The sequence below is a fragment of the Diplotaxodon limnothrissa genome, linkage group LG16 (assembly GCF_057381915.1).
Source record: "Diplotaxodon limnothrissa isolate DT_005_m linkage group LG16, D_limnothrissa_male_GT1.1, whole genome shotgun sequence".
NCBI classification, from domain to species: domain Eukaryota; kingdom Metazoa; phylum Chordata; class Actinopteri; order Cichliformes; family Cichlidae; genus Diplotaxodon; species Diplotaxodon limnothrissa.
This window is the reverse complement of record NC_140611.1, coordinates 34,137,920-34,421,306: the sequence shown is the minus strand read 5'-3', so window position 1 is coordinate 34,421,306 and position 283,387 is coordinate 34,137,920. Positions and strand designations below refer to the sequence as shown.

Below are 283,387 nucleotides of genomic sequence, written 5' to 3'. Positions count from 1 at the left end.
TAAAACCAAAAGACACCGCACACACATGCTAGCAACTTTGAACTAACCTGGTAACACACACTCTGCTTTAGGAAACTAATGAGGACTGTGATTTGCGACATGAGCATCGTGCTGCAGTCAAGAAGCCGGGATACTAATGACTGAGCCGATAAAGTCATCGGGAAATTTTTTAATGATGATATAAATCAAACAAACAGCTCACAGTTCAAGATATGCAACAAGATATACAACTTGATGTCTTTTCAGTCACGCCCCTGGCTATCAGAAACAATGGAGGTTAAGTTGTTCTTATATTTTTCAGCTAAAGTTGAGAGTTCAATCATCCCAAAGCTCATGCAATAGGACAGGTTGTGCACAATGATCCTTTCATAGCATATATTGTTTAGATTGTCAATTTAGTATGTTTCACGACCAGACTACGGTCAGGGGAATGCCGAATTCTACCAAAAGACTGAAACTAAGAGTGGATGTCAACCTTAATTTCTAATGTGGGTGTGAAATTTCTGCCCATAATACCCTGCTTTATCATCCATGATATCTAAATGGGACCATAAATAACAACTGAATATCATGCTTTGTTAAAAAGACATGAAAATCAAGGCTGAGACCATAAACTCAGGTCTACTCGAACTAAAATTTCATTTGTGCTTTTCTTCTATCAGACTTTGGCTATCAAACTGGGGCTCCATGTCTATATTTTATATACAGTCTATGACAGAGATAAAAGTGCTGAATTTCCAAAGTAGCTGTTAAGGAGAATCATAAATAGTTTAATCAGTGGAATAATTTAGCTTTTCCAAGCTTTCCACACCGGTTTAAACAGTTTATTTACAATGCTAATACTTGTTGATTCACTCCAGCTTAAAATAAAAACTTGATGAGTGATGAGTGGAAATAAACAGCACGGCCTCTGCTATTGATTATAAATGCAACATTTTGGTCAGAAATGGCTTTTAAGGCATTATGTAGGCTTCTTCTCATCTTTTTTTCTCCTGTTTGCTTTGGCAATAGAAAATTGCCTCATGACAGAAGTCTGTTGATTATTACATTAAAAGGGGGGAAAAGAATAAAAATGCTATATATTGACTTATTTATAGTATATTTAACCTAAAAAAAAAAACAGTTGAACATCAGACTGAACATTACTTTTTGGTCATAATCAAAATTGGCTGTTCAGTCTTTGCGCAGCCAGGGAACCGTCAGCCAGAATTAATGGATTTTGGACTATACACCTCTGCTTGTGTTGGCAATCTACAGCTTTTCAAGGAGAAGTAGTGGGTGCTGCTGTGATGTGACAAACAGTGAGACAGCGTCGGGTTGCAATGCAGTTGTCTGAGCAGCACAGGCTTAAGAAAACAGACGTGCACCTCCTGCTGTGGTCACATGTTTGGGCGCCACAACGCCGGTTACCAGTTGTGATGATCACATTGTTCACACTCTCTTGCCCTCTCTTGGCTGCAGAGAAGCTGGTCTCACAGACCTCGTCGATGATAACCTGCTGCTTTGTTATGATAGCTGTACAACCTTGGCAGTCTTCAATCAGCCATAAATGGATTATTCATAAGGGGTAAAGCCATGACACATCAAAGCTGTGGACAAATTAAATATCAGGAAATGTCTTCTTTTGATCTTCAGATCAGTGTCCGGAGCTTGGCAGGCTTAGTCACTGCCAGTAACACCTAAGAACAGACACAGGCTGAGCAATGAGGCCTCTTACTTCATCAGGTTATTGATTAATTTTGCTATTTGGAGTGCCTCATGTACCGTTCTAATAATATGAAAGTTAAGCTCTAACATTCATCATCTTTTAAGGGTGCTGTTATTTGAAAACACACATACAGTCATCAGTTTTCTGTGTGATTTTATCCATCTCTCACAAAATTGGGTGGAAATTTTGGCCCACTCTCTTTCACAGCGTTGTTTCAGTTCATTATGATTTGTGGGCACTCGTTTGCGCAAACCTCTCTGAAGCTCCAACCACAGCATTTCAGTCAGGTTGAGGTCTGAACTTTAACTGGGCCTTCGCAATACTTTGATTCTTTTTGTCCTTTCGAGCATTGTCCTGTTGTATGACCCAGGCTGATTCAAGCTTAAGCAGTTGGACAGATGAGCTCTCTAGAAAACTTTGCTGTTCAGAGAAGCTCATGGTCAAATCAGGGACTGCAAGGTGCCCAGGTCCTGTGGCTGCAAAACAAGCCAAAGTCATGACCTCTCCACCACCACGCTATTAGCTGGTATCTGTTTGGGTTTTTTGTGGCATTTGTGGCACTGTGAATTGTGGCCAAACACCTTCAAATGTGTCCGAAGGACATTGCAGAAGTCTTGTGATTTGTTCATATTCACCAAATTATTATTATTGATTACCTTAGCCTCTTTTTTCTGACTTTCAGCTATTTGAATTTGCTGGGTTGTCTATGCCCTATTGGGCAGCACGGTGGCACGGTGGTTAGCACTGTTGCTGCACAGCAAGAAGGTCCTGAGTTCAATTCCACCATCAGGCCGGGGTCTTTCTGTGTGGAGTTTGCATGTTCTCCCCGTGTTTGTGTGGGTTCCCTCCGGGTACTCCGGCTTCCTCCCACCGTCCAAAGACATGCAGCTTGTGGGGATAGGTTAATTGGATAATCCAAATTGCCACTAGGTGTGAATGTGCGCGTGAATGTGAGTGCGAATGGTTGTCTGTCCCTGTGTGTTGGCCCTGCGATAGACTGGCGACCTGTCCAGGGTGTACCCTGCCTCTCGCCCTATGACAGCTGGGATAGGCTCCAGCGCCCCCCGTGACCCTGAAAAGGATAAGTGGAAGCGGATGGATGGGTTGTCTATTCCTGGAAAAACTGTTGCATTGTGTTAACACACACCTGAATGCTCCAGACCAACAAACTGACAAAACCTCTGTTTTTGCAGAGGTGCTCACACTTGCTGGTGATCAATTAATTGAGTGTCTTTGCTTAGTAGCACCTGGCTGCCGCTTCTTAATTACTATTGCAGCAGTAAGGGTGTACTTATTTTTCACAGGCCTGGTCAGAGTCACGTGAAAAGGACTGTATCCAAATCTCAACAAAAGCTCATCAATCTCCCTCTTTTTTAATCTGTTTCTTGTCAAGTATTCCTCTATTTTATCGCATGCTGTCATCCAACACTGGCAAAATGATCAAAGCAGATAAAATATGGATGATCAAAGGCAAAGAAAGCAATACTTTATTGTCCAAATGAAATTATAGGCTTCTGATATGAGACACACTTAGTGAAAGAGATACAGACTTTGATGGTTCAGTGCAAGTATAGTAATGTATATAAGCCCCTTTCTTCCTGAGTGTATAGTTTCTTTTTTATTTTCTCTGAGTTTGGTTTCTAATGCTATAAAAAGACCAGAAAAGAAGTTCATCAGCTGCTCTTGGACTTTCTAGACTTGACACATCTCGAAATAAGAGAAGACAGGGCATCTTTGCAGGAAGGAAAACTGGCACTAAAGCCATTTCAGCCAGCTGTGAAGTGATTAAACCAAAGGGGACTTTTTATAAGATGTGATTCAACCGGAAATTGCTTCTTTTTTTTCCCAGAGGCAAAAGTTCTTCTGTCTGTATTAAAAGGTCACATTTTTTCTGTGAAGTAATGTTTAGAAAAATACTCAAACCACACAATTGGGGTCACTGACAGAGTTTTACAAGTAGAAGGATCATGATTACAGGTAGGTGCAGTAAGACTAACTTTTCTGTTACGTTAAAGGTAACGAGAGGCCCTGATTTGATTGCCTGTCATTCAAATCCACCACATTGCCTCTAAATAATGCATTGCTCTCATCTTGGCTCGCTCAACCATAGTAATGAGTGTGTGATGCTCCAATGCTTGTTGCGAAGACAAATGATGGAATTACAAATAATACAATGAAAAATTATTTGGAACTTTGAATTTATAATGAGGCTAGACCAAAAGTCAGATGCATCATGACAATTTACAGATTAATATGAGCACCAATGCACCAGGTTATCCACGTAGATTGGTGGTGGTGTGTAAAACTGAGGGAATCACTAAGGTGAGCGATCCTGTTGTTAAGTGATGACGTATGAAACCTGCTTCAGGGTCCAAACTACTCTGTGTTTATTAAGGCTGTTGTGTTTTTAACATTTTTTAATGCTTTGTATCTTGTTCTATTTCAGTGTTTCCCAACCACTGTGAGAAATGATCAGGTGTGCCGTGGAAGATTATCTGGTTCCACCTGATTAATACTCTAAGCGACCAGTGTGAGTAACGGGCGGAACAATTGCATTTTCTTCCACTAGAGGGCAGCTTAACTACCTGCTCTGATTAAATGGGTCACCAACTGACAGTAAAACAGAAGACAACGAAGAAGAAATTACATAACAGTCATGCTGTGAGATGAAGCAGCATATGTGAAAAGAAAAAGTAGTCAATCTGACCTGGGTGCTGGAGAAAATTCCGACCCAGATGAAGGCCCTTGCATGAGTAGTGGTCAGAAGAAAGCAAAAAGGGTATACTGGGGAAAAACTGAGCCAATTCCACTATACCTGGTGGGTGGGGAAAAATTATCACTATACTTTTTGTGACATTTCTGTTTGGTGGTGTGCCGTGTGATTTTTTTAAATGTCAAATATGTGCCCTGGCTCCAAAAGGTTGGGAAACACACTGTTCTGTTTAATCTGAACAAGCCCCTAAAAAAAGTCAGTGACGTTCAGTTTTTAAAACCTTACGATGTAACTTCAGCCCAGCCCATGCAGCAGTATATTAGTGACTAACCTCATATTGTGGATGGATTATCTCAGTTGTTCTCCTGACTGAAGATCGGTCCATTTATAGCATCCTGCCATGCGATTGCATTTATCGAGTGGAAAAAAGTTAGCGTTCATCCTCCAGCTTCACTGTGTTTATATTATGCTAACCATAGCCATGTAGCTAGTCACCATGTAGCACATCATTATACCAGGTAGCCCAAATTCAGTAATCCCACAAACATCACTACTCTATAGTTTTCAGCCTTCATTTATGATAGCAGAGCAGTACGTTTTAATTTTTCAGAAATCTCTCAATCAGAACATGGTGCATCATCTTTATATGGAAACTAGCAAGCTAACTCAATGCTAAGGTCAAACTCTGTTAAACTTCATAAATTCTGTTTTCATGGATGCCTGGATGTTAAACTTAATTGTTACACCTGGTAGAGCAGCTACACTGATCATTTTATTAAAGATGAAATAATTTAGACAGTTTGTAACTCTCAGTGGTGCCACAGTGTTTGTTTGACTTTGGGACCTGAAGCAGAGTTTGGACCCGGAAACGTCTAATGATGTCAGACTTAAAGACTGGATACTCCTTTGAGGAACAAAGAAATCTGAATAATTTATGTAAATAATTTTTTTTCAATTGAAATCCAACCTGTTTTAAGCACTAGATGCAAAGTGAAGGGATCACCAAAGTTGTCATCTGCAGCAACTTTTGTGGCCTGTGCCAGTGATATTCCTAAAACAGAACCTTCATCAACTGATTGCCACTCTATTTTTAGGTCATGCTGTGAAGTCCTGTTCTGTTGATGTACGCCTGTCAATCTGTGAATTTCCCTGCAGACAAGTTTTACAGCCACACCAACATAGTTGTTGGAGAACAACCATGACACTAACCAGGTTTGGTTTCTGTGGCTTTGTTCTCTTCCTTGAAAAGAAGTTCATGCATTACAGGTGGTTAGGATGAGACTTCCAGGGAGCGATATAAAATTACCTGACACATCATAGGCACTGCCTACAGGGGGAGATCTGCCAACTTTAAATCAATTATGGTTTTTGAGTTTTATGGGTGCAGTCATCAAACTTCATGTTGCACCTTTAGCCTACTTAAGAAAGGGCTTGAGTAAAGTGCATATATTTTTATTGAGTCCTTTAGGATTGCATTAGTACCCAGGCTTTGCTACAAGGATGCTTGAGAATTATATCTGATAACACCCAGACACCCAGTGTTATTTGTGCATGTGAGTACCGTTTTGCTCTCTAAGTGTAACACATGGCAGTGTTTGAGCTCATTTTCTTATCAGTCTCTAGAAGACTCTTTCAACTATATTAACATACAACCTAAAACAGTAAGCATAGGCAAGCATGAGGCATCTTAACGGTGTTCTTCTTTGATGGTGTCATACCTATCTTGTTTTTTCAATCAGAGATGGAGCCAAATATAATAAATATTATTTAGAAGAAATAAAGTGTTCATGAGTATTTTTTCTACCCCTTTTTTCCAGTGTCTTCTTCCTCTTATCTCCAACAATCTGCTGGCTCAACAGAAATCTAATCCATGTTTATTTTACCCTGAGTATTAGGGCGAGATTGTTTGTACCCGTGTGTGCTGGATGCTCTCTGGGTTCATAAGAGGCAGTCAGCAGAAGCAGACGCCAAGTTCAAAATCTTGCCAAGTTGAAAGTCATAAATTACAGTCCGTGCGATGCCGAAGCTGCTCTGTGCCGATTTCCATTCTGATACATTGCGGTTTTATTGCTTATCTCTTCCCTGCTTGGGCAAACTTTTTCCCAATAATATTTACATCAGTCCATAGTGGGCCATGTGCTTCTTTTTCCCTTTTGTAAATGTTATGTTTGGGTTAGAGGGGACACTGATGATGAACCAGAGGAGGAACTCATCATCTCCCAGGATTTGGACGCACTTCCCCTCACGTGCAGACTGGTATCGCTTCACAGTTATTAACACTGATACAAGAACACAATGTTCTCAGATCTGTGTTGCATGAAGAGGGAAATGTAAGGCACATACCAAGCATTGCTGGAAATACTGAGTAATACTGCATTTCGTTGCCCTGTACCTGTGCATGTGCAATGACAATAAAGTTGAATTCTATTCTATTCTATTCTAATGTTGTTTGTACTGTACGTCCATGGGTGTTCACCACCCTGATGGACAAATACCAAAGCCTGCTTTAAAGACATACAGTGCAAAACTTCATTTAAGAACAGGGTTTTTTTCCAGGCCATTTTCTTTTCATCTGGGGAAAGTTTGTTTGGGCACCAGTGTCTTATTTAGGTACTGTTTTGATAAGATGTGGCTTTAGTAATGTGCGAACTTCCAACTTATCCTCTTTCAAATGATTACATGTTTCCAGCAAAGAATAAAGTGTTGGTGCATCTTACCTCTTTTCCTTTTTCTTAGTAATACCTTGGCTGTTAGGTTTACTAACTACTAGCTTTTGACTCCTTGCCTTTTCACACACCTAAGAAGTAGAAGCACTTTGATCTGGGCTTAATTACCAACCTTAAACATGTCACTTAAAAGAGAGAGCAGCATGACAGGGAGTGCATGAGAAGGAAAATCTGCACGAACAGTGCGCACTTGGTGGAGGCCACAACGAGCCCAACAAGATCAATGGAGCTGCCTGTTGGGTGGAGGTAACATGATCTAGAGGTTCGTTTAAAAAAGATCGGCCCGAGCCTTTAAGATAGACTGTGTGCTAACCTCGGAAGAAATGGTGGGGATTTGGCCAGTCAAAACATCACTCCGTGATTATAGAGAAAGAGAAAAGAGAGAGGAGAAAATGAGGGAGGATATATAATGTGCAGTATAGCACAACGCTGCCCTAGACAGAAATCCTTGCTTAAAAACTCAAGTGATGTGCTTTGTGACTTGAAACTCGTCCAAGGTCTCTGCTTTCTTTTATAATTAAAGCTATGGTGGTCAGTCATGCCCAAGAGTATAGGAAAAACCGGTTTGTGGGAGTAGGAGACATTTTTAAGCATAAGAATAAAGAACGAGGATACGTTTTGCTAAAAGGTCTTTGTTAAGGTAGTAAAGCTTCTTCCCTGACAAACACATGTCAGAACTTAATATAGATACACATTTTTTGCAGGGCTTTTCCCTTAAAGCCATTTGTAGAATAGTGTATAATGACAAAAGCAGCCTTTTCCCAGTGAAACTTGGAAAAGACTTACTGGTTCGAATCCAGGCTGACAACAAACTTTAAAAAATGTAGCATCCATCACATTTCAAGTTTCCAAGTAGCTGTGAGACAATGCTTCACATGAGACTACATGGGTGATAAAATATGTTGGGATGTATTAAGGACTGCCAAGTCTCATGTCAAACCCCTGCATGTTTTTAACTGTAATATTCTGCTTGGTCCACTCCAGAGCTTGTCCCATCAATAGAAAAGGCCATTTTTCAAAAAAGTTGGACTGTTTTGGAGCTTGTGATTGGGTAGCTCTCCCAGAATGGGATCCAAAATGTCAGGAAGCCAAAATCCTGAAGCCAAAATGGAACTGAAGTGAGATTTTATTGTTATGTTTTTAACAGGTGTGTGATATTTTCTCATTTAGCCTGATTCAAATTTCCAATCGTCTGCGTCCTTTGTGTTCTCCCTGGTCTTCTATTTTTCCCCCGCCTTTATTAGTGTCATTACGTTTGTGAGTTGTGCTCATGGTATGCACACTTGTGGCTCATCAAGTCATCCCTGTGGGTTTGTCAACCCCCTGCTATCACATCTCTCTGCGTGCTACTACAGAAGTTAATTTGTGCTTTGCTTATTTAAACGTAAATTTAAAAAATTTACATTTGTTTTTAGACTGGCCGTCTCAATGCCAGTTAAGTCAGGCAGCATTCCATTCACCAGATACTGGCTGACTGCAGTCACTCTAAGACCACAGACTAGTGAAGGTGTTTTGAATAATTGCCATCTAATTTGTAAAACAACACTCAACACGTTGCGGTCGATCTGAGTCAGTCTGCGCCTTATTTGCAGTGCGTCTCTTTGCAGGGGGCTCAGCTGATTGCCACTGCTTGTATTCTGATTATATTCCTATTTATAAAAGCATGGTCACCAAATGCCTCTGCCATTTTGCAGTTAAATCGCTGTCCTGCAGCAACGATGTCACTGTTTGTGAAGGAACTTCACTGTTTCAGGACAAGCAAAAATAATTGCTGTATTATCACAAATAACAAACTGCCAACTTGACTCTCAGCTGCAGACTGATGGTAGACTGATACCATCTTATTGCCAATTTATTTCTGTCTTTAAGAACCCTAAATTTCTTTGAAGACAGAAACTGTGAGAAGTGGCAGACCTGGTCCCCATCTTCAAACCAACCATTTCAAAGGCAATTCAGTTCAGCAGTTTTATTCTTTATAGCACCAATTCATTAAAGTTGCTTTTTATTGTAAGGTAAAGACCCTACAGTATTAGCAATAAACCCCAACAATCCAATGACCCATGACATGAGCAAGCACATGGTGACAGTGGAAAGGAAAAACTGCTTTTTAACAGGAAGACAATTGCAGATGAACCAGGCTCAGGTAGGGACAGCCCGGTAGGAGGGAGGAAGGAGGAAAGAAAAGACCACAGAGAGACAAAAAAAGACAAACTATAACAATGAGATCACAAGTTCAGTGCACACAGTCTCTCTAATTATGATCCACTGCTTTCTGTAGTGTGACAATAACATTAGGCAGGTGATTTTATTGATGGCGTTAGCCTAGTAATAAACTGGGTGTGATATCACATCTCTGAACTGGTTGTGCTTTAAACCTTCATGCAGGTTTAAAGCACGCTGACCCTGTTCAGTTTTTAGTCTGCACACAGTCTCTTATTTTGAAAAAATTCCTGAATCTCTCTGCTATATTTGTGTATGACTTCCTGCTTTCTCCTGATGTCCTCAAAAACAGATTTGATGTGTATTTTAGTGACCTGTAACAATGAGTGCTTTTGGGAAATGGAGTGTCGGGTGGACTCAAAAGCATTAGCTTGAGTTGATGAATCAGTACCAGAATGCAACACAGCTGCATATGTTTTTCAGGTTGCTTTCGTACAGACTGAGCAACCTCTGTGCAAACCAGGCTCTAGGTTTATCTCTGTCCAGCTGTTAAGACATGTAATGGGCTAGTTACAGCAAGTCAGTCTCTAAAAACCACAAAATTTCATTTCTCCTATTCAGGGACCACACAAATAGTCGATGATATGATAATTATTAAATGTGAGGTGTTCCTCTGCTGGCTGCTTCCCACCACTGCCAGTCTCTTGGCTGGGCTGGGCTTGTTGCCAGCTTCCACCCAACTCTCGCTTCACACAGACAAGGAGAAGAATCCACTTATAAGCTGATAGCTGGTAAAAAGAACATTTTAAGTGATTTATGCCTTTAATAAATTTGTACCTGATCTTTTGAAAGCAGTGGGTCAAGTATAACTTTTATACAATTATCTAATGTTCTCGGACCAGTGCAACATTGTGCTTTATATCATATTTATAGTATATGATAAATGGGGCATATTATGAGACAGTGTTATGAAGTATTGTGTGCTGCTCCAGGGACTGCCCTCTGATAAAATGGAATTGCTCCATGGAGCTTTTATATTGAACTGTCTCATGATGAGTCTCTGTCTAGATGCTCTCTTAAAAGCTCCTTCCAGACACTTTATTAATGATACTATAAAAATGACAGATGGCCTCCTTATAAAAATGTCACATTCCTACTCAGTCAGCCCCACTCCTGTTAGGAGTTCATGTTTAGCTACTTATACTCTCTGAATTTCCTGTAATATCTGGGACATCAACCAGCTTTCACATTTGAGTGATTCAGGAGATGATTGTGCAGTTAAGCTGGCTTTGGATCAGCACCTTGTCAAAGGTTTATCTGGTTTTAAGATCTGAATGATTTTAAATAGCAGGTGGATTAAGTCAGCTGTTGAGCTGGACCTTTGGATTAGGTTTGTTTTTTTATTCCTTGATGGATGGTTTCAGTCACAATGTGCAATTTTAGTGGATAAATAAAAAGCTAAAGTGAATAGGGTAATGAAAGAGGCATGGAGCAAGAGAGGACTACGTGTTGGTTTGGTATTTAGTTGCTGTGCCCTTGACCATGGCATGAGCTTTCCATGCAGCCAGAAATTACAGGAGGACATATTGGTCAAGATCCCCAAGTACTGAGTTTCAGTGATGATGCATCGTTGTATAGTGTTAAGCAATGAAATAGTCAGATTTGCAAAAGTGATTCCCCCTCATGCACTTTCACAGTGGTTCGGTCCACTGCCTGCATTCGTTAAATGGGGTTGTCTCCGTGCATGCAAGCTATGGTTCTTCAAAATTCCCTTGTTATTCAATTTTTGCCTGTGTATAAGCTGCCAGTCATATCAAAAACAGGTGATCCAATGTTTACCACATGCTGTTTATGTGGTTAGTCTGCTGGTGGCAGCTTTTGGCCTTGGGTTCATCCACATGTTCATCCACCAGCCTGGCCTCTGACTCCCGTTTCATGCACATCCTAATCACCTCCTCGAGGAACCACTGCTATGGGAGGAACCCCCATAGAGAGATTGTGTTGCAGAATGAATTACCATCTCAGACATGTGATCTTCATTAACTGATGCTGACACGTCTCGGTCCATTTGGCTGTTTACATTGTCATTTGTTTTTTAAGTGCCTACAACAAGGCTTCTGCAGCAGTAAATCTTGCTACACTGGGCCTGTTAGCAATGGTTCACAGCCAAACTTTACAGTGTAGTCTTTAGAAGTGGAAAATTAAAATAACTTACAATTAAAATACAAAGCCTGTAATGTGGGTAGCCACTAAAACAATAAGATCGCATATACAAAAGCATGAAATTAGTTTTCTCCAAAGCATGTCTGGGCTTTCCCTTAAGGGCTCGGTCATTTGTGAGGGACTCTGAGTAGAGCTGCTACTCTTCTAGTGAGTGAAGGAGTGAGTTGAGGTGTTTTGTCATCTGACATCCTGGACACCTCCTAGATGAGTCCTTTCAGGCACATCAAACTGGGAGAAGGCCAAGTAGCTGCGGTGATGGAGGTCTTTGCTTTAACTGTTGTCTCGATAACCACATGGATGGATGTACAATTTTTAAAAAAAAATCTATGAAAAGCTGTAAGAGAAGTAATTTGACAAATTCAGTGAAGAAAACATGATGATGATTTAAAAAATTACATAAATTGAAAAATCAATCACTTGAAGCTTGTTAACAGAATTCATGATGTATTTGAACAACCAAAAGTGGGTAAAAAGCAGGTCAATTAAAACAGAAAATACAGATAAAACTGAAAACAATGAAAAAATGCAAAAATACCAAAATTGAAAGATAAATAGCAAATTCAGAGAATGATACATTATATCCAAATGTTTTTGGATTACAAAGTATTTTCTTTGAATAACTAAGCACAAACTGTTAAGAAGAAAACCTCTTTGAGGCTTTCCAGAAGCTTTTTTATCGACCTTGAGAGTACATCGACTACACTGGGAGGACTCAAAGAATAATTTCTGGTCTCGGGAAAATATGAATTCATTTTTCTTTCTCACGTCTGCCAGAAACTTTAATAAACACATTACAGATTGTTATTTTTTCTTATCTAAAGCTCAAAAAGATCAGTCAGTGAAAGTTTTTTTTCCCTGAGACTGCCTAAAATAACACTCACACTCTCAAATATTCTCTTCAAATGCTGAGTCAATTCATTATTTTGTGTCCACATGCAAAGACAGTATATGCACACACAGGCACACAGCTGTTAGTTCTACTAATGTCATTAATATCCCCACGCAGTGAAACTTCAGCATTATTAGTCTCTGTCACACTGAGCTTTGTTGCCTTGTCACACTCAGCAGATTGAATACAACTCGTGACATTTTCCCCCGCTGCATAGTTCATGTAATGAGAAGGCGAGACTCTGATCTGGGTGTCGTCTCTGTAAACAAACTGTGCATGGGAGTAGCTTGTTATAGCCAACATCACTCCCCAGTGCTGCTGATGTAAGCAGAGTTATTTTCCAAATTTTCCAGACTCCCTGCTCGCATCTGTTTAGCCTTCAACGTGACCACATAACAGAGAGTCAATATTATTCAATATGTCTTATAATGACCATAATTTCAGCGTAATGATAACATGCAGGCAGCAACGATTTTGATTCTTGCCTGTAATTTTTTTCCCTGTCCTTGAAGCTTCGGATCATGTGGGAATCAATAACCGTGTCGCACCATATTCACTGTAGGCCAAAGCATATTTTTCAAGACAAGAGCCGTCATTTGTTATTCATACTTTGCTCTAACGAAATATTTGCTCACACCCATGGATGGAGGGGTGCAGTGATGGATTTATTATCTCAGCAGGGACACCTTGACAGATTTCACCAGTCAACACATTGAAATGAGTAGGCAACATCTGGCTTATCACACCTGCGATTTCTGAGGTTTGATTCGGGAGCATAGGTCCATCTCTTCTGGTTTTACATTTTTGGAACCAGTAGGCAAATGCAGGTCCAAAGGTTTAAGATATGAAGTTGTTAATTTTATGGAGAATGTGAGGGAGCACCAAATGTATGGGGGGGAGAAATTTAGGGAGTTGATGAAGACATTAGTGGAGTCTTATCAGTGATGAAAAGAGAAAGAACAGAGCAAAAAGGGAATTCAGGTTGATACGGCCTGTGTGAAGCAACACAGTAAGAACAGATGAGGCAAAGTATCTAAGATGTGTTTTTGTAGCCCGTGTTTAGACGATTCATAGACATTGAACACTGAAGTGCCCTAAACCTGCATTCTTTTTAATGGACACTAGAGGGCGATACTAGTGGTTGCAAAAAGATCTCCATAGGTGATCTATGGAAAATGGCCTTCCGTTAACATGTTTCTGACAAGTTTACAGGTTCAATCACTGGGTTACATTGGGGGGGGGGGGGGGGGAGCACACTACATCCAAATGTTGGTCATTCTAAGTGAGGATGGAGCTAAGGGATTGTGAATGATAAGCCATTGAGAAGCCTTGGATTGTCAGAGCACCTTTTATTTCTAAGCTCTTTAGAATTGTCCTTCACATCTTTCCTTGACCTCATCCGATCTCCCATCGGGAGTGTTTCAAACTCGTGTCAAGCCACATCCACCCACTTAGATGTCCTCATGCTCTCGTTCTGGTTTCAGTCACATGACTTTCACAGCCGGTGCACCTGTTCCCAATCCACCAGAATCATCGATGTTTCCATTGTTCTCACTCATGCACCTTTCCCCAAACTTGGCTTAGAAGTTCTGCTCTGCTTTGTTGTCTGATTTATGATTGTTTCCATTTTCTGTCTCCTGCATGCCTGCCTGTCTGCCAACCTGTCTTTGAGCATCTACTCCACCTTTTAAATAAACCACCTAAACTGTCTCTTCCTGTCTGGTTGTATCTGCACCTTCTTCCTGCTCTCATTGTGGAAAATGTGACAGGCTAGCTGTTTTTTCTCTTCCAGTATTTGCGCTAGGCTAACAGTCTCTCATGTTACAGCGGTTTCAGGCTTCTCATTTAACTCTTGGCAAAGCAAGAAAGCAAATAAGGATATTTACAGAAATGTTGACATATTCCTTTTGAAAATCTCATCACTCATACGCCCCACTGTTATAATCCATTTTATATGTTCTGCAGTGCTACTATCTCCCTTTTTTTTGTTTTGTCCTGTGAAAACTCATTTTTCATCCTCTGTTTGTTTTCTTCATTTTTCCTAAAGTTCCCACTTCACTTTTCCTTTTTGTTCAGCTTCAGTTCATTAAACATTCTTGGCGCTGCAGGAACGTACTTTTCCATTACTGCGCCATTAATCATTTCAGTCGTTCCTTCTCCCCAGCTTATGCGGACACCCCCGTCCCTCCACTCCCAATTCAATTAGTCTTGTTTGACAGTTGTTATCTTGGAAAATGGCAGTAACGGCAAGTGCCACACATACAGAAAAGTACATGAAAGGAAGAGGAAAATTGAATGACTACCATCTGAATGCACATGCTAAATTACAGTAACCTATGACCCGTCACAGGATGGGCTTGAGTCAGTGAAAGCTTCGGGCCCTTGTAAAAACAGGACAGAGCGGATGAGGGAGCAGCTCAGCGGTTGGTCATATTTTGCAAGCCGCTGGATTCACTGCTGTAGTGGACACCAAGAACAGATGAAACGCTTGTGAGTCATCTTGGCCCTTGAATTCTTAATGGAGCAAGAAACACTGACCATGTTAAACTGTTTTCAAAGCGTGTGTGTGCATATATTTGAGTGCATTTATGTTTGTCTGCGATTTTTCATCCAAATGTTGTAATGATTTATTTTGTCTGAAACTCCACAGAGTTAACCCACTTGTGTTCCAAACTATAGTCTGAAAACCATCTCCGAGGTGCAACATGGAGCGTTCCGGAAAAGCTGAAGTGATAAAACGCAAAAAAGCCCATTACCTGAACTGACCTAACGTACACGAGAGTCCAACCGAAGTAGGACACAGGAATGACTGCCAGCCATTTGCAGAAATGCTGTAACTGAGGTCTGAGGTCCAATGCACTATTAAGACTGGAGGAGCACCATATGCTATGTCGTGCGTCACTGTTGGCTAGCATGTCACATTTATAATGCAAACACTTCCTTGGGCACACATGCAAAATGCATGGTGATAGGAACACCAAACAAAGACTATAAGACACATTGTTTTGTTGAGCCACTGTTAAGGTCTCTGAAGGGCAAGCAGCTTTAATTGTAGAACAGTTACATAATAATTGGACCTTCTCGGGTGTCTGATCTTTACGTAAGAGCTTGATTAGCGCTGGTTCATATAGCTACGATATATCAGGTTAAGACACGGAGATCCAGCATTGGTTAGCATTGTGACAAGAAGCTTCTACCCTCTAATCTGCTGTTCTGATAGGGTCTTTCCATGTGGCTTCCTCTCAGACTCCAGTGACATGCATATTAGACTATCTGATGTCTCTAAACTGGCTGCAAATGTGTGAATGTGTGAGTGAATGGTTGCCTGCCTCTTTAGGCTCTTGAAGGAGTAGCGGCCTGTTGAGTATGCGTCCTGTTTCCCGGGGGGATAGGGAGCTATAAAACAGCCAAGGAAAGCAAGAATTATTGGACTGTGTTGCCTCTGTAGCAGCCAGAGCTGTACCCAAAAATACACACACCTGGCATACTGTCAATACGAACATGTTTTATTTAAAAAATGGCACTGTGAAAGCTTGCGATGAGTAACAGTTCCACTACATAGTGACAAGAACAAATGCTAATGCAGAAGTTAGCTTCTGCATCTACTGCACCTGGCCAATAAGTGAGGAAGTCTATAAGAAAATGACTTCGCTACAACCCCTTCAACTCACTCATGGCCTTGACAAACAATGTACTGATGAGTTTACGGTCCTAATCATTAGTTTCAGGCCTTATCTAATACAATATAATAAAGCGAGGTGTGTTTTAGTGATTGAAAACTAGCTACCATAGCAACAAGCATTGTCCACAGGCATAGAGATTGGACAACCTTAGTTTTCTGATGTGTATTCTTTGACCAGTTGGTTATTGGAAGTTGCTGGCTGGTGAATGGTGAAACTGGTCACAAGGAGACCTCCTTGTGATCACTTTGGTCAATTGCTGCAGTCGCTTATGTTTTACATGGAGGATGCTGACTGCAAACACTCGCAAATTACTCGCCAAGTATTACTGAAACGTGTAACATGAACTGGAAACAGAATATGTTCACAAAGTAAAAATGACACCTTTTAAATCTGAATCATCTGTATTTGGACAGGTGTGTGCATACAAACAGGAATCAGGAATGTTTGTGTTCATTTTGCTCTTCTGAAAACTAAAAAACATTTCTTTTTTATGTGTGCTGAGTTGCTGTGCTAAGGCACAGAACATACTTGAAAGGTCTCTGTTTCCAGTTTGTCTCACTTTTTCCCACACAAACTTATTGGTCTCTCAGACTTTAGCAATTTATTTTATACAACTGACAGAAGCCTCAACCAACCGCTCACCAACCACAGAATACAACATTTTTCTCCAGTGACCAGTGGTTGCCAGATGGTTGCCGACTGGTCTCTATGTGTCACTGGTAAATCCAGCCCTTGCTCATTGCTTCTGTTGAACGTCAACACCTAGGTTTTGATGTTCAAGAGGCTCAGCTTCACAAACAAATTGGTTATTTTACGGTGGCCACGTCTTTTTGTTTCATACAGTCTATGACGTGTACACAGACAAGAAGCTTAAGTTCAGTTTTTTGAGATGGAAGATTTGATTTTTGTGGTCCTTGTAAATATGGAGTGCAGATCCAAAGCTATGCAACTCACCACTTATGTTATTTGTCAGACATTATTATCTTTATTCACAAGCACTTTAAGTACACCCACGTCCATATAAAGGAACATGAGCAAACCTCCCCTGAACAGTATCCATATAGTTCATGTAAAGCATAAGGGCTGACTTGTTATGTGCTGGGTAAAACCTGAGCCAGATGGGTGCGGTGTTTCCATAATACTGCCGCATTTTCAATGAGACTCAAGGCGACTGCGTAGCAGGGCCACCCATGCTGTGCCGTGCTGAGGCTGGTACAGAACAGTAAACATGGCAGGGGCCTTTTGGACCGGCTTCTCAAGCCCCTGGCCAAGTTGTCTGTAGTGGATGCCAACCAGAACTGACTGAAAAAAGAGGCAGAGCTGTTCTATAAGTTAGCGCTGCCAGTGTATGTCAAGAGTTTCCCCAAGGGGATGAAATATTCACAGCGCTGCCAGTGGAGATGAAAGTAACTGCAGACACGTCATTAATTTGTCATGTTGTCCAGAGGAAGCCTTCCTTTTATTCTAAATCATGGGTTTGCCTTAAGAGATCCTTAAATGAGTTTGTGATGGATTTTCCCAATAAAGAAAATTACTAAGGGCAGTGCAGCTCCAACTCTCTCATGAATAATAATGATGATGAAATACACTGGTGATTCTCAGTTCATACAGAGCTAAATGAATCATAAGTCTGACTCTAAAACTCTTTTAGCTCAACTCAAACAGACCTCAGAGGAAACTTTCCACATCAGCATGAAAGAAACATATGCAAGTGTAGTCAGAGTATGAATGTACCTGGAGCAATTTTGTACATTAACTATGAAGACCTCTCAGTAATTAAGATTAGATCCAGGGCTCCCATTGGACATCTTTCCGTTTTGTCACTGCCACCCAGTCAGCGTGGGAAACCATACAAGCTCCAAACTCGTGTAATTTCCTGCCTTTTGTAAACACTCCTTGGGGAGCTAGATATTATGCTGCATAGTCATAAATATATTGGTCACTGCTCTGGCCAGAACATTTGTGTAACACATGATAATGGTGCTCCGTTAAAGAAAAGAAAAACACTGAAATCACAATCTTTTCCCATATCCCATTCATTCTTACAAGTGTGTGAATGTTCAATTTAGGTTTGCACCAGTTAGTTCCTCAGGTCCAAATGTAAAATTGTGATGAGGAAAAAGCTGATACCCAGAAGGGAAATTCAAACAGAGAGCTAAATAGTAAATAGATCAAATAGATAGAATAAGACACCAAAGTAATAGATTTCAGGTATTAAGTGAATACTTCCTTGTTCTGCTAAAGCCAAAAAAAAGTTGGAATCCACCGCATGATGAAAAGAATTGCAACTGTATGCAATGAACTTGCGGTCCTCTTGAATTGAAACTTGCTTCAAAGACAAGGACCAGTTCTGCAACCACTTGCAGACAGTTGCTGTATTCTAAGGGAGTTTGGTGCTTCAATATGCAATAAAATGGCAATAAAGTGAACTCAGTCTGTGATTAATCAGTCGGTTGCTATCTGCATGCACAGAAATTCATATTTGCTACTTACATTAGACTCCAGACATAAACTCATGAATTTAAAACAGAAATTCCTTCACAAGTGGTGACATAGTTGCCGTCTATGCTGTCATAGTTGCAGCTATTCATGCAAAATGACACAGGTGCTCGGCAGCCTTGTTTTATATAGTTATGTAACCATAATATAACCAGCTGGGAACCACTCGCAAAAAGACATGTTGCAGACAAGTTGTGTTCATCATTGCAGACTGACTCAGATTGATTGGGTCATGTTGGGAGTCTGTCTTCATTTATGAATTGGATGGTGATTAGTTGCAAACCTTCACCAATCTGTCTAAGCGGGACTACAGACAGTCCAAGTCTGAAAGTATCCTTTGTGACTACCTTGTGATTGAAAGTGTGACCAGTTGGTCAACACATTCACTTGCAAACAACGGGCAACCTCTGTGTCATTTTTGTATTATATTTACATTTACAGTTTGGTTAAATATCTGATTTAACCACATATACGACAGTCAGGTATTTAACACGATAAAGGTTATCTTGTGTTTCTGTTTCGATATTATGTTGCAGTTGCAATGTTACATTTCAACCATAGTGTAACTGTATTTATTTACTTAAAAAACATGTTTCTAAATACTTTGCACCTTCCAATTAACAACTGGTCAAATAGCGCCCCCTTACGGTGCTGTGTAAGTGCGTATCACTAACTCAGTGGGAGAGAGAAGAGAGGACAGGCCAGCTGTCCTAAACAGTAAAATATTCAACTCTTAACAGGAAGAAAGAAGAGCTAGCATTGTTTAATAAACTAACAAGCGCGTGTTTTCAGATAGTGAAATTAATTAAGAATTAAAACAGACGTCGTATAACGGGAAGTTAAACAAATGAAGGTAAGTTTAGCACCGTTAAGCTTTTCTTCGATGGCTTAGAAAGCTAATTGTTTTGGTGCTAACAGCTGCACATTTATCGCCACAGAAACTCCAGTGGAAATGTCTGGGTATGGATAATAAACATTCAGCTCACGGGGGAAAGAAAGGAAGACAGCCTGCAAACAGAGTGAGTCCCATACAGCTTGTTTGTCGGGTTTGTTTTTCTGGCCTTGCTTCGTTAGATTGGTATTATGCATATGAACGCGTTCTGAATGAGGAGTGCTTTTGTCTGAAGTGTGAGCTTGTTGTAAAGCCGTGTGCCTACACAGAAGCACCCCGGAGAGAGCTCTCTAAGAGCTGGTGCCGTTTTCCCATCTTGTAAAGGTCACCTGTTGGATAGAACACGTGTCAGAGGTTATCTGCCATATTTGCTCACAGCTGATGTTTACTGCATATGTGAAACGTGGCTGTGTAGAAAAATCATCACCTGATTTTGTTATATGTGGATGGAGAGAGAGATTCTGTAGCAGACTATATCTATTTCCACAGATTAGGCTGGCACAGAAAAAGTTGTCCATAATCCCACAGTGATCATGCAGAGTGATTCATAGAGTAAGTTAATAATAGCCACTATTTTTACTCATGAATTGCAATCTTTATGGCGACATGGTTATTCATTAAATGGAGAAACATTGTGCATTTCTTAGATGAAACTCTCTCTTTTCACCTTAGATTTTCTTGAACTTCTGATACAAGTTAAACAAAAACCAAACAGCTGGAGTGCGGTGTGGGACACAGGGTCCTCTGGTGGGGCATTAGGCTCGAAACATTGGGTGTTTTCGACCATAAAGCCTTCAACTGGAGGGCAACTGGAGCTGCATGCTCCCTGCTGCAAACTTATTGGCGGGTCGGGTGATGAACCCTCTGAGATCTACTGACTAATCTGATAAGTATGTCCACTTGCAACCAGCCAAGATTAGATCCTAACATCTTAAAACCATAAGCGAAAGAAAATGGTCCAGCGTAGTCGGTTCACTGTGGTCAAACTGAAAAGTGCATTCCACAAACTCAATAAGCGCTGCTCTGTGACAGCCCGTGGTGACTTGGTTTCTTTATTAACTGCGTTCTGGAAAGATGTCATGTTGGTCTTAAAGCAGCTTTTGCGCAATACTTGCATGTCACAAAGCCACAACAGCTGCCTACAACTTAATATTGCTTTTGACGCTGTTCTTTTCCTGCCCGTTTTAATTATAAATCCAAGTGATGCATAAAAATCCAGTCCAGAAGCCAAAGCTGAATTTTCATTATTGACTGAATTTTTTTTTGGGGGGGGGGGTTTCACAGCCATCAGTTTCTCTTCACAACTCATTTCCTTACCATAGCTTTTTTGTGGTCTGATTTACTTGACAGAAACTCTCGAGTGAAATTACAATGCGAGCATGATTTATTCATAGAGATTAAGTTAGATGAGGTTCCCAGAATTGAGACATTTTAATACAGAGGTATTTGCTTGAAAGTCACAAAGGCTACAGTAGAACTTTTGTTCACAATGTGTTGTTCAGTTGATGTGGGGTATTTCAGATGGCTTTGCCCACCGGAAGTTTAGATGGAATAAAAACAAAACAAATCCCTCCAGTGAATTCTGAGTCTACCGTATTTTGAAAATCCCACAAAGGATGCACACAGGAGATATCTTGGTCAGATGCAGCTAACTTCAGATCTCTGAGCACCCTACCTGTAATGCTGAGCTCAGCATCACTTAATTTAGCGTCTTTTAGTCACTACCTTTATCTCTTTTGATTAAAATGGTCACAACTGTGCATATAAATATTAGGGCTGCCACGATTAGTCGACTAGTCACGATTACGTCGACTATCAAAATCGTCGATGACTAATTTAATAGTTGACGCGTCGTTTGAAGCTTTGTAAGATCCCAAAAGACGCAGGAATAAGTAGTAGGATTTAAGAGTGTAATAACGGACTGAAACAGAAGATGGCAGCACTGCATGCACAAGGATGCCAGCTGCCGTTAAACTCCGAAGAAGAAGCAGCAGTGGCGGCTGGCCCATAGGGGGCGCTCGGGCTCCGCCCCCCCAAATGTGGAGGAGTAAAAATATATATTTTTAAAAAATTCATCAATGATAGTTTTACTATGTGTGTGCCCATATACAGCCAGGCGTATTTTAACATTTTCACCAGCTGACTCATTAAAGTTCAACCAACAAACGGTGTTTTTCTTCTTCTGGGGCGCTCGTCAAAGCGCCCTTGATATGCAGCGAAATAGCCTATCATTAAATGGTTGCCAGGGGAAAATAATAAATATTTGACCTATCAGCGTCGCTGAATTAAATGGTTTGGGGGCGCTTAAAATTGCGCCCCTGCAGAAAACGCGCGAAGATTTGCTGTTCTAGAATTTTACCTCAGTCAGTAGCCTAAGTGAGCTATAAGGTCAGAGAGAGACGATGGCAGCGGTATTGTTAACGGTTGAGGCACAGCCTCCCCCAAATTCGGTTAGATCGCTTCTAACCTACCCTTTTGCCAGAAGGACAATGGCAGAAAAACTGCAAGTTAAAGAGTTGGGACCTGACAAGCCCGAAATTCAACTAACCCAGGCAACGAAGGAGAAGTCAAAAGCATACAACAGGACTTTTTGTCGGAGTTGGTTCCAGCGCAAGTCGTGGCTGACAGGCCACTCAGAAAGACAGACGAGCAAAGTTCTTGTACAAATAAGAACCCTTAACCATATTTACTCTCTTTCTCCATCCCTCTCTCTTTCTCTCTTTAGCCCACCCCCCCCAATCAGTTTACAGTTGTTGTTTTCAATAGTTATTTTTCATTCATTCAAAAAAAAAAAAAATAAATCTGTTCATGTTCATTTTTACAAATCTATACAAATGGCCAGAATATGGTTGTTCATTTTTACAAATCTATACAAATGGCCAGAATATGGTTGTTCATTTTAAATTTAAATTAAAATTGTGTTGTTTGATGTACTCATTAAATGGGTCATTTTAGTCGATATCATAAAAATTGCCCCCCCTGAGATTTTTTTCAGGAGCCGCCACTGAGAAGCAGTGTCCGGTATCATAGCTGTATCCAAATTCAGGAACCGCATCCTCCTGTGCCCGCATTTGTAGGCCGATTATGTTACAACCAGACGACGAAGACTGTCCAAATTCGAAGATCCCGACAAATGCGCGTTTCATTTCCCCAGATTTGAAGGATGGGTCGGGTGTATACTTCGTGGCCCAACCTATCCCAGAATTCATAGCGCGGCCCTGCTTAGTTTCCAACAATGGCGGCAGCTGGTTAGTTTTAATATTACTCTTTTTATTCTTTCTGGGTCACAAAATAAACATTTAACATATTTTCAGGCGAGAATGTAGCTGTGTAAACCTCAAATATCTGCTCAGTTTATCAAAACATCACATATTTTCAAAAGTGCTCCGACATTTTCCGAGACGTCTGTTACCCACCAGCTCGATAGCTAGCCGGGGTTCAAGGCTCACTAGAGCCGTGAGAACACCGGACTCCCGGCAAATCGTTTTCAAACCCACCGCCGTCTTTCGCTACTCAGGTTAAACATGATATATAAGTCACTTAGATAACTTAAAAATGTTATTGTTTGGCTTTTTTCAGTATTTTATTTGTTCCTGAGTAAATCTGTTTGGCTGAGATTAAAATTATAGTTTCTACACAGCTGAATAAACGTCAAGCAGACAGCTGATTATCAGAAGTGTGAGATGCTCGAGAACATACTCCAGTGTCCTGTTATATTTTAGATAGCAAGGAGCAGACGGCTGAGTTTATTAAACTTCACCTAAACAATCTCCAGATTTCATTAAAATTTAATAAAATATCATATTATCTTTATTTTTAGTTAGCACATACCTTAAACACTTAAAGCTGTAAGCTAATGATAGTTATATAAGAGCAGATGCTGCTGGTGCATCTGCTCTTATCCAATGGATGCATGATCTGATTAGTCGACTAATCGCAAAAATAATTGGTGACTAGTCGACTATCAAAATAATCATTTGTGGCAGCCCTTATAAACATACAGCTTGTGTCTAAGTGAGTCTGCTTGGTCACCTGACGGATAAACGCCTTCTGAAATTCTTTCTAGAGATAGTCGAAAGTTTGGTCATATGAATGCCTTTCTGCCTTTAGATCAGGAAACTTAAATTTGACAAAGAAAAGAAGCTGTTTGTTACACGAGCTGGTCGAGAGGAATGCTCCGGTGAAACGCTGTTGGCCTGCGAGTCTACATTGTTGCATTTCCTTTTTATTTGTGACCTTTCTAAAACGATTGCTCACAGATCCTACAGTCCAAGACTGTTCAAAGACCCCCTCTCAGTATTAGACATGATTTAGGGTCAAAATTTATGGTTTGTATTTAAAAATGTTAAAGTTTTGTAAGTTTTAGAGTCCTTCTTGTCAAATAACTTTCCAATTTTCTGATCTTGGAGGGTTTTTAATATCTGGCATCAGCTGAACTAGGAATTTAGCTTATTTTATTTTGCAGGGACTATTAGAGTGAATGCTTTTTATTGTGCGTTTACTGTAAATTACAGCAGCACATCATCTCACCCTCTGCTCCTGCTTCCTTGGAAGTTAGCATTTAAAAATGATTACCGATTTCTTGCAGAACTGGTGCAGTTCTCTAAAGAGCTGTTGTCTGTCATGGTCTTTATATCCAAGCTTTACCAACATGTTGCTTCAAATGTTTTCTCAGAGTGCTTATTTAATAAGTTAAGTTTACAGAACTGCCAAGACTTTACCTAATGTGAACAGGGTTTTTTGTCAGATTATATTTTTAATCAGGCATGAAGAGATTAGAGGTTTGTTCTGAAGTCTAATTTACATTAGTTTTGTGCATTAAAACGCAGAGAGTTGTGGGCTGTGAGTCATGTGTTGCTCTGGGGACATTGCTATTAGTCCACTGTGCACTCACTCACTCCCTTTTGGTGATGGCAAAAATGGCTCTGGGTAGGTACCAATAATCTAACCAGTATAGGGAAGAAACTGAATGCAACACCTTCATAGCTAAAGCAGATTCCTTGAGTCTTTCATTTGGATTTTTCCACGGGATAACACCACCATATGATGAATCTCTGTTACTCTTGTCAGCTGTATACATAGCCAGTCTTGGAAATTTGTGTGTTGCACCTGTAATAGCAGCAGCATGGTTGACTTCTCTTGTGAGAAGAGGTGCACATCACTCAGATGTGCCTTCCCATGGAAGCTTCACTACTGTTGTGTGGTTGTTGTTGTTTTTTTTAAGCTAAGTGCATATGTACTAGTTTTTTTCTTTTCTTTTTTTTTTCTTTTTTTTTACGTTTCGAGTTGTTTAAACTTGAATGCAAAGGCCATACTGCGAATGTGTTAGATGTTTTAAATGTTTGAAGTACCAGACATCTAAGTATAAACATCAGCCTCAGTCTCAGGCATCAGGGTGGAGCAGATCGTCTGGGCTTAAATCATGCGAGTATAGTGCTGTCAGAAGGGTACAGACAGCATTCATCACATTCCTCAACAGATGCCACAGACGTAAGACCAGCACGCCTTAAATGCATTGGACCTGAACCTGGGGCAGGCAAAACCGAGGAAATCAGAGCTGACTGGGGCACTGACGGAGAATGCTTTGAGGTAAAAAAAAGAAAATTACTGTTAAGCAGACTTCTTACCATTTCCTCGTCTGCTGAGCTGCACCACCCAAAATGTATAAACAGACCTGATGAATATGTGTGTTGATGGATGCAATAGCACGCATTTCAACAGCAAATTAAACTGCACATGGCAGTATGGAATGTACTAGCATTAAAGTTTCCTATTATGTCTGTTTCCAGGTTTCCCTTACAGTGTTAGATACACTGCATGAAAGGGAGATGGACCTCACAACATCTTTGTTTATCTCAATGCATCAAATTAAAGTAACAAAAAAAAAAAAGATTTCCCACCTGGCCTGAAAAAAAAAAATCCAAGGTTTAGATGCACTTTTTAATAGGAATGATGTAAAATGTAAAGTATTTAATTTTTTTGTGTGTGTAATTGATGAAAGCAGGGTTATTGCTAGTTGTCTTCCTTGACCAGTTTTTATAGGGTCCATTTTAATATCCCATTGTGGAGAAGTGGTTGTGCTAGACCTTTGAAATGTTTTAGGGTAAATGTATGGACTCTCAGGGGTGTAGCTCAAGTTAACACAGAATGATGGATTGAAAGATGTAGAGTCTCTGGCAGCAGATTTGGAGGCCTGTAAAAACCACAGCTTTGTAGGTATGGGACTGATTTTTTTTTTTTTTTAGCATATTCTCATATACATAGCACATTATTTATAACAGTCCAAATCAGGTGACTGGTTTGACAGATATTACAGTTTGAATGTGGTAGGAAAAACACACATTTTCATCTAACTTTAGAATAATATTCCCAAATTACAAAGCCAAGTTCCAAATCAGAATTTCTTTTTATTTGTAGAAAGGGTGAAGTTAATACTACGGCCAATATGCTGCTGCTGCTGATGATGGTGATGAACTCTCTCCAAGACGGAACATTTCCATGTAACACTTTTTAAAGCAACTTATAAGATATTTCCGGAAACACTTTTGAGATGGTGAGAGTTAGAGCAGTTGAGTTCCACATGCAATCAGAAAAGTAAAGATTCTTGGAATTCAAAAAAAAACCAAACACCCCAAACAAAACACGCCAGTGGCGCAATTGCTGGACAACACACTCATAACTGGCTCTGTTTTAGTTTTTCGCTAACTGCTTTAACACAGCCAAGGTCTTTGGACTGCTGAGCACAACATACCAGCACTATTACTTTTTCCTGACTCAGAACATGTAGTGAGCTTTAGCTTGTGGCAAAGATAATCAGCATACATTGTTTGTGCATTGTTCTGCTTTTGAAATGGTTCTAATTTCTTTTAGCTTTTAAGAATTGTTTCAAAGGTTGGCTGTGATGAACAGCCAGGCAGTTGAGATTCTTTCGGGACAGTCATCATATTTGTGTGAGCAGAATGGGTTTGAAGCTCTCCACATTTCTGCTATTCTTAATTGACCGGATCTAATGACATTATTTATGTTTTTTTTTCTGTGAATAAGGACTATTTTCTTGTAATTGGATCACATTTGAAATATGTAATTGGTTGATGTCAGTGCTAGGCATTCATTCTTTGCATAGTTCACAACTGCTATTTGTGGTATTTTAAGCTTTAAAGAGCTCGTTGACATTTTGAACGATTGAGATGTACTGCCAAAAAAATAAAATAAATAAAAAATCCCAAATTCCACAGCTTTCCCAACCTCAGTCCTTCATGTTAAGATTTGTCACATTTGTCAGTTTGGGATTTTCCCAGGAATTTTCAAGAGATGTCTAAACTTCAGAGGAAAAACAAAAAAATGTAAGAACAGCACTGTGAAAACACAACGTGGATTATCTGCCATCGTGAGCAGGGATAAGGCGCACGGTTCTTAAAAGAAAACAATCCAAAGAATTTGCATGTGCAGAAACTTCCAGCTCCAAGATGTGTTCCTGAGCGACTGAACAGGAAATCTTGACTTGGAGCGAACATAAGCATCTTTTTTCACATTTCATTTTTAACATTTTAACATTTTGTCTCCTTTTTCCTGTTCCTGTCTGCCACTGGGGCAAAACACCAGCAGGAGAGGGATTGTGTTTGATTGTGGTGGACCAAAACCCAGACTACTGACCAATACGCACTTTGAATCGGGCTTCGAAGGATCAGATTCAAAGTGATGGAGTGGAGAATGGAAGCAGGCAGATCTCTGTGGGTTGGAAGACTTTGTGAGTTGGGAAAGATTTTTGCCAGAGGACAGCCAAGTGGATGGCATCTGTGGTCAGCAAGGCATTGCCTTTATTTCCTTGGATCAAAGTTAGCCAGGACTCGGTCTGTTTAAAGTAGGCTTTCTAAAACTCTAACTTGGCAGCTTTTAACTTGGAATAATAAAAATACATCTGATTTGTAATGCACCTTTCATACAAAAATGCAGCTTTGTTGCCATGTTCCCAGTGAGCAGCCATTTCTTAACCACAGTTTTTGTTATGTGTACCCTTGTGGGTCACATGCAATTTTGAATAGCTAAAGACAAGATGGAACTTAAAAATATACAAACGGCCTCCTGCCGACTAAAGAATTCAGGTCAGCTGTTTACATGGGATGTGATTTTATTCTAGTCTTGTGTTTAAATGTCACAACACATTCAATCAGAACAGTGTTAAATGCTTTGCATGACTCATGGTTCAAAATAATCCTTGTTTTTCAGTCCTTCAGTTCATTCTGTCTGAACAAAGCTGTTTTAGCTCCTATCCTTTATGGCCCCTCTCCCTTTAAACCACCTTTGTGCTGATTAATTGCAAGAGGCAACCAAGGTGGGGAGTCGGGGGCAATTTAGACTCTCTAATTAACCTAACAAGCAAAGAGAAGAAGCCAAAGTGCCTGAAAAGAGCCCCCCCATGCATTGGGAGAACATTGAAACTCCATAAAGAAGGCATCCTCAACTAAAAAACGTCTTGCTATGAGGGAACAGCACCAACTACCACATTATAACACATTATTAAAACTTTGCCCAGGGTTCATGTTAGCACCCTCAAAAGGAAAAGCACAACATATAAGATTTTACGTTGAAAACAAACTCTTCACAGAGTAGTTGAGCTTGGAAGCCAGCAGTCTTGGAAAGCAAAGAAGCATACGTCCCCACGCATTTTAGGCCAAGATGGGATGCATGAATGCAGAGCAAGGGGCAATGCAGCCAGCAGTGAATCACATTAAAGCTCTTGTGTGGTAGAATTCTTCTTTTAATCTGTTTTTGACAACATTTACTCCGTTGCATTGAAATTCCAGCTGTTTATTCAGATTTAGGTGTTTATATGGAGCATTTTTTTAATCTTGTGTTTGGTTTTTAATGCGATTAGAATCATTATACCACGCGCCATGTAAATGTAGCTATTCTTCTACCAGCCGCAGGCCTTTTATTTACCCTGTAGTCAAATATTTTCATTCTAATTTTCATGAGTTGATTTGTAGCTTAGATAGCCTGACTACACTAGACCGCATACATGTTCTTCCCAGCTGCCTTTGCTAACCACGTCTCAGTTGTGTATTCTATTTATGCCACTCATGACACCAGAGAACCAACCAGCTTTGCCCGGGCTTTATGACAACACCTGGCTTGTATTTAACAGGCCTATAAATAGACTTTCCTCCAAATACAAACCACCTGGATGGGGTCAAACCACTGTCACACGCATCCATTTCAGTTTTGCCAGAAAGAGTTATCTGAGATGTAACGATGGTGGTGAACAGTGATTTACATAGATGATATCCATCAGAGCCTGTGGTCAGCCCTGTGGTCTGTGAAGACTAAGCACACACATGGAGGCTTTTTGGTGTCTACTCCATCATTGCTAACCAATGTAAGTTAAAGGGAAAAAACGTGATTTACTCTGAGTGAATTTTAATCGTCTTGTAATGGTTTTACTGCTTAGTCCCGCATAACTGATGGGTTTGGGATGGGCCTTACACATGAAATGTCTGTGTTTGGTTTTCAGTAATTGCTTTTGCATGACTTGGTCACAGGTGTCAGGCAGAGACTTTTGGTAAATGTTTGGCATGGTAGAGTAAGAAAAGTTTCAGGGCCTACCTGGAATAGTCCGGGCTTTAAATAGCGACAAGGCGTTACCCGTTTCCTCTGCCGGTTCACTCACAAACACACATGAACTGATGAAAGTTGACTGGAAATTATGAAGACTTGGAGAAAATAAGAGCAATTTTGCAGTAATTGCCGTCAAGCTGTTAGGTCTTCCAGTGCAAAGGCTGCATTGCGTGTTGGGAGTGTGAGTGTGGTGGGAGGTAGATATTTTTAGAATCAAACTCCTCTGTTCCAATGGCATGGCACTCAAGCACAACATACCTTCTGTGCTGTGCTTTCCTCCTTAAGACGAGCACTTTCCCTTCTATGTTTTGTGTGCTGGGCTGGCGGCCAAGACGGTGGCTTCACAAAGGGTCACAGAGCAGGGGCTTTTAATATGACCGGCTTTTGCTGACTCAAAAAAAGCAGTCCGTGGAAGGATTTATGTAACTACATAACAGCAACAGACTGAACTTAGATGTTCCCTTTAAGGAAGGCTTATCTAAAAAGAAAAGATTGCGAGGTTTGGAAAAATGTGATTGTGTAGTAAGACAGTTGTCTATCTTCATACGATCCTGTTGTCGTCACTGTTTACTTGGAGGCAATCTGAAAGCATCCTGTGGCTCATTCGCTGCTCATTTTGTTTTTTGTTTTTTAAATAAATGCCAGTAGATAAGAGTTTTACCAGCCAGGGAGGAAATTATTGTAATTACTTTATATACTACAGGATATTGCATAATTTAGTAGTAGCTTTCCAAATAAAATACATGTAGTCACGTACACCCTGAATAGAACAAGCAGTGGTGACTGCTGTCACCCGGCCACTCAGTTGACAACAGTCTAAGAAATATGGAGATCTGATCCAGTGATTTCAAGCCCTTGATTCAAAGACTAGGATTAGAGACATTTGCACACCAGCTAAATTTAACTATTGCATAGAGCTGGGCGATATAAGATTTTTTCATATCACGATATGTTTTTTTTTTTTTCATTTCAGGCGATAACGATATCTATCACGATATAAGCCAAATAACTATATTTGTAAGATTTTAAATGTGCCGTTGCTCACAAGTAAAATGTGAAATAATCAGCAGCTTGTTTTTATTTAAATATTTATTTCCCATAATAAGTTCAACAGGGTAGATGTACTTAAGGAACATGAGACTTTTTCAGCTAAATAAAGGCAAATATGGCAAACTACATAAAAGGCAGCCGCTGAAGCGTTTAAGTTTCAAAATAGAACAAACAAAACAGGCTACTAAATTGTCAGTTCCACTTAGAAACAAAATATTAATTCTAAAAATAAATCTGTTTGTTTTGTAACTTGTCATCAGACAAAATTGACTAACTTTTGTCAATATCAAATAAAGTGAGAACTAAAAGGAAATTCTCAATGTCTCCTTGTTGTATAGCTTAGCTTTTCAAACAGTTACTTTAGTCTGACAAAAGCCGAATGACGAATTAGCGCTTCCAGTCAGAGATTGAGCATGCACCGCTTTATTGTATTTCCAGACTTGCTTTCGGCACATTTACAGTACGCGCTACTCTGTTTTTGTCAGACTTGAAATAGCCGAAATACCTTCACACTACGGAACTTCTATGGCTCTTCCGTTCGACAATCTCTCCGACGTTGGAACCATCATCTGTTTTCTCTTTGGTAACCTTCGGTCACGCTCGGTTGATCTTTCTCTAGTCGGCGCACTCATTTCCTCCATTACCGGGCGGCACAGCGGCTGGCTGCTTCCCAAACAAATACACATGTGCGGCACGTAACAAGTCACGTCACGTGACGCTGCGGCTGTGATTGGTTCGGCTCTGCGCTACTTAATTTGGATTGGCTGTTGTTCTTTTTTTTCTTTTTTTTTTTTTTAAGAGGACAAGAGAGACGAGGCCTATCGCAATAGTTTAACTTTTCTATCAAGGAAAAGTTATTTCGCAATACATATCGTTATCGTTCTATCGCCCAGCTCTACTATTACAGTAGCAGAAATATAGAGTATTGATAAACAGGTTCTTTTTCTAACTTCGCTCGGTGTTTTACTATGGGAATCCCCTCGGCGCAGGTTCAAAGGACATCATAGCATTTTGATCTTGATTTTATTAATAGAATTTTTATATATACATATACACGCCCGATTGCCACTGTAGCTTCTTTTCAGGCCCACAGTTTGTGAAACTGCCTTGCAGTTTCTCAGGTCATTGCACAGTCTGACCTCAGGTGAAATTACTGGGCCATCAGCTCCTGGGAAAAATGTTACATTATGTTAACACATGCCTGAATGCACTAGATCAGCAACTTAAAGTTCTGCTTTTATAGAGATGTGCATGCTTGCTGATGATGAATTAACCACATGCATTTTATTAGCAGCACTTGGCTGCGACTTACTCTCTTAATTACTATGGAAACAGTAACCTGTACTTAGTTTTTCACAGGCCATCAGTCCTCTATTTTTTTCCTAAATTCTTTTATAGGGAAAAGATCTAAATACAACTGATGCAGAGAGCAATATAAAGTTGACTTGCTGAATCATGAGAACAATAATTCCCTGTTTCCTTCAAACCCCCCCCCCCCCCCCCCCCCCCCAAAAAAAAAAAAAATCCACAAAAGCATCACATTCCCTAACTATGCCCAAGAGCAGCAGAACTGTCTGTGATAAATGTGCCGTGGTCATAACAGCTGGGGGATGACAGAAGCTGTCAGACTACAGATTAACTCAAAACCCCACTGAAAGCAGTCATGTCACTTCTTACCTGACGTGCACAGAAGAGCTGATATGCACACACGCACGCACACACACGACTGCACACAGAAGTACAAACTAAACTGCCAGCAACTTTGTTTTGTTGCACACATGGCTGAGATGATCTCTTATCATGATTTGCTTTTGCACCCATGCACACACAAAAACAGGCATGAAAGATCAAACACATGAGATATAGATCAGAGCACGGATGTGCACAAAGCATATACCGTACACCTCCACCCACTCAAATCACACAGGTAAGTTTTATTGTGTCTTGATGATAAGCCATTAGTACTGCAAATGTTCTTTCTGATTTATTTCTCTCAAGCTTCCCACACTGTTTTTTTTTTTGTTTGTTTTTTTTGTTTTTTTTTTATCTCAGCAAGTGGAAAGAGGTGGAATTGCTTCTTGCCTATACTGTGAAAAAAACAGTGCTGGGGTCTGAAGTGATGGAACTTATGTGGAAGACTTTATTAAAGCTCAGATATAATAAGTTGGAGCAAATGATATTGGTTTTATATTAAAACGTTAGTTGAGCACCTTAGAACACACAGTAACTTGTGTTCCAGATTTCATTACTGCAGAATCTGCTTGTGTTCTATCAAGTGGATAAATATGCTTTATTTTGTTCTTCCAGATGCTTAATGGTATGCAAGATAATACTGTCAGAAGCAGGCAGTCATTCACTGAGAGGCTGTTTGTCAAATTCCATTAAGCAACAAAAATGCAGGAACAACATGTAAACTACCAGATATTAGACTGATATCGGACTGCGTGGGTGAGATTAAACATGTCATGCTTTTTTTTTTGCTGCAAACCCTACGACTAGTACAAACTTCAAAAGATTTGGAAAAAAAAAACACTCCATAAAAATGAAAAAACTCTGCAAGACAACGTTAGCATGTCATAAGTCTACATCTACATGGTGGGCCATTTATATGGATACACCGTAATAACACGGGAATGGTTGGTGATATTAAAGTCCTGTTTGTGGCACATTAGTATATGTGAGGGGGCAAACTCCTCAAGATGGGTGGTGACCATGGTGGCCATTTAGAAGTCGGCCATCTTGGATACAACTTGTTTTTTCAATAGGAAGAGGGCCATGTGACACATCAAACTTATTGGTAATGTCACAAGAAAAACAATGGTGTGCTTGGTTTCAACGTAAATGTATTCTTTCATGAGTTATTTACAAGTTTCTCTTTGTTCACAGCCATTCAAAGAGGTTAACACGTGAGGAGCGGATCGAAATTGCGTTGATATCTGGTGAACGTAGTAACAGGGTCATTGCAGCAGATTTCAATGCGAGACGCCCTACGAGACCACCCATCTCCCATGCTACAGTCAGCAAACTGCTTGCTAAGTTTCGTGAAACTGGTTCAGTGTTGGATTTGCCAAAATGTGGATGCAAGAAAACTGTCACTAGTGAAGAAACATCAGTGGCTGTCCTAGCTTCATTCAGCAAGAGCCCACAGCGTAGCACTCGCCGCATGTCTCTGGAGAGTGGCATTAGTCGAACATCCCTTCGGCAGATATTAGCTACTCACAAATGGCACCCTTACAAACTCCAGCTACTGCAGCATCTCAACGAGGATGACCCAGATCGGCGCACAGAATTTGCAGAATGGGCAAAACAAAAATTGGAACAGGACCCTCAGTTCACGCAGAAGATTTTGTTCAGTGATGAGGCAAACTTTTATGTGAATGGTGAAGTTAACAAACAAAACCACCGCTATTGGTCTGACACTAACCCACATTGGATGGATCCCTCCAAGACTGTTGGAACAACAAAAGTGATGGTTTGGTGTGGTATATGGGGTACAACGATAGTGGGTCCATTCTTCATCAATGGAAACCTCAAGGCCACTGGATATTTGAAATTGCTACATGATGTGTTTCCCTCTTTATGCACTGAAGCTGGCACGTTCCCTGAGATTTTTCAGCAAGATGGTCCACCACCACATTATGGGTGCCAGGTCTGAGCATTCCTAGATGAACAGTTTCCTGGAAAGTGGATTGGTCGTCGTGGGCCAGTTGAATGGCCCCAAAGGTCTCCCGATCTGACCCCCTTAGACTTTTATCTTTGGGGTCATCTGAAGGCAATTGTCTATGGTGTGAAGATACGAGATGTGCAGCACCTGAAACTACGATACTGGATGCCTGTGCTGGCATTTCTCCTGCGGTGTTGTTATCAGTGTGTGAAGAGTGGGAGAAGAGGGTTGCATTGACAATCCAACACAATGGGCAGCACATTGAACACATTTTATAAGTGGTCAGAAACTTGTAAATAACTCATGAAAGAATACATTTACGTTGAAACCAAGCACACCATTGTTTTTCTTGTGACATTACCAATAAGTTTGATGTGTCACATGGCCCTCTTCCTATTGAAAAAACAAAAGTTGTATCCAAGATGGCCGACTTCTAAATGGTCACCATGGTCACCACCCATCTTGAGGAGTTTGCCCCCTCACATATACTAATGTGTCACAAACAGGACTTTAATATCACCAACCATTCCCATGTTATTACGGTGTATCCATATAACTGACCCACCCTGTACAATCATTCAAGTGTGAATGCATAGGGCAAAAAGGTGATGGGTTCTCTGGAGGGGCTGGTCAAAAAAGGGAAAATCATGATCATGAAAAGCAACATGATTATTAATTGATTTTGAAATAATTGTGGATTCAAGTGCAGGAAAACCAAATCTTTTCATTGATGTGGCTTTCTTTGCGCTTTAACTATAATTCCCTTGAAAAATAAATATGAACTTACTAATTTAGCCACAGTCATACTGGGAGTCAAATGAAAGGGCCATGCTGAAAAGAAAAACAAGAAAATTTATGCAAAACTGAAAAGATGAAATATTTGATATTATCACTTCATATAAAGAGACTCCTTCAGCTCCAAATCACACACTTCAAGAGACCAGTTGGCAATCATATGGGAGTCACTGGTCGCAATGGAAAATTGTCTATTCCCTGACTGGTTGGTGACTGGTTACTAGAGGTTGCTGGCTGTAGCTAGGTGAAATCTCTTTGTGATTTCTTTAGTCACTAGCAGATTGTTAACCTGTGCTTTTCTGCAAACACTAATCAACTACTCATAGAGCAACTGTAAAACCTAGAAAATCTGCAGTGCAAACTGAAACATTTTCACATTCACATAATAAACAGTCCACATTTCTCTTTTGTGTCACACTTTTCAGTGAAGCTACTTATCAGGGAATACATTTCTTTTCTCCACGGGTAGTTGACGTGGGGGTTGTTGACAAGTGTCTTGGTAGTGTGATTAGGGCCTAAACTTGTGGGTAGGGCTCTGAATTTTTAACCTAACAGCACCCTCTTCGCTCCTGTAAAGACTGCTGTGTTGGGTTTCTTGTTTGCTTTAGCTCATTGTCATAGTTCTGTTATTATTTGACTGTTGGAGAGATTCAAAGTCAGAGCAAATTTTACACAAGCCTTCACACACAGAGTGATGCCTTCACAGCAAATTCAAAAGTGTTAAATTTTTTGGTGTTAATAGTCTCCTTGCAAAAGTAGAGTTAATTTTACTCTAAGCAGAGTCACATTCTTTTAATGTAACTCTGAGGTGTAAAATGATAGTAGTTAAAATCGAGTGTTAAAAATGAGTGTTTCTCTGTCAAATCTGGAGGTGTTACAATGGAAACATTAACTCTTGACCTCTTAACTCTGAACTCCTAGAGGGGCTATGACACCAACAGAGTAAATTCGCAGACTCCGCCCCCAGCACGGCTCCAATCGAAGCTGAAGTGAAGCCGTTTCAGAACATTTTGCTCTACATATTTGAGTTGTTTGCCATGCTTGGTAAGTCATTTTTTCAAAGATTGTTTCAATTGTTATTAGCCTTTACTTCTGTGGCTCTTTGGAGTTGAGACAAAGCTGTGTGAAAGGCATTAGCCACGTTGCTCGCTGATAGCATAATATTCTGTTTTAGCTAGCTGAAAGGTATTGTTTGCGGGCAAATACCACAGCCTTGAAAAAAGCTTGCATGTGAATTTTCAGTCAAACGTTTGGTCAAATACACCTAAAACAATGTCTAGAATGTGAAATGTTGGTATAATGGTGCTACTTGAAGCCTGAAAACGATCGCCCATAAAAAAAACCAAAAAACGAGCAAACAGCAGTAGCAGGCGTCCTGACTCGATTCTACGGTAGCATAGATCCCTCCAGAGTTTTGTGCACACGGTTTAGGTAAAAATGAAAAAGGTTGAGGTTTTACATTTAGTTCAGTATTACCTGTTGCCTGTGTCCTTGTCTTTTGGGAAAATACTTTACACAAGTAATGGCTCAAAGAGGATTCCTTTTTTTTTTTTTTACTGTGCTGCAATTGTTTACTGGATTATTTGTGCCGTTAATTAGTGTCAACTAATTTTTATTCAATCTCCACACAGGATATGCTTGTGAAGATGGAATATGGGGGAGAGCAGAAGTGCGTTGAAGTTCCACAAAGGGATGAATGAAGGACATGCATATTGTATTGAAGAAATAAGTGATGAGAATGCTGTTATTTGCATTTACCATGTCAGACCTTTTGATAAACAAAATTCTAATAAAAGTGAGAACATGCATACTGTTACATCTTTCAGAAAATGTTTTGAAATTGTGGTGCACAGTTCAGAATAAATGTTTTTCAAAAACCATTGCATCTTTTTAGTAAATGTTTATTTCCAAAAGAAATTTCTAGAAGTTCAGAACAGTAAAATTCCCGCTTTTTAGAATGAATTAGAAGATAACTCTTACGTAGTTAAACTAAAATACTCTTTGAGAGTTAATATATAAACTCTTAACACCAAGTGTTAAATTATCAACTCCAGACAGATTTGGTGTTTAACACTAAATCAGAGTTAACGTACCAACTCTCCAAAAAGAGTTAAATTAACACTCTCTGGTGTGGACCCATATAGACACTTTAATAGTGTTGAAATCAAATCCGACAGTGTTAATTTGGACATGCTGGATTTGCTGTGTTCCTATAATGTTATTGTGAGCACAATTTTCTGAGGATTATCCCTTTGGACCACGCAGTGATTAATAGGCCTCCTGTACCTTGCAGCACCATTCTTACCCAAATTAATACATTTCTTGGAAAAGTTTGGGGCCGGTTTCAACTGTCTGTCATGCAGTTCCATCGAAACTCTCAAATCTCTGTGTGTGCTCCTTGCAACTTGTATTTGGGCTTGCGTGTGCGTGTTGGCATTGTATATGGCATTGTCCTATTTGCACTCCAAATAAGTAGTTCAAATGAGTATCTACTGAAGCACGCACACCAAACGTCATTAATCATTATCCCATCATCCCTCCCATCAGTTTTTAAAGATATTAACTGTAGCGCCTCTGATTGTAGTTGACAGTTTCTTTTTGCATTATTAGTTATGCCAATGTAGTTGTAAAAGCATCATACCATTCATAAAAGTACCCCCATTCGAGTCTCGATGTGCTGGCTGGTTATCAATTAGCAGAAAGAATCAACATGCCACATGAAAAAGATGAGGGGGATTGTTTTTGGCTTTGAGGCTTTTTTTTTTTAACCCGCAGGTCATAAAATGATCAAGCAGTCCTTGGAATGCATAGTGGAACTCTTAAAACGTCCTTCAGTGCCAGAAGGCAAACCTAAAAGGAGCAGAAATATTGCCAGCTGTTGCAATCAGAATGGGAGGAGGTACATTTTTAACCTTTACAATATCACATCGTTTATTTTTGGGATTAATATAAACCGAAGGCTTACAGCAGATGTTTTCATAAGCTTGAATTTTTGTATTTATATACTTGCAGTAAATCATGCCACCTTACAGAGCTGTAATCAGTTTTACACATATCATATTTCTTTCCAGTTTGTCCATCGTCAATAAAGTATGCTGAAACAAAGTATAGGTTTTGTAATGAGAAAACAAATTGGCAACAGTTTTAGTAGTTCATTAAATGGTTAAAATAAAGTTTTTATTTGTCATCATGGTAAAGGATGGTAGGGTTAGACATGACCAAAGGTTCAAATATTTAGGTTGGTGTATGTGCAGGTAATCCGTGTGAGGAATTCGGACTTCTGTCTAGTCTAACCATATGTGTTGAGTATTGTTTGAATACATTTGTACTTAAACCTTGTGATTATGCAGTGCATCCAGTCAGAAGAGAGTTGGCTTAATGGGAAGACCTTAAAGAGGGATGAGCTAAAACTGCTTGTTTTAGACAGAGGATGAAGTGAGGGGCTAAACAAAGACCAGTACAAGCTACTAATGGACCCCAACGATGAGGAGCTGGATGCTAACATGTCCTTTTTAAGCTGGCCAGGGAATGGAAAATATGTTACCTTGGGCTTGATAAAGTTTGATGTATCTGTAGTGTGTTTTCTGTGAACAGTGTATATGTAAATATAAATGATAATATAACAGTAAAACAGAAAATATTCTAAGTGCTTGGTTTGGTTGCAAGCTTTATGCCCCCAGGCACTTGTGTAAACTGCACTTAAGCCAAGCTGAACTGTTTTTTTTTTTTTTTTGTTTTGTTTTTTTTGTGTGCAAACTGCTGTTGAATTCAGCTTGTCAAACACGGCTTGTCTTAATTACCGTCTCATAGAGCGTCCCTGTCATTCCAAAGAAGGTTGAGACGTCTAACAAGCTGACACGGTCGTTTGTACTTTGAACTGAGCTCGAGAGTCTAGAGACATTCAACAAAAATGGCCACAACAGATGGGCCTCTCCTCTCTCTGGGAGCTGACACATGGAAAAATGAAGGTACACTGGAATGAATGTGTAGGTTTCTGCATATAGTGGAGATGTAAAATGCGAGGAAAGGAATGAATGCTAGCGTCTGCCCATGGACCGTGGCTCCTGGTACTCGATGCTTAAGTGCGATAGCGTGCATAAAGAATTTATGCATAACTGAGTTAGAGACAGGGCGGGTCGGGTACAACATGAATAAATTGACAGACAAACAGACATATGACCTGCGAGTAGCTGTGGAGTCGTTTGTACAGCCTCGCCTTTTATTGGTTTCACTTTAAGCCGGTCTCCGAATCTACACACTGGTTTCATTTAGCCCAACTCATGCTAGGTGTGGCACAGTGGCAGGCGAAAGGAAACCAAAACCAAATGGGTCCCGGGCTTGGCCCCTTAGCTGAAGCCGCCGTTGGTCCCTCCAGAAGCTGGCTGCTGTCTCGTGGCTGCCCAGGAAGAAACGAGTGTAAATCAGGCTACATAGGCGTGGTCCACCGCAAAGCACACCACTGCACAGCCAGCCACATTGTAGATTGGCACAGGGACAGCCGGCAGACACAAGCCCCGTATCCTAACATGCAGTGAGGGGTTCACGGGAGGTTGGAGAGGCCAGCTGTGTGTGTTACGGTTTCTGAGGGCATTCACTCTTAACGAAGAAAGACACCTCTGGCAAAACGGATCAAGTAAGTGGAGGACGGTAAGGGAAGAGGGCAGCAGGAACACAAGGGCACAGCGAGTGCACTGTGCCAGCACCGCTGCAGCACTAAGAAAACAAGCGCCATGACCAAACTTCATGAGGCGAGCAGTGAACATGCAGTCGAGGAGGAGGAGGAGACGACCGAGTGCCCTGCCAGCCCTCAGATTTAAACCAGAGCTTGAGTTTGTTGATTTTCTCGTAAGAAGGCAACAGTCATGCCAGCTCCGTTTTAATTCACATGGCTACTTTGCATGAGAGATGGTGAAAGCATACCTTTTAGGACTTTGTAAATGAGCCATTTGTTTTAATTTCAGTTGGTGTGCGTGAGTGGCCGCGAGTGGTTTTGCTCTTAAATGTGTCAACGTGCTTGTCTGCAGAAACACTGTAAAATCTTATTTGTGTGACTAATGCAGCACATATTACATTATATTTGGATAAACAACACATGCTCATAACCTAATTTATCCATTCATTCATCTCTCAGAGAAGTAGCACGTGAGGTTGTGAATCTCATTGATGTGTGTGCTAGTTTTGCCTGAGCATAACCAGTAGCTTCTAGGGTTGGGTGATCTGCAGAACAGTCTGATGATCCTGTTCCCTTTGTGACATTGACAATAACCAATATCATCACTGCAGGGTGGTCACTACTACTACGTGCCTGTTTACACTCTTCTCAAAGCCCTACAAACACATAGACACAGCAGAGTCCTTCGCCAACAAACATACAACAATGAAACAGTGGTGCGAGCACGAATGTGGACACTCAGACATGTCAGGGACATGAAGAGTTGCCAATGTGAAAATACAGTGGGGAAGATTAAATTTGATAAGATGACCTGATGGAAGACTTTCTATTCCAGTATGCTTACCAAAGCAGACAGTTGAGTTTAAATGGAAAGCAGCTAAAGCTAAATATTAACAAAAATGTCCATGGCCACAAATCCCTGGTGTGTGTGTGTGTGTGTGTGTGTGTGTGTGTGTGCGCGCATACAGTATATAGGCCACAACAAGACCCAGATGCAGGAGTGGAAGAACGTCGAAGGATCATTTGCTCTGATGCAAGAATCCAAACACAACAGAATGACAGCAGCGGGCTAAGCTTCAGGCACTGTGAAAACTGGACAAAACAAAGGTTGAACTGTATCACAATAAATAAAAAGACAAATCAACGATAAATGAAAAATGTTCAGATTAGATGCACTACAACACAGACATGACTCAGCCATGAAGGTAAGTGCTCAGAGGGTCCACTCATCATTAACCATAGCCCCGAGCTTTGTAGAAAGGGGGGATACATTTAACTTATAAAACAAGCCATTTTATTGTATTTAATCTAATTGTTACATTGTTTTCTTAGTTACTAGTAATGTTCAAGAAGAATTAAAGCTGCTGCAGGACAGAAATGTAACTCTCAAATGACAGAAGCTTGGTACCTTGCTTTATGTAGGCAAACAGTTAAGCTGAGGCCCTTGCAAAGAGACACATAAAAAGACAGACTGAACCAGATAGATTGTAATCTGTCAGAAGGACTTTGCTGTCCTATTTTTACTCTAGTGTGACTGAGCCATAAATGATCAAAAGTTGTAATGGTAATAAATCAGAATGATCATTGGCTGATACCTGCTGATATGTTAGCAATAATTTAATGTGGTAGATTTAACTGCTATGGTCGAGTTCGATATCCCTATCAGTAAATTGGTATTCACTGTTTCCATTGGTCTGTTTCTGATGCTGTGGTGCAACATAAAGATGGGAGAATATATTGATATTGGTATTGGTTGTCATTCGGACAGTCCTTATGTGTTCTGAGCAGTGAGATGCTACTTTTTAAATACTGTTATGTAAGGTTTTTGTAATCATGTCTTATGTTTCTGGTGTGGTATTGTGTTGGTGTATTTATATGTACACATGTTGTAGCTTTGTCTAGTCACCAGGAAGTCTGAACATGACAATAGCTAAAATGAATCCAGCAACATTTACTGTGAAATAAAGTGGCATAAAAGTAAAACATAAGCACCTCAAAATTGTAGTTTCAGTTAAAGCACTTGGGAGTTATGCCTCTGCCAAGCCATCTGCCTCCTTATGCTGACTTTGTTCTTCTTTTTAACTGTAGGAATGTGGAGTTTAGTTGAATGGGAATAAGTTTTAAAAGACGGGGTCGCCTGGTATTAATAAACCCAACAGCTGAGATCTGCTCACATTGTGAGTCAGATCACCTCCGGGTCTGGCCGGTGCAGTCGCATTCCTATGACAGTGTGTACATGTAGTGTGTCTGCATTTACAACTTGCATTAATGTGTTTTGCCTTATCCAAGCTGGACTCTAGACTGCACATTAAAGTGATTTTTATTAATCAGAAATGTGTGGGTTTGGATTTAGATGTGGAGCATTTGCTAGAACCTTTGAGATCATGTTTTAATTACTCTCACTGGATACATCCTCCTACAAAATGCCAGAGCATGCAAGATTTCGTTTTTTTTAAAGCTTTCTTTAAACTCTTTATGTGCTTTGATTTGTCCTATTCTACGTGTGGGTTGTGAGTTTTGTGTGTTTTTGCATGAAACGTGCTCCCTATGTATCTGTGGCCATGCAGAACATCTGTGTGGGAACTGAAAAACTTGAAGTAATAAAAGCTTTTATAAGGTTACCAAAGAGCATGTCTCAGCATCCTACACAGACCGCTTTTACAATCTAATCAATTTCTCATTATGATGGTGGTTTTGATTTCTATGCCAAAAGGTTAACACCCGACTCCACACGTTCCCCCAAGAACTAAATGAATTTCTCTTGTTCTGCCAATACCACCAAAGGGGGCTTAAGCAGGCTTATTTCAATTATCTTCCATTAATGTTAACTTTTTGCCCCGAGGTTATTAAAAACTTAGGACTGTCTACTTTGATTTTAGCACATAGTTTAGTCTCTGTGGCAGTTTTTTGTTTTGTTTTTTTTTGAATGGAAAACAAGATCTTGGCTTTAGTGAAGGTTTTATTCTTGTGTACAAGACAAAATAATTGCAGATCTGCACTGACACACATTGAGTCATTCTGAATACAAGCTGAGAAATTATCCAATTGATCCTGACCTTTTGAGATGGGCTCTCTAAGACCAGCTCTTCCTCAGTTCCAGACATGGTCTGCTGGCAGTCCTCAAGCTCTGAACCGTGTGACTCCTACAGAGGACTGTCCTGCCAGGCTAAATTTCTTTCACCTGCTCTAAAGTTAGACTGCCCTTTCTTTGGCACTTCCTTGGCTCTACCTTAACACTTGGTTTCTGGAAGGCAGCTGAGCATACCGAGCATGTTCCCATGTGACTTTCTCTTACAGTTTTAACAGAAAGGTACTTGACTTTAAGCTACAGCGTGCTTATCTATCCACACATCTCAGGTGAAAATAACTAGACAGACTCAACAGCTGAAAGATTTTTGGTGTCTGCTACATTTCCATAGAGCCATCTTTTGTAGAGAAGCACGACTACAGAAGTTGTAAAGCTCCAAACTACACTATAATCTGTTTAAAGAGGGCAGCCTAGCAGATAAGACTTGTGTAAATATTGTTGGAGTAGATTTAGATTGTCGTGTCGAATGAAGGTACCAGCATACTAGCAAGCTTCAGTGTTCGTGTAAGACATGAACGAAAGCCCTATGCAGAGCCTTTATGATTGAAAGACTGTTTTGTGTCACTGACATGATTGTTCAAAGTCTGTCTGCTTGCCAAAACATGCATGGCGTTTTCAGAAATGAACGCATGAAATGTGTCCTCCTCTAAAGATTTTCATACAAATACTTGCGTGTCTATTTGGAAGTTTATTCATTAGGAAATGTATTGGGTTTTAAATTTGAGGATTTGGATGTTAGTCCCAACAGTGATCATAGTTTGGACATTATGAGAGAAAGAAATGACACTCAGAGACTCACCATCAACAGCTTAAACGGGAACGTATTAGCTCATTACATTTTTCACTGAAGTCTGTTCCCATTAGAGGTTTTGAGCAGATTTGGCCTTGGGGTCAGAGACGAATCTGAAGATTCTGGGTTGAGTTTTTAGTGAAGCTGTAACGTGAAACTTTGCACATTCATATTAAAAGCTTTTATTTGCTTTTCAAAGCATTCTTTGTCATTTGTTTTGTCATAAATCCACACCCGCTCCCAAACATAATGGCTTGAGCATCAAATTATCTCAAGTGTCAGTGTTAATTTTCTGTTGACAGAATGATGACATAATCAAATAAATATGGGAGGGATTTCTAATGAGTGAAACAATCATTTTAACTTTCCAGTAATATCATCAAATAATTCTGGTGTTATGTTTCTGGGAGGTCTTTTCCCACTCCCAGTGAACTCCTGATACCCTAATGACATAAATCCGAAACGTATTATCTGTAAGAGAGCCATAAGACAGTCGTAATTCTTTTCTCAGTTTTGTCCACACTGAGCGGCAACAAAAGGCAAAACATGTTCCCTCATCAGATCAAATGCTTCTGTTTCCAGCTGTGCAAAAGAGCAACACACAAAATTGTTGAATGTGTGTGTTAGGGCTATGTTGGTGTTCAGCCCATGTGGCCAGTTTTCAGTAGAAGCCTCACTTTTTCCAAAATAAAGACACGTCAGAACAATTAAATTGGCGATATCAGATTATGTTTTCTAGATACCTGCGTCTGAGGAAATGACTGATTTAATCTGAAGAATTTTTTTTTCACTGAGTGCTAATAACTGTTAGATCACTTACTAATCTCTGTGAGATGATGTCTGAATGGCTCTGTTGTTTTATTTCAAATCTAAATACCCTTTAGTTTCCTTTATTTCAGTATTATTATTTTTTTGTTCTGAACTGGAAAATACGCTGTAATTTACTAAAAATCTCCCTTTCAGTCTCACATCTTATCCAATTTACTTTGTATAAAATCATTTTAGATTTCACGTGTTGATAGGTCTTTGTGTACTGTAGCTTAGTTTCAAGAGTTGATCAGAGTCAGAATAATATATATTTTAGGTTCAATGGTATTTCCCTTTAGAGCAGGCAGTATTTCTTTGCGTTCTCTTACGCTTGTTTGCACTGGCGTCATTCTTGTATTTGTCTGACCACTGCATGACCACACATTATAAAATGTCCTCCGAGCCGACCTGCCTCATGCACAAATGTAATTATCGTTATTTGCATATCAGTTTTATCTCATGACATCACTCAGCTTTCAAAATTGGATTTTCAAATACAAGGAAGGAACAGTGCTCATTAATGACAACAGTGAGCTGTGGTGTAATGGCTCAATTACTAATATGAAAATGTATTTCCAGGGTTGTCAAAATAAAACTCTGAAACAGGAAGAAAAAAAGAATTCCCCTTCCAATTTAGCTCATGATGTGATTTCAAGAGATAATTTTACAGCAGATGTCTCCCTTTTGAAAAATAAAATGACTAAATGATTGCTTGATAATCACATAAGTGGTCTTATATTTGTGTGAGTCATGTTACAGTATTGATTGGGAATCCGATTCTCTGATGCCTCTAAACTTCTCATTCAGGCTGTGTGTTACCTCAGATCACCTCACTAAGAGAGGAAAAAAACCCTCATCAGCGCTATCTGGTGAATTTAAAAAACATGTAATTTATTCCTTCCATATTTAGTGGTGACTGTTAATTTGCATACTGGTGATTTGGGCTGTGACACATGAAACAAATGGAAACAGAGAATGTAACAAGACATTTGCAGGAGGATGATGAATACAAAAACAAAAAGATCGTGGATTCATAAGAACTGTTTTTCAAAAACATACAGATGTTAATAATCGCTCTGTGTGCTCGCTACAATCATTAATTAATCAATTTCTGTTTATGCCACACAAGATATTGCAATGCTATGCTGTATCCACACCCCCCCCCCCCCCAACTCTATTAAAACATATACTGAATATGAAATATAAATATCATCCATTGATACTAAAGTGGCTACAACTTCCTGTATCGCTACTCAATTTTTTGTATCAGGCAGTAAACATGTTTATTTCTGTTGTGGATTTTGAGGTTTTTAAACATGGTAGCATATGGGGACTGATTCACTTTTGGATCCAGCCTCTAGTTGCCACTAGAGGCTGTGTTGCTGTGCTGATCAGCTAGCAGGTGTGCGCGCTTCCATTTTCAATGAGTCCCTGGCAAAGTCTGTGATCCCCACATGCTTCAAGAGATCCACCATCGTCCCTGTGCCCAAGAACAACAAGCTCTCATGCCTGAATGACTACCAACCGGTTGCGTGACTTTGGTGGTGATGGTGTTTGAGAGGTTGCTGAAGAACAACATCTCCTCCATCCCAAGCACCACAGATCTGCTCCAATTCGCCTACCGACCCAGCCTTTTATTTTTGGACACATTTCACTGCGTGTTGTACTTGTATGCATGTGACAAATAAAGAATCATGAATCTAGATAAACTGCAGTTTGTAGCACATTTTTCAGCCCAAGAAGCTTTTAATGAAATTAAAAATGTCATTCATTTAAATGGAGGCTTCAAAATGACCAAAAGCATCTCTAAATGTGCTTCTGGAATGGCTTATACCTGCGTTGTCACATGCAGTGTGAAACAAGTTTAAGTGTTCTGCATTCTCTTGGAACTGTAGAGGTATGCTTGTTCCTCACTTTAAAGAATGAACTTGGGTGTAATATGTGAGCAGGCCTCTAATCCAGACTTCCGTCAAACTCTAACACAGCCAGTTTGCCAGCTTTTTATGGAAGGTCAATCAACAGTCCTCTGCAGCCAACCGCATGACAGAATTGAGGGGCAACCAAAAGCATCGCTGCTCTACGCATGAAACGATGAAAGGGCCTGCTCGATGTAAGCCAGTGGAAAAAGTACTCAAGTGTATTTTTTCCATCCTCAGTCTTGGATGTTTTGAAAAACCAGAAAAATACAAACCCACTAGTAGATATGAATCTTCTCTACAGAGTAGCATTTTTTTCACTTCTGTTCAGTTAATTTCACTTTACTGTCTGATGGCTGTGCTTCAAAGGGTACCTTCTTAACTGTCTGCCGTACTGTTCCGGGTCAAAGCATCATCATCACAGACCTCTGGCTCTGTGTAGGAATTAATGCGTTACAACTTCTGTAGTTGATTTAGTCTTTTCCTCTGCAGCCCTTTCATATGCTCAGTGGGTCCTTGGACCTCACCCAGCACAGGAAGCTGAACTTCTTGTGTGCACCTTTCATGTTATTCCAGACAACAGGGAAAGAAGGACACACAAACACACACACAAATACACACAAGGCTAGGCAAATAGGGAAAGAAAGAAAAAAGAGTTGCAGCTAGCCATAGAGCAAAACCGATTCCAAGGATAGATTTCATTATCTGTGTTTGGCAGCTTGAATTTCTGACCTCTGCAGCTGTGAACACTGTGGCTTTCTGACTGTTTTGGTGCCGCGTCGGTGAGGAGTACAACTTTTAGTTGCCCTCAATGCTGTATATTTTGACCGCGTCTAGAATCTAATTATATATGCCATGTGTTCATACAGTAGCTTAGAATAATTTTGATTTTGTTTTGCAGAAAGACAAAAGCGTAACAGTCAAATCCAAAATTCTCGCAGGAAGTAAAATAAAGAAGTTATTTTTACCGTCTACACCATGACACGAAAACAAGATGCTCTGAATATGTCTTTCCTTCTGTTTTGTCTCCTTGCTCCTCTTTGTTCCCTGTTGTGCTTGCCACACCATGCTTTTTTGCTAGTGCTTTGCTCCTAATGACAGTCCCAGATGTGGCTTAATAAATGCACTGTTGAACCCCAGATTAACTCTGGGAAGTTCACTGAAGACGCATGTTTCACGACACCGACAGATGAACCCGTTCATTCTAAGTTGGAAATTGTTTTTGCTCTTGAAGAACAGAGCATGCAGGAGGTTTGGGGAAGGTGGGGGAACCTTCCTCCCTGCACGCCCACAGAGTATGTTTCACATTAGAGACACATCATATTTCATGTCATTTTATCAAGAAGATGGTCAGGAGTATAGGCTGTATGGAGCTAGTGAAACCGCAAGCTAAAAATACATTTATGTGCCACGATTGAGGCTGCAGCAGTACGCCCATTGCATGCATTGAAATGATTTTGTGTGGATCAACATCAGCGGCTTCAGCAGGCTTAAAAACACACTCTGTGCGTTTATATGGCCATATGTTATAAAAGCCGGATGTATCCATATTGGACGTGAGTGACAGACAGAGAATAAGCAAGCGATGAGACGGAGACTGGAAAAAATGCAAAGAAAAAGACTCTGAAGACCTGTTTGTCAGTAACTACTTTAAAATAACTTTTCACCTTCTGTGCTGGCAGACTGAAAATGAGCCTGGTCCTGAGCCAGGTCTTGAGTCTAACGTGTTACATAAAGATACTTCTAACAAACCACTAGCAACATATTTGAACACACTGGATACAGTTTATGGTATTAAGCCTTTTGACGAGCATGGTTAATGTTGAGCGTGAAACTGAGATATCCGAGCATTAGTGACTCAACCTAACCAAAGATTCTGTGACCGCAAAACTACACACATACTGAAAACAAATCAAAACTCCCACAGAGGACACAAACAGTTGACTCTCTTCTGATTTATGCCATAACCACTTCTCTTGCCTCCCTATATGGACTTTTAATGCTCTTTTAAATAGGAAGCTGTAATATTTTCGGGATTCAATATTGCCATGGCTGATGAATCAATCTACCATCACCTGGGGACAGCTTTAAAACGTCCTCTACTACCTGTCGTCAAGTTCAGATCCAAAGAGTTTTTATGCGTGCATAGTGCAGGTTTCTGCATATGATGGCCCTCCAGCTCCAGAGCAGAAGGTGGACCAGCCAATGGCAGCTGCAGTCCAAGAACGCTGGAGTACAAAAATGCCAACCTCTCCAACATGAGAAGGGAAGGGACAGGGCTAGGTGGTTAGCATCAACTGAACTTTTATAAGAAGAAATTATAGTTGGCCACCAGCAAACTGATCATGGATGTTTTCCTTCTCTTAGACAGATATATTTAAAAAATCCTTTTAGTCTGTGAGAAACCCTGTGTTACCCACAACCAGGCAAGCATTTGGCATTTCTGTATTTGCATGTGAGGGGAAAAAGACAAACTTTTGCCATTCTTGCAGCATTAGAGCTGGCGCACAGTAATTGGTCAAAAACTTGACAAAAAGATGCCAATAATTTTAGACACGGACAAGCTTTAAATCTGCAATCTTGCTCAATTAAACAATTACTTACAAAAATTGGAACTGATTATGGAACTTTTTGTGATGACTATGTAACAGAAATAATGGGGGCGTGAGTGACTTTATCCAAATTGCTTTAAGTGGTCATTGAGCAAATAATTGGGGACAACTACGAGGTCTTAAATCTCTTTATGCTTCTGGCCATTTGATAGGTCCAGCATGGACTCGTGTTCCTCCAGCTTGTGAGGAAAAAATGTCTCCTCAGACTGATGTTCTACTGCACCGACTGCTCATTTGCTTTGGAAAACCATTTGACAGCTGTCTACGCTGGTATTTGGTGGAGCTGATGAGACTGGCGAGAATGAACAATATAGTCTATGTGCAGGCCATGTAGCCAAAACAATGAGCTAAAAGCAGTGTACAGATCCAGGGTTACATGTACAGGAAGTCAGATGGAGAAAATGCACGTTAATTGCTTCATCAGTTTAATTTGAAACAGGGTTGCATTTTGTATAACTGTTGTCAGGTGCAATGGGAGTTTAAGTCAATGATGGGCTTTAAAACTCCTCCATCACCTCTCCCTCTTCTCCCTCTTGGCTGTGAAGCACCAAAGCACATCCATCTTCCTGTCCCCCTCCTAGCTGCCATCTCTTTAACACCACCTGTGACTCTCTCACCAGCAGCTCTGCCCCAGTTTTAACCACTCTCTCCCTGGCCTCTCACTTAATGGGCTGTTAGTTTGGGTCAAACCTTCTGATGGAGGATGGAGACCCATGAGTTTCAGTGCTGAACACTAAGGTAATGTAACAACCATAGAAAGGATTGGATTCATCTTCCACAGTTGAGTTAAAGTGTTGCTTGCACATCTTTTGAATATAAAACGTCTGCCACCTCTATTAACATTGTGTGGTCAGCTTTACTTCATGGAACTTGCAGTGGATTTTTATCGACTGCCAACTTTTTATGTGGAAAAACAATCTAACCATCATTGGAAAACTCTCCAATAAATTTAAATGATGCCGCCAGGATACTGTCTTAAAATCACTGGTTGATATTAAGCAGATATAAAACTGTAGTTAATTCACAGACAAACCTGTATGTGACTCAGTAAAAAGGCAGTGGAATATGTTATGTTACTGTCATTGGTTTTGTTGTATATCCAAGAGTTGGGATGAATGTGTTTATTTGGAAATTAAGGGAGATGACGGAAAGGTTTTTCCATTACATTTTTTCATCTGCGTATATCTCATTTTTCTGAATCGCTGTGAAAACAAATGGGTTTATAATCTACAAGTTCATTTGACAGCTGTGTACAAAGTGTGTCATTTTTGAGGGCGCGCAGAGTGACATGGTGAATATTTGAAGTTAACAGTAACCACATCAATTTAAGACACACACAGACTCAACATCCCCCCCTCATGAGACATGTAATCACATCACTAATACACTTAAATTCCTGCTAAACCTTTGCTGCTCTTAGCTAGCTATTAGCCAGTGTCATTGCTATTATTGGTGATGACACTGAAGACATATAACATCCTAAATCCTCTATGTGGCCAAAAGAGCATTCACTCAGAGTAACCAACTGTAGCCTAACAGTGAGTCCTCACAACACACTTCACATCTTAATATATATTGGAGGGGATGCACCATCACCATCGCCCGCTATTTCTTTTTTTTTTTTTTTTTTTTTTTTTTAAATGACATCAGAAACAGCAGTATGCGACATTACGTGATGGCAGAGCTTCAGTTCATCCTTTGTCATTTTTTTTTTTTTTTTTTTTTTTAAATAAATAGGACAGGGGGAATGAATGAGAGAAAGAGGGGGAGAGAAAGAAAGAAAACCAAAGGGGAGAAGAGACGGTGAGAAGGGGGGGGGAAGAGAGAGGAAAAAAAAAAAAAAAAAAGAACTCCTGGGTCACCTGTATGGAGAAAAAAAAACAAACAAACAAAAAAAACAAACAGAGGAGACAGCAAACAACAAAGAGCAACATAATAATAGAGAAAACAAAGCACCATCACAATAAACTAGCTAGTCATAGATATCAATATTTACTAAATAATAAACGATATTGTGCAGCACGCAAGATAGACAGCGCACAGTGTGCTTTGAGGCAGCAGCCAAGAAAGCTTTAGTCCGCGTCTGTGAATACCCATGTGTGCATACCTGTGTGGATCAGCATGCTTGCATTCCAAAGGTTTCTCCATGTAATGATCTGCTAGGGAGTGTGGGGGGGCCACAGCCCCGTCCTCCAGGGTGTGAAGCGGGTATGGAGGAGATCAAAACTCCAGACATCCAGAGGCCCCCAGAACACAAGAGACCATGGAAGACCAACAGAGGGGCAGCCGCGCCACTGTTCCAGTAAGAGCTGAGGAGAGTCCCAGATGAGGGCTCGCCCAGCAGCCGCGGAGCAGAAGTCAGGGGGAGTTGCAGTGACGCGCCCGTGAGCTCCGCCGGCCCCCAGCTGTGCCTGAGTGACCGAGCCCCAGGCCGAGAGGCCGGGGGCACCCCACCTCCAAAGGGGCCCGAGCGAGCCCCAGGCCCCGACAAGCGGCCGCCAAGGAGTGAGCCGGTGTGTACCCGGACGCCCACCCCCGCTATTTCAAATATGTACATAATGGGATCCCCGGTATTTTTTATGAGATTTTTAAAAAATGGTTTGGTAAAAAGTGTCAGTAACTTCATGCAGTGGAAACATGGTTTGTTTTTGTTGGTAAAAACTTCTTTTTGAAAATGCAAATTAATTAATTTTAACACTAACTATTTTATCCATTAAGGTAATTTTAATAAGTTGCCAAAAACTGCTGTTTCTAACGGCTTCTTGAGCCTTCCTCTCCCCATGTAAAAATGTCCAATTTGGCAGAACCAGTGAGAGCTTCAACATCCTGGTACAATGATTACCTCTGGGCCAAAGAATGGGAATCTGTCCACTGTGTGTGCGGTGTTGGTGCCTTTTGGAGAATCTTTGGGGAAAGACATAATTTGGGCCACTGTGAGGTTTGTGCTTCTTTATTTTCCTTTGTAAAGTGAAATCCTAGCATCTTTGAGTGGCTTGGTCTGTTACATAACACTGATTGGCAGCTATCTGTAGCCAGACTAACTACTACCTTATAACTCAGCACTTCACCTTCCCATCCAAACATGGTCATCTCCATCTCAAAAACTCATTGTTACCACTTTGGTGGCCAAACTGGAAACGATGAGTCTTCAGAATGTGCAGTCCAAAATCAATAAATGACATCACATATGCAATCTTTCATGATCAAGAATGATGCTCACATGTGTATTCGACTATCCAAAATGGCCCCGACTTAGATTTGATTTCCTCAAACTTGAATCCAAGGCTACTGCCTTGTATCACATAAACTGGACCTGTCAGTGTAAATATGCTTTATTTACTAGATTTAGAATAAAAGGAGTGATGGGTACCCTCTGGAGATGAAAAATTAAGCCAAGGCAGAAGTGACAAAAAACTGCAGTTCCTCCAAGTGTCATTTGAGGCTGGCTCAGTCCCCATAGACTCCCCTGTTAAAAATATACAGCATTAGCCCCTTTATAACAACTCGCAATTGTGATAAATGGAGGATGAATTATTTTATAACTCATCCACTTGGATAATGAGTTTGGGGTGTGGCCACGATGATTGGCAGGTGTCCTCATAAGCATCTTCTTGACCTCATCACTACTTCATGTTGTGTTATTGGACCTCTTTACTGTGTACGCTGCTGGTGCTTTTAGGGCCATTTTTAATGAGTTATCTGACCAATAATATGGCTTCCTCTGAGGTACAAACCATCCCAATGTCTGTGCTCAGGGTTTGATGAGTGGAAAATAAAGTGTCACTAATTAGCTAATGATGTGTCTGTCTTATGAATATAGCTTGCTAACCAAGTTAACTTCTGGCTTAAAAAACAAAAAACTAAAAATCCGCAATAGCCTTCAAAGCGCTTAAAAATGCAGAGTCTAGTGACTGCATCAATGTTTCATACAATACACATTTTTCAGTATCACCCAGAACAAACATCCTACCTTACTTTGCATTGGTCAGTGTCCTTTTACATGCTTTGTGGGATAATAAGAGCAAATACCAACTATTGTGCAAATCCTCTTGTGCATTCACTGACACACTGGGTTATTTATTGAGTTCCCTGAGCCATTTGTGAGAAGTTTTATGTGGCATGTCCACATGTTGTGTACAGATAGGAGTGGGTGCACCGCTCTTGTGCGTAGTGTACTTTATCTTTGATGATGTTTAAGTGTTAAATTTAAGTAACTTGTCATAGTAACAGCCACCTTAATGCTGGGACCCATTGCAATGAAGTGATTAATTGTAATTCAGAGACAAACAATGAGTGTCAGCCAGGAGAAAGTATCATTCTTCCTTTGCACAGCAACATCACTCCTCCTCTACAGAATGATTTACGTGTTTATAAATGTGTCCATGTTGGTAGCCATGTGTTTGGTTGCAATAGTTTGTGCTTTACATAAATAAGAAAGGCTTTGCATGAAAAGTTGGTTTTGTCTCGTGGAGACTTAAAAGGTGAGGTTGAAGCGTAGCATGGCCTCGTACAGTAACTGGTCTCGACTTACAAGCGTGAACAGAGATTAATGTGACCGTGTCCCTGCATGTGCATCGCAGGGTCAGATGTGCATGCCTGAGTCTGTTCAAACATAAACTCTAACACCCTCTTAAGTAGATGTCAGTGTTTATGTGGGCGTGTGTTTGTGCAGAGCTCATACACCACACTGACTAAAGAAAGAGGAGGAGGAGGAGGGGGGAATGTTCCCATGGAAGTGCTGCGAGCTCCATGATGCCCTCAATTTGTTTGGTTGCTCCTGTCAAGCTAATGAGGTGAGTGAGTGAGGGCGGCCCGGTGGAGGCAGAGGTCAGCCAAAAGCCAGCGCTGCCTGCCAGGCTGCTTTGCTGTGAGACTGTAGCCCAGGGCCCGACTGAGACTCTGGTCACGGCACAGCTCCCTGGCGAGGCTTGGCACACAGCGTGCCCATCTGCCACACATCAAAACACTGCATGGCAAAGGCAGGTTTACACTGTTGCATGAGTGGGCCACTTGTCCATGTAGAAAGTATGCATATTGGCACATCCCGTGAAACACACACACATTTTTGGAGAGAATCTTTTCTAGCCCCCGCAAGACCGCCATCAGAGTGGACTGCCCCCACCAGCTGCCAGTATAGCACTCAGAGTGGATGCTTCAGTGCATGCATCAATATGAGCAATTCTTTTAATTATGGGTGTTGTGCGGCCGATGCCGCTGTGTTTCCTGGACACAGTTCCAGTTATTGGGTCATTCGCACAGACTGAAATCCAATCTGTTTACAATTTTAAATGCCTGCAGAAGTTAAAATCTATTTTTCCTATCTTGTTGGTCTTTATGTGGTATGAGCATGTGTCTTAGTAGGCATACTTAGTTTTACAAATTGGAGCTGTCCGCTAATGGAGCCACATGTTGTGCTCAGATGCCGTGGAGTATAAATGTCAGATTAAACGCCGTACAGGGGATAGCATATCTTGTCCATTACACGAAACTTTATCCTATGTATAAAGCAGTTTATTTCAGCTAGAAAATGTACTTTTTAAATGTTTATGTAATAATGTGTAATTGCCTACTTGGTGATTAAGTGCATTAAAGTGTATTTAATAAGGACATCCTGCTGGACAGGTAGCAGTTGTTTATATTAATTTCCAGGAGGCTCATCATCCTGCAGTGTTTTGGAGCACACAGTGCCTGATATTCCACATGCTCGTACTCTCAGTGCCTCTGCAGCCTTCAGAATTGCAGCTCTAAGCTGAAATCAAGTCGCCACACCTGCCGGACAGTGCAGCTGCGGCTGTGACACAAGTCCACAGAAACGGAGAGCAAGTCAAAGGTCATCACCTCCCTTCCTCCTCATCTCCGCAGCAGCACTTGCCAACCCAGTGACCCATAGGCCCTTCGGGGTAGTGTAGCAGCACCAGTGTTGCGTGTGTGTGTGTGTATATATATATATATATATATATATATATATATCAATCAACACACTCGCTCACAGCTGAGGGTGATTCGACACAAGGGTCAAGGTCAGGCAACAGATGGGACTCTGTCGCAACCTCGTATGGATAACAGCAGCTTGATTAGGCCGTTTACTCGCTCCACCCTGTGAAACTCAGACTGGGCTTAAACCACTCACAGCCACCTGTTGAGTAGAATTATGGCCTGTATTTCTATCCCAGTGATTTCTCATGCAGGTAAAGGGTTACCTGCATGAATGAACGGCTTAAACACACTTTTTGCATTAAGCGTTAAGGCTGAACAAGATAACATGCAGACATTACTACCCCAGGAAACAAGTGATTGAAATGGGGAAAGTGATCGGTTATGATGAAGGTGATAATGGGATTATTATGGACATCCCGTCTGTGACCTTACAGGCCCCAGACACACAGGGCTTGGGTCTGGCCACCACTGATTGTGAGGGAAATTTGATATACCCAGGCCAGTTTCGAGTGGTTGGTGGGAGTTGCTGGCAGTAACTCTAATATTAATTGCTAAATCCACACTGATGCAGGCCTAGTGACTGGGCTGTTGCCCCTCTGGTAACCACTTGTTGCTAGAAAAAACAGAGTGTCCAGAAACCAGTTGGGGAGTACAGGGTGGACCATTTATATGGATACACCGTAATAAAATGGGAATGGTTGGTGATATTAAAGTCCTGTTTGTGGCACATTAGTATATAAGAGGGGGCAAACTCCTCAAGATGGGTGGTGACCATGGTGGCCATTTAGAAGTCGGCCATCTTGGATACAACTTTTGTTTTTTTCAATAGGAAGAGGGCCATGTGACACATCAAACTTATTGGTAATGTTACAAGAAAAACAATGGTGTGCTTGGTTTCAATGTAACTTTATTCTGTGCACGGGGGGGCTTTTCAGAAGAGAGACATCAGTCTATCCTCGGCTAGAGCGACAGCTTTAAACTTGATGTGTTATTTAATATTTGGATGAAAGGGTGCAGTATGTAGCTGTTTAGAAAAATGAGAGGGGAGGCAAAGACATGGAGCTTGTTAACATAATGAAACCCTAACAGGGTCAGTTGTTGTTTCACTGCGGTGGGATCCAGAAACCGAGCCAGCGAGTGGTCTCGGGTCACATCAGGGTCTCGTCTCTCACAGCATAAGTGCAAACGTGACAATGATGCCAGCTTCCACTGTGAGCGGCAGTCTTCTGCCTCAAATTACTTATTATGGGAATTGTTGCAATCAGCTATTGGACTGCCCATTACAGTATGTGATGTTATGTAAAACACTGAATATTTTCCAGGACATTTGTTGACAGTATCATTGTTTTTTCATTTTTAAGCAACATCTCTTTTGGAGACCGACGTTGCTGTTACTGCACACGTCTGGGTGCACGGGGCTTTACGCCGCCTTTTGAGTGTTGATGTTAATTCAACAGTTTATTATTTTGTTGGCCTCTGTTTAGTTTAAAGCTCTGAGACTGACTGTGTTTTTCCTGACCTTTAACTCCAGTGTGAGCCAAACCAATATAACCAAATTGTACTCGCGTCTCACGTCACAGGCGCCCGTGCGCACGCAGTGCTGTTACAAGAAATATCTGGACTATACTCTCAGCTGGTGACGGACATAGACAGACACATGCGCTGGCATGCAACAAAACTGGGAAGTGGACAGCGAAAGTGGGAAGAAGGAAGAACTAAATACCAGTAACTGTTTACAGTTGCCCACCCCTTCCCCACACAGACGCACACATCCCGACGGTCCCACCAGGCAAATGCATCTGCCAGCGAAGATCCGGCCTGAGAGAGAGAACACTTTCCCAGAGATATCAGTGACGTACATATGTGAGCAAACGCACTTATAGTTTCACTCACTCACACACTCTCTCTCTCTCACACACACACACACACACACACACACACACACACACACACACACTCACACACTCTGATGTCATGTCAGTCACCGTCAGGTTTCATTGTTTTTGCTGGATTGCCTGTTTATATTATCAGCCGATCCCCAGGGAGCCGACAGTGAATCATAGATTCTGGCCGTACCCTTCCTTTACAATGTGAAGGTCAAAACATAAACAACTACATAACATGATTATTTGTATCTGTGTCTCAAGTATGCATCATTGAGATCTGTGAACATTTGTTGTATTCAGTCTGTTTTGTGTCTGTCAGTTGGAAACCTCAGTCGAGGAGGCCTAGAGAAGAGTCAGCAACCCCTGTCAACCACCAGGTGCTAGAGCAAATGTATATTCTTAAACCCATTGACGAGGAGTTACATTGTGACAGACCTGTTGCAATGAGTTTACTTGACTGGTTGCCACGGTGGCTGGTAGTTTGCACGGAAGACGCTCGCCAGTGATTCATTGAGCTCCAGTGAAACTGAAAAAGTACCAGAAATAAAGACTGCCTTCAGAGTTGCTCCTTTGAATACATGTTGGATGCTGCAAAAAGGCATAACTTTTATTCCATTTTTATTTTGGGTTCCAGCAGCTTTCCCATTTTCATGACTGCGTGGTGAGTAGTTGGTGTTTGAACTAAACATATTTCATGAAAACTACAGGAAAACAGTAAGGGTTTCAGTGCAGTACCCTCTTTGTGATCAATTTCCCCCAGAAATGGCCAACAACTATTCGCCAACTGGTCAGAGAATACAGAAATTATCGCTAGGGCTTGCTATATAGGCCTGTGAGACCTAGCTGAGTAGCAATAGGTTATTTTGAATTGACTTCTAGGGATCGAGTCCAATTTTGTGGGGCTTTCAGTACAGCCAGCGGGTGTTAGGTTTCCATCAGTTTGTTTTTTTTTCTTCTTTTTTTAAACTTAACACATAGGGTAATTATTCACACATGCATTTAGGAAGCCAAAAACTAGCAAGGTTCTTGTGAGAAAAACTGTCCCTTGCCTACAAATACAGACTCTGTTAAGAGATTAGAAAATAACAGACCCCAGGGCCCTGTACTAAGGAGCAAGTTCAGCATACCCAGGATATCTTTTCCTTATTCGGCTCCGCTCAACATCGTCAATCACAGTTGACATAAGTTAATAGTTTTCAGTATCGCAGCTCTATCATTAAGACACAGGAAGAGCAAACATATGATTACGGTTTCCTATTTCGCTAAATTAATCTGATGTTTAAATGTGCCCAAGACAGTTTTAGTCTCGTTCATTCAGTCGGAGCCCTGAGAGCGTGTAAAGAATATAAGCAGAATATAAAAAGAAAATTCAGTGTACTTAACCTCCTTGGTTGATTTATGTAAGGTCAGCAAGTACAACTCTTAGGCGCTTTAATTTAGGATTGTATATCACTTTTTGATGGCTTATAAAGAAACAAAATTGTTTTAAAATTGCTTGGACTCAACAGGAAAGTTGTCATGGTGATGAACCCCGAAGTTTCCCCACTAAGACACAAATTCTTTATAGTGCAGGCTTCTCACACAGCTTTATTTTATGTCATATCATGGCACATAGTCTGGGTCTGGTGTGTTTTAATGATGGACAGACAGGAGGGTGACTGCCCCTGTTGGTATAAGGGTTCACACTCAGTTTGTAGACCGGGCGGTGATCGGAATCTAGACGCCTTGTAGGGAAGACGAGAGGCCGGGTGTTTGCTTTCCAGCTCAGAAAATGATATTGCCGGCTCGTGTTCCTTCACTTTTTCACCCCCTTTTTCCCTCTCGCTCTCCTCACCTCTAAGTCTAACAAAACAATTTGCACTTTCGGTCGCTAAATCTGCATATGGACCCAAGGCTGTTTTGGCCTCAATACAAATGTCAAATTTTATGAAAACTACTAATCACATAATAATATTATCCAATTTGTGAGTGTACAATGTGTAATTAGGAAAAATGTTTTCCTAATCTGTGAGGTGATTACTGTGACAGTGCAGGCTACTTCATTTGTGGAAATCCTGTAATAAAGCAGGATAAACTTTAAACAAGGAAAAATACATTTGGGGAGAAGAAGAAATTCGAGCTTTATTTTAATTTTCAGCTTAAGAAATTATCACTACAGACAAACATGTAAAACACATTTCCACCTGGAAATCGTGCAGTGTATATATTTTAGGCCACTGTCTGGCTTCTCTTCCTCCTGAATTTTTAACGCAATTACCTAAGTTCAGTTTTTCCCTTTGAGTTCTCACCAATGGCATCAAATTGAGAGAAGTTTATGGAGTAATCACGCTAATGAAAACAATAATTGGAGACTGCGGTACAAACAAAGTAACTGATAATGTGCAATTAGCTTGTGGTCTCGTTGCCTTTGAAACGGTTGCTTCAAAGACAGGGACCAGAGGTCTGTACAAAGCAGGATTTTCTGTGCTACAAAGGTGGTTCACTTCCCATCAGAATAATCCCACGACAACTTTTGCTGTATGTTTAGGCTCCACAAATAGTGACAGAGTTGGTAAACTCAAAAATGTGTATGACAACCTTGCCTTTACATAGGATTAGAACTAGAATACAATCAGTTGGCAGCCAGCTGATTCAAGTCCCCTGTTGCAGGAGAGTCATTGCTCAGTGGTGCAGACTGACTCAGATTGAGTGCAACATGTTGGGAATCTGTCTGCATTTATAAATTAGGTTACAGTTATTTGCAAACCTTTGCCAGTCGGTCTGATTCAGACCAGTTTTTCGGAGACGGGCTGAATCATACTAGGAAACCTGTGCAATTTCCTTGTAATCCAAATTGGTCACCCAGCTGGTCACTGCAACTTCTTGCAATCTGTTAGTACTTGCAAAAAGATTCAGTGTAATTACTGATCAACTTCCATTTTTTTATAGTTTGCAATGAGGCTGCTGTTCTGCTTTTACTCAAGTATGAATAATCGTGATTTTATGGATTGGTTCTTATTTAGCACTTTTCTACTGTACTGTAGCTCTATATATAACTTGTCTCATTCACCCATTATATTTATTCACACACATTCACACTGCTGGTTCATCAGAACTGCATCCTTGCCCAAGGATACTTTGGCTGCTCCAGTCTGCATGCCAGTGATTGAACTAGTAGATGGCCTGTCCTACTTCCTGAGCTACATCCACCTTTAAAAAAAAAAAAAAAAAAGGTTTATTGTTTGCTAGTGTTGGCTAAATATTTAACTTTCTTATCTTATAAACTCAAAACTTTATGAAACTTTCCACACAATGTAAGTGAGCCACAGTTACATACTCGTGTGCTTCGTGATTAAGCATGAACATCAATCTTAAATAGACCAAGAAGGGTCAGGGGTCTTTTAGGGTTAAAGAGCACAGATTAATCAGAGCACCATGCTGTCCAGGTTCAAGTCCTTCCTTGTGCTCTCGTGTTTATTGTGGACACCCCCCCCCCCCCCCCCCCCCCCCCCTTCTCGACTTAGCCCTGTACCTTTCCAAAGCAGATGCAAGGGGGTGCTGAGTAAGCCGAACGCGTAAATTCTTGTGCCTCAGTCTGGGATGACCACTGAATCTCTCCATCCTGACTTCTTGACCTGTAATCAAAGCCCTGGGTTTGGGAAAGTATGGGGTTGAGGAGGGGGATTGGAGGCCACATGCTACTCATCCACCTGCACACTGACAGGCACACAGGCCATCTGACAAACACCCCTGCACCCTGGCTTAACCTTTGCCCACCTCCACCATACCCCACTGCTCCCCTGGTGACCTCTGGAGCCATCTGTTAGAAGGATCTGAGATGTGTTGAGTGGATGGAGGGCGTGGGGTAAGCAAAGGGGCACCAGTAGGAATTGGGCCTCCTTCATTGGTGATTGAGAACTACGAGGTTCAAGGGAATTTGTACACAAAGCATTTTGGGGTTCAAAGTGACACCTTGTAATAACAGTAGTCTGTATTTATTTTGGCACACACAAAGGCCGTAACATATCTCAAAGCATTGCAATGGTGCCTTTTGTTAAGGATGAGACTTTTTCAGCAGCTTGGTATACAGTGCTGGGTCATGTTACAGTGTCCTGCACAGCCTTTCTACACGGCCGCCATCAGCGCTGCTCAAAAACACTCGAAGGAGGGCTTCCCACTAGGGCTGCTCAATTAATCGAATTTTAATCTCGATTACGATCTGGGCTTTCAACGATCATTAAAAATGACTGAGCCGATTACTAGCCCCTCCCTCGTGCTTTACTCTCGCGCTGCTCTGTGTGGCAAATCGAGCGCACCTCTCTGCATTTCGAAACACGTGTCACAACAATTAAGAGCAGCGGTCCCCAACCTTTTTTGCTCCACGGACCGGTTTATTTCATGGACCGGCCTTTAAGGTGTCGCGGATAAATACAACAAAATAAAACTAGTACTGGTACTGAAAAAAAGAAAATTTATTCATAACACACGTGAAAAGACCAAGGAAAACCAAGTAAACGATAAAAATGATAACAAAATAACGCTGAAAACCGATAAAAACCGTGAAAACTATACATTTCACACCTGAGCCTCAACTCTCGCGGCCCGGTACCAAACGACTCACGGACCGGTACCGGCCCGGGGATTGGGGACCGCTGATTAAGAGGACCCAAGGGAAGCTCGGAAAGCTAAGCAGAAGTTATTTGGAGAGGAGAGTGACTGCCGTTGGTTGAAAAGAGGTAAAAAAAAAAACTTCAGTGGTGTGGAAACATTATGGGTTCGCGGAGTCAGACGTGGATCAAGTAGACATAGTGTGTAAACTTTGCTACAGTGTCGTAGCTGCACCACAGAGCAACACTGCAAAGTTCACTAAACATAGATGTTTACATTTTTCATTTATTTTTTTATATTGCAAACATTTGCACTGTTATCAGTATTTGCACACTATTTTATATTATTTTTGACAATCTTTAAAGTCATTATTCAATACATTGTTATTGTTAAATAAATATCGTCAAATAATCGAGATCTCAATTTTAGTGAAAATAATCGTGATTATCATTTTTGCCATAATCGAGCAGCCCTACTTCCCACTATAGCTCTTCCTACAAACAAGCAGTTGGCCAGTAATAATGAAATGGTCTTTTTCAAGACGTCACGTTTTCTTATATTCTATATTGTAGAGGTTTTGCTGTGTGTTCTTTCCTATGGCTGGAATGCATACTGACTAGGATAAATAAGCTTCTAAAGTAGTGCCCTTAAAAACGTATGTTTGTCCAAATGTGGCTGTGTTGAGTCTGGTTTTTCAGTCCAGCTATTTGTTTGTTAACAATTGAGATTTGAGATGGTTGTTGTGATCTGGAGCTTTCTGCCAGAAAAACAGAAACCAGAAGAATCTGTTTAAACCAAAATTGTGAGCAAGGCAATCAACTTTTTTTTTTCCTACTAAAAAGCTGGAAACTTTTTAGTCTACCTGCTGAGAGTGAAAGAAACAGCATGTAAAATGAATCAGCCATGGAACAGGTGGGTCTGCTCTGTTATGCAGCTAACTCTCCCACTGCTGGAGACATCAACCACCTGATGCCTTTTTCTGGCTGCCCACTTTCTGTCCTCTTTTTTTTTTTTTTTTTTTTTTTGTAAACTGTAGTAGTGCAAGTACTTCTAAGGTTTGCCCTTTACCACATTTCCCCAGGGCTGTTTTTACTGGCACATGCTTCACTTGTACCAGAGGCCAGGTGGAAGGAGGCATTTTTCTGGCCTGTGCTGTGCTGTGTTTAAGCTGTAATACAGTATTCAAAGTCATCAATGACTGTTTACGTAGCCTGTAATCATATACAGCCTTTATAGTTTGCAATGGTACAGTGGAAAGGAATGCATCAAATACAATGTTTTCCACACACAGGTTTTACTTGTTTGGCCTCCCAGGTACATTAATGATAGTCAAGTATACTTGGCTGCTGTTTTTACCATTTATTTATTTTTATGTGAAAGAACAGTATCACTCTCAATCATTTTACTATCGCTGGGCAGCTCTTGTTGGGCGTTTGGATTGGTCCTCAATTCCACGTGTCGAAATATCTTTGGGAAACATACAGAATCCCAAACTGCTCACGATGTAGCTGTGTGAGAGTGTTAGAAAGCACTCGGACATGTTGGTAACATCTTGACGCCAAATACCACAGCACAGCTCAAGTCCAGCTTCCTGTAGTAGCATCGAGCTACCTGGGGAACACCTGGCATCCTGGTGCCAGGCACCAAGCACTTTCTTCCATTGCTTAGTGGTCCAGTTTTGATGCTCACGTGTCCATTGTTGGAGCTTTCGGTGGTAGACGGGGTCAGCGTGGACCCCCTGACTGGGATGCACTGAGACACCTTTCTATTAGAACCAGCTTTAAATATTTCTGCAATTTGAACTACAGTAGCTCATCTATGACCGGAGCACATGGGCCAGCCTTTGATCCACTTTGCTTATTTTCCACTTGTGAGTAAAGGAGGGGAAAAAAGCGCAAGATGCTAAAATTTATACCTTTGTCTTTACTGGTGTTTGGTATGTGTGATACATCTCTACTGCCAGACTGTGGCAGCCAGAAACAGTTTGCTGACCACCAATAAAATAAACAACAGAAAAGAGCACAATGCTAACTTCTAGTCTCCACACTGTAAAGTAGCACCTAATCTAAGTCCAGCACACACATTTTATCAAACAGATGAAACATGCAAAGCCAAGACGCAGCCACAGCCATCAAATAGAAACAAAAATAAAGTCTAGTATAAAACAAATCTGCCAGGTAGAGCTGACACAGGTGAATGAGGGTTATCTTGCACTGGGAATGATTCCCAGTGAAAACTTGCAAACCTGCTCTTCCTGAAATTTTAAATAAGATTAATCACCCATTTATTTGTGACATGTTTATATATGCTAAACGGTCATAAACAGACAATCTGGGGTTCCAAATTTGGTATAGATATTTATTGTGAGAGCATATACTGAATGCATAGACTCTAACTGTAAGGGTTGGTGCTTGTCGCTGAAAACTGTCAGTTGCAGGTCGATAAGAAGGGATTGGCTGGCTGAAAACCACAGAGCTTTATAATGGAAAAAAAGGCTTCATCGAGCTGCAGTGGTCAGCAATAATCTAAGCAGGTTGGTCACTACATGAAAACCCAGTCACATTTAAAATAAGGTTTTAAATAGGCCTCAAAAATCCACCATAGTAACTTCTTCAGGAACTGCCTGTCGTCAGAGCCATCACATGCTTATTAGACTGCATTATTACTCTGACTGATGTGTGTGAGCAGTTTAACCTTTGTTATTTATGGAGAGAAGACAGAGACATCAAGTGCCAGGTTCAGAAAAGAAATCCAAGGCAGTCATGTATCGGTGCCTTTGCAATAACATCCTGAAGGTTGTATTTTTAGCTGAAGTCTTTGAGTCAGGGACGTGAGGCGGGCAGCCCAGGAGGGCCCTTACCATCCAGATGGTGACGGCACTCGATGGTTTTGCCTTTGAGGCGCCAAGATGGAAACATTTGGAATAGGAGTGAGTCACACACACCGGTCACAGGATGGACAGTCAGTCACGAGTCCAGAAATCACTCACACATATACACAACTTTTGTGTACACACACAGGATGCATACTGTATTTCTATTACATGTTTGTCCTTTCTGTACACCAGTGAACTCCAGCGGCCGCAAACATCCTGTAAAACATGTCTAGCATCTCAGTCCCAATTGTCAAGATGAAAGGACAAATTAGATGTCCTCCTGTTTGTGACTGAATCCTCGCCAGATCTGGAGATGTGGCGTAATTTACACGATTAGAGCAAATACATTATCGTGCATGTATGTCTTTTCGTTCTGCTTTTAAGGTTTGCACGCCATCTGGCAGAGTGTAAACTTCTCTGCACATCCAGTTGGAGCCAGGAGGCCTGACACTCATTTCTCACTCCAAATGGTGACATGTTTCCATGTGTGACGACGGGCAGCAGGCTTTAGCAAGAAACAAGACACCTGTTGCTCTGGTCAGATTACCGCACTTTGCCAAGCAGACGTAATATTGATTTTCACATTTTCCCTCCCATTAAGTAGCATGGTTGCACTTTCCAAAAGATGAAAAATGGTTGGAATAGGTACTCTGATGGTTAAATCAACATTTATTCTAAAGTTGTTTTGGTAAATGGATTCAAACTGAGGATTCACCCACTCCCACAGGACTATTCTGGGCTTTTAGGTGATTTCTAACTCTCGTATAGACACTTAGAATTTAGGGTTCAGTGTATTACTTGGGGGCACTTTGACACACAGACAGGTAGAACGACCCAACGACCTCCCGATGAGGTTGTTAGTCTGATCTGCAGCCATCTTTGATTCAGTTGAGCTGTAACTCGGGCTGTTTTTTATGTTGCAGAAATGTAAATTTGTAACTTAAAAAGTAACTTCTCTTAAATAAATAACTGTAAATTTAAAAAGAAAATCTCCAGTGGTTAGCTGTTAGTAGGTGTAGGTATGGTGACGTTTAGCAAACCAGTGCAAAACTGCTGCTCTGTGAAGCAGATTTGGGCGTCAGGTTTTCAGAATGACTGCTGGAGCGAAGCCCTGCATTCACTGGTCAGTTGCTGAAAGTAGTTATTAAAATTGGCTCCCATTCAGATTTCAGTTGTGATTAAAGCTCTCAGTCCTGAGCTGCTGTAAGTGGGCAGCCATGTTACGTATAATACTAGAGAAAGTAGTGTCTGCCCCAACTCTTACGTCACAACAAAAGTGGTCATTTGTTATGCCCTGTGGTTTGTGTGTAGTTATGTTTGGGTGACTTAAACTACTTGTGGTTATGGGAAGCTCATGCATATAGTTTGGGTAAGTGATGTCATTGTTTGCATGGCATAATGATACCTATCGGACAAGAATGGAGTCAGGTAAGGTTAGACTTCTGGCTACAAACCAACCAAACCAACCCAGTCCGTGGATAAACAGGCAAATAGGAGGCACCGGAGGGGCCTCGCAATCAGGTAATCAAAATCAGTATTTGGTTTGGCGAGCCCGAGCTAATTGGCCCATAATTGTACAGCAGTTGTCTCTCCACAAAGCCAAGATTATATGTCTGAGTATGACAAAGGTGTCCGAATCAGAGCCACAGAGGAGAGAAACTAGCAGGCGAGAAGGCTAAACAGAAGCAAACGCAGATTAGAAGTATTATCCACCGTCAAATCAACAGCTGATGCTCTCGTCGTGTCATCTGGACGCCATGCGGCGAAGCGACTTACCACTTCCAGAGTCGCAGCTCTGGCATGAAGGAGATGAAACGATTGGAATTCTGCTCATGAATCCTCTATGCACGACTCGCAGAGTGGTGATAAATCTTTCCCGTAAAGTGAAGGTTGAACTCGGTGGTAAGAATGCATTTAGAGAGAATGCTGAGGAGGGATGTTGCTTTAACTCTGAAAGACAAACTTGAGCTTTAATGTGAGATGATGATAGAAGGAGTTTTATGCACAATCACTGGCCCGCTTACAAAGAAAAAAAAATGCACCATTCCTTCTCTGAATATGACCCACACAACAACAAATGTTCTAATTTTTTAAAGCCATAACAATTTAATGCTGGTATGAGAAATAGATCTACATGTACGGGTGGAATCCATAGAAACACAATGTGAAGCTTACGTTCACTGAGGTGAGATGGAAATATTGTGCACAATACAAATGTGAGTAGCTCTGGACAAACATCTGTCTGGAAAGGAAACACTGCCATCAAGTGGGCGGACACATTATTACAGACCACTGCTGCAACTGCAAGTCATACCACATTAAACTGAGAAGTCAGTGTTGCTTATTGGATCAAAAAAATCTGTACTATTGATGGATTTGTCTTTAAGCCATTTTGTCTGTACATTTGATCCCTCTGTGAGACAAACGTTTAAAAATCATTGATTTAATAAGGACATCCGTTACAGCATCATGTAATACTGTGTATGTTGAAACAGATTTAATGGTGTCACTTTAAAAATGTCTTCTCTTGCATGAATGACAAAAACAACAGTGTTCACACTGTTTGTGTGAGTTCAGACATGTCAGTCAAATCTTATTAGAATCTGTAAATTCTTCCCTTCTGCTTCCTTGCTGTCACATGTCATATATGACTTTTAGCCAGCGCTTACACGTCAAAAGCAGAACCTGGTGCGCACATTTTCTGCCTTTCGCCGTTTTCCCAGACGGCCAAGATTTGATAGAACATGTTTTAGGATCCAGAAATATTGCTCATTATTCTCCTCGTGAAGAGATGGAGTATGTGTGTTCTGTTTGTTTGTCTGTTTGTTAGCAGTCTAGTGTCCATAGTTCTCAAGCTTTCATGTGTAAGTTTTGTGTGATTGTATGAATAATACCTCAAGCTAATTTAATTTTGGTGACAATCGTACGGGCTCAAATTCTGGTCATAAATATTTTGTACTTGTAAATCAGACTGCGTAGCTGTGAACTGAGTTTTGTAACATTGTAAATCAAAGTATATGAAAACTTTGTTTGTGCATCTATAGGTAGGGGTGTGTGTGTGTGTGTGTGCGTGTGTGTGTGTGTGTGTGTGTGTGTGTGTGCGCGCATTTCCCCACTATAAGAATTTGGTATGTCACTTTTTCTTGAGCCTTTGACTTCGCAACTAAAACACGCAAATGTACTCCTCTATATGTATATATGGAGTGATGTGCCACTCTTCACTGACCCCCATATTTGACCCATTCCAGTTTGGGTCAAATATGGGGGTGCCAAATCAAATGGGTCAGTTTGCACCCCCCATCAGCCCTCCCATGTGTAACTAGCTGCTGGACTTTGGTGAGGACTGCTGAGAAGATCATTGGGACTTCTCAATGTCCCATGCACAGATGCCATCTCATCAAAGACTCCGCCCAACTCCACCCGACGCTGTTCTTCCTGCTCGCCTCTGGAGGTTTTGCAGCATCAGCATAATCTATTCTATTCTATAAGGACTCCTTGTCATCTCATTCTGAAGTTTGATTTACTTTCCAGCTTTTTCATTTAGTATTTATTAGAGACCTTTGTGAAGCCTCTTTCTAAACCATGTTTTATTTGCTTTTTGAGTTTGGTGTTCTCAGGCCTGGAGAAACTGTAGACAAATGACATTAATTGCAAAGTTTTTATACTGTGACGTTCCTTTACCCCGCTCATATTAACTGTGTGCATTTTTTCATAATTTTATTAGGCTAGTAAGGCGACAGAAAATTGCTGTCTGTAAAACTTTATTATAACAATTGGAGAATTTAATAGACTAAAGCAATGATGTCATGAGATTGCCCTACAAATAATCCCAGTAGGTGCAGCTAGACTTGGCTGTGGATTTTAATGGAAAAGCCATTTGTCGCCGTTATGTTGTAAATCATGCGTGTGAGCAATAAGACCAAGAACTGTGTCATCCTAAGATGACACACTTGTAATAAATAAGCCATGGTTATTTCGGAAATCTGGAAGTTACATTTGATCAAGTGTTTGGTTCGCAGTGTGTCAATCTGAAGTGGAAATGATCGCACGTGATTTTATTTTGCGATTATCTTCACCTACAAAGTGCCCAAAACGGTCCCCCACCTGTGTCCTCTTTACACTGGGTTTAGGATCCAATTCAAAATTTTAGGGATCATCTTCAGAGCTCTTTATGGCCACGTGTAATAGTGTGCTTTAAATTGAAACACCAGCCCTGACCTGATAACCAACCCAGCCACGTGAGCTGCAGCCACTTCAGTAGTCGGGTAAAATAGTTTGAACTTTCACTTTCTTTGTAAAAAATATAAAGTCTTTGTCTTTGAAGACAAGTCCATGGAGTTTGAGGCAAAAAGAGTTTTGAATAACTACGATTTTTAATGCTTTAACCACTTTTTTTACACACTTAATCAGCATTCAAGTTGATTAAAGATGCTATTTTCCCACCAGTCTACATCCAATAACGCTTTTAATTTTGGCAAATTTCTTAAAAGTGTTGAATTTAAGTCTGTCATTTACAAAAGTATTCTCATCTCGCTCAGCGTTCTTTAACAGTCCCTTTTGCGGTAATTACAGTTTTGAGTATTCGTGGATAAACGTTGGGTTTCCTGGATTTGAGCGGGTTGATCCAATTCTTCCTGTCAAAGCTTCATCACACGGCATGAGAAGCATCTGTGAACATCAGCTCTCTCAAAGCAGGGTTCTGACGGGTTTAAGTCTGGGCATGGCTGGGAAATTTTGACAGTTTGAGCTGGAATCGCTCTGCGATATTGTGTGAGCAAAAATATTGAGCCACACCCCTTAATCTTTGAATTCGGGTGTTTACAGTCGCATTACCGCAAGTTTATAAAAAATCAAGCCCCTATGGATGCAGTCTGCCTTTGCAAATCTTTGTGAGAGAACAGGTTGACTGAAATTGAATGTCATACTGTAATTATCTCTGTTACAGTTGATGGTGGAATGTCTTGGAAGAAAGACATTTCTGACTTGTTGCAAAGTGGAAGCATTTAGGTACCACAGCAATCCAGCCACCACAGCAGGCCATGCAAAGTTACAGAACAGGGTCGCCAGGTGCTGTTTGTAGTACCAGACCTGCTCTGGCATTAACATCAGACTTTCCACCAGGAGCTTCAGGGTTTCCATATCTGAGCAATTGATGCAATGTAACGGTAATGTGTAGCTGACCCAGTGCTTTTGTACATGTAATGTACATCTCCAAAAGTTGATTCTGTTCATCTGCATGTAGCGTTTTGTGGGAGAAGAGGAAAAGAGGGCTTTGCTATCCTACCCTGGAACACCACCAAGCCATTGGTTCAGATATGTGGATGACACCTGGGTGAAAATCAAATCTCAGGACGTACTACATTTCACGGATCACATTAACTCGGTGGACCAGCACATCAAATTCACCAGGGAGGATATGAAAAGTGGCAGGTTAGCCTTCTTAGACTGTGACATTTCCATCAGTAATGGGGGATATCTAAAAGCTGACGTGTACCGTAAACCTACACATACGGATCAGTATTTAAGGTTTGACTCTCATCATCCACTGGTCATCAGGACGCTACAACGCAGAGCGAACACCATCCCCACTGACACAGCAGCCAGGGAGGCAGAAGAACAGCACATCAAGAAGGCCCTGAGTAAATGTGGTTATCCCAGCTGGACTTTTGTCAAAGCTGGAAAGGCACCTAAAGAAAGATCTAGCCGATCCAGGAGAGAAGGACAACCGCTGCCCAAGCGAAAACCTGTAGTGATCCCGTACGTGTCAGGAGTATCGGAGCAGTTGAGACGCATTTTTTCTAAACACCGGGTCTCTGTGGCTTTTAAATCCCAAAACACGCTGCGCCAAAAATTGGTCCACCCCAAGGATCGGGTCCCCCCGACACAAACAGAGTAACATAGTGTACGCTGTTAAGTGCCAGGAGGATTGCCAGGATTTATACATCGGGGAAACCAAACAACCTGTGGCGAAGCGGATGGCACAACACAGAAGAGCTACCTCGTCAGGCCAGGACTCTGCAGTCTATTTACACCTACAGGCCAGTGGACACTCTTTCAATGATGAGGATGTAACATCCTGGACATGGAGGAACGCTGGTTTGAGCGCGGAGTCAAGGAGGCCATTTACGTGAAAAGGGAAAGACCATCTCTGAATCGAGGAGGGGGCCTAAGGGTACATCTTTCACCATCTTACAATGCTGTGATTGCAGCCATTCCCCAACTCTCTGTGAATGGTACTCATGGCCATTGATCAGTGGTCTTTGGTCAGTGGTTGTTGATCAATGGTCATGAGAATTTGCATAATTATGATTAAGGAACTGACCTCCCAGCCCATTGCTCCTTCAGTGGGCTGGTTTCAGTCATTATGCAAATGTACTGTTTATAAGTTTTGGGGAAACCTGCAGTCAGCTGAGACTGAAGAAGTCACTTGGATGAGTGACGAAACGTTTCTCCCACAAAACGCTACGTCCAGATGAACAGAATCAACTTTTGGAGATTTACTTTCCTGGATGATTGAGAATGCATCAAGATGTAATGCACATCTTTGTCTTAGCTGTTGATCTTAGCTGTATTTGCCTGCTTTCAGTCTTCCTTCTGTTTTGAAGAGTATCTCTGCCTTTGCCACTGTGAAGCAGCCATAAGCTGTAATTTATTCAAAAGATGAGCGCGGCCACCATAATACCACACATTGATTTTAGACATTTTGAAGTCTAAGACTAGTCCAAAAGTCTAAAGGCAAAATTAAACAATGGACATGATCTTATATGAAGCAATTTGATTGTTTCAAATTTCACTGAGTGTCAAATTAGTTTTATTCAGTATGGCTAATGTTAGCAGTGCTAGCACCAGTAGTCTTAGTTTCTGCAGGCTATTGTCCACATACCTGTGTAAAATGTGGTTGTACATTGCTTTGGTTGTGTGGATATATGTCATAGCACCCTGACACAGTCTATATAGGATTGTTCATTTTCCTGTAACTGGTTACTGTCCACCTCACAGGGAGACGGACACACTTTCGTCTGTTTGCAGCCCCGATTAGAGTCTTGGAAGCAACAGATAAGGCCAGTTGTGCTCCCGTAAGATAATACATCTGTTATTAATCTATCTTCTCATCACAGAACCAATGTCATTTATTTGAGCATTTTAACATGACAGACTATAGAGATTGACACGAGGCAGACTGAAGTGGAAATGAGCAGAACTGCAGTTTTGGCATTTCTGAGTTGGCTTAACTTTCCACACTTTGCAACTTTGAAGTATCCTCACTGTAGCATCAGTTGGTGAGAAGCAGTGTCTGGTTTTCACCACAGTATAATTTGGTCTAAAGTGCTGTTTGTTTGGGGGTTGTTTTTTTTTGTGGTTTTTTTGGCACGCTCACATTGTCCTTTAAAGGATAGTTTGTAACAACAGGTCTGTTATGAGCAGTGCTTTCAGTTTTAGGCAATGTGAACTGTGAGACCTTATGTACATGGGTGTGTCCTCTCCATTGATATCAACTGGCTAAATGGCTGTTATCAGCTCTTATCAATCCCAGACCTGCTAACAGGCGGATTTCAAATTATTCAGTGGCGGTTGTCGCCCTTGTTAAATATTAAAGCAGCGTTTCAGTCTTAAAACAATGGACTTGTGTGGCGTGAGTTTGAGGCCAGGCTTCTGGACTTTGTTTTTTTTTTTTTTCTTCTTTAAATCACTCTTCACTTAAATTTTTCACAAGTTACTCGGTTACGTTATTCAATTACATCACATATTCAGTTACAATACATCTTTTTACAGCGCACAACAGATGCTTCAAAGCTCAATTTGCTGCAGTACCTTGCAGCAACTTGTACTACTGGAGCATCTATATTCATTGCTGCACATAAGTGCTAGAGTCCTTCTGTGTAATCTGCATTGCCCTGTGGTCTTTTCACATTCTTCTTCACGTTGTTTCCTTTTTCCCTCAAGGTCAAGAAAGTGTTCTGAAAAGATGAGGGACGCATCTATGGGTGTGATTTGTGTACTCCAAAAAATAAAAACCCTCCTATGCATCATGAAAGCAAACAATAAAGTGTAAATGTGCACAGATCAGAACCACATCTTTGCACGTCGAGCCGAACATGTCTCACTTTAAAGTTATCCAACCAGGAGGATAAATAAACCTGTTTTATTGCAAGGGTCTGACTTTACAGACATTCTTTACATCCTCTCAAATTTCATATGAACAATCCTTCAATAACAACAAGACTCCTCCCTTTATCCCCCCCTAAGCCCCATCATCCCACTCTGTCACACCAGCGCTCTGCATGTTCTCCTTCACTACATCCATGAATCTTCTTTGTGGTCTCCATATTCCACAGCTTTGTTCAGTACCCCAGGCAACTGAACCTCCTCCACCTTCACTCCCTCTGCTCTTTGCACCTTCATGTTTCCACCCGTCTCCCTCTCACTCACACACATGTATTCTTTCTTACTTCTACTGATTGTCATTCCTCTTTTCTCCAGAGATGTGACCCCTGCCGCACACCTCACCAACGCTGGCTGTGGGGTGGCTGTGGCTCAGGTGGTAGAGCAGATGAACTAGTGACTGGAAGGTTGGTGGGTCGATCCTTGGCTTCCCCAGTCTGCATGCCAAGTATCCTTGGGCAAGATACTAACCCCAAGTTGCTTGGGGTTAGTACACATTCACACTCCGACTCCATTGGAGTGTGAATGTGTATGAATGCTTAGATTGTACTTAAGTATAGAAGGAAGTGCTTGTATGAGTGGGTGTGAATGGGTGAATGAGGCATGTTATATAGAGCGCTTTGAGTACTCCGGGAGAGTAGAAAAGCTATATAAGAATCAGTCCATTTACCATGTCCTGCATATATTTCTCTGCCACCCCGACTTCCTCATGCAGCACCACAGTTCCTGTCTTGGCACACTATCAGACGCTTTCAGTGAAACTCATTCTGACCTCCTCTGTACTCCATCAACGCTCTCAAAGCAAACGTCACATCTGTAAAGCTATTTCTTAATTTAAAGTTTCACTGCTGCTCACTGATCATCACAACTCATTCTAACATCTTTATTGTATAGTTATCAGCTTCTATCCGTGTCGTTACCACAGCTCTGCAGATCACCTTTATTCTAGAAAATCAGAACCTGTACACTTCTCCATTTCTCAAGCATCGTGTCACTCTACACAAGACTGTGTTAAACAGTCTGATTTAAAAAGCCTTCTCTCGTAGACATCTCTATATCTCCATGGGAATCTCATCTGAGCCTTTCTGCTCTTCATAGCTGTCCTGTCTTTACTCATCCTCTACACTTCCCGATTCACTAACCTTACTCCTCATCCACCCATCAATTTGGTAATCAGTTTAAAAATGTTAAATGCAATGTTGTAATATTTTATGCTAAATTAACCTTAAATCTTCAGTTTCTGCACAACAAAGCCAACCTGCCTGTTTAGTGAAAGAACAAACTTAGGCGGTTTTGATTTGTACTGCTTTTTAATGTGTTTTTTTTTCCATCAGAAATAGTAAAAGCCATACAATGTAGCAAACCAAAACAACATGACAAAGCTCTATACAGGAATAGTAGCTCATTCACACACATTCTTGGGTCCAGACTGATCTGTCTAGAGTGGGCAGACGCCACTGGAGTGTCCATCTTGGCAAACAAATGACTGACATTCAGTTTCATGGTTAGGAAGTCTTTTATCTTTTTTTTCCCCTCAAGAAGGAGTTTGTTGGCAAAAAAAAGCTTATTTGTCTTATAAGCTGAGCCAAGAGGCAGTCGTCACGTGAAACTCGCACTGATATCTTCCTATGGGCTTCTCTGCGGAAAGGCTGGTTTAAATGAGTCATGAAGATGCTGTGCACAGATTAGTCAACAGGCCGACGGTTACAATTTGAGTCGAGCATGCAAGCTCCTGCTAATAAATAATGGAACATTCTAGTCAGGTATAAACTCCTGGAAGGGCTCCGTTGCTTTTTTCCTTTTTGGAGACGTAGGTTTGAGTCCAAATAGGCCCCCAAACTAACCCTTACTTATGTTGCATCATGCTGCCATAGGTGGGAGTTTTCATTGCCACTCATTCCTTTAATTAAAATTGAAAAAGCAAAATAATTTTGTTTGTCAAGAAAACTACAAAATCATTTAAGTTTTGTCAGTGATCAAATTGTGTTAACTCAATATTTCACAGCTAAAACACTGTATTAAATTAAAAGTGGCTCCTTTGTAGTGATCCTTTTGCACCACACGGGGGAAGCAGCTACTTACTAAACTGACTTGGTTTTGCTGTTAAAAGCCTCAGACCTACTGTGAGGCAGTGTGAAAGTAAGGACCCCCGATAGTCTGCCTGAATACACGCAGGGACATGACACAGGTCTGTCAACAGCTCCCCTCCACTCGGTTGACAACAAAAACACGGATAATACTTTAACATTTCAAGTGCTCTAAACTTGGACAACGTATTTTCTCGGCAGGTTTTAAGTTAATAAAACAGCGGCGTTGGCATCACTTTAGGATAACTCCAATTTGGATTTTAGTAACAACCATTTTTCATACAAAATATTTCCCCCAAGAAAACAACAAGAATGTTAACAAAAGAAAATAATGCTGTGAAAAAAACATTCAAAAACAACAGTGATACCCCTTTTAAAATGCACACACTTTACACCTTTATATACGTCAATGCACTTGACTTTAGCCAAAATAAAAGCAATCTTTTCTTCTTGCTTTCAGTAATCTTGATGTATACTTTATAATACATGTATACAAGATAATATAGAGCAACAAAGCAACAAAAATAAATATCTTAAGTCACTGTTTGGAAGTTTATATATATATATATATATATATATTTATATCTATATATGTATATTTATATGTATAGCTTACTTTTGGGTAGGGTGAGAGCTTCTTTCATCGATGGAAACTTTGAGCAGAGAAAAGTGCAGAGCAGATTTGGAGGACCAAATCTTTTTTCTTTAAAATAAAGATCGTCCTCACAAAAACTGCCCTCGGCCCTTCAATCATGAGTGAACGGTGTGGCTGCGGAGGCTGAACAGAGGATGGTGGCAGACGGGAAGCAAACCCCCCTCCTCCACGCTTCTCTGATACAATCAATGCCTTGTGGATGCAGTGATTCAGTGGCCTGTTCTATAATATTTTTTCTGTGGTCTCACTGAATGCAAGGTTCAGCTGATCTCTTCAGGCTCAAGCTGCACATCAGTCGCATCTTTAGCTACACTACGAACAGGGAAGGACCTGTGGTATTTTGGCTATTTGCATATATTAAGACGGCGTGGATATGTTTTAGGTTCTTCTTTTTTTCTTTAAAAGCTCTGCATTTAGTTAAGAAAGTCAGGCACCAAATGTTATCTAGAACAGTCCTACTCAAAAAAAGCAATCTAGAGTATTTACACAACCCTTACCAGCTGCAAAAAATCTTTTTTTTTTCTTTTTTTGCAAGATGGCAACGGTGCAGAATTGACCTACAGTATCAGTACATACAGAAAGAAACAGTATTTTTTGTTTAAGCAGCCATATTTGTTTTACAAAAGAATACTTCCGACCCTCATAGTCAGTGGCACGCTATACCCGCCCTGACTGCTTTTTTAAAATCTTTGGTTGACCAGTCAAAAAAGCCTGATAGATTCACAATCCACCTTTTACATCACACTACTTGACTTCTTCTTCTTTTTTTTAAAAAAAAACAAAAAAAGAAACAGTTGCTAAAAAAATAACATTTGCACACAATGTCATTCCCTCTTCCTGTTCATGAGTTAACCCTGCCCGGGAGGTTAAAGTCGCCTCCCTTGCCCATTGTCACACACAGCCACGCCTCATCCTGCACTTCCTCTGGTCCATTCTGGAGTCCATCCAAGATTATAAGCAAACGCATGCAAGCCGCGCACACACGAACACACTCTCAACACACACGCGCACTCATTCTTTCACAACTACACACGCGTTGGCTTAAATGTGAAAGAGCAGGAAAAATGAAGCGATACGTAAAACTGAAAGCCGAGAGCGTCTGTGAGGTTTAAAAGAAAAGGAAGGAAAATAACCAAAGTTATTTTGAAAAAAAGCGTGAGGGGTTTTTGCTGACAGCGCTCATCGTTTCTGCGAGGTGATCATCTTCGAGACGAAGTTGACGATGGCGCTGGCAGGTTGGTCAGGGTCCAGCTCGGCGAAGAGGTGGCTGACGTTGTCTGTTGTGCTTCCCTGCTTACGCGCCACAAACCCGAACAGCCTGAAACATCAATATTGGAGATTTCGTCATTAGGGCTGCCATTTTCATTCATCAACGACTTAAAGCAGATTTACAGACACTTGAAGGTATTTTTGTAAATGTGTGTTTGGTTTTGTTTATTTAGTTTAATCTCTTCCGAACTGAAGCCATCGACAGGAAGTAGTTTTTGAAAATACATTACCTGAACTATTGCCAGGATGTACTTCATTATAATACCAATAGTACCCTTAGTACAAAGTACTAAGTGAAACTGAAAATGTTTGTTCCTGCTTCCCATGGAGGTGAGGTTTTTACCAGTTACCAGAGCGTTATTACAAAAATTACCTTTTAAGTAGTTCACATTAGAGCCCCACTGACATAACAGCGGATAGTATCTTTGATGATATATCGTTACGTGGTTGTAACAGCCAACTAATCAAAGTTTAAAAAGGAAGGAAGAGATGGAAGTAACACCGACCATTGTGTTGATGTTACACAATCCACCAGAGGGCACTGTGTAACTTCTCTGTTTGCAATGTGTTTGAAAGACTACAAACACAAGCAGAGTGTGAACGAATAATCAGCAGGTTGGAAGAGTAAAACAAACTGTTTCTTTTCAAACTTCAACGCCATATCATCTTAGTAAGGACTCAAATTACTACACGAAGCAACTGTTATGGGTGTGTCTGACAGAAACTAAATATCAGCATCGGTCAGTCTCTTAAAAAGAGTACTTTCAAGTATCAAATGTTGACTGAAAGGAAAGTTTACTTACTTGGCTGTTCCTCCCTCAGGCTTGTTCCATCTGAAATGATTTAAGTATTTTGTTTAAGGTCTTAACTAAACAAAACCAATGTGCTACTTGGACTAGCTGAAATCACGGGCTTTAAACACACTTGAGGAACTGAAAACAAGTCGCTAATATTGTTCTAAGTATTTTAATGGCTCTCTGTACTCACTTTCTGTCCTGAGGGTCTATATCACAGAACGTGACAGTGTTGGTTGGGTAATGGCGTCGGAAGAAAAGCCTAAAAAAGATGTAAATGACACAAAACTTAAAAATTGAAATGTCCATTCTGTGGACTTGCATGTCATATACTTTTATACAGCTTTTAAACAGAGCAACCATTGATGATTTAGGCTGATTTGGTCAATATGAACTTTAACCTCCTAGGACCTGCGTCCACATATGTGGACATCACATTTTGGGTTATTTAGACTAAAATACTCAATTTTGCTCTACAAGGGCCTGATATCCACTTACGAGGACATTATACTGCTACTGTTCTATCAAAATTTTAAACGAATATCCTCATATGTGGCTCTTATTTTTCTTAAAAACAAAATAAGGTTAAAAAAAAATCTGGTAATTCTTTGTTTTTACATTCATCAGGCCCCAATCAGCCCAAATATCAAAGAGAAATAAAAAATGCATGTCGTGGAAGAGTTCGGGTCTTAGGAGGTTAAACTCAGACTGTGCTAGTTATGCAAGGGCTCTACTTTTTCTCGTGTATCACTACACATCAGACCGGTTCTAAATTGTTCATTCCATCAGTACCAGTAAGCTATCTCTCTTTGTCAATGCTAGCATGCTTTTCCTGACAGCCGTGCATTTAAAAACATTAATGTAAAACTTGTGGAAGCTGAGCTTCTATGATAATGCTCAAAGTTCATGTTTTCAAGCATTCGAGTAGTGAACTTGAATGCTTAAAATCACTCTTCCTGTTAAAAATGAGTTTTTCTTCTCTGCCGTCACCAAGTGCTTGATCACAAAGTTGGAGTTTAGGGTTGCTTTGAGAAAACTGCTGCTGTGAACTACCACTACATAAATAAAAACTGAAACATATGATGCACATGTCCACCCTTTTTCTTCTGCTTATCTAAAGTGCTTTTGGTATGGCCACAGGCTAAAGGAGAGTAAGACTTCCTTTCTCCCCAAGATCTTTTTCCATCTCCTCCCAGGGAATGTTGAGATATATAATCGTTCCAACAAATTCTACTGTGGGCTCCTGTCCCAGCTGGGTGTGCCCTAAAAACCTCAAAAGGGAGGTATCCAGGATACATCTTGTTAAGACGCTCAGATCACCTCAGCTAGCCCCTTTTGACACACTTTTGACACTGTGCTCCTCACAGTATCTCTAAGGGTGAGCACAGCCACTCAACAAAGGAAACTCATTTTGGTCGCTTGTATCAGCAGTGTCATTCTTTCTGTCACTACCCAGAGCTCGTGACCATCATTGATGACTGGGACATAGAGCCACTGGGTAGTCAAAACCTTGGTCTTCTGGCTTAGCTCTCTTTCTACAACAGGCCAGTACGTCTGCTTCACTGTTCTCTAACACCCTTCCAAAGCTCAGCACCCAAATGTAATGATGATATGCAGATGTAATAATAGGGAAAGCTGTGAAATAGTTAATAATATAGTGTATAAAAATTCTAATACTTTAATTTTCTCTATTGTTTTGTGATTGTGTTCAGTTGCTCATATTCATTAATTCCAGCCCTTTAAAGACATATTTATATCTTAAAATACGCTGAGATGTCAAAGGCTCGTCAAAAATATGTCTGCGACAACATATGACATGCAACGTCTACACTTGTGAGACATCAAACACCTCATGTTTAAGATGGGACAGGTGTGGTTTAGACTTACTTCCTCTGGTTGTCAGTGAGTGTGATGCCTTGTGAGGACACCTTGAAGTGCACAATGGTGGCAGTAGGTGGAGAAGCAGCAGCCAGTGTCTCAGATATGGCCTTAGCGACAGCCTGAGGCCCTGTCAGTGATTCCATCTCCACTGAGTTGATGTAGAGAACATTGCATGCTGTAAAGAGAGCAGACATCCCAGCTGGATAAATGGTGTCAAACCCAATCGTGAACAATCTGTTCATGCAATAATGTTGACATTGTCCTCATTAGAGTGCATGCTTTCTGCAACAAGGCTGGGGTTTTAGAAACCAAACAGATCATTCCACATAAAACATTCTGTCTGTTATGGAGTGCAAGCTGGACGCTAGTGTTAAAAGACATGTTCTGGGGAAATCTGTCACACGGGACTGTTATTTATTCGTCTTCATTTGTGGAGCATACACGGACAGACAACACACAGACACGATGCACATTCCAGTTGTAGGTTTCCAAATGAAAGTGCACTGGGTTTACCATGGGAGTCAGCAGGGGCCCTCAGCACTGGGACAACAAGAACGTCACGTTGTCAGAATGAGTGACAAAACACACTAATGACGCTGACAATTATGTCCAAGAACCTCAAAACTTGGCTGACTGTCTTGGAATGTTAAACTTAAATAACCTAATGACTTTTAATACTGAGGAGGAGGTTTTACCTGCTCCTTGTTTCAGCCTTTCAGCCATCGGGTTTGCTGTTGTGACCTCTGGTACTTCCTCAGTGAGCTCTGATTTACAGGAGAGAAAGTTTAAAGTTTACCGTTTTGGGATGAGGACTCCATCAAGGGTCAGATTTTCAGTTTTTAAAAAAAAAAATTTTTTTTTAACTGTAAAGATTTGCTTAAGAGTAAGACAGAAACACTTTTAAATGGAATACATGTTACACAGAACACTTATTGCACATACCTGTGGTGGGGATGACTAGTTTGCATGGGAGGGCCAGTGGTGTTATAGCATGTTGGTAGACCAATGCAGACAGGCAACCTGTCAAAGAGAAACAAGTTTTTATAAATGTTCAGCTTTACTTAAAGGGAGTTTTGAGTTGCCATGAGAAAGTTTGTGGATTTTTTTTTTTCTCATATAACTGGATCAATTCTGCCGCTTGGTAGTTTTCTTCTTAGAGTGCCAAATCACAACAACAGTCAGCCCAGGGTGCTTTATATTGCAAGGTAAAGAACTACAACAATGGAACAAAAACCCCAACAATCAAATGACCCCCTTAGAGGAAACACTTGTTGACAGTGGGAAGAGAAAAACTCCTTTTTAACAGGAAGAAACCTCAGAACCGGGTTGAAAAGTGATGGGGGGAAGACAGGTGGAAGAGAGGCAGAGATCAATAAGAACTAATGATTAAATGCAGAGAGGTGTATAAACACATAGTGAGTAAAGAAGAAACACTGCAGTGCATCATGGGAAGCCCCCCAGCAGCCTAAGCCTATTGCAGCGTGACTAAGGGAGGGTTCAACGTCATCTGATCCAGCCCTAACTCTATGCTTTATCAAAAGGAACATTTTAAGCCTAATCTTAAAAGTAGAGAGAGAATCTGTCTCCTGAATCCAAACTGGGAGCTGGTTCCACAGAAGCTTCCAGTTTGAGAGTGTTGCTTTCTTCAGTTATAACAACCATCTTGACACGTGGTATAGATGACCTGTAGCTGGTTAATTGTTTAACAAGATTGCTGACATTAGGTTTTTATTATGGTGACCCATATTAAAATTATAAATAAAGAGGTAAATGTATGTGCAGGTAATCCCCCCTGAGCATTTTGACCAGTCTGAAGCATGAGCTTTTGACTCTTATAGTGACTTTTTCTTGTAGGTTTTCTACAATAGATAAGCCCTATTTAGCTGCTTTTCAAACCTTCTGTTTCCATTGGGCAGGCAATCTGATGAAAGCTAACTTAAAGGGAGGTGAAGGGAGTTAAAAGGCTTCTTTTAGGGAGTGTATGAACTGAGGGGCTGCATCATGGCCAAGGATTACTGAAAACTACTCTATTAGTGTCGAAGAATACACATTTAGATTTTAAATTAATCATAATGGATCCCTCGTTAACTAAATCTGTAGTACGCCTGACTTCTTACACAATGACAGCTGAATCTTTTAATTGGAGTTATTAATGTTACTTTTAAATGGTGGAGGATTATGGATAAACTTCACGAGCTCTGAAAGAGGGATTCAAAGGACTCAGGTTTAATTGTTCATTGTTGGCTGTAATGTCACACTGAAGTAAATTGATTGATTGATTGATTGGTAATTTATTTCAACATGTGAACAATATACAAGTACATTTAGAAAAGAAATGAGAGAAAAAAAATATACTATACAAAAAAACATTCTGATTAATTTACATGTTGAAAGGGAGTGGGAAATTAAAAAAAAAAGATGACAGGAAAAAACAGTTTTGTGCTTTTGTGTTAGTTGAAATTAAAGAAATACAAGCAAAAACTCCACTAAAGAATAAGAGCGATAAAGTGAGTTACAAGCTGAAGACAAGAGTGGAAGAGAAGAAACGAGGAGCGCGAAGGCAAAAGTTCACAGAAGTTGGTCTGCCCCTTTAGTGCATGCAGACGCGCACGCACACACAGCCGTGTAGTGTAATTAGTAGGGAGAACACGAGAGATCACGTCACTCAATACTATAATTACAGCAGGATTAGACGTTTTCAAACTTGGAAAGGGGCTCAAATTTTCAACTGACACACAAAAGAGAGAAAGCGCTCGTGCTTGACATTTCCTACAGACTCGTTATGTCACTGCTAAGCTGTTAGTGTATGTTTTAGAAATGAAAGACAGCAGCAAGAGTGCTTCCACTAACCAAAGTAAGGCTCGTTGGGGCAACCTTTCAGCTTCACTCCTTTAGGGCTGCTCTCGATCAGGAAATGCCTCACCAGTTCATTAGTGATGTCACCTGCAACAAAAGAGCCAAGCAGTGCGTGAGTCCAGGCGGGTAATGCACCAGCTGAATCACATTCAGACATCGCCTCATATCTTTGGTATTAAGGTACTAACATTCATGCTGCCTCCAACAAAACAAGAAGGGCTGCACTAAACACAGAAGTAGTGTGTGTACTGAATATTTGGCACATTTGTAACTGCTTTGATGTACTGCCCACCGTCCTCCCCCTACCTTTCTTGTTCGGATGCACAGTGGGTGGAGGAGACGCCACCTTCATGGCTAGGCCATAAGCTCCTTTGAAGGAGTGACTGTCCCGGATAACAAAGGCTCCGGGCTCCCTGTCCTTCAGCAGGCTGATGGCTGGAATACAGAGAACATTGAGTTACTTTAGAACATCAGGAATCTGGGAGGTGATACAATAACCTACATGCTACTGCTGAGTCGGTTTATGGACCGACTTAGATGGATTGATGTTCCAACACTCACCTCAAGATAAATTAAGATCTTTTAACAAATCTTTAAACAAATTTCCCATGTGTGGGACTAATAAAGGTTCTTAACATCTACTGACTGTTAATCTGACATCATCAACAAGCCACATTTCATTTGTGCCTTTCTCAACAACCAAAACTCGAATGTAAAAACTCCTCGGCCGTCCGTTTCTGATAGCATGCTGTTGCTAGCAGCTCACAGAACGACTCGCCTGTGCCTCATTATGGCCTCACAGATGAAATAACAGTCGCTCTTTACTTTTGCTGGGTTCAGATGACACAACAAAGATGTAAAGCAGCACCAATCCAAAGATTTAGGCTATAATGGATAAGAGAGAAAAAGCTAGTAGTCTTGGGTACAGTGTAATGCATGAAGTGATACATCGGCCAAAGGACAAGCAGTCCAGATCTGTCCTCTTAGTATGATCTAGTGTTTGTTTAAATTCTTGTCTTTAGTTGTAATTCTCTGGCACCTCCTTCCTGATTATATCAAATAGGGGCAAAAGGCAGCAAAGCCAGATCTGCTCTGTGTTTATGTAGAAATGTATGTATCCTGGCCAAAGTCGGCAAGAATCTTTGAGCCTACAGTCACCTCATACCACACGGTGACCATCTTAAAGTCCTAAATGTCATACAGAACTAAGTGAACCTGGCATTAGTCTTGTTATTTATCTATTACATGCACTTTCCTCTGTGTTATGTCAATAAGTTGTAACAAAGCTCAGTATTAGATTACATTGTCGATGTGCAGGCCCCTGGCAGGTTGTTGTTAAAACATGGAGAAACTGCATACTACAGTATACAAACCACATGTTACACAATTATGGTTAGAAGCTTTATTTGTTACAATAAGTACTTAACAAAAAGAAATGCATTTGAGGGAAAGAAAAACTGGACAATTTGTCCACAATGAAAAACCTCTTTATTATTCCACCAGCTAAATTTAGGTGATGGAATTTGGAGGTCGGAAAAGTCATTAAAGAATGAAGGTAAGCCAAGGAAGAAGGTGGCATGAAGTCAAAAGTGAAGCATGAGTAAGAGTAGGATGAAATGAGTCCTGACCCTTTGTTTAAAAAAAAAAACAAAAAAAAAAAACTGCCGTTGGTCTGCATTTTATTAGAACTACAACTTCTAACATGACACTTTGCTTCAGACACTCCATTGTTCACAGAGAGGAGCTTTAGAGCTTTAACTTCACTGTTTAGTTCAATGCCCAGGCCTGTCCACATGTGACAGTTTAAGCAAGGAAGATGGATGAGATGAGCAACACATGCAGATGTTCCCTAATTCTCTGCATATGGTGTGGCTTTCTTTCTGGGAGTGCACTGCACTAAGTATAAACTCTCCGTGTGTCTGATGTCATCGCAGTTGAGCATATGCTTATGTTTAACATGATATAATCCATTACAGGCCAGTCACTAGCTGCTGACCTCACAGCTAAAACACACGAGGACAGAAATGTTTTGTGTATGCTGCTGCATGCATCGTCAGTATTGTGCACATGTGTACGTGCATTTATCAAAAGAGATGACGTTGCCGGGTCCAGTGACTTACATCACTGACATTCAGAACAATGACTTGAGTTTCAACAAAGAGTCCTTTTAGTGCAACTCAAAGGATTCAGAGTAATACTCAATTAAACCATGCAGCCCAAGTCATTTCTATAATATGCTCTGTATGTTCACCACAATAACGTTTGCAAAAGTACTGCTCACAACACAGCTGATATGTTACGCTGCTAATGATGACAGCTGCTTCTGTTCCTTAATGTTTGTCTAAATGTTTAAAAGTATGACATAAATCCACCCACTTGGATGGATCTATATTTGATTAATATAATAAATGAGGTCTTTTGACTTCCTACCTTGCTCTCTGGAAATGTCAGGTTTGTACCAGAACTTGGACGTGTCTTGAACAAACTTGACGTTCAGCCTGCTGTCGGGGCTTCCATCTGCAACAAAAATCCAAAGATGTAACAGGAAATCACAAAAATATATCCTCTTTGCCTTGACTGTGAATTGGATCGGCCAAGATATAAAACGGATGTCACCCCAAACACTCGAAACTCATTTAAAAAAACAAAACATTAATGCTGATTTGTGGACTGCTGTTTTTGAAACCCTGACTTCACCATAGTGGTGCCAAACTGTACTAATTGTTTAATTCTAGAGTTAGCTGGCTAGCTTGCCAGCAAGATCAAGCAAGCAAATCCATAGTTTACTGACATATTACCTCGGATGCTAATTTTGCACAGTTGACAGTTGATCAGTTTAAATCCGGTTTGTAATTTTCATTTTTCTGGTCAGAGTCTGGAAACTTTTCCATCGCACTTCTATATACAGTTTATGGAATGAACCCCTTAAGAATCCATAAATTGTATGTACTTACCAGTCATAGTGAACCTTGAAAAGTCAGAAAGTGTGTGGAAGTAGCTGGGATTGCCTCCTCCACTCATTGTGGGCATCATCTTCCCGTTCATCGTGCCATAGGACAGCGCTCCGTTTGGTCTATCGCCGCTTGACATGCGCCTCTTCTCTGGAAGCTGGGGCTGAAATCCAGGGGCTGGACTGCCCTGCCTGAACCCTAAACCCATCCCCATCATCCCTCCATCTTGGTAGCCTGCAGGTGAGATGGGGAATGAGGGAGTTGGTGGTCCCTGGTAGCCCGAAGAACTGCTCTGTCGTGACAGGTTCCCATGTCGTTCATCTGGTGTCGTGTAACCACTGTGCATGGGGTGACGGTCTAAACTGGGGCTTCTCTGGGACATCTGAGAAATGGAGGGGTGACGGCCCAACACCGGACTTCCTTGAGCCTGTGTGATCGATGGCTGTCGGCTGAGCACAGGGCTGCTCTGAATAGGCTGACCGAGGGACGGCTGTCTGCTGAGGACTGGGCTCTGTTGGGGCCCTGGCCCCATAGCAGCCTGCCTGTTGAGGACTGGACTGCTCTGCGCTCCCTGAGATGGACAATGACCGAGGACGGGACTGCCACTGAGACCCGACACGCCCACTTCAAAGCCATTAGCTGGTGATGTCTGCTGGCTCATGGCGGGAACTTCCTGATTAATACTGGGGCGCTGCTGGAGGACGGGGTTGTTAGTAGAGCCAATGATGTTGGTCTGGATCTGTTTACTGGGGCTTCCATGGCCGAGTGTGGTCTGAACTGGTTCTGAACTGGGCGGGTTGGGATCTGAGGATGCATAGCTTCCTAACAAGGTGCTGGGACCCAGGTAAGGTGGTGTGGGTGTTGCAGTGCCAAGGTAGGAGGAGGTTGGAGAGCTAGAATCCAGGTAGGATGAAGTGGGGGTATTCAAGGCTTGATATGATGGAGTAGGAGTGGGGTAGGCACTCTCTGTAGGCTGGGAGCGGAACCCGGAATCAGTAGTGGGTTGGGACGGAGTGCTAACACTGCTCTCTGCTACAGGGTGATCGCTGAAAGAGAAGCGAGAGAAGTAAATAAGCGTGCGTAATAATGCAGTATAGCTTCTCACGGAGGAGTACAAGTACTCAAGGAGAAGGCTAAACATGACTATAAGACAGGCCCATCTTACCCCGGTGAGCTCTGTATGGGACTGCTGCTGGACAAAGGTGGGTTCAGTGTGTGAGTGGTGGTGGGACTTTGACTTCTCTGCTTGGTTGTAGCATCTCCCAGCGGAGTAAGGCTTCTATGTGATGTGCATGGCTCTCCTCCTGCCACTGCTGACTTGGCGACAGACTCCACATAGCTTCTTGGTGCTGTATATGAAAGACACGCCTAAATAAATAAAAGCTCTATACTGGGTTTCTGATTTTCCAGGGTGGGGTGCCTCATTATTGTCCATAAGGGTGATAAAATGCAAATAATAGCCTAAAGTGGTACTTAAGACCACTCCGAAAAGCAGCATACACTATTACTTAACTCTGATGGCAACTAAAAATGGGAATGGCTTTGCCGAATGTGACACGTGGACGGAAAAAGACTAAATATGTTGAGAAAAATGGGGTGGAGAGGGTTAAAGTGAATGATGATATGTGGCATTATACTGGAGCTCTTACCTTCCTCACCCTCACTGCTTTCATCATCTGTGAAGCATCATTGGGATAAACCAAAGAACAAAATGTTGTAAAAAAACCAAAAAAAACCCCAAGACGTATCAAGGGGGTTGGAAACTTTAGTGTTTGGTGTCTTTAGGGAAAGAAATATTAGCAGCAGTTAAATGTTGTCTTGTCATTTTTAACCAAACTCCTTTTATTTCTGTTTCTCAGCTCATCTGAACTAAAATGTATGCTTATAAAATGATCTTCAGTTGTATTTATATACGTCATTAGAAGGGAGTGGCAACTTGACTCTCATTTATCGATAACCAAAGGTGTTTGCATCACCAGAATCTGAAACTGTTGCAACCAACCTGAGCCTGTTTGATTGAGGAGGATTTCTGCTGGGTTGTGGGGCTTCAAACCCAGGGCTGACAGTGGAGTCTTGGCAAGACCAGGAGGGGAGCGACCTGAAGAGATACCAGACATTTATCACCGCGCACCATGGTACATTACAGACCTCTTGACAGCTGCTACCTGCTCACACAGTTTAACACTAACTCATCACTGGTTTTAGAAAATTATGAGGCAATCTAATTAACTTAATGTTTAAACCTATTAATGTTAAATTAACAGGTGAAAAGCTGTCAAGACACAGTATTGCATTTCCATCAATTAGCACACACGAGTGCAGTGTTTAGAAGGTGCCCATGCCTCATGCTCTGATGGAGGGGCAAAACATGCATGTGACCAGTAACGGGGTAAAACACGAGCTTAGACAGTCTCTGCTGTACTGACACTGGAGGGAAAGATAAGAAGAGGAATATGTTACTTCTTAGGCTTTAGCCATTAGACCTGTGTTACTCTAACAACAAATATGTAATACTCCTGTTGAGTCTTTCCAAAACATTACCTATCTTACATCTGTTTTTTTTTTTTTTGCAATGCCCACTTCTCTTTTTTCCCCTCCAGCCCAAATTAAAATAAAATCAAGATAACAGAATTATCAGATCAAGACACTCTAGCTGGGTAAGACTGACAGGGGAAGGGAGGCAATGCAGTGAAATAAGGCAGCAACATGACCCCAAACACAATTGACAACAATATACACTGAGAGCAGCAGCTCTAGAGAGTGTAAAAGTTCATGATAATGGCTGTGCTGTGTGTGTGTGTTTGAGTCTGCATGTCCTAATCTGTAGAGTTTTAACTGTAAGTGCTGCTCTCGTGTGGTTCTCATGCCAAAGCGGTGCAGGATTGTAGTACATGGCGGGTAATGGGGGCGAGGGGGTCGTTATGGCTGACGTTGTGGGACAGTGGAACTCCAGTAGAGCCGTGCATCCTCCACTTACCAAAGAATCCTAATCAATTCTTTGTACTTGAGACCCTGATGTGTCACCTTTAATTAGTGGTTTTGGTGTGTGTGTGTCTTTAGAGCGAGGGAGGGACAGGTGATTTGAAGACACACTACTCAGAAGACAGCTTGGTGGGAAATAAATCCGATGTCACGTGCGCTCATCATTTAGCCAACCGTGCGCTTTCAACAGGTTTTGCAAAGGACTTGCAAAACTGTTCTTAGTTAACTGGTAACCAGTTAACACCAGTTTGTGCACAGCTGGAGGAAAAAAAGTTTTCTGGCCCATCTTCATGTTTTTAAACCCAGTCCAACTATTTTTTTTCTCCCTGTTTCGCAAACATTTAAGTTTGCTTTGTGAAAAAAATGTGCAGCTCCGTATGACTGAGACGTGTTCCTGAGCAGTGTTCCTAGTTTAAGTGGGAGGAAATATCTTCGGCCACAAAATAAGTGTTAAAAATACAGTGTCTGCGTTTTATAACTAACTTTTATGGGAGTGCCCAAAGAGGAGATACGCAAGAGAACTGGATGAGGTAATTGGCAGAGCTGGCTAAGACACTGTTATGTAATGCATGACCTTTTTTGTTGGGTGTGTGAGAGACTAAGAGGGGGTAGATGTATGTATGTGGATATGCTTTCAAACTTATATGCTGGTTTGTCTACATAGTTCTTGTCAAAAACTCTGTTGTCCAAGTTACAAACTCATTTGTCAACACTAATAAAGCTTATCCTGTTTTATTATCTTTTTTACTGTAACTGGAGAGCATACTTTGCTAAACAAACCTCGTGTCCTACTGAATTTGATTTGAAACAGTTGGTGGGGAAGATAAACAATCCAGTGTTAACTGAGGTCATAGATCGAGTGTTAAGTTGGGTTATCCTCTCACAGAATTCTATATGTTCATTTTGCGACCAGGAGAGTCGCCATCTGCTGGCCATCAGAAAGAATGCAGGTTCAGTGCTGGATTAAAAAAGGCTAAAAATAATAATTTGTTAAATTCCAGGATATAAATCTTGAAAAAGTAATTACACCTGAGCTCCACAGTGCCCTCTGTCAGCCGGAGGGGGGACTTACATAGGTTGAAGTAAGGGGTTTGCGGTGAGACGGGGAAGGCAGGGGTTTGGGGAAACACCTCACCACCAACTGTGGGTGTAGGACTGATGTGACCTCCTTCCAGCTCCTCAAAGGCCTCTCGATAGCTGTGCATATTTTTCTGGAGTAGGAAAAGAGATGAGATGAGAAGAAAAAAAGAAACTGCCATCGCTGGTGCAGAGAAAATGTGAAAAGCAGTTCTAAAATGTGCGTTTTCTACCTCCTTTGGCCGTCCACCGGGGTTCATCGCTATGGCGTTGACAAACTCTGGTGAAACACACCGAATAGGAGAGCGAAGTGGGACATCAGGAGACGTACTGTCATCTGGTCCGTTCTGGTTCTGGCCTTCGCTGGTGATGCGACGGCGGGGAGCAGCTGTGGGCTCATCCAAGGATGACACACGGGCCTGGACGCCTAAGAAAAGCAAGTGAGTGTTACAACTTGGCAAAAGCTTGCTGCTTCTCTTTTATCCGCCTTCACTCCATCACTTCCATCAACGCCACCGAATGTTAATGGTTGTCAGCTATCGCTAGTGCTCAATGCACAGGCCACTGTGTGTGTTTTGCAGACAATCAAACCAGGCAAAGCATCGGCAGGAGCCCGTGGTCCTTTCAAATTTAACATGCACATACAAAAAAAAAAGTTACGAACGGATTAGCTGCTCATCAGAAGAAGAAGCCTGAAGGTCAACAGCGTTATTCAGAAGAAACCCACACCATGTTGGAAATGTGGCACACAGAATGATACTCCCGTCTTCTATGCAACAATTCTTTAATACTAGGACAAAATGTTCTGTTACAAACTCTTTGATGTGCTGGTGCAAACTGAATGTTTTGGCTGAACTTCAGAGCAGCCAATAAGCAGATTTTTCCTAATCTCATTTGAACTGAGAGGCAGAGAGAAAAGCTAGCAGCATAAAACAAACAGGATTGGAGTAAAGAGGCTTTTTGTATGCTAATATTCAGCAGCATTGACTCAAAGGATTGAGGGAGCAATACCTGAAATGCTGGCCAAAGCAGAAAAAGCCAGTGCCAAAGATTAGCACTGGCTGCCCAGTGCTTTGAAACTAGATGGAGGTCAATGGGAGGAAGTGAAAAGAAGGAAAAAAACATTAAGAAACAAAGAGGGGAGTGGGCGGATTATAAATGCTGTGATGGTGCTTGTTCTCAAGTGGCTGTTTACAATTTTTAACAAGTATCTTGTTTCAAATTTTGTCACCAACTCTTCTCCTGCTTCTACCTTTATGTTTATTTATGCCTCTAATTCAGACCTAAATGAAAAGATGCCTTGTACAGGTGGAATATCCTTACAGGGAGATAAAGTTTAGTCCCTTTTTTTTTGCTACGTTTTTAAAGTCAGCACTAACCAGCGAGCCCCAACTATTCGCAGCCTATGTACATATTCTATCAGCCACTGGAGCCATCCTTTTCTGGACCATTTTACACTGCAGCTGCTGGCAGATCATCTTCTGCTCTGGAGATCGGGTGTGAGCTAACCAGAACCCAGAACCTGCAGCAGGTGTACAACAGGTTCACAGAGACTGCAACGCAAAACAAAACCTACCAGCTGTCATTCAAGACGGTGGAGTTGGACTCTGTCCACTCAAAAAGCTGCAACAGAAAATAATGACTGTATATATACAGCATATAGAATTCCTTAATTGTTATAAGAAAGCGTGCACCACCCTGCTGCAGATTCTGTGGGAAACGCTGGTGTGACCGAGCGCTTCTCTCATCCTAACACTGGCAGATGATTTTGTGGACATCTTGAAAGCCTGACTGTTGTGGAAACCTAAAAATATTGATATTCCCTTCACTCGGCTCCACTTTGAAGTGAGACAAAAAAAAGACTTGGCCAAATATCTTAGGAGAAAAGTTGGAGATAGCAGCTATAAAAATGTAGCAGTCAGACAGTCGGGATTAAAGTTATCAGGCACTGCTTTTACCAAAACCTGAGATGTTAAAAATAATTTCCTGTGAGTTATCACCAAAACTGAATAGAACTTTCCAAATGCATGCGTTTCATTTTCCTGTTATTAATTTATGTATCTAAGTCATTCATCAATTTTAAAAGGCAGAAATCGGTGCCGGCGTAGGTGGAATGCCTCAGATATTTCAGCACTGGCCAAAATCTTCATCCAGACAGCTTTAAAAGTATGCAGTCTACACCCCCAGAACAGAAACACACCATCACACCGAGCCTGGAAACTGACAACCAGATGTACCCATGATACACTGCTCTACAGCGGAGCACTGTCAAACACCATGCCGTTGCCTTAGCGACCGCTAATAGTTTCCAGCTGGGGCTGCTGGTAATCCCTTGAACTGATTTTTTTTTCTCTCATCTCCTATTTCTGAGCTTTTGAAAGTCCAACTATATCATGGCATTGATTCGAAACACAAACTTGATCGGTGATCCTGTGGCGTGCTTTTTCTTTTCTTTTAAAGTGAAAAACGCCGTTTCCATATGTGCACCTCTGCAACTAAGAAAGGGCATTTAAGGCCAGACTGAGCAGACTGTATTACTGGGAAAGTGTTCAGATCAATAAGAGAACTGAGCCGTCTTAATGATCTGCACTTTTGCGTGACATTTGCGTGAATAGTTCTGGGAGTTTGTTGTATATAAATGTCATGGCTGTAAATATGATCTCAGAGATTATTCCAGTTCTATCCTAGATCATTTTAACATTTAACTGTGATGTAGTGTTGCATCACTGCAAAGGATATTACTGTCTGTGGTGGAGAGGCCAGACTGACCCCTTACACAGAACAATCCTGTCTGCATTGTGGTCACTAGTTCTCAGGGGACATATAGCACTTTAGTGATGTTTCCAACTAGGACTGTGGTCCCTCTTTTACATTCGGTGTCTTTTGTCTGGCTTTGTAAATCTTGAAAGTAGCACAAGAGAAAAAACTCAGCCTTGAATGAGCCCAGTGTATCCTGGCCTCGGTATTGTTTCCCAAGTTTGGCAAAACGGATCTTGTGACATGCACTCTCCTGGCAAGGGACAGAGCCTCCTTTGTGCTTCCTCTGTGTCGTTCTTGTGAAACTTTAACATTATCCAATTGAGGGTTTTTTCCCCTTCTTTTTGCACCACTGTTGGGGCGATTCCCTAACCTTGAAGAAGAAAGCAGCTCAGAACAAACATAGATGAAGTGTGAGGGTGTACGAAGAAAGGAATCAGTGGTTAGTTTGATGATGATGCACCTCAAACGTATAAAAGGGAGGAAGTGGAATAAAAAGACAAAATGAGCAGATGGGGGCAGTCTAGTATTAAACAAGAAAAATGGTTAAAAATGCAAACCAAAGCCCACATCAGTCAAAGGCAAAGCAGATACAGAATCGGTTTGAAGCAACACTTGCAAAAGAAGAAGAAGAAGAGGGGATCTCCTTTCTTTCTTTTTCCTTTTTTTGAAGTGTTCCTTCAGACAGGATGGGAGAACCAACCCGAGAGGGAGTGAGAACGGTGGTGCTCAGACTGAGAAGAGGTCATGCTGGGGATGACACTTTGGACACGAGCCGAGTACTCTGGGGTAAACAGATGAATGATGAAAGAAAGAAGAATGATGAGGAAACTGAAAAAAGGAGATGGGGGATGAGGGGTCTGATAAGAACAGCAGAACGAGGAGATAACAGACATTTTCTGTTCGTATAAAAGATGCTTTTTCCTGAAAACAAGAGTGAATCACACACACACACTAAAAAAACCCAGAGGTAACACAATGTTGCCTTCACAGTCCCCAAACAAATTACATAAGTATATTTCTGTTTTAAAGAAAGTAAAAGGTATTTTTAATTCCTGATGTTACAAGAACAAAAACTACCATTTTGTGCTCCTTAATGTAAAAAGTGTTCTACATTCAAATGGCAGCAGAATGAAGTATTGTTGATTCTGGAAAGCCTCATGTTCGCTATCTGAGGTCATGGCTATCGCACTTCGTCATGTTGACTTTGTTCAATTTCTTGCCATTCTGCAGGATGTCTCCCAAGCTTATCTAGGGATAGTCAACCTGCTGGACTGGAGAGAACCCTTCCTGTTTGAGCCTGAGTGACGGGGACTGATGATGTGACATGCAGGAAATGAGATAAGGGCTGAACAGTGTTTTCCAAGAGAGATGTGTATACAGTGCACAGATGATGGCATCAACTCTACTCATCACTACATTATTCTACATTTGCTGCCAATTATGAACTAAATGTACAGTGACGGTCATGTGAATGAGTTTCCATCAGACTCCTTGATGTCCTGTAAAAAACTAACTACAGCCCGCGATTAAGTAATATCTAGACCCACCTTTAGCAGCAATAGGTTTAAGTAATTATTCACTGTGTGAGTTCATTAGTCTCACACTTCATTGTGGAGGAATTTTGGCCTGCTTTAGTTCATTGACGTTTACAGGAATTCATTCTTGCACAGCCCTCTTAAGGTCTCACTACAGGAGTTCAATCATGATTCCAAAGGTTCTGTGGGTGCAAAACAAGCCAAAGTCATCCGCCCTCTCCCACTGTGCTTCATAAATGGTATGAAGCTTTTGTTGGTTTTTGCTCGACATGCTGCCGTGCATCATGGCCAAACATCCGTCCAAAGGACATTGTGCTAGAAGTCTTGTTGTTTGTTTAGATGCAACTTTTGTAAAATCACAACATGCAGTGATGTTCTACCCCCTAATTTCCTATAGAAGCAGTAAGGGGGCATTTATTTAGGACTGCAAAGTGTCCTGTAAAAACTTTTCACATGACTGTAACGGGGGGCTGTAGTAAGACAGTTTGGCCTAGTCAGTTCTGTGCCAGTCCTCATGGTAGAAATTTGGACAATTTTGTAGAAAGAGACAATGTCAGCTGCTGAACTCTTTAGTAAAACAGTCTCTACATTTTAGAAACGGTATCTGTCAGCTGTATATAAAACACTAGTTAAAGAGCTTAATGACACATAGTAGAAAATAAAGTAACGCTTTTTAGACAGAAAGCTCATCTTATTTTTTACTTTCAAAGACATCAACAGTTTGCTAAATTGGAAGTATTGGAGTATAAACTTCCACAGACTGTGCCACTTCAAGCAATTTAGTTTTTGTTGAATGTCATATCAAATTGACTACTTCGTAGTTATCGTGGCTGAACAAAAATAGAAAGTAAGTATTATTGACACACATAGTTGAATGTACTGTAGGTCAAGTTCAGTGCCCATACATCAATCTGTAGTAAAAATGGATTTTAACGGGGTTTTTTTTTAACATGCCAGAAAGAATACAGAAAGCTGTCAGATCATATACAGCAAATACCTTTGAAGATACAACCTGCAGCATTATCATAAGTTTTAAAATCTATACATATATAAGGGTCAGCATAAAATAAACTGTGTGATCTTACCAGCCACTCTTTGGGCCACCAGACCTTCAATGTTAAAGACCTCATCAGGCTCACTGTCTCTTGGCTGGGGTGATGCTGAAGATGCACTAGGGCTTTTCTGGGGTTCAGAGGCCTCTGCAGACTGGGGCAGCGTTGTTGGTGGGTAAGTGCTGACTGTCTTGATCTGGCAACTTACAGTGGGGGAGGCTTGTGAGGAAGTACTTGTTGAAGCTGTTCCAGAGGTGTAACTCGGAGATCGTTGGACAGGTGCAGGTTCTGATGTACTAGGCTTCACAGGCGGTGATGAGTGGCTGGACATGGGGCCTGAAAAATGGGTGTGAATGGTGGAATCAGGCAGGTAGGAGGGCCTGGTTTGGTTCTGAGAAAAGGATGGCTGTGTGGTCACTACAGCAGAGTTTTCGCGCAATGGAGCACTTTGGGACTTTGTCACCAGCGAATGGCCTGGCTCCAGGTCCAACATAAGGAGATTAAGAGTTTCAATTGATTGCTCAATCTCTTGTTGCGAAGCGCTGTGGCGATGAGGGAACTGTGGCAGGCTGTGGTGGCTAGGCATGGTTGCAACAGTGGGAGGCGGACTAAAAGTGAGGCCTTCAGTTACTGGCTCTTCTGGCACTCCGAACCGCTGCCAAACATTGAGACCACGCTGGACGGCATCCCTGCTACTAGTGGTGCGAGTGGGAGCTTGTGGCATTGACTTTAACTCTGCACCAAAAGACTGAGAGCGGTACAGACTGCCATTCTGAGTAGGCATGTAACTACCAGAGAATGGGGTAGAATCACTGTGGGGCAACGTGACAGACTTGCCAGATATGCCAAGCTGTGGTTGGACGGTTTCCAGAGGCTTTTCTGGGACGTTGCGCTCCAGATATGGCACGTGGTCCTGACCATTGATAATGGACTCAGACTGATAGTAGAGATCAGCTGGTGTAGCCCGCCCATCTGTGGAAGAGAACGTTCCAAGGCTGTCAACACTGTTGCCCTCTTGACTGGTAGGAAGCTCATCATCTAGAATGTCGGTCTCACGGTCAATGTTACCATGCCCATTAACATGGACCTGTGCGGGCACCAGGTGAAGCATCCCTCCAACAGCGGATGCCGGAGCTGATAGGAAGGCCTGTCTGTGCATGGGCCCCTCCAAGCCACTCAGTAGCTGCTCTAGCTCCTTTTTCTCTTGCGGACTGATAGACTGTTGGGCAGGTGGAGCGTGTTGATGGACCGAGGGTAACTCCTCACCCACAGGAATGTGTGTCTGGTTCACTGTGGAAGCCGGAGGGGCTGCTGTTGCTTCATCAGTTCGGTCGGTTTTGATAGAGGCAGTAGAGTTTCCTGAGTCGCTGCTCACAGACAAGGCATGGTCAACCGCAGGTAAAGCATGTTCAATAGCAGAGGGTGGAAGGCCGTTCGATGTGACTGCTCCGTCAACAGATTCTTTTTTGCGTACTTTGGCATAGAGGCTGCCATCCAGGGGTCCTTGGGTATGAATGACTTCTAAAAACAAAAGTATGAAAAAGCATCATTAGGATCACATTAAGCCAAATACAACTATTAAAGATGCCTACATTTTCCACAAACCTTAAATTTTTTGTTACCCAAGTATTTTTAGAGCCACAGCAATTTGCACATTTATTTCTGTAATTGTTAATCTTCAAAATATAAACACATGGGATTCATCAAGACATTAAGAAGAAGAAAAAAGTGTGAGGAACTATCAGAGATGCTGGATATCAAGAGGTTCTGTGGGTATAGCCAAAGCAGCTGCAGTAAAATTAAACACTGGCTCGTGTCCACCTATTCTACCAGCTTCAGGAAATGAGCCGGGTCTGTGGCATGCGCTGTGGAAAAAACGATGAAATCACGAGGGTCTGCCTTGCACTTTCTCAAGCCAATTGCATTAAATGTGTCACCTGAGAAATGCTGGTATATCAGCAGATGAACTGGTGGTTAACTTGTTTTTTTATGATCCCCAAAACCGCAAACATGATGGTCTCATATAAAATAAATAGATCTCTATACACGGCAGATGTAACCTGCTGAGTTGTTTCTGCATAAGCCAAGATTGAAGTGCCGCTGCAAACAAGCACAAACACGTGCACACACACACACACACACTGACACATTATATTGTAGATCCAAACTCAGCCACAAGTCTAATGAAGAGGAAGTAGGGTGCCCTAAACAGAAAATTTTAGTCATCACTGGAAAAATCTGCCTCACTGAGTAAGGAAGTCCTGCAGGCTTTTTCTGGCCTATGCAACTGAAAGCAAAACAACAAAAAAAAGGCTGAAAACACGTGTGTATTTATACACATGAGCTTACATGCTCGCTTTTTCCCCTCTCTCATCCAGCCAACTCAGTAGCCCAATGCCAACTGAATTAGCAACATTTTCATGTGATCCGTAACAGGAATCCAATCTTCAAGAATGTAATGCCAACAAAAATCATGACCGACATCCTGTAACACCATTTACCGACAGCTAAACACGCTTCAGGAGAGTAAAGAGGAAAAACGGTACCTTCTCAAACAATTCCTCTTCCACTGTCTATGAAAGTTCCTCACTCATAACGCATGAATAGGCACGCCCTGATAACAAAATCAGATTTTACAGCTGGAAAAGAAGCTGCACAAAGACGCTGTCTGTATCTCGGTACCTTATAGAGATCTCCATCTCAGCTTTAGTGAATACGGGGCTCTGTAATGGAGCTCAGTGGGTGTACACAAGCCAAGTACTGCAAGGTCTCCTTGACTGGCCAGAGGCAACTTGCCAAGGGAATGGCACACTGTCAGGGTGCTGGTGGAAACAAATCTGGTGGCTCCTGGTCACAAAAACATCGGTTTTCTACTACTGAGCCGCTAACGAGTTCGGTAGATTTTTGGGGCACATGCAGAGAGAAAGACGTTATGGTAACCACTGTTATAGTGTTTCCGATATGGCCCGCTGCAGATTTACAGCATTTGGAGGCTTATATTTGATGTATACAGTAGCAGCAGTTAAGTCAACTCACTGTATCAATACTCAAGGCTGTTGCCATAGTTACTACACACAGTACATACCAATTAGAATAAGTGATTAGACTCCTGGTAGTTGTTATTCTGTATTATACCCCTAAGTCTCTACTGAAAAGTTCACTTGTAAAACAGGACACTCCAAATCAAGTCATCATGACACATTTATGCAGCCCATGAAACTACTTGGGTATCAAGTGGGTATCAACCTATTTCCACTGACATGAGCGCACACACACATACACACGTGTGTGTGTGTATGTGTGTGTGTGTGTATATATATATATATATATATATATATATATATATACACACACACTTTTAATGCAACAGTCATGCCGATAAACATAGACATAAGTCATGAAAGAAGAGCCCTCCTCACTTTCTCCATTTCAGTGCCTTTATAATCACCTGCCCAGTAGCCAAATGTGACGCCAGCACAGCTAATTTGACATCCTCCCTGCCTCAGCTACACCACTTTAACAAGCTAACTCAAAGTTAAGTCACAGCCTTGTCAAAGGAAACGGCGGAAAGACCTTAGCAGGAGGTGGTTCCCCTACCTGTGTGAGCAGAGGATGAGAGTACAGTCCCAAACTAAGCTGGGAAAAGCCCTGCAGAGTTGCCCCCGGGGTGGGACATGAAGGATTACAGCAGGAGTTGGGGGAGTTGGTTTTGGCTACTGTTCCTGCTCCTCCTCTCTCTCCTGAATACCTCGCTGTCTGCATGGAGAGCGACTGCTGCTGTTGCTGGCTGCTCGGTGGCGCGCACTAGTCTAAAGGTTGCCTCTGCTATGTGTGCGCATGTGGGAGGTCTATCACAACAGGCTGGCTGACGGTTTATGTGAGAGGTGGAGGGTAAGGGGCCACTGAATTCCACTGTATAGCGTTTGATCAAATGACATCAGTCCCTTTAGGTTCTCTATGAAATGTATGGCTTGTTATGAGTTATGGACATTTATATTCTAATACATAATATATTCCATGCCAGTTAATGTTATAAATAGAAGAGACAAGCTGAATAACATATTCAAACATCCAGTAATATACGTAGAAATAAGCCATATTCATGCACACACAGATGCCCATCCCTCAGTCCATCAGTGTTGAAAACACTCGTGTAATGGAAAGAGCTACATCGTCCAACAGTCATTTAACAAGCACTCTCAAAGCTAGGAAGCAGGGAGCAAACTCCACCCTGGTGCAGGCAGATGGAGAAAACAGAAAAGCGTAGTGGGTAAAAACAAAAAAACCCAGAAGAGCAAATGCTGATCTGATTTATGTCCAGCTAAAACAACAGATAAAGAGTGACGCAGATGAGTCACAGTAGCTGTTTGTTATATCTTCTAACCCCAACATGGGAAAAGTGTGTGGTGCATATCACCTAGCCATTTGTATTTATTAGCATACTGGACAACCACTTTATTATTCCACAACATAATCTAGAATAATGGACAAAAACCACATGTGTCACTCTGACTGAAAATAAAAACGTTATATATCCACATTTTAGGGCTATTCAGTGGAAGTTGGACTACTTTGAGTGGCAGATTGTCACCAGTTCCCATTTTCCTTCCTCATATCCTTCCTTCTGGTCTGTTCTTTGAGTAATGTTGATGATTGTACTGATTGCAATGACTCCAGCTGTTCCACTGTCACATCCAGTAAAAGCCCAGCATAGTCATCCCTCGGCTTGTGTCTTCACTTTAGACACGACGTGACTGATCGGCAGGATTTGTACTACAGGAAATCTAATCTGTCACTTTACACTTGTGAGACTTTTCTTAGCGGAGCAGGACTATTTATGTTGAGGCTGCTTCTGTGTGTGCTGCTATGTCTGCTGTTTTCTTTTGGTTGAAATGAACCAATGGGAGCCTCTACAAATAACCTTTGACAGGGCTCCTTCATTTGCTAAGAAAGGGCATGTGTACGTATGACGCTCCACACTGTGTGTGTCCACGCTGGTGTGTTTTTATATAATCCCTAGGAGGTAAATACTTGCTCAGTGATCCCGAACACAGTACTTGGAGGAGAATATCTGCAATCCAGACCTCGTAGCTTTAACTAATTATAACGCAGCAGGAGAGACTGGACCAAGTGTTACCAGTGTGGAATGACCAATTAGTCTACACCCGCTCCATTAGTGACGAGACTGAGTGTGACAAACCCTTTATCATGTAATGCTTTAGGAAAAAGCAGGAGGCCAGCAACCAGACCAAACACAACAAAAACACCATCACCAAGAGATACAGTAGAGTATACGATGTATAGTACTGTGCAAATGTCCTAGGCCTGTCCTCTTTTCTTCATGTTTTGCTTCTAAGAAGCTAGACATTCTTGTCATTTTTTAATGATCTTAATAGTAGTAGTAATACTAATAGTTGTCCAGGATTTTGGATGATCTTTCAAAGTTTTTCTTTGGACATTGTTCCCAATCTTGAGTATATGAAAAATGCTGAAAAGATAACACAGTTTGACGAGTATAAAATTGTATGTTTGCGCCAACAAGGTAATTCAGAAAGAGACAAAATTGTAGCACATCTCGGGATGATGTGCAGTGTGTGTGTGTAAGAAATCTAAAGCAGATGAACAATATCTGAAAATTGTGTTTCTAAGAAATAGGCTGATCCAATGAAGCCTCATCAGAAGTGGTCTCAGTGGCTGTGAAGAAGTCATTCTTAAAGAAGGGAAATGGGAAACGGCTTGGCAACAGTTTCATCTTTCAGAATGACAATGATTCCAAACACATTGCCAATGCAGTAAAAGCATTCCTAGATAGGAAGGCACACAGCGAAACACTATCAGTTATGGACTGGCCTCCCCAGAGCCCGAACCTCAAAATTATTGAAGCAGTTTGGGATCAAAAGATGGCCAACATCAAAAAAAGAGCTCTAAATGTCCTTCAAGAAGCCTCAAGAAGAATTCCTGAAGACTACTCAAAGAAAATACAAGAAAGCTGTCTAAGAGAGTTCAGGTTGTCTTGAAGAATTGACTTTCACCCCCGTTAGACCTGTACAAAATCTGTTTTTGCCTTAGATACAGTATTCCCATGTATGTTTGCACATTTCAGTACATTGCTTTATCTTTTTCTCCACTTTCTTCTGATAAGTATGTAGCTCAATATTTTTTACAGTACCATATAAAAACAGATAAATGGATAAAAGAAACTGAGAAGACTTGTAGCTAGAAAATGGTGTCAGATATTTTGAGGTTCTGTGGGCCAGATGGTGCAACTGTGTGACCTCCTAATCTCTGAACTCTGAGCTATGACCTTTGTGGCAATTGACCCTCCCTCTTACAGCATGTTTCTCCTCAAGCTTACAAGTATAAACATACATGTGGCCGTCTTGAGAGGAAAAAAGTGTGTGTGTGTGTGTGTGTGTGTGTGTGTGTGTGTGTGTGGACACTGCTGCCTAAACCAGACAGGATGGGGTAGTCCATGTTTTCTGACCCTAAAGGTTGCACTAATAAAAAGCAATGACAAAACGATTTGACAATATATTAGTATAGCCTGGTGCCATTTTTGGTCAAAGTTAATGGCTTAACTATTGATTTGGCAACAAAGTCTACTTTTACTGTATGACTGGGCTCAAGGACAGATTAAAGTAATACATCGGTCTCATAAATGATCTACACTCAAGAGGATTTTAGATGTCCTAGGGTGGATTAATTGGACTTGTGAAGACTAAAAAGAGTCAGTACAAGTTAATAAAGCTGACCTGGGACAAAAACAAAACAGCATAGTGCTTGTCATGGTAGAAGAGTTGTTGTTGTTGTTATTATTATTATTATTATTATGATGAAGAGATTGGATGCACATGTAAGCACAGTTTGGCTAATACCAACACTCACAGTTGCCAGTCAAATGTAAGTGCAGGAACTTGTTCTTGCTAAATGAACACTTGCCTTGCAGCTCATTAAATATACATTAAAGATCACTGTGAATCAATCTGCGTAAGTGCAGATTCTCTGAGTTGGGGAAACAAAGAGCACGGTAATGGATGGTCTTCTCGAGTAGTCAGAAAAAAACCTATCGATGACTTCAGACTGGCAAACACTGTCCTGATTACAGGTACTAATGTTTGTATTCCAAAAATAAACTTCAAAGATAAACATAAAGTACATTAGCATCAAAACATATTCATCTTATCTAACCCTATCCAGGTGTGCGGTAACCTGTAGCCAATGTTGGTCACACAGAGTAACTATATTTAGCACAAATACTACTAAAAACAAACCCAAAGGCACAGCCATAACCTACGCACGCCACAAGCTATAAATCAGCCCAACAGCTCATCCTCGCAGAGCATTATGTTTCATCCTGGATGAGGCTGTGTCTCAGGAAAAGTCATCAACGGTCGTTAGCAGTAGGGCTGCAAAAGGAAAAATCTTGAGGGCCAAATGAGGAGAGCGTCTGATGAGCTGGCTGCAGCTATCTTACTCCAGAGGTGAAGAGAAGCTTTGATGAGCTAACTCTTCATACCCATGGTCTGGACTTACTACAAAGACAGAACCGCAATATTTGCCTTAAAGCCTTGATAGTTTATGCAGATCTTCCTCAAAGCGTCTCCTGTAGGCTCTTGTTTTAGTCAACATCCTCATAAATTCTTCAGACAGAGACCGGTCTTGCTCCTAACTGATACTTCCTGCTATTAGAGCTGAGTCAATATGATTTTACATTGGGTTAAACTCTCAAGTACGTTCAGCCCAAAAAACAAACAAACCTCAGTTTATTGTGATAGTGACAGTGTCCCAAGTGACTGCTGTTGCTCTTTACTTTTTAAGACATGAGGCAAGAAGAGAAAAAGCAGGGCACCTACATTAAAAAAAAATTACCATAAAATTATGACCTTTTTTATTTTGGTGGTATTTCTTTAGCATACTACCCAGCAAAAATACCAGTTTTCAATTTTTTCACTGATTTTGATTTACAAATAACCCTGTAATTAGAATAGAACTTTATTGTCATTGCACATGCACAGGTACAGGGCAACGAAATGCAGTTTGCATCCATCCAGAAGTGCTTTAGTGATATAGATATATTACAATATATATTAGCAATAATATAGATATGTAAGTATATTACAGAAATGGGTCTATTATGGTATGTTATAATGTACACGGTATGAAGTATGTTGTGAGTATTCTATAACTTTATGTATGTACAGGCTGTAGTACATACAGCCTGTACATACAGCCTAATTACAATCATAACAATCATAATCCATTATTTTGGCCTCCACGTTGTGTCACTAGCCACTTCTTTGGATCTATCCAGGATGGCAGAAGTAGTTACCGCTATTCCACATGCTTTTCAGAGGCGCCTCCAGAATTTTTGGCCAAAATTATCTCGGTGGGACAACAGGAAACTGTGAGGGACGTACAAATTGTATATGCAGGAATAAATAATAAGTTCATGTTTCAACTCATTATATGGTGTCCTCCTCTGTTTTGTGCTCATGTTTATTAAAATTATTACCAACATAGGGCAGTCTTGTAAAGTTCCCCCCACCCCCGGTGGTGCCCCGATGCCATTCCTATCCGTGCCAGTCGGCAACCTACACAACCATTCTTTAGTGCAGCAGCAACAAAGCCACAGTCCCTCACTGGCTCCTTCCCTCTCTGGCTTTGTTTTGGTAAAAACTCATAAATCTGAGCTACTGCTATCAGGGACTGAATCTAGACAGTGATTGTGCCAAGATCTGCCCCTCAGGAATCCTAAACTATTGATAGCACTCAGATGAGAAGAGTGGAAGTTCCTTGATGTTAATATAACACTTTTTCCCCCTGGTAAAGTGAAAAATATTGTGTTCTGACAAAGACCAGGAAAAGTCAGTGAATAGACTTGTCTTTAGGCATCAAATCATAAGGCAGAGGAGAGGCCAATTATTCCCAGTGGAACTGAAATGAAAGTGAGATCTCCTGTGCTTTTACACCTCTGTGGCTCAAAAGAAGAGAAAAGCATGACCCACAGGAGAGTGTGCCAGGCATTTTGTGCTGCTCCGCCTATTTTCTCCTGAACTGGATTAAAAGAAAGGTTTGCTTTGAGATGAACATAGAACCATTGTGAGTTTGCAGCAGGTATTCCATCACCTATGTCAGGTCTGGGCATTCGACGTTCATTGGGGAACGAGGGGAGTCTTCTAGACACGACATTAGCTATTTCAAATGTGACATCCACAAGATGTCCAAGATGAGAGTGTTACTGCGTGTCCACTTACAGTGCAAAGACCTCAACAGCAGATAAAAGACAGATACAAAGAGGGCCCTGTGAGAAGAGTCTATGGAAAGTGATCATGATTAATTATGTCATGAACCTTCAGTGGCACTTTTAGCCAGATCAGCTGTGTAAAGATGGAGATGGAGAGAGAACAGGAGTGTCCGGTCACAGCTGGACTAAATCTGTGTCCATACTGACTTAACAAACCAGTCATTCATTCCCACACATTATGGAAAACCAGCATCCACTCTCTCAGGATAGCCGTAGAGTACATAAACTGAGGTTTTCCTGTGGGGATTCAGCCTCTAAGTCAAGTGCACATAAAACATTCTAAAAATCTTAACTAAACCCTAAGCTCACGATGCTCTCTCTGTCACCTAGCAGATGTCCCTGTCCCTGTGCCCCTGTAGCCAGGGTCCAAACTGGGACACTTTACAACACAAGGCACTTGTTCTCTCTTTGTGTGCTGTGCAGTCTTAACTAGAGAGGCCTTTATTTTTCTGTCTTGGCTGTTACGCAATAGGAGCTGTGCAAAGTTTGGAGTCAAAGCAGCCTAATCCGCCCAAAGCCTTGGACCAGACTGAGGGATTGATAGCATGGAAGCCTGTTGCCAACACAAAAGGCCAGAGATTTGACCTCTGCACAGTTTGACACTGTCTCTGTGCTTCGAATGAGATCACATTTTTTATGGAGAAGTTGGATTTATTTATTTATTTTGCATCAGGGAAACGGTCATTAAAGTGGCTAAAATGTGGCATAAGCAGATGTTCAGGCCAAGTGATATGAGAAGAGGTGGACAGCTGCTGTTGAGACCGATAGCATTTAGGGCACTTTACAAAGACGTGTACACATTAGTCTCATTTCCATTTAGTTATAATACAATTCATCTGGAAAAACCTGGCTTCCATAAGAACATCTGCAGGAAAGAAAACTTGGGAATCCATCCCGGTGGAAATATGGGCCACAATGTTAGAAAGTCTCTAGAGCTGCTGAAGGACCAAGGACCAGAACTGTTCAAGGATTAATAAAGGGGTAATTATTAAGATTTCAGCAATATCACGTGTGATTCCAAAGAATAAAAAAGCAAGAAAAATTGTGACGCTGATATTTGAGTTTTTGAATTAAAGGGACAATTGATCATTTTAGTGTGAATTATCCAGTTCTGCAGATATCTGTTTAAATATATGGTGTACTCTTAATGTGCAGTGGAACTAAACAGCAATTTCCGTCATCAAAGTGACAAGAAAAGAAATTTGTTTTAAGTTCATTTCTTAGCCACCAGAAAACATCCAGTTTGTCCAAAAAAATTCCACAGATTCACACAGAAACTACTTTTTTTCTGCTGACTACACCTGTCAACCTTTACACTTTGCGGGAGGAACCGTGTGCCAGCCTGTGACTGGAGGCTTTTTAGCCAGACATTAATGGTGTCCCCCTGTGCGGGGCAGTGCTGGTAGCTTGCTTTATGATTCTTTTTGTAGCTGGATGTACATGACATAAAGAAAAGTTTTTCTTTATGTCATGTACATTTCAAGGAACAATTCAGAACAAAATATTCTAGACGGATAAACGGCACTGTAGGATGAAGGGAGGGGGAAATTGTTCATTTGTTTTGGCGATGAAGTGTCCCTTTAATATTTAGGTATTTCTTTGAGCTGAGAGAAACTGAAAAAATAGATGTGACTGGAATTTGAAGTGTCCTTTTCTATTTTCTGATTTATCCACAAAACAAAAGAAGAAACTGCATTCTTTTAGAACAAGTAACGGCTGCATGTCACAGTCTGGGCTAATTTATTGCTCACCTGGCCAACACACCATTTGAATCCCAGTCATCCGTATGAGCCCAAACATAGTCTCATAGCAGTGATATCATGCTGTTGCATCAACTTCCATTTCCACCAGACTTATGTAACTCTCCCAATCCCACCCCGCCCCAGTCTGTGGCTCACAAATACAGACTTAACTATAAAGCCCTCTCTATTGCTATAAGAAGTTACTAACAAATCGTCTGTGCCCACAGGGCAGGCACGATCCACCTCTGCTGGACTCCGAGCTGTTGGTCCGGGAACACACGTCTCTCCCTGTGACTAATGCGCATGGGATCAAGGAGGAAGCATTAACCTCCAGCAGAGAAAGTACAAAGCATACAGGGAAATGCTTATTTGGGCACTGGATAAAGTGCAACATTACAGCATCAGAAAAACACGCTTCTGCAGACAAATCAAGGACACTTGAGTCCTCTTGTTTCTAGAATTTGCTATAGTGTCTCAAAGCTTCCAGGCAAAACATGTAGTGTCACCCTTCATCTTGAGACATTATTGCACTCATACAGTTTTGCTGAGATGTGGGAATGCTACAATGTAACTGACCAGAGAAGAATGAGAAAATCTGTTTCAAGGATGCTCATCTCCCCCTCTTTTAAGTTCCATGATGATTTCTCCCAGTAGGAATCATTCATAAATTCCATAAATGGAGAGCCTAAAAACACACAACTTTCTGTTGTTGTGGAATAAAAGCATTTGTAAAAGATTAAACATCGAAACATAAGTTTCCTTGTGAAGCTGAAGAACTAAGAAACATTAACAAATAGGTCACATGGTCAAGTGTTTGGATAATATATAACCTGAGGGCAATAAGTATCGTCAGGAACTGTGAAAATCAAATCTGTGATTGCCTTCAAATTTCCACGTTACTCACATGTGAGAGACGTCAAACTGCTGAATTAGTGACAACGTTTCACTCCGGAGTCACCCGAAGAGCAAACTGCACACAGGTTCGCGGCTGAACTCTTCAACAGCTATCAACGCTTGAAAAAAGGCGTCACGGTGAAGGGAAATTGAAGAAGCACCGGACACAAATTCACTGTGTAACTCTTAGAAAGTCTCTCTGCTAAGCAGCAGCGTGCACAAACCCACACTGACATTCTCTGTCACTCCTCCTCCTGTGAATGTGTGCACAAAAGAGCTTCACAGTTGAGCTGAAGAGTCCTGCCCTTAACTCCTCCGACTCCTCAGAGGACACGGGGGGGGGAGAGAGAAAGTGAAGACTAAAAGGGCCAAAGTTTGGACCAAATGACTGAACTGCGGCTCACAAGCCTAGCGGAATATATGCAAAACGTTTTTCTGAGGCAAACCCTAATCACACTGGAATCCCTCTATTCCAACAACTTTTCATCCAACACTTTACTTAATAAACTGTTTTTTTTAACTGTCTCGTAAAAAAATATCTCTCTTCAGCCTCTGCAATTTTTTCTCTAGATACATCTCTCACGATTTCTTTTTCTCCTTATCAGTAATCTCTCCCTCCTTCTCTTTCCAGTTATTTCAGAAATATAGCAGGGTTGGCCAACTGAGGAGATGAGTACATAAGAGTAAACAAAAAAAAACAAAAAAATACACAACGTCCGTCACACCGCAAAGGACTCTCAGTACAAAAATAAATAAACAATACAATCCACCCTTCACTGAAACTGAGAGTTCAGGCTGTGCTGCACATCGGCTCCTCACACAGATTCCTGAAGTAACGAGACCGTTGCAGAGCAACAAGCTCGCAAAGAATTCAAGCAATGAGGAAAAAATCAAAAAAGTAAAGTATCAAGTCTCCCTGGGTTGGACAATACTCGTGATATGTTAGCCAGACAGCTAATGAATGAGTTAATGAATCATTGTGATGCAGCTAAAAAAAGTCACTTTTGACATGCCCTGCAATGCACCGTCTCTCAGTCTGATTTAGGTTGCGCTGTTTGACTTCTCTGACTATATTTTACCTAATCGTGAACACCAGGATACATCTGGAGACATTCACACAAACAAAGCTGTGGCTGAGAGCTCATGATGACCTGAATGAAGGGGTCAAAGTGTAAGATTAAAAGTTTTTCTCATCTTTTTCTTGGATCTTAGCGATGGCTGAGAATAGATCTGGTCTTCGCAGCTCTGCATGCACAGCAGCTCCACCCATCTGCTGTTAAAACCTTCTGTTTTGCAAGGAGCAGCCAATCGAAAGGAAGCTGGCTCAAAGGAATGTGTCGTGGAAAGGAGAGGAGTTTAAATGGCTTGCTGTAGAGCAAAGATAAACTGAGGGTGCATTTGAATTATTCAAAGCCACTTTAGCAGGTTCCAGGAATAAAATATGGGGCTGTAAATGAGAATAATTCAAGAAATATAACCAGGAGACTCAGAACTTATTCCACCATGACTGAAATTTGACTGGCTGATTTGCATGGGCTGAACCACTGAAAGAAGGCAAAATGTACCTTAGTTATTGACATGCATGCTGTCCAAACTCATCATCCGATGAGAGACTGCCTTTCTAATATTTGACCATACTTTTTTTACTAGGCTATGAAGCAACACAAACTGTGTCCTGTCCAAACTCTCATTTACCACACACCTCTATAACACTGCATAACTAAGGGAATAAATAACGAAAGAAGGAAAAACTGAAGTCACAGTGCTGTAGGCTAGCACAGGAATTTGCATGGGAGTAATACCACAGATGACCGTTGACTTTATTACAAAATATTAGAGGTCTACAGGTAATACTACTCATGTCTAAATCGGGCTTTTGAGTGCATGTAATGTTATAGTTGTGTATAGTCAGTTGTGTAAGTGTTGTTTTGGATGTTGCTTGTTCTGCTGATGCAAGGTGCAGGCATGACAAGAATCCCTGAGCTAAAACTAACCCACAGCAGCTGAAACGGTTTTTATGCAATAAACATAATAAAAGTCAACATCAATCTTTGGAAACTAACAGCCACAGAGACACCACTTACCCAAAGTTGATCCCAGCAAAACATCAGCCCTATAATTTGAAGCTTTATGTAGTGCCCTAATAAGCTAAGGGTTCATGCAAGTAGCCTTGTGCTTTCCCAGCAGTGATCCCGACAGCGTGCAAACCCAACAACAACTCTTTTTCTTTCTAAGACTCGTGGAGATGTAAATCCAGAGCTATTTTTCCCTTCGGCTCTAAAAGTCACTCTTTCAAAGGAGTTAATTGCCTTTTCAGCACCAACAAGTGTGAAGCCAAAAAACAGTGGAAACACTTTGATTTATTGGAAACACTTTTTCCTATCTAGTCTGCGAATTATTTTTTTTCTTTAAAAGCTATTTTCACACTGAGCTCATTTGAAACCGTGCATCAGTCTGACGGTGCTGGCCGAGTAGTCACAGCACAAAAGGCTATTAAGGGATCACCTTTGAAGTCTTATCGACTACTTCAAACTCGAGTGGCTAAAAAAACAACGTGTGGGTGTGTGTGTGTTCCACATGTGCAGATGCTTACTTATATCATGCGTGCGAGTCTGTGATCTCATTAAATTCTAATTCAGATTTGACCACAGTATCATCATCAGATGACAGAAGGCAAGATGAGACAGACGGCTTGGACCGGACTGGTCTAGACACACAGATAATTTACACACACACCTTCACTGAAACAGAGTGAGCGGAGACTTACACCTGTTCTATTTTAGTAGGGCCTATTTCAAGCTGCCGCCAAGTGTTGGGTAGACACTTTATGAGCAGTGATAGAAGGAAGCCAATTGACCTCTGACCTTTAACTATTTGGGCAGCTAATAAAAAAAAATGCTGGAATGTTGTATAAAATGTTAGTTAAAAGAAAAAGATCTTTTTTTTTTTTAGGATTTTTTAAATATATATGGTAATTTTGAATTTGATTCCAGCAACATGTTTCTTCTTTTAACCACACTAAGTTAGAGTTTTAGAACTGTGGAGACCATATGCTGTAGTTGCAACAGCCAAATGCTCTGCTATTATTGCTCAAGATTGGATTGTGGCTGTTCAGCAGTCCAGGACCTGCTTTTGTTACACACCACATGGACAGAAGTTCTGGCCCGCCTACACAGTACACCTACAGGAGCTGCCACGAAGCTCCCGGAAACAGTTTTTATGCTGATATTAATGAAAGAGAAGATTTTGAACTACTAACCTACATTCTGAGTCAGCAGAATGTTGGTGACTTTTATACACGATGATGTTCCTCGGCATGTGGCGACTCCACTCTATACCTTTACATGGTCTTCCGCTTCCTGGTTAAGTTGCTATGTCTCTTAAACACTTCCACATTGGAATAATATTGCTTACAGCTGAGCCCTGCTATTTAAAACATGCAGAAAGTGATTTGGTATTGTCTTGCTGAAGTATGCAAGGGCTTCTTTGAAAAAGACACCACATGCATGGAAGCATATTGTAACCCAGTGTTAAAAACGGGATTAAAAGTATAAATATTCATACTCTCACGATGGGAATAAATATTGATAAAAACAAAATTAATTATAATAAATACTGATAAAAAGCATGTAAACATAAGTTTAATATGTACATATGTATATGTGGTATATAGATGGTGTGGGGGCAGGACTTAGTCCTTTAGAGTGTGTTTGTCAGATCCACTGAGCGACCAATCATTGGCTGGTCTGACCCTCCCCCCAGTCTGTGCGCTGCTGAGACACCTGTGCGTGCCTTCGTGTGCCAGTAAGATACGCCAGAGACACAGACGGTGAAAGATCAGTTTACCCGTGCGGCGAAGAAGCTAGCTGGATAGTGAAAGTCCTTTTTTCGGCGAGAATAATAAGAGTGATACTGTATTCCAGAGGCCGTGAGCCAACGTGAGCACTGTGAAGCCCCGTGTAGCATTTGTTGCTTTGCATGGTCAGGTTTTTTCCTTTGCTTATTTGGATTGGATTGGTTTTGAGGACCTGAGAAGAATCGAGGATCCCTTTTCCAGTACTGGATGGCGAGCCCAGCCCAAAGAGCCGGATGAACTGGTAGATTGTAACCCGACTGGTTACAAACACACTGAGTGACTACTGAACATTGAAAGACTGAAATTGACTTTTAAAAAAAAAGACACAAAAGACAATATATCCTTAGGTCGACCATTTGTGGGGTTTATTTTATTTTGTTTTCAAGAAGCGCGCTCTACTTTTGTTAAATGTGCACAACTTTAATAATTGCTAATAAATGCAATTGTGTTTTCTACACCTACTGTGTACAAGTCCTCTGTTGTCATACACCCTTGGCTCCTACGAATCTAGAACCTGTCTGATCTGGTCCATATTTCCCTTCTGTCCGCGTACTGTGGTTAAAGGTAACTATACTGCCCGCACTACATGCAAAGAAGGCAAGAAGTAGCACTAACAGGTCTAGTATTGCACCACCAGTGTTACATAAGTAAAAGTGGCGAGCCAGCCAGGAGCCTAGAGTGTTGTGTGACAACATTGGAATCCTCTTTGACCCTTGATCAGACGCTCACATACTATGAAAATGGATTTTGTCGAGAAGTATGCCGTTAAAGTACCAAATGCCATTATTGTTAGCGGTGTTACAGATAGAGAGAAAGACAAAGAGGTATTTGAGTTTCTGGAGCAACATGGTACTATTCGTAGAGTACTCGCTGTCGATGATGACTCTTCTGCATTCCACAAAAGCCAGATTTTAGAGTTCGAGTCCGGTGCAGCCGTTGAAATATTAGCACCTAAGCTGCCTTACCTCTTACAGTCCACTGACAATCCAGATGTCAGTTACCGCATTCGAGCCTTAACTGACGTCTATACTAAGACCGTAGGGGGCAGTGTTACTGAGGCTTACATTAGCAACCTGAAGGGTTTAGCCAAGTTAAGTGGGAAGGATTTCGAAGAAGTGTTGCGGGAGGCCCTATCCACAATAGGGAACACCATTGAAGCTGCTGAGACAGCTGAGAGAAACCCTGAAAATGATGCTGCTGATCAGACTTGCCCTGTGGTAGGATCCACACAACTTGGAGCCTCACCTTCAGTCTTAACTGAACTGCCTCACCCTCCTGAACCCATTCAGGGCACATTCCAACGCCCCATGAGACCAAACTTGACACCTCAAATGTTGAGTCCAACTGACCTCAACCCACCAGAGGTTCAGAAAGTAGTAGTCGAGCATGTTGTCAAGAGTGTTGAAAAGACATCACATGCTCACTCTACATTAAGACTCAGAGCTTTCTCTGGCAAGATGCCCAGACCTTACAGCGAAGCTGACTATGAAACATGGCGTTCTCATGTTGACTTGTTGATGGAAGATGCTTCTTTGTCCGAGTTGGGAAAAACTCGTAAGATTCTTGAAAGTCTCCTTGCTCCCGCTTCTGATGTCATCCGCCCTCTTGGGCCAGAAGCCACTCCTGCAGACTATCTTAAACTTCTGGATTCAGCTTTTGGCACCGTCGAAGATGGTGAGGAACTGTTTGTACGCTTCATGAACACCCTCCAAGATCATGGTGAAAAGCCCTCTGCTTATCTGCTTCGTTTGCAGGTGGCAGTCAATCACACCGTGCGCAGAGGTGGGCTTGAACCACATGAAGTAAATAAGCAGCTTCTTAAACAGTTTTACAGAGGCTGCTGGGATGATAACTTGCTAACGGAGTTGCAATTGGAGCTAAAGCATAAGGAGCCGCCCACTTATGCAGAGCTATTGCTTCTCCTGCGTACTGCAGAAAACCGACAAGAAGTTAAAAACACGCGAATGAAGAAACACTTTAGCGCCACGAAACCAAAAGCAGTGTCTCATGAACAGACGGTCACTGAAACAAATGCAGATGTTCGCCAAGCACAGTCAGATAGTCTAGAAGAGCTGAAAAAACAAGTTGCCGATCTAAAAAGCCAATTAGCTGCCGTTGTGAAGCCAAAGAAACAAGCAACACTGAAGACAGTTCGAACAAGGAAACCTGAAAATAAAAAACCTGACCATGCCAAACCTGAAGACTCACCTCCACCCAGCCGCCGCAGTACTAGGCCCAAGCCCTGGTATTGCTTCCGCTGTGGGGAAGATGGACATATAGTAGCCACTTGTGAGTCAGAGCCCAATCCTGCCCTTGTAGTTGCAAAACGAAAGGAATTAAGAGTGAGAAGGCAGATATGGGACAGGCAGAATGACCAGCTTTCTTTAAACTAAATTCTGCCTCCGTTGCGGGACAAATGGAGGCTGATGCTTTGTTAACCCGTCCCACCCAGGTTAAACAAAAAGCTTCACCTAAAAAGCGTGCCAGCCTAAAGTCACACACAAGATCAGATTCCTTCGACTTTCCTAAAGGTCTAATTGGTACGAAGAGTACTGCACAAGTGAAAGTTAATGGTCACACAGTGAGTTGTTTGCTAGATACTGGTTCCCAGGTGACTACAGTCCCCGAGTCCTACTATCGTCAGCATTTGTCCTCTCATGAGATTAAGCCATTGTTTGAACTTTTAGAAGTTGAGGGTGCCAACGGTCAGTCTGTGCCTTACTTAGGCTACATTGAACTGCATGTCACTTTCCCAAAGGACTTCCTTGGCATTGAAGCTGAAGTGCCGACACTTGCCTTAGTTGTCCCCGATGTGCGCACAGCTTCTCAGTCCTTAGTGCTAATTGGGACAAACACATTAGATGTACTTTATGAGCTGTACTCTAACACATGCCATGAACTGCAGCTGAACCTGCCATATGGCTATAGGGCAGTTCTAAAAGTTCTTGAGTCACGACACAAACAGTCCAAAGACAGTAGTCTTGGTTTAGTGACGATGCACAACAAAGAGCCACAGTTGATTCCAGCAGGCCAAACTGTTGTTCTAGATGGTGCTGTAGCTGTGTCAGCCGGTAATGGTGAAAAGTCTGTCTTGTTAGAGTATCCACGAATGTCAGCCTTACCTGGTGACATCCTTGTGAAATCTTGTCTCACCTTACCTTGTTCCAGTTATACTTACCAATGAATCCGAACATGATGTGACAATCCCTCTAAATTGTGTCATCGGAGAAGTCAGTGCATATCAAAGAGTTCTATCTCACGAACACTCAGTGAGAACTCCAAGATCCCGAACTGAGCAGAAGTCAAATGTAACATATAACTTTGACTCTTCCCCTATTAGCGCTGAATGGAAGGAGCGCATAACCGAAAAACTAAGCCAAATGCCCGAAGTGTTTGCACAGAATGATCTTGACTTTGGAAAGACGGATCAAGTGAAACACACAATCAGATTGTCAGATGAAACACCGTTCAAGCATAGAGCGCGTCCCATACATCCGAACGACCTGGAGGCAGTCCGTAAGCACCTCAAAGAACTGCAAGAAGCTGGCGTGATCAGGGAATCTACCTCCCCTTTCTCTTCACCCATTGTAGTCGTGCGGAAGAAAAATGGTGAAGTCCGCCTCTGTATCGACTACAGAAAGCTTAACGCGCAGACTATAAAAGATGCTTACGCTCTCCCCAATTTGGAGGAAACGTTTTCCACCTTGATCGGGTCGCAATGGTTCTCTGTCCTGGATTTAAAATTTGGGTACTACCAAATTGAGATGGAGGAGCTGGACAAACCAAAGACGGCGTTCGTATGTCCCATCGGCTTTTGGGAATTTAATAGAATGCCCCAAGGCATTACAAACGCCCCCAGCACATTCCAGCGGCTCATGGAGAAATGTATGGGCGACATGAACCTGCGCGAAGTGATCGTGTTTCTCGATGACATCATTGTATTCTCCAAGACACTTGAAGAACATGAGGCTCGCTTAATGAAAGTTCTTGATCGCCTGAAAGAATATGGGCTCAAACTCTCACCCGAAAAATGCAAATTTTTCCAAACTTCTGTCAGATATCTTGGGCATATTGTGTCCAGCAAGGGAGTGGAGACTGACCCTGAAAAGGTGGAAGCCTTAAGTACCTGGCCTGTGCCCCGTGATCTTAAACAGCTCCGCTCATTCTTAGGCTTTTCAGGGTACTACAGGCGGTTCATTAAGAACTTTTCGAGTATCGTTAAGCCCCTCACTGACTTAACATCAGGCTACCCTCCTTTGCGCAAAAGCACAAAGCCTAAAGCTAAGTCTGTCCAGTACCATGACCCCAAGACACCTTTCGGCGAGCGATGGACTCCCTCTTGTGATCTTGCTTTCAAAACCATCATTGAAAAGCTCAGTACTGCGCCTGTATTGGGTTTTGCTGACCCTAAACTGCCATATACGCTCCATACGGACGCCAGCACTACAGGGCTTGGCGCCGCGCTCTATCAAGAGCAGAATGGCCAGACTAGGGTGATAGCTTATGCAAGCCGTGGGTTGTCTAGGAGTGAATCTCGTTATCCCGCCCATAAGTTAGAGTTCTTAGCTTTGAAGTGGGCAGTAACGGAAAAGTTTGCAGATTACTTATATGGAAATCAGTTTACTGTCGTAACAGACAATAATCCTCTGACGTACATATTAACTACTGCTAAGATGGATGCCATGAGTTACAGATGGCTAGCTGCCCTGTCAACGTTTAGCTTTAAGCTCCAGTACAGAGCAGGCAAGCTTAACTCAGATGCAGATGGCCTTTCTAGACGGCCACATGGCGAGTTGCTTAACGACGCAGTGTCCCAAAAAGAGCTCGACCGCATACAGCAGTTCACACAGACTCACCTGTCCCTACCTGACAGCAGTTTAAGTCCTGAAGTAGTGTCTGCTATTTGTGAGAAACACCTTGTATGCAGCTCTCAAAATGACACCATCCCTTTGGTTCACTCGCTAGCCATTTCTGCAGCTGCCATTCCAGGTGACTTTGTCAATGAAAATGACTGTGGTGGTCTTCCTGTTATACCCCATATGTCCCTTGAACAGATCACAAACGAACAAAGAACAGACCCTTGTCTGAGGGAAGTTATTGCACAAATTGAAACTGGAGAAAAGGTCCCACCAACTGTGCGAGCTGAACTTCCTGACATCAACCTTCTACTCCGAGAGCTCAATCGATTGGAGATGCACAATAACATCCTGTACCGAACTCGCCAAGATGGAGATGTTACTTACCAGCTTGTCTTACCTGAACAGCTCCGTGACTCAGTCTTCCAAAGCCTCCACTGTGACATGGGCCACTTAGGCACTGAACGTACCTTAGAACCTTGTTCGGGCAAGATCTATTGGCCTCGCATGGCAGCATATATAGAACATAAGATCAAAACATGCAACCGCTGTGTAAGACGCAAAACTCCTCCAGAAAAAGCAGCACCACTAGTGAATATCAAATCCACCAGACCCCTTGAACTAGTCTGCATGGACTTCCTGTCCATTGAGCCTGATCGAAGTAATGTAAAGGATGTGCTTGTATTAACCGATCATTTCACGAAATATTCATTAGCCATCCCTACCAGCAATCAGAAAGCTCAGACCGTTGCCAAAGCCCTTTGGGACAACTTCATAGTCCACTACGGGATACCCGAACGATTGCATAGCGATCAAGGTCCCGACTTCGAGTCCCACATTATCCAAGAGCTTTGCAAGATCATGGGCATTCGTAAAATCCGGACCACACCCTATCACCCCAGAGGAAACCCGGTAGAACGTTTCAATAGGACGTTACTAAGTATGCTAGGTACTCTTGAGGAAAAGGACAAAACTCAGTGGCACAACTATGTCAAACCACTCGTTCATGCGTACAATTGTACGAAAAACGATACAACTGGTTTTGCCCCATATGAGTTAATGTTTGGCCGTCAGCCAAGATTGCCAGTCGATCTAGCATTTGGGCTGCCCTTTAACAACAAAAGTTTCAAGTCGCATTCTCAGTACATAACAAAACTAAAGGCAACTCTACAAGAGACCTACAAACTAGCAACAGACCATGCTAACAAAATGGCAGAAAGAAACAAAACAAGATTTGATATGCGAGTGAAACCCTCAAAACTAGAGCCAGGTGACAGAGTTTTGGTGCATGCAGTCCGTCTCAGAGGCAAGCACAAGCTAGCCGACAAGTGGGAGACTGATATTCACGTTGTGGTGAACCAAGCAGGTGACTTGCCCGTCTACAGTATAAAACCCCTAACAAAAGAGGGCCCAGTCCGCACAGTCCACCGCGATCTCTTGCTCCCTTGTGGTTTTCTTGCCCCTGTTGAAGAGAAACCTGTCCAACCAACTCATGTACGCAAACCAAAAACAAGGCAATCACCTAAACAACATGAGGAATGTGATCATTCAGAACTGGAAGATGAGGATATCTGTTGGTTCAGAGAGGAACCTCTTCAAGAGCCCATAAAGGTCACTCGAGTCTATGAGATTCCCCAGCCAAAGACACACCCTAATGATCACGATCATACTGAAACTCATTTGCCTGGAGGAGACAACTTACATGAACATGACAACTTGATTGGAGCTGACAATTTAACCGGATGTGACAACTTACCTGAATGTGGAAATCCACTTGGATATGGAAGCCTAGAGGAGAGTGAAACCATGGTGGAACACTCAACCACTGACAATGAAAGCGAGAGTGATGCCAACTTACCCGATGGATCTACCTGTGATGGGCCAGTGGAAGAAGACAACTCAAATGATAATCAAGCAAACTCAAGTCAGTCAAATACTGAGAGTGAAGCCACAGCGACTGTAAGGCGCTCAGAGAGAACAAGAACCCAACCAGAACGACTGCAATATAGTCAGTTGGGAAATCCTCTCGTTTCCATTGCCCAGTCCCTGTTTCAAGGTCTAAGCCTGGCTTTTACCAGTGCCTTGACAGAACAAGATTCTGTGGTCATCCCCATGAAGGCTGGTTCCCCTGTCATTACCGTTTAGCTATCCCATGCAAAGGGACTTGCATGATTCTAAGAGGGGATAGTGTAACCCAGTGTTAAAAACGGGATTAAAAGTATAAATATTCATACTCTCACGATGGGAATAAATATTGATAAAAACAAAATTAATTATAATAAATACTGATAAAAAGCATGTAAACATAAGTTTAATATGTACATATGTATATGTGGTATATAGATGGTGTGGGGGCAGGACTTAGTCCTTTAGAGTGTGTTTGTCAGATCCACTGAGCGACCAATCATTGGCCGGTCTGACCCTCCCCCCAGTCTGTGCGCTGCTGAGACACCTGTGCGTGCCTTCGTGTGCCAGTAAGATACGCCAGAGACACAGACGGTGAAAGATCAGTTTACCCGTGCGGCGAAGAAGCTAGCTGGATAGTGAAAGTCCTTTTTTCGGCGAGAATAATAAGAGTGATACTGTATTCCAGAGGCCGTGAGCCAACGTGAGCACTGTGAAGCCCCGTGTAGCATTTGTTGCTTTGCATGGTCAGGTTTTTTCCTTTGCTTATTTGGATTGGATTGGTTTTGAGGACCTGAGAAGAATCGAGGATCCCTTTTCCAGTACTGGATGGCGAGCCCAGCCCAAAGAGCCGGATGAACTGGTAGATTGTAACCCGACTGGTTACAAACACACTGAGTGACTACTGAACATTGAAAGACTGAAATTGACTTTTAAAAAAAAGACACAAAAGACAATATATCCTTAGGTCGACCATTTGTGGGGTTTATTTTATTTTGTTTTCAAGAAGCGCGCTCTACTTTTGTTAAATGTGCACAACTTTAATAATTGCTAATAAATGCAATTGTGTTTTCTACACCTACTGTGTACAAGTCCTCTGTTGTCATACACCCTTGGCTCCTACGAATCTAGAACCTGTCTGATCTGGTCCATATTTCCCTTCTGTCCGCGTACTGTGGTTAAAGGTAACTATACTGCCCGCACTACATGCAAAGAAGGCAAGAAGTAGCACTAACAGGTCTAGTATTGCACCACCAGTGTTACAATATGTTGCTCCACATCGTTCTGCTTTAACTGGGACCCCAACAGATAACAAGCTGGATGGTTCCTCCTCTCTTTGAAGGACTTGGCGTTCTTGGGGTTTTTTGTTGTTTGTTAAATCCGAGACAAACCCATCTAACGTACGGTGCTGTTTCTAAGGGCGTAACATTGCTTCCTTTTTTGGGTGGCATAGAAAGCAGCACTTTGGTCACAGAGTGACCACGGCTCCCTCAAAAGGAAGCTTCTGTCCATGCCTGTGGCTGAACCAAGGAATGTCTCACACTGTGCTCTGGAAAGCGGTTGAGTTCGGTCCCAAGGGGCCCTCGGTTTCTCTGTGGTGATAATTTCACCACAAATGAATTCAGCGGTAGCGATGCCTCTCCTTCCTTTCAAAATACAATCCAACATTTACATTTACAACCTAAAAACTTGGTAATGCAATTTTGGGGTTATTTTTGGTATTTGTAGGGCAAAGTTTTGTAGGGCAAAATATCTGAATGGAAAAGATCTGAATGTGTCCTCTGTATCTGTATGGTGGGTTCGGCACATGATTTAGTCCATGACTTCAATAATCCACACAGTTAAAAATAAATTAGAAAATTGTGTAAGAAAATTATTCCATAAATCTCACATGAAATCAGACTGAGAACTATCATATGGCACATCTTTAAAGAGTCAGTGGATCTGATGCATTGTAACACCTGAATTCTACACGGTAAAGTTTGAAGGATAAGCATTCCTACCATTTTCACCTTCTGTGGTGTCCTCGCAGTTCTGATTGAAGTTTTCGTAGGAGTCCCAGCGGATCAGGGGATCTTGAGTGTTGTAGTCGACTGAGACACTCGGCCCGTTCTCCAGGTGGTCCACACCTTGACCAGAAGTACAAAGAGGCAGAGCAGAAAATGTGAATGTCTTTACATCCGGAAAAGGGAAAAGCTATTTTTATCAGAATCAAGGAAAAAAAAATTGAGATTCAGAATTCATATTGAGATAATTCGATTCGATTACATTCAAGACCCTGCGCTAAACTGACACGTTTTCTTTTTTTTATTTTCTTTAAACCTGGCTGGATTCTTTTGCTGCATGCTATCATCCTGTCTCACTTTTCTACCTGAAACCGTAAACTACACATGGAAGATGGACTGGTCTGGTGGTTGCTCTTTGGTGAGCCTGTTTCTGCTGGAGGTTTCTTCCTGTTACCAGGGATTTGTTTTCTTCCCACTGTCACCAAGTTACTGTTCCTCAAGGATCATCATGTTGTTGGAGTTTTCTCTCTAACACTGAAGGATCTGCATCTTGAGGCAAGGTGACAGTTATTGTAAATTAAAACAATATAAGTAAAACTCTGCTGAGCTGAGCTGTACTAACAACAGTCTGGCAACCTGTCCGAATTGTACCCCACGTTGCACCCTTTGACAGGTGGAATAGGCACCAGCCCCAACGCAACCCAGAATTAGATAAGCACTAGAAGAGAGATGGATGGTTCCATTTACAGTTCAGTGGAGTCACTGTTGTATGGGGCGTATGAGAGTGAGCTAATTTTCTCAGTCATGCCAATTATGTATAAGAGTGTAGTATGGTTATGGAAAATGCTTAGTATGGCCATAAGACCCAACACATTGATCCTTACCATGTATTTTCTCTGGTCCAAAGGAGAAAATAAACTCCACTTTTCCATATTCTGGAAATCTATCATCTGGCAAAGAAAAAAATAAAAAAATAAATAGAGAGAGTTTTCTCTTTATATCTAAAGATGCATATATTGTTACACTAGAAAACACATGCAGTTTTTAAAGATTATACGCCCATTCAGATGTTCAGGTTTTACTTACTAATAGGTATAAGTTCATTGTTTGCAGGAGCATTATAATGCTGTTGTCAGTAGTATTTCAGAGTTGCAAGTCTTTTACCTTTGAATGTGTCATCTAGCTCATCTTTCCCAAAGACAATCCCCAGGTCGTGAACAGCGCAGGTGTGGAATTGTACCCGGAAGATCACGTCTCGGCATGGGCTGCGGTAGCGTTTGTGGTAGCACTTAAGCTGCAGGGCGATTAAAAAAGAAAAAAGGCTAATTTGCAAGTGCATAAATCTCTTTTAGCAGATCACCACTCGGTGTCATACCAAACAAGCAAAAGTAATGCTTCTTTATTAATAATTTATAATAAAATAATATTTTTATAATATATAAAAATACTGTTTCACAGGATTCAATTCACAGGATTTTAACTGAGTGCAAGCAAAGAGACACAGCAGCCTGATTCCCTGCTGGCTCAGGTTTACTCTGTTTTTTTTGTAGCTCTATGTTTATTTTATTTTAGTTTTTTATCTGTTTCCCTTGTAATGGAAGGACCATCCACAAACATTATTATCCAAACTGGTTTTCCAAATACAGCAGCTTTAAGAGTAATGTTAAAACCACACTGAGGAAAATCGGCTCTCTCCCTCCTGCTGTTTCCTGACTGGCAGCCTTTTTTTTTTTTTTAAAACAAGGCCTCATTTTTACATTCACTGAAAGAAACCAAAGAACTGTAATCATTCCTTACTGTGGATGTAAAGAATAATAAAACTGACAAACAGATTATTGCATATAGACAAAGAAATTAAAAAGAATTCAGCTGCAGCTAAAATTAACGATTTTTGCTAAAGGACTGACTGACTCGACTTTCTGACTGTGGGGTTAACCATAAAACCAAAACGTTTAGGACTGAGGAATAAAAGTAAAATATCCTCTGGTTTTGTGCAGCTTTTTGGGATATCGTAAAGGTCCTGCTGAGTGGTCCATTACCGCTGCTGAGTCAAGTTTAATTACAAAATATTATTCTGCTAATTTTATGCTAACATGCCTTCAGGGCTCGACCAATTTTCATATTTAGGTAGAGGCTTTAAACATCCCAAAATTGTTCTTCCCTCATTTGTGAAAAGGTTATTTTTAATTTGCTATTTCCCAAAATGTCAAAGAGTTTGACATTTTGGGAAACTGGCTTATTTGCTTTCTTGCTGATAGTGAGAGAGGCAAAGGGATCAGCTAGTGCCAGGAGATGGTTAGCTTAGCCTAGCATAAAAACAGGGAGGGTTAGCTTAGTTCTTTCTGAGGGTTAAAAAAGCCATATATAATAATCAATATTAAAACTCAAGAAATTTTTTATCATAATGACTGTATTTCTTCTTTCATGTGTATAAAAGGCTCATATTTGCACTGAAAAGTCTCTGTACACAGAGACTAGCAAACTTTTTCTACATTTAGTTTTGTTCCTGTACCCTCATGACACTCTGCAGACCTATGATTCTTTTCTCTTTCAGCAATTCTGTTATAGATTTGCTACTGTGCTTGAGATCATTGTCCTGTTGCATGACCCATTTTCAATCAACTTTTGGCTACCGGACAGATGGCCTCAGATTGCCACTGCAAAGTGTCCAGGTCCTGTGGTTACAAAACAAGCCAAATCATCACCCCTCCACCACCATGCTGACAGTATGAGGAATGTATGAGAGGTGTTGTGCAGACATGCTGAGTGGTCATATTGGCTGACGATCAGTTAATCAAATGTGCAGCTGGCTGTGTTATTTACCTTCTTAATTCAGATGGAAGCAGTGATATTAGTCCTGTTAAAATTTACTGTACATGTCAATGACCTTTAGCAGTGCCAAGAGGTGGATTTTGTTACACTAGGGCAGACACTTTTTTACTAATGCAGTTTATGTTAATGTAACCATCTGCTGCTCATTAAAGAGTGGCTTCCATCTTCTCCATTCTCCAAGAAAGCCACTAAAGATTTTCCCAAAATGTTGAAATGGCCTAACTTGTTATGGTCTTTTAGGTTTAAAGTTTCATTATAAACCCAAATGCAAACTTTAAAAAGATCATTAAAACAATTAACAAACCAATGCGAGGTTCTTCTCTGCAATTATCTTTAATCTGACCAATTAGATATACAAAACCATCACAGTTAAAAATGCAGGAGCACTCTGTGCTAATGTCTCCTCAGGCAGCAGTTCAAATTTTCCCTGTTATTTGAAAAATAACAAGCATCAGCAAGCAGTGTCTCAGCCTGACGGTGCATTCAGCAGAATCCATTAGTCTTTAGTCTAAATAAAGGATGAGATATGAGTTCAGCTTTGAAGGCCAAAACAGCCTCAGGTACAAACTAAGTGCTCACTTTCTAATTCTTCATGCTGACATTATGAGCCCCGAGAACATCCCATAGATACAGTGGGGCAAAAAAGTATTTAGTCAGCCACCGATTGTGCAAGTTCCCCCACCTAAAATGATGACAGAGGTCAGTAATTTGCACCAGAGGTACACTTCAACTGTGAGAGACAGAATGTGAAAAAAAAATCCATGAATTCACATGGTAGGATTTGTAAAGAATTTATTCGTAAATTAGGGTGGAAAATAAGTATTTGGTCACCTCAAACAAGGAAAATCTCTGGCTCTCACAGACCTGTAACGTCTTCTGTAAGAAGCTTTTCTGTCCCCCACTCGTTACCTGTATGAATGGCACCTGTTTGAACTCATCATCTGTATAAAAGACACCTGTCCACAGCCTCAAACAGTCAGACTCCAAACTCCGCCATGGCCAAGACCAAAGAGCTTTCGAAGGACACCAGGAAAAGTATTGTAGACCTGCACCAGACTGGGAAGAGTGAATCTACAATAGGCAAGCAGCTTGGTGTTAAAAAAATCAACTGTGGGAGCAATCATCAGAAAATGGAAGACATACAAGACCACTGATAATCTCCCTCGATCTGGGGCTCCACGCAAGATCTCATCCCGTGGGGTCAAAATGATTATGAGAACGGTGAGCAAAGATCCCAGAACCACACGGGGGGACCTGGTGAATGACCTGCAGAGAGCTGGGACCAAAGTAACAAAGGTCACCATCAGTAACACACTACAACGGCAGGGAATCAAATCCCGCAGTGCCAGACGTGTTCCGCTGCTGAAGCCAGTGCATGTCCAGGCCCGTCTGAAGTTTGCCAGAGAGCACATGGATGATACAGCAGAGGATTGGGAGAATGTCATGTGGTCAGATGAAACCAAAGTAGAACTTTTTGGTATAAACTCAACTCGTCGTGTTTGGAGGAAGAAGAATACTGAGTTGCATCCCAAGAACACCATACCTACTGTGAAGCATGGGGGTGGAAACATCATGCTACGGGGCTGTTTTTCTGCCAAGGGGACAGGACGACTGATCCGTGTTAAGGACAGAATGAATGGGGCCATGTATCGTGAGATTTTGAGCCAAAACCTCCTTCCATCAGTGAGAACTTTGAAGATGAAACGAGGCTGGGTCTTCCAACATGACAATGATCCAAAACACACCGCCCGGGCAACAAAGGAGTGGCTCCGTAAGAAGCATTTGAAAGTCCTGGAGTGGCCTAGCCAGTCTCCAGACCTCAACCCCATAGAAAATCTGTGGTGGGAGCTGAAAGTCCGTGTTGCTCGGCGACAGCCCCAAAACATCACTGCTCTCGAGAAGATCTGCATGGAGGAATGGGCCAAAATACCAGCTACTGTGTGTGCAAACCTGGTAAAGACCTATAGTAAACGTTTGACCTCTGTTATTGCCAACAAAGGTTATGTTACAAAGTATTGAGTTGTATTTTTGTTATTGACCAAATACTTATTTTCCACCCTGATTTACGAATAAATTCTTTACAAATCCTACCATGTGGATTCATGGATTTTTTTTTCACATTCTGTCTCTCACAGTTGAAGTGTACCTCTGGTGCAAATTACTGACCTCTGTCATCATTTTAGGTGGGGGAACTTGCACAATCGGTGGCTGACTAAATACTTTTTTGCCCCACTGTAACATTATGGCTCAATTGACAGCAGAAGCAGAAACGTTGCTGATGTGTGGAGTTTTTCTATAGGCAAAAGAAAACCAGAGGCTCTCACAGGTGCTGCTAAACTGAGGATCTTACAGGAATGATTTCATAAAAATTCCCTGAATCTCCCTGAGAGAGTTGCAGGGATAGGTCTCACATGAGACTTTGTTTGAAATGATTATGTCCTGTTATAGTGATACCTCATGTATCCTTAAATGCTGTTTTAAAGGAAGTACACGGCCTTTTTCACGTCATAGTTTCCAGCAACATATTGTGTGCTAATGAGGGCCTATAAACCGAGGTATAGGACTCAGTCCAACTGTCTTTTCCCAAGTTTTTACAGCCCCATTTCATCTGTAAATGGCTACTATAAACTGCTGCAGCACATGCATTCAGTGCATTAAGCCAACGTTCAATTGGAAACACACACAGGATTCCCTCATTATTATTATCCAATAAAAAAATCTGAATATCCTGCATGTATTTTACCCTTATCATTTGGTATCCATATATTTTTCCCTTTTCCTCTGGCAGAGGTAAAACAATAAACATTCGGTGTTACTGGCTTCACACACTGAGCTTAGCCAGTGATAAAATGTTGAGATTCGGTTTCTTTGTTTTGCAGTTAAAATCCACGGAAGCCAAATGATTTAAATTTTACAAACAGCTGAAAGATTACTGAGGGTTTTTATCAGTCTATATTGTACAGCACTAGCTTCTGGGGTATGTCTCTGCTGTTCTTACCAGGATGTCCCCCTTCAAAAGGAGGCCAGGTTCAATGGTGATGCAGATGCTGGTCTGGCTGTCACCCTGGACATTACTGCAGAGAAATAAAAACACAACATGTCACATGACAGGCCCGCTTTTATCATTCTTGCTGTGGAAATCATGACAGCAAGTCCACTGCACCAGCTTTTGTTTCTGATGCTACTTCCCTGGATAAAACCATGTGCCAACAACAATCACCCTTTTTTTCCCCACTTTAACAGTGGCCTTCACAGAGCGTAGCCCATGGTGTTTTGGGGTATTAGTGCCTGTCTGATTGTATTGTTGGGAAAGAAGGATCAAAGGGAGGAGAGTGCCAAAAGGGAGCATGTGAGAGAAAGTGAAGAGGAATGTGATTTCACCAAAGCTTTAAAGAGTATGGAAATGTGTCTGCACTGATTGTTTCACAGGAAATGTAGCGTCATTGTGCAACCATCACCAGGCTTTGTTGTTTTGAATAAGAAGAGCAGTAACAGTGAAAAGACCAAAGAGTTTAAAACTGAACTAAGAAATATTGGATCCAATGACCATTTCAGATGACGAGATCATTGAGTCAGAATATATATATTGATTAATCATAGTTGCTGTCGTTTTACAAGGTAATGTTATGGTTGTTATTCCTAAACAACCTTAATTCAATACTTTTGCTCAACCTTTGAATCAAAGTTGAAAGTCCTAAATAATAATATTTCCAAACAAGGTGTAAATGCAGAATGTGTGCCTGCCTCACCTCTCAGGTGAGGCAGGCACACATTCCTGCCTTTCCTCTCCCTGCCTTTTTCCTAACCTCCCCTCTTTCCAAAAACAACAACAGAGAGCCACAGAATCCTTTCTTTCCTGTCTGGCCCTGGGAACCAACAGGGTCCTGTGGCATGAAAACCCTGCAGGCGTCCACACAGATGCCTGCCTGCCTCTTTCATTGGTTCTCCAGTCACCAATAACATTAGACGTGATTACGGGATCTAAAGTGGGGAAACAAGAACCTACAGCTGGGGAGGCTAGCTAAATACAATAATGTGGGCCAAGTGAGAACTCTAAACTGGAGAGAGGGGTGCTGTGGGTGTATATCAGGGGGCAGGGGGGAGTAAGAGGAGAGGCAATAAAGGAAAATCAGCGTTTTTATTATTGAGCCATTACGAGCTCGCTATCCCTGGAATCTTGTAAAAGCAGTTGAGTGTGACTGCTTTTTAAGACTTACTAGATCCCAGATGTGTAGATGGGCTGCATGGCCTGGTAGATTTTGAGAAAAGGACGACAACCTGGGACATAAAAAATGCATTTAAGAAAGGGGCTCAAAGCTAAATTATGCGTGGTATATGTGTGTGTGTGTGTGTGTGTGTGTGTGTGTGTGTGTGTGTGTGAGAGAGAGAGATACTCGCCTCCCTTGGACTCAAAGTTGGGGATGCCGTGCATGATGACGTGATGGAGGAACAGCGGCTTGTTGTTGATCTTGATGTGTCCGGACAGCAAGCCGCTAAAGTACTCCACATACCTGAGTGAACAGAGGGAGAGAAGCAGCGGGGATTAAAGTGATGCCCAGTGTTTGACCACTAAAGGATGAACATGTAATCCAAGACACAAGCTTTCACTTTGACCTTTAGCTTGTCAGTCATGTCAAAGGAGCCAAAAAACTTCATGCATCAAATGGTTTAAAGTGGCACTAATCACAAACTATATTTACTGAGACAGATCCAAAGACAACTGCCACCCAACTCTGCATGTTCAGCCAATTATGAATCTTTGATTTTGGTTATCTGCCAACCAACGAACACAACTATGAATCCACCACAGAGGATCTTATAGCAGCTAAAAAGCCTTTCTTTAAAAAATTAGTGGCAAATAAGACTGACCAAAATTCATAACAGGGCAGAAATGCGACTCCAAATGAAAATGAATCTTAACAAATCTCAATCTCAAAGTCTACGCGTGCAAATGATTCTTGAAAGTTCACACTTTGTTTGCGGTTCCTTCTACTGCCCCCCGGAGGCCATTAAAATCAATTAATGCGGCTTTAAAAATGTAGTGAAGTGACACAAGGGAGAGAGTTCACTCAGGGGTCAAACTTGAAACAACATTGGAGGGAAGACTGACCTTTTCTGAGATGGCTGACCCACAGGAAGCACTTTGTCTTCATAGAAGCGTTTCATGGCAAACCTGTCCAGAGCCTGGTCGGCACTGCATTTTGAAATAAAGTTTTGTTAGAGAACATTTTCTAGTCCATTTCCATTTCAGCATTTCTGGAATGTTTTTTTTAAATGTTTTTTTTCCTTTATTTAACTGGGAATTCCTTTGATACAAAAAGCTCTCAGGGAAAAAAAAGGCAGCCGTAAGGTTGCAAAAATTAGAAAGTTGAAAATAACAAAAACAGACATGAGTAAAAAAAAAAAAGAAGATCAAAATAAGCAGTGAATGCAACACAAAGTTCAGCTTAGAAAGTTACTAGTTTTCTATGAATAAACTTTTTTTTTTAAATTCCTACAAGTCATGATTTGAATAAATTAGAAAAAAAGAAAATATGCCACATAAATGACCCCTGTAGAGTATTAGCTTGATAACTAGAGGAGAGAAAAGCAGAAGTAACCACAGTAGGTCTATTCATGATTTGTTAGAGATCAGAACAATGTGCAGCTGTTGGAAATGTGGATATCTTAGAATAAGTAAGACAACAAATAAAAGAATGTCATTAAAACATTTTTCTTGTTTTTTCCTTCAGTGTACTATGCTATACGTCCCACAAGAAACTAATGACAGCTGTTCTACTTAACCTCAATGCAAAGAGTCAATCAAAAGCTTTGACCATAAATCAACTTTTCCCTGCACATCTGGCACATCACAATTTCACAGTTGTTTTCTGTTTGAAGCTCCTTTACCTTAGCCTGCAGGATAATGGAATAACAAAGGAACCTGACAGCTGTGCAGGAAAGTACGACGTTTTTGGGATTTTTTTTTTATGACCAATCGTGTCATTTTAAAAACAACGTTGATTTGTGCTCATCTGGTTGTTTCTTTACGAGGAGGTCATTCTGTTAGTGGTCCTATCTAAGAAACAAAGCCAACACAGAAAACGAAAAGCAGCTCACTTATAATCTGAGTCGCATGATGCGGTGTCTCTTAGAACTTAACTCACTTTAGCTCACTTTTATAATTATGACATCAGGAACTGTTCTTTTGATTTACCAGAATTAAACTGGTGGTCTTCAGTCTCATGTTCTAACCCCCCTCCTTCTGCCTCATCACATCTTTAACTGTACTTCAGATGTGGGCTTCAAACCTGTGAACAATGCAGGCTTATTGAGTTTTTCCTCTTAAGCCTGTCCTCATGTAACCCCCCCTCCCCCTTGTTTTCCAAAAATGCCAGATTTCATCTTCACGCCTTCTCTTTCTGACTTTCGCTCCACTTTTTAAGTGGCCGGGACATGTGACTTTAGCTCCAGCTGCAGCTGGGATCAGAGACCTACCTGGCAGATATGTTGCTGTAATGCATGTAAGCCGCCACCACCACTCCTGTTCTGCCTCGATTGCCCTGAAAAGACATCAGTCAAGCACAAGTAAGCTAATTTTATCTTCATCTCGTGATGGTCAAGCATGCAGAAAACAATATTGTTATGGATTTCTTCTCTAGGTATTTCAGGCACTAACTGTGTAATGTCCAAATATGTTTAATGGTTATTTTAGTCATGTAGAATATAACAAAAGACATAAAATTAATTCAAAGTTCAAAAGAAGCAAAGAGGTACAGATATCATTCCCAGGTTAATGATAGCCATCAAATTTACACAATAAGGACCAAATGACCCTTATTTTTACAGGAACTGCAACATTATTTAGTATCACGTTAGATAGGGTTGTTCTCTTTTTAAAAGTAATTTTATTTTTGTTAAATTTCAAGAAGGGCATGTCCTTATTTACAGTTCAGTTCCACCACAGGGTGCTCCACTTACACTGAGGTCCAGAAGTACTTGAAGAAAGAAAATCTGTTGTAGTTTTGGAAATTTGGGTGTGACTGTGTGTTAAAACGTCTGAAATTCCTAAATACTTGTGCAATACTTTTGTTAGACACCTTGAATTAAAGCTGAAGGTGTGCACATACAAAGTATGATATATGCACTGTTGCAATCAGACAGTTATGTTTGAAATAGGCTAATTGAAAAGTTGATACAGAATGTTAAAAGTTGCTTTATGCAGGTATACGTAACTTCAGAACACATCAACTTTATGCATATTAAATGTCAAAATTTTCCAATAGAAAGTTCTTATTTGGAATCAGGCTCCAAATGACACTGTATGTAAAATAATCTATCATATTATGTTATACAAAGTCATTAAACTATGGCCTTCTTTAAAAAAAAAAAAAAAAAAAAAAAAAAAAAAAATGCTGTCAGGAATGCAGAGATTCAAAAACGGCAAAAAAAAATTTCTGTCATGGTAGATTCCTTGGATAAGTCTCCAGGCCCCAGTCGAGAACATTGGGACTCTCCAGAGCCACAGAAAACATTATACAACTATTTTCACAAGCTGAGCCCTCCGCGTGACCAGTAAACGGACCGTTTTGTGTAAAACTGGTGAAGTGGCCCACGTCTGGTTGTAAAAAACGTCTGCATATTTGAGCGTGTATATGTGTCCAGGCATGTGATACTATGTCAACAGAGACGGCGTTCATTTTAGCCCATCTATCCGCCTTTAAAATAAAGCTCGTGGTGGCGAATGAGTGAGTTCCACATTATAAATATCGCGGCAGCTTTAACAGCGTGGAGCCCAGTGGAAATGATTTGTGGAAACCAGCAGGGTCAGCTTCCTTAGTGACCAAACTGTCGTTACTCGACTGGCAGGAAAAAAACCAAAAAAACAACAGCGGTTGCTACAGCAGCCGACTTGTTAGTAGCCTCCCTGTGGGAATGTTTTAGGATCCCATGGTTAATTCCTATGTTGCAAAACACAATCAGGAACAGAGCGGGGTTAACGTGAAAATGATTAGGTATTACATTCGGGACGGCAGCCTAGTAGCTGTATTGGATATACTCTTTATGGTGTGTGTCAGCACACTGAGGCTTCCCACAAGCGCATAATGTGATCCAAGTAAGTTTAGGCAACAACAGGAAAATATCAGTCACTTTAGTTTTTATGGTATTGTTAAGGGTAAAAGGGGTAAATAAACCTAAGTAGCCATGATGACTGGCATGCCTTACAGCCTTAATTTGTGTTTTCCTAACCATCATCCAGCCCCAACAAGCACACAAAGAGACGCACTCAGTGTCAGTGTTTCACTCAGATGGAACATCATTAGAAGCACACATGCACAAACAGCTGCAGCCTCTGAGGTAAGCAGCGGTCGTGAAAAGAGCCTGAGAGCACCCTCTACTGCCTGCAGTCATTGACTGTTTTTACAGCATCTTCTCGTTTTTCACTCTTACCTTATTGTGTATAACCACAACATTGTGGCTGTCCGCACTCAGCCACGTGTCCATGGCCTTACAGATGCTGCAGATTTTGTCCAAGGCTGGAGCGTGGTGGTCGGGCCAGCCAAAGTCCAGAACCTGAGAGAGGAGGAGAAAGGTTGCTGTTCATACCGGTGGTCATACAGTAACAAAGACAAAGAGAGGAGATGTTAAGCAGGCAGTTGTACCTTTGGATTGAGTTGGCTGATGTCATAGCGCTTCTCACTGAGGTTGAAGAGCTAAAGAAAAGTACAAATAAATATTACACAAGATATTAAATGAGAGAGGCAGGGCACTCTGGGAATCCTGAATACGAAAATATTAGAGAATTCGTACAGCCAAGCCAGTAAGCAACTGAACCAAACATGGGGGTTCATGATATGAGATGTACTCATTATCACCTCGGTCTTTGGTTATCATAGTAAAGGTAAGGGTACATATGTTTTTATTTGCCTATAATCTGAGTTAGAATCATATTTGTTCAGTGTGTTTGTGGGATGAGCCAGAGGGAATGATACACCACACATTACAGCTACAGGGCCATGGAAACCCGTGCCATGAAGCTCCTGGTGCACAGCTTCTGTGCTGATGTTCATCCTAGAGGAGGTTTGGAGCTCTGTAGTTATTGGCAGCTTTTAGGCATTATGCACCTTGTGTGTGAGTTGCTGATTCCTAAACGCTTCCACTTGGCAATAATAAAGTTTAAAACAGATTAAGGAATATTTAGCAGTAAGAAAAAACTCCATAAGCTGACTTGTTGCAATGGTGGCACCTTATTAATTCAATTCAAAAGACCACTGAAATCAATGCTATGGCTCTCTTCCCATTTTATTTTCGGGCTTCTATCAAAATATTGTCAAGAGGCGGGACCAAGATGGCAACCAAATGTCAAGGCTTGCTTCATGAAGAATTTTGCAGGCTGTTGAGGCATGCTACATGCACATAGTCAAGTAACAAGGATTAAAGTGTATAGGGATTTGGGATTTAAAACTTCAGACAAAAGCTGTCTCATCATTTGCAGTAGAAATGACAACTCTCATTGACCGGTTTTATTAGCTATGATAGATTACTAACAAAGTAGAGAGAGAAATTGATAGAAAACTCCATTTCTGGCTGACTTTAAAACATTTCAAGCTAAATAAGAAAGCATCAAAGCATCTTTATAGTCTAAATCATATTAACAATACTACCATGGAGGAAATATGGGATTAAACTAATTGTTGTCAAACAGGACAGAGCTAGCTACTTCTATATGTTACAGTGCAACATAATGTTAGCTTTGTGCTTTAATGTTTTTGATTCCAAAGTCATGCTTCACTAAACTTCAGAGAAAAGACGACTATATTTAGCGGGGTCATCGTGGTTCAGTGAATAAAAATCATGTGCTTTTAACATCACCCAAACTCGAACGAAGCCATTTTTAGTATCTGGCGATGGTGTTAAATTAGCCAACACATCATGAATGAGTCAGTCCTGAACAGAGTTTCTTGTAACTCAACCTGTAACTCAATAATGTAGTTAGCCGTCAATGAACTAACTGTTGCCGTTGCTGGGAAACTTCTCTATTAACTGGCTGGTTGTGCTAGTTTTGGTGACTAAAAGTGTATTCATTTCCTCCCTTTCACCCATGTGTGTTTGGATTTGCAAATGCAGTAAGAAAGACTTACTTTAAAGATATGATTGACTCTTAATAGATAACAGCAGTGTCAAGTTGGAGTTGTTTAAGTTTAGCAAAAGATTAAATGCACACATTGACTGAGGTTGTGTCCCCGCTGCCCAGCATGGGTTATATCCTACACTGCTAACAGATACAGGAAGTCACAGTTTTGGGGTGTTTTCTATGTCTAATAGCTTTGCTTTATATTGGTAATTAGAACTTTGTAAAAAGGATTTACCAGTAACTGAAGAAATAACATGTTTTTCATGGGGGGGGGGGGTTTGTGTATGATACTATCTTTATGTTATTCTGCCGCCAGTATAATCAATCCAGGACTTTTTCGGCCACCTAAAATATCTTTATACTGTTATGTTATTTATTTATTGTAATTTTTGCTCCCCTCTTGGCCAGATCCTGCTTGAAAAATACATCTTTTTTTAACCTCAATGAGACTTTTTCCCCAAGAACTGCCTCTAACTTCTGACAGGAATGTTCTTTCTGGCTCAAAATAACTTTTATGAGAGATATAATTAAGATCTGTTTGGCAGATAATAGGACAACAAATCATTTACAACAGTTTAAATGCAGGCAACCACTTTTCGGCCCAACAAAAAGCAACAGGAGCGATGCTTTGAACAACGAAGAGTGAGGCAGGTATCACATGCAATATAAAGTATGCAGATGTTATATAACCACTCTGTTAGGTGAATATGTGGTTACACCTTAGCTAAATGAGCTGATAATGACTTTTTATAACTATTCGGTTTTTCTGAAACCCTACCAGGTAGTTGTTCCCGTGTTTTGATCGCAGCATGGAGGCCACCTCCCTCAGGTTGGCAGCGTAGCTCTGCTCCTCCACATTGCTGGGGAAGGAGACAGAGATGATCCGCTCTGTGATGTAGATGAGGTCCAGCTCGTAGCTCTCCTCCAGGGCCTGCAGCAGACTCGCACTCCTGCAGAAAAAAGAAGTAATTCTGAGTATCAGCTGATAGAAAAACCAATGCAGGTCACCGGACTGCAAAAGATAGCTTTAATACCCCGAAGTAATGCAGCACATGTGATTTATACACTGCAGCTGAATGGCTTTAACCGAAGACTGCCAAAAGGATGAAAGCTGGTCAATTTTAATTAGGTAGCAGTTTTTGTTTAATTTATACAGATACTGGATACACGTCTGTCCAGTTCATGTTATATGGGCAGAGAGGGCTGCTTTACTAAAGATGGTAGCAGTCCCAGTTTGTTTTAGGCAATAACATTATTATGGACACAGTCATTTCTTACAGAGAAATGTCACAAGACACGTCTTCTTCTGACGTAATTTCAAGTTTGTACTTTAACTTCACATCTTCAGAGTCACATATTTGGAGCCCAAGGCAACAAAAAAATGATGTGGCTTCATACGTCATCTGTAAACTGAATGTCCGCAGTGTTGCAAACAGAACACAACATTCTTTCTTCAAGTCAACATGGAACAAATATCCTAATATGGAGAAGGCAATACACCACATAAATACCAAATCCACAATGACATCACTAAATCTCAGCGGGGTTCATGCTCTCCCTGCTGCATTAAACACAAGTCATGTTCTTAGACTGTCTGCAAAGAAAAGCGAGCGAGGAGAAGGTGACGCATCCGATGAACACACCAGGGGGCTGCGGGATATGTGGACCACGCAAACTGATGATCAGTGATGAGCAAAAGTGTTTTGGTTGTTGTTCTGCTGAGTCTTTTTTCCCCCTCATTTGGTCAGATTAGATCTAAAAGGGAGAGATTAAGGAAGCCCAGATGAAAGGGATGTCAGAATTCCCTGATTGATCCGTAATTTACTCTCAGACTCTTGAGAAAATGAGAGCAGGTGTTGCTCTTTGACTTTTCCAGATGTCTAAACAATACAGAGATTTGGTTAAAAAGCGAAGGAACAAAAAAGCTATTTTTTCAGTAATCTGAGGAGATTAGCAGAAAAGGATGTGCTTTTACAGCTAAATATTGGAGAAAAGTCCATTTAAGACCAACATGCAGCACTAGATGAGTTGTGCTTACATGAAAGAAAGATCCTTAAAACGTGGCATCAACTTCTTTTATGCTTTTATGCTTAAAAAACGTTATCTGCATGGCTGGAGTGGCTCTCAACCAAATTAAATGTCATTTGTTATTAATTAGTGGATGGTTTACTCACTTTTGAATCACATTTAGTCTTTTTTTAATCCCTCTTTTCAATGTTTGCTAAAAGATGAATTTTACTTTACAAATCCTTCTTTTTAAAGGTCAGGACTGATCAGATTTACCTCAGACACAGCATCCTTGTAATTATTTTTGTGTACAGCACTTTGTTTCTGCTGCGTCTGTTTTTAAAATGTTTACTAAATAATTTTGGGATAGTATGATACTGTATGGTACCAATGGACGTCTGGTGCTTGGGCTTGTCCCCAAATGTGCTGCCCACAGTGTGTTTATAGTCTTTAGAATGTAAAATATATTTCATTGTTACTTTTACATTTCTCACTGATATTGCTCTGAAGACGTACTTGAAAGATTTTCTTGTCTTTATTGATTTGTGACATTTTTCTGTCAAACTCACTTTTACATATCACTCTTGTAGCCCTGTTTACGTGCCAAAGAGCTGTTGCAACGAGCATTGTGAGGTAAGTGCAAGCACACTTTTTAATGTTTAGTTTAGGGGTGTGTGTGTGTGTGTGTGTGTGTCCCACCATTTGCACATAATTACTGAAATCTCTCTTGGAAATTAAAAAAAAAAGCTCCACCTAATTAGAAACACAGGAACAATGTACAATGTACTGTACCAGATATTCATCTGCAGTCCCTAGAGGAGTTCATGAATGACATGCAGATAAAAATTCAAATTCAAATTTTATTTGTCACACACACACACAACCATACACAGTATGACATGGGGGTGAAATGCTTGTAGCTGTACAATGCCCGACCATTAAATGACAGAAGAAGAAAAGTTTTAGTTAAAATTTAAAAGTTAGTTAAAAGTTAGCAATCAGATGTCATGAATCTAAAACTGACACATAAAAAGAATGTATACAAGAAAACACCTTAACAGAAAAAAAAAACTGAAGAAGAAGAAGGGTGGATGGGAGAAAAACACAGTTGTCTGGTGATTTTGCACTCAAGTACTTGCAGTGACCAACAATATGCCACACCCCTTAACTCTAGGGGACCCCTTTCATTTGTGATGTGATTGCACAGGTTGCGCGGTGGGAGGCAATCTGTCTGCAAACAATCACAGACTGACTGTATTCACTCTCAGACAAATTTGCAAAGGTTTGCAATTAACTGCCATCTAATTATTAAACAGATCGCCAACACATTGCAATCAGAGTTGATCTGAAATTTGTTAATTGATATATTCTGTTGTATTGCCAAATATTTGCCAAAAAGATTGTTGATCAGGTTTTGTGGGTTTTTATTAGAAGAATCATCACGTGCAAGATTTATGCAATATTGCTGTGAATATACGCAAGTTACATTTTTTTCTAATTTCCTTGCAGATGTCTGGATTTGGTTTAGTTATATGGGCTGAAGTCATTTTGCAGGCTGAGATGTAGAGCCGTACAGGCGTCCTCTGCGACTCACCGTCTCACTAGCAATAAACAGACCTCAACTGATCAAACCTCTTTCCGACTTTTGCCTTTGCAGAGAAATATCAACCATAAAGAGGCTATAAAGAAGTGAAGTGGGTGAAGTGAAGGTGGGGAGTGAGTTGAAGAGGTTGCAGGAGAGGTGCCTGGAGCCAGACTGCAGCATATTTCCCACATTTGTCAGCTGTGAGTAGCCCCTGAGGAAATTGCTCATATGTCTGGGAGAGGGGATCGCTCCAGCTTTACTGTTCAAATACTGTAACCTGCTCTTTTCTGTACATCTGGAGCCACTCAAAACATGCTTACTGGAAATTATTCATCACTTCAGATAAAAGAAATTGATATGTCGCACATGTCTCTACTGTGCTGAGACAGAAGTCTTATCAAGTTTTTGAAAATATTTCTTTAAACCTGCATCTCCTCTTTCCCACCATTTCCTTTTCACTCTCTTGCATCTCCTTGTGTATGCCTCTCACCTCTGAGTGCAGTCAAAGCCAATATACTGTAGACCTGTGGTTTGGTCCCATTCCAGATTCACCAGCATGTGTTGACCGGCTGAGTGCCAACCTGCTTCTCATCAGCTGAAGAGATTAACCCTTTAGAGCCGATCGGAGCGGGAACGCTCTGTTATGCGTAACTATTTTTTAATCCCGGTAGCACTGCAACCACGTAAGCTAGCGCAAAAATTTTTTTTGCATATGAAACCGGAGGAGTTGTACTTACATATTGTGCCATCAGCTTGTCCTAGGTCACGGTTTCCTTCCACATAAAGCTTTGCAAAAACTGCATAAAAAGCGCTTGCAGGAACAAAAACATAATATTCCAGAAACACGCTTTGCCGGTCCGATCAGCTGTTCAAAACACTTCCTACGTTGGAATAGACGTCAGCGCGAACTTTTGCATTTCCGCCATTACCTGGCCGAAACCGGAAGTGACGTCATTTTCACGGAAATGTAGTCTTTTTTGCGATCAGGGCCTCAGGGCCTATACTGCTCTTTTTAAAAGTTATCTTTGACTTTATGACTTTCTGTGTTGTTTCTGGGATGCTTAGGACTCATATTGCACTGCTGGAAATAGTTTATTTTGATGCATATGCTGCTTTTTTGCAAATTTGCACTATAATATTTATTTTCGTTTTTCCTGCAGTGTATAAAAATTGGTGTATTTCAAAAATAAAACTATGAAGACACTCAAAATAAATTTCCTGTGGTGGGAAACTATTTTGTGCAACTTTTTTGTATTTACAGTTTTGAGGGATAAGCCTCTTAAATTTCTCTAACTACAAATATATGTTAAAAAATCAAAAACGATTTTCAATTTTTTTGTAGTTTATGTAATTACTATGCACTTAATGAATACATATTATTAAAATCTGGGCTATAATGGTTGTATTGATGTACATCAACTTGAAATGCTCCCAAAAATGGCTCCACAGCATGTAAAAATATAATATAAGCTCTGGCGGACTTGGTTCTATGGTAGGTCTTAAAGGGTTAAGTGATTGCTCCTTTTCTGCATACCGCATTTGACGAATGACGCATTATCTCTGCATGCTCAATTTCAGTGCTGCACTGATCTCGTTTGTCAATTCAGACAAACACTGAACCTTTTTTTTCCTAAATCCAGAAACTTTAGACATTTAACTGTTAAAAAAAATCCCCCAAGATATCTGCAATAAAAGTCAACAACCAGGATTTCCATGGTTTCTTCCATTCAAAATACGGAGCACCCTACTTGACTTCAGCTTATAATCATACTTGTCATACTTCCTGATGGGTATAAACATATTACCACATATTTTCTCATGACCCAAAAGGTCAATTGGCTCGTCCAAGTTAAACTCGCTACTTAGACTGATTTGACCTTTTCTATTATTAATATTTTGAGTTTCTTAAGCAAACGACTTAACACCATGCGCTATTCATTTTTTCTCTGCATTAGTTACAGATGCTTTTCACCTCTATATGTTAAATATTATATAAACGTGATGCAGAAGGAATAGTTCACAATGACAAATTGTAATATAAGACCGCCAAGCTCCCAGGGATTTAAGCCCATTTTAGCTTGTTTTGGTTTTCCAGCAACAGGCAACTGTTTTCAGGAGAGACTTATTGTATATTCCCTTTCCAGCACCAAACAGTAAACAGATAAAAGTAATAAATATCTTTTTTACCAGTTAAATATTTCAGTGCTTCCCTAGAAGGTGATGAAGACAAAAATACACCTGAAAATGGTTACATTTGTATACCTATACCGATAAACCATCGTAAATCCCAAAAAGTTGATTCTGTTCATCTGGACGTAGCGTCGTCAGTCCCTGAAGAATTCACTTGGATGAGTGACGAATCATTTCTCCCACTCAAAACGCTACGTCCAGATGAACAGAATCAACTTACCGGATTTATCCTTACTGGGGTGATTCAGCATGGATCAAGACAAACTATCTTAAAGTTAGGTAGTTTGAACATTTGCTTCGAATGAGAGCAAAAGAAAACAAACTCAGTGCTTCTTTTTTGCAAGTAGCATGTCTAAAAGTCTTCAGTTGAAAGATCTGTGCACCACATTTCAGAATCAGAGAACTTATGTAATAATATCTGCAATGTTGCATGACCACAGCTGTCAAATTAACCTGTCACTGTAGATGTGTTATGATATGTTATGTTTACCACAAGTGAGAATTGTGGTTTTCTTTAGCTTTGATAAAAAAAATAAAATAATACTAAACATGTTGTCTACACTACCTAGTTATTTAAACTAAGTAGGTAGGTAGTATTACCCAAACACTTTTATTTGTAGGCTTAGAGGACGGCGTAGCAACACAAACCTCCACGCAAATAAAAAGTGTGATCATAGGAATGTACCAAACCTGTCTGAACCCAGAGTTTGACTGGATTAGTTAATTTAGCGGGAGGATTACATCAGACAACTGTCAATGATTCTGATGTTAGGCACTTAAAAATGTTTTCCTTTATATGGATGGAAATCAGGTGTAATCCTCTCAGTAAATGAACTCACACGTTCTCTGCATGGGCTGTTAAACATGCTGATGTTCCAGATGTTGAACTGTTTTTATTACCTCATATCATCTAGGTGAATTGCTGCGAGGGAGCCAAACTGTCATTCAAGCTTCGCACAGCACACAGTTGTGTTGTGCCATCAAGTCTGACACATTAATTACACAACTGACAACATGTGTGACTCCCTGAGGACCGAGGCTGACACCAGATATCTTTATGTCCAACAACACACCGAGCGGTCCAGTTCAACAGCGGGGCATGTTGCTTTTACAGTGTCCCCTGGTAAAAATCGGCCAATATCACATTACATCTAAACTTTTCATTTTCAGATTCCTCACATTATCAAGCAGGATGCAGAGAACGCACAGAGCTAAGCCTGATATTTATTTCACCCCCCCCCCCCCCCCCCCCCTTATTATAAATCTGCACTTTTGCTGGAAGCAGGAGAGATCGTTTTCTAAAATAATTAAACAAACGCAGCCTGATAATCCAAATGAAGCCTTTTATGGGAAACGTGGAGAGAAGGGAGGAAAAGTAGGAAAACTCAAAACTGATGAGGAGGACAGGAGACAAGAAAGAAGGGAAGCTACCTCGATGGCCTGCGCCGTGACTCCATGCTCTTTGAGGATTTTGTTGAGCCCTGCAATCACAAAGAAAAACTTTATTAGTATTCTTTGCATGCACACAAAGATGTTTCTCAACAAGCTGTTAAAAACATTCATACACCAAATAAGGAAATCAGTTAAAGAGACGTTCGAATTATTAAAATGACGCTTCACAGTCATCCATGTAACCAGCTCAGCCTTGCTGGTAAATTTTAATCTTCTGAAATTTGGAAAATAATGGAGCCTTTGATTTTACAGATTACAGCAGAGCATAAATGTAAATCATAATTATTGTAGCTGTAGCAGAATCACAGACTGGTTAGAGAGGTCCGTGGGATGCATCCCAGTGAGAATCAGAAGAATGCTGCACACACAACAACTTGTCAATCACTAACTAAAGCACTACCTACTTTACCCTCTTATTTTCCTCTAATAGAGACCATAATTTACAAAATAAGCATTATGTTGTACTGAGTAAGACTTGAAACTAGTGGTTGAGGTCATAAACTCATCAGTAAAGTGTTTACTGTAGTCAGCAATCAAAATGGTAAATGACCTGTATTTGTATAGTGCTTTACGAGTCCCTAAGGACCCCAAAGCACTTTACACATCCAGTCATCCACCCATTCACACACACATTCACACACTGGTGATGGCAAGCTTCATTGTAGCCACAGCCACCCTGGGGCGCACTGACAGAGGCGAGGCTGCCGGACACCAGCACCACCGGACCCTCTGACCACCACCAGTAGGCAACGGGTGAAGTGTCTTGCCCAAGTACACAACGACCGAGACTGTTCAAGCCAGGGCTCGAACCGGCAACCTTCCGATTACAAGGCGAACTCCCAACTCTTGAGCCACGATCGCCCCGGCAAAAGAGTCGAGCATAATTTTCCTGTACACTTTTATATAACCAAATATCTTATATTTAGAGACAGCGTGTGCCTCTCACACATATCAGTACTGAGATATATGTTGTGTGATATCTGGACTTTATTTCTTTATTATTTAAAAGAAAATTGATGCTCGATGTAATTTAGAGATGTGTTATGGCATCATTTGCACTCCCCTCAGCGCTGTCCGCAGCACATGTAATAGGAGCAGCAACACAACTATTTGTGGAAACCGAGGAAAGAATGACTGCATCACTTCCCCTTTTACTATAATTTCAACATACCGCATGTAGATCTTTAAAGAAAACAATCCTGAAAATTCAGAATCAGCCAATCAGGCTTCAATCTGTGGAGTAGCTGAGGTAATGATACTAACAGAAAACTCCGACGACCTTCACCTCGACACGGCAGATCTTCTTACTGCTCAAATGAGACTGTAAACGCGTGCTCGAGCCAGCTGTCTCCAGTCCTGTGATGTTATACTGTCTAACAGGCAGTTAGAGTTTGAAATAGTTTTCATCCCTTTAGAAAATAAACACTCTGAAAGACAAAGATCTGATCACTGCTGCAGAGTGTGTATTATACCTTAGGAAGGGAAGGAGGGGGAAGTCTCTTATATGAAGCTGTGTAGCGCCATGTGAGAACAGCTTCACATGGCACCTTCATAGAGCAAAGCAGAGGAAGTGTGGCTGAAAGTGACCGGCTGTGTTTGGCTCCACTAAGCCTGGCCCGCCTCGCCCCCCCCCCACTCAGACCAGCTTGAGGAGGGGGGTCAGAGGGCACGTGGACTTATTCACTCTCCTGTGATGTTTGGGTCACATGTACACAGGAAGGGGCTGTTATCCGTCATCATCCATTATATCAGATTGGCTGGCTAACCATCAGTGTCAAGAGCACCACTGACCTTCCTGTATGAGCATTAGTCTGCTCTGCTCTCCTAACAGCCGACTGTCGCTGAGTGAAGAACTGACACTCTGTTAGAAATGTGAAACCTTTTCTCATGTTTCATATAATAGTCTAAAAGGTTTCTAAACAGGAGACTCAGGTTGAGATTGTGCTTGTCTGTTTATGATTTTTTTTAGAAAATCTTTATGCAAAAGTATCCTGGGCCATGATGGTACAGGAAACAGATGGAAACTCCAGACAGAGGACCTTCTTTCTACTCTGTTCGATTAAGTTTTATTTATACAGCGCCAAATCACAACAACAGTCACCTCAAGGTGCTTTACATTGTAAGGTAAGACCCCACAATAATACAAAGAAATCCCAGCAATCAAACGACTGCCTATGAGCAAGCACTTTGCTGACAGTGGGAAGGAAAAACTCCCTTTTAACAGGAAGAAACCTCCAGCAGGATCAGGCTCAGGGTTGGCGGCCATCTATAAGGCGACAGCTAACCACTGAGCCACCAAAACAGATATGTCAATAGTCAGGGCTAAGCATGACCTTTTGCTCCATTTTCCCATTACTACACCTTCTGCTGATGCACAAATACTACACACCAGTAGAATTAAAAACAACAGGTTCATAAAAATACACATTTAAGAAAAATAAAAAGTAGGACTAAATAAGATCGAGGGTAGAAAAACTGAACACAACAGAAAGCTTCACTTTCAGAGATCCTGGTTCCCCTAATAGCAGCTTCCACGTCCCCGTACCAGAGCATTTAACCGGGAAATTGCATTTTTATCACCGTGGAAGGCTTTCACTAGATCAACTGGTGATAAATGACATTAAAGCATCTGTGGGGAGGTTACTTAACTCTGGTCCAACGTTAAAACCTCCTAAATTCTTGGGAAATCAAACCTTACAGTTACAGTTATTATCTGGCATTTCAACATCCCACAGCATCAAATACCAACGTTCTGCCAGAAGTGGCTTGCATCCTTTGAGCTTGAATATACCAGCTGCAGCAATATTATACACAAAGGGAAAAAGTCCCCTTTGAAAGCAAAGATACGCCTCTGCAGCGTCCTTAAAAAATTATGCTTACCCAGTTTGTTTTAACATGACAACCTTTATGAGCATCCAGATGTGATGGGTTGGGAGTGAGCACTGTCTCTATGTTGCTACAACCTGGTGTGTTACATCACCAACACTAAAAGGACAAACAGCTTTGACAAAACAGTGTTATTTGACACCACAAGAGAGAGTTTAACCATTATTTGGTGAATCTGGAGATTCTAACAAGTATCTGTATTAATTGTGACATTGGGGGGCCGTGAATGCGTACGCATACATAGGCACAAACACAAACATATCAGACGATGGGGTATTTTCCCAGAACGGCCCGTTTGTTTTGATAAATGCTTTGCTTCCCTCCCCTCGATTCTACAGCCCAAATGTTCACATGAGTCAGTTGCCCAACTGAGGTGACACAAAGCAAATCCACCCCCCACTCTGTCTGCACTTTGGACTAAGTGCTTCAACATGTTGCAAGGGGCTCCAAAGCGCAGCAAGTCACCAGAGGAGGACAGAGATGAATGAGCGAGAAACGACCCAAAAGAGAGGGTTCAAAGACAAACGCAGAGCGTGAAGAGGGCTGAGTGTTTGTGCCGAGCGGTGCTGAGGGAGTTACCGCGCATCAGGGTCAGGAAAAGCCCAAGCGTTTCTTGAGGTAAAGGGACGCCAACACGGGACACGGAGCCACCAGCATGCAAGCGAAAAAGTCTTAATTAGAGACTGCCAGAGAGCTGTCGTTTATATTGTGCTGCAAAGACGGCGGTTAATTCATAGTTTTTGCTTCAAATTAGTCTGAATTGTTGTGCAGAGGATTTTATGAGCCACGAGATTTAAGTTAAACTGCAACCATCTGGGAGAGTAAAGGCGCTGCATTGAAGCCAGGGTCAGCAATAAGACAATAACTTTCACTGTGGTCACATTGATGTTTCTGCCTCTGAAAAACTCAAAGACATCATGATGTGTGACGAGTTCATGAATGGAGGGTCTGCAGGAGCACATTGGAGTAGCTTAACAGAATGAAAGAAGAAAATAATCTTAACAAGCAACAGTTTCCCAAAGTTAAAGACGTTAAGCTCCTAAACACGACACAATCCACATCCCATCTCCTTTGGGAACTTCCATCAGGGAGGAGGAGGAAGAAGCAAGGTAGTGGGTAAAGAGAAGGAGGAGGAGGAGGTGGGAATTAGAGTGGGGGGTCCTCCAGGCCCTGTTTCCAGATGAAAAACATCTGGGGAGGTTGACTTTACAAGCAGGCCATACAAATTAACCATCTGAGAAAGAGTGAGGCAGTAAGGGAGGAAGGGGGGGAGGGAGGGAAAAGACGTTGGGGGCTTGTAAAAGTCTGCGAAGGAGACAAAAACTTTTTCTATGACAAAGAAGAAAAAAACATTGAGCGTGGAAAGAGAAGAAGCAACAAGAGCCGCTTTTAGCCAAATCCTTCATTCATCGCATCCTACCTTCCTGAAAAGGTAGCCCGTACTCCATCGCCATGCCCCCCTCAGAGAGGAGAGCCGCCTCCTAAAAGACTCTCCTCGGTTCATCTCTGGAGAGCTCCCGCTGCCTCTCCCTGCTCTGTGTCCGGCAGTGAACTTCCCTCTAAGAAACCTCTCCCTTTTCTCTGACAGCAGAGGAGCAGAAGAAGAAGAAGGAAAGCAGAAAAAAAGGGCTCTATTTTGGGCCGTAGCCTGCAGCGGGCCACTACATGCTCGAGGTCGGGGCAGACTCCTCCACAGAGCTCCTCGTCCCGTTCCTTCTGTCCTCTGTGTGCTCTCCCTTCCCTCTCTTTCTCTGCCGTTGGCCACCCTCCCCCCTCCGCCTCGTTATCTCTCTCTTCCCCCCGCATTCAACTTTTCCCTCCCTCCCTCGCTCCCATGTCTCTTTCTCATCTTTGCATGGATCTAAATTGCTAAGCCTTTCCGTCTCTTTAGCCAAACATGTGGGAACTGATGCATGTTTGTAGACATAAACACACACAAGTCAGCTGAGTGGAGCTGCTCACTGCTGCACGTCCTAAGTCATAACCGTACAAATATAACCACGTGCCTTTTTTTGTGTGTCATCTTATCAACTTTCTCACACGAGAAGCTGAGGATCGAAGGCAGGGGGATCTGTCGGGGAAGTGAAATCAGAAAAAGAAGTAAAATGATGCAGCTTAAAAATTAATACTGATTAAAGAAAAACAGCCAAGATGTTCATAGCAGAAAAGAAAAACAAAGCTCAAGCAGAAACTGATGCAGGTCTTGTTGTCACAAGATAAATCTCTGTGATGCTCCAAGGCGATGAGGCGTGGCCAAACATCCGCCACACGTCACTGTGTAACCACACAGCAAATGCCCATGACAAGACAGCAGCAGCTGCACTTGCACACAAACAGACACTCGAGCACATACAGTCCACTCTGTACAGACATGTGATCATACAGTAAGCATAAAACAGCAACTCGTCTAATCACACACTTACGCCGAGGGTGTGATTCAGACTTTGGCCCTCGTTTAAGGTGCTGACCAAACTGTGCCGGACTGGGAAAAACTCACAAGACTTTTAAAAGACTGTCTCAAGTGACTGAAGGATAACATGGGAAACGCCAATATAAGCAGCCACACACACCATTCCCAAAAAGGCACACAGCTCTGTTTGTGTGTATTTTTGGTCCTTGTGGGGAAAGCGGGCACTCGGCTTTGGGTGGCAACTCTAAATTGGTTACTCGATCCTTCCTTTCTCAGACAAAATACAACTCGCAGGAAGTCGTGTTGGAGACAAATAGTGCCCAGTGAGTCCAAAGCAAACATGTACCACCCTTATTTTTGAGTGCTTTGTCAGAACATCAAAATTTATTGTTCTCAAGGAGTTGGCAAAAAGAACCAACAATCATATCAACTCTTCTGAAACTCTAACAATAACAAAAAAAAAATGTGTTTAAAATACATTACTACCCAATGCTACCTGTGGAGTCTGGGCTGAAAACCAGCATGTCCAAATACTCCAGCAGTCACAGACAAAAACGCAAGGTTTAAAAATACTGGAAGTTGTTCATATCTGCTAATGTAGCTGCAGCACTGAGCCCAGTGTTGCATGAATGCATAGACATTAGATGGTCACGCCTCAAAACTTCCATCCAGTCCACACACTGAGCCCCCAGACTGGAGGTTTGTGTCAAACAGTGTATGCAGTGAAAATTGAGGGTCTCCTTGTTTCACACGTCCTTACTGATTCATATTTAAAGCTTAGAGGGGGTGAAGGTGGCATAAGTCACACTTTTGTTGTTAAGTTGTGACCGTTCATCTCATTAACCCGGTAACCCAGAGTCTAACATCTCATGTGTAAATGAACCATGCCAGCACCTTGCATAAAACAATGCAAGCTACAGCTCCACACTTGATACTCAACACAATTTATTAAACAGATAATAATATTTATCTGATCCACAACTCATTTTATAAACTCACTTTAGCTGCAGATGCTTCAGTTACATTTTAAAAGAGTTTATACTACAGTAAACAGACAAAACCTTTTTAAAAATAGTTAGCGGGCCGTGCGGCTGCCTGTGCTGGGCTTATCTCGCTCACGCTGCGTAAGCTGAACATCACTCAGATGTCGTAGTGGAGATGAAGGATGCCAGAATTCACGTGCCACAGACACTTGTCTTTTCACTAAACACATCCACAATTTTTCCCCAAAATATTTCCATGTTATGTTACCATCTAGCTTTACTCCAGAATATTTCCAATGCAAATATTGAACTTTGTAACCTGCATCATATATTTTAATATAAATCGACTAATATTCAGTGATGCAGTATTATCGATAAAGCAACAACGTGATATATTAAGTAATTAAAATCATCTACAGCTTCAACATTAAATTGATTAAACACATTATTAAATCAGCAACTATGATTCAATAAAAGCACGGACGTGAGTCAGAAGAAAGTACTTTTACTTTACGTACTTTAAGTACAATTTGAAGCTCAAACTTGTACCATTCAGTAGAATTACGACTTTTTCTTAAGGGGCCATAGGCCTCTGCACGAGCCTCAAAAAATGCACGCCTGCTACGCTCCAGGTGCACAGGAGAAGGTGCAAACAGACTTTGCATTCCAGCACACTGCACTGGTCACATTAGCGTAACCCAAGTGCTTCTTGGCACAGGTTGCCAATCAACGGCCTTGCAGGTAACCGCTCTATGCAGTTTTTTGTTCTACTCCAGATGTACTCGTGTCAGTCCAGCAGCTAAACTGTCTGAATATATTCTTTTAAAGAAAATAAGGACTACTTGGATGTAGGGTCGAAGGATGTGTCATACAGACACCATCTTTGGTGTTACGGGGTTCGACGATAGATTTCAACTGGGTATTATTTAATGTTTCTGTTTTGATGAATCAAAGACAACCAAAAGCAACCAAGAGTCCACTTAGCTGTTTGGTACAGCAATGTGGCTTGATGCCTAGAAAAGAACTTCCTGTTTGATATGATTTAATGTTTGTGTTCTGAAAAGATAACGTGATATCATCTGGCGCAAATATGTGTTTTTGTTGTGGACGATGGATGTGAGATATTGTTTAAAAATATCTCATGAATGAGTGGGATTTTGATCTCAACAGGCCCTGCTGTGCATCAAGTGTAGACTTAATCTGGCTTTTCTGAAGTATTTATTATAATGAATGTCCTTCATGGCAGCTGGGAAACCATCCACTCATACTTTATACCTTTTCTACATCAAGTATGTCTGACCTCTCAGCCAAGGCTGCAGAGGCAGATCCATCAGCTCCTTCATTAGTCTAACCAAGCAAGAAGAATGGACCTGCGAAAAATCAGCAGGTAAACTCACCATGGTGTCTACATGTTTGAGAGGGAGGTCACTGCTCGGCGCCTGTTCAGAAACGACAAAAAGAGACAGACAGTGAGATCAACACCTGCCGATACGCTTCAAACAGTTGACTTCGTGAGATGTTATGTTGTGTCATCGGGTGTTTACGCTATGCTCAGAGCCATTCCTTGCCCTAATGTGGCCTGGAGTGGAGTAGAACTCCACCTTGAATGTGTGGGACCATCTATAATCCTTCTGTGCAAATATTTACACAAAGAGACAGGTCTGCTTCCATTAGCCAAGACCAGAGAGTCCAGCCGAGGAACTCTCTTTTTCAACACCATATACAGCTATGGAGAGAGAGAGAGTGTCAGGAAAGACAAAGGAGAGGAAAAAAGGGGCACTGTGGGACAAGAAACCAGAAGAAAGTGGTGGGAAGGGGTTGATGGACATGCTAAGAAAAAAAAAAACAAAAACACAGGAACAATCAGACAGATGAAGAAACAGGATTTGGGGTACAGAGAGGAAAAGATGGCAGAGAGGAGAAGAAGAAAACAGAGCAATCTGTGACGTCATGAGCTTGTGTGGGCTCCACTAACCTCAGACTAACACACACATGTGCATGGAACTAAATGAGGCCTAAAATGCATCATAGCATTTGAAGATCCACGCTGCTGTGGATTTTTATGCAGAGATGTTCATTACCTGACTGTTTCAACACCAGTAAAAAAGAAAAAAGAAAAAAGAAGAGTCCAAAGTTTCAATACTCTGCACTGAAAGTTGGGTTTGCTCATTTTTTCACATTTTTTCATGTTCTGGAGATCATGAGCCTGTTCGGACTTTAGACAGCATTAGGGTAAATAGCAGGAAGATCTGAACAATAATACTGGCAGTACCAGTTGCTGCATATCATTCTGCATCTCTCAATCCCTAAATGTCCTCTTTCTCTTCACTCCAAGTATGGAAAAATATCTTTTTAAATTCTCAAAACCATGGAAATAACCTAAAAAATACCCACACATTAATAATAATAATGGATTGGATTTATATAGCGCTTTTCAAGGCACCCAAAGCGCTTTACAATGCCACTATTCATTCACTCTCACATTCACACACTGGTGGAGGCAAGTAGGGCTGGGCGATATATCGAGTTTTTTAAAAAATATTGATATATTTTCATATGAGATATAAGATGTGACAATATCGTTTATATCGATATAGTCTATGTTACGTTATAATTATACTTGTGGAGCCGCAGGTTTGCCTCTCTTTCGTCCACTTATGTCTCTACGCAACGTTACTCGGCCTCGCCTCTCCTTCACTGAACACAACTCCGCCTCCCCCATAGCTTTACCTGCAGGCAATGACAAGATGAAAGCGGAAAATCTCCGTTAGCGAGTTACCTCGGATCGCCCCGTGCGTGGGGCTGGACGGTGTCAACGTGTTAGCGAGCTAACCGCGCTAACGACATGCAGCCAGGAGGGGCTGCACGGCCTAAAATCCTTTCATTTTCTCAAAAATCGACAGTGCGCCTTATGTATGAATTCTGGTTGTGCTTACTGACCGCGAACCGATTTTATGTGGTACACAGCGCTCAGCAATCTGTCAAAAAATGTTTTAATATGACTTTGCTAAGCTACGGAGCTGCACCGCTTGATGGAGCCGCCTCGCGGAGTGATAGTACTGTGCTTCAACGTAATATTACCGTACTGTGTGTGTATAAGGACCACAAATGGCACCTGTTCAGAGACCTGGTGCAGCTGTGAAATCTGTCTCTTTGTTATTACGCTCATGGTCTATTAGTTTACATTTTGACTGCACAATTGTGAGCTTTTCGTTATGCACAAAAACAACATTGTTTTCTTTTATTTATGGACCATGATTATTTAATAAATGCTGATAATTTATTTTTGAGTAATTTCTTCATGTACATCTACGCTGTATGTAAAGAAAATGCCCATTTGACATCTGGGACACAGTGTGACTAAGAACTCTCTTTTTGTTCTTAACTTATGGCTTTAAAAAAAAAAAAATCGAGATATATATCTTATATCGCCATCCAGCTAAAAAATATCGAGATATGAATTTTGGGTAATATGCCCAGCCCTAGAGGCAAGCTACGGTTGTAGCCACAGCTGCCCTGGGGCAGACTGACAGAAGCGAGGCTGCCATATCGCGCCATCGGCCCCTCTGGCCAACACCAGTAGGCAAGTAGGGTAAAGTGTCTTGCCCAAGGACACAACGACCAGGGCAGAGAGCCCGGGGATCGAACCGGCGACCTTCCGGTTACAGATACGCGTCCCAACCCCCTGAGCTAATGTCCTGTTTTTGGTAACAGAGCTGATACCAGAGAACAAAAAGCAATCTCCTCTCTGTAAATGCCATTAAAAGTCAAGAACGAGGAAAAATACAACTAATTCTCAGTGAATTACAATAAAAAGTCCAAAAATCCATCTTTGTCTGCCTCGTGCACAGATATAGATTCTCTTCATCACACCGAAGACACTCAAGTTTTATTGAAATTATATTTTTTAAATTTTTATATTTTTTTAACTATTGTAAAAATTAAATTGTGCAACATATGATTGCCGCGGTTCATTCTTTAATCCTGCTTGGTAGTGATCTCTGCAGAGTCCCACACAGAGAGCTGGGCTGCAACACCCAGGACGATCTGCTTCTGTAGAAACTTTCAGTGGAACATAAACAGCAAATGTAAACTGTTAATTACAGTCTGAGCGTGCAGGCCCTAGAATACAGACTCCAAACACTCAGACTAAACCGCCAAGCAGGGAGAGCACGAGAGACCTACAGTCACTGGAGTCTGCTCCAAACTGCAGCATTTATGACTGAAAGGGATTCAATTATCAGCATCGTGACTACATTTCTCTCTGTTGTACATGCAGACAGATGTTGTTTCTAAGAATGAAGGACAAGGAAACAGCAGGCTAATGTTTGAGATTCTAAATGCAGACTGTGGATTTCACTGCAAGGCCAAAATTTGCAGCCGCAGGCATTTTCACACAAATGGAGGCCATTGTGTGTAAACCCAGAAAAACACACAGAGACACAAACAATTCTCACAATGATATATTCGAACATGTGCATTTCCGCTTTGCAAGATTGCAGCCAGATGGCTGTTTTGCATCCATGTGCACGTCGTCGCTTAGAGATGCAAATAATTCAGAGAGCACGAGAAAGCCGGAGAAGTTTTGTATCAGCAAAACAGCCGACAGAGGAAGTGTTTGCCGTTTGTGTCAGTAATCTTCAAAAGAAGCATTTGAAGGGGGGCTTTGATACAGACATTACCATTTTTCTTTCTTAAATCAGGGCAATTCTTGCAGGCTGTGCACAATAAATGTCACAATTCTGAAACAAGAAACAGACCAAGCTTTCAGAAACTCCAAGACCCAAATGATTAAAAGCTTTAAATTAAACCTAAATTATCTGTCCCAGCTCGGAATTTCAGATTCAAGATCAAGAGGTCAAGTCTTCAAGCCCAGGACTGTGTACGTATTCACAGTGAAGGAAAGGCCAACCACTATCTTCTTTAAGACTAGATGTTTACCTGTGGTTCCTGGGTATTTAAAAGCAGAATTAGGAAATGGGCAAAACATTAAGCTTTCAGGCCCGTGTTCTGTGGAACCAGCTCCCAGTCCAGGACTCATCTTGTTGGGGTCTAGTTGTTTGGGGGGGGGGGTTTCTCTATAGGTGAGGTGACTGTTGTTGTGATTTGGCACTATACTAGTTTTATTTGCAGTCCTTATGTTGACATAGCAAGCTCTTAAGGCTGCAGCTTTAGTGCATCATGCTGTGTCATTCTGCCACATGTCTGTCAGCAGGAGCCTCTGCTGAATCAAGCCAAGCAACAAGTTGATCTGAAGCTCTCATTCGAGACGTGTTCGTATCGTTTCTTTTCTAAATCAAGAACAAAGCAGATGTAATAATTTTATTTATTTGAAGCTACAGTTTAAAACTTCAGGATCTGATTAAAGCAAGAAGCTGTGGAGGATAGTAATGCATACCAGAATCCTGAATCTACTTTATAGCGAGACAGTTGTGTTTCTCATTTTGAATCACATTGGCCCATGTGACAGGGGTGCAAACTTGCAGATTTTAACTCTTAGCTGGCCTCCCTGTGCACACCGAATGAATGTGCTGTGGTCTGACAGCACACAACCGCAGGGCAGACTGCAAAAAACTCTTCAAACATAATCGTGATTAAACATAATTACAACAGATGCGAGAATAAAGACGAGAGCAAAACAAACACTCCTCTGTGGCCAAGAGCTTTGCAGCACCTGCGAGGCCAGCGTAAACACAAACCTCACAAGTATGTTAGTGTGCCCTTCTAATCGTGCCTCATGTGCCATTTCCATACAACTATTAGTCTGAGAGTGAGCCTTTGAACTTAAAATCATTTTCATCATAGATATTCAGATTTTGTGCCTCCTTTGCGCATCTCTTGCTCAGAGCTGTGTCATCATCGTGAACAAAGTCAGCTGAGGCTCATGAGAGGGGCTAAATGCAGGCCGTTGCTCTCCCACAGATCTACAAAATATTTCAGCTTTGGCTTAAAAGGAAAACAAATTCAGTATGCCTGGTTTCAGAGTGAGGATATCTGGGAGGTTTCCCAGTGTCTTTGGTTAATAATAATGATAAAGATTAGTTCTAGAGCTGCTAACAGCTACATTCTGTCAACATTCATTGATCTACATGTCTCCAAACTGAACAACCTGTGTCACTTTTCTACTCCATGTTAGTTTAGAATACTTGTGCATCACCTATAACACTAAACCAAAGATTTGGCAGATTTTGCCAGAATGCCGACAGCTGACAAAAAAGTAGAAAGCTCGGCGTGATTAAACTGTTGTTTCATCCAAGGTCCTTTTATACTGACACGGTTCTTGTGGTCCAGATGGTTTCTATCAAGCATCGCAACCAAAATGAAAGACAGGCTGTAGGCTCAAAGTAAGTCAGGTGTTTGTATATTACAACAGTCAATTTAGACCTCAGACCTCCCCTTCCTCCTCCTGCTTTACTCACATTGCGGAGCAACGGTAGCTGCTATGGGAAAAGAAGCATTGTTATAAAATCTGCGGCCACTAACTACATGTTGGAGAAGTGATCTAATTTAGTTTCAAATCTGTGTTGCTTTAAATAGTTAGAGAAAGAAAGGTTTGATGCAGCACAGATGGGCAGACGCAAATTAAAGGAATCATAATAAAATGCTTTCTAATGTTATATAATTACATATATTCTGTTTCTGAATCATCTGTTCTTCCCATTTAATATCAGATCAGACTGCCTCACGGCTCGTAACGGCTTTGTTTTGGTGGTATAAGTAAAAGTTATTATACCTGAAATGAATCTCAGTGCAGAGGAGAACTCAATGGAAACATTAGGCCAGAGTTAAAGCAGAAAGTCTTTCTGTTCTCTGCAATGTTTACAGCACAGACTGTATATAGAAGATGGATGTAGCTATTGTGCCATCACCACATGGTTGGCTAGGTGTCACTGTGAAGCCTAGAGCTGAGTATTTTGTTGTTTGGAAGCCATATCTGCCAAATAGGATTGCAGGGACACAATAGACCATCATTTAGAAAATGAATATCATCTTCTATGGTAGAAGACTTGAAAATAAAGATTGAAATCATAAACTCATCAGTAAAGTCTTTAATAAGGTTGTAAATCTAGGGAGCCAATTTTCCCACAGATTTCTATACAGCTAGAGTCGCCCCCTGCTGGCTAGCAGAAAGAACACAAGTTTAACTGACACACCAACTTCTCTTTTTATATTGGAACACTGACTACTGATGTTTTGGCTCAAGTAGAAGTTAGCATCATGTTTTTGTCATCAAACGTTAATGCCATTTGACATTGCAAATCACTTCCAGAACACAATACTCTGCTTATTCACTAACAAATTCTGAGTGAAGGAGTCTTTTAACTTAGTTACTCCCGTTCGTCTGTCCTTGTAAAAAGTGTCACGCGAAAACATACAGATGATAAAAGACCATCGACTCAGCCACGTGTTCGTCTCCTCTGAGCGCAGCACACCGTCACCCAGAGCTCTATCTGCTCCGCCACTGTGCCATGTGCTCTTTTTCACATGAACACAGTGGCTCCTTTGACCAATTTACCAAATTATAGCCCGCTGCTTTAAGGAGAGCAGAGGTAGTGAGCACGCTGGGAGTTTCCTCCCATAAGGGGCAGGGAAGAACGTAGACAGTGAGCAAGAGCCTGTCGGGCAAATGACCCAGGGCTAAATATACAGCTATGCATCTTTGGAGCTCGAGACACAACCCATTTAGCCCGGCCCAGGCGGCTTAGTGTGGACAGAAGAGTGGTTAAGATCACCACTTTGGGTGTGTGAGTGTGGGTGTGAGACACAACGAGAGAGGGACGGCGTTTATACATATATATATATATATATATATACACACACATATATATACACATATACATATATACACATACATATATACACACATACACACATATACACACACATATATATATATACACACATACATATACACACATACATATATATATACATACATATACACATATATATTAGGGGTGCAACGATACACAAAATTCACGGTTCGGTTCGGTTCGATACTTTGGTGTCACGGTTCGATATTTTTTCGATACAAAAAAAATGTTCATGCCTTTTTAATTTGTCATTTATTAAAATTATAAATATATATTTTAACTCAAAAGTACAGTTTTTAAATTTAACCCTAACCCTTGTGCGTGTTTTTTATTTTGACAGCGAATGCGCACCTGCGGACCACTTATGTGCAGCCCTGGTTATTTAGCTCGTCATATTGCAGCCACAGAAATTCTTTTGTCCATGAAACCATAAAGCTGCACTTTCTTTTTGCCTTATAGTCTGATTTGTCATAACTTCTCCGTTTTGTGGTAAGCTTTTCTTTGGCTGTCACTTCTTCACCCTGACCTGTCTTATTTGGCTCAGCAGAACTAAAATATATATCTGTCTGTGAAGGTTCTCAGTCATCCAGGTCATCGTAGTCAAATATAAATCCTGCTGCTTTTACACACGTACTCACATAAGCTTAGCGATTCTCTGCGCGATCAACCTCTCACAAGTTTAAGCTGCGGGAGATTTCACTTGTCATGTTTGCATAGTAAGCTAACAATTAATAAGACGATGTCAGAGGAATTGGTGCACAAATTATCATCACTCACAGATCAGTGCTGTCGCTCTCTATACACAGTTCGCGCGATTGCAAAGTGAAAGCAAAAAAACAAGCACAAATTTAAACGCGATTTCAATATGTCACATATTGACAGTGGCTCACCGATGCCAATGACATAATTACCCAGCTACATTTCTGAAAGAATGCAAAAGCATTGACATATATTTTTCCTTCCTACAATAGCCCGACGGGCAGGGCAGAGATAGATTTTGGTACCCCGACTGAAAAAAATCGCTAGCTCCAGGACGTTGGGCTAGTGATATTGCAAGCCCTGTATCTGATTGAGGAATCACTCATCTTTGGAAAAGAGAGTTTATTACAGAGAAATGTCTCTTTCCAAAATAAAAGCTATACTATCCGCTTCTTCTGGGCTATATTCTCAGCAGCATATTAAACAGCTGTCTAAATGACTCGGCTAAGGTTAGTAGCATGCTTGCTTGTTTTTTTTCTGCTTCCACTTGTCTTTGCACTAGGATGATGTCGGTGTAAATGTGCAGTCATATTCGTTGTGTTCCCACTAGTGCTTTCAGGTTAATCTCGTTGAAATGACCTTAACGCCACAACACGGCAAATCTCCGTTAACGAGCTACCACCGATCGCCCGTGCATGGGGCTAGACGGCCAACACGTTAACGAGCTAACTGCGCTAACACACTAGTTCCCACCCATGTAATTAAGCATTGCATGGCACATCCAACATACTGTTTTACTTTAGTCCATGACTGCTTACCTTCAGGGTCATACGTCACATGAAAACCAAAAATAATTCCAAACGCCAGATCTGAATGAGGGTGGGGGAGGTCCATGTTGTAAGGAGAGCTTAACTTCTGTCTCGCTAGCTTGCCCTGCGCTCTTCCTTCTGACGATGCTGTCTGTGTTGAGCGCTCAGTGAATCTGCGTTCAACTACTCCGCCTAGGCTGCACTGTCGACCCTAGGCGGAGTAGTCAAACGCAGATTCACTGAGCGCTCAACACAGACAGCATAGTCAGAAGGAAAGTTGATAAAATAAATTACAAATTTTGTATTGTTCATACATATGCGTACCGAACCGAAAGCACTGTATCGAACGGTTCAATATCGATACGAATATCGTTGCACCCCTAAAATATAAATAAATATATATATATATATATATATATATATATATATATATATATATATATATATATATATATATATATATGTATGTGTGTGTGTGTGTGTGTGTGTGTGTGTGTGTGAGAGAGTCAGGCTCAGGGAGTGCCCCTCATCCTGTTGCCCTTTTCTCTCTGACTGGACAGCTTTTTTTCAGGACTTGCTTTCTTTGGAAACCTTGAAGAACACACACCACATGCATTGGCTGCGCCCTGTCTTTACACTGCATTTTGGACTACATCCCACACAGAGCTTAGCGGCCTTAGATGTCCCTGTGTTTCAGCTAAGCTGCTGAATGATACAAAAAACTCATTTTACTTTGATGAGAAGCTATGCAGCAGCATTCCTTGGCAGCGAGATGAAACGTTAAATGCATGATCTGAAACTATCCACATTACACTAAAACGTACCGTCAAAGGACCTAATTTGCAGAGGAGGAAATGCATTCCAAAGCAACCAAAAAAACCTCATTAGTAAGACTGATGAATGCTATCTAGAACAGATAAAATAAAATACTACACCATGATTGCTTGATGCTCTAGAGTGGCCACTTACGGTCTCAAATTACATTCAATTTGAAAATAAATTCAGTTGTTGGAAACCAGGTGTTGGCACCATCAGGATATCACTCTCAGTTTGAAAAGTCAATAAAAACTGAATATATCTAATTGCTCTCCTCCAATGTCATAAAGGCTTCAGCACTATGAGTGACACAGACTGTCTGATATGACACCAAACACCTGTAAAGTGTCTTGTGCAACAGTGCCTTCTAGTGGCGATAAGCACAAACTGTAGATCTGGACACAACGATGGTGGCTCACCTGATGCAGTTGTACAGTTACGAAAAGTTACATGTGTTAAATCTGCATTTATACACATATTTCTAAATAAATGTACATTTACAGTCAGCGTTTCCCCCTACTTCCAGGTGCTAATGCAAGTTATGATCAAGTTGATGTTTGACAATAACCTAAAAAAGGCAATCGTGCTCCAGTGGTGCATCTCCTGATGTTGGTTTCCTATGTTTTCAGTAAAAATCAGCCATTATGCATACAGACATGTAAAATATACACACATCTGCATAGGATAGAAGCACATTAAGGGCCAGTAACTCCCCAATCAGTACTTTATTAATAAGAGGCCTTTCTGCATACAATAACATAACATCAAAGCAAAAAAACCTGATTCCAAATTTGTACGATGGTGCAAAACAACCTGCAATGAGTCATTTTCTGTTATTTTTTATTTTTTGTTCATAGGAGAATTGCACAGAATCGAAATACAACAAACAACAACAACATGGCACCGCTGAAAGTTAAAAACGGTAATACAGACTTATAGCCAAGCTCTCCTACTTCATCAACAACAGCACACACACACAGACACACAGCTGTGCCTCTCTCATGCTCCATGCTCCTTCATCTGCAGCGTTCACATAGCCACGTCCCAGAAATGTAAACACATTGCTGAGGAGGCAGGGCCTGTGTGCATCCAAGGTTGGGGTTAAGGTTGGAGTGTGTATGCTTGTTCTCAGTTCCTCCCCCTTTGGGGTTAGGCCCTAACATGCCAGGGATCCCTGAGGACCCGGGGTAAAACAGAGCGGCCGGTCCTTGCTGTGGGAAAAACCCTTGAGCCGGCCGTGACCCTAAACCACCCCTGACATCGCTCTGTTTCCTCACCCCCCGCCTGTCCCTGCTCCTACTGATACGGACCTGGCCGCTCGCTCCGTTATGTAACCACAAGCCTTTTCTAACATGTGCGAGAGGGGGGGGGAGTATGCAAAAGCATCCGCCAACTATTTTTACTTCTAACGTGTATGTGCAATGAGAGTCTAATAAGTCACGCTGTCATGGACACAAACAAAGACACACCTATTAAACAAGCTGCTTCTTCTTTTGTGCTCTAGTACGTGCTAGTACGGTAAGAGCGCAAAAATTCCATAAAAACAATGATATGTTTCTTTGGTAAGCATGTCTCATGAGGATTCAAATGTTGTAGTACATATGGTTTTTATTTATTTTCCAAAAAAATATGAAGGATTTGGTTTAGACAGCAAATTACAGAAATTATAAAATTAAAATGTGAAAACGATGTTTAATAAGTCTTTCATAGTGATGTGTTATCAACTGAACCTACGACTCTGCTCTGCTTTACTAAGATTTATAGCAACTCTGAGCTCATTGTTTAGCTGTACTATTTTGGTTCAGTCATCGCTCTCATAGCGTCATTTTCAGCTACAGGAGGCAGCTGTGTTCAGCAGAAAGAAAGCTCTTATAAACCATATTTATATTATGTTAAGTTATACAAAAAAAGGAGACTGAGACAGAAGCAAGGTGGTGACGAACAGAGGAAGAATTAACAGCTGAAAGCCAGATGTGTCCCTCTGGAGGTGCTTGAGGTTGCAGCGGATTTCCAGATCATCATGTTGCTCTGTCACTGGTGGATAAACAATATATATTTAATGCAAAGCAGGCTTTTACCTTCTGAGGTACCAGTCATAAAAGCTTAGAGACCAATTGGTGACCTCTGGTTGCTAGGGAAAAATGTGTATTCCCCAAGTGATTGGCAAGTGGGCACAAAGAGGGTGCAAACTGCAACTGTTGGAATCAGTTCCCTAACCAATTAGCAATCGGAATACACATTCTTCTCTAACTGCATGTAGTTGCAAGGGGGTTGCAGACCAGTTTGTGGCCCTGTGTGATTGTGGTGTTTTTCACAGTAATTTTTATGTGAAAAAAATCAAACTTCTTTTATTATTTCAACAGAAATTGCTGCTGTATAAAAGACATGAGGTCCAGGTCAAAGACACGATGTTGGTTAGAAGCATCACTCCCAGATAGGTCTGTTTTTAGGTAAAGTGAGCAAACTTTATAACCAGATTTTATCTGATTTAGTTTTTACATCCCGTTGATCACTGAAATTTAAGTTAATTTATACATTCTTCAAAGTAGCTGCCCAAATAAGTGTCCACAATATGCTTACCTAGAATGTTTCTTTGATAATTGAATAATAGATAATAGAATGATAGTAGAATGTTATCATGCTAATACAGCTTATTCTGATATTTAGGCATTTTGTTACAACTCCACTTACTGAAAAGATTAAAACATCACTAGGAAAAAAGTTGTGTTCTCACCAAATTATTTATTACTCAACATGTGAGGGAACAAGATGTAGGCGTGGCTAAAAACAGATTGTTAAGACTATGGTCAGGGGAAAAGGAAACCAATGCTGACTGCTTGTAAAGAGAAGCTAACTGTGGCAGTCTTATTGTGTTAACACAAATCACCCAACCAGACTCCCTACTAAGTATGGCATTGTCTGTGTAAAACTATTGAGGGATAACTGTCAGGATTTTTCAAGTAAAGATGGTCTATTTTGGTTTTAGCCATCAAACATGCTGATTTCCTTCGGGATTAATAAAGAATTCTGATTCTGATTCTGATTATTAATAGCAACAAAACTAAAGCAGTCATAAAAAAACCATAGATTTTCTGAAGGATATATTGGCATCTTATACCTTGCAGTTACTGAGTGACCATAATCTAAACTGACAGTCTTCATACTGTGTTTTCCAACACTGGTAAAAATAAATAACTGCTTAGCGTGCAAAAAAAGTCCATTCTGGTAATCAGGTCAGAGTGAACAGAACTGGAAATACTTGGACTGCAGCTACTAAGTTTGTGGGATGACTTCATAAAACTGCAATTTATAAGCCACTGTTCAATTGTAATTCACCATTGTAAACCAAAAGGCTCAGTTATTTTCAGTGTATCAGTTACAAGTATACTGGTATATACTTTTGGTGCATTATACATTTTGCTTTGCAATTTGATGCAAAGCAACCAAACTTGTATGAGCTTTAAAATGTTATATGTTCACAAAAAAGAACTGAATCTCTAGAACATGCACACTGCATTTGGATTGGAATTCTATGGAACTGGATAGAAAAAGCATGAAAGTTACTTTCTCCTAGTTGTTTAACAACCATCTCCTTAGGGAATTCACTCTGAGCAGTATGTAACTAATTCTTCTTACTGTCTAAACCAAAGTGCCGGAAGAGGAAAAACTTGACCATGATGTCCTATCTTTCACACAGCATCTTTATGTAATATCCACTTCAAACACCAATGCATTATGCTTTAGTTGGCTCTCAGTCCAATGTTAAACATGCCTATTTTATGTTTTAGTTCCTGCTTTCCCAGGGCTCTGCGAACATTCTGTAATTTGTAACCGGATCCCTGGTTGCTGCTTGTATACACAGCGTAACACAGGGCACATCGGGGAAATATGTGTGGTTCTAAACACAGCACTAATTGGACCACATCTACACCATCTTTGCCCTGCAGTTACTCATTACTCAGCGATGTCCTGGCCCTGTTCCCTGACTACACAAGACCTATATTAAAAAAAATGGTGGATGACGTAGGTGTTAGTGGTTTATGGTTCTCTGAGTGTGTGCATATCTTTACTTGCGAGAACAAATGTGCAGCCTATCTCACCGGTGAGAACACCTAACATCTCCACGACAGCCCACGTACCCTCATCTAAGGGCTGTGCAAAATAAAACTGATTCCTGGCAACATGAGCTCAACATGAGGGAATATCTGAGGAATGCTCCCAGCATGTTCTACGGCACACTGTGCACCCCTCAGTTGCTGTCATCTTCAACAGTTGAAGGTATCTGAAACGCACATCATCACTTACAGTAAATGTTGGCATTACCTTCCAGCCGTGGGCTGAATCATTTCAAATTCACTCCAGAGGTAGTCACCAGTATATTGCTACAACGTACTAAAATCACTAAGCACCAATTTCACAGTATCATTGACTTAATGCTGGTGCTGTTAAGTTTTATTCATATCTACTAAATTATTACTCTAACCGTTCATCTGGCTTTATCATCCACAGTTTGATTGAGACCAGAATAAAAATAAGTACATTTAAAAGCTGCATCTATCCAGCTTAGTTCACACAGTGCCCTGCACACTGGACTAGCTTTGTGCTGTGCCCTTAAACCAGTTGCTATGGAGACAGATTTACCTTAAGCAATGAGAAAAGTCGCTTCTCTTAACACTTAAATAATGGTGATAAGTCTGCACTCTTTTTTTAATGATATTTGATTAAATCAAAAGCACCACCAGTATCAAGAACAAACTTTTACTCCCAGCTGTTGTGATAACAGGTCCTTCAAAAGGGATCAGTTATGCTGATTTTCAGTACAGCTCCCTACTTTTATTCTTGGTATCTCCTAGAGTAGGTCTGCGTCATTTAAAGTTCAAAATAATCATTTTTCCATCTTATACTGGGCCTTTATAGGGCCCTCGGATTCGCAGAATTGCCATAAACCTGCAGTCTATTAAATGACCACCAGGGGGCAATAGCTGTAGTTGCGAAATGACTTCGCTCCTGTAGAATATGGTGAAAATAGCCCTCGGCCCTGACCTTTGTAGACATTATCCTGATAATTTTTTTAAGGCTCAGTCACTACTTTGGGGTCACATTCAACAAACGATTACGTTCATTTTGCGAATTATTGCCATTATTAGAGTCTGAAAGGAGAATTATACAGGATGTGATGGTTGTTAGCCAATGAACATGCGGTTTGACTGTCAGCTGACCCCTTCACTCATTATATCCAATTTCAAAACACCAACCTGATTACGAGAAATCGGTCAGCTTAAGACTTTATGCAAGAAGTTCACAAACCAGTACATGACATCAGGGTAGCTACATCGCACATCTTTTATACTGTTTAAAACCAACCGGTTTTAGGTCCTCACACTTAAAGGCCACCCTGACATTCAGTGAAGTTTCTTCTGACTGGCCATTCCCCCTCAAAAAAGGTTTGAACAGCAGGACAATAGGGCCTCTGCATACCTAGTAAGGGCATTATGGATAGGCACTCTTGTTGACAGCCAGGATCCAAGAATAGAAAAAAAAAAAAAAAGACTTGAAATTGAGTTTTTATACATAATAAACTCCACTTCAAATGCTCTGAAAAAAAGGCTTCGAACATCTGCAATTTCAACTCCACCTGCTGAGGAAGATCAAAGATTTCAAAAGCTCCCGCAGAACCTACTAAACACCTCATTGCAGTCATGATGATGTGGTTTAATGAAAAGCCAAAAACAAGATGCATTTGCTGTGAACCAATTTTGTTGCTTCCAAATTTTACTTTATTTTGGACATGTAAGGAATAAAAATGAAAAAAAAAAATCCAAATTCAAATAAAATAGTAAACTCATTAAGCACTGCTTATTTTCAACTGTAGCCGAGTAGCAGCTGCATGAGATTCATTACATAAGGAGCGCGATCATCTGGTAATAAAGTTGAATTTCTTCCAGTTGTAGCTCGTCAATCTTACTGGAATGTCTGGATTAAAAAAAACCAAAAACCTTTCTATTTTTTTTTCAGCATTTTTCTCCAACTGAGTTAATATATGGTCAATCAGAGTGTACCTGATGCAGGGCAGTAAATCACGTTGCCTTTGGCTGTGAGCAAAGGAATTCACCAAACAAGGGCTGAGGAGAGCTGACTGAGAGCACACCTCAGGCCTCGCAGGCATGCACACTCTCACGTCCACACACACACACCATCCAGTTTCCTGTCACACACCAGAGAGGTGACGCACAAACACAATAACTTACTCATTTCTGTAATACATACTGCACTTTAAAAACCAAACACAGCAAAGCTTACCAACAAAAATTAACACCACAAGTCTTTGGAAAACTTCAGGTGCATAAAAGCAGGTGTCCACCATTGTGTTTATTTTTCATGCTTCCTATTTCCTCTTCAGTATCTGCAGTTGTATTTTTAGAAAATCAAAAAAAAAGTGCCATTGTTTGTGTTGAAATCCATTGTTTCCCTCAGCTTTAACACTTCTGTGTTTCTTCCTCTCTCCTCAGCAGTACAGTAAAGACACGTCAACCAGTGTTTTACACCTCAGCCCGTCCGTGTTTATGGAGGCAATCAGCACCTTTAATGCAGGCATAAAAGCCTCAAGGGAGACGCCTTTTGGCAAGCTCAAGAGATAGACTGTCGAGATTTGCCCTGCAGTTACTGTTTGCCTCTGCTTTCTTCAGCAATACACAACCAATTAAGATATTATAATATTTTTTTAATCTGTATTTCAATATTACTAACAAAGTGTCCTCCACACTGCTTGAAAAATGTGGGTATGAAAAACATCATGAATGATAATGAATACAGTGTCTGTTACACAACTGTACAAATGCATTAAAAAAAGGTATATTTTTAAAATTTTTCAATATTATTTATATGTGTATTTTTGACATGACACACATATGTCTAGCGGATAAATTGTTTTTTCTTCCTTACCATTGACTATTAAAATACTACTATACAACTAATAAACTACTTAAAACTCTGGATAAACACCTAAATTGGTGAAACTTGAACCTAGTCCATGTGATGGCTGCAGGAGTGCGTCAGATGAAAAAGGTGGAGGGAAAACTGATAGAGGCCAACAGATAGCGGTGAAGTCTATTTTTGTGGTAAAATCTTGCCCTCTGCATCCCAAAGGTGTTTCAGAAAGCAATGAACTCAAACACATGCCTTTAACAATGCCCAGAGAGCTTAGCCTCATGCCTCTGCACATCTCAAACAGATGTCTTCATGGAGAAGGCATCTAGTGCCAAGGCAACTGCAAGGATAATAACATGTTCTTTCTTAATTACTGCTGCTTTTAAAAACAAAATAAGACAATTTCAAGAAATATTTTCTGTGTGAGCACAGAAAAGTGCAGGGGATATTTGCTTTGGTTTGTCAAGCGCCCAAAACCATTTAAACACACAACATTCGATGAAGCGAGCAAGCGAATCATATCCAAGTCTAACACAGCCTCGTATGTCAATACCATATAAGGCAACCGAGCAAGCGAATATTTTATGGCTCTTGCAGAATCTTTTCATACCCAGAATACGTCCCAATTTGCTCTGTGTTATTTCAAAGACCAAAAGTCGTCATCATGATATAGCAGATTCAATAGCACAGCTTTTTATTTACCTTTCTTATCCAGAAGATTTTTTTAAACTTTTATTCCAAAAGCTATAACCTTTATAACCTTATCAGAACAGAAAATGAGCTGCCAAACAACGGTTAAGTCGAGCAATGTCAGGTTTATTTATATAGCCCCAAATCACAAGTTTGTCTCTGGGGGCCTCCAGATAATGGACCATTATCTGCTATAGTGACTGCAGTGTTAGTGTAGCTGATAGAGCATGTTACTTTCCAACCTTATTTGCAACAATTCTGCACCAAGACGGACACTGTAATAAGTACAGCATGGAAGCAATTACTAACACAAAAAAGAAAAAAGAAAAGAAAGACTGTTGCTTACCAACTCATAGTTTGTTGCTGGAACACAAGATGAGGACACCTGAAAACAGAAAGACAAGCAGTGAGTTATGTGGATGCTAATTTGGAGTTAGAGAAACACTGTAAACAACAAGCACACTGGCAGCTATATTTAGATTACAATTTATGGCTTCATATTTTCGACATGAACCCCAGATGCTTTAAGTTAGCACCCATGTGTTTCTCCATCTCCACTGTAGAATATACAACAAGCAAAGGACAAGCTTCTACAGAATTAGAGCTACCAGAAAGAGAAAAGGAAGAATCCCCTTCGGAAACAAACTAATGTAAAATAATATCTAAAAGTCGCCTCTGCTTTACTGTTTTAACTCCGTTCAGCTCACTGTTTTGGCTTTATGGCAACTTTTGTGCATGATGTTGAATTGAAAAAAGTATTTTTGTGACCCCCAAATGGCCAAAAAACAATGGATGCATCTTTAAATAAGGCTGATAATTCAAGAACTGTATGGACAGTGTTTAGCAGGTGCTGATTCGGAGCTACTGAGTTTAAAGACAAGGTAACGACAGACTGTTGTTGTACATGTTCACGTCCGACCCCTCGTACCGTAAGACCTTATTAAATTAAACAGAAGAACAAAGCGGTGGGACCGCTCCAACAGAACTCATGATCTGTCAAGTGCTCGGACTAATCCGATTACCATCCAACAGTTTCCATAATCATTCTGTGAGCTCAGCGTGAGGGCATGAGGCTGATAAACAGGAAGAGTATAATGATAATGGCTTCTAGCAGAAGATTCGAATGATGTGCGCCTAGAAAAAGATGCCCGCTTGATGAGCATGAATGCAAACAGGATGTCATGCCAGTCTTCTCATCCTTGGTTAGTGTTTCGTATCATTCTTCTGACATTTCTCATTTGGATTTTCACCAGTTAGTACCTTCATCTCATACATAACCGACTGACCGGTGATAGCACGGGGCAGCTTTATGATTCTAGAGTGCCTTTGTCATTGCTCTTTTCCTATATTCGAATTTCATTGCTATGCTCCGTCCGTTTTAGCTTTGAACGATTAGGCCTCGAGGTTATCACTGCTGTTAACCTCTAAGAGCACCTTTCATCTTTGCTACCGCTCCACCTCTCTCCTTATCCGAGACTAAACGAGTCATTGCTTGAAGACTGGATTTCTGCGATGTCGGGGTCTGCTTTGTGTTACTGTAGCACATTCTTCCTCTGCCCGCAATAATAAAATAAAAAACAGCCTTTGAAAAAGTGCGGTCTCATTAGGCCTTTCATGCAGCTTAGCGCAGTGTTGTTGGGCGGATATTGGCCAAAGAATTGCTCGCGTCATGTATCGCAGACTTCGCTTCACTGTTTTTGACCCTTCAAACTATGTGTAAATGTTGGCAGGTTCAGTGCCAGAGTTTGTGCGATTGATGAAGTCTCACTATGATTTAGTGGTTATGAAAATCCCAGCTGGAGCTCAACCACCGCTGGATTTTCTTGCTTATTGTTGGGCTGTATACTCATATGGATATGGATACAAAATAATCAAATATTTATTAGATCGGGTGACCGGATTCATTGGCCAATTTCCAGTCCCAGCCTTAACAATTTGAATTAAAAAGACCCAAATTAGCTAGCACTATGTACTTGTATAAACAACCCACTGTACTTTTGAAACAAAGTATGTTTTACTATCTGCCAGTTCTCAAAACCAAACTTAAAAGGGTCACTGGATAACTGCCACTGGGATGTTGGACGGCTGATTAGATTCACAAGGTTGAGGATGTGTGAGTCACCTTGGGTCATTACAGTCTCTTTTATAGCTGTTACCCCATCTGGAATACAGGAATGTTAACTCTAAACAGGAAATGACCTTAATCAGATTACATGATTTTAGTCCCTTTAGCAATGGAAGCAGCTGATATGCAAAAAGACAGTGCCTAAATTTAAGACAGGCTCCAACACAGTGGCTGTTACTACTTCAATGGAACCCTTCCATGAATGCTTGTTAGTTGTGAAATGCAATATCTCGACCGAGATACAGTCTGTTCCAATTAGGTAAAACATGAGGTAAGAGCAACACTTTTTTCACTGATTTCATGCTGTCTGTCACAGTCACCACCGTCCTAATATATTACCCGCTAGAATGGATTATGTCTGTTTTAACCTCCTAAGACCCGAACTCTTCCACGGCATGCATTTTTAATTTCTCTCTGATATTTGGGCTGATTGGGACCTGATGAACGTAAAACTATAGAACTACCAGATTTTTTTTTTTACCTAATTTTTGTTTCTAAGAAAAACGAGAGCCACATATTAGGATATTCGTTTAAAATTTCGATAGAACAGTAGCGGTATAATGTCCTCGTAAGTGGATATCAGGCCCTTGTAGAGCAAAATTGAGAATTTTGGTCTAAATAACCCAAAATGTGTTGTCCACATATGTGGACGCCAGGTCCTAGGAGGTTAGAGAATTTTGTCTTACATGGTGAAGTGTGCCTGGAGATGACAGGATACAGTATTTACGTCTGCCTTAAATCAACCTCAGTTACAAGTTATTCTAGCCCTCCCATCCTTATCACTCGCGCTCAACAGCACACCGTTCTTCTCTCCCTGTTCCTTCGGGGGCCCAGGCTCCTTGGGCCTGGTCAGTGTTCTCACCTGACGCTGTCCCTGCCCCTGCCCCATGCTGTTGACAGCTCATCCACCTGCAGTCAGTCATCACCCAGAGTGTTCACATGCACGGAATTTCAAGTGATCAAGTTTTTGCAATATCTAGTCTGCATACTTGAACAAGAGCATGCTTTTATCTTGACTGTAAACCATGTTTAGGCCCTTTCATTATCTGTTATAAGCTCAGAAAGATAGCTAAAGTAATACCAAACAGAACAGTGTGTTTAAAACATCCATGCTTCATTTCATCCTACCATTTCTTTAAAGTTAATTTGCAATAAAAGCCTATATGCTACGCTCGACGGCCCATAGCTGCACACACAGGTGTTTTCACTTATATTGTCTAATCTTCTCAGGGCTGTGTGGGCATGTGCAGACAGTGATTGATTGACATCTTTCTTACTCTGCTGTTACTTCTCGTGTGCCTGTGGGGGTAAACGTGTCTATTAGTGCATGGAGTTTCAGTGACCTTATGTTATTCCCACCAGAGCTCTGCTCAACTTCTACTAAAGTAATAAGAAAATGCAATAGACAGAGAGGCAGTTCTGCGAAAAACTAAAACTAAAAAATTAAAAAAAGCTAAAAAACTAAACTAAACTTGCTTCCTCCACAAGAGCAAGTAGCAGCCAGTTGCTCCTATTCAAACGCACCTGAGTAACTGATCATCAGCAAGCGTTAGCAACTCTATGAAGGCAGGAGTTTTGGCAGTTTGCTGATCCGGGGCATGCAGGCATACAATGCCACAATAATCCCAGGAGTGGACATTCAAACAAATTCACCCCAAGGTCAGCTCGAGCTTTGTGCCAGGTAAGAAACCGTAACAAGCCAAGAGCTCAGTTAGCATTTTAAATACTAAAGTTTATGGACTGATGCATGGCTTAGGTTTGCAAAGTTGCATGTAAAGAACATATTAGGACAAACACATCATACCAAATGTCAGCACAATGAAGGAAGGGTGATGATTTTGGCTTATTTTGAAGCCAGAATACCTGGGTGCTTTGTAGTTATTGAATTGATACTGCTGTGTATACCAAAGTACTCTTAAGTATTCTAGAGTCAAATGTGAAGCCTTCTGTCTGACAGCTAAAGCTTAGCTCAAACTGGGTCATGCAGCAGGATAAGCACACTAGCAAATTAAGAAAATAAGAAAGTAAGTAAAACACAAGGGGGGGAAAGATATTAACAGAGAGGAGAACATTAGTGCTGATATGTGACTTAAAGGTTGTACTGTTCTGTCAGGAAGGAGCAGAAATAGCCATGAAGGGTCTTGTTTGGTGAGCCCCAAAACAATGAACACTACTTTGACTGGGCTACAATTCATTTGAAGAATCAGCCATCAGATAAACAGTTATTAGATCCGATGCACTGTACAGAATAAGTGGAAATGTAATCGTTAAATGCGTCATTTCGAAGACAGCGGCCAAAATGGCAGAACAGAACATAAAGAGCAAGTTCATGAAGGCGCCAAAACATTTATTTAGTTATTGCAACTCAGTTGTCATGACCAATAAAATTCATTCATTTTATTTGCAATTAAATTATGTTTGATGCAATATCAATGACAAATTAGCGAATGGCGCCACTGTAATGTAACCGCTGATTAGAAGTTCAGATTGAGACTGTAGGTAGTCTGCCCACATTAGAATAGCTCACATTCTCCCTCGTGCTATGTAGCTGCTTCACTGGGACTTGGTGCCATTGTACTGTTGCAGTCAGAGTCAGGGTCCACCAGAAACCACAGCAAATATTTATCTAAAAGCAGGTGAGCACTTAGCAATGGGATAGCCGCAGGTCAAACAGCAGGAAACCACTGAATGAAACAAATATTTCCAACACGAGAAGTCTGCATGGGCAAAACTAAAAGTGCATTAATTTACTTTTCAATAGAAGCGTGAGCATTAAAACGTTTCAGGATAGTCGTCAGTCGAGTCCGCCATGTTGGTCCAGAATTAAATATCTAAAGAACTTTGGTACCTAGACATTAAACTCTTATTTTGGTCCTCTCCTCATTTTTCCTGTCAAAATACTGCACGTGTTTTGAATTACAGATACATATATTTATGTAAATGCTGCAATGATCATTGCCATCTATGGAAATACTGCTCTAATATCAAATCTATGTGGCTTTCATATTGCATGGGGGAACCATGGCTCCTAATGCATACATGCCAATGCAGGCAGAGAACTGCACACAATCAAATTAATCACAAGTTACTGATGTTTCAACATACTTTAAAGCAGGTTTGTTACTTTAAAAATCTCAAAACTGTATTTATGATACAGAATACTCTTTAGTTAAAAACTAAGGAAGCATGATTTTCACACCTAAATTCTTATCTTCTATTAAAAGCAGCAATGACAGTTCTAGACAAACAGTTTCAAGACAAACGTTTGCTATACCCTCTGCACCTTCAGCTGTCTTTTGATACAACATATATCCTCTTTATTGCATGAGGATGTAACCATCAGTAACATTGTGTCTGTCCATTACCAGCTATTTCATTTTGTACAAATGGACAAGTTTGTGTGTTTTTCCATCTGACCACATGCATTTTTAGAGAAAAACAAGTTGGGACCCGCACTCAAAAAAAAAAAAAAAAAAAAAAAAAAAATATATATATATATATATATAAACATAGAATATTTCAGCATCTATTGGAAGAAAAGCCAGAAGTAGCCACAGCTGCTGTGTCAACCTCAGCTGTACATTGTAGATTTCATGCTTTAAGAAGTCAGATTTCTGTAAGTGTATCCAAACACCCCCATGGAAAATGAAAGGATATTTTACACTACTGCAAAATAAGCTCAGATTACAGCACTAGCCTCAGTACTATAGACCCACACATAAGGTATATTGTTGACCAGAATCAAACGTGCAAACAGCCCATAAAACGAAATGCAATGGGTCCAGTGTAACCATGGCTTCTGAATAATGTCTGAATTTAGATGAAAACCTACACAAAGCCTTTGTCCGGGCTCTGCGGTGCGAGAGGAGGAAGCCTGGTGAGAGTGTGTGTTGATGCTATCGGCAGTATTCAAATGAGTGTAATATAATAAAGGATAATTGTGTTGTTGCATTCCATACATGCTTCTGTTAACTGCATTAAACAAGGGCCCATTTCCTGCAGACAAAAGTCCATGTCAGATATCCCTGGCTCGTATGACGGCGTTCACATGCAGTAAGCTTCCTGCTAGCCGCTGACACACTCCAGAAACTGACACGATATGTAACCGATGTCATTCTCCCAGATCTGAATATGTTAATGACCCCACCAACGACACCACCAACGAACCCACCGGCGCGGCACGGAGAAAAAATGAATCGATTCATTATTTGGGTAAACAAATACCGCTATGCCTATTTCTACAAATCTCAACCTTCACGGAAGAAAATCAAACACAGAGATGGACATTCCAGCTTTACTTCAAGCAGCAAACCGATTTCCATGCAGGTTAGCTCACTCTCCACCGTGGAAAAGAGCGTGGGAGGGCATGCGCTAGAAAACTTTCTCCAGCTCTCTTCACTGGCATATAAACACACGGCTTCCCTGTGTGCTTTTATGTTTATCCAGATCTTTGCATCTGGCACGTCCCGGCCGAAATATTCACTGTGCAAATTCAATTTGCGAGGCGTAACGAGTAACAGAAGGCTTTTCTGTGTCCGTGCTGGTCGAGTGTGCCAGAGTGCGGCTTCGTATGGACTTATTGGGATATTATCAAAGCACAAAGGAATGATGGGAGAGCTTTGGTCCAAGCAACTATGCCCTCTTCACTTTGCTTTTTTCTCCTTCTTGATCCATATTCATTATTTTATTAGAATTCTGATGCATCTATGCGGGCTGAATAGGAATTCCTTCTTTGCCCGATGTATTTTTCTTTTTTCCTAATGTACACTTCTGCTGCTTTACATCCACATATTTTTCTTTCTTGTCTGTCTCAGTCTGTGTGAAAGTTATGGCCTCTTTGTTTCCCTCAAGGGAAAGTTGTGGAAAATCTCAGATTTATTGGCAGATTGGACTGCAGGACGTGTACACGACTGAGCCGCTGTCTCCAAACACTGGTCCTCATCTCGGCGCTGCTGATTTATGTGTCACAGAATGAGAAGCACTTCAGGAATGAAGAGGCATGTACGCACGGTTGTGTCTGTTTTTCTTTTGTCAGCATATTTAAGTACACGTCTGGGATTATTATACTGTACTATACAGTATTTGGGTGTATACAGTATAGTATCTTATAGCAAAAACAATTAGGACATCAATTAATTATTCACCACATTGGGGACTTTTGCACAAAAAAATCCATCTTTTCTAGAAAGGTTTTTTATCATCCGTCTTTGTATTACTATAAAAGCGTCTGGACTTCTTTAATTTGCTTGAAGACGTTTCACCTCTCATCCGAGACGCTTCGTCAGTTCTAGGGTCAAATGGTGAAGAGTCCCAGATTTAAGCCCTGTGGGAGTGTTCTCCCAAGAGGGACAATGGACCTCCTAATGAACCTCTACCTAATCACTGAAGAACTGAAGAAACATCTCAGATGAGAGGTGAAACGTCTTCAAGCAACTTAAAGAAGTCCAGACGCTTCTTTCCAAGCTTCTTAGACTACAGTGGTTCCCAAACTTTTTTTGCTAGGCCCCCCTTTGTTTTACAAGAAAAATGTAACCCTAACCCACGTCCTCCAACCACACACACCCATATTTTGCTCCATTGCGGCTTATTTCACACCTCAGACATTTAGTAAACAATTAAGCAAATACAAGTAATCTGCAATAAATTACAGTTAGTAAGAAAATAAACTACTAACTCTGCGTCCACACCTACACGGGTATTTTTGAAGACGCAGCTGTTTCGTCCACACGTAAACTGCGTTTCAAATCACTGAACACGGAGATTTTTTAAAACTCCTTTTTTACGTTTACGTGTTGACGAGGAATACAGAGTTCTTCACGCAACGTCAAAAGGTATGTGCCTTTTTTCACGTCACGCTGTGCGCCACGTTATTGTTTACATGAGATGAATTGAAAAATGGCAGATAGTCAGATTAACAGTATTTTGTCTCCATCTTCAGGTTTTACACGCTTACACATACACATGCAGTTATTGTCCCTCTATTTAGAAAGGCAGAGGCGTCACGGTGTGATTATTTTACATGTAGTTGTTTTTTTCCTGTGTAATAATATTCAACATTGCTAACAATGAAGTTGGTTTGGAAACATATTCAGCTATGGTTCATCTCCTGCTTTGCGTTTGTGGAGGCGCCCCGTGCTAGCAGTGTCCAAGCGTTGTTTTTTTTTCCCTTCTCATACCGCGCCCCCCCTAGGGGGCGGGCCCCACACTTTGGGAAGGTCTGGACTACGATGACCTGGATGACTGAGAACCTTCACAGACAGTCTAAAGCCCTGTTTGCATGGGGCTAGTACAGGGGTGGGCAATCTCAGTCCACGAGGGCTGGTGTCCCTGCAGGTTTTTTGATGTGTCCTCGAACCAACACAGCAGATTTAAATGGCTAAATTAGCTCCTCAACATGTCCTGAAGTTCTCCAGAGGCCTGGTAACGAACTAATCATGTGATTCAGGTGTGTTGACCCAAGGTGAGATCTAAAACCTGCAGGACACCGGCCCTCGTGGACTGAGATTGCCCATCCCTGGGCTAGTATTACTCTGGATCACTCATGATTTGCAATAATTGCAGAGGTGTGAATCAACCATGTCCATAATTTCCAATATAAAAACATTCCACCACAAATTACCCACCTCATTTTACAATTAAGAGGTTATGCAACCATTTTAAAATTGCATGTGCAATTGCCGCCTCAGGAATTTCAGCTTTGTATTTCTTTCTTTTTGCAAACCTTTTTGTGTACTGGCAATTAGAAATAGATGTTTGGACTGCATTGTTAGTGGTAATTCTGAGAGGCTCGTGTCCAACCCTAACCCTTCAGAAATAGTGAGACGCAAAACATGTGCGACAGCATTCGGTAAAAAACACGTTGCTGGCTTGAGTTAGTTTGTGTCAGTCTATTAAGATTAACTTTGGGTCTGTAGGTGTCAACCACACATCTCATCTCAGTTCTGATCCTCTATGTGTGCACTATAAAAGAAAGCCACAGCTAAGTCCATCACACTACCTAGCAAAGATTAGCTAACGCTAACTTTATTCACTGCCACAGTGATGATAAAGAGATACAGATAGATGTCAAAAGATTTTTGAAACGAAAAACCATCATAATGAGCACACAGTTTGTTTCTTTGCCTGTGTAGGAGCAAATTGAACCCCGGAGGGATCAGACAGCCTTTGCATGTCCCTGCCATGCTTCTTCTCCACGGCTGCAGCTCAAAGTGGCCTTCAGCCTGCTCATTCTCACCCCTGTCTTTGTTGGACGGGGCTGACAGCGTGGTGAGGGGAGAAGCTGCGGCTTGTTTCTTTTGTTCTAAAGTTACAGCGGGGGTCACGTTCCCTTCCCAGGGTCCTTCAGCTAAGAGCTGGTATTTACCAGCACGCTGATTTACACATTTAGCATGGCTCTCACTTTCTGGCACCAGGCCAAGCGGCTGAGGACGAGAAGAGGGGGTTAAGAAGAAGGCAGCCATGAAGAATCAGGGTTCAGAGGGTGGTTTATGTCCTCTGGTGAGTTGGCAAGCTTGCCATCTTCTGTGCCATTTTTCCTTTGACATTTTGGGCATTGTGCTTGTGTTTGCTCCCTCACCCACAGTCAGATGCAAAGATCAATACCAATTTCACTGCTGTGCTTACAGTATGGATAAACCTTTGCAAGGCATTTTGCCAAGCTTTGCTGAAAGACAGCGAGCAGAGAGAAACTTCAGCTTCTGTCAGAAGTCTTTCAGCATCTCCCCATTTTATATCTCAGTGACACATGTTCACATGAAGACATTTTTCCACATGTCGTCATTTGACATCTGCTCACTTGCAGGAGATGTTACTGTAGGAACGGCCCTTAAAACACGCAAACAAATGGAACAAGCCAGAACAGACAGAAATAATGGGTCAAAGTCATAAAAGCAGAAATGAATGCTTAATACAGAATAACAATTTTTGTCTCATAAACATTTGGTAATAAAACCTTTAATTTCTTTGATTCATGTCTCAGTCTTTATGATGACATATGTTTGCATCCTGGAATATGATTTGATTACAAAAGACTTGCATTCAGAGTTGAGGTGAACACAGAGCAGGAATGTTAAAACACTTTTAATGTGTCAAACTCTGCACATGCATTTTTCTGCAACAGTAAATATCAAATATGCTCAAAGAAGCAGTTCACAAACATTTTAAGCATAGCTGGACTTTTGAAACTAAGGCATTCCCATCCCAGAGTGTCACATACTGCCATTTTGTGGCATCTTCTGGCGTCGGTGGTTTGACACACCTAGCATATTGGACGCCACAGAACGAGGACGTGTAGATGGAGGTGGTGTAAGTCACGAGTCAAGGACTGGGGTTAGTGTTGTGTTTGGAAGCTCATATTTTCTCATATTCTTCTGATTCTTTTCACTGGCTGCTTTGTTAATAGCAAATTAGTTTATCAGAACGAGTGACAAACTTACAAAATCAGCAAGAACGAGCAGCTAGACTCAAAGTCTCAGTCAGTTATCAAGTGCTGCTCTAGTGCTTGTCCACATCATCCCTTGGCATCTGCGTGTTCCTAAACATGAAACTAAATGACTGGTTGAGCTTCACGCATGACTGGGCCACTGAAGAAATGTTGAAGCCAGCTCAGCTTTGACTTGTGCACAAATCAGTGGTGTGAACAGAGAACCATAAGGCACTTGGTGCTTTACGTTTAAATGCTGTGGGTGAGCATTTAAACGTAAAGCTAAGTGTCCAAATGCAACAACTAAAGAGTATGACAAGCATTTCTCCGTTAAACTCAGTGAATCATGCCAAAGGAGACCTTTCTAGTATCCATGAGATCTTTTGACACCCTGGGAATGAGACCCTCCATATTTTTATTACTAGTTTAGAGTAGCAGTAGCTCTGCATGATTCACAGTTTAAAATAATCTTTATTTATCTTACACTGAGCTTTGGTGGAGCCACTCAAATCATCCTTTGCTCCCTTTAAGATAACTTTCTCCTGATTGGCTGCCCCCCACCTGATGTTGAGCTTTAAACAGCAAGTGGGCGGAGCTTCTATGTTCACAGCCAGAGCAATGTTCCTACAGTAAGATGACCTTATTAGGTATACCCACTCTCAATGACATCACACAGAGCTAGGAATAGACAAAATGGTTCAAAACAGGGTGTTAGAGCAGTGTGAAGCCTGAGCTTTGGACTCGCAAGGTCACATTTGGCCATGTTTATTTTAAGCATCCACCATTGTAATAGTATATACAAAAAGAGAAGAGAAGGAGAAGCATAATAGCTCCATTTTAAATTTCCATTTCTACAATTATGCCCCGTTTACTGATTACGAACACATGATGTGATTAAAATCAACAGAACATTTTTTTTATTCATATTTGCGTATTTTGGAGGGGAACTGTTATCTCAACATTAGATTGCATTTGCACGAGAAGCGTCGAGATCTTGGAAAGCAACAGGTTGATGTCAGGGGAGAAAACTGGACAAGCTGAGACGAGCCTGTGCAGTCAAACTGTGCACAGCTGTTATGTTATAACCTCAATGAAAAAGAAAAGGAAAGAAAAACCCCACAAAGGGAAGGATATCGTTCATTTAACTGCAGCACTAAGTCACCTGCACGCCTACACATTTAGCTGTTTTCTAACGACAGATGGATGGGTGAGTTTGGGTTTCACATTTAATCCCACCAAAGTATCTCCCTCCTTTATCTGCTTCTCCTTCAAGTCCCGTTTTTGTTTTTTTAACAAAACTGATGTTCATCATGCACTCATCAGCAGTTAAACATCAGCTGTTAAACATAGGATTACTTAAGAATTTCTATTTGCTCCATTTTGCTTTGCGCACAATCACTCATTTCTGACATTCGATCAGTATGAAACAAAAAAATCTGCAGAGAAAACACAGATCCATTCAAAGATCTGGATAACTTGACTCAGCTGAGCATTAATCACTGCCGCACTGTGTTTCCAGCACAAATATTAATATCCTAAATAGAGCTATTAATAATACGCATAAGAAAGCAAACTCACCACTGCCATTAACAGGTCATGAACAAGTTGGGCAAAACTATCCTGGCCATTAAAATCTGATCTCTAGCAGTTACACTCCTATATACTTCCTGGCAAGCTTTAAAAACACTCCACAAAGCTGAGAAACTATATTTTATGTTTTATAAAAAAGATTAAAGGCATATTTGTACTCAGGCCCAGACAAGCCTTTCTCCCATCTTTTAGCTCTCCAGCCTTCAAGTGAGTCCAAGCAGCTTGGTGAAAAATCAGGAACCTGGCACTGATGTTTCCTGCCTTTCTGGTCAGTACTATAAGCCCCGCTCGACACCAATCAGTCATGAAAAGCAAACAACAATATGAAGGTTTCTGGTAAAAGCGAGGAAACAGGTCTGCTTTCTATAAACATTCCCCACAGAGACATGGAGGCTTGATAACAAAGAAGGAGAAAAAAGGAAAAGAAAACAACCTCCCGCCCTCCTCGTGGACTTCTGGCACACACACATGAACATACCTCGCATGGTGTTCACATGCATGCTCAGTCATGTGGACACTAAAATGCTTTCACATCTCACATTGATTTAACGGGATAATTTACCTTCTTACCCAGAGAATAAAGTGACAAAGTTTGCATTGTTTTTATGTTTTCCATATATATCATGTTAAAAAAAACTCAAAATGCAATGATGGGATAAGATGAATCTTTCAAACTGTTTTTGAACCAAACATTTGTGACATTTAGACTTTGCTCAAGTCTAAATGTCATAAACTTTATCCATCCATCCATTTTCTTAATTCCTTATCCAAACAGGCTCATGGTGCGCTTGGAGCCTATCCTAGCTGACACTGGATGAGAAGCAGGATACACACTTTGGACACACCTCAGAGAACACAAACTCCATACAGAAAGGCCCAATCCAACCCGCCGGGTTAAAAGTAGCTTTCTTGCTGGAAGGCAGGAGTGCTTACCACTACACCACCATGCTGGCCTCATCTAATCAGGAGCTGGTTCACCAAATCTGGAGGAAATCTTAAAAGAATCAGTGATGAAATAAGTGGCCACAGAGGTTCAAAGCTACGGCATCTTGTCGAAGGCTATTACGCGTCAAAGTCAAGAACTAAGTCCAAAGCAAACTTAGAAGACCTGGAAATCAAATCCTGAGACATGACCTCATCAGTCTTCTCTCATATCTACTGTGCAAACAATCTGAAAGATGTTTAAAAAAAGTTTCAACTCAGTGGTGCAGGTTCAGCAATAATGAGATCAAAAACAAACCATCCTGATCGCAGTCAAGCTATGACATCAGAAAATCAAAATGTTTACATCTTATACAAACCCTCGGAAACTAGAAGAACTGAGTGAATACCTTCAGGGAAAGCATAACAAAGCAGAAACTGTGTTTTTTATTGACCTTTGGGCAAAACTGGCACGAATGGTGTACGAGGGGCATAAAGGCTTAAAAAGAGCCAAACCATCCCAACTAACGTGTGCATGTAAGGGCACCGGGATAACAAAAGGTAAATAAATCTTTCAAGACTCTACATGTGGCTCAGTTCCCCTGGAGGAGCCACGTTCAATAATCATCAAGCTGCTTTAAAGCCAAAACAAGTCAATGTTTGTGAGATGGTGCACTGCAAGGGTACATTGAGGACATTGATTGGATACCCCTGATACAAAGTATTACTGGTCTACTGATAAGGTTGCCATCCTGGAAAATGGGGAACGGTGTCATTTGGTAATCAAAAAAACCCTGAAGTTGCATGCCAAAATAAACCTCCCAAAAAGAGGCTGGGAAAATGAAACCCCCCTCCTTTCTCAATATGTTCCTTGACTATGAAACTACCAATGCTATTCAAGAAAGGGCCATTATACCAGGCCTCCAGCTTGATTGCATGGAGTCATTGAAAAGATTAGCTGTCATTAAATGTTCCACTTTTTGGGGGTATTATAAGGAGCCCCTCTATTTAAAGAGTAGTAATCTGTGAGGGTCCTCGGGAAGTCTAAAGACTGCTGGCTCCAGTTACCAGTCAAGAAACATGGAAAGAAAGGCAAGGCAAATTCTTGACAGCAAAACATAAAATGAGCCATTATACCCACTGAGGTTTTTAGCCAAAAATAAATTAATACAAATATTTTACAAACTGTACATGATGCACAAAAGGCCAGCTGGAGGAGCTGTATAACTATTTTACCTATCTGCAATGGAACAAGTCCAATTCATATTTTAATTTATTTCTTCTCTCAAGGTGGTGTCATCTTTTTTTTCTTGCGTTAAGCTACTGTGTAGAGTTGTGTTTAATCACTGTCAGAGATTTCCATAATGTGAGACCAGAAGATGAAGTGTTGTGAAGACGTTCAGTCCTGGAGAACAAAAACATCAGTGTGGAAGTCTACATTCCCATTTTGGACAAGTTTCTCCAATAAAAAGATACCAGAAGCCCCAAACCTACCAGTAAGTCACAACCAGCCGACAACCTTGGAAGCTGAAAACCAAAGAAGATATAGGAGTACCAAAAACTGCAGGCCTTCAGTGTGTTTGAGGCTGGCTCCAAGAAACTGCTCAATTCCCATAAACTCCCATATTAACATGCAAAATTCTACAGCAGAAAAAAAGCACGTTTGCAGCCAGCCGGGCCTCACTTCCGCTACCCGAGCGTGTTTGTGGTGTTGGTGCTTTTTGGAATTGTTGTCAAATAATGCAGAGTAAAACCCATCAAAGCGACTGTACTCCAGCTTTGTTTTGCAATGTTATAAGAAGAAAGCCATAATTAGCAGGTATGTATCTGTATCTATGGGATGAACTCGTACAGGTTATGAATGTTCATGGCCGTGTTGAATTATTTCAACACATCACCCAATGATAATGCACAACTTAAATACCTCAAAAGAAAGCTTGAAAACAGTGTGTGTTCATCTAAGCTGGTGGGCTGATGGTCCCGAGTTGTTCGAGCATCCTAAGCAGTAAATTTTGAAGGGGGTTCGCTGTTCATTTTAACTGCAACATTAGTCTCCGGATATGCTCTTTGAAACGCTCTTAAAACACCTTCCTGTGGGCCTATGACAGCAGTTTCTCATATATGCCAGATGACCTGCTAAGCAACGACAATAAGTGAAACATTATATGACGCCCTTGATAAATGTGAAGCTTTTACTTGCTCTCAGTTGAAGCTATTAATTATACTAAAAGCCCAACAATAAGGCATGATGCCTTGGCATGGCTATGGATTATTTATGTTGCTAATGTATTGCAGGTTTGCAGTATGTGCCAACATTGAGCCCCGAGGACCCAGGGAATAAATATATTGCTGTGTGCACACATTACAGTTCAGCACAGCATTTTGTGAACATAAGTGAGAGTGCATTAGTTCAATTATAATACAGTAGATGTATTATGCAATGTATCGATTCAGCCTATGCTGGATATGCAAACTTTGTACTGTACTTGAGTGTAACATTGAGCAAAATCAAAAGTGTCTCCTGGCTTACATTACAATGCACCTTTGTGCCCTTGAATAAAGGGCTAAAGCCAAGTTCTCTCACTCTTCTAGAGTTGTGCACAGTCACAATGTGAGTCCGTGAGAAAATAGTAAACACAAGAAACTAAATGGTTTGTTACAATACACGGTAATGTCGTAGCTGAGGCAGTGTCTGCAAGAACTGAGACATACACACAGAAGAAGAAAGATTACATCAGCTGAAGAGCATGAGAATTCACACTGGTGGTTTTTTATGGTTCATGAAGCACTGCCTTATCCCTAATCCTAGAAACACACACACACACATACACAGTAAGTGAACAAACACACCTTCACAAACTGGCCAGCCCTTCCTCTGTCCCGATCTTATGGCTGAATGTGTGGTTGAGTATGTAACTGTGGTTAGAGTTGCCTGTAAGAGTGGGTTGAGGGAGGCTTTGGCAGACTGGCAGACAGTAATGATGAAAAATGCCTCTTCTGAAATCCAGTCCGGCACAGGCTTCAAGCCAGTGGATGTTCGCCATTCCCACAAAGCCAGGCGTCACGGGTAATGCCGCTCTTCAGGCAAGACAATGCCGTGTTACACATACGCCAGCCAAGGAATGTGTGGGTTACACATCCTACAAGTTATTACCAATTGTGATGTCAGAAACCGCTCATTCCAGCAAATCATTTGTAATCAGTATTTTGCCCGTAGTATTAGTTTAAAGGTCTGTGCAACACAGGAATCTGCATTCCCTTTAATCTCTTGAGTAATTTAAATTCTTTTTAGCTTCTTTAATTGTTTTGGTTTCCCCTTTCTTCTGCTTTTAGAAGAAGACTATCCGGTGACTATGAAAAATTAGCAGCTAAAATGAAAGAAGCTGCCCTCAGGAGTTGGTCAGTTGGACAGACAAATGCTAATATCGTCCCATTTCTCATCTCCAATCACTTTACAACAGTGTTATGCATGCAACCTATTGTTTTTCCTTAGATTAGCTGATCACATAATGCTGCTTTTAAATGGAATTGCTTCTGAAAATTCAACAGGCTTTTAGATTTAGTTACTGTTTCTTGTTTATTCTTTTATTCCACTGTATAACATCTGGAAGTGACTGTGCACAAACACCATGTGTAAAAGCTGGGGGTGCACAGGGGTCAAATTTAGACATTTTTGTGGACACATAACTTTTCCATCAGTGCATAGCTGGTGCTCAATTTCACACATTTCCACCATCTTTTTAAAAAAATGTTGTAAGGCTAGCACTGGCACTACAAAAGTGCCAGACCCAAAGTTGGAACCTCTGATGTCAGTGGTTAAAGGAAGGGTTACCATAATGAATTCACCAGTGACTGGCAGATGGTGCCCACATATTGAGTCCAAAATGAAATCCTACTGAAATTACCCCAATATCTGCTAATAACACCATTGGTTCTCAAATCTGTCAAAACGAGGGCCAGTTTTTAAAAAGCACAAAAGCTAGAGGGGGCAGTCATCAACACCAGCTCCATGCTGAAAGATAAGTATTACTGGACTCGTTCAGCTGTCTCTAGCATACATTACCAGCAGCAGCAATACATTACATTATAGCCTAGTATTGTGTTCCAACAGCTCCAACTACACTACAAAATGTATTTATGGAAACCTACTGTCTTCTAACTATGTGAAGACAATTTAACCTCTTACTCACATTATATCCTGCTGAAAGAGCCAGAATCTGTTAAAAATCCAAACACCCACTCAGTGAGGGTGGATGGGACAGAGAAAAATCACAGCTGTCAGTGACCAGCGTGACCTTGCAAATCTGTTTAAGAATACGCTCTGTGTTTTCACATTACGTCTTTATTCTTCTCCCCAGTTTGAAGCAAACTGGAGGCAACTGTAACTCCCGCTATACGTGCCAAAAATTCCCCAAGTGCTGTTGGGTTTTCTCACGCCTGGGGCGATTATATCTGTGAAACAACTTTTGCAAGGTCTTATTGTGAAACAACTGCAGCAGTCGACACAAACACACACACACACACACACATACTTTATACAGAGCACCACTGAAAGCATGACAGCAAACACATTTTCATTCTCACTCTTGGTAAGTGGAAGAGAAGAGAAGAGGCCACCATCTTTCCAGCTATGACCATGGGCCACCAACCACAAACATGGTTAGCCAAGGAGACCACACACATACACAAGCACTACAGAAGCAAGCAGTGCTTTACATTACCTGACATAAACACATTTAAATACTACACTGATACAACATGAGCTTGTGTATATTACATGCTCGTTAATATAAAATCCTGCAATCCACACCAGAAGCAGCTCGATGCACTCTGCTGTGGAAACACGCAATATGTGTCTGAATTCACTCTTTATCACTGTTCACCTACTGAAGACAGCACTGCTCCAGTGCAGCATAACGCACATGAGTATCACACCTATGTCAGGTCACACACATCCTGCGATAACTTTGTTTCTCTGTAACAGTGAAGCAAATCCACAATGCAGAAAACTGACACACACACACGAAAAGCCAGGAGCTCGATCATCAGACAGACAGCAGTACTTTACCCTCCTTTCCCAACCACGCTTCTTACCTGAAACACTGCGGTGGCCATCCTGTCTCAGAGTGAGTGTCTTTTTTTTGTGTGTCGTTCTCTCTCTCTCTTTCACTCTTTGGTTTTCTCTGTCTGGTTTTAGTGCTGCATCGTCATTTGGCTTTTCTTCCTCTGCCCCCCCACCGTGTGCAGCAGAGAGGTTTTTCCTCTGTGCTCCGACCAGATGGCTAAAAGCTAAATCCACTCACTGTTACCTTGGTGCAGCGCAGGACTGGAGGAGTGTGTGTGTGAGTGTGTGTGTCAGAGAGCAAGAACGAGAGAGCGAGAGAGAGAGTTTGTGTGTGTGTGTGTCAGAGAGCGAGAACGAGAGAGCGAGAGAGAGTTTGTGTGTGTGTGTGTGTGTTTGTTTCAGGCTTCAGGCTAATAGGTCTGGTTAGCCTCTCCCTCACTCACTCCTCCTCCAAGAAAATGAGCATAAAGATGTCTAAAGAGTCTTAATGTGAGCGCGCGAGTGGGGCGAAGTGCAGCCAAAGGCAAATCTTAACATCCCACAACTGGAGACGGCGCAGTGCAGCACTCGGCGCTGAATAAGCAGGCAAAGTCTGGCTACGGGCTACAGCTATTTCCCCTCTCTTTCACTCCCTGGGTTTATTTTCTCCTCCCTCTTGTTCAGACCATTTTCACCCTCCTCCCAAACGGGGAGACACATGAGTAACGAGAAAGGAGGAGAAAAATACTCAAGTCAAATTTCCCAGGGAGATCGGGAGGGAAGAAGGGGACGTGAGATCGGGGGGAACAAAAGCACGCCTCTTTCCTTTCACCGTCTTTTTCTCACTTTCTCACACACACTCCTTCATCACGAGCTCATTCTTCATTCTCTCCTTGTTATCAGCTTCTCAAGTTACAGGTTAAATATGAGTCGTCGGCAGACCTCCACCCGCCTTTTCTGCCCCCCCTTCCCCCCCTTCCCCACAAGCTCTCTCCTACACACTCACTCTACGGCTGCCCACGAGAGGGAAAGTACCATGAATGAATCCATTGACTTCAAGGCAAAGTCAGACAGTGTAAACAGCAGCAAGGAGCTACATGCTGACCAGTCACCAGCTCACAACGCCATGAAATTCTATGGCTTTGATTCCAAGAGTTAAACCTTGTCCCTACATGCTATTATAAAGATTTAGAACATCACTCTAGAGTGAAAGTAGTCAGAAGATTGCTTTCACTGACTATCAGCCTTTCACATTTTAAATATCTTTCCTTTAAATATATCACCTTGGCTTTGAAAACTACGAGTTTTAAGCTGGCAAAAAAGTAGAATCAAGTAACTTAAATAGCAATAACCTGGAGAAAGATCAAAAGCTCTTGACCCCTTAAGTTGGGTGATCTAGTGGGTCCTGTTAGGTCCACAAATCAGCTGTTCCGAGTGATCACCTTCTTCCAGTGATGAAATGTGTCTATTCTGGCAGGAGAGGTTTGTTCCAATACACAGAGTAGAAGTGCTTACAGAAAAGGTCTAAGAATAATAAGAATATGGGAGTCATTCGCTGTGGCCTTCACAGTCACCAGAGCTCATCCTAGACTGATGCATCAGACACCACCAGTAAAACCAACACGTCGTCTTCCAGCCCCGTCTAATGTGAAAAATATGAAATAGTCACTTGTTAACGGGGATGAATCGTCACTTTTTACCTGACAGAAAACTGAGCTTTGAAAGATGAGGCAACCACTGTATTTTAAACTAACCTAACAGATTAGTTGTTCATTTCTAACCCCAAATTCAATTAGTTATGCATTAAAAAATAATACAGGGTGATGGGGATGCTTGAGCGTATCCCAGCTGTCACAGGATGAGGGCTGGGGGATACTCCCTGGACATGTCACCAGTATAAAGTGGTGAAGAGAATGGATATGAACAAAATTACTGAGTGAAAATTTGACTTTTTTTTTTTAATTGAATCTAGTCTTAACTTATCATTAATGTCAGTTTAATGGCCAACAGGTGATAACCTGGTTGGTGCGATTCAGCCACTGCATGAAAGCTTTGGGGGAAGTGTGTTTGTATGCAGTACTATAGATTTTGTTAGCAGCTGTCAACCGATTGGCACATTTGGGCCACATCAGACTCAACAACTATCCAGTAAATGACATTAAACTGGATGGCTTTAATCTCACCTCAAGTCATCCAAGCAGCCTAGGTTATAGCACTACTCGCAGCCTTACAGTAAGCGTGCCGTTTTAATGTGCTCCCACAACGTCGCTGGCTATTATCCAGTGGCAGACAAAGAGGCTTTACTGAAGAATGCATGGTACAAATTTGTAGCACATTAAGGATTATGTCTCAACATGGAAAGAATGGCCACCGTCTTTGATGCTGCTTGGAGGTAATTACATGGAAGGCGGCTCTGAAGAGCAACACCTCTAGCTTGAAGTCGTGCTCACCAGATGTCAGCTCTGTAAGCGTTATTTAATTCACTATTAATGACAAGGCCCAGGAAGGAAGGGAGTGCTGCCAAAGAGCAGACATGTGGTTCACGGCAACAAAACAACATGCTTGTTTATGTGAGATAGTCACCTTCAGCGGAGGGACACGGTTTTAAACTGTGGGGAGCGGGAATTCCCTGTTCCTAGTATCTGTGTTTGCCTGTGCGGCTCTGAGTCGAGCTTTGTGTTTCGCCGCTCACCACAATGCAGTGGTGCAGACCACCAGTTTCATCCGTGTGTGTCGGGAAGTGCAAAGCGTGGGGAAGTTATCTGTCTGTGTTTGAGGCTGATATGTTTCTCTTAGTCTGGGCTATTTCCTGCGTCCTGGCTTTTATTACCTTCATAATCCTGTGGCTGCTGTCTGTAATCACACCGGCACTGCCAGAAACAACTATCGCACAGCCACGCCAATTCTTTTTTTTTTTTTTACTCTTACTGCTCATTTTTGTAGGAACTGAAATCTCTGAGTCTCTTTTTAACTCATTTTAATAGGACACAACATTAACAGGAGGGTCTGGGAATCCACCACAGGAACAAAATCCTTACATTTCTATTGAATTTTCTACATTTTCTGCATTACTTTTTGATGGCACCATCTTTTTTTCCCCATATAAAGAAAAGCACAATAATCAGACTTACTTTCAACTAATTTACTTTTATCGCCCAGTATTTTCCCTGCTAAATCCACGCACATGTAGGCAAGATTTCCAAAATGTGTGAGTCACAGCGTAACAATGTGTTATCTGTTTATAAAGCACTTAATAAAGCCATGGGCTTAATAGCTCAGATATATTAAAGCTCATGTGCAAAACTTTCTGCATGTTTAAACGTGGAATCGTGTGCATCTCAGTGATGTTTTTCAGACTGATCAAAAACAGTTACATTAGCTTAAGCAAACAACACTCAGCTTGGCTTTCAGTCAGACCTCCTCCTTCATCATGTTCCTTCTGGCTTCTTCAACCTGCTGTGCAGCAGCTCAGAGATCAGAACACAATGTGTCTTGCATCTTCTACAAAAACTCATAACTTACATTAACCAGGCAGTTCATTAGTTACCTCTTGATAGGACTGAGTTGGATGCCCTTTTGGAGACATCCTTAGAACTCTCTTAATTCTTGATAGCATTGATTCAACAGTGTATGTCTGCAGCACATGCTCGATGAGAATCTTCACTTCACCACATCCTAAAAGTGGTCCACTGGACTGAGATCTGGTGATTGTGGAGAAAACTCATTGCCATGTTCAAACCAATCTGAGCTTTGTGACATGATGCCGTGTCCTGCTGGGAGCTGTGAAGATGTGTACGCTGCAGTCATAAAGGCATGGTCATGGTCATCGGCAACACTCAGGGAGGTTGTGCTATTTAAATGATGGTCATTTGGTACTAAGAGGTCCAAAGTGTGCAAAAAAAACATATTTCCCACAGCATTATACCACCCAAATCAGCCTCAACTGCTTTTATGTTCTTTACACCTAATTTGAATGTTGCAGCAAAAATTGAGACATTTTTACAATCGGCTATTGTCCAATTTTGGTGAGCCCGTGTGAACTGTAGCCTCAGTTTTTCTGTCAGGCTTGGCAGCCGGTTTAACAAGTGGTTATTTGAGTTACTGTAGTCTTGAAGAAGTCTGGCCATTGTCCACTAACCTCTGATATAGACATTTTTTCCCAGAGATCTGCCGCTCACTGGATATTTTGCCTTTACAAACCATTCTCGGTAAATCCGAGACAAGGTAGATGGTGCAGCCAACAGTAAAGGTCTTTCCACGCTCACAAAGGCACTTAAATTCCTTTTCTTCCCCATTCTGATGCTCAGTTTGAACTTTAGGAGGCTGTCTTGATCCTGTCCACATGTCTAAAAGCATCGACTTGCTGCCAAGTGACTGACTACATATTTGTGTTAAAACGCAAATAAACAGGTGTTCCTAATGAAGTGGCTGTGAGTGTCTATGCGAGAGGGGGTAAAAAAAAAAAAAAAGATTGCTACATCAGTTTCACTAAGTAGGCCCTTTGCTCCTTTAATGTTTATTATTGGGAGGGAACAAATTCTTCTGTACACGAATGATTGTGAAAGAATGAATGCACCAATCACTTTTTCACCATGTGTGGTCCTCACACCGACTGATAAGCAAAGGAGCAACAATAGGGGGGAATCAGTGCCTTCATCAGTGAATGATGGGGGAAGAAAAAGAGGAGGATAGAGAAAGAAAAACGTAGAAAAGAAAAAACAAAATAGTACACAGTAGGGCTACAGAGAGGAACACAGAGCAGGAGAGAACACTCTGGGTGAGGTCCAGTTTCATGAGTCTGACTCAGGCTTTCCCAAGCAACGTCAGGGGCGAGCGTCAGGCTCTCGGTCCCCCAGCGCTCGGTGGAACGCTTCGGAAACGCCCTCGCAGCTTACGGACCAGATTTAACATGGATTTTTCTACTGGATGGTCATGATTAGGCAGCAGGAGCTGACATGGGATGGAAAAGCTGTTGCCTTGAACCAAAGGACAGGCTGCAGATGTAAGGGTGGGGAACTTGAACAGAACAAAGTCTCCAAACTCCTTGAGCACGTAATAAAGAAGGCTCCTCTGAAAAAAACCCTCAACACTCACAGCTGTTGTAGCACTCAGAGACGATTAGAAACTCCGGGAGAGATGGTGCATGCTCAGCAGTTCTTCCTCTGTACAAGAAGGGCAATGAAATGAAAGTGTGGAATTTTTTTTCTAATTGATCTTAAGCACATTCATCCTTCTCACTCACTTCTTCCATCCACGTCTCCTTCGTGCACTTGGCACGTTGTTGACATTCTTTCCCACAGCTCTTGATTACTCCATCATGCTAAAGCTGGGCGTTCCTGTTTGTTTTCTCTGCTGTATCTATGCACATGTCGTTAACATGCGCTTACTAAATACATGGCCGTAAGCCCATGGTCCTTGTGTAAGCCGTTAGTTTATGCACATGAACAAGGAGAAATGACAGATGATTGTGACTGTAGGTCCATTTTTATTTCTTTTGTTTGACAGTCAAAGTTAAAGTCGCATATTTATTTTTTTCATCTTACTATAATGACTGCAGCGTACGTTTGTAGGTCTTCCTACATGTGTTTATCTATCTGGATGAAACTTACTGTATAAAAAATACTGTATAAAGGATCATCTATATAGCTTAGCTGACTTGGCTGAGTCATTGACTAGTATGTTGGCCGTTGTTTTGGGGTCTTTTAACACATCACTCACTAGTTTTCCTTTTAGAGTCTTTAAAATTTTATTTTCCCACCTGCAAGGCTTGTCTGTACTGTGCAACTTTGTATATCCATCTCCTGGTTCGAGAGCATCAAACATTATTTTTCTCAAGTCTAAACTGATTAATTTTGTTCTTGGCATGATGCTTTTTCATGTGACAGCCCAAACCCTCTCTGAAGTTTTTATACTGTGTGCAAATTAGAAGATAATCCTTGGTTTTAACTCAATTTTATAAGCCTTGAGCATTACAAAGTTAAATCACATCACTGCACATCAGTGGTTTGTGCTATTATTCGATAATAAAGTCCATTTTCAGGGGGCTAATTATATTAACCCTGATAGTTTTATGTCTGAAATAATTCTGTTATTATGTGCAAACAAAAATTATTTATGCTTTCTAAAGAAAACAATTTTAGAAATGCTATGTCAGAAAAGCACTTGGGAAAATAATGACAAAGCCTTTAAATTTCACGGAGGCTCTAATAATTCTGTCCACATCTGTAGCACACAGCAGGAGGTAGCACATGTAGCAAGGACGACACTCACTTTGCATAAAATTTCAGACAATTGCCTTAAATATTTTCACGTGGGGGCAATCAGAAACTGCATACTTGCTAAAGTTCAACATGTCTTGACAAATACTGAATTGTAGTAAAAATGTTTACTTAGTCGATTATTTTCATCCTCATGATATAAAATTAAGTCAAAATCGCAATGAAATTAAACCCAGAAAACATCGCTCCTTATACAAAAATGCACTCAAATTAGAAGCCATATGATTTATCCCATGATTGAGCTGTTGTTGTGTTCCTGCAAACGTTTGCGGTCATAAGGAGGAGAACAGAGTAGCGAGCATGTGTTCTGTCCTGTGACTGCTAATTCAATTAGCCTCAGAGCTGCTGGCTGGCTCTGCATTTGATCAGACGAGGAGCTGTTGTTTTCTTTTTGTTGTTTTTTTTTTTAAAGTAGGTGCAGATACCATGACCAATACAGGAATATTTTAGTCATGAGCCCACCATTGTGTGTTTGCTCTAACTGGTTGGCGCGCTAAGTGTGTAACAATTATACAACTCTGACACGGCCTCTTCCGTTTGTTTTCTTAACAGAGGGTCAGCCCCTCTCCTACTTTAACTTCCATTTCTCACTCTCTGCACGGCCAACACAACATGCAAAATGAAGGAAGCTGTTAATGTTGTCAAAGGGGTTCAACGCAATGCTTTGAAACCTCCCCAAACTTGGACTTATGTAATGTCTTACAGCAAAAGCACAATATGTATTTTTTCCCCTTTCTTTGAATGCCTTGTTTATCCATTAGAACGAAAGCAATGCAGAACTAAGAGCATAAAGGCCTTTTCTACATCGAGGGGGTTGAGCGCCATAAGTAATATACATTTCCTGATGATGACTCAATTTATTTAAATGATCAAAGAACCTGTTATATTATGTGTCTTAATAACAGAAACATGAATTTATAAGAGAAATTAAAGGTGAAACCGCTACAGAGACTGTGTTACAGTCTTTGAATATGAAAAACCTTTGCTGGGGCTCAGTTGTGGTGACACATCACAGTTTCTGCCTGTGTGATAAATCAGCACTGTGGCAATGTGTGGTATCTACAGGAAGTTACTGGAACAGTAGTCAAGGTTAATCAAGCCAAATGATCCTGACAGCTGCTGCGACTGCTGAAGCAAGCGCTACACGAGAGAGGATGAGGCTCGAGGGCAAGAGGGAAAAAATGCAAACTAAATAAAGGCTTGTGTGTCAATAGAGACTGGCTGCAAAGACACATGGGAGCAGTGGGTCATTCTGGGATGAATCTTCTTCTTTCTGTCTTCTGGCACAGTGTAGAATAATCTCCAAAGTTTAAATCATGGATACACTGGGCTGGGGAAACAAAATGAATCAGTGACTTTAAATGAATTTGTATGTAAAGGCACTGCTGGTTTTCTCCTTTGGTCAACTTCTTCCTGAAGTAGACAGTATGAAAGATGGATCCAGGTATGCCTCCAACAGTTCAAATGTGTGTTGGGTAATAGGGGAGTCTGAATTGGCTGTAGGTGTCTAACTATATGTGAACCCTGTGATGACCCTGTCCAGGGTTTACCCCACCTCTCCTCTAAAAGATGGATGGATAGGACATAGTGGTGCTTTGAACCAAATGATACTCACTAACCAGAGTAGGTAGGATCAACCCTCTGGGGAGCGTCAACTTCATGCCAGATGTTTCTACAGCTAACAGAGTTTTCGCCTTGAACCCAAGTGTTGGACCATCACACCTTAGCCATTTCACACATGCACTGCAGCCCTGACCTTTCACTGATTCATACATTCAGACAATTAACAGACAGCGAGTGTGTGCTGATGTGCGTCGTGTCCTGCCTCCTGCTTGATCGGCACAGGCGCCACCTCATGACCATCAATCTCCAGCTGTCTGCCTCATATGTGAAAGGCCACATCTGGACAATGTCCAGAAAATCAGATCTGTACAACATCCAGACCTCATTACCTGGATTCATGGTTGAAAACAGTTCATCCATATCCATATAGAACAGATTTGTTTTGATTTATTGGGTGTGGGCTCTGAGGATTCATTAAACAACCAACCGCATAATCAAAATAACAATAATCTCAAAATCATCTAAAAAACAGAAAAAGAGGTCAACAACAGAACAAGCTATTGAATATGAATCCAGGTTTTACCGCTGAAACAAGTGCCCAGATAACTGCTAACCAGATAACTGCTCCAGAATTTCACAGTTATCGATGCAAACATTGTTCTCCAGCTGCAGACCTGACGATCTCTCTCAAAAATGCATCTCACATGTGTGGATACAGGTGTTTGGATGTGTCAAAGATTTGGAAGCGATAAATAATACAAGGTAGACTGTTTGTCTTATTTGTAGCCGCACCAAGAACTTTATATCTCCAGGTGATCGCTCAGAAATGTTAAAAATGTCGGGAAACGGTAGCTACTGACAGGCAGACTGTGCCAGAATGACTATTGAACTCAGTGGTATGTAGTAAGATCCAGAAACTTCCTGGAAAGGAGAATATTTATGTAAGAGGCTCAATTCTGCAAGTGAACCTACTGGTTTTATTATCATTGACTATTATTTCAATAGATTTATACTCTGAAATGCTCAGTAACACAATTTAAGCTTGATGAATGGGAAAGGAATCAAGTGTTAGTAATAATGTTGCAACTTTCATGAAACAAAGGGGGCAATTTGCAGCTTTTCACTTGGCAAACCGAATGAGGGCACATCCATCAGGAAGCTCCAAGCAGCAACAACAGAGCTCAAACTGCAACATGATGTGCTCAGTGAAAGGAACTAAAAGGGTCACAAACAACAAATCTGAAATAACAAAAGCACAAAGTGGAAGCGAGCCAGCACAAAGAAACGTACGAGTTCTCTCCACAGTTTCAAAGCATGCGCTCTGAGAATTTCAGGAGCTGACAAAACAAGTGCTTCATCATTTCAGAGAAGCGGAACGAAAACACCAGCAGACAGAGAGGCGGAGAGATGATACGCTCTTCCACGTTGCTCCTGATTAATGGTGGAACACGGTGGTTTCCTTCTCAAAACACGCTTGACATGCAAGGATCAGAGAAACCAAATAACTTCGACTGGACAGCTCAGCTGTATAACACAACATACACCAAATACTATATTTGAAGCCACACAAATACACAGAATGGCAGGTTCCTTTATTACTATGAGCAAGGACACTGCAGTTCATTTCTGTACTATAAAGTGAAGTAGCTCCTTAATAGAAGTAACTTCATGATTTTAAACGCAGCTTCAGAATTACCCCGCACTACTAAATCATGTTAGCTCAGGTATGTTCAAAAGGTAAGGAAACAGCACAATGTTTGGTGTACATAGAGGATCTTTGCCTTTTAGTGACTACTGTCAATAGAGATACAGATTTTAAGTGAAAGCAATTCCATTCCTTGCTTGACTTCCTTTCTATAGACCTTTGTAGACTGATCATAAAGCAGCCTTAAGGGGCGTCCACACAGATAGTGACTGCTGGTGATGTCCCAACAACAAGAGACCACCCAAAGCAAAGCAAGTACTGGCAGGTCAAGAGTTAATATTGTCTCAACTCAAAAAAAGTCAAAAAATTAAAGCAACTACCAATGAAAGTGAAGAATGCTGTTGATTGACATATAGCACAAAGGAGTAGTAATTACACTAGTAGATTGACTACTAGCAACCAACCATTAGTGACAAAATAATGCACAGTGAGCGAATCTCTTCCTGTATTTATATAGGATTTGCAGGTGGCTGCTCCTTCCCAAACCTGGGTCTGCTGGAGGTCTCTTCCTGTCAAAAGGGAGTTCTTCCTCACCACTTTTTTCCAAGTCCTTGATCAGAGGGGACCTTGGGGAAATGCCGGGCTTCTCTTTCTCTGTTTGTTGAGTTTATCTTACAATGTAAAGCACTTTGAGCAAACTGTTATTGTGAATTGGTGTTAAATAGGCAATGATAAGGCTACTGTCCTTATTAGCCTATTCTTATCATTTATGTTTTTAACCAACATCCTTCTTGGATTTGACCGCTATTTTTATTTTCCTCACATTTATTTAGGGTTACAGTTTGCTCTTGAGAGAAATCTGTTGCTCCAGACCTGTCCGTGCTTGTGGATGGCTATATGGTATCAACACTACCTCTTTCACATCAATGTGTAATTTCCTGAGGAGCAAACAAACCAATATTTTAATAACTACCTTGATTCAGGTAAATGAAGACTGACAGCCCTGAATTTGATCTTGATAACTCTAGTTGAGGTTAAATTCTTTCTAACTTCACAACTTCAACGTCACGTGTATTAAACCCCAGCAGAAAGTAGTCCTTACTAGGATGAAGTCTTTTTGGAAAGATGGTGTCCTGAACCGATTTTCAGCAGTGTTTTCTTGGCACAATACCCTGTAAGGTTAACTAAAAGGGAAAAATAAATATATTTTAATTAGAACTGAAGTCTGAATGCACTCATGTTGTTATTTAACTGCTGGGCAGGGTGGAAGGCATACAAGCCATGCCTTTAGACTGAAATTAGTGCCTAAGCAGTTTGAGGTTTTACCTTTCCTCAGCGCTTTCACAGCAAGTTGGCACGAAAGTCCCAGAAATCCAGCCTCTCTGTTTTTGTAAGGAAGTATATATATATTATATATACAAAGGAGACTATGCATAAAGAAGGGAGACTTGTAAATTAGCCTGAAAAATGGAAAGATACCATCACTTCATGCAAACATATTCATGTTCACTTTCAGGATCACCCTATGTGATGTTTTTGGCTCTTTCCTGTCATCACCCAGAAGCAAAATTTTACTGACAAGATTTAACACATTTTTCACATCCAGCTGTGAGTAAACAGGCATGAAGGTGGGGAGGCGTTTTGTGACCATTTGTTTGCTGCCCGGTTAAATATGGGCTGTATATTATTCTTATCTCCAGATGGAGATTTATAATTGTAACGTGTACTTACGAGAACTGTCCTACCTCTGAGTTATTTTCGAGCGCTCAGATTCCTAACATTTCAGATCATATATGGCTGACAGGTCGCAGAAAAGAGCTTTAGCTGGATTTTAAAATAAATAAGTCATAAAAATGTAGCCAGTGGTCTCGCAGGCCTGACTGAGTGCCGATAGTTATCATGCTTGACCCTGTCGCGGTCACTCCCTTGTTTTTCATCTCAGGCTTTTTAGCAAATTGCTTCCTGCCAAAGCCTTGACATTTTTAGCTGAAATGTTTAGAAAAGGAAATGCTGCTGTGATTTTTGGAGATGGAAAGTTGCAGGTTTGTATATATAGACACTGGCAGTTTGCGAGGCTTCTCCAACAAATTTGACCTCTGGCTTCCTGAAATTCAAGCGTTATCATGTACTGTGTACTTCCATTCATCACACTTTAAAAATTGCACGATCTGCAGGGAAAACAAAGGAGAAAAAGACGTAATTTCTGCAGGTTTCAGCGACACATTTCTTCTCGATAAGGTCCTTTCAAATTACTCTGGATCAAAGTACATATTATGAGGGAAGTCAGAAGCTCATCGCTAACCAACACCAATGCTTTACCAACATTAAAGTGAGAGATCTGGATCCACAGCAGAATTTCATGTTATTCTTTTTCCCTTTAGTAACATTGTGTTTTTTCCCCCGAAGCTCCAGCTCTCCACCAGGTTTCATGAAATTTAGGTTTACAGTAACCTTGCTGAAACCCTACCATCACCCCAGCTACCTACCTAGCTGTCAGTTAGACAGCTACCTGTAGATGCTAAAGATTGATTAATTTAATGATTGCTAACAGGCGCACACAGCAGAATAAATGGAAAGCTGGACAGAGGGACTGGTGTCACTCACACGTTTGTAAAGTGTCATTTTGAAGCTTCAAGATTAGCAACTTGGATGTGTCGAATGAAGGGTGGATCTGACTTTGAAACCACATGCTAATGAGCATATTCTGGAAAATCTTCTTATAGAATAACCAGAATTTATAAAACTTAACGGCCTGTTTAATATGACCTGAAAGTATTGCCTGACACCATGAAACAACAAAGAAAGGTCTGCTTCCCATAGACTTTGATATAACTGCAAGTCATTTTTAACCACAATACTCCCTACTGGCTATTAAACAGGATGCATTAAGACTCTTCTGTAATGCTTCACTTTTCAGACCCACACACTCCCACTCTATTCTCATCTACCATTATTAACCCAAGGTTAAGAGAGAATCACACAAAAGGTTTTTAACCTCCCCCTACAAGAGGCTCAGATCCTAACTGGACATATTTGTAGTAAATTGCTTCTTTAAGCCCACTAAAAAAGTCTAAGTCATTCATGAAGAGGTTTGAGTGCATGACAATTCATTGTCGGAATTAGAATCAGCTGTGAAATTGCCACATATTCCCATATGCACCCGTTTCCCCAACTTCATATCAGCCCAGAGTAAAACAGATTTTACACAGAAGCACTCTGAGCGCAAATAAATGTAGCACAACAACATGAGCTAAAAGACTAAATAACTTTCTTGAGCAAAGCAGTCTATTACTAATGACGGAGGAATAAGAGACATTAGATTGGACCATCTGTAAACACGAGGAAGCTGTAGGAGTGGGAGAATTTTTCTCTGACGATCCTAAATTTATTATTATATTAATCAAAAAACTGATAAAGGTCACACATTCTTTCAAACAGCAGTAAGACTATTCCATAGAGGTCACTGGCTACATTATCTATTGGGTGATGGTGGATGTGTTATATTTTAAAGGTTGTTTAGAGCTGTGGAATTAAACCTGAACCCTTGCACCTGCTCTCTCACTAGCTTTGGTGAACTAAAACTTTAAACCATCCTAAGAAACTGGCACTCTCATTTGTAAAGGTTATAATATTGAAACGCAGTCACCAGTGAGACAGGAATCACACGCAGGTCTTATAATTTCAGCCATTTTGTTTAATAACGTTCCACTGGAGACCTCCCTCACATGGTTCACCAAACCCACCGCCTCTTATTCAGCGTGGCCCGCCTGCCCTGCGCCCCTGGCATTTCCTGTGTGTAAAACAGAGTGGGCAACGCTGGCAACTAGCACCCATTTCCAATAATGGATACCAGATGAAGGGTGTGTGTTTAGGTATGTGCTGTATGTGTGCAAATCCTGCCCTAAACCCTAAATGAATGCTGCACCTTTCTAATTATCCAGCACGAACTCCAGCTTCTCTTTTTTTTCCCTCCCATTTTCTTGCTCTTTGCTTTCGCACAACATTAATCGAGCTCCAGCTCCACCAAGAGGTCTTTTATTTTTAGAACACGGGGACGATCTCCAAGACGCAAGAGCTCATCCAACATAAACAGATTCTGGTACAAAGAGTACTTGTTTAGACATTCTTAAGATTCTTCTGCAGAACATAAACTCCCCCCAAACCCCACCTATCTCAACATCTGCATGTATATGTGCACATACGCACATCTTAAAGAGTAGATGGCTCCAAATAAACAGAACATTCAGCCCTTCTCATGTTCCTTCATGTGGAAAGCAATATTCACTTGATGCATGAAGGTATTACTAAATATAACATTCAAATATCAGCAAACACGACATTGCCTTCCTTTATGGTTTTTTTTTTTATGTGTGCAAATTGTTTAGGACTCTTACCTTGACTTCACATTTCTTGTGGCATGCGATTCGGCACACTGGAAAAAGAGAAAAGGAGAGAAAAACCAATTAACTCCACAGATCATAAAAAGCTTTTGAACATTATGGAGAAATTCAGACTGCGTGTTGCATTATGAGTGATGACGCTGAGCAGCTGTCAAGAAGACATGAAAAAGCAAGAGGTATATTCAAATTCCACAATGTTTGTACTGTGGTCAAAGTCAAACAGCATCTGCTGTTAGCAGGCTGATACTGCCACAGCAGCTCACACTCCCAGCAAAGGCTTAGAATTCACTGCTGTGAAGGATAACACACAGTGAGAGATCTCATCTCTGTGTCATCGGTTAAATGAACTTTTTAAAGTGTAATCATCACCAGTGCGATGATCTTTTTACTGAAGCATCTCAAAATCTACAGATACACATCAAAACAAACTCAGCCGGACATAATAAAGAAACCACTGTGAGAGTTTGGGCTGCAGTACTCATCGTCTCCCAGACTAAACAGCTTTCAGTGCAATGAATGAGTCAGGATGTTTCAGCCGTCTGTGCATTTGTGCGACAGGCCACCCTCCAGTTATCGATTCCTACACTGACCACACGACTGTCACATGAAGTTAAAAGATCTGATTTATCTCGAGGTCTGCAGCTGGAAAATATTAGGTTACTCATTAGTCCCAAACAACAAATGATCAGTCTTGATGCATGCTCAATTATCCAGGAAAGGAAATCCCAAAAAGTTGATTCTGTTCATCTGGACGCAGCGTTTCCAGTGGGAGAGACGTTTCGTCACTCATCCAATGACTTCTTCAGTCCCAGCTTCAGTGGTGCTGGTTTCAGTCATTGTGCAAATGTACTGTTTATAAGGTTGGGGAAACCTGCAGTCAGCTGAACTGAAGAAGTCACCTGGATGAGTGACGAAACGTTTCTCCCACTGAAAACGCTACGTCCAGATTAACAGAATCAGCTTTTTGGAGTAATTAATCAGTTTTCCTGAATTTCTTGCTCCAGAATATTAATCTTAGGCACCGTTTTAAAGATCAGGGACAGATTTTCCTCCTGTTTTTGGAAACTTTCCACTTTTTGAACATTTTAATTCTCTCACCTTTTTTGCTACAATAAAAATCCACGTCTGTCTGCTTCATTCCAACCAGTACCCCAATTTTTCCTGGTTTACTCCTGGATTTTAAGACCACCTTCTAGAGATAAGCCTTGCTCTTTCTCCTAGGAACCTTCTGGGATTTTTTTTAAAGCCTCTCAAACTTTATTCAGAATACTGAATGAAACAGCCGTTATCTTTTGTGTCACACAAGAGCGTCGAAATCAGTCATATTTGTTATTTTTAGCAAGAAGTCATCTTTTCTAAACATTTTCTAAAACATGACTGATTGTATGAGATGTATTCAGGTGATATGAAAAAAAGAACCTCAGTTGCACTCTCTTCAAATAGCCACTGCACCAGTACAGTATATGGTTAAAGCAGATCTCGAAAATTTCATCAAAGATTAAAGAAGTTGTTTAACTATAGAATTTCTGCACAGTTTTCACAGCTCCCCTTCTGTCCTCAAGGCCTCTCTGTGGACTCCCACTGGGCCACCAATAAGGGTCAACAAGAGAGAGCAGCTGGACCAGCGGCTCATAAATTCTCAGCTTCCCTCGAAGGACAGAAAACCAAAACACGGCTCAGCGTGCCGAGGTGTAGGCTTTCCAAATAAAGGAGAAGGCTGTATGCTTTTACTGGAACGCTCTACGCCTTATGTAATGAGTTTTTCTTCCTGTCTCGAGCCACATTCTTCAAAGCAGTTGTAATATCTGTTGTGAATAGTTGTCAAGTCATTGATATGAAACTGGGAGGTGGCCAGTCCTGACATTGTGCGAGAGTCAGATTGTGTGTTTTGTATTATGTTATGGTGGCAGTGCAGTGTTTTCCTGAACCCTATACTTCCTCTACTCTTGCTTCCTAAACACTATGTTCTCTCTGATGTATACAGATTAATCATACAGGATATCCCTGAAACACTCCTTTAGTTCCACGTGGAGTTTTCTCTGCGTGACCCTCCTTCTTATAAGCTTCACTCTATGAATGTCAAGTCAATGTTCCACTGGGGCCAGCAGTTTAGTACATACAGACAACACAGAAAGACTTGATAAAATGCTAATTCTCCCAGGCTTGTGTGAAAGACATATCTTGACATTTCTTGGCCAAGTTCAACTAGTGAATGGTTTTGCACTTGCACAGGCTTAAACAAATCTGCAACATAAAAAGTAAAAAGACCAGAGGTGGAAGGTGAGACTGAGGGAAGAACCTGTTGGATGAAACCAGAAAAACCTCTCAAAGGAGGCAGCTAGTATTCGCAGCCTTGCCTTATTGGTTGTTACCCAGCGCTCATGACCACAGGTGAGGGTTGGAACATAGATCTGGTAGCTGGAAAAGCTTTGCCTTTTGTTTTATCCCACTTTTCACCATGACAGTCTGCTACAACGCCTTCATTCCTGAAGATGCTGCACCAACCCACTGGCCCAGCTCCTTTCCATCATCGTGAATAAAATCCCAAGATACTTGAACTCAGGGGCAGCTTCTCCCCCAACATATTGGGAGAAAACTACTGTTTTCAAGCAGATAAGCTTCTGGAAACTATGAATTTAAGGAGATAAACAAGACTTTGTTGGTGCAGTGGCGCCTATTGTGTACTATTCTTCACAGCTGACTTACTCTGGTTGCCAGAAAAGCTCAGACTGAGCATTTTTCTTTTAAACAAACACACTTAGTTTAGTTAGAAGTCATCTTTTAATTTCAATATAAAAATCTATTTCAAACGTGCATGAACAATATCTAATGTCGGTTCTAAAGCAGGTTACGCTAAAACAATGACATACCGCTAAATTTGCAGCAGGTATCTTTAATGTTGGATAAAAAAAGCAGGGGTGTGAACTCTTTTCCGCCAAGATAAGTTTGAGAACCAGTGCATTTAAGAAGGTTAATGCACACGTCTCTTTTTAAGAGTTAATTTGACTGAAACTTATTTGGTTATGAAATGGTTTTGATCAAACTGTCACACAATGTTTATTTTTAAAGACTGTTTTCTTGTTTAAATATCAAGTTTCCGATGTGTAAATTACACGTAAATACATGCAAATGATCTTCTATCTTATCCTGTGACACATGGTGCTCTTATTGGGACTGCTGTGGCCTCTCTGATGTCAGCAGTCATGGTGTGGCTGAGTGTGTGTGTTGGTCAGTTAGCTCAGTAGGAAAACATCTGGTCTCCAGAGTGCGATCTCATGAGTCTGAGTCTCCCTCATGGTGAATTACATGTTGATGTTTTATACACCCAAAAATGACATTTGTTTTTTGTTCGTTTTATTTTGTTCTCAAAAATGATCAATGAATAAGAATATGAGAAGTTCAAGAAGGATACTGAGGAACATCGTCATGGCCGCCCGCACAGCTTTTCAGTAAATGTTCTGTCAGTGATTATTCAACATTGTTTTCAAGAATCTTATTTTTAAGACATGATGTGACACTACAGTTAAACATCAGACACTGACAGTAAAGCCAATGGTTATTTGCTGAGAGGCTCAAGTTATCAAGGCCAAGAACACCTGATGTTTTACCTTTAGTCTTAAATGCTTTAAAAGATGACAGCTGCCTTTGGTGCAGGCTTCTTCAGTTCTAAAACCTGATGGAGAGTCACAGTTTAGTGGAGGTGTCACCCTGGATATGGTCCTGAAAGATGATGAACCACCCTGTAATTATGTGAGTCATTAAAGGCCACACATCCAGGGGACAAACTCCCAAACACAATTCAATTTATATAGTGCCAAATCACGACAAGAGTTGCCTCAAGGTGCTTTACATTGTAAGGTAAAGACCCTACAATAATAGAGAGGAAATGGAGAAAACCCCAAAAATCATATACAAGCACTTGGGTGACAGTGAGAAGACAAAACTCCCTTTTAACAGGAAGAAACCTCTGGCAAAACGAGGCTCAGGGAGGGGCGGCCATCTACTGCGACTGGTTGTTGTGGTCGTGGCAGACCAAAGTGACTGAACAACTCTCAGGACCACCTAAAAACAGGCCAAAACCTGAGACTCTCCATCAGTTTTGGAACTGAAGAATCCTCGTGGATGAGAGCTGAAATGTCTTCATGAATCAAAAAGAAGTCCTATTGCCTTTAGCAATGAAAAATGGCCTGGATGCGGAGAAGCTACGCAAAACTCTTTACTTTTACTTTGATGCACTTTGAAGTCCTTAATTTTGCTCAAAGTCAGAGGTCATGTTCTCTGAGCAGCAACTGTAAGGATTAAGGTACAACCTACAAGGCTTTTCAGGAGACTTTAGTTTTTCTTTCACATCTAACCCTATATTCTTTGGAATGAGAGAAAAGTTAGGGGTTTAGGAGTGGGTACTTATCAGTTTTAAAATCTAAGGTTAAATTAACATACGAGAACTTTATTAACATTATTTACATCAGGTGCACAACACAGTTCAATGTGAGCTGCAAGATGATAAATGTAAGATAAAATATGTGTTCACTGGTATTTCAGTGTGCAACAAGAGTATGTCTACAAACTGAAACCTGAGAAAGTGAGAAGCTTCCTTTTTAGATCCAAAAAGTGTACTTACATCATGCAGAGGCATTTAGTTTCTATTTAAGCGCTCGCTGGACTATATTTGCACACGTGGGGGGCTTTTTTGACTTCTTAATTAGAGGCCTTCAAATCTGGGAGGCACCATGAAATCCTACCGGGATGCACAGCGCATCCCAGAAAGTTCCCAGAGTGAAACTAGAAGGGTTTGTTTCTACAGCATGACTCACATAATCTGTCAGGGAGCACCGAGATCGACTCCAGACAAAAATAATGAAACACGTTCATTTAGATGACTGTCGATTCCCGCAAAGACTGTTTTCTTAACTCACGTGGGAGCTTGTAAACCTTCTGCTTGGCTTTTGTCATGTTTACTTTCATGATCAAAATTGCTATGAATCATTATTTTCTTATAATTTATTGTTTTTTCCATCTAAACCACAGCTAAATCCGCCATAACTGCCCGTACAATGATGTAAAACAGAGCAAAGTACTAAAATCTCAATTGCTGACACAATTTGCCCACAAAGCCCATTTAACAGAGGCTCTGCAGTTTTAAATCATGCTGTATAATCTCACCGATTTGTCATGGACTCTTAGATGTTCTTGTTCTCTGAGCAGGCTACACTGGCTTAAAAGTGCAGACTGACAATCGATTTTTGACTTTGGAAATAACAGAAACGTCATCACAGTGAGGCCCGGCAGCTGGGTCGGAGCTTTCTGTCCAATCACGTAAGCTTCTTCATCAGCTTAAGTGTTTTTCAGCATCAGCCTTTTATGGTGACGTATAGCAGATGAGAATCCTCGATGTTCGGAAACGTGCATCTGTGTAATCTCATGACAAACGGGAATGCTCATAGGATAAGAAAGCTCATGTCCATATACAACTGGAGAGATCCATGATGGCTTCTAAATGGATCGGGCGCTCTTCCCAAAGCCACAGTAAGAAAGTAAGAAGAAAAGTTTAACCAGTAAATATTTGATAAATAGCTTAAACAATGATTTAGCTAATTATTGGTGGAAAAACAATTCAGAGTGGACCTATTGTGTTTTTTGTTTTTTTAACTCTTAGACTCCACTAAAGTAGCTCTCCATGATTAACAGTCAAAGTAATCTTGATTTAACCTTCTCCTGGTCCTTACACTGACTCAAACAAGCTCTACTCCCTTTAAGGCCAAGCTTCACTCATTAGTATGACTAGCAAATGTGGTGCTGTTGGGATCTGCCCTTATATGGTCAATGTTGAGTCCTATACTACTGGTCTGACAAAGTTTGGAGCTAACTGGAGTCCCTTCTAGCTAAGCTGGGAAGGAAGTTGCTAGTCATAACTCACCTTCATCATTTAAAACTGATTTATTATCATCTAAAACTACACATTTTGTTTTTGAGCAGTTTTGCAGTATTTGCAGTTCAAAATAATCCTTTTCATTATATTGGACCGTGGTGCAGATGTTTTAGTCCCCTGAACACCTCCATTTAAACCAGCGTTCTCCTGATTAGAGCAGAAGGTTTGAACAACAGGTGCGAGTTCTGTGCCTATAGCAGAGGCTGTGTGCCTGACACGCTCATAACAGGGATATCCAATCACAATGACCACATAAAGAGCCAGGATTAGAAAAAGCTGTCAGAATCAAAGTCTTTAGAGCAGTGCGAAGCTTGAGCGTTAGGTCACAGGTGGCATCATTTAAAATTTTGACCATGTTTAATACTTGCATCCCGCACTGTAAGAGCATATATGTGACAGAAAATAAGAAAAGCACAGCAGGATCCCTTTAACGCTCTGTAGACTTGTGTTTCAGCGCTACACATGTGATGAGCTGTGACACAAGTCGCGTGGAATGTTCTCATATGTGTGGAAACCAAACACACTTTGCTCGATAAGCATAAAAGCCATGTGCTTGTCCATCAGGACGATGTCCAGCACCGTCCCCCGTAAACAACTCTCCTGGGCCACGTGGGAAGAAGTAAGACTTCCATATTGGGTGTGAAAGCGTGGAGCCCGGAGCGCTCAGGCTGGGCTTTACCTTGTTAGGAAGTCGGTGCTTTGGAGAATAAACAGAGCAGAAATGTTCCTGCTGGAGGGAGGAGAGGAGGGAGAGGAGGAAAGCAGCACAGTGATGAGGAGGGATGGAAGATGAGGAGAGAGAAGATACTGGAGAAAAAAGACATCTGTGCAGAGGATGAGTAATAGAGCGAGGGGGTGCAACAACTGCTCACATCAATCATTGAGAAGATGAGAGGACAGCAGGGATGGAAGTCGATCAAAATGAGGAGATGATGACGAGTGTGGAACGCCGGCTGCTATCTGAGTCTGGGTCTGTGGTATGCTTTACGACATCGGAGGGAGGGGGAGAGAAGGGTTATAAAGAGGCGGGTGATTTCCTTCCCCTGGTCCCTTGGAATGAGCGTACAGTCCCACAGGGCTGGGCTGGACCCCTTTACAACACAATCAGAGGGGCAGGGGTTGGAGAATTTCCTCTTCCTCCACCCTCCTCACTCTCACTCTCTCCATCCTTCCTTTTTTCCATTTGCTTCCCATGCACAAACACGTGAGCACCAACACGTGTACATATGATGCGCTAACATACACTCTACATCACTCGTGTGTGTACACACACCAAATCCCTGAAATCACGATTCCTTAAATGTTTTTTTTCATCAGTTTTACACCTCTTTTTACACTGTAAGCGAAGCTACAAGATAAAACGTGAAGGTGGATGGATGGGTGGGTTTATTAAAGTAAAAACAAGAATGTCTTTGTCATGCTAAATGACACGCCACTTGCCCAAGTTTGAAACATTGTGGACTGGTAGGCATTTCCAGGTCCTATTTTAACCAAACATGAGTCACGAGCCATTCATCGTGAATCTCACTGCTTGGAGGTCAGTAAACAGCCTTGTGATGCATTAACACGGCCTTAACACACGGCCTGATCCCAACGTGTCAGGGGGACAAAAATAGCAGCACTGTGTGCAGGAAAGTCTCACAGTGACAAGAAACTTTTGGGGACAAAATAATCATTTTGAAAGCTTCATGAAAAAAAAGAATCTTGGAATCTCAATTAGGTGTTTTGTATTTACATAAAATATTCATGAACAAACACACTTTTAAAGCTGCAGTGTTTAAAAAGAAAGGTCTCCCACAACATTACACCTTTTACTTTTTTATATCAGGTAAAATTTTAATTGCACCACTGCATCTTCTGTGGGGTTTGTCACTCTTTATACTCCCTTACTTCATGAGAGGAGAGTATCACAGAGACATAAATTCTGAAGCTTGAAAAGAGAGCCCAAAGTAGGCTCAGGAGATCGGGTTCCCCCTCAGACCACTCAAACATAATTATGGATTTTTTAATTGTTTATTTCTTTGGCCAAAGACATTTAAATACACTCCCCCCACCACTCAAAAACCAAAACAAAAAAAAACCAAACATGTTTTCTGCCCCAGCTTCAACTCCATTTATAGGTTGTAAACACCAAGTGTGTTTGAATTGGCATCTCTGGGTATTTTTACTTGAAAGAATGTCTACTCAGTGGTTAGAAACCCACACATGCGGTAATGTTTTTTTTCCCTGTAAACACTGAAGAGACGGGACTTTCAGTGTTTATGATGAAGATGTCTAGCAAATGCAGGTGGGATATATAACATTTAACCTGCTTAAAAATATATATTTTCCATGTAATTATGTGCAATATGTGGAGAAAAACTGCCGAATCTCGCTGTTAGTTTGAATTATTTTTTCCAAGCAATGTCATCCAAATAGCAATAAAATAGCAAAAGTAATAATACATGCTGTGTTGCATAATTAACTGCATTAAATAAACAGAATCATCCATAAGCCAACCACTCATTTTGGAGTTTGTCTTAAAAACTGAATATTGTAGACAAAACAATTATCTTGTCACAAAAGTGACTCCACAGACGACAGCATTAAATCTTCTATTGTTCCAAACGCTTGAAAACCTGCAGTAAATTTCTTAATTTCATCACCTGATCCCTGTTGCGTGGTGCAAAGAATGCTATGAATGTGTCTACACATGCACTCTGCTTGCACCAACCTGCAGTGCACTTGCTGCATTTTCTGTGTACTGTAGCATTAATGTCAGTAATTATCGGCACCCAGCCACCTCGATCCATCTTTTGACTCACACAGGGTGTCATCATTTAGCCCACATGTTTTCCCGAGCTAAAATCCCTGCCTGTGCTGGGTTTCTGCGGGTAAAGCCCCACCTTCATTCAGCTGCTCAGCGTTTCTTAACTTGGGAGATCCCCACAAACATTGCAGGGGAGTTGGATAAATCCTGAGCAAGAGTTCCCATGGACTCAGATCTGTGTCATGAGTTTGCTTCTTCCTGACAAAACAGGACTTCTGTTTGTTTACTCTTGTGTCTGGTTGTGTGTGTTTCACTGTGAGTATTAGTCTGACTTTGTTTTGTTGAAACAGCTGTTTCCCTAAAACAATGTGCAGCTATGGAGAAAAAACACAGGAAAACACTCAGGATTTAAGTTTCTGTAGAAGAATTCTGGAATTTTACAGTCTGCAGCAGATGTAGTGTGAAACAAAGACCTCTGCTGCCACCTGGTGGTTGCTGAAGTCCCTGAATCTGCCATGTTTTTCAAAACGTTGAGGTTTTGTTTTTTTTTTTTTTGTTTTTTTAATGGGGGCTCATGATAAGGGAGGCGTCCAACTTTTTGTCGGACTGCACGGCGCTTTTATCAATTGTCTCACATTTTGATTGCCTCTGGTTTACAAAAGTGAACATCTGGTAAGAAATGTGTGCCTCAAAAAGTGACGTGCTGATCTGTGCATCCCTTCTGAAACCCCACAGATGAACACAAACTCTTTGCTCTTCAGTTTGTTGGGAGCTGGTTACCCTAATCATGACCCAAAGAGCCACAGTTTGTTGGAATTTTCTAAAGTGGTCCTGAGCAGCAGTGCTCCAGGCTTTCTGAAGCACTTTCAAAGGTTTTCTTGGACAATGGCAGCTTTTTCTCCAATTTTCAGTCCAGTTTTGCACCTGATTATTTTCAGAGGAATGATCCTTTGTTGGTTAAGACTTAGGTGCCAAATTTATGCCTGACTGATTCCTAAGTCGAGGGATGAACCACTGTTATGGTTACACATAACAGACAAGTTAGCAATGAATCAATTTTAAATTGCATCTTAAGGCTTTGTTAGTAGTCCTGGTCGCGGAACACTGGACCAGCTCTTTATCCTCTCCAGGATACTTGAGGGTGCATGGGAGTTTGCCCAACCAGTCTACATGTGTTTTGTGGACTTGGAGAAGGCATTCGACCGTGTCCTCGGGGTGTCCTGTGGGAGGTGTTGCGGGAGTATGGGGTGTCTGGCCCATTGCTACGGGCCATTCGATCCCTATACAACCGTTGCAAGAGCTTGGTTCGCATTGCCAGCAATAAGTCGGACTCGTTCCCGGTGCGTGATGGGCTCCGCCAGGGCTGCCCTTTGTCTCCGGTTCTGTTCATAATTTTTATGGACAGGATTTCTAGGCGCAGCCAAGCGGCGGAGGGCTTTCGCTTTGGTGGTCTCAGAATCTCATCTCTGATTTTTGCGGATGATGTGGTTCTGTTGGCTTCATCGGGTGAGGGCCTCCAGCTCGCACTGGAACGGTTCGCAGCCGAGTGTGAAGCAGCAGGAATTAGGATCAGCACCTCCAAATCTGAGGCCATGGTTCTCAGCTGGAAAAGGGTGGAGTGCCCACTCCGAGTCGGGGATGAGTTCCTGCCCCAAGTGGAGGAGTTCAAGTATCTCGGGGTCTTGTTCGCGAGTGATAGAAGGGAGCCGGAGATCGACAGATGGATTGGGGCTGCAGCTGCAGTAATGCAGACGCTGCACCGGTCCGTCGTGGTGAAGAGGGAGCTGAGTGTAAAAGCGAAGCTCTCAATTTACCGGTCGATCTACGTCCCTACCCTCACCTATGGCCACGAGCTGTGGGTAGTGACCGAAAGAACGAGATCACGGAGACAAGCGGCAGAAATGAGCTTCCTCCGAAGGGTGGCTGGCCTCTCCCTTAGAGATAGGGTGAGAAGTTCGGCTATCCCGGAGGGGCTCAGAGTAGAGCAGCTGCTGCTCCACATCGAAAGGAGCCAGCTGAGGTGGTTCGGGCATCTGACAAGGATGCCCCCTGGGCGCCTCCTGGGTGATGTATTCCAGGCATGTCCCACCGGGAGGAGGCCCCGGGGCAGACCCAGGACACGCTGGAGAGATTATATCTCTTGGCTGGCCTGGGAACGCCTTGGTATTCCTCCGGATAAGCTGGAGGAGGTGGCTGGGGAGAGGGAGGTCTGGGCCTCTTTGCTTAGGCTGCTGCCCCCGCGACCCGGCCTCGGATAAAGCGGATGAAGATGGATGGATGGATGGCTCTGTTAGTAGCAGCCTGTCACAAAACACATGACATGTTCACATTTCTTTCTACAAAGCTGAAAACTCTCATATCTCAGTATGGTGTGGAGTGTGGGAGACCTAAAAAAAAAAAAAAAAAAAAAAAAAAAAAAAAAAAAAAAAAAAAAAACTATCTACAGCAAATGAACAGTATCTGAAAGTCATGTTCTTAAGAAAGAGTATAAAGAAGAGGAAAAAAATCCAGGAAAGACACGACACAGGACCTGAAAGAGTCTTCTGGATCTTCAGTTGATCCATTTGATATTCACTGAAGCTTCATCAGAAGTGTCTCAGTGAAAGGACGGCTGTGAAGAAGCCACTGTTAAGCTAAGTTCACTTCATTAAGCTAAAAGAAACGGGGAGAAAAGGGTGGGGTATGCCAAATTACGCATTAGTGGCAACAGGTCTGGTCTGTCGGAGTGATGTGTCCAAATTCGAAATTTGCGGTTAAAATTGTGGAATCATCATTCGTCAACACTGATAAAATTGTGAACATCACACCATCAGATTTTGATCCACCATGCAATACCATCTGGAAAGCATCTGATTGGCAACAGCTTCATTTTTCAGCACAGCAATGACCCCAAACACGCTGCCAGTGCAGTAAAAGCACACCTGGATAGAAAAAAAACACACACACTGGAACACTATCAGTCAACATTATTGAAGCAGCTTGAGATCATCTTGACAGAGAACAGAACAAAAACGCAGAAACATCCAAAGAAGAGCTTTGAATGTCTTTCAAGAAGTCTGAAGAACTATTCCTGAAGACTATTTGAAATTACAATAAGATGCCTCAAAGGGTTCAGGCTGTGCTGAAAAATCAAGGTCCTCATACTAAATATTGACTTTCAAGCTTGTTAGAATTGTCTAAACCCTGTTTTTGCCTTAACACGTAATATAAGGAAATAACGGGCATCTGAAGACTTTAGAGCAGTAGTGTAAATAATGAAAAGTGTATCACGTATCACGTTCTATTCAGTTAAATTTAAAACAGCATAAACTCATCAGGGATTCTTTTACCTCTTTTTACAGCCAGGCTTGCCCCCTGCTGGCTAACATAAAGAATGTCAGTATGTCAGGGACAGATTACATTCAACTGAACAGCATCAGATATGGTTGTAATGTTTCCATCAATCCAGCTGGTGGCTCCCTGACTGCATGAACTGATTTGTACAGTTCACCGGGGACTGGTTTGTTTCCTCGTCTATTTGAACAACAAGCAATGTGCGCAGATTTCTTAGAACTGACAAGAAGCTAATCAGAGAGCAGGTGTGAGTGTTACAGAGTGTGAAGGTTTCAGAAGAAGAAACTAAATCTGTACAAAATCAACCCCGTTGTTTCTGACAGCGCAGAGAGCCCATGTGCCTGATCACTGCTCACTGAAAATCATTGTCCCATCAGTTTAGCAGATTAGTATAACGACATCTGACAGGGAGACGGTTACTTTCCATCATCTTCATCAATCTGCTCTCCTCGTTAAGCCAATGACTTCTGTCAAAGCACGGCATCACAGCTTCGTACGGTTTGTATGCGTGCGTACATTTGATGTGAACTTGGGCACTTGCTGCACAAATTGAAGTAAGATCTTACTCTGCTGGCGAGTAATGAGCCCATTTTGACACGATGCTGTAACACATGTTTTCACAGCCTAAGAATTTCTTAGCATCAGTGTACAGCTCCACATGCAGGCAGTTCTAGTTGTGCGTGCATGTGCGCATGTTTGCTTGATGTGTGATAAGTGTGCATACTTGATGTGTGAGACGTGTGTGCATGTGTTTACCTTCACTGGGGTTTGCTACATACCAGCTGTGTGAGCTAAGCGGTCAAGAACAGAGCAACGATAACCTTCACTCTTGGTAACAAACACACACACGCACCTGCTATAGTAGATTTTCTCTGGTCTGTGGAGAGGACCCGTGTGCGGTCACAAAGGAGTCGCAGAGCTAGACTCTTTGCAGAAAAGTGCTTCTTATCAAACCTCCACCATTTTCTAAAAAATATTTTGGAGCTGCAGAAGTTTTATTAACTGCCTATGACTCTTCTGCCAAATTCTCAGTTGGATTTTACCTTTTAAGGGCACAATAGCAGCTCTAATGTACTACACACGAACATCTCTGTGAAAGAATATAAAAGCCAGTTCCTGCCTGCAGGCCCACCAAAACAGACGGCCTTTTTTTTTTCTTTTGTTTTGTTTTTTTAACTGGAAAATTTCGGCCCTGACCTGCGTCAACATGCTATTGTCGAAGTAACTAACACCTTGTATCTTAGCAACTGCTGAAGAGAGAGGAAGTGGAGGTGCTCCTGCCATTACGCGACCATGTGACTGGAGAGTGTTGGTAAACAAGAGCAGAAACAGGGAGGGAGGTACTGCAGGGCGATGGGAGTGGAGGTTTTGTTCTGAACAACCATTTAACACATGTTGGGTAATCGGCTTATTCACGATCTGGAAGAGAGTCCGATGAGAACACCGAAAACAATCCTCATGTCTGTTTGGTTACATGTGCAGAAACACGGGAAGCAGGGAGGAAGCAGGTGGCCCGCCTCCATCGAAATGCAGCAAAATGTGCACAATCAGCACCTAAAGCTCATTACCGTTTGCCCAAAAACCTCTTTACACTGAAGCGGTGTTATGAGACACACTGACACTTACATTTGTCTATTTTGTGTCCACAAGGTCTCCAGCTGACTACCTTTGTTCAGATTTCAGCAGTATGCTCATCAATTCTGATTGTCTTTTGATCCTTTGACCTTCAGATTTGTTTAGCAAAGCGCACGAGATGTTTTTAGAACTAAAAACACATGTGCAGGTTTTTAAGCTGCTGACATTAGAAGGACAAAGTCATTTGTGGTTTGGGTGCAGCACAATAAGACTGCTGGACTGCCACGTCCTGCATTAGCAACATGCTTTTCCTGTTAGGTGCTCGTCAGTGCTGCATAAGGACAAAATTAAACATTTTCATTAGATATGGTGGTTGTTTAGACTTTTACTGCCACAAGACGCATTTTAAAACTACGTGGGAACGATTTACAGAATGGTGTGCTCTGTTTTTGCACAAAAAGGAATGAGATCACAGATACAAGTGGCAGAAATGAGCTTCCTCCAAACAGTGTCTGTGTTCAGGAGAATCATAGCTAGGTATTCTCTTTATTGCTGTTGGGCAGACGACATAGAGGGTGCGTGGACTACCAGATTAAAGGACAGCTTTTATTGTCAAGCTATCAGACTCCTCAAAAGCAACACCTGACACTTCCAATGGATAGATGGAAATTTTATGTGCTGTACGTTTTCTGAACGAGACAATCATGCTTCCAATAAAGGTCATTTAAAAAAGAAACCATAGGTTATAACAGCAGCTTTGTTTTCTGTAGCAGCTCAGTCTCACTTTTTATCATCTTTAAACCTGATACTGTCCCACTGTATTATGTCTATGAAGGTTCTCAGTCATCCAGGTCAATATAGTCTAAGGAGCTTGGATGGATGGATGGATGGATGGATGGATGGATGGATGGATGGAAGGAAGGAAGGAAAGAAGGAAAGAAGGAAAGAAAGAAAGAAATCTTTTCACACAAGCGTCTGAAGACGTTTCACCTCTCATCTGAGAAGCGCCTTCAATTCTAAGGTCAAATGTAGGGAATCGCAGATTTAAGCCCTACAGCAAATGCATACCTTGAAACTAAGCTTACCCTAATGAAATCAACAGATTATGTATTTAGATTTTACACAATGAGAATACACTTTTCAAGTGTTTCCAAAGCCCGAGCTCTTAGCTCTCTTAAAATCAGCTGAGTGCTTCTTTAAGTCTAAATACTTTAAATGTATCTGGGTACCATATTCTGCATCCTTGTCTCGTTGCTTCTAGTTTTGGCAAAATGGGAATTTAATGAATCATATGACATGGAGACAAACGAAGGAAGAGAAAAACAGAGACTGCTAGACGTCTGCTGTCTGAGCAGACAGCTGTCTCCTGTTCACTTTGTGTTGTCATCGTAAATCTGTCACACACACACACACACACACACACACACACACACACACACACACACACACACACACACACACACAAAGCCAGATACAAGTAGGGGAAGAGAATTATACTGAGGTAAATTAAATCAAAATAGAGTCCAGTGAAGCCTTGCCATGATGGTTTAGTCCTCTAATAAATCATATCTTACAGGCGGTGGTCCCAGGTGCTGTCCTGTGTCAGTTTATGAAAACACTTAAGGGCTGTCTCCACACACAAGTGTATGCTGTTTAACCAAAACAGACTGACAGCAGCAGTGAGTGTGCGTCACATAGAAATACATCTTTTTGGGGAATGATTTATCATTTTCTGATCACTGCAAAGTGCACCAATGGAGATCTTTGTGGCATTTTAATGGAATTATTTGGCTAATAACAAGGTTTGCTACAGGAGACGGTTCATTCAAGAAGGCTTCTACATCAGGTTTTTTTTTTTTTTTTTTGAGTATTTTACTTGTCTGTCAATTAGCACTTATTAGCAATAATCTATGTATATTGCCCATACACATGTAGTTTGCCTACTAAGATTTGTAGAATTAGCTAACTTAGCCTTCCACCCTCTCATCCAACAGCAGTGTTCAGGCTTGTAAATGTAGCCCAGAAACATTTTTTTGAACAGTACGTGTTGTTATTGTTGCGTAAGCAGCAGATGCAAGTTTGCTCCTGTGAAATACAGCATCCTATGCAGAACATGAAGGCTAATGTGAAGATTTAATTACATAAATTATCCCACCAAACACATTCAGAACACCTGGAAGCACAAGTTAGATCAGAGGATAAAGCAGGTGTTGAAGTTCAATTATTTTCTAAGCCTTTTATGATCCCGGAGGAGAAGACTTTACTGTGCCAGCATAATCTGCTCCTGCATCATTTTGCTTTATACTTGCAGTAGACACAGTCACCTAAAGACCTGCTCTAGTATCGCAACTGAGGAAAAGATTGTGCTCTTCTTCTGCTCTATTTGTTATGTAATAGGAGATATAACCACACCTTATATAACCGCACCTCCTGAGCTTTTGGCACTTTTTTAACATGAGCATTGCACAATAATATGTCAGACTGCCTTTGAGGAGCTGATAAGATACCAAAAAACAAGTAATGTTCATGTTTTTCTAAGCTACATCAACCAATCCTGTGTCAGTTTTGGGAAGATGCAAACTAAATATCCCCCCCACTGTGTGCCAACCCACACATCCAGCCTTTTCCACATGGATTCATTTGACGTTATCGGAGTGAAAACAGGCATTTCCACAACAGCACGATGTGCCAAGCAGGCCGAGGTCATACATGCTTCCGTTTTTGTTTTTGTCCTGCTCTGCACACTGGACCGAAAAGATTTACTGCGTCGAAATGGTCAGAAAACGGTGACCACATTAACGTCGGTTACTCCGTCTCAGCTTCTTTCCTGCGATTGTTTGACGTTTTATGTTATAAGCCTATCGCAGTAGTTTCAGGTTTAAAAAAAACTGTAAAAACATAAAAATAACCTCAGAAGGGTCCTGGCTATGTTAGTATATCCATTTAACACAGAGACACCCTGCAGTGTATATTTTTAAATGAGAAAACATGCCTCCATCTTTATTCTATTAATAATGACTGCACCAATGGAACGATGCGAATCAATCAGCCGTCAGTCAACCACATTGTCTCTTCAGTAAACACCATTAAGGAAATTGAGAAGCTGTTAACCTTTAACCCTCCTGGAGCTTCTTCTGCCGTCCTCTGTCACTTAACTGACTAAATCCCGACACAAAGGCGACCCCAAGTAACCTTGGATGACCTCTCATTTAGACCACTGACGGATGTGTAACAGATATTGCCTTCAATGTTTTCCTGACTGCAGCAGTTAATATTACCATCCCTGTGTGCCTGTTAACTCTAGCTCGGGGAGATTTAAGTGATCAAACAGAGTTTAGATTAGGAGTCTAACGAAAGTGTTTTGCAGCCTGTTTCCAAAAAACATAATGCAATCATTTGTAAACCGTAACAAACAAGTGAAAGCAAAAACTTTCCAAGGAGTTTCCCCCCAAAGTCAGGTGTGTTTATGCCTCTGTAGTCGTGCCTGCCTGCTCCGAATATGACACTTCTTGGGACCTAAAAGTGGAAATGCTCCTTCAGGTGTTCGTCGTATATGTAGTTTCAGAAATGGTAACATGGTTCAGACTGTAGAAGCAGGGAATCAACTCAACTGTTTAGTATGAGGACTTCTGGACAAAATGCACACTAGTATAGATAACAAGATCTGCTTTCTTGTCTGAAAATCGAAGTATGTAAGTCTGACCAATCAAAGTGAGCTGAACATATTTTTGTTCGTCAACTCTCCCAGAAATGGTAGGTCAGACTGTATATGAACCTTGGACCCTGAAAATATTATCTTAACCACAAAAAAGGAGGATTAAGATAAGATCCTTTTAACTACAAAACAATGCTTGGCTCGGCTCACATAGGCAACAAACTGAAACTCTTTGAAATGCTTTCTAGCTAAGTGGTAATGAGTGCAAATATTAGACAATTTTTACAATTTTATTGTTTTGTTTTTATTGCTTTAACATTATTATTGTGTCTAAAATAGGTCTCTTTTAAATGAGACTGAGTCTCAATGGGATTACCTGTATAAATAAAGGTTAAATTAAAAAAAAAGAAAGATACTAAAGGTAGGCTCATCAACAAAAAACGTTAACAGAGCATAACTCTGCTTGAATTCTGTCATCATCACGAGGAGAGCTGCTGGGGTGAGTCCTGATGTGGGTGCTTCAGGACAGGTGACTGACCTCGGCAGATGAATCCGTCTTGGATGATGGTTTGTTTGCAGACGCTGCAGTGCTTTGCCTTCTTGAAAGTCTTCACCCGGAACGTGTGGGAATGAAGAGCCTCCAACTCCTCTGGCTGCAGTCAGGAAAACAACAACAAAAGACAAAAGAGGAGGAATGTTAGTTTAAAAAAAATGTTGCAAGCTTCACTGAGTCCAGGTGGCGTGAGTCATTGAGCGGTATTTTTATGGCCATAAGATCATTCAAAACACAAATGAAATCATTTTATAAGCTAGACAATACTGAATCTATAAAGTCAAACTGTAAATCATATATCAACCCTTACATTCATCTCAGGAGCAACCCCTCCTCCAGAGGCAAATCATTACAACTAAGTTATTTGTGCTTAAAAACTTTGCTTCAAAGTCCTCTAAAGTCCTCCCAGGAAGTAAAGCTGTGGGGGTTTAAGCTGTCAGAAGCAAACAAAAAACAAAAACACTGTCTTATCTCCTGTTTTTCTTTCTTTCAACCACCTCCTACTCCTTTCTCCTCCCCACATTTGACCTGTCATCTCTTTGCCCTCCTTTGCAGGTGTGTTACACAACTCTGGAGAAACTTTATCTCCCAGGCCTGTTAAACATCCCCGAGTGTCTGTCTGCAGCCTGCTGTTTTTCCTTCACCATGTACCATCCAGCGTCCAGCCCTTTTCCTGCCGGCTTTGTAAACGCAATTTAAGGTCGTGACACACACCAAACACAAAAGTGAGACCGACTCCTGCAGGGTCTTTGTGAGAAACGTGCGTCATATTTCCATAAGCCCCCCCCTCTCCCAAAATGTTCAATCATGGGAAACGTGACATAATTTTTGTTGTTTATTTGCTCAGCTGGTCTCAGTTTGTGTCTTAAGGGAATAACAGCTTAACAGATTATACTGTTAAAGACACTTTTATATTTAATTAGAAAAGGCTGAAATGCATTGGGCAAGAACTGCAAAACAAACTTACACAACACTGCAATCCTACTGAATTTTTCTCTGTAAACGTCTCCATGCACGTGTAGGATTTTTTCATGCATCTAAGTGCCTCAACTCTACATACCTTCAGTACTGGGATGAAAGAGAAAATGGATGTGTTTTCAACACAGGAAGTGCCCGTTAGCATGGCGTTCAGCCATGAGGCTTCCATTAAGAGTGTGTGTCTGTGTGTGTGTGTGCGTGCACATGCCGGACAGGACTAAGTGACCATGTGGTTGGCATATTGGGGGACTTCTTGTACAGGAATTCTCAAACTAGAAGACCACAGAGACATATTGAGCATGTTAGAAGGAAACTCAAGTAGTTCCCTCTCTGAAAGAGCTGCCAGACCACCAACCATCACAACCTTAAAACCACTAATGCCCCCCTCCGTTTTTATTCTTCTCAGTCCAAACAGAAATCTTGTTGGAAGGCAGCGGAGTGAGAAATGACAGCACAGGAATAACGCTTCAATTATAAATCAAACTAAGTATCTGTTGGACTAAGTGTGTAGTCTGTTCCCATTTAACTGCTCTACAGTAAAGCTAACTGGTCATCAAAGTGCTACACTCCCCGTAACAACAATAGCTGTAATTTCTTTGCACTGTTAGATATGTAATTCCAGAGAGGTTTGGATTTACATGGTTTGGTTTTTAACAGTCTTTTCTAGATTTGTTCTGGTCTGTTTTGTACAACTAATAGGCAACATCAAAGGCATCATCGGAATTGTATGATTAAGCTTTCTTGGAACTTGATTTATATTAGTGATTTGCACTGTCTGAGCCTGGATTTCCTGTCATCTGGGAAGCAGTTAAAACACAAGCAGGTAATATTTCAGGTTACTCTCTAATATAACATTGAGTTCAACACTGCAAACGCTAAAATGACTCAACAAGACTTGACAAAGATTTAAAACCGGGGTCAGTGTTTAGGTATGACAGGTCTACAACATTTCCTTTAAAGGGCAAAAGCTGTTATTCTTGCACTTCCATGGACTCGGGGGAAATGTCGAAACTTGTTGATGTAGGTTTTTTACGATTTATCAGCATTTCCTGTCATACAGGCTCAATAGTATCATCCATTAAATATGGCTGATTGGCACAAAGACAGATGCCATTTTTTGGGTGTGAAACCTGAAGCCAGTGCAGAACTGCATGAAGCCTGCATTTATAACAGGCATCAGGGGTGGCAGAAACATCTATTGTCCGACAGAAGTCAGAAAACAGCCTTCAGCCTTGACCCTTAAACACTTTCCTGAAGAGTTTATGACACCAATCAATAACTTCTTGTCATATTAATAGAGTCCTTTTTGCAAATATTGGTCATTCTAGGCATCAGACAAGAACATCATCCAGGATATGCTCAAGAATTTGGGATTTACAAATCAAACAGCTTCACAGAAACATCCACACTTGCACGCACATCTGGGTTCAAAACGCCAAGATGTCAGTGATGAAAACACTCATCTCAAGTTTTGGGAACTCTACAGAAATACATGATTATCAATCCTGTCAACTTCCACATAGTGTTGAAGCAAAGATCCAGCATATTAAAAGAAGTTTTAGCAAGATTGTAGTGTCAGTATGTTCTGGTAGCAGACATCTCTCTCCAGAGGTCTTAAAAAATAACATTCAAAAGGCTAGCACTGTGAATAAGGCTTTACAGCTTTATGATGCATTACACTTTCTCAGAATTGATAGTTTCTCTGATTCACGAGCTTATCCAGAGGTTTAGCAACTTAAACATACTCCAACAGCTCTATGCAGAACTTCACTGTTTGTTTTTCAGAGCCGGATGGCAACAGCAGGACAGCCGACCCTTCATTCCATCTCCCGACTACGCCTTGCCACAACATAATGTGATTAGCTTAATCTAGTTAGACTGAAATAATGACCATGGCTGTGCAGGATGCACCATGTTGGCAAGGGGGCTTTTCTGAGGAGGAGTGAAGGTCCCTGGTTGGCACTCGTATGTATCTTGCCAAGGCCCTGGCTGCCACCTGCTGGTTTAAGACTTTGGATATGGATTTAGACTTTGAGAGGCTGGAAAAGCGTGATATGTGGGTTTAATCGTATGCTCGGTCACAGTAATTCAAGCATGTCTAAGCTTTGCCAAATTACACCAAATTTAATGGACACTGATACTGCTGGAATGAGGCAGGGCGCAGATTACGTTTATACAGAAACACTGTTTTTACTTCCAGGCTGTTGGGGAATCAACTGTCAACATAAAGAGTCTATACTATCAGCAGGCAGGTGGCTGGAGGAACACCTGCCTTTAAATTGCTTTTTGTCAAATGTCTATTCTCAAACCACACAATCAAAAACAGTCATTAAGTCCTGTGGGGGCTACAATGACATCACCTGTTTTGGATGCAATTACCACAACGATACTTGGGAAAGGATGTGAGGCAGTAGTGCGCTCTTTAGTGAACTCTCATGTACTCTGCTTCCACTGGTACATTTTAAATTTCATTTTAAAAAAAATAATTATATATTGCATAACAATACAGTAAATTAAGCTAACAGTAAAAGAAAGCTCTCAGATGTCTCTAGTGAAATAAAAAAAATGTGAAAAAATGACAGGAATCTGTTTTTAAAACAAGCCAGAATATCAAAACGTTAACATAAAGTAAAGCAGGTAACGTAAAAATAAATGGAAAATTAAATGTAACATGCTACAAACCCAGGTGTCAGTTGCTGGGGGGATGTGATCATCCTAATTCTCCCCACAAGTGAAATCCCATCACATGGTTATCCTCAATGAGAAGCCCATCATTTCCACTCAGGGCTACAGGTCTTTGTGTCCTGTTTTTACTCAGATTTTGATGCACATCTCCACAGCTTCAACATTACATGACACAAAAGAACATCACTCAGTAGTTTTTTTATTTTTGTTTGTTGGTTTTCTCATCAGCAAAAGTTCTACAGCGGAGCCAAAGCTAAAGGGTGACATGAAAATCCTGCAGACCACTGACTAGTCAGGGAGAAACACGACTAACGGGTGAAACACAGAACATCAAACTCGCTGGCTTCCTTTTCTAAAACCAGAGTTCATATCTTTGCTGTGGCATACAGCCTCCCACCAAAAAAGCCATCATTGTTTTATCATCCATCATTTCTGTTTACACTACCTTTCTGTCACGTTGGCTATGATGACCCAAGTACCGTCTGCAGTGGAATAGAGAAGTTTGGACTCCTTTAAAAGTAGATGCCTTCTCCATGCACAAGGAAATTCATTTTAATAAATTTGGGAGTTCCTATGGAGCTATAATCATGAACTAGGGATGGTCATGATGGTTACGAATAGTCATTAAACTATAAAAACAAATCTAATCTAAATCTGTTTCCTGTCATAAGTAGAGGTATTTTATAAGTAGAGGTATTTTTCTTCTCTCTTTAGTAATGAGACAATGTTTTGTAATTCCTTGTCTATAACAAACTCTCACTCTCTCCCTCTCTCTGACACACACACACACACACACACACACACACACACACCTCTACACTATGCTGCACTGTGTTAAACAGGCAGGATGTCTCAATCCAGGAGTCTATTCAGCGGCCTCTTTGACCACTCCTGAGCCTTCTCACACTCTCCCAGCCCTCTATCCATTCACACACCAGGACTTAACCAGTCAGACAGCCATGGTGGGGGGTGGTGGTGGGGGTTGGAGGGTACAGTCGTCCACTGTTATGCCACTTGTCTTGTTTGTACATTTTTATTCTCTGACTTCTGTGGGTAGAGCGGTTAAAATGAGGCTGGAGGAGTGTAATGTGCATAGAGCTGAAATTCTTTTGACTTTGAGAGGTTTAAATTTGTAGTATCACTCGAGTGCCAAGCAGTTCAAGACATCCTCCTTCACACAGCCACACAAAAGAAAGAACTCCTCAACACGTCCGTCTGTTTGAGTCCGCTTGCCCTCACCAGAAATCTGCGCTTCAGTCGTTTAACCCCAAAATGTAAATACGGCGCGCAGCAATATAGCAGGACGCTCCCTTTTGTCAGCCCTTAATTGTTTCCGATCATTAGCGATGCACCCGGGGCTCTCAGACTTTGTTTATTGTTTCGGGGTGGAGTATATGGGGGATTCGACTGAGGATGATGAGGAGACCTATGGGGGTGGGGAGCACAGATCTGCAGAATTAAAGACGTCCCTCTGAGTGCGTTCATGGGATATGAAGCCCAAGCTGATCATTTTTTGTTTCAACCTGTAGCGGCCCATGCAAATGGACTCTGTCCCTCACATTTGCGTCACACTTCAGGCTCTCAAATGGACCACAAAGGAAGGAAATGGTTTCAGACAACCACCCGGGACCCCCGAAAGCTGGGGTCAGGGTGTACAAATACCCCCCCCTCGTCAACTCAGGCACTGCAGCTCCTGGGAACAGACTCCCGTTCCCTTAGAGACGCACACATAATCTCCTGCCTAACACTCATTAGCACGCATGGGCAAAACAGGCGCTCTCGTGCATAAAGATGTGCAAATACGTACACACAGATGAACAGACCTCCTACATCACACATTCATACACATATGTGCAGAAATAACTGACCATCACTCACAAATTCCACCCTCATTTTACACTTTTCATTCCTAAAAGTTGTAAAAAGAAGAGGAAGGTCTTCACTTAGCAGCTGCTACCTTTCCACTTTTCCCAGTTTAGTTTTAGGCACAGCCTGGAACGGTAACAAAAGGGCTGACATCAAGAAGTTTAAACCAGATTTTTTCCTCTTTAATGGAACAATAGGTTTAGATGTTAATCAATACTGTGTTGTTAAAATTTAAGGTTAAAAGATCTGTTATTTTTATCTGTATTGGGCTCCCTGGACTGTTGTGGTTGACGGGGCTCAGCATGAGAGCTGCTCATGCTTTCACCAGTACCAGCTGTCCAGCCATCAGCAGCAGAAGTTTTACATCCACCACTTTTGCAAGATTCTAGCCTGATGCACATTGGGCTTTAATATCTGCAGTCTAAAAAACAATCTTTGGTTTTGTCATCGTTCCTCTTTGTTTTGGGGGGCATTGATTGCACTGTCAGTAACACCCACATCAGTCCAGAGGCATTTCTTGTTAAGTCATGACATTAAATCTTTAAGTTTTACTTTTTTCTGTTCCTTCACAAAAATTCTTTTTTCTTTTTTTCACTTTACAGATTTGGATTTTCTTGATCGCTAAACTGACACATTGCCTGTAAAGAGTCTTGACAACATTGTGCTGGAGGGATAAAACACACTTGTGGTCGAGTTCATCATTTTCAAATGATGCATTTTAACAACTGTTTGCTTACGTTTACATGTAGTGGACGTAGTGGTTTCTGATTAGTTTGTAGTTCTGGTTGATATATTTTGCCAGTGATAGGATTAGTTATTTGTGTGATGAACACTAATGAATTATTACATTTTCAAGCTAGTGGCTTCAGAACACAAAAACCAGTGTGTGGACAGTATTGTCATCATTGCCACCACTTGTTTGGCCAGCATTTAGTCACAATATATCTGCTACGCTGGCTCAAGGTGTCCATCAGAGGCAGCTACAACCAAAAACCTCTGCACAGCTGCAGGCTGCACTCAGCCATTCCTCCACAGCAGGTCCTCCATGCATTGTGTCCTCATATCAAATGTCTTGTGTATACATATATTAGAACACTGGTAACTACAATCTAAAACACAAAACTGTGTTTATTTAATCGACTACTACAAGTAGACATTAAATGATGGGCAATTTTATTCATCATTTTGTTTTTTGTTCTCCTCATGGGAGGATTATGGGTCAAACTGGGGGCATGGGGGTACCTCCCAAAGGCAATGGCAGGGGAAACAGTGTTGTCCAAGAACTCAAAATGCACAATTACAGAAACATGATCTCGTCACGTAGCGAAAAACCGCCATAATTTGATTAATGGCAGAAAAATTAAACTCAAATTTGAGATTTTCTTTTTTAAAAACATCTGAAACACATTTGTCCAAGGCTGAGTTTTAGATTTCAGATAGCACTGTTTTTCTTGCAATGGATATAAAGTTTTAGAATCATACTGTTCATACAGCTTCAGCATGTATTAGGTAATGTTATAGTATGGAGATAAACCCTTCCAGACTCTGCTTGGCGACAGACATTCCAGCTGAATAAGGTAACCAAGAGGCTGTTTTTCTCCTCAAGTTTAGAATTCAAAACTATTCCCTCAACTGCTTCCCACATGTGACTCATGCAGAGACCTACGTATGTACACACACTGATTTCCCCTCTGATTACACTGGCACTTGATGCATTACCTCATATACACACAGAACCATGTTTGTATGGGTACAAACGCCTCTGACACTTGGCCGTACTGCTCAATTCAGTCTATCAGCTGTAAAAGCTGTAAGAGTAAAGTAAGTTTAAAAACAAAATATAAAAAAAAAATAAAATAAAAATAGAATTGCAAACAAAATTTGGTTCCTTTTAATAATAAACAGACAATAAAAAAAACCCCGTATACCATACACACAACACAAAATATTAAAGGATCAAAGACATGAAGTGGGAATGTGTGAGCAAACTAAAGTTTATTTTTAAACTGTCTTTACAATATCTGATACAAATTTTTCAAATCCATGTGCATCTAACAGTAGTTTTCTGACAAAAGCCCCATTTTTTAGTAATTATGAATTTTGCTTTCAGTGTGATATGGCTAAAATGGTTATTTCAGCACACCAGTAAAATCATCAGGACTAGCTAATTGTTTTCTTTTACTGAAAACAATTAGCTAGTGTTGTACTAGAAGGCCACACGAGGCATTATCACAGTCAATGGGAGTTAAAAACAAAATGTACACACAAAATGTTTAATTTCATATCAGTCAGTTCCAGGTTCAAATGTTCACTGTCCCTAAAAACAAGACAAAGAAACAGACATACCACTGACAGTTAAAGAGTAAAATATTTTTATAATCCTGATAACGTGCTCATAGTCAAGTGTAGCATCCAGGCATCCATGGAAAACAAAATAACAAGGCTAAGAGTAAGAAGATAGGAGTAAACTAGCTAGATGTCACCTAAAGATAAGTAGGCTAATGCTCAATCAGCAGAGAAAAGTGCCATCACATGACAAAAATTACATTAAAAAATGAGGATAAAAAATTAAAAGTTAGAGAATCTGAGATGACCCCATTCACACGATGATACTGGCAATTAATATGGTGCACCACAATTCAATTTATGTGTGTTAGAGGAAAAAAGTTACATCTGTTACATCAGTTACAGCTGGCTAGACGGCTGGGGTGTAACATTTCTCCAAAACCACCATTTGCTGGCACAGCATCCGAATTTAAAATGTCAAGAAACAAAAGATGTAGCTACTACTATTGCCCTACTATCTTACCCTGAAATTCCTGACCTAACAAGTGTTGCTGGAACAGTCCACAGTAATTGCTTATTCTCCACTTAAACTGGTCCTAGAAACTAACAATGACACCACTCCCCATGACCAAAAAGAACCCAACCAACCAAAAAAAAAAAAAAAAAAAAACCCAAAACAAAGACATTTTGTCTTCATATTGATAAGAAAATAGAACTTTTCACCAGGTTTCATGCAGGAAAAAAGTAAGTGTTTTGTGATTTTTCAGCTGTAGTGAGAAGAGGTGAGAAAGAAGCCGCCACAACAGAAGAGACGGACAAGCACCAGCCGTCCGTCCTCCCCTTCTGTGTCGATTTCCTACAGCGTGAATGGAGGCAGTGAATAGCATATACACACAGTATAGTGCTTCATTATTGACCCCCACCAATCGAACACTATTGTTCTTCCCGCTGAGGCCAGAAGACTAACCGAGACCTCTGCAGTCAGCTGGGTTAATGAGCCAGCTAGCACACTACAATCTCTCATATGGGACACCATATGCATGGATAGACATTTTAACAAGATGCATTGGAGTGATCACTGCATGTCTCCATCTGTGTTTTTGTGTATACACATGTAACGCTCACTGACTCAATGAGTGTGCAAGCAAAACTAATTTCAGATGACTGCAAACAGAATTTCTGAAAGATTTCTCAAAAGCTTTTTCTACTTTTGTGACGACCCCCCCTCCCATCCTCCAGAGGACGGTCCCCTTTCACAAAAGGCTGCTATTCTTCATTTCAGCTGGCAAAGGACAACTGACCTCTAACCTATCTCCTCTTCTCCACGACCTGACCTCTTTCCTCCACGCACTACCTTCATCGATTCAAGTCTTTCCCCATCACCAGCTAAAAATCCAAATACAATATACAATACAATCGTAACCTCTATTCTCTTTCCATCTAAACTCATGATATCATGTGACTATAAACAACTCAAATAGTTGGGGGGGGGGGGGGGGGGGGGGGGGTATAATTAAAAAAAAACAGAGTCTCTCTCCTTGGAAACTTTACAAACTTCACAAAGTATATTAGATCATTTTCAATGGTACCTAAACTGTACAGCCTATCAGAATGAGGCATGACTATAACAGTGGGTTTAAAATGGGGGTCATTAAAAAATTCCAGCTTTGCCAAACCCCCCCGAATAATTTAAACAGCACTTAAACTTCAGTTGAGAAATCAAAGGACAAGTTACTGAAAGATGCAAATGCTACCTGTAAAGTGGTGCTAAACTTTGTAATGCTCCCTCTTAACCAGTGATGAAAGATACAGATAATTGCTGTCTTTGAACTAATGAGGCAAGACTGCTAATGTTACCAGTAATCTGATGCTTAACGGCCTGTATAAACCTGTTCAAATATGTCAATGCTACAGCTCTAACATCTCCAGGACTTATGTAATCATGGACTCGAGTAGCTCTGCTAGAGTCACAGTTGAAAATAATCCTCATTTATCCCACACCGGGCTTTGGTGGAGGCCCTCAGTTTGAAACGAGCCATATTAGTTTATCTAGTTTTAAGTCCACTTTCTCTGGATTGGCTGCCACTTGCAAACAGCTTGAAGAGTAGGTGGGAGGGGCTCAACTCAAGCTGTGATGCAAAAGTAGAAAAAAAAATTGCCTGAAACAGAGCATTTTGCCTAACAAGGCCTGTGCTTAGTCTCCCAGGGATTAGTTGCATCTACTCTGACCTCATTATTATCTAATATGAACATTCTCCATGGTAACAGTAGATTTGATAGAAAATAAAGAAGAGCTTAACATGTCTTTAAATGATCCAACACAATATAACACTGAAGACTTTGATTCTTAAAGGCAGAGTTGACAGTTGCATGCAAAAGTTTGGCCACCCCTGTGCAAACATACACACGCCTTTGGCAACGGTGTCAAAACAGCTCAATTTATACCTCATCTTTCAGCATGACTTGTATCTAAAACAGCTCTAGATTATCCAGATATTGTTTTGCATACAAAATACGTCAGGCATCAAGTATTACGACTGCGTCGCCCATCCTGCAACTCTTTGTGGTACTGCCACCAAAAGGTCTATCGGATTTGCCTTGTAAGTTTTTGTATAAAAAATAACAACAGCAATAAGTTCACAATTTCTAGTCTTATGAATGTCAAAATTTGCTGATTATTGTTTATATCTAGCAAACAAAGCTGAATACTTTTAGGCTGCTGTTTAGACAAAAAAAAAAGACAAAAAAGAACATTTTAACTTCTGGGCAATTTTTAAGGGATATTTTCAAAAAAAACAGGCAATCAACTGAATTAACGCAGATGCATCTAACCTATTAGCATGCACAAAACAGTAAGGATGAAGTTAGGAGAATGAGAAACATGAGCTTACACAACAACAGTGAGTGTTCTTCTTCCTTTCACAAACTCCTACAACACCATTTTCAGCTGATTCTCACATTTCTGTTTAGCCTTTGACTCCTTTCACATGCGATGCCAATTAGCAATTATGTGCACGGGCCTTGTTTGTAGCAGTGTTATTCTGTCTTTAACTGAACCTCAACAAAACTAATTTGTTATGACTATTATTCAGCTTCAGTCAGACAGAAAAACACTTCCAGCCTCAAGCTGCATGCCAACCAGAGGCTTAATTTTCTGTTACCACCAGCGCATTGTTGATATTTTCATAGGCTAAATGACAGAACAGTAACTTTACAAAATATTTCCACAAAGCTCATCCAGATAGCTTTGTAATGACTTCTTGGTCAACTCTCGAGGAGAAAGTGAGAGCACATAAAACAAGCCTGGCTCCAATTAACTGCCTTGCTCTGACTGGCATGTTACAATACATTCAGCAGTTGAAGAAGGGAGTTTCTCTGAATCCCCTAATTGTCAGCAGCCCACTACAGAACAAGTGCAGTGAGCAACAATTCACAGCTAAATACCAGAAAGAAGAGAGCTCCCCCAAAGCTTTCCTTCCGCTCTCTGGTTCCCACTAACCAAATAGTCTTACAATGAACAGTCACCTGCTTTTCATTTAGGGGGGAAAAATGCACCCCAGGCATTCCAGTCCAGTCTCTCTTTCCTCCACTTTACTTCCTCTGACTCTACAGGCATTTCATTTCAGTGAGGTGGATCTCAAGGAGGAAATTACTCAGTCATCCAGAAGTAAAGAGAGGGGGGGGAAAAATCCCTTCTTTTTCACAGAGCATTAGAATAACGCACAGCAGTCATCTTTTCTAAGTTGTCACAATCTGGTACTCATTCAACTTTGTGAGTAGCATAGGAAGCAATGGAGAAAGGTAGGGGAACAATAGAGGTGGTCAGCCCTCCTACCGAAACACAACAAAGACACAATCTGTGACTTTTTATGTTAGGTCCTGAATTTTAACGCAGAACACCACACCAACCAGTATCTCAAGGTTCTTCATTGACAATCCCCTATGACAGGCTCGGCCAACGGCAGGCCTCGAGGGCCGGTGTCGTGCAGGTTTTAGATATCACCCTGGGTCTAAACACCTGGATCAAATGATTAGTTCATTTTAGTTCAATGTAGCCATTTAAATCAGCTGTGATGAATCAAGGATACATCTAAAACCTGCAGGACACCGGCCCTCGAGGCTTAGTCTACATCCATTTAACCTCCATTTTCAGAAATAATCTCTATCTGCAACCCACTAAATACATATTAACCTCCCTTTTCACAGACAACATGCATGTGTGTGTTCTTTATGCAAACAGGATCGAGAAGGCTGGTTTGTTTTCGGAAAACACTGCACAGGTAGATAGAGATTTCTGTGGTTGGACCGAAGATGAGGTGAAAGTGTTGCTGGAAGTTACCACATGAGTCTAAGGCAACTTTAGTGAAGAAAGTCACAGCTGTGAGTCCGTGGACAAATGTTTGCCAAAGTTTCAAGTTTATCCTTTGAGATCAAAGCACGATCCTGGATTTTAAACTGCAGTTAGGTCAACACTTTTCCAGCGTGTGTGTGTAAATGTGGTAAAAACATAGTCTACGTGCTCATTAGATTCAACCCATATCAAGTGCAAGGTTGTATGAACTTTTTTCTTTTTTTTGGGGGGGGGGGGGTTAGGAGCTAGTTAGGACGCATGCACCCTAACTAACCCTTTTAGCATCTGTCTCTATTGCAATGTAGAAACAAATAGACACACGCGGTAATGAAATATTTCTGCAACAGCTTCAACCATGACGTCAGTACTGATGGTGCAAGTAGACAGAAAGTATGCAGGGAGGTGCTGCCGTGTTATCTGTTTTTAGTTTTTATATCTAATTTTACATTGCTGATAGCTTTCTTTAAGAGGAGCAGCGTACTATTCTTCCTCTTGCTTCCACTAGGTTGCTGAATTTTAAAAAATTCTAATAATTTTTTTTGTAAAGGTATTTGATTCAAGTTTGACCAATCAGCAACCAGCCTAGCAGTTATTCAGTGTCACTCAGGAGTACGTAACTTAGATTAGGTACTTTTTCTCCACCTATTCCAACCTTAAAAAAAAGAAAAGAAAAACGTGTTGTAGGGCAAGATAGTGTGGTAAAACACATGCACCAGGTGCAGACCGCCATAACACAACCCACTAGTTCCTACAGTGGCCAGAGTATTGGCATCACACTGGAGTTTAACCATCTTCACTGATCCCTTAGACACTCTGCTACAGTCAGGTCTAATTTCAGATCACAGCTGTTCTATAAGTTTGTTTATTGCCAGTTAGCAAATGTTAGCATGTTAAAATGGTTTTGGAACATCATATCAAATTAACATTAGTGTGTGTGATTAACCCCATATCGGCAACACAATAGGTCTGTCAGCTCTCTTATGTTATAACCGTGATGTTTCAACCTTGATGAGGTTCATTATAAACCACACAAGGGCTTTACCAGGTTCAATCCAATCACATTGCACATTTGCATTTTTACATTGAAATCAGTTAGGTCCTAGAAAGAGCTGCAGATGACATCTAAAATGATATTATAGATGCAAAACAAACTATAATCGGTGGCTGTGATACTTTTTTCATACTAATGAGATAATTTAAAAACAAAAACTTTATTTATCAAACAGAAAATGTTGGATACTCATCAATTTAATCATGTAACAGGAAACGCATTAATTGTCAATCTGTTGATCCCACTTTGCTTATTCTTGTTTTTACTTATTCAACTTTAAAGAGCTGCTCTTTTCTTTTGTCTGCAACCTCAAAAGAAATTCTTTATTACTGCTGTAACACAATTACAGTATCGTTTCCTGGCTTGGACTCAGGTATCTGTTTCGAAATGTTACAGCAAATCCGTATTAAGCAATTGATAAGATTTCAGCTTCATTTGTTTTTACAGAAAATCTCAAAATCGCCTGAGATAAACTTTGTCTAAAGAAAACAGTTGAACCTTCTGAACTTTCCCTCGCAGCGTTGTCATATAGCAGCGTATGAAAATAAATTATACATGCGGAACATAGAGAGCTACAAGCTCCAAATAAAAAAGCAGACAGTGCCTGCCAAAGGTTTAGATTCAGAAGGATAAAAATGGGTTTAATCAAAGACAGCCAAAGTTCATCATAGGAGGAAACTGCTGAGGGAAACAGCATGAGCTCCATATCGTGCTGGGTTGGCAGAGGCAGACGCTCTTGGATGGGACGAGTGAAACTAAAACCATAACCCCAGATGAAGGAAGAATGGGGATGACATGTTTTGGGGGACTTTGTTCTTATGATTAGATCTTATTATTTCCTGATGAGAGCTTCTTCTGCTTTTCCCAACCTAAATCTTATCTAAAAATACAAAAAATATAAAGAAAATCTAAAAAGTGCAGAAAATTATTCATGGCACCAGCAAAACTAAACCAAGCCAACCACCTGAGCATGAATTCAAATAATTAAAGAATCTCGAAGCTCCCCCGATCCCTTTTGGATAAATGCACGGGCAGCGCAGCATGATGCTGTCAGCGCCGCTTCCAATGAGCGTTGTTTGGCCTCACTCTTGAATGCACAGGTAACCACAGGAGGTCTTAGATCAAGTCCAAAGTAGTAGGTTATCATGGCATTAAGAAGCTCTGTGACTCTCATTGGGACAAATCAAGCAAGTGGACGGCTAGTAAACGGGAGAAGTAAAGCCCAGCGTTAAGGAGAAAGCTCCTCGTCCTTTCTCTTAATCTCCACAGAGTGCTTTATCATGATGTCAGGCTCTCAAACAAATGTGCTCGATTTCTGGAATCAGATTAAAAAAGGTGACATGTTTCCTGGCTTTAAACCGTGTTTGTGCTTTGTTGCTGTATTTTTTAAAAAATTACAGAAGTTTAACTTGGCTGCTAAGTTGTGCTCTGGCACTGAAGACGCTTGAAAATTCGAGTCTACGTGTACATGTAAGGAATGTTTTGGCTTGCAATTAGTCTACTGCACACATGAGATATGAAGCATATCCATATAAGGTGACTTTCAGCACTAAACACGGGGTCGATAAACAACACAGTAAACGTTTGAATCTTCTTTGACATTTTTCTCTCAATCACCTTCCTACTGTGAGCAGAAAGGGTTCGAATGTACGTCTCTTTAATTAGCAAGGGTGTAACAATTCTTAAATGAGATGTACTGTAATGTTTAAAGTTCAGGTAAGTAGTGAGATGGAAATACATCACAATACCAGAGTTTGTTTTTTCTTCATAATCCAATCATAATCAAGTGATCACTTTTTTCCCCTGCTTCTTCTTTTTCATCTCCTCCAAAGAAAATGTTTGTGAAGTCAAACTAAAGCCCAACAATGAAAGCATGAGCCTCTAATAATCAGAGAACAGAGGTGAAAATCCACAACAGATTTACCAGTCAGCAGCAACAAGGAATACTTGGCTATAGTTGTACCTTAATCTGATTAATGTAAACAGAAAAACCTAAAATAGTGTTACATGAATCCACTGAACTGCTGATGATCAACTGACCTAAATTTCTAGCTTAAACCTCTACAAATGTTTGTTTCTATACTTCTTTTCTGGCGCAGGTACAGCTTTAATATGTTAAAATCTGTACATCACTGGTGACTGCATTACAAAATTGCAGATTAGTTTTGCAATAAACGTGGCCCCAGGTACCACAGTGCGCTTCCTGTTAGCTGCCTTAATTATTACCAGGTTCAAACACCTACACACACTCAAGAGCATACTCTACAGCCAGTCCACATTGTTGTTCTACTTCTCAAATGTTCACCTTTGACCCTCCTTGTTCTCAAAGTCTAAGGCATTTCCTTGAGTGAGGTCACCTGTATTAAATTATTGTCTAGCACAAAAGCAGAATCCAGAGAGGGAGACAAAAGGTAGAAAGCTGTTGTTGAGGAAGAGTGAAGAATATACTTTATTTAAACAAGATGGTACCTAAAAAAATATAACAAAGTGTTTCTTAACAGTCAAAAACTAAGATAAAATCCATGAAACAAGCCAAAGACTCCAGTATATTTGGTTAAAGGTCATTTTAATCATAAAGTAACAAAAGCAAAAAGTCATGGATTCGCCAGACTCAAACAAACCATGTGATAGACATGACTTTGGGATAAGCAGAGGTTTAAAGGACAAGTATTAAACTTTCTAAGAGGCCAGGTGGGTTAAGCTCTTCAGAGAAAGTAATATTTCTACTAAAGTGGACACAAATGTTTAATGAGCATGGTGTCTAATGTCACCAATGAAAATGTAGATAAACTAACTTTACAGCAGTCTAGCAGCCAGTATCCCTGGATTAGGTAGAGTAAAATGAGGCAATCTAATTACGTTTCTGAATTCCAAACTTCCTGTCACAGAAAACCAGAATACCATGGGAGGTTTAGGACCAATGCGCCCAGTGAAGCATAGACAAAGCTGAGGGGGTCCCTCAGGACCAAAAGGGGCGGGTGGGGGTATTACACAAAGCTCAACATCTCTTGTAAATCAATGAGCAAGAGTTAAACGTCCCTTTTTGTTGTTCATGATTTTTCATCTAAGTCACGACCGTGAGAAGAAGCCACACAAAGATAAAGATGACAAAACTCCCCAACATGTCAACAAGTGGGTCAGCATCAAACCCAGAATGTAACTGTGAGGCAAACTCACTCAAGGGAGAGAAAAAATATTTGGGGTAACATAAACGCAGATGTTACGGTTAGGAGTGGTGATGTATTTCAAAGGGGGCCACACATGCGGAGCACTTTTCCCCAATCAGAGGTAATCTTAGGCAATGGGATTGAGGCAGAAGCTAACTACGAACAGAGAGAGACAGAAAAGGGAGAGTGGAAAAGGAGATGAGCTCAGAGAGCGTGTCGGAAAACGGCCAAAAGTAGACAACATCCAGGATGACAGTAGGTACTACACAGAGATATGCTAACCCACTTCTATGTGTTGCAGCTGTGAAGTTTTTGGGCTTCTTATCTATGTTTTATTGCCATTTAATCTTTTTTTCGGTAAGTGGCTTCCTTTCCCGTTAGAGCCAACTTTTCAACAACTCAGCTTTCGATTAATACATAACTGTGATGGCTTTTTGGAAGACTGCATGCATTTGTAGAACTCCCAAAATCCCTCTGTCTGCATAGTCAAGGACTACACAAATGGGCACTACCATGAGACCATGCAACTTGCATAAAGGCATGGAGGCTGGAGTAGTAACAACAGGCTTGCAGTATGTTTTGATTTTCAAGTCAAGACAACTAAAGACCACCAACCTAACATTCTTCAGATGACACAAATTCCCAGAACGATCCTTTTGAGACCCAACTCTGACACTACAGCGTCTGTACGTTAATGGATATCGATCATCCGGAGGAGTTCTTTGATCCCTCGAAACTGTGAAGGTTCAGCCGACGTCAATATTTGCTCCGACAGAAGTGTGAGGCCAATATGTGAGACTGTGGTTATAGTTAGATCAGAGGCACCTGGTCACTGCTACCGACACTCCGGCACATATCCTATCAACTTGCCTGTTTGGTCTAAAGGCCAAAGTAAGTGGGTGTGTTAATAACCTACTGCTCCTGAATGTCAACAGGATTTGCATGGCTTTTAAACTTTATAGGCTGTGGGCTGGTAAAGGGCATTTCATTGTTTTTCCAGGCCCCTACAGAGAAACCTGATTTAAAAAAAAAAATTGAAAAAAATCCCTAAAACCCTTTTTGGCATTCATTAATTATTCAAAGTGTCTGGCGGAGGGTCAGCACTCTACTGAAGGTCTTCTTTCAAGGCCTTTCTCATCATCCGTAAATACTTTGCCCTCCCGTTTCGCCCGCAGCATCTTCTATTCATTTCCTGCGTCCTTCAAGTCGCTCCTGCCGTTTCCTATATTTCTCTAAGCATTTCTTTCAGCTTCCATGCTGGAAAAATCTTCCTTTATCCTGCTCTGACAAGAGGAAGCCCTCCCCATTGGAGGCTAAGGAACAGATCTCGTCTAGTTCCAGAAGCCAGTCTGTTTCCTGAAGCTGAACTTACTCGCTGTCAGGTGCCCAGTCTCCCACTTTGTATCATTCTATTCTACAGACCAGTCTCTTCATAACAGCTTTTGCAGCTGTACTCACTTTCCCATCTGTTCAAGGAGGACGTCTACAGTATGCAGACTTCATCATCAAATGGACAGTCCCTTTTCTGTTTTTATGTTTAATCTTGGAAAAGAGATTTGTGGCAATGGGTCGCCTCGTCTTTGCAATGTAAAACACATTCCTTAAAGACAAATTTGAGTAAATCATAGGCTGAAAAAAGCCACCATGACGCCTCCTGTCTGTTTGTCAACTCAAGTTTAGCACTGTCACCCTCCCCATCTTGGTTTTGTTAGAACTCAAGCCTAATTTATGTTAAGACATTTGTGTCTCTTCACGTCTTTGGCAGAGTCAAAGATTTTGGGTATGCAACCAGCCCAGTCCAGACGTGCTTGCTTTTGGTTCACCAAGAGTTAGTGCAAAGCCCAACGTTGACTGGCAGAATGCTGATTTGTTGAAGAGTTAATTAAACAGAAAAGTCAGCAAAAGCAGAGATAGGAGCATGAAGATAAGCTCAGTGGGGAAAATGGTTGCAGTGGACAGATTTTACTGTTTTTAACACTCGCTTTCCCTCACTATAATCAAGTTCTTTATCTATGATGACTTCTATGTTCCCTGTGACAGGGGTTAAAACTAAAGAACCAACAACAGCATAAATACGAAAGTAGCCCAGAGATCAGCTGTTATGCGTATTTTGATAGTGCTGCACAGATGCCAGCCCTTTAAATTAGTAAACAGCATCTATAGTGGCTTTGTTGGCACCCACAATCCCTTAAAGTGCCAATGCCCCTAAATGATGAGATTTAAGCCTTAATTTAATTTAAATAGATCAATTATATAAACCTTTACAACCTTTACAGCTGGCATAAAAGCCACAATTAGGTTTAGAGATGAAAACAGCCTTTTAAACATATTTCTTTGTGGTTTAAAGTTTGGAATTTTAATATCAGGGCTGACTCGCTCTTTCAAGCGAACATCAAGTTGACACTAGAGGAACTGCTGCTTATTATTAAGCACTTGCAATGAAGGGAGCTCGACTTCAGGAAGACGTTTCACGTGTCATCTGAGAGGCTTCTTCAGTTCTAAATACTGATGGAGAGTCCCAGGCATTTAACCCTTCAAGGGGTTTTAATAACTCTGTAGCTGGAACTGAAGATGCTTCTTAAATGAGATGAAACTTCACAATTCTTCAGGTCTTCATGAACCAAAAAGAAGTCCAGCTACCTTCATTGCAAATGCTTAAAATGACCATGACCTAGATGACTGGGAAGCTACACAGACTGGATAACGGGTTTATATTTCAGCCCTGGAAGTTGCCATTGGGTGTTTTCCAGAGCTACACATTTTTAAGATATCTCATTCAACAAAGTTTCTAAATGAAAATGTTTATAGCTTTAAGAAATCCTTCAAAAGGTCAGAAGTCATCACAGAAAGGGGCGAAAGCTACACATTTTCAGTCACTTCAGGAAGAGCAAAGTGATTGGAGCTTAATATTCAGCTCTTTTCTCTCCTCAGCATTTCTTCAGATCGATCTGGCCTTAAAGTGGCACTGTCCGTTTTAGGAAATTTCAGAAATGATCATGCACAGACACCTTCTCTTTCAGCATAAAAAAAAAAAAAAAAACTTGATAAAGGATTAGTCTGTCCAGCAAACAGGTCAGAAGGGTGCAAAGCTCGTATAACCCACAACACCAGGCTGCTGGAATAAGGTGTGCCCAAATTAGGGCCATTTTAGCACCAAACAAAGATCTGCTATTAACACTGAATCCCGCCCCCTTAAGTGAGCTCGCTTTGTCATACACCGCTCTGATGCAGTCAATCAGTGACCCAGAGCTTAGCTGGGGGGCATTGAGATTCTTTTACAACCCCCCCCTTCACCTCGCCCCCCGCTCCTCAAAAGAAAGAATGGTAATTAACTGATGAAGAGCTCTGTAAGATTATCCAGTCCTCACGCCAAGAGCTGCAGCTCTGCCAGTGGTGTGCAGTCATGTCCCAAAGGACCACTGCAGAATGGGGAAGGATGGATCTCAATGGTCTATTCAAACCAGTCTCCTCTTTCATCCTCTATTCAGCTGAAAAAAAAACGTGGAGAGCAGCAAGCAATGTCGTATATTTGAGACAGGAATGTTCTTTCATATGAGCACAAATTAGGAAAAGCACTCACAGTGTTTTAAGACATGTCGAGACCGTAGTCACAGCACATTTAGGATGGACACTCACACACGCACAAACACTGACCAGAGGGCACACAAGTGCACAAACAACCCCTCACTGTGAGCGGGAATGCGCGGCAGATTGAATTATACAAGAGAAAGCAAAAAATAGCTGTGTGTCCCAACCACCTAGTGCGAAACAGAGCGGGACACAGGGGGAGTGAGGGAGTGGGAATGGGTGAGTAAGGAGAGCATTTAATTCAACTCAAAGTCGGAGCAGAAAAGTTTTCAGCGTGCACACGGAGCAAAGAAAACACAAGAACATGTTACTGAAACGAAACAGACAGTGCAGAGGTTTGTCTCGCGTTTGCACGCCCTCCCGTTCTCCTTCATAATATCTCCCACATTCAAATGTGTCACCGTGCCAAGGCCCCCCACAGCCGGGGTCCCAACCCTCCACCCAACCCCCGAAAGCAGACCACCCAATAGATCCCCTGAGCAGGGCTCCCAAATAATCTGAAGCATAAACCTTTTTTTTACAGAAAATATCATGCCCACTGCATCGTCACACTATGTCCCACGTGAGTCAGCCCTACTGACTTATACACATGATTTCACTCTGACATATTAGAGCTGCAGAGAAATTGTGCTAAAATTTCTGCTGTCAGACATCCTGTGAACTCCTAAAAATATCTGACTGGAAACTTTTCTCACCCAGAACATGCAAGACAGGCAGACCCAAGTGCGTGCAGGTCCAGCCAGAGCTGTGGGCAAGCTGAGAGAGACAGACGGCATGGTGACGGACAGGAGTGATGCTGCTGCTGGGGCTGCTGCTGGGGCTGCTACAGACCAGTGGGCTTCCTTAAGTTTAATCCAAGAAGAAGAAGAGTAGCCCAGCACTGCAAAGCCATGACCATCCAGGACATAAATACAGCTTCTTCTTTCTGCCTCTTCCTCAGTGTCCGGCTTGCTGTTTTCCCTCTATGTGTCTGCTCTAAATTGGATCCTTACTGCCTCTCCTCTGCTCTGCGCTCGGTCTGCCTCCCGTTCTCTCTGCCGGGGAAAGGTTCACAAAGGTTTTTTTTTTTTTGGTTTTTTTAACTGAGGGGGGTCAGGCTGCCCCTACCTCTCCACGGGAGCAAAGGGGGAGGGGGTATAGTCCACTTATTATCCATCTCTTTTGCGCCTCCTCTCCCTCTCTCTCATCCCATGTCTCCCTCCCTCCTTAGCCCTCTAAGCCTCACCACTTTTAATTTCATTCATCCCTTGATCCCACCCCTCCCTGCTCGTCCCCCCACAGCATCCATGGCACTTCACCTCCCTCCCACCTTCTACGCCTCTCTCCTGCATGCTTTCCTTGTGCATTTCTGTATTAAGCCCATTTTAATATTTCATAAACTCCACGCCGCCTGCTTTTACCTACCTACCTTTGAGGTAAATCTTCACTGACATTTCTCCTGACATCAAAAAATGCAACTTTCAATCACTCTGGAAATCAAAAATAGGCACATGCAATTTATTTTTTCTAGTCTTTTCTCAAGGGAAATTTGCACCAACTCCTTTGGTACCTGCTTTCCTAAATATTTAAATTTAAAAATGTAAATAAGAAAAAAAAAAGTTGAGTTGCCACTTTCATGGTTTGCATAGAAAATACCATCTTGTCTAAACAAGTGCAAACCTTACTTACAAGTGGTAGACAGTTTGCCTTCAAAGTAAAAGTTGCTCCTTTTGAAATACGTTGGTTGTAGCCATAAGGCACAAAACTTTTACTTTGAAGGCAAGCAGGCTGCCTTTCCAGTTTGCATTGCAGTTCTCAGTTTTGCCACCCCTCAGCGACAAGTTGGCAAGTGCTTGCAGACAAGCTGTGTCTTCCATGCAATCTACAGAGCTCCCATGGCAACCTGCTCACAACCAAAGCAATTGCAAAGAAGTTTTCAGAGCAGCACAACATGCCTCTTTGCAATCCTAACCATGATCACGCTGCTCTAAAACAGTATCTGCTTGTTATGCCACGCACCATCAGCTGCAACCTGACTAACACTAGGAGTGTGAAATGGCACAAGACATCACTGCAATAATGAATGAAGGAATGACCAATTTCATTAAATGATTAAATAGTGATATGCGATTGCGAGTGAGGCACCAACCAGTCTCAGGGTCATGTTTGTTTCTACTTTAAAGTTGGTCATTTTAACATGGTAGTCTATGGGGACAGCCTCTGGTGGTCATTCCAGGAACTGCAGTTTTGGTGCTCGATCAGTACATTGAATTTGACTGACATTTTATCTCTTGTGTGCAGAAATACAAAAACAAAAACAACATGCTTGGTTAGTGACAGGAAGTGGCTTTAAACAGACCCCACTCCCTCTTCACACTTTACAAAAGGGAGAAAGAACACAGGGGCCAGGAAGTAAAAGCTGCCTCATTAAGTTCTCACTGCTCATCAATGACCATGTTAGCCCCATGACTCTTTATCCCTTTCTGCAGGTTTTTCATGCACATGCGCGCACACACAAACGCACACACAATCCTCCATACTACTTGAGCCTACCCACGTGTGCACTCAAACCCATCATTTCCCATCAGAGATAAACAAAAACACTCAGAAAAATCCCAGCCCACAATTTCCTCAAAACATAAATACATGTCATTTAAACTATCAAGTTCACCACATTCATATACACAAACATCCACCAATAACCACCTTTTCCTTCTCCACCCTCTCGCGCACATCTTCACAATTTTCTCACATGGTGTGTAAATACACAAACCCACCCACACACAGAAACAGTCATGCATACTCACCCTTTGGCACAGAGGACTAGTGGCCCAGTACTTCTTGCAGGCCACCACCTACACAGACATTCGCTAAAGGATACGAGGTTACAGACGAAACGAAAAACACACGGACACACACAAGGATGCAAAGCCTGACACAACAAGAAGTTATATAGTACGCATGGCTTCAATTCACACTTTCAGATTAAAAACTGCTCTTCAAGAGGACCACCTGTCATCAGCACGAGTCCTAGTTGAGTTTATAATTGCTCCAGTTAATGGTGCTTTCATTCATTAAATGATAGCATTTAATTAGAGTTGGATGGTTTAGTGGTCAGTGAATTATTACCAATGACACAGAGTTTTCAAAAGTTTTCAAAAGTTTGTAAGTTTTAGACACATTTTAATTAAGATTTTGTGTTATTGAGTTTTGGCCACTTAGAGGCAGCTAAAGCCCCATCACACAGTCCAGCGAAGTCACGGATTATGATAATCCCTCGTCGCTCATTGCCATCCAGTACATACATCTACTTCCACCTTTGCAGTTCAGGGTGGGGGGGCTGAAGTTTATCCCAGCTGTCACGGGGGCAAGAACCAGTGTACACCATGGACAGGGTTAACACAGAGAGACATAACTATTCATGCTCACATTTACACCTACGGCCAATTTAGAAACATCAATTTAGCCAATATGCATGTCTCTGGACTGTAGGTGTAAATCAGACTGTGCAGATTACAGGGATACAAACTTCAGCCATCTAGTAGATTCTAACCCAGGACCTTAGGTCTAAGGAGATTGTGCCAACCCCTGCACTGCTGGTCCCAGTCAAAAACGAGAAAGAAGCCAGGGAAACATCAAATGTGGAGAATTTAAATATTAAGACTCCTTGTTTTTGCCTGCTTTTTTATTCTATTTATTTATTTAAAATATTTTAGTATCTTTTCATAGCTAATAGAAGTAGACATCTCAAATCTCTCATTGAGAAGCCTTTGCTTTAATGAAACGCAGCTCCAGCAGCAATGCTTATCCTGTCACACTTGCACAAAAAAAAAAAAAGGACCAAACACAAACTAACTGCAACTTAACATTCAGCACTTGAACATCAACAGTCCTGTGAGACTTTACACTGTCTGGCACACATGTTGATGGGACAGCACAGCTGACATGTTGCTGGAAATCAATTTGTTTTTGGACGTCATTTAACACCCCACTGTTTTTCTACATTCTAAAAAAAGATATAAAAATTACTACCTTAGCCTCTTAAATTATACTGTGGCAGAGCTGTAGGTGGCAAGACATTGGCTTTTTGACCACATGGTGTCATGGTCCTGGGCCATGTGGGCCCAGTATTCTTAGTTTTCATGTATTTTTGTATTTTGTTCTTTATTTAGGCCATGCTTCCTGGGTTGATCTGTTACGTTGTTCCTTATGTGTTTTCCCTTCGTGACTCTTACCCCCTGTGTGCCCCTCTGTGTATTTATGAGCCCTCGTCTCTCTTTGTGTTTTATTCTATGTTTTCCCCAGCCCGTTATGTCTGCGTTCTCCCCGTGCTCTCTCTCCTCCTGTTTGAACCTCTGTGTACTTCCTGCTTTACTTTGCCCATCTCCCATCAGTGTTACGTTCACTCCTGCCGTGTCTTGTTATGATTATCAGTGTCACCTGTGTTCCCCGTGTGCATCCACTTCCCCTGATCATCCCTCATGTGTATTTAGTCTCTGTGTTTCATACAGTCTGTGTCGCGTCGTCTGTGTTCCCACCCTCCGTGTTTCCATGCCTGGTCTGTTGTCTTCCAAGCCATAGCCTCACCATAGTTTGTTCCCAGTTTAGGTTTTTGTTTAGCCACGCCATCCCTGCTGTATTTGCACACCTTGTTTTCAGCCATATTAAAGGCTCGCCTTTTGTTAAAACTCACTCCCGTCTGCTCACTTGTGTACGCACCTGGGTCCATTACACGCATTCTCCACTCGGTCCGTCACAGCGGACCGTGACACATGGTCAGCAGCTTGATTACCATCTGAGAAATGACAGGACAGGAAGCTTTGTTTGTTTACTTCTTTCTTCTTGCCCCCCATGTGTGAAATCAATCCAATGACCTTCCCAATCATAACTGTCAGAGAATGACAGAGCACTGAAGAGTTGTCCAGCAGAGCCTAGCTGTGCTGAAATAAAAGCAGTCACAGCACTGCACACTATGTTCTTGCATAAAGTCATCCTCCACATTATCTGTCAACACACTCTCATGTAACAGTGCATGATGCATAATTTATTTTTTATAGTCATAACGCCTTCTATATACAGTAACAGAGGAAACTGTATCAAGTTAATGAATTTCTACAAGATACTCAAAGTCTTTTTTACCCCAGTCACATTATTTCACTATAAGGCCACCAAAAATCAAACAGAAACTAAGTGCAGCAGCAGCACCCACTGGTGGTTTTTGAACAAACTGCATCCCTGATTTCTTATCAAGTATTTGTTCAAACGGCGATCGGCCAAAACAATTAAAACCAACGCCCAACTATTGTCCAGGTTCCCCTTTTGCCACCAAAACAGCTCTAACCTGTTGGGGTGTGGACGTCATTGGGGGTATCTGACACTGCTTTGTTTCCAGTGGTTGGACCCTACGTGGATCGGGCTTGTTGTGGTGCAGCCCACAGATGTTCAGTTTGATCTGGGGAGTTTGAAGTCAGGTCAGCTCGGGTTCACGAGCAGGTTTGCGGTGTGGCTGGATGCCCTGTCCTGCTGGAAGTGCTGCACAGATATCCTAGATAGACCTCTCTGCATTGAATCATACCTGTTATTAACCTCTGTCTCTCTTCCACAGCATGTCTTTTATCCTGTCTTCCTTCTCTCACCCCAACCGGTCGCAGCAGATGGCCCCGCCCCTCCCTGAGCCTGGTTCTGCCGGAGGTTTCTTCCTGTTAAAAGGGAGTTTTCTTTCCCACTGTCGCCAAAGTGCTTGCTCATAGGGGGTCATATGATTGTTGGGTTTTTCTCTGTATCTATGAAGCGCCTTGAGGCGACTTTTGTTGTGATTTGGCGCTATATAAATAAAATTGAATTGAATTGAATATCAAAGTAACATCCAGAAGAATGGCAGCTTTTTGTAACAGGATGAATTATATTACTCATTTCACCTGTTAGTGGTTTTAATGTTGTGGCTGTTTGGTGTAGCCTGGCGATAAATTATAAAGCGGGACTACAGAGACTGAGGGATTGTAATGCAGGAAAGGAAAGAAGGGCAAATTTCTACGACTAATCAGATCACTCAATTTGTTTTAGTACATCTTTAACCTTGACCATTTCGGTTTCTTTTGTAAAACCAGAGCCAAGAGCGGACAGCGAGACAATTAAGAAGATTAACTGCTGTCGGATCACTGTCCTTGAACCACGTAAAGACGGATAAACAGCTGAGTGAGATCAAAGCTGCCCAGCCTGTTACAACGGGCTCAAAACAAGAGACAGAAGGAAAAAAAGACTGAACTGATAAAAGAAGAAAAAATAAGCAAAGGCTATCAGACATGGATGAAAAAGAGGGCGGGAGAAACAAAAAACCCCTGAAAAAAAACAAAAAACAAAAAAAAAACACAGGGGTCTGTAGTCAGTGATCACATAGATGAAGATAGTAGATAAGCAGGCGGATAAAGGGAGAGTGAATGTGCAAACAGCAGAGGGGTGTGTTCTGTGATCTTGGCCGATGTCCTGACGTGCTACATGAAGGGGAGTTCACTTGTTGACAGACAGAGGAAGAACACACTCCAGCAGGCCACACACACACACACATGCACGCGCACACACACACACACATGCACACACACACACACACACACACACCCCTGTGACTCCCATCTGTTGCAAACAATGCAGGCCCGCCGCCCTCCCTTTGAGAACGCTCACATGTGTGTGCACGTTTTTCCTCTGTTCTTTCTGCTGAGAGGAAGGACCGTCCGCCCAACACCAGAACACACCGACCCATGAAAGCAACAATAACACGGCTGCAGTACACGATGTGAGGCATTTCAGGGTGGTCAGGCCTATTCTTTAAAAAACTCTAAGGTTCATTAGTGAAAAGGCCCTTTAAAGCCATAGATGACCCAGGTGACTCCATCTGTTATGTCCCTTATTACATAGCAATACTAATAACAAATAACACTTGCTCGTTTTTCCACTTTCTAACACATCAGCTTTGAGGACCAATTGTTCACTTTCTTTCTGACATGTCCCACCCACTAAAAGGTGTCAGCGTTATTCACCTCACCTGTGAGTGGTGAGGTCGGGGCATGTTAAGGCCAGATTTAATGCTCTTTTTAAGCAGTTATCACATAAATAATAAAATGCATTAGCATTGGTTATCCAAATATCCTCTCCACCTACACAGATTCACCCAAATGCACAGTAAACTTATTTCTACAACTCTCTCTCTGCATTCCTAATACTTGCAATCTCTTCAGAGTATATGACTTGGATTTTTAATAGCAATTACAAATTAATGAAAAGAAACCAACCAAAGCAAAGCCATGAGGATCTGATCTTCCTATTAGAGCCTTTAATATCCTCCAGGGGAAATAAGTAGCAAGCACAGCAAACAAACTGTTCAAATTCACACACACAAAAAAAATCTTGTCATGATAAGAAATTCGTTTTATACTTCTGACCAGAATGAGATAAGATATATTACAGGATCTATTCTGTTCGTAATAAGGTTGGATGATCTGATATCCTCGTGTCGGTGTTGTTCCCACATCATCATAATAAATGTTGTTCCAGGTTCAACATTGCAAGTGGCCAATCACATTGTTGTGACGTCCCCCTTTTCTGCCTTTGAAAAATACCGCCTTAAAAAAAATCTACTTCACTTGCGAGAAGAGAAACCGCTTCTGTCCGCCGATCCAGGAACTTGAATTCTTTGGATTTCAGGATACTTTTCTTTAATAAACGGTAAGCATTATACACATTGTCCTTACAGAGGCGGTTTCTTTTCTCGCAATTGAAGTAGATTTTTTGAAGGCGTTTGTTTTTTTCGAGGTCGCGGATGACGTCAGGAGAAGGTGATTGGTCACTTGCAATGTTGAACCTGGAACAACATTATTTATGATAACGAGGGAACAACACCAACACGAGGATATCAGATCGTCCAATAAGCACATCCGCAATTTAAAGATACTGGCTGACAGATAATTTTGACGTCAAATAAGAAAGTCACATAAATCAAAAACTAATAAAATAAGCAGTGCGAGTACAATATTCAAATGAATGTTTCAAATGCAACAAAGGGCTGAGTGTAGCAAGTGGCTGTGTTCATATGAGGATGTGTGAACTAACACACTAAGCAGTGGCTGCTTTTACAGGATTAATGGTTCTATTCATCAACACAGGACCTACAATCAGAGAAAGTGCCATGTCAAGTCAATCTGCTAATATCCTGCTGTTTTGACGTGTCTGTGCCAACGCGCTTATCTCTCCAGCTCATCATACCATGCCAGGCTGCTGAGGATCACACAAATATTAAATTTCCTTTGTCATTTGGCAACTGCAGATCTTAATCACGAGAATAATAAATAACTTCTCATACATCTTCGGTCAAAGGCTGTGAGTCATTAAGTTTCATCAGCGATCACACCCAGTGTTCTCTATAGATGAGCTAAAGCTGCATCTAAATCTGTGGCAAGTTTCCCTTCCTGCAAAGCATGCTCATAATAATAACAAAGACAATGCACTATTGTTTAGAATGCATGATTTTTGCCATGTTCATCACATTAGTTTTCAGTGTGTTTGCTTTTTTAATATTATTTTGCTTTGATCTGCTGGCCATGTTTAGACATTAGGTTAAAGACAAAAAACCCTAACTGGTGCAGTTAAGGCACAAAAAAAACTGCTTGGTTTGGCACAAAAATAAAAAATAAAATAAATGAATAAGAAAAACTACTTACCGTAGGTTATGAAAAGATTGTGGCTGGGGTTACACATGCCCCCTCCTACATTGGACCTTGCACACTGAAAAGTTGGAAATGCCAGCTCTGTCTTTATAATGCAATGACCTGGTCCACAACCTGCCACCTTGAACATACTGTAAAGGTGACAAACTGGCAGCTTTCTAAAGCCTGTATACCTTGACTTGAATATTTTGGAATATCTGTCTCAGTTCATATTATAATCCTTCCAATACTATCCAAGCATTTCAGTCAAAACCACAAATGTAAACCTCGCTGTGGTGCAAGAGGAAATTCAAGAGGGGCACCAGCATCATTAACCTGCACTTTCTTGAAACCATGAGGTGAATTTCAGCAGGTAGACATTTCATTTTGAACCAAACTGACAGACTGACAAAGTGACACTGCTACACCACTAAAGTGTGGTCTTAACCCAGCCCACCTCAGCACTAAGCTATAAGCAGCAGCTAGAGACACCAAAAAAAAAGGTCAACTTCAATATAAAGGTTCCTGCCTCTTAAATTAACAAAATAAGACATCAAAATGATATTTTATTGAAGGTAAATACATCTAAAATACCAGCTGTACCTTGTTTTTGCTTTTCCCTGGCTTCCAGAAAGGAAAGATGCAATAGAAGAAAAATTTTGCCCAACTGAAGACGGTGGCGAGACACCAGCCTAGTCCGCCCATTCTCTCGTGAAAAAACAAAAAAAACAAAAACCTCCTCGCGTCCTCTACCGTATCCTGTATCTCCTTGCTTTGTCTCCCCTCCCTCTCTAGCCTGCCCTTCAAGAGCCGTGTCCAGAGGTGCAAAGACTAGCAGTGTGACCTGGAGAGAATCCCAGAATGGCTTTTCATCCAATCCAAGAAAAGGTACCTTTTTCTAGTGTTTTAAAAAACTGGAGATCCCATAAAGTGCACATTACTCGTAAATGCCTTCTTCGCTCTCTTGTCTAGCATCCCTACAGCATCCCTCCATCTTTCTGTGGATGCTGCAGGATCTGCCATTCAAAGCATGAGGAGGAAAAAGATTAGGAGAGGGGAACTCAGAAGTGGGCGGTGGTGGGATGGGTCAGGCAGAGCAGTCTGGTTAAGAATGAGGCACTTATAGTGATGGAAAAAGGAGGGGGGGTCTTAAATTTAATGTAGAACAGTGGGGGGATGGCTTGAAGAGAGAAAGAACAATAAATAAGAAATGTGTTGAGTGGACAAGCAGTCCGTCGTCACAGTTTAAATAATGATGTATACTACAAAGCTGGTATGCTCCAGCTGATAATTCAAGCGCTTCATGTTTGAGGTTTGCAGTGAAAGAACCTAAAAAGAATAAAATGAATGCAGTATTTGGACTCAGCGGAGGATGCTGGTGCATTTGGAGCTTTCAGGGTTTTTTTTTTAATGAAGACTGGCAGATTCTGACCAATCATAAATGGTGCATGGAGCCTCTGAACCAGTTTGCATCTTGAGTGATTAGTTGGGTGCCTAGCTTTCCTTATTGGATAAAGTGGAAGGCAATTGAAATCAATGGCTCCTAACTTGCTTTACATTTGAGGAAGAGCAAGAAAGTGTGTGCAATTACAAAAGGAGGCTTGTGATTATCCAAATTCTCTGCATTAAATTTGCAATTTCACCCAATTTAATCACTGATCATGAGACAATTTACCATTTAAAGAATTCAGAAAATGGAATAGTTGGCTCTTTATTTGGAAAACCTCCCAACCGCAGCTCACTTTCATTGCTTCCCCTCAGAGAACTCAGAAAAGAAAGACTGACTCTTTGGTGAAAAGGCCATAAGATAGGCCGTTAAGGCCAATTTGGGTATATTCTTAGCTTTTTGTTCCCGCTCTGTGGTTTCTTACAGTCAGCCTTTTCCATAGCCTGCCACAGATTTTTTTTAAAATGTCAAAAAGATGTTGGAAAATGTGAAGATGGTTACACTTTGATATCTGGTGTGCCCATCTGGTATGACTTTAGTCCAGAAATCCCAATTGTTAACAAAAAATAACCCTAAGTAAATGAGACTGTACGTGTTCAAGGAGTTTATCCTAAAAAATACACTTACACAATAGCAAACTTTTTACACTACAATGAACAACCCCAGGAAGCAACAAACATTTGTACATGTACAAATTAAGAGTCACTTCTTACAATCAAAATAATTTCGCATTGGAACAAGATAACTTTACATGTAAATGAATGCAAAAAACGAGAGTGAAACATGGCAAATATTTAGCAAATTACCAGTAAATGTTGTTGTTAAGCTGTCAGATGTATTTAAGTAAAGCTTAATAATTAAGTTGGACTCTTATCAGTTTGATAGCAGGTAATTATTTAGCTTACCCACATAAATGATTTCCATCAAACCTGCTGAAAAAAGAAACTGTTCAATACCAACCTAACCAAGTCTAACTAATCAGTTCAAGCCTTGATTGTGCTTTGCTGCTGACCCGATGGCCCAGTAGGTGTACCAGATGCACTCCATTTAAGTTGGCTTAAAGTCTATTGGCTGGGGTGAATGCATTGTTGGTCTAAAGCAAGTTCTTAGCAGGAGCAGCAGGCGTGTGGACATCCGCACGGACCCTCGAATTGATCACCTAATGATGAAATGTATATCACTCAGACTCACGCGGACCCTTGAAGACTTATGTGATAAGTATCCTAGCTCAACTATCCATTAGCAAGTTAGCTACCTTTTCCCCCCCATTTATTTATTTTTTTCAACAGATTAGGAGTTTAAAGGTTTGAGTGATATAACCCTACAACTCCCTGCAAAAAATTTTAACACCTCGAGAGTTAAAACTTTCAGGATTTTATGCTCCAGGAGATCAAATTTAATGATTTGTTTCCCTAGTTTACTCACCCATCTCCACTTTCCCAACTTCCCATAGCTAAAGCTGACTTGGACACATTTAGCTTACTTCCTTAAGCATTTCTGACAAGCATTCATTTTAAACATAAATGTCCTGATATATGGACAGATGCTTTGTGTATTATAGAGAAAACAAAACTGCCTGGGGAAACTACAAGACCTCACTGCAAAAATGTCGATATGATGTGTGACGAGCAATTACATTCATGTTTATGCAGCCTAAGACTCAGGGTGTAGAAGAGAGAATACAAATTCTAAGCATATAAATAAAAATGCAAACAAAGCACAAATAAGATTCCAGTTTACTTTGCTGCACAAGCAGTGTGCTTGTTCTGAAGACACTTGCAGATTTCTACAAATTTTAACATTTCAGTTACTGAAACACAAAAGGGACCATTTATGTATCAAAGAAAAATAACATAACCAGAGGTTTCCAATAAGAGCAATACTGCACATTTTCCAGAGCATTTAGCAGATATGTTATTCTTGCAGACACTTTGAGAGTGAAGCTACTGTAAGTTCTCACGTGAAGGAAAGGTCTCACCATTACACCAACCTATCAAGAGCTTTAAGCTTACACAATACTGGCAAAGGGAGAGAAGTTCCAGAGAAGGCGCAGGGACAACACTATGCACACTTCCTGCCTCTCTGCGGGACAAACAATGGGCTGGTTTCACGTCTCAATCTGGTAACGTCAGCTCTGTTGTCCATTCTAGGAAACCAGACAAGAGGTGAGGGAGTGAAGGGTCATTGTTTCTGGGAGAATAAGAGGGGAAGTGGCTGGTCATGGTCTTAATGTGGGAGGGTTCACTGGGATGTTTTACTCACAGCTGGTGGCATCCATTTGTCACTTTAATTTGATATTGTGTATCAGTAAAATGCAGTGGATTTCTAAAAGCACTGATAAAGAAAAACTGTTTTAATGCCATCTGGGTTATACTTTTTTCCACCACTCAGGAATTACGTCATCCCATTTTCCCAGAACATCACATCTAACAATGCTGCGGGGCAACAAAATAACGTCTAGCATATGAACTCAACATTGAAAATGTAGCGTTTTATATTCAATAGGCATCGCCAGTTAGTCGCAGCCTTCTCATGAGACTTATTAAGTGCAGACGCTGCGCTGCAGACTCTTTCATCTTTATTCAATATTTTACATACATTTCAGCTGTCAGTAGTGAGTGCCAGTCTGTGCCCAAGCCTTCACTAAATCATGAAGGCCTTGCTGGTTATACCCAGTATGCACATGACTGCAGTAAGAGACCGTTATTCCTGTAAATACGCCCAGGATTTGTTAGCAATCACTGCATCACTAGAAGGCAGAACAAATCTACAATGAAGTTAACTAATAGCCAATAATACCATTTGCACTGGAGACCCATTTGTTTAAATATTCCACTTCATATTTCTGCCCCCAACAAAGTGGTTGTGATTGATGCTGCAATTACCTCCTGCCCCTCCCATTATTGATCTAAGGCGTTTTTGGGATCGAGAGCTTGGCGGCTTTAAGCACATGGCAGAAAGCCATGAGGGAATTAAGTGAAAGCTAAGCTCATTTCATCTTTTGACATAGCACAGAAACACTCCTCTATCTTAAGTCGGCAGATGGGAGCAGTTTTGGCAAATTAGCAATCATGGAAAATTCATGTGTGGATTGGTGACAGAATGGAAGGCACATGAAAGATGCTGGTTTGAGAAAAGCTATAATCCCAGCTGCTAACCCAAAGCTTCTTTAGGTGGAAGAAAGATTTTAGTTTTTACCTGCAGGCAACTGATACTACAAATCTGAATCTGTGTACGAGGTGAAATTTGGAAAAATGTTATTGTTTTATGGAATATTTTATTCCATAACACTTTAAAGGTAATTTGTTTGGAAAAAAATGTCAGTTATGGGTTGTTTTTGGTTGTTTTTTAGGGATTTGGTTTACGGAGGTCCAAATTTACTGGTAGGTTTAGGGTTTACAATGAAATTCATCAGAATTTATCCCATTTTTCCTACATTATTTTAGATGCATACGGCAACTATGAAGCTAATAAATCATAAGTGTACAGGAAGGACTCTCTAGCAACTTCAATCCTTTGTAGGGGAGTAAATTACAAATTCCAAAAAGGAAAGGGTGAGATATTTAACCTTTACTTATCATCTACACGAGCAGCCACCACACATAAAGTACACAAAGTCACCACTTCACCTTTGGAGGAACTATCAGTCTGCCACTGAGCAATCATCAGCTGTCTCATAAAAGCCCAGACGTGGCTGAAATGGACAAGCTGTAGGCCAAGGTGATGAAAGCGGTGAACATCCATTTTTAGAGAGACAGCTCTGTCATACCTCACTTTGAAGTCCTCAGTGTGAAAGTTATTACGGTCTGTGAAGCCATAAAGTAATTACTTCTGCGGACACCTCCACATCAGAGGACAGGACGAAAGAAATGGACGAAGCAAATCAAATCAAATCACTTTTATTGTCACATCACATGCATTTCTGGATGTGTATACTAAATATTTTTCTACGTGTGTGTGTGTGTGTGTGTGTGTGTGTGTGTGTGTGTGTGTGTGTGTGTGTGTGTGTGTGTACACACATATTTTACAAATTAAATAGAGTAAACAATAAATAATAATAAAGCACAGACCGTCTCTGAGCGAGGTCAAAAAACAGACAGATGGCACAAGGCAAAGTGTTTGTCATAAAAAACATTTTATCAGGTTAAAGTACAGGAACAAAGTACTTCATAACAATGTCGACTTTTTTTAAGTGGACACAAATCAAAAGGGCAGAAACCACCTTTCAACTGCAGCCCAGTCTCACAACTAAACGTGAAACAGAAAAATGTATCTACTTTTTGTGTTCATCGGCAGAAATTATCACATTTTCCAGTCGGTGAACACGAATGTGGAAGTAATGTATTTCAAAAGGAATTTTGAGTCACAAGGACATATTTCTATAGTGAAAGCAGGGAGACTTCACCATGGCAACAAACAAAGAAAAGCTTTAAAAAGCGTGGCAAATCTTGTCATGATCTTTTTCCAAACCTAACCCAGTAATTTTAATGCCTAACCAGTAATAATATTTCTAATAATATATTTTAAAATGTGTAAAAATCTTTGGCTTCAAACTTTGGCCTCTAGCATGATCAGTAACACGAATCGCTACAGCTCCAACCTCTCCAACTTCTAAATATAGACATTTTGTTTTCTCTTTTTTCCATTTATTTCATGTTCAAAAGATTAGCGATGAGAGTCCAGGTTGTCTGCCATCCAATGCAATTCATTTATTTTAACAAAAATATACTTGGATCCTTGTCTATTACTTCTTACATTTTAATATTGAGGTATTTTCGAGGGGACTTTTATATATTTTAACACAGCTGAACTATGTTTCAAACAAAGCTCATAAATACAACACTTTTCACCTCTTACAAGTCCAAGCAATACTGAGCCTGAGACAAATGGAAACAATATAAGCACTGTGACAGTCAGACAGTGTCTTGTCTGTCTCTTTTTATTTCTAAAGCAGAAAGCAGTGCATAAAACAATAGGAAGAGCAGCTGAAACAACACTAGCAGTCACTTTCCGCTGTAAAAATGACATCATCTACAGCACAGAAATCAGCTGTATGTAATTAACCTTGACAGCAAATCAGACTAAACTGAACTTTTTACAGTTATCTGCTTTACAAGTGGAACGAAGGACCCTGTTAACAACAATTTTACAACCTCTAACATTCCATGAGAAACAAAAGCCACGACTCCAGCCAAAAGCAGGATAATGATTAAACCTTTCAGTTTTAAAGTCCTGCATGGACAGTTTGGATCAGCATGAGTCATCCTACTTTTTCACTCAATAAAAATGTTTACAAACTTAACCAAGATGTAATACCACATGTGAAAATTGTTTTTTGTCAGCTCACTTACACAAAGGGGAAAACTGACAACAGAAATCAAAGAGGCCAAAAAATGTCGCAACAATCAGAGTTTGGAACATTGGAAAGTGGTTGAAACAGTAACCTGAAAAAAACAACAGCTTTGATGCTGTGCATGCTAGGGCTGACCTCAACACCAGGAGCAACACCCTGATCACCCACAGTTTAAAATGACATGTTGCAACAGCACTTACCAGCCAGAGGGACATCGCAGTTCACTTTGAAGACACCTGGGCAGTAATTCCCTTTAACAGATCCGTAGCTTATTGAACACCGAGCTAGCTTTTCTGGGATTAACACAGCTCTGTTAGTCCCCCACAAAGTTGGATGCACATACCAAAAAAAAAAAAGAGCCTGACAGTCTGGCCCTTATCCTGACATACTTCCTGAGCTGTATTGTTAGTGCAGGGAGAGGAAACACGCACCGTGGAAAGCCAGTGTCAAGAGATCATAACATGGAAAGTGAGAATACCAGGAGCTATTGTTTGTTCTGATATTTTTTTGCATTTCTTGTAATTTTGCCAAGGTCAGAGGTTAAGATAAAAACAGCCAGAGTTGCTCTCTAATAATCTGTTAGAATCTACAACTTTGACAGATGCTAGCACATTTCAAATCCAGCAAATTATAAAAACTAAAAATTTTACTTCAGAAAAAAAAAGCTTAAAAATCATATAAAAAGTTCAATTTCTGATTTGTTACTTAAGACTCATCATTATTTTTTTTTATTTTTTTTTGGGGGGGGGGGGGGGGGGGGAAGCAGTAAGTATAACTAACTTAAAGACAAGCTAGCAAAGAATCTCTACATTCCCACAGACAAAAACCTGTATGTCAAAGATGTAGTCACTATGACCTCACTGACTATAAACATGAGCATTTTTGTCACCATCACAAGAAAGTGAGAAACCAAGGACCTTATGGTTCGACAGTGGCGATATAAACCACAATATTTCTGAGTCTTACTGTATACCATGAAGTTATCTTGTATTTTACTCAAAATGGGACCATAAATTACAAAATTAACATCAAGCTGTAGCAACTAAAACTTGAAATCAGAGATAGCATCAGCAAATCAGGAAAACTATTACTGATTTCATTAATTAAAAAAGCAGTGGGGTCATTTTCTCATATATTTTCATACAGTTCAGACTTCTTTTGCAGCCAACAGTTGTCCCCTGTTGGCCATTAGAAAAAACATGCAGGTTCAAGGCACTTAAGCATTGGATGACAAACAAAAAGTTAATTGCATTATCTTCAACAGTAATACTCCCATTCAAAAAAATCCAAATTTACGGCATGTTTTTGACTTTAACAACATTCTACTGAGGCTTCAAACCAGTATACTAAACTACTAAGACCATAAATCAAGACTTAAACTCAACAAGGCTTAATTTTTCAACCAGAGTTGTCACCCACTGCTGGCATTAGAAAGTCTGAAGATTTAAGGCACTTTATATGAAGCTTAAAACGTGTAGGTCAGAAAATTTAAGACATCAATAAACTTCACTAAACAGAAAATCTCATTCAAGACGTCGGTGATACATTTACCTTAGAAACAGCTCTCCTACTGTTTGATACTTTTGTGCAAAGTCCGGCACTCTCGCTTTTAACTAAAAGCCAGCTTCACCCCTTCACACAAATTCTAAAACACATCAACAATTAACCTAACATACTTTTCTCTGAGAACATGCAAAATCCACAGAGAAGGAGCGATAACAGGCGTAAGCATTGCTCCGCCATCTAACAGAGTTTGGAGAACACAGTTCTTATTTAGATTTAATGGGCTTAAAATCAGAGGTGAGCTCTGTGGGGCTAAATCTTTTTGAGATCTCCTTCTTCTTATAGATGGAGAGATTTTTGTGAATCTGGCAAGTTTGATGAATATAAGAATTTTTTAAAAGGGCTAACAGAGGAAAGTGCAAAGCTGAGAAGTGCAATTCTCTGTGGGTACTGTCTATAACATTATGCTGCCCTTTTTCCTTTTTTTCGTGTTACAGGAGGTAGGAAACTCTTCTAAACAGATAAATTAAAGCACTAATGTGCTGGCCGAGGTGAAGAGGTCGGCCCTTTGCGACAGAGTCTTTTCTTAAAGAACTAACTCCAAACTAAACAGCCTTCTCTTTTGTTTTTTTAAACAGACCCTTAATAGAAACCACCTCAGGCCTGACAGATTCATTGCTACTTGTCCGTGAGTTAGGAGGGGACTCTTAGAAAGCAGAGTATGCAGACTGTGAGCAGCCCGAGTGGCATGGAACATTAACATCTCCCTCCAGTTTCCTTTTCTCTTCTCCACATGACTTTTACAAGCTTTTGAAGAAGGAAGGGAAATTTACTTTGCTGGGGGACCCAGAAAAAAAGAATGCCAGATTCATTCATTAAAGATGTAGACAGCCAAAAAGAAAAAAGAACTTGCTGGGTCTGCTGCAAATTCCTTCCACACTTAGTGGAAGGTACTTAACAATGTTTTAATTGCTTTTAAATGGTTTTGGAAGTGGGAACATCAAGGGTTGATCAAAGACACATCTAAAACACGAGTACCCATCAGCAAATTTTGCATGACGGTCTTCTTGCTCATCATCATAGATTGTCTGAACAAAATAAACATATAGTAATAATGTGGACTCCGGCTCATGTAGGTATTGTGGGTAATGAAAGGGCAGATAGGTTGGCTAAAGCAGCTGTTAAAAAAGTAGATATAGATGTACAGATACCATTGTTGAAAACTGAAGGGAAAAGTATAGTTTGGACAGAAAGTAAGAACTTCTGGCAAATGGCGTGGGATAATGAAACAAAAGGAAGACATTTATATAGTGTACAAAACACGATAGAAGTTAAAAAAAGTAGTGGATTAAATAGTAAGGAAGAGGTTATTGTAAGTATACGAACAGGAAGTGAAGTAAGAAGAAAAGTCAGGAGATGGTAGTAGTGCAACGTCTTTGGATGCAAGCTGTCGTTAAACATGAAAGAAGAAGAAAGACGCATCTAAAACCTGCAGGACACCGGCCCTCGAGCCCTGGGTTTGGACACCATTGCTATAAAGGATGGATCCAGCTCTGGTGATGTCGCCCACTGATTTCTGAGATCCAATTCTTAAGCCTCAACAAGAATGTTTCCACCACCTTGGTTGCAAAAAAGCTAACGAGGTGTACATCTTACCGAGGAAGGGTTGGTCTGTTAAATCGCATGCTCAAAAGACTTGGGATTGACAACAATTGTCCTCCTTTTTAAAACTTTTTTTTTTTTAAATTAAATTCAACATGACCCAAAACAAGTGACTGAGCCCATGAAATCAGCAGGAGAGTGTTTACATAGGACAGGTCAGAAAGCAGTTTTCCCCCAAAACACAGCTATCGCCATCTGGTGGCCTTCAGATAGAACATAACTTTTTAGGAACTTCGGCATTGGGTTTATTTTTTTCAACCCAGAAGCTACGTCCATTATTATACTGTCTTCTGGTTTCCCCCTTCATTTGTATTTTATATATATATTTATGTACTTGTTAACTTATCCATCTGAAGACCAGAGTTAGCAGAGTTAAAGGCATGGCCAGTATGACTGACAGGTGTCACCACCACTGATTCAAGACACTGAGCTGGACTTCTTGACTGTTTGTGTGGATTGCTTTCAGCACTTTGGTCAGTGGTTGCTGGGTTTGAAGTGTTTTATAAATTAAGCTGGCTAGGCTGGGCTTGGCCTTGCATCCATATAGTTTGAGGAACTATGCATGCTTGATAATCAAAAGGCTAGCATTCATTTATAACCATTACACTTCACCCCCTCCTCCAAACAAATACCAGTGAGTGATTTCATGGTCCATCCTTCACATTCAAAAGGTTTTTCCTATAAACAGAACAAAGTAAAAATGAATGTGTTTGAAAAACATTTCCGAAAAGTCTCAAAGTCCGTTTTTGTGATGGTATTGAAAGAAAAAACAAAGTTGCACTTTGTTTTCGTAGACCATCAACTTCCCACATCTATATACCCACACATCTAGCTTAAACACAATTTTCATAACAGTGTAGCGGCAGTAAACAACTATAAACACAATGACTGACAGCTTAAAGCATGAGAATGTGTTTCTGTCTGTGCATGTTGTAGTAGATGGAGGGATCCTGTGTGTGTTGTAAACACAGTGAAGCTCTGAGCTTAAACCATATAGGATTCATTCTTCCTAAAGCCTTTCTAAACCCCCCCACCGCTGGATCAAAGCCTGTGTTGTGGGCTTGGTTTGTGACGCAGGGGGGTTACTTTTCTGGCCGGCTGTTATTGTCCCTGAAAGTGCTAAGCCATGAGTGAGGCCTGTGTGGTGAATGCTGCTGCCAAGAGGAGTGTCTGAAATGTTTGTAGTCCTCCCTGCCATGTGTGCTGCGGATAAGGCAGAAGGCCTGGCTTTAAATTGGACGTGCATGTTGCATGACCTCACATTTGTCATGTCTGATTAAACCACACGAACCCCACATAAAAGCCAGCTCTTGCTTTAATATAGATAACAAAATACAACACTGACTGCCCCCTGCTGGCCTCTTTTCTCCACAGTCACCAAATGGATTAATTGTTTAAGGAAAGACAGAAGTTTCTGTCTTAGTGGCGGAAATCATGAACATGTTGCTCTCTATGCAAATGTTAGGAAGCCACATGGTTAGAGGCTCAGACTGTAAACATAGCAATGCTGCTTCAAATAAACACTAGAAGACCATTTCTATTACTGTGCCCTATTTCACTTCCAAATATGACCGCAGAACAACAAAATATGAAGATGATAAAACAAAACAAAAATAAAACAAAAAAAAAGAAATGACACCAGGCACCAACCTGAGACTTTTGGGTCAAATTCCAAACCTTTGTAAAGTTTCTGTTTCTGCATTTTTCAACATTTTCAACCAATAAGATGTTAACCTTCACTGTGAGTGCTTAAATTATTCTACACAATCAAAACTAAAAGTGTGTTAAACAGAACACAGTAACCACTGGTCACTAGGGGACAATGTGTATTCCCCGACTGGTTGGCTAGTTGTTGCTGAAGGAAATCTGTCAAAGAGGGTGCTGAACTAAAAACCTTTTTGTAATTGCTTTAATTGCTATTAGGCTGCCATAGTTCAACATAAAGGGCATGAAAGATGGTGCGTTTTCTGCAAACACTCACCACTTATACTCCGAGCTGTGGGGAATCTGGAGAAAGTGCAGCACCAACCAAAAACAGATAACGTTCAGCTTCAAAGTAAAAGCTCTGTCTTACCATTTCTACCAAAACATTTCAAAATGGGCAACTTTGTTTTGGGTTTGCGTTTCACAGCTTTAATTACGCTGCTCAAGCAGCTTGCAAGCGATTGCAGAGATCCTGACATCTTCGAAGGTTGATAATCACAACAACCTTCTAGCAAGGAAAGCATTCACATAGACGTTCTCAATGCAGCACGATATACACCTGTATGCAACCAACTTCTCCTACCGACAGCCAACATCCATTCACCAGCCAGTCATGGATTACACACTTTTCCCTAGTGAGAGGTCAGGTGGTCACTGACTCGTTTCTAGTCCTGTGTGACTCCACTTCTGGACACCATTTACACCATCACCAGTTTTTCAGTCAAAATAGACAAACATTTAAAAACAAATTCTCTCAAACGTGCAGTCATTTTTTTTTTTTTTTTACTTTATTTAATAGAAAAATAGATTACTCTGCAATCGGTCACAGTAATACTACAGCAACTACCTCTGCCTTCACAGAAGTGGATGTCAAAGATGTTACCAGGTACGCGAAGACACCAAACGCAGCAGGTATACTGGGGACTTAAGAAAACAGAACTGTTGACTGACAGCTAGCGGTGAAATTTTACACACTGCAATTTTATACTCCATCTATAAAGAAATGACACTATAATAACAATATATTATTCCTTAGAGTTCCAGTTTAAATTCAGATCTTATTTTCATTGACGCCATTTGTTTCCCTTGCACGTGCTGTCACACTTCCAGAAAGTCATAAATGCAAGAGTGTTTGCAGCCTCCACCCTTTAGCCTTAAGATTTATACACTGATGACACTGAAAAATAGATTTCAGTTACTGCACTGTATAAAAATGAGGCTAAGATTACCAGCAGACCTTATAGAAGTAAAAAAAAAGTTTGTGTGTATTTGTCTGTGTGTGGTGGTTGTGGCAAGGACACCCTGCCTGTCAGCCTTAGATGTGATACACCCTCTGAACATGGAGCTGCATTTCTTCGCAGCACCCACTGTAACCCATGGCGATGGCGAGCCTGCCCAGCAGCCAGGCATTATGCAAATGTAAATCACGCTTGACTGGCCACAAGACTGTGTGTGTGTCCATCGCATGGCTTCACATTTCACCCAAACTTTATTGGTGCCAGTGGTCTTTTTGTCTGCTTTAATTGAATTAACTTCTCAGAAACAGACCTTTGCAGGAGAGCGATGGGACGTAGCATAGCCATCAACCCGGCACGGGAGCTTTTAACTGTGTTTATACTGGAATCATTTAATTCTTTTGAAGGAAAGGAGGGGGGGGGGGGGGGGGGGGGGGGTGTCTCATTTACTTCATTTTATAACTTGATAATTCTTATTTTTAAGAGCTACATGACACATTTGTCACAGTCACAAAGCAAATGCATCGTCAGCACCATCAGACTCACTCCCTTTGCTTGGAAAGAAAAAAAGAAAAGAAAAAAAGTAATTTAAGCTCCTGAAAAAATTTTTCCTCAATCAGCGTGCTGGCTTTAGAAATGCATTCCTGCATGAACAAACTATTTTCTGCCAAAGTCAGAAGAATTTATTGTTGTTTCACAGGACATTTTTGTCTCTGCTCCTCTCACTGGTTTACAGTGGGTGGGGCTCGCTTAGCCTAACTGTCGTCACATGTTCCTGCGCATCAATCAACATTTAGCAACATAAAATAAATCAAATCTGACTAAACCACAGCCACATAAATTAGCCTTGTTTTTAGGTTAATAGACGTAGAGGAATGTCACAAATTGAATGCCAAAAAAAAATAAAATAAAATACAATCAACACACCTTAAGTAACACTTTAATTTATGGTAATTATTCCTCAATTTGAAGCTATGGGCATTTTTGTGTAATTACGTGAGTAAGTCTCAGTTTAAGGTACAAAAACAGTCAATGGTAATGTCCCCATCTGCTGGTTAAAAAGCACAGCATCATTAAACCCACATCGAGGAGACCTGAGCTCCACTTTGAAGGGTCTGAAAATCTTCAGATAAAATGCATCACTCTGCTGTTGTTTTGACTACAAGGCGCTGTCTGAAAGAAGGAATGCGTTCATCCTTTCTTCTTTCACTTCGACTGCGGACAAAGTGTCGTGGTGTCCCACCCAGATGCCAAGCAAACAGCGTCACATGGTTTCCTCTGGCAGATAAAAGGGTTGTGGAAGTCCAAATGTTTGGCCAGTGTCTAAGATAATGTAGCGCAAACAGGTTTCTGCCATCTCTATGTGTTTGATTTATGCAGACTCGCAGGCGTGAATGGACTTGAATTCTGCAGGGTGATCTACGGTGGCATTTCAGTTAGATGTGCATCAGACAGCATATAACGCTGGCTCTGACTCAAATGGATATAAAGAGCCCAAAAGTTTCCCCACTGCACAGAAAAGTCATTTTGTGTCAAAAGAAACGCATTTATTCAAAGAGTCAACAGGGAAGTTCAGGAAGAAAGGCCTGTTCTGCTTTTCAGGCTGCTCATTAACTGGCAGAGCATGCTGCTGCTGTCGGGAGTTTCTTTATCCAGATCTGTTCAGGTCAAACACATTGTGAATTCAGCCAAACAACACCAGGGACTGTTGAGATTTAGGCTCACAGCCCTCGGGTCACTCTTGTTATTCATCTTCACATTAATTTCATCACTCCTGGGAGGCAGGAATAGCCAAAAATGTTTCTTTATAACTCACAGAACGTACATTTTCATGTTAATGTAGCCTGGCATGCAACAGTGATTTAATAAGCTAGAAAATCTACTTTAAAAAAAAAAAAAAAAAAAACCTGCTAGAACCTGCTTTTCCAAAAATTTTAATTCACAGTTAAGAAATAAAAATGGCATCTCTGTTTCTGCAGAAATTTCACTTCTTGTCAAAGGAACTACTGACTTCAGTCAGGATCATCCATCTGTTTTCTGGAGCCTATCCCAGCTTTCATATGGAGAGAGGCGGGGTCTCTCCCTGTGATTGACAGGTCGCTGCCACAGATTACAACACACACTCATATTTACACCTACATCTCATTTAAAATCACCAGTTAACCAAACATGCACGTCCATGGACTGTGGAAGAACACCACAGTACCCGAGGAGAGCATGCAAACTACACACAAAGGCTTCAGCTGATGATCAGATTCAAACCCAGACGTCTTTGCTGTGATGGAGCAGTAACGCCGGCACATCACCTCAATGATTAGTACTCAATTTCCAGTACTTGATGGTTTAATTTTAGTGGTATGGCTCTGTTGTGCGTCTCAAACAGTCTCACTGAACAGAGCAGGATTCAGTGACAACAGACTCTACAGTGAAGCAATGAATGTGCATAAATGTTGGACACAGCCATTGAGATATCAAACACTGATTAAGTCCTACTGTGAAGCTTGGGCCGTTTGGCCACCTTGATGTTTTAAAACCACACATGACAAACGAGAGGTGGATAAAAAAATATGCTTGCTTAATCCTTTTACTATAATTTACAAGCTGAACATCAAGTTTGCATTTTTGTGTTTGTTTTGTAGAAAGAATGCAGGTTTCAGGGGAGTTTGGGTTCCAAAGCAGCTTGCAGAGGAAGACATCATGTGAACCATAAACTAATGTAGGCTTTCTCTGAAATGCCTGATCTTGACTTATTGCACTCTGTTGTATTATTTCATGGATGAATGAATAGTAGAAAGTTTAAGCATGTGTCACAGGAAACTGCCTTTAAGAATTAAACACAATTACCTGATTTAGAAATCAATTTTCAACTGTCTTTTCTTTTCTTTTTCAAAGGTGTGACTGCGTACCCTGGGCCTCAGTTTTGGCAGCTCACCTCTTTTACTCCATAAAAGACCCTGACATGCTGAGAGCTAATCCCAGAGTCTAAATTTAAGAATGCACATGTGTTAAAGGCTTGGCTACGGTGGAGCTTAGCAGTAATATAAGACAATAGCACAAAAGGGATCTCAGGAATGTGCCACAAAAGTGAAAGTGCAGAGAGAGGAATGCTATGCAGTGAGGCGATAAGTAACAGTGTCGCAGTGGAGGGAGCTGCTCGCTGATAATGCAGCCATTAAGGCAACTTGTTCAGCTTCATCTAAAACCATTAAAGGCACTTTATCTAACATTAGACTGTTAAATTCATTATTGTTATCTGAGAAAAGAGGAGGCAAAGATTTCCCTGAAAGATGGCGTGCAGAAAGTTAACAGATTTAGTTTGTCTTTTGAACCCAAAAAATGTGATGCAATGTCACTTTGCTGCAACAATTAATTAGCATTTACGGTACAACTGCAACTGCAGACATACATCAGTCAAAATAAAGCACATTTAATGGCAGAATAACAGTTCAGGGCAGTATAGTGCGAGTATAAGATTAGTACAACTCTGTTCTTATGTAACTATGAGTCATTCTCATTATCCCATGTCAACAAGTACGATATTACTTGCATACCCAGAGTAATATTAGCCTCCAGTCAGAGTTGATACACAGACCTAACACTACAACACAATAAGGTGGAGGTATTCAGGCTATTTTCAGAGTCATGCCACAAAGCTGCCAAGGCAGATAGGCACGCAGGAGGCAAACAAGCAGCAGATTATGTTCTGAGAACTCCTGTGACTATCGTGATGTAAAATGAAGTGGGATTAAAGGGTAAAACCCCTCAATTTAGGTAATCCAATATGTCATTCTTTCAGTCTGGGAAAGTCCATGAAGAATCAACGAAACCAGACCTGCATTAAAGCCAAATGCTTTTAGGCTTTTACAGCCATTTACTGCCATATGTATTCTTTTCCTCCTTTGCTTTGATGCGTGGGATGAAGCACAGTTGTCTTTGTCCCATACAAATAAAAACAAGATGAATCAGGAGGCAATGCACAAAGAAACGAAACTTAGCCAATAATAATAATAATAAATATTTCAGTTACTAAAACGTCCAATTAAATACATACTGTTTTCATACTTAATTAAAAATAAAGGAAATCTGAGTCTAATATCCATAATGCCTTTCAAGGGTGTTGCTTGAGTGGCACTGAACAGTTCTAAAGAGTTTCAGAGTGAGAGATGGAGGATAAAAGAGTGTCCTTCTTCTATGCTATGTCCTAAATGCATTAGAAACTTCATCCAGTGCATAAATGAGGCTTCAGCAGTCTGGGCTCAGTCAAACAGACCAAGGATTCTGAGATTTGTCCATTATCTCATCGCTTTCCTTTTTGAAATGTAAGTTTTCTTCTTAGATAAACGTTTTCTTTCATATGTTTTTAAAGGTTAGCAAGAGTAGCAAGTTTTACAACAGCGCTGTTTAGGATGATATGACGGGGTTATTCAACATGCTGTCAGATATCGCCAGCATCACAGGGGTAAGCATAAGATGTTACAGTTAAAGGTTTTATACTCTGCAGTTGCATCGCTTGACTTTCATACACGGAGTAAGTTTACGGACAAAAGTATCGGGATGCACAGTCACTTAATCTTTGAGTTGTTTGGGAATCAGAGGAACTCACCCATGTATAAGTTACAGAGCGTGTTCAAGTCCTGCGGTGCATAGAGCATAAAAGTCGCCAATGCTCTGCTGACTCAGTAACTGCAGACCTCATCTGGCATTAACATCAGCACAGAAACTGTGTGCCGGGAGCTTCATGGCATGGGTTTCCATGGCCAAGCAGCTCCTGTAGGTGTAATCTGTAGGTGCCCAGTACTTTTGTCTTTACAGTGCATGTTTAATTACCAATTATTTCGTACTTTAGCTTTTACTTGTTGGTTAGGTTAGGCACTAAAAACAGCTCTTTTGGAAATAAAATATTCTGACTTGTGACAGGGGATCTTCTGCAGCCACATGTGAAGACTGGGAAGCGAGCAATCTGTGTTACCGCTACAACATGGCACAGACAAGTTGTGCTTAATGGCTGGAAACAAAACTGCCGTATCCAACCACCTGCAAATGCAAACAGGCTGGTTTATCATCATGTCAAATAATCAGCTATTGATCAGAATAACTTTGATTATGTTTTTTTGCATAATCGAGCAGCCTTATAAGACACCAATGCCCAAAATCTCTAGTCCCAGTGCCATTTACAGCCCTGCCTGCAGTAGACAAATGCAGCTGGAATCATGACAAGGATAGCGAACTAAAAGCATAAAAAAAGTCTGCAGACACATTCCAATCATCTAGATATCATTTTAATCATCCCACACGTGTGAATCTAAATAGAATCACTATATTTTCAGCTTTAGTGTGAACACGGGCCTTGGAGCCACCCTAAATAAACTCCCGGCCGGCCCATGTGACATAAATGCGCGGCATGTCGTCGTGGTCGTGTAGGGTTTCAGGCGCGTGTAACAAATGTGCAGCATCGCGTCCAAGAGTGTGATTTAATTAAAGATTCCTTTGCCCTGTGCACGGGGTGGGACACGCCTGCTCTCATTAACAGGGATCAGGACAGGAACGTGAAACATGCAACTTTTTTCTCTCGTTTTTTTTTTTTTTTTCTCTCCTTTTAAATGGCGGGCCTCTGAGTTTCTGCTCGCATTTTACTAATAATAACTGCACAAGCTTTCACGACAGAACAAACTACCGTTGTCCCCTGTTGTTACATTAAGGGCCCTGAAAGCCACCATACATGTAAAAAAAAAAGAAGACAAAAACAAACAAACAAAACAAAAAAACAACGCTTTTTTAGTTACAGGAATATGGATAAAGACACAGCTTGATGCGTCAGTGTGAGGAAGTTACAGGACTGGTGTCCAATTACAGAGTTACATACTTTCTATACAAACACTTTTTATATATTTATTGGACACTTTATGGTGACGTTTCATCATACCAATTGTGCCTTCTTATTTGTTTTGTTTTTTTACAGTCTAGAAACCACATTCCAGAGCAAATACCTATGATATTCCTCCTAAGAGGGATAGAGGGATAGATTTCCTCACTTACACAAGTGAGGAAATCTATCCCTTAAAAAAAAAAAAGGGGGGGGGGGGAAGAGAAATGAAAACAGTAAAGGCAAACTGGCAACAAAGATCTGCCTCAGCTTGTTACAAACATTAGTGCAAAATGGAGAGATGAAAAAAATCTGGGGTCTTTCTTCCTGTGTGTATTCAGAGTAAATGCAGCATGTCAAGGGGGGGTTATTACGCCCCCAAAGAAAAACATTCTCCTGATGATGAAAACATGATTGGGCGACCTGGGCAGCCCAGCCTAACTTTTGCTCCACTGTCACAGTAATTACCCTTGGAGCCCTGTGGCATCAGACCTTGGCGAAAAGACCCCGGGAAAAGAGAGGAGGCACAAATATCAACAAAAGACACATTTTGAGGCAAAAAGGATGCGACCTGGGAGAGCCGAGCTGCCTGTCCATCACTCGGAAGCGTTGTGAATGGCTACAAAAGCCCCCAGAGCGACACTTTGTGGGATTTCGACGTTGCCAAGAGCGAATGCCACATCGCCTTGCCAAGTTTTAGGAGCGAAGACAAGAAAATTCACCCCCCTCAAACACACACACACACACATAAAAAAATATCAACAAAACTGGAGCATAAAAAGGCCACATTCACAGCTACACAAAGCCATCGAAGCTGGATGGTATAAGACCAAACAGTGTGTATTATGTAGCACTGCTGCAACAAGGTCCGAGGCCGAGGTGCAAGTAAGATCTCAGCTTTACGTTCTAAGAAAAGAAGCAAACAACTGGGACTCTGGAGGGAAAATTTAGCTGCTCTCTGCTTTAATCTATTATTTCGACTGTCATTCTATCCACTGTGCTTTGCCAAGTGAATTAAAGACACTTTAAGAAGCTCATTTTGTATCCCTTTATCTTCTCGTTCCAGAGGCTTTGTGGCAAACGTCACGCATCGCTGCATCAGTAATGTCCTGAAAGGCTATTTGGAAAAGAAATATCCGCTCATCGGATTCACACATCCTCTGCCTGCAAGGCTTTGAAAGTAGAAAGCTGTTTGACTCCCAAAAGAAAGAAAAGGCCAAAAGTCGGATAATTACACGCCTGCTGTTGACATAAAAACTTTTTGATGTGCGTGCATTAATACTACATTTGATATTTAACGGCAAATAGTTATGATTCGCTATTATTAAAGCAAATCTTTCCTTCTGCTTCATATCTGAACAAAAAGTTTATGTAAGATGGATATACAACTCAATTTTGTAAATTATGAGTGTCAAACATAAGGCCCGGGGACCAGAATCAGCCTAGAAAAGACTCCAATCTGGCCCACTGGACAGCTTTGAAAACATGAAGGTGGGCATAAATTTTTGGGATGGATGACCATCATGTATGTCTGACTGTAAGCCAGTATGTCTCATTCATGCACACAGGCAAATAGTCACGTGCACACTCACAGCCACATCCTAACATTCATCAACTCTAAACGTTCATAACAACGGACCTAATCAGACGTTTATCTTAAAGAACCTAACAAAGGCAAAATGGCTAAAGCTACAGCTATCATACCAGAGCCAGATACAAATCAGCAGCCAGTTATAAGAATAATCATAGAGATGAGTGAAAAAGAGAGAAGGGTTGATATCTTGTTATTGTAGTAACGAGAACATACCCGTCTAGCGAACCTGTTTTGTTATACAACAACAACAACAACAATCTTTATTTATAGAGCACATTTAAAAGCCTTGGGCATACCAAAGTGCTTTACATAAAACAATAAAAGGTTCAAACATTGATAACGGATAAATAAAAATAACGAGTTATGTTCATAGATAGAAGCTACCAATAAGAATGACTACAGCACATGGGTAATAGCAAGATAAAAGCTGTACCACCATAATAAAAGACACCAATAGAAAGATAGGAGGGAATTAATACAAGAGGTCAATAGGTCACAGCAACCAAACAAACAAACAAACAAACCAGCAATTAAAAGGTGGAGAAGGCAAGTTTAAAAAGATATGTTTTAAGCTGTGATTTAAAAGAATGAATAGAATCAGATGCCCGGATGCCAATCGGGAGATTGTTCCACAGCACAGGTGATATTGACAGTTTTGTATTATGAATTTGTTGCCAGGGACAGATCATCAACTCGAAGAACTCCTGACTCATGGTATTCGTTGCAAAGTTTATTGGGTTGTTGATAAAGATGCAAAGAGACAGAGAGTCATTAAAAGTGCCTCATTTGAGGGGAACAGATTCACTATATCAAGATTCGCAATATGAGATGAGAGCCTTATTTAGTCCCAGAGACGGGAATTTCACATATCAGGATAAACTTACTGCCTTTGTCATCTTCTGATCTAAATCCTTTGCATAACAACTTGAAGTCGAAGACAATAAATCATTCAGTCCAGATTGTCACATGCTCCATTGAAAGCTTGCAGCATCAGAATAAAATGTCTGCAAGAGGTTAAATTCCTGTGTGTGCAGGCATTAAAAAGGGAAAATGATGGGGGTTAACTTTTGCTGAGGCATCACGCCCTTTTCCCGGTCAAGTACACAGTGGGCACCTCTCCACAGAGGAACACACAGAGAGGGTCTTGTTCTGTAGCCCATGTGCAGGTCAGTGCCGGCAGGTAGGAGTGAAATGATAGGCCTCCCCAGAGACACGGCACAGAGGACACACTGTTTCCCAAAGCGAATGCATTCACTGGAATGCAATATGGGGCAGCAGGTAACTCTCAGTTCACCGCATACCTTTATCGAAAACTTTCAAATGCCAGGAAAGCCCCCGCCTGCCATCTGACACTTTGGTGGGAATTCAGAAATAGGGGAGTTTGAGAGCAGCACCTGACAGGCATCGAAATGAAATGAGGATTCATTTCTTAAGGAAGGAGCAGTCCAGCATATTACTGGTGTCAGACTGGCTACTAACACAACCTTGTTTCGCATTTTAAAAAGTACTTATGAAAGTCCTATAGACAAGTCTGGATTCACAGAAAAATGTACTGATTTAAATGCAGAAGGAAAATCTGAATGAAAACATGCTAAATGTCAAATCCAACACTGAAATTTCATTTTAATTCAGTTTAATTGTCACACCTTTAATCTAACTCTAAGAGGAATAAAAAAGCCAGAAAAGGGCTGAGATTTTCAGCCTTCCTTGACTTAACCAGTTAACATGAAAACAACAGCAGCACTGACCGTGAAGAGCATCGGCACAGCATCAGCAACCAACATCCAGTTAAAGCCTTCTTTAAAACAGCAGTTAATTCATAAGTTAACATAACTCTGATCAAACCAAATAATGGGAAACTTTAAAGGAAAATATGAGACAAAAATACAAACCAGAGGGGGAAAAAAAAAAACCAATAACTACTGTAGCAAGTGGGCTTTGTGATATTCCTTACACATTCCTTATGTCAGCCACTGGTTTGTGGACTCTCCAAAAAAATAAAATAAAATAAATCAAGTTGTATATTTTAACCATCAATCTTGTTCATTTTTTTCCCTGTTTTGACTGAGAAACTGGAGACATTGTGCAGGTCAGCACAGTAAGAACTCTGCCACCAAAAAATACCCCACTTTTTCATGCAGTTTACAAATGAACATCATGCTCACAATCATGCTGTTGTAAATTAGACTTTAAACTAGAGAGTAAGACCATTACTCTCTAGCAATGGGATAATGAGATCATAAATCAATTAACAAGCAGGATGTTTTTTTCAATAGACGTTTTATACGTTACACTTTTTACTACAGCCAGTGAGTGACCGCCTGCTGGGTTATTCAGAAAACGCTGGTTTCACCCCTTCATCATTTATTAGCTAGTCAACATAACACAGAGGGAGACTTTTGTCCACAAGATCTGTTTAGAAGAAGTAAAATACATCTGTGAGGTAAAAATCTGAAACAGTTTCTTGTGGCTGCCTCCCTTCTTTCACCAATGACCTCCCACTTTCCTCTGTCTTTCAACAGATTGGTGGTTTCAGCCCTGCATGGCTACTGTGCAGATCTCCAGATGTGCACAACTCCACGGCTGGCCTCCTCAACTCCTACCACATCCTACAGTTTAGGCTGTGAACTGGCAGGAACTTGCCAGAGATGGGCTTTATGGTCAAAAGTACCCACTAAATTCTTAGTCAGCAGCATTGTACATAGGGACCACCTAATAAAAATTGGTTCATGCCCCAACCTCACGAGTACTAATGGTCTGAGCTTAAGAAAACACCTTTGCCAATCCTAAATTATATCCAAACCTACTTGGATCCTGTCTGAAAAAGTTACTCACCCCCCCGAGGTTATGCCACAGGACAATGATCTCAAACACACCAGCAAGTCCACCTCTGAATGGCTCAAAAGATTTTGGAGTGGCCTCAATCCAACCGAGATGCTGTGGGATGACCTTAAACAAGCCGTTCATGTTCAAAAACTCTCCCGATTGACTGAATTAAAACAATTCTGCAAAGAACACTGAGCCAAATTTCCATCACAGAGATGAGAGAGACTCACTGCTAGCTGTCACAGTTCTGCCAGCGTTGGGACAACCAGTTAAAAGAAACAAAGCTCGAGGTTTAATTTATATGAGCAATATGTTTTCCTTCTGAATGCAGAACTGATCAGTAATTTAAGAAATGGTCAAGATCAATTCTTATTCTGCTTTGAACTAACTGTTCCGGTTATCTGGGCCTACACAACCAAACCAGAGTTCCTTTCTGTATAGAACTGCAAGGCAAAGCTGCTCTGAGGGCAGGAGCTAAAACAAACTGTTCACTGCCTACCTGGGCAGCCAAAGTACACAGCAGCACCAGCAAGATATTTCTCCAGGATGTTGGTGGACCTAACAGAAGCCAGACAGTGGATTCTGGGCATTTATAAAACAGGTAAGCAGACTCTAAAGGCAGCGCTAAGCCAAAAAGAAAAGAAAAGAAAAAAAAAAAAAAAAAAAAAGAGCATGAACCCAGCTGTTCCCATTCAGCACTAGTCATCAGAAATACATTAATTTATATTTAAACACCCCAATCTTAGCAGTGCTCAGCCTTTGGCAACATGTATCAACTTTCATGCTAACAAAGCATACTTTGTTTACATGCAAATGTGCAGGCTGTATGTACCCAATGTATGTTGTTGTTGTTTTTTTAAACACCAATTGTGCATGGAATTCATTTACAGAGCAACTTTATTTTGATTCCAGTGCAAAGTATTTAAATTGCCTCTTTGGCCATCTACCACTGCAATGCTCAATTTACTGCCAGCTTATCTGGTGTGCATGGCACGTGCCACCAAACAATAACCCACTTGACAAAGCAGCATACATAGCAATAGACCTTGCAATAGAGTCATGTTTCTCTCCACGTGATGAATCCACTCTTAATATACCCACATGGCTTGGTCTGCTAAGTACCTCTTAGGGTGTGCCCTGGCTGGCTTCACAAAAAGCATATTTTAAAAGGCAGGGCAATTACAAGGACAAAATAGCCTACAAATAGATGTGGATTTCCTCCAGTTTAAGCTGAGGTGTAGACACTTGTGCAAGTTAACTGACCATTGTGCAGTCTGTTTTATGAACACATGGAGCCAAAGGAGAGGAAGAAACTAAAGAAAGGAAATAAGAGAAAGACATTTAGGACACTCAACTACAGTAATATATGTTCAGTTCTCTCAGCTTTTCTCAATATCAGAAGCTCTTCAAGAGTTAAAAAACAAATAAAGCAAGATAATGTTTTGCTGTAGAGCTACTTTTTTTTTTTTTTTTTAAACACATCAGCTGCTCACCACTTGTCACCAGGAATTCAATTGGCTATTCTGAGCTGGAGGCAGCTTGCCAAAGTTTTATATGATGCGGTTACTTTAGCACTTGCTTCTGGGAGTCAGTCAAACTGAAAGGGTTGGTGCTAGCTTGGATCAGCAGGAGGAAAGCTCTGCCATGATTGGTCATTCAGCTGTTAGACAGCTCTTGATATCTAGCCTTACCGGACAAGAACTTTTTACAGTTTGCTCCATAGACTATATGCAGGCACCCTTTGGTTTCTGAACACCATGTTTTTCGCTTTGCCTATAGTATTTTGACCACCAACATGTTGTATATTTTGGAGACAAAAGCTTAGCTATCATGCTGGATTTACAGTTGTGTGAAAAAGTGTTTGCCCCCCTTTCTGAGTTCCTATTTTTTGTATGTTTATCACACTTAAATGTTTGAGATCATCAAAGAAATTTAAATATTAGACAAAAATAACACGAATAAACACAAAATACAATTTATAAATGAAGGTGTAGGCCACTCCAGAGTCTTCATTTTGTTTTTCTTAAGCCATTCAGAAGTGGACTTGCTGGTGTGTTTTGGATCATTTCCCTTTTGCAGAACCCAGGTGCACGTTTGAGGTCACAAACAGATGGCCGGACATTGTCCTTCAGGATGTTTTTGGTAGAGAACAGAATTCATGGTCTATTTACCACAGCAAGTCTTCCACTTCCTGAGGCAGCAAAACAGACCATCACACTACCACCACCATGTTTTACTGTTGGTTTGACGTTCCTTTTCTGAAATGCTGTGTTACCTTTACACCAGATATAATTGGACACACGCTTTCCAAAAAGTTCAACTTTTGTCTCGTCAGTTTCCCAAAACTCTTGTGGATCATCAAGATGTTTTCTAGCAAAGCAAAATGTTTATGTTGCTTCAGCTCAGCAGTGGTTTTCGTCTTGGAACTTTGCCATGCAGGCCATTTTTGCCCAGTCTCCTTCTTATGTTGGAGTCATGAACAATGACCTTAACCGAGGCAAGTGAGGGCTGCAGTTATTTGGATGTTGTTCTGGGGTTAAAAGTAGAGCTTTTTTCCCAATAAGTTGAATACCTACCATGACTACTCCCTTTCAGTCAAATCTCACCAATAGTCTAGAAGGAGTAGCAATTCTTGCAGATCTTAGACTTCCACTGAATAAGCTCATCGGTCCTTTGATTGAATGAGCTAAAGAAATCACAGTTTATGTTGTTTTTGATGGATCCCTCTGCCAATCATCTGTCGGTGCATGTGTTCCCACTGTATCACAGCACCTCGCAGCAAAACAATCTCAGGTCCCCCTCATCTAGATCAAAGTCTTGATTTTATATTTTGTTCGATCGTTATCGCTCTTCAAAGTTCGGTGCCTTGAGCTTCCCTGAGCACTGCTGACAGGTGTAGCCAAAACTATCTTCTTCATAAGGAAAACAAACCACAAGCATCACACGTAAAGTAATCTGTGTGCACCTGAGTACACCACCAACGCACACATAGACATGAAAAGGAAAACAAATGGTATGCAAAAAACCCTCTGGGAAGCAAAGGTTTTCAACACAAAGGTCGACAACTTTTAGTCCAGTTTACAGCTTAAAATGCTTGTTAACCAAGTTTCTCTTTAACACTCAAGCTAAACTAACTAGGGAACAGCAGGATTTCACACATGGACCCTTTTAGAGCTTCTTCTTCACCGCTCCTTCAAGCGACTGCTGATTGTTTACACTCAGCATGATTGACACTTGGCTACCTCATTTGAGTGACTATTTTAAACGCTTTGGCACTACTTCATTACTGGAGCCACAGCTCTGCTGGCAGAGTCAGGGCATTCATTTCCCACAGCTCTTAGTGCGCCCACAGCCCTAAACGCCTCAGTGCCAGCTGCTTGTGTGCACCACTGGCAGCTCAGCACATCCAGGAAAAGTCACCCGAGATGCTCTAAAAATGTGTCTGTAGTGTTACCTCCAAGCAGCACAGGATTACACTGGTTAATATAAAGTATGTGTCTGTGCTATGGTGGGCAATAGATGCCTATTATTTAAGAGATTAAAGGATTTTCCTTCCACAGTACTGATGCACATGGTGTCATCTGGTGATTCCCCACCAGGGCGGCAGTTGCAGCATGTTAGATGGAAAGATTGTTGAATAGTCTGAATTTAAAAAAGAAATCAAAAAGCACAAATAAGTGTTTGACAGAAGAATGCCACATGCACTTAACTACAAGGCATAGGTTACAACACAGTGGCAACTTTGGGACACCCTCGCAGGAATTTGCAGTTAGCCTGTGCCTCTTTCTTTTCAGTTTAATTCAGGTGTTTTTCCAAGATTTCCAAAATAAGATAAGATAACCTTTATTAGTCCCACACGTGGGGAAATTTGTGATCCCACTTCTCTCTTCTTCCTTGTTTTGAAAGAATGAAAATAAATGGAAATAACAGACTTGATGAAGCACTGTTAAAAAAGAAAAAAAAGTAAAAATTACGACAAAGAACATTTCATTGTCCGTTACTGAGAGAGTCCTGAAAAAGTCACACAGATATTTGCACCTGCACACGAAACATCTGCTTTCACTTCGAAGTGTGGTTAGTAAACACGCAGCAGAGCAAACATGGAGCTGGAGGACCTAATCAGCCACTTCTACTTAAAGCTAGTTGGCTTTAAACAGCACTCAATGTTGGGGAACCTACATCTAAATGCTTAATTTGAGCAAAAGTGTGTAGAAATACACACGTCAAATCCAGTCTGGCCCCAAAACCCTCTCAGATACTCAGGAAACGCCACACAACAGCAAGTATGAGATGAGCGGAATTATTCACTTTGTTAGAAGCCAAAACAAAATGAAACAGCATTCATGGAAATTAAGTTCAGGTTTGTAAACTTTCATGACATTTTAGAAAAGCACATAAGATACCTTAGCAATAAAAACCAAGAAGAAAGAAAGTAATGATAACGACTGCGAACATATTAGACATATTGTAAAAGCCGAAACGGAACTGGGCCAAAGCTGGTGCACTGGACATAATCAAAATATATACATTTAAAGTAGAAAAACTCGCACCATCATTTAAACAGAGGCTTCTCAGACAGTGGGAGGCTCTAAGGACCAGAGTGGAAAGAAATCTAAGTTGGTTGTTTTTCCAGCGAAACTGGAACTGCTTCTTACCATCAATGGCACCTAGCAAAGCCTTAAATGACCCTTTGAACATCTCACTCAGCCAGCAGGCCCTGCAGAAGCAGAATACCTCCACGCAACGTTATTTGTTCCTTTTAATTGATTTTCTCAATAAACTTAAAATTTTGTCTCCACTCTATGGATCCAGGACATCATACAATTCATGTTGAGACCCGACACATGAGCCACAACAAAGGTTTTAGAAACACAGGCTGATGTAAACAGTTGCCAGCAGCGCTTCGGGAGGTCGAGAAAGAAGCAGTGTGTATCATACCGGCACAAGCATGCATTTATCCACACATCTGCAGGCTGCACAGGGGTATAAGAATGTGCATCACAATGTGATCACAAGAGAGCACAGAGGTCTTGATTTGCCAGATTCTGATTGCAGAAACGCAAAATTTATGAACAAATACAAAGAAAGAGGGAAAAGACTGTTAAATAACTCCCACCCTTGGAGCAAGAAGCACCTTTTGAGCTTATCTGTAGGGCTACAGGTTAGAAATATCTGATCACAGCAGAAAAAGATTAGAAAAGGGAAGAAAATGCAAATAAAGAGGCTGACACGGGCATGTGATCTTGAAAGTAACTAAAATGTATCATAAGTGCAAAAGCTGTATCAGATTATTTTCATCACGCTAAAAGTATGATAAGTTAGACTCAAGATTAACTTCACACATACAGTAGTTTATGAATGACCTTAAAAAATTCCTCTGAGAATGATCAGGTACAAAGACTGGACTGAAAAAAAGAGTCACAGCCAGTGTCCAAAGAAAAACTTTGAAAACCCTTCAGAAAGCCTAGAAGAAATGATGGGTGGCTTATGACTTTTGCACAGCACTATAGCTCATTCTAAGCAGAGAGCCTAAAACCATATTAACTTTTGGGGGGTCAGACTTTGGAAAACTTCCTGATTACCTCTAAATTACACCAAACCAACCGGAGGCTGTTCGCAGCTGCAGTTTGGCATCGGGACTGATCTTCAAAGAGAGCCTACAGCTCAAAGTTGATTTTCCTGTCAGAGAGGTGCTGAGAGGTAGGTAGTTTATCTTCTCAGAGCGGCTGAAAGACTGGCTCAAACATATCTAAAAGTGTTGATGTGGCACAGGTCACAGCCACGCTAACTTGTGATTTAAACTTGACCCTTTACTGAGCTACTCTGAAGGCTCCACCACCGCAGACACAGCAGCGGAGGGTAAGAGAAAGAAAATGTAAATTATTTCCATGACATCACCACAGGTAGCTCCTTTGATGCGTGTTTTTGTCATGGACTGAACTTGGACTTTTCAGAGTTGCCCTTGGCATCCATTGTAGTGAATGGTTTACCTCATTTCCTCCCAGGAGCAGTGTTTGAATGCCTAATGTCAACGCAGGAATTAGACGCACACTAAACCTGGATTGATGCTCGTGAACAGGCTGTTTCTTGTTCATTTAACGAGCACTGGATATATCCTGCTCTCACTGGGTGACTTATTGCTGGAGAGAATCTGATGTTGCCTGCAATCGACTTTAGCAAGCGGAACCAAAGGTCGATAAGTCTTATCTGATGTCCTACATAAAGAAAGTCATCTGGCTTATGTACTACACACACATATACACACACACACACACGCGTAAGCAAATAAACAAACCGAGCCTGCAGCGAAAACAACCTGAACAAACACGCAGGCAAGCCCTGTCTGTTCTTTTGCTAAAATTGGACGCCCACTCGTGTCTGCGCACATTGGCCACCCGCGCGTTTCCCCCCTTCTGGCAACTTCTCCTTACCTTCTTCGGGCTTCCTTTCTTCTTCTCCTCCCCATGGTGGTAAACAGGCATTTGCAGAAAGTCCTCTTCACAGCAGATGAAGCTCACCGAGCATCCCATCCGAGCAAAGCCAGAGCGCACACGTCCAAACCCATTCAAAGACTCCCAGCACTCGGTGCCCTTGTTCTCTCACGCCACTGCTGCAGCTGTAGGCGCACTAATTACTGCTTCATTCCGCTTAAACGCATCGTGAATCGGCGCAGTCTGTGCGGCATCACTGTGCGCTGTTTGGGGCGCGGAGAAGTTTCCAGGAGTTTGTCGCACTTGTTTTCGCCCGCACGCGCAGACTGAGCGCTTCCCACTGCAGACTGTGGAGGACGAACAGGTAGCCTGCAGCCTTAAACACTGAAGGTGTTCCTCCCTCCCTCTCTCGCTCTCTCTCTTCACTTCATTTATTCGGACAGTACACACTAGCTGTGTTACATTACTGTAAAGACTGAAACACGTCCATTTCTGTCCTAACAGGTACAATCCACACCAATGCTCTCCCTCCGCCTTCCCCGGGGTAATTATCTGACCTCCAGGTAAACATGTGCAGGGGTGTGTCCAGAGATTGGCGGCATCAGGTGGTACAGGCCCAAACTTATTCCACTGCTTTTTTTTTGTTTCTTTTAATGAGTTCCAGTGTTTGACATATTCTTTAATGTGTATTTAAAAAGGGATGACGCTGCATCCTGTGACAGGTGAACACACCTGCCAGGACATGTTTTAGTATTATACTGGCATGCAGCTTGTTTTACACTATAGATTTAAAGCATGCATATTATTTAATAATACAAGTTGCACGTCCTTCTTACACAATGTCAGTCTTACTTTAACTGTTTCACTTAACTTCAATTATACTTTCCTTGTTTTTTTTTTATCACTGTTGTAAATACATAAATTCCTGCACTATCTCATAGTATGAGGTCCTGTGTGTGGCACTTTTATTTTAACCTTGTTGTTTATTGTTGTGTATTGTAGACTGTTCTATTTTTACTCTTTATCATGCTACTGTAACACAAAACTTTCCCCTGTGGGATCAAAGTATCTAACTTACTATCTATTATACTACAACTGCAGAATAACAATATTGATAAGACAGTGTGTCAGCTGTTATAAAGTCTCAGTAACGCCTCCTGAGGCTGGTTATGTTGGAAAATTTGACCAGACTGACAAAAACTAAGGATGTTTCCTGTTTATTTTCATTTGTACTTTTAAGGAAGTTTAAATTTAAAGAAAAGTTTCACACATACTTTTAAGTTCTGTTTTAGTTCACTGTAATAAGATAGTACCACACCCCCTGAAATATAATTACCTGGTTTTAATGTACATGTGCTTTATTTAGTACAACCCCAGTTCCTGAAAAACGTTGTGAGTCACTGTGTAAAATGTACATTAAAAACAGGATGTAATGTTCTATAAATCTCTTAAACCCATATTTTATTGACAATAGAACATACTAAATGTTGAAACCGAGAAAGCAGCACATCTCATAAAAGTTGGGACAGCGCCATGTTTCCCATCGTGTAGCATCCCCTCTTTTTTGAACTACAGTCTGCAAAAATATGGGAACTGAGGAGAGCAGCTGAAGGACTTTTTGGGAGATGAATGTTGTCTCATTCTTGTCAGGTAGAGGACCATAGCTGCTCAACAGTCCTGGTTCAGCTTTGTCGCATGTTTCATGTCATGATCCTTCAAATGTTCACAGCTGTTCAAAGCTCTGAACTGCAGACAGGTCAGTTCAGCACCCAGACTCTTCTACTATGAAGCCATGCTGCTAGAAGAGCTGCAGTATTTGATTAAGCATTGTCTTATTGAAATATGCGTCTGGATCCAAATGTATGTTCCTCTAAAAGCTCTGCATACCTTTTAGCATTGGTGGTACCTTTCTATCATCTTTGAATGATAGAGCTTTAACCTGCATTTGTGAACAGCGTAGTGAACTGTTTTCACGGACAGTGGTTTGTGCAAGTGTTTATGGCTGTTTTGATGCAGTGCTCCATGAGGCATCCAATAGTGATTTTCAGCCCTCCTTATGCACAGATTTCTCCAGGTTATGTTAAAAATATTATGTAGTGTAGCTGATTAGATATTGTACTTCATACCATTTACTTTATAGCTTTAATTTAATTGCATTATTTAAAATTACCTGGCAGTAAAGAAGTAATCAAAGTCATGTCCTGTTGCAACATTAAATTGATACTCTGTGCATTCAGTTATGAAATGTAGATGATTCTGCACAATATGTACTTTAAGTATAAAATTAGTTGCTTTGAGTATACTATCCTGCTATTAAGTAGCACAATAGAGTAAAAAATATCAGGAGACAGTCAATGAAAGTTAAAAAGAAATCCTGTGAAATATTAATTTTACTATTAGAATTTAAGTTTTAGTTTTTTAGCTCATTACATGGATTTTTTGATTGCTGGTTGAACACTAAGTGCAAAACAAGCAATACAATCTTCCAGTGTGCTGTATTTTAATTTGTAACTTTGTAACTGAGACAAAAGATTTGCATTTCTCAAATCCATAAAATCCTTCAAGCGCTTCAGTTTTAGTTCTTCAACCCTGGTGTGAGGAGTTTGCAGAGTGAATGAATCTCTGGGGTATGTAGTCAAGTGAGGTTAAAGGGCTTTTCATGCAATGATGCTTCCCCCTGCTGGATCATTTGTAAAGTAGTGACCAGAGTCAACAGAGCTGCCCGCTTTTAACCTTTCTTTAACCTGTCTTTCTATTGGATACAAAAATACTTACAAAGCTGCACAGCTATCCTCCATAACTTTCTTCTATTCCTGGACACTATCCTGTGTAACGCTGTGTGAGACTGTTACATCATTTCAAAGTCGGTTTATTGTCTTGTAAGTGTATATGTCACGTAATGTACTTGAAAATAACGATGGGAAAGCCGCACAAACTTCAAGCAGTTATTTCCTGCACCCAGTCTCTTTCCTGAATCTTTTACCTGCCACAGAAATCGATTTATGTTCAGGAAAGATGGTGAATCTCGGTGAACTTCGATAAGAACCGACAGCGGTTTTAGACCCTGAAACTAAGGAAGCAACAACATGAAAACCAGATTACCAGAAGTACTAAAACATATTACTGAGGACACTAATAGACTATGAGAGGACGGACATACAGAAATATAAGAGGTCCAGGACCTTGACAGCATCCACGCTGAACGTAAATGAGCTGGATTACCCCCAAGATGTAACCGTGAGGATGCAAGGAGCAGAAATACTGAAGGTGAACAAGTTTAAGTACCTGGGGTCAACCATCCAAAGCAACGGGCGATGCACAGGAGAGGTGAAGAAGAGAGTGCAGGCAGGGTGGAGTGGGTGGAAAGGAGTGAAAGGGAAAGTTTGCAACATGGTAGGGAGACCTGCCACAACGTATGGTTTGGAGTCAGTGGCAGGAGGCGTAGATATGGAGAACATGCAGACGATTGGTATGACAGAGGCGAATGCTATGGACAGGGTGGCAGATAAAGCCAAAGCTGACAACACTTCAATAAAAACCGAGACTCCGATCGATGCACGAGAAGAAGAAGCACACTTTTTTTCTTTTTATAATCTGTACCTACCTTCTCTTGTATCTTCAGTAACAATGCCGAAAATGTTATACCTTCAGATTTCCCCGTTAGAAAAAGCCAATTAATTGCTTCCATTTAACACTACAACTCAACCAGTATTTTTTGACTCAATAATAAAGCCTATCTATGAAAAGCCTTCAGCTGATCCAACATGCTGCAGCTAGAGTCCTGACAGGGATTAGGAAGAGAGAACATATTTCTCCCATACCGGCTTCTCTTCACTGGTTCCCTGTTAAATTCAGAATCCAATCTAAAATCCTGCTTCTCACACACAAGTTCTTGAACAATCAGTCCCCATCTTATCTTAATTACCTTATAGTACCATATCACCCCATTAGAGCACTTCACTCTTGCATTGCAGGCTTACTTGTTGTTCCTAGAGTATTTGAAAGTAGAATGGGAGGCAGAGCCTTCAGTTTTCAGGCCCCTCTTCTATAGAACCAGCTTCCAGTTTGGATTCAGAAGACAGACACTATCTCTACTTTTAAGATCAGGCTTAACACTTTCCTTATATAGCAATCCTAATTCACTTGCTTGATCACGTAACATATAAATTAACACATTAGTACACTGTGCAGATAATAACAGACACAATTACATAGACTTTATCAGAAAAACATTTTACCTTAACAAAGATATATAATTTGAGTAAAATGAAGATAAACAATTAACAGAAACTGAACAATTCACCTCATTCAGTCTTTTGAGTGTACCATGGGTTTCATAACATACTTTCAGAGTACTTTCAGACATGTGGCTTAGGTACAAGGTGATATAGAGATTAAAAAGCGTTTTTTCTTTCTCTGTCTCTCTCTCATGCTCACTTTCTTTTTGTCTTGTCCCACTTTCCAGCACATGCTGCTCCTTTTTCTCCAAACTTCTAACAAAGAAAATGTTGTAGCCATTTTAGTTTCCTTCAAAAAGTGTTAACTCAGTTAAAGGTTTTCATGAAGTTAGCACTGTTGCCTCACAGCAAAAAAAGGTCCTGAGTTCGACTCTACCATCAGGCTGGAGTCCTTTCTGTGTGGAGTTGCATGTTCTCCCTGTGTTTGCGTGGGTTCTCTCTGTGTTTGCGTGGGTTCTCTCTGGGTACTCCAGCTTCCTTCAACAGTCCAATGGCATTCAGTTGGTGGGGTTAAGGTGACTGGTGATTCTAAATTGCTCATAGGTGTGAATGTGAGCATGAATGGTTGTTGGATTCTCTGTGTTAACCCTGCAACAGACTGGCGATGTCTCCAAGATGTACCCTGCCTCTCACCCTGTGGTAGCTGGGATAGCCTCCTGTCCCCCATTCCCCAGCTCAACTCTGACAAGGACAATAACTGAATAAACTAAATAAACTGCACAGATGGATAAAACCTGTCATACATTGCATTATATGTATATACAATAATCATCTTTTATTGAATTGATTTAAAAAAAAACAGTTTAGATGTGTTTTTCTATTAGAAAAAGCTCATCTGATGATTTTCAAATCACGTAAAGGAATGAAAAAATAAAGGAGGTTAAAGATTTTAAGTTTTTAGGAATAATTTTAGATTTACATCTCAAATTTGATAAGCATGTAAAGAAGATTTCAAAGATGGTTAAGGTTAATCTGACTTGTCTTAAGTTAACTCGGCATTACATACCCACTTCAGCACCTCAGTTATTTATGCATTTGTTAAGGGTTCAAATATTGAGGAGGGATACAGGAGGAAATCCAAATAACAACACTGATCCGGCCGGGTGGAGTCAAACGATGAGTTTAATGAACACACGTGTGGGAGATGAACACTGTACGCAGACAGCATCGATCTCACTCGAACAATACACAATCAGTTGTTTTTATATCATCAGGGAAATTTATGACGCCCCCTCATGCGTCATCACATACATAAGTTTCAAAACCACAATGACTTTTAACACAGTTTGAAAAAGCAACATCGCCTCGTCTCCATGCCAGGTGTCTTCCTGTCGCTGCCGGACGCTCGCTTATCGTCTGGAACATCAGCAGCAGTTCTGCAACAAACTGTTCTTTTGTAGGCACAATTTTGCAGTCACAAGCAAAATATGATTAACCTCTCACCTAAAAATGAGTCTATCTACTGTGTGTGTGTGTGTGTGTGTGTGTATGTGTCAACCTGAAATGCACTCAGTTTCACCTCTCACCTCACCAGCTAAACCTTGTAACCTTTCCACCAGACCAGAGGCTCATCCTTATGTGTAATAACCTAACTGAAACTATATCTGTAACATGTTGAATAAATGTTTTAATCAAGAACCTCTACTAAAAGCTTAATCAAAATATATAAATGAATAAAAGACAATAATGAATAACCTGGTTAGTCAAATAGCATCCTCCCAACAGCTCCTCAAAGTAACTTACACTTAGACTCTGCTTTAGTTTCACTTTCACAAGCACGCTCTGCAAAAGCCTGCGCTTCCTGTCTACTTTGGCACAGAGTGTACTCAGAGTTAGGCCTTTCTTTTATAATGCAATGTAATTGTGGCATGAATAAGGCACGGCGGGACCACGGAGCGACGTTCAGAGCCAACTTTATTTGATTCACGTCACACCACACCACCACCAACCCCTGAGTCCCCGTGTTTTAACACGGCGGGCGTGATTGCGGATGCCGTGCAGGTGCGTCCGCACGGCCCCGCAGACCACGCCCCACCACATACCCCCATCGCCCGATTGAGGCCGGGGAGCAATCTGGCCGAACCTACTCCCCCCCCCGCGAACTGGGGCGAGACTCGGCCCCTACACATCGGCGCCCCAGCCCCTGGCCAAGCGACAGGGAAGCGTCCGTTCTGGTGGCCGCCCGCGCATCCAGCGGCAACGGCGAAGCTGGTCCGGAGGTCGGCCGCGTAGCAAGCGGACACGGCCCCACAGGCATGGCCGTGAGCTCCTGCACACAGGCGGCTGGGCAGACGTCAGGCGCGCAGAATCGACTGGTGGCAGCGAGGCTGGACTAGCCAGCCCGCCGATCCCCGGCCTAGCGGGGCTGTCCCGCTCCTCTGCCTCCAACTCCGGCTGCACAGGCTGCCCTGGAGCAGGGACCTCCGTCTCCCCGCACAGCTGCTCCGCCACCGCCTCCGCCACTCCCGTTTGGAGCGGCTCCCCGCACTGCGCCTCCGCCCCCAGCAGGCACAGCCCCTCGCCCACCTCCGGGTGGAGCGACTCCTCTGCCTCCGGCAGGTGTAGACCCTCGCCCGCCTCGTCCTCGGCCTCCGATTGGAGCGGCTCCTCCACCGCTCCCGGCAGGAGCAGCCCTTCACCCGGCTGCTCCTCCTCCTCCGGCAGGCTCGGACCCCCGCGTGGCTCGTCCACCACCTCCGGCTGCCGAGGTGACCCACACGGCTCCTCCACCGCTTCACTGTCCTCGGGACACGCTTGTGGGGGTGGCGCCCAGGCCCAGAGCAGCGCTGCCAGCTCTGCCATCTTCCCCAGGTGGCGTTCGCTCTCCTTCCGCAGCTCTTCCTGTTGGCGACGCACCTCCGCCGCCTGCTTCCGCTGGGCGGCCGCTATTTCGGCCACCCTCTCGGCCAGCTCTTTCCTTTCCTGGCTCTGGTAGGTACCCGCCATGCCGCCTCCTGGGTTTCGGCACCAATGTGGCATGAATAAGGCACGGCGGGACCACGGAGCGACGTTCAGAGCCAACTTTATTTGATTCACGTCACACCACACCACCACCAACCCCTGAGTCCCCGTGTTTTAACACGGCGGGCGTGATTGCGGATGCCGTGCAGGTGCGTCCGCACGGCCCCGCAGACCACGCCCCACCACAGTAATCTACATATAAACATTTAAGATTATGAAAAGCATTCCAAAGCATTTAAGATTATCGATTTAACTCAACAGTTTAAAGTGGTTATAACTGCACCTGTAATAAAGGCTAATTGGGTGCCAATATGTTTAAACATCTGAATACAATATCAATGCTGTAGATTATGTTATTAATGCAATGATAATGATGATGACCATGAACAATAGCAGTAAAGTATTTCTCTGATCTCCACACATTCCATGATATTCTCTCATTTTTCATATTTTATGACAGTTTGGACTCAAGCAGCACCATCTACAGTTCAGCATCCTTATATAATCAATCTTTGAAAATAATGGATAAAAAATCTGTTTGGTGGAATCATTGTCACATTTTAAAGAAATATAATTGACTTAGTTTAGGAGCTTCAATCACTTGTGTTGTCTTAAATTACCCTTCAAGTGTATAAATAGGCTGGTCCCAGAGTGTCTAATAGATACATCCAAAGACAAGATAGTAATCGCATTACTAGGAGTATAGTGAATGGCAACCGCAAAATATCATATCGCAGATCTAAATTTGGACAATCAGCGTTTTCCATAAAGGCTTGCCATCTGATATCAAATTGATTACAGATGTTAGTTCCTTTACATTGAAGGTTAAAAGTTAGTTAAAGGGAAATCAGAGCTGTAGTGATTTCAATTAATCTTTTTTTTGTGGGGTTTGTTTGTTTGTTTTTACATTGTCTGTTAATTGTAGCTGTATTCATGGTGTATTTTGGTTTCATGAAAATGTATGTTTTAACTCTGTGTATTGTGAATGTAAGCCCAACAAGGGACAATTGTTGAAAATTAGCTATAGCTGTAATGTTATGTGCAGCACATCAGTTTTATGTTTTATACTTGGACTATGTTAAACTGCACTGTCTGTTTTAAATAAAGAATTATTATTATATCACTAAGTACACTAAGAGATTATGAGAGGATGGATATACAGAACTATAAGCTGACTGCTGCAGTACATACATAGAGGAACAGTGTTAAGTTGAACTCTTATAGCATTACTTTGATGATACAACATTTAAAATTGGATGAGTTTAGGCATTTCAATTTGTGATTACAAAGGTTTAAAATCCTCTGCTCCCGTCTCACTGACTTAATACAAACCACCATCACTCAGTCTGCTGTCTTTTCTTATCTTCTGTCCACAAAGTGCAAATTTAGTTGTTTGTCTGGTATCAGAACTGTGCGGCTGATGGATTTCAGCTCTCCCAGTGTGGGGTCGGGTTTGATTTCAAACTGCCTGATAAGCTGTGAAAAAAAAATAGAGTTAGTGAGTTGTCTGAAACGTGGATGACAATTGATTTGAATATAGACAAATGTATTATCCCACACAATCACAAACAACAGAGATGCATAAGACACGTATATACCCTTCAGCATTAATGAAGCCGTTCCAGATTTCCGTCAGATTTTTTCCCACTTTCCATGAGACCCCTCCCCCCCCCCCAAACCCCTGCACTTATTGTTGGACACACCTGGGTCACATTTTAAAAAAATCCAGGAGTTTCCCTGGGATGTTCAGCAGTTTTTTCTCCTTCTTGTCACTTACTTGAAACAGGAGCAGATACATCTCGAGCTCAGCAATCCTGCGACCGACACAGCCTCTTACTCCAAAGCCAAACGGGATGGAGCCGAAGGGGTTTGGCCTCTCACGGCCGTCTCGGAGCCATCGCTCTGGCTTAAATGTGAACGAGTCGGGGAATGTGTCCTCATCATGGCTGATGGCATAGTGACAAAAGGTGAACGGCGTCTGTAAAGCAATCAACAACTGGAAGTCAACACAATATGGAATACTGATCCTCACTTATAACAAAATAGCCTTTTTATATCCAGGCATCATAAATATGTCTTATTAAGTTAATACAAAAAGCACTCACAAACAATCTAACAATGGTTAAAAGCAGACCTACTTTTTTTGGGAACTCATATCCACCAACAGAAACATTCTTTTCTGCAATGATCCTCGCATTCATAGAAACAACAGGATACATCCTGCAAGACAAGTTATTTTTTGTTTGCATGTTACTTTAGGCTGGTTCATAGTCTGGCTTCTTCTTAAGCAGGTGAATAAGGATGTTGACTGATGAATTAGTCTACATTTAACCTGTTAAGAGCCATGAGTTCAAATAAAACCCATTTTGGCTGCTAAATAGACAAACTTCAGGAAACTCGAAGCTTATTTTCACTTTCAAAGATTTTCAGTTTGGCTGTTACAAATATGTGAAAACTATCTACTAAAAACATGTTTGTTTCCTGCATTAATCGCTTCAGTTAAAGCTAAATTGCAGCAGTCTCACCTCAGCGTCTCTTTGATAACTGCCTTTAAATACGACATGCCAGTGATGTCAGCAGCGGTGGGGATCCGGTCTAATGGTACCATAGTGGACACTTCTTTATAGAGTCTTTCCTGGATATCAGGGTTCTTGGAAAGCTCGTGCAAAGCCCACGTGAGAGTGTTGGAGGTCTTGGGAGTTTAAAAAATGTGAAAGTAAACTTTTGAAGACATATATGCTGAGCCTTGCATACATGTACGTGCAAAAGAAAAGTGAATACACCGAGTGGTGAGCTTTGATGATTAGAGCCGTGCAGAGTGCCTTTTTACATGTGATTTTTTATTACTAGTATTGGTATTCCATTTACCGTGTCCACTCCAGCTAAGAGGAGCTCAGTGACGCTGCCATACACATCTTTAGTGCTCATCTGCGTGTTTGAGAGTAGGTATGTCAGGTATTCACCCTCCACATCCTGCTTGTTGTCAACCCGCTGCTGAATCATCTCCAACTTCTTGTCAATCAATTTTTTGGCTAGAACAGGTGCATAAAAATGGTGCAAAAAAAAAAAAAAAAGTTGGAACACTGTATAATATCAGTCAAAACAGAATGCAGTCATTTACTCATAAGCCCATATTTTACTAGCAACAGGACATAGGATGAAATATACTGTATCAACTGAGACAATTTATTATTTCATGAAACATATTAGCTTGGGTTCAATTTGATGGAAACAACATATCTTTAAAACGTAGGGACAGTTGCACCAAACTGGCAACAGTTCAGTACCATCAGTACCATAACTGGTACTTTTATATCTTTTATATCCATAACTTGATATAAAAAAAGAGCATCTTATAGAGGCAGTGTTTCTCAGAGGTAAAGATAGATTATTCACCAATCTGCAACAAAAGACCATAATCTAGAAATGCTGCCATCTACTCTGGGACAAAGCTCATTTAAAATAGAGGCAAAGTGGAAAACCGATCTGTTTGTTTGTTTCACTTTATTAAAGACACACATGGGCCCATAAAAAAATTAATTCCATAGCGTTACACAGTTATATAAAGGCTAAAATGTCAATGGTTCCATAATTTTGAATAAAACCTAACTGAACTTAGTGCAGGGTCAGTCAGAGATACAGTTATATGGGTCCGCTGCCACTGGCCAGCGAGCCTTGAAGCTACAAATGCTGGCCTAGGACCACCTGCTGGCATGATGGGAACACCCACGAGGACAGCCATGGCTGGTAATAACGGACCGACTGGTCCTGGCCCCACGAAGGCCACCGACTAACCCTTTTTCATCTGGGTTTTCTCCACAGGTCCCGGCCGTTACGGACACCATGCCCAGCTCACCTAGGGCTGCATAGGCATTGGGGCAGGAATGCTGGAGATGTGGGCAACCGGGGTATCTCCGTTGGGACTGTCCATTAATGGAGGTGGGACAGGTGCTACGTATTGCCAGCCCTCCGATGCCCTACCCTGATTCAGGAGAGACATACCGTTTACCGGTAAGGTGCCCAGGGGGTATATGCCAGGCTTTAGTGAACTCGGGCTGTACGCAGACCCTGGTCCACCAAACCCTGCTGGAGGCTGAGTGGGTGGAGGTGAAGTGTGTGCACGGGGACATTCATAAATGTCCCTCAGTGCAAATAGAAATTAGATATCAGGAAATCTGGAATCTGGTCCGGCGGACGGAGCAGTGCCAGGCAGCGCTTGTGCGGGTGAAAAAAGCCCCCTGTGGATAACTGCTGTTCCACACACCTAACAGCTCCCTCCTTTTTATTCTGCAGACCGAGGAAATGAACCATTCGGCTTGTTATCAGCACTCAGTTCAAAAGTCTGTATCTCAGATGGTATATGGTGCATCAGTACCTGTGAAAGTCTGGAAATGCTCCATAAATGCTGAAAGGTATCGCATTGCATATTTCATCAGGATAATGTTAAACTGCATACTGCATCTATTCCAACAGCATGGCTTTTTACTAGATGAGTCCAAATGCTGAACCGGTCTGCCTGCGGTTTAGACCTTTCACCAACTGAAAACTTTCAGACCATCACGAAAAGTTCCTCTGGCAAAAGTCCAGCAGCTGGTCTCCTGTTGTTGTTGACTGTTGCTAAAAGAAGAGGACATGCTGCACAGTAGAAAACATGGCCCGTTTTGTTGCTGCCAATTGCCATGTGTCTCTGTACTGAAGCCCAGTTTTGGACCCAAAGTGCAGGATGCAGAGGACAGGACATGAAATCAATTTAACTTTAACTAAACCAAGAAAATTAAAGCAGAGGGTTACACAGCACGTGTATAAGGGAGAACATGACAAGGAATATAGACAAACAAGAGGGAAGGGGGCAAAGTGGAGACACCTGGTGAGAAAAGCTGAACTGAATCCGAGCTGAATTGAACATAATGCACATGAGACAAGAAACTATCAAAATAAAACAGGAAATGAACAGTTGACAGATCCGCATACGTGGACTTTACACAGAAACAAAAAACAAATACTGGGACTAAACTTACTACACACATGTCTTTTTGACACATGACACTGAGGACTAAGCACAGATAAGACAAGGGAAGACACAGGAACAGACGAAGGCAAAAATAAAAGGGCACCCAAAGCATAAACTGAACATACATAACCTGTTACTAAAAACTGGGAGGAGCAAATTTGATGCCAAATACTAAATAGGGGTTTATAACACAAAATGGTTCACTCTGCTACTTCACCATATTACACTACATAGCACTACATCTCTGGATAAAAGATAAAAGATGCTGAATGATGCACATGTAGTAAAGTAACTGTAAAAGGATTCTGAATCCTCAATAAGATAAGAAAAGCACTGTATAAATACCAGCTGATAGAGAATAAGGCCGTGGCTCCTTACGGGAAGTTGGTGCAAAAACCCCCCACAGATTTATTTTTTTCTTTTTATAATAATGTTTATTGTTTCCTAACACTCTAAAACTTAACTAAAACATCAGGACTGTGAGGTTCAAACTGCTCACCAAAG

The 283,387-nt window shown here is 41.2% G+C and overlaps 2 protein-coding genes across 14 annotated transcripts in view; both read right to left on the bottom strand.

Annotated features, from left to right (window-relative positions):
• Positions 1-73,251: 73,251 nt before the first annotated feature.
• On the bottom strand, positions 73,252-271,014 carry tns1b (tensin 1b). 13 transcript variants are annotated; one of them, XM_085374842.1, is made up of 34 exons: positions 270,674-271,014; positions 212,394-212,508; positions 194,609-194,646; positions 162,973-163,011; positions 146,269-146,310; positions 138,572-138,621; positions 132,137-132,308; positions 129,887-129,937; positions 129,675-129,797; positions 127,722-127,786; positions 126,355-126,438; positions 125,643-125,755; positions 125,462-125,522; positions 124,243-124,318; positions 119,577-119,706; positions 119,297-119,362; positions 118,410-118,535; positions 93,883-95,370; positions 91,963-92,043; positions 88,736-88,929; positions 88,498-88,636; positions 86,446-86,541; positions 85,609-85,792; positions 84,447-85,489; positions 83,923-84,009; positions 81,799-81,927; positions 81,487-81,579; positions 79,579-79,656; positions 79,332-79,400; positions 79,150-79,176; positions 78,643-78,811; positions 76,949-77,017; positions 76,765-76,794; positions 73,252-76,010 (listed from the first exon to the last, which is right to left on the bottom strand). In XM_085374842.1, the coding sequence occupies exons 1-34, from the start codon at positions 270,770-270,772 to the stop codon at positions 75,872-75,874; spliced, it is 5,565 nt and encodes a 1,854-aa protein (XP_085230968.1). In that variant the 5' UTR covers positions 270,773-271,014; the 3' UTR covers positions 73,252-75,871. The 13 variants fall into 13 exon arrangements, with proteins under 13 accessions (XP_085230968.1, XP_085230967.1, XP_085230970.1 ...); XM_085374841.1 differs by having other exon boundaries at positions 118,410-118,543; positions 119,299-119,362; XM_085374844.1 differs by having other exon boundaries at positions 118,419-118,543; positions 119,299-119,362.
• Positions 271,015-279,231: 8,217 nt separating this feature from the next.
• Positions 279,232-283,387, bottom strand: part of cyp27a1.1 (cytochrome P450, family 27, subfamily A, polypeptide 1.1) — a 7,549-nt gene continuing 3,393 nt past the window's right edge. Inside the window, exons 4-9 of the mRNA XM_085373914.1 lie at positions 283,383-283,387; positions 280,741-280,904; positions 280,398-280,564; positions 280,011-280,092; positions 279,650-279,850; positions 279,232-279,348 (exon numbers count right to left, since the gene is read on the bottom strand). The exon at positions 283,383-283,387 is cut by the window's right edge and continues 193 nt beyond it. Of these exons, the coding sequence (XP_085230040.1) occupies positions 279,232-279,348; positions 279,650-279,850; positions 280,011-280,092; positions 280,398-280,564; positions 280,741-280,904; positions 283,383-283,387 (736 nt within the window). The remainder of the gene's footprint in view (positions 279,349-279,649; positions 279,851-280,010; positions 280,093-280,397; positions 280,565-280,740; positions 280,905-283,382) is intronic.

What these genes read in the sequence shown, in the direction of transcription:
- tns1b (XM_085374835.1), bottom strand. Translation starts at nt 270,772, where the DNA reads ATGGGATGCTCGGTGAGCTTCATCTGCTGTGAAGAGGACTTTCTGCAA. An exon ending in AGAAAGGAAGCCCGAAGAAG is followed by an intron (nt 212,509 to 270,673) that starts GTAAGGAGAAGT and finishes TCCTGACTGCAG; the next exon opens with CCAGAGGAGTTGGAGGCTCT. An exon ending in CCCCAACGAGCCTTACTTTG is followed by an intron (nt 79,657 to 81,486) that starts GTTAGTGGAAGC and finishes TCTCTTTGACAG; the next exon opens with GTTGCCTGTCTGCATTGGTC.